Source organism: Arachis ipaensis, chromosome B9 (genome assembly GCF_059453495.1).
Source record: "Arachis ipaensis isolate K30076 ecotype BB chromosome B9, ASM5945349v1, whole genome shotgun sequence".
Taxonomy (NCBI): domain Eukaryota; kingdom Viridiplantae; phylum Streptophyta; class Magnoliopsida; order Fabales; family Fabaceae; genus Arachis; species Arachis ipaensis.
In genome coordinates, this window is record NC_142444.1 from 160347584 (window position 1) to 160595000 (window position 247417).

Here is a 247417-nt window from a genome sequence, read left to right on the forward strand (position 1 = left end):
GCGCGACTCCCAGGCCATTCTCCAGAGAGTTAGGCCTGAGTTGGGCCAACTCTAAGCCCCTGGCCCAACTCCATGCACGCGTGCGCGCACGGTCCGCGCACGCGTCCTTTCCTTTTTCTGCTCATCCCCGCTTAAGCGCGTTGTACGCGCACGCGTAGGGTCCACATTCTCTCAATGGGCACGGACGCGCAAGGTGCGCGCGCGCGCTAATTCAAAAATCGGGATAACCCTAGCTCGCGAAGCACACTGCGCAGTCGCGCAACCCACCCCCCAACCTCCATCTTCTTCTCCTCGCCCCATCTGTGATCGCAGCAGCAGCACCGCCTCCGCCGCCACGCCATCTTCACCGCCGGCGACTCGCCCTCCCTCATCATCACCTTCTCTTCCCCCTCTCACCACCACCCATTCTCTCTCTCTCTCACTCCTCTCTTCCTCCTCCCGGCCGAAATCCCACCGCGCCACCGCCTCCGCCTCCGCGCCACCATCACCGCCTTCCTCTCTCTCTTTTCCCTTCTCTCTTACTCCTCTGGCCGCCTCACCTTCTCACCATCGCCGTCCCTCCGCCCTTCCGCCTCTCGAACCACCGCGCCACCGCTCACGGCGGTGCCAATCTGTCTCTGCTGCCCTATCGTCGTTTCCCCCCTTTTCCGTTTTCCGTTTTTCCCGGCTCCCAGGTTCCTGCTCCAATTCTGTTAATTCTTTTCTATTTTTTCCTTTTTATTTGTTCATTCATGTTCGTTTCTAGAATTGCATGTTAGTTAGTTAGAATTGGAATGTTGTATGTTAGGATTAGTTAGAAATACTTGCGGTTAGGTAGCTAGGACTGGATAGAGGATTCTAGGCCTGATAAGTGCTCTGTATGTGCTTACTTGCTGTTTGTCTGTTTGTATGTTGTATGCTGGTTTTGGACTGCTTTTTATGCACTTCTTGTTGCCTGAATGCTGTATCACTGCTGCTGTGCTTAATTGATGCTGCTTTCTTACTGTTTGTGCTATTCTGCTATCCGGGAACGTCCAATTTTAAGCCGGAATGCTGCCCGATTTTCAAGGAAATTAGTTTCATTTTGATTTTTATTTCAGTTTTGGGCAAATTTCCGTCCCTTTTGACTTCCCGGATTTGCACAATCATCGTGAACATGAACCGCAATTTCTCGTTCAATTGAGCCTATATATCATCATATCACTAATCCACTTTTCTAACCCACTAATTTCTTTCACCATTTTACTTACACTCACTTTTAACCCTCTTTAACAATTCTTTCATGAATATGATGATATTGGTGCCTTTTGCATATGAGGTGTTACCTTTAATGAGGATTACGGTTTTGGTTCAGTCACTTATGCTTACTTGTTCACTTTTACATATTCAGTGCAACATCATGATTGCTCTTTGATAATGGTATCCTGAACATGTCTTCTTTGTTACATGCTAAATGTTTTATATATTCTATCACATTTTTTTCAGGATGTCGGATAAAGGCAAAGCCATAGCCACCGCCTCTAAAAAGAGAAAACACTCTACCCCCTCCATTCCTTCCATCTACAAGAACTATGCTAGGAATCCATTGCAGGACGAGGATAAAGAGAATCAGCAGTTGCCTTCTACCAATCCTGGCAAATTCCCCAATCTCTACTGTGAGCTTCGGTTCTCTAGGTATCGAACCACGAAGCTAAATATTGAGAAGAAGTTGCTCCTACCTAATGATGTGAGACGGCGCATTAATGGTCGGATCCTTGAGTTGGGTATTGACTTTGTTGACCGGGATTTGGGTGACATTAATATCTCTTGGGTGAAGGAATTCTACTACAACTTCTTCTGTCCGACCTTGGATTCATTTCAGCTGAGGGGTAGAGAGATTATGCTCACCGAGGCCGCCATTGGGGAGGCATTACATTGCCGATACATTCCGCATGACCAGTGTGCCCATCATCAGGCTGAGATAGCCATCCATACCATGACTTTTGATTATGAGGCGCTTCGGCGCGTGATTGGGATACCGGAGGCTTCTTGGGTTATGGATGCGGGCAACACCAAGCCAAAGGGGATGTTATTCACTCATTTGACTCGGGAGGCCAGGACTTGGCAGATGATCTTCGCCCACTACGTCCTGCCTACCACCCACTTTTCTGAGGTCCCCATGGAGATGCTTCTGCTGATCGGGTGTGTTATGGAAGGGAAGGATGTCTCCTTCCCTAGACTTATCCGACAGTGCATGTGGCGAGCGCATATTCGTGGCCTACTTCCGTTTCCTACATTGGTCACGAGTATGGCAGCCCTGGCTGATGTCCCGTGGTCAGATGATGATGTGCGACCACCACCAGCTGACGCAGATGACAGGGAGATTACTATCCCCTGGGGTGTTTGGGTGCACGAGAAGCCACCTGCTAGCCGCCGCTCTCGGGCTCGGGCTGTCATAGGGACACCTTCACCACCAGCCCCTGCAGCTGGCCCATCATCTTCTACAGCCGCAGCTCCTCCACCTTCTACAGACCCTCCAGCAGCACCTGAGCCTACCTATCTCCTGGTCCAGCGTCTCTTCCGGTTCTTAGAGCGAGAGCGACACCATGTCAGACGCCGTTTGGATCGGATGGACCAGGCCCTTATCTCTCTGGGCGCCGAGCTACCTCCGCTTCCCGATTCTCCGGCCTCCGATGAGCAGGATCATCAGGAGGAGGACGCGGAGGCACCAGCTCAGCAGGATGCCCCTGACACTACAGAGCCAGCACACATGGAGGCACCACCTCAGACACAGGAGACTCAGCCGGTCCCACAGCCACAGTCAGAGCCAGAGCCTATCGTTGTACCTCCCACTGATCCTCCGGTTTAGCCTCGCGGACGATGCTTAATTTTAAGTGTGGGGAGAGCACCGGTAGCATTATTTGGGAACCGGTGAACTTTTTTTCGGCCTAGTTATCTCATTTTGCACATTTTTGTATATATTTTGATGCATTTCTAGTTTGCTTTCGATACTTTTATTGCTTATTTTGGATTTTAGATATTTTGATGCTTTTGGATATTTTTAGATATTTTGGATGATAGATTCCATATTTTAGTTTGATTTTTCTTTATACATTTTTGCATAAGAAATTGGTTTTGAGTGAAAAAGAAAAGGGTAAACTAAGGAAAATTTTTGAATTTTTCAATCACAACAATGCTTAGTCAAACATTGAGGTTTTTCAAGAAGTTTAAATATAGGGCATTAACCCAATTGATTGGAAGAAAATTTTTGAAACTTGCTTGAATGTCATACCTTGTGAAGCATGTATTGAATTGAGAACACAAGCTTGTGAGACTTGAGCCTATTGATGTGGTTACATTTCTATCACCACTTATTTTCCATTCTTGTGTGAAATTGTTCTCTTTCCATGATTGTGATCCTTAATTTGCTTGATTCTATATATCCGTTTATTTCTTGTGTTTGTGCATTTATATGATTGAGGCCATTATTTCATTTGCCACTTACCCAAATAGCCAACCTTTTACTCTCCATTGTTAGCCAATTTTGAGCCTATGCTTAACCAACTCATTTTTATTTTAGCTCTATTACAATCCCAAGGCGGAAAACCAATGAAAAGTCCTTGTTTGGATCCTTGATTGGCTTAGGCTAGTGAGTGTGAGTGTCATCCAAGAGTGGGAAAACTTTGGGACATTGGTTGGGATAAAAGGGTGTTTGTGTTTTGTATTTTTATATTGGGGAATTGGTACATACTCATGTATTGATTAAATGTATAGACCTTATGCATTGATGTTCTTGTGTATAGTTTGAAAGAAAAAGAAAAAAAAATGAAAAGAAAAAGAAATAAAAGTGAAAAGGAAAAAGAAAAGAAAAGAAAAGAAAAAAAAATGTATATAGAAAAAGAAAGAAAAAAAAAGAAGAGCAATAGAGGGGACAAAATGCCCCAAAGTGAAGCTCAATAAGAATCAATGCATAAGTGTTATGAAATGAAAAGAAAATGCATGAGTATGTGAAAAAGTGAGGAATGGGTAGTTAGATTAGTACTTAACTGTATAGGTCATTATATAGGTTGGGTGGGAAAGTCTATGCTAATCAAAGATTCAAATCTTAGCCCACTTGACCATAAATGATCCCACCTTGACCCTAACCCCATTACAACCTAAATGAAAGACCTCATGATGAATATATGCATGCATTGAATAAATGTTGATTGTTAGAAGAAAATCAAATTTTGGAAAACATGATTAGAAGAGAATTGAGTGAATTAACCCTTAAACACTTGAGTGAATAGAGCGGATACACATCCGGTGAGGGTTCAAAAGTTCAATCACATGTGTTCACCCACATTGTCTATATTCTTGCAAGTTTGAACTCCTTTTAACAATTCAATACAATTGTGGTTTGGACTTGGTCCTTATTACTTAGCTCTTGTACTTACACATGCTCTCTTGGGAATTGATTTGTTTGAACTAAGCATTTCCAATTGCTTTAGATAGTTGCATTTAGATAGGACTCATATAGTTTAGTTGCATTCAATAATTGCCATACCCCTTAGTTCCTTCTTATTTTAGCATGAGGACATGCTAAGGCTTAAGTGTGGGGAGGTTGACAAACTCCAATTTGACGGTTTGTTTTGCATTGAATTTAGAACATTTTGATAACCTTTTGTCACATTTAGCCTAAGAATTAGCATGGTTTTGTTATCTCTTCCATAATTGTGTTTAAGTGTAAAAACATGCTTTTTAAGCCTTATTTTGGTGAATTCTAGTTTCTGTTTGATTCCATACGATGCCTTGATGTGTTTGCTAGTAACCTCAGGTTGAAATAGGCTAGGCATGGATCAAAGGAAGCAAGGAAGGAAGCATACAAGTGGAGAGAAGCATAAAAAGTCAAAGAAGCAAAGTCAGCCATGCACGCGCACGCGCACAAGGCGCTCGCGCGCACATTACAGAATCGACCAGGGACGCGCACGCGTACCATGCGCGCACGCGCCGATGCTGGCACATGACCTCATTAATGCAACACGTGCCTGGCGATTTGAGAGGGTTTCTGAACCCATTTTTGGCGCCAAATTGCTAAAGGAAAGGAATAAAAGGATGAAGGATTAAGGGGAAGGCATCATTATCACTTAGGACTTTTGATACTTTAGATGTTAGTTACCATTAGTTAAGTTGGAACTTTGTAGTTAGTTTTTAGAGAGAGAAGCTCTCTCTTCTCTCTAGGATTAGGATTAGGTTTAGGTTAATCTCTCTTCTTAGATCTAGGTTTAACTCATGCTTTGATTCACTTTTCATTTACCAATTCTTAATCTTCTCCTCTTCCTCTTTCTAGTTGTGTGCTTTAATAATTGTAATTCTTCATTTTGTTTTGGATATATTGTTGTTCCTTGGTTTTCTTTCAATAATGCAATGAGGTAATTCATGATAATTGTGATTTCCTTGATTGTTGTTGTTAATTCTTTACATTCAATTGTAGTTAGAATTCATTCTTGTTGTGATTGACTATACTTTTCTTTTGTGCCTTCCAAGTGTTTGATGAAATGCTTGGTTGGATTTTAGTGTAGATTTTGTTCCTCTTGGCCTAGGTAGAGTAATTAGTGACACTTGAGTTATCTAATTCCTTTGTTGATTGATAATTGGAGAGATTGCTAATTGGTTTGGAGTACACTAAGGCTAGTCTTTCCTTGGGAGTTGGCTAGGACTTGTGGCTCAAGTCAATTCATCCACTTGACTTTCCTTTCTTTAGTAAGGGTTAACTAAGTGGTAGCAATGAACAATTCTCATCACAATCGAAAAGGATAACTAGGATAGGACTTCTAGTTCTCATATCTTGCCAAGAGCTTTTATAGTAGTTAGTTTATTTCCATTGCCATTTACTTTTCATGCCTCTCATCCAAAACCCCAAAATAACTCATAACCAATAACAAGACACTTTATTGCAAGTCCTTTGAGAGACGACCCGATGTTTAAATACTTCGGTTTATAGATTTTAGGGGTTTGTACTTGTGACAAACAAATTTTTGCATGAAAGGATTATTGTTGGTTTAGAAACTATACTTGCAACGAGAATTCATTTGTGAAATTCTAAACCGTCAAAAATCCGTTCGTCAGCAATCATATGGAATGCACCTACATTTCTAATGATTAGTTAGGCTATTTTAGAAAATTGTTGTGTTGGATTAGTAAATCTTTAGGTAAATTTGAGATATTACAATGATTTCATGATGCATTGTTTGTGTCACTATTTGAAACTATGAATGAAATTGATGTTAATATTTTCAAATTTAAATCAAAATCTCAATATAACAATATGTAAGCATGAGAATTATAAATCTAGTAATGACCCACTGGTCAATTTCAATTAAAGATAACTTAAAATTTCAATTCAACACATAGCTTAAACAAATCTAAATTCAAACCATAATTTACACTGGTCCATGCCACTTAAACAAAAAACACAATTCAACACGACCAAAGATAATTGAAGACACTTAAACATCTAAAATCAAATAACAGTAATCGAAACGTTGGACAAAATATTATTTTCTATTGAGTAACCAAATGATAACCAAAATAACATAACAAACAAAATCTAGAGATGTCCCCAAGCTCTAAAAGGTAATTTTGCCATTAGATTGATCTTCTGTGGGAAAAATATGTGGTGCACCATTCTGGATCACAAAAAAATAAGCTTTTTTTCAGTTAGTTAACTTAATGATTGTTTCTTCTTGTAGGATCCTGTTGCTGCTACACTTTTGTTTTTGGTCAATGGATGGCTTGAAGGTGTTTAGGATTGGGCTGAGCTACTATAGCACCTAATTTCTTGGACTGAATTGATGCATTATTGGGCTGAATTGCTAGAGTGTTGGGCTCTACTGCTGCATTAAGCCTGTTTTTTGTTGTCATTGGTTAAGTGAGTTGTGAGAATACTTTATTTCTCTTGTTCTCTTTCTTAGCTGTTAGAGTAGGTGAGAATGATGCCTTTCTCTCTCTTTTAGAAGCTTTGGTAGTTTGTTGTTGTGTTGAGGTTTGGGCCTATCAAGGTCATCAAATTTACAGAATCAAAATTAAATACATAAGCAAACTAAATTGGGTTGGTCTAGTGGTTAGCTCACTAGTCCGCTTAAGTAAGTGTTGGGGATTCAAATCCCGCCTTGTGCATGCAGCAACCCATTGGCCAGCGACAAACTCTTAAATGGAGCTCAGTACCGCGACGGATTAGTCCTTGACCTGCCGGATTGGGGGATACCGTGAGACGGATTAGTCCTTGACCTGTCGGATTGGGGGATACCGTGAGAAATAAAAAAAAATTAAATACATAAACAAAAGGTAATATATATATTGATCGCTGAACCTTTTTTAGTAATAAATCAGTGAACTAAATGTTGAATTGGTTCTTACTTGTCATGCTGGACACATGACTAAGCAATGTCATTTCGTTTTGGCACTTAAACAAAACAAAAACGAAAAGAAGAAGAATTTATATGATATGTAAATCGTTATATCTCTCTTTATTTTTCAAATTGACTTTATTTTTACCTTATTTAAGAGCTAAAACGAAAAGATGTTATTTAGCTATATGTCTAACGTGACAAGTCAGACTAGCTTAGTATTCTGCTGATTGACTCAACGTTAAAAAGAATTCAGAGACTAATATGGTGCTTAAAACTAAATCTTGAAAACCAGTATAATAAATTTTAAATATGAAAAACTAAAATAGTGAATATCGTGAATCTCAAGTACTACTGTGAGAATTTAATCGTATTGATTAGGTTTGATTAATTAGCAGATTAACAGAATCAAGGTAACATTAGATGCATAACGTTAATTTATATATTTTAATACATCATCCCAAAAAAAGAAAAATATTAATTAATTTATATATCTTATATCCGAGTCAATTCTAACTGCAATTAACAATATTCCTTTTAAAAATAAGTCTTAAAACAAGAAATATTCATTAACAACAATAAATGAATTTTATTTTCATACTACTCAAGACTTTATGAATAGATGAAACAAATATATTATGTATATATTAAAAATTAATTATTCATGTAAAATATATTAAAATATAAAATATATATTAAAAATAAATTAAATAATATATATTTATATATAAATACATAATAATTAATTTAGTAATTAATTTTAAAATATAAATAGAATTGTTTTTGGAGTAAAATGATGCCCACTTGTAGTAACTTGTAAGTACCACCTTAAGGCAGATTGAGGTTTTCCTTCCTCCTATATCCCTAATTCAATGTGTGTAACACCAAAAAAAATCTGTAGATACACGTGATAAAAATGTTATTGAAAAAACGTTATAGGAATTATAAATAAATAGTTACTTTTAAATATTAAATTTTGTATATTTTTCCAAATATATTGAAACATAGTAAGTAATATTTAGTGTCACAGCTTGTTGTCACTCATGTTTATCTGATTGACGGATAATAATATATTTTTTGAAAGAAAACATTCATAAACAACTAGTTTTGACAACACATCTATCTTATTTTTGCATAGTATCGTGCATAATTATTCAGACTAATTGTTTATCTTGTTTTGATGAGAATAGAATGACTAGGTTTATGCATGTTTGATAGACAATTAATTAAGTCTATAAAAAATTAAATTTTGGTACATGAAATATTAATCCTTGTATGTGTCTCAAAATCAGTTATATTTTCTTCATAGCAAATACTAAAAATATTTGATATAATTAACAATGTAATTATTTCACGCACAAAAACTATGTTTGCTATTGACCATAATTACTAATATTTTGTACCGTAAGCTTTTCAGACGAATATATCTGCTAACTGAAAAATTTAATTCTATATTTCTATACATAGTTTAAACTTGAAAGCTCATACTAAATAGTTAACGAATCTAAAAATTAATTCATTTAATTGTGATTTCATTCCATAATCACCCTCCAAGAATCTTTTCATCCCATTTCTGTTACATACATACTTATTATACACTCTCTCTTTCTGTATATATACATGTCTCTTTCTGATGGTGGTTGCAGCGCCATCCATAACATACACCATGAAGCACTCTCCAAATCCTTGCTACGTACGTCACTAACACTTCCTTTTCACCCTCTCAGTGTTTCTCTTTTAGGATATTGATTGATGATTGTATGCTTGTTCAGGTGATTGGTGTGATATCCGTGGTTGTGATACTGGGATCAGTAACAGAATGCAGAAGATTGAACGGCATTGAATATCCTGCAATCAACTGCAGAAAGCACAGTGCGGTATTGACTGATTTTGGTGGCGTTGGTGATGGAAAAACTTCCAACACAAAGGCATTTCAATATGCAATAAGCAACCTGAGCCACTATGCATCTGATGGTGGTGCACAGCTTCTTGTGCCACCCGGCAAGTGGCTCACTGGAAGCTTTAACCTCACAAGCCATTTCACTCTCTTTCTCCAAAAGGGTGCTCTCATTCTTGCATCTCAGGTATATATAATACATATACATGACCATTTAATTTTTTATGTTCATAATATATGAATGATGCATATTGACAGGATGAATCAGAATGGCCTCCACTTCCTGTTTCATGACCATTTAATTTTTATGTTCATAATATATGAATGATGCATATTGACAGGATGAATCAGAATGGCCTCCACTTTCTGTTCTACCATCTTATGGAAGGGGAAGAGATGCTCCTGATGGAAGATTTAGCAGCCTCATCTTTGGAACTAACCTCACTGATGTTGTGATCACCGGTAACTATAAAAAATAATTATATATATTTTAGTTGATCATTTTGAAGTCTACAAATTTGTAACTGTCTATGTATTTATAAGGTGCTAATGGCACAATTGACGGGCAAGGGTCATATTGGTGGGCCAAGTTCAAACAGAACCAATTCAAACTGACTAGACCGTACTTGATAGAGATCATGTACTCTGATCAAATCCAGATTTCAAATCTCACTCTGCTCAATTCTCCATCCTGGTTTGTTCATCCGATATACAGCAGGTTTGATAATTATCCTTGATATACGTAGTGTGTATGTTTTGACTATCTATTTCTGAGCACAAGTTTCATATGATATATGTTTCCAGTAATATAATAATTCAACGGCTTACGATTGTTGCACCAATTGACTCTCCCAACACAGATGGAATAAACCCAGGTAATGTTAATGTTTGAAGTTGCAGCTGGTATTTATATTGAGGAATAGTAGGAGTGAAGTGCATTGTTTGTTGACAGATTCATGCAGAAACACTAGGATTGAAGACTGCTACATTGTATCGGGAGATGACTGCATTGCAGTGAAGAGTGGGTGGGATGAATACGGAATCAAATTCGGGAAGCCAACGGAACACCTGATCATCAGGAGACTGACATGCATATCCCCCGACAGCGCCATGATTGCATTAGGCAGTGAAATGTCCGGTGGCATCCGAGATGTGAGGGCTGAAGACATCACGGCCATCAACACGCAATCGGCGGTTAGAATCAAGACAGCAATTGGCAGAGGAGGGTATGTTAAGGACATATTTGTCAAGGGAGCTCAATTGCACACCATGAAGTATGTCTTCTGGATCACCGGTTCATATGGGTCGCATCCTGATAATGGTTTTGATCCAAACGCGCTTCCTCAAATCACTGGGATAAACTACAGAGACTTCACTGCTGACAATGTCACATATTCAGCAAGACTAGAAGGCATCTCCAAGGACCCCTTTAGTGGAATATGCATTTCAAATGTCGATATTCGACTCAGTCAAGAGAAGAAGAAGCTTCAATGGAATTGCACGGATGTCTCTGGAGTTACAAAAAATGTCACTCCTCAGCCTTGTGATTTGCTTCCTCTCAAGACACAAGCCCATGACTGTCCTTATCCAACTGACAAACTCCCCATTGATAGACTTCAACTCCATACTTGTTCACTTTAAATTTTCTCCTTTTTAATTTTAATAAATAAATAAGTAATGCAAATCTTACAACTCCTTTTTTCTTCTTCTTCCCACTCAATGGCATGGTTTAAGCTTAATTATTCTGTTTGAGATACATGTTACTTGTGTTAGTTATTTTATAAAATCACTAATTTATATACTTCTAATCATAACCAATTTTTCATTCTCAAACTATTAACTTGAGATACAAGTCATAGAACCTAATAATCAGAATTGAGAATCTAAAAGCTTAAAATTAAAAATAAGAAATAAAAGAGCTCCGAACAAAAACCGTTACAACTTACAAGGAGGAAAGTCCAGCGATTTGCTGACATGGCAACAACAGAACCCCTAAACGGCAGCGTTTGGCAGCTCCCGCCTTTTTTCCATTGGGTCGAGAGAAAGATAGAAGAGTCGAGAACCTCTGTACTGTTGGTTCCTCTGCTCATTTAAATTCCCTTCTTCTCCCTTCATTCTTCATCAGAACAAAGAAAGAAAAAGAAAAAGTACCTGTGCTACTTTTGCGAGATTCAACCTTATCGTTCTTCTTCGTGGTATGGCAATGGCGGATGTTCAGATGGGTGAAGTTGAGACCTTTGCATTTCAGGCTGAGATCAACCAGCTTCTCAGCCTCATCATCAACACCTTCTACTCCAACAAGGAGATCTTTCTTCGCGAACTCATCAGCAATGCCTCTGACGTACGTATTTTCCTCCTTTTTCACATGCTCTCTTTCTATTGAATTTTGGATTCTGACTTGTGCATTGTTATATTCAGGCATTGGATAAGATTCGATTCGAGAGCCTCACGGACAAGACCAAGCTGGACGCCAAGCCTGAGCTTTTCATCAGGCTCGTCCCTGACAAGACCAACAAGACCCTCTCCATTATCGACAGCGGCATTGGAATGACCAAAGCAGGTAATAATGCAACTGTGTAAATATATCCTCTTTTTTTTTTCAAACTTGCTATTTTATGCTCATATGATTCTTGTTTCTGTGCGTGGTTTTTTTAGATTTGGTGAACAATTTGGGCACCATTGCGAGGTCCGGGACGAAGGAATTCATGGAGGCGCTGCAGGCAGGTGCCGATGTCAGCATGATTGGCCAATTCGGTGTTGGTTTCTACTCTGCTTACTTGGTTGCAGAGAAGGTGATTGTCACCACCAAGCACAACGACGATGAGCAATACATTTGGGAATCTCAGGCCGGTGGATCATTCACTGTTACCAGGGATGTCAATGGTGAACCACTTGGAAGGGGTACTAAGATTACCCAGGTAACCAAAAATAGAGTACATTTGTCAATTGATTCATAACATGGTTGAATTGTAGAACTATATGAATGATGAATGATTGATTTTGTGACCAGTTAGAATATTTGGAGGAGAGGAGGATTAAGGATCTTGTCAAGAAACACTCGGAGTTCATTAGCTACCCTATCTACCTTTGGACTGAGAAGACAACTGAGAAGGAGATCAGCGACGATGAAGATGACGAGCCTAAGAAGGTGGAGGAAGGAGACGTTGAGGAAGTTGATGAAGAGAAGGAGAAGGACTCCAAGAAGAAGAAGAAGATCAAGGAAGTCTCCCACGAGTGGCAACTCATTAACAAGCAGAAACCTATTTGGCTCCGAAAGCCCGAGGAGATTACCAAGGAGGAGTATGCTTCCTTCTACAAGAGCCTCACCAACGACTGGGAAGACCATTTAGCTGTGAAGCATTTCTCAGTGGAGGGTCAGCTTGAGTTTAAGGCCATTCTATTTGTTCCAAGAAGGGCACCTTTTGATCTGTTTGACACTAGGAAGAAGATGAACAATATGAAGCTCTATGTGAGGAGGGTGTTCATCATGGACAATTGTGAGGAGCTCATCCCTGAGTACCTTGGATTTGTCAAGGGTGTTGTTGACTCTGATGACTTGCCCCTCAACATCTCTCGTGAGATGCTGCAGCAGAACAAGATCTTGAAGGTGATCAGGAAGAATCTAGTGAAGAAGTGCATTGAGATGTTCAATGAAATCGCAGAGAACAAGGAAGACTACAACAGGTTCTATGATGCTTTCTCCAAGAACTTGAAGTTGGGTATCCATGAGGATAGCCATAACAGAGCCAAGCTGGCTGATTTGCTTAGGTACCACTCTACTAAGAGTGGAGATGAGATGACAAGCTTGAAGGATTATGTTACGAGGATGAAGGAAGGTCAGAAGGACATTTACTACATCACTGGAGAGTGCAAGAAGGCTGTTGAGAACTCCCCGTTCTTGGAGAGGCTAAAGAAGAAGGGGTATGAGGTTCTGTTCATGGTGGATGCCATTGACGAGTATGCTGTTGGACAATTGAAGGAGTACGACGGGAAGAAGATGGTGTCTGCTGCAAAGGAAGGATTGAAGCTTGATGAGGACAGCGAGGAAGAGAAGAAGAAAAAAGAGGAGAAGAAGAAGTCCTTTGAGGAGCTCTAAAAGGTGATGAAGGAGATCTTGGGGGACAAATTAGAGAAGGTGGTTGTCTCGGATAGGATTGTGGAGTCGCCATGCTGTCTGGTGACAGGTGAATATGGTTGGAGTGCAAACATGGAGAGGATCATGAAGGCTCAGGCACTGAGGGATAACAACATGAGTGGGTACATGTCCAGCAAGAAGACCATGGAGATCAATCCAGACAATGGAATCATGGAAGAGCTGAGGAAGAGGGCTGAAGCTGACAAGAACGACAAGTCAGTGAAGGACCTCGTGTTGCTTCTGTTTGAGACAGCACTCTTGACTTCTGGCTTCAGCCTTGATGATCCCAACACTTTTGCTGCCAGAATCCACAGGATGCTCAAGCTGGGTCTCAGTATTGATGAGGAGGACACTGGTGTGGACGAAGAAATGCCGGCATTGGACGAGGACGGTGCTGAGGAGAGCAAGATGGAGGAAGTGGACTAAGCGCAATATTTTCTGAACTCTACATTTCATATTTTTGCTTTTTGTAGTTATTAACTATCCATTCCTCGCTGGATGAAGGATATCTTTTTACGACGAAAATAAAATAATAAAATATTATGAATAAGTGTGCACATAATTTAATTGGGAGCTACTTAGCTGTTAAGAATGCCTTTTTTTTTTAATATTTTTTTATAATTAAAATTTAACACAAATGATCGATTAAATTATTTATTAAAATTAGATCCAACAAATTATTTTAACCGAAAAATTAATAAATTAATTTTAAATTAATTTAAATTAATATTTTTTATATAAAAAATTACTACAATATTTTTATTATAAAAAATAATATATATATATATATATATTAATTTTAAAAATTTTAAATTTTAATCTGTGATGCTAGAAAAAATAATTAAAATTTAAAAATTTTAAAATTAATAATTATAATAAAAATATTTTAATAATTTTTTATAATAAAAATATTGTTTGATAATAAAATTTTTTAATTAAATTAATTTATTTGATCTAATTTTAATAAAAATAACACAATTTAATTAATTATATGTGTTAAAAAAAAAAAACTCCCAATTTAATTACCGATTGAATTAATTTTTCTTTTAATTATTAAGTAAAATCCATGCTTCTTTCTGATGCACTTAGCGCTCGCAGCTGATACTACATATGCTAGCGAGAGTAGTAGTAGCTGTATAGCGGGTCTTCACTCCTCACTTTCACTCATTCTTTGTTTTACGTATTTCCTCTCTCTACTGCCTTTCTTCCTACCCAAGTTTCTTCCTCTCTCTTTCTTGTTATTCCAATTTCCAAAACCACATTTTCACGCTAAATCTCCGCATCACTTAGTAGAACGAAGATATACCCTTCACGAGTGAGATTAACTGCTTTCTTGATTTCTTTAGCTGCATTGTTGTGTAGTGAGTATCCACGTCTTTTCGCTTCGGCAACCTCCGCTAGCTAGGTTCTTTCTTTCTCTAATCTCTAGAAGGAAAAAGAAAACAGATTTCAATTTTTTGAGTCAATGACTCGTTGACGTTGGCCGAATATTTTCCCCAAAAATGAGCGAAGAAAGTGGGACTGCGGTATTCTCGGCGTCTTCTCCCTTTGAAAGGTACACTTTTGCTCTCTATTCTTTATTGCTTTCGACAGTTGAGGAACTAGATCCACATTATGTGTTGTCTCAACGTGAATGGTGCTCTTTTGATTTGGCATGCAGGCGCTCGAAAATTTCATATTCAAGAGAGTTTCTTCTCTCCTTGGCCAAAGCAGATGGTACGGTAAAATTGCCAAGGGAGGTTAAGCTCTCATCTCCATGGTAAAAAAAAATAGATAAAGAAGGGAAAAAACTTTTCTGCTTTTATGTTTTGAAAGATTACTCTGACGCCTTCCGTTGATTGCTTGATTTGTGTGTGTTTATTGAACAGTTTTTTAGACGATGCATCGGGTCTTCTATCGCCGCCTTTCTGTGTTCCTGGTATTTTGATGCTTATATCATATTATTATGGATGATTGTTGCAATACTGTGGTTTTACTTTCACAAGATCGGCTTCGTAAATTTATGTTTTGATACAAATTCTGGATGTCATGAACGTCTGACCCTAAGTTACTCTGAACATTCTGGATAAAGCTAATCATCTACTGCATCGGAATAATGAACCCTATCGGCCTCCTTGCACCTACAAGGTATGGTTTCAGCTATAGTATTTTTTTTTTCCTGCTCAGAAAATTAACTTGTCTACGACGAATTTATTTAATGCGTGGAAACTTCTTTGTTTCTTTGTTTTTTCAGGCATTCCCTCCTTCAAGTAGCGATGGTAAGGACTTGCTTAATAGTGATACACCCGGATCTGCTGAGAGCACAAATCAAGATAAAGCAAAAGCAGAAGGCGAAAGATGGAGAAAAGGTACAATCCTCTCATTTGGTGCTTCATTGCAGTCGTCATAGGTTGTCAACTTGCTGACTCTGATAAGCTTTACACATATTGATAAGATACACACGACAAAACTTGTTATGGAACTGTGTATTATACAATATATATGCAATACCTGAAGATGAATTAAAATGCAGTTACAGTCAGACTGCCAAAGGAGGAAATTTGGTATTCAAGCAAAAACACTGATTCTGAAGAATATTCAGGCACATCTCTGGTGTCTCCAGCAACCAGACACTTGAATGTTTCACAAAGAGCAGGTCTGATTCAACCATCCAACGTGCCAAAGGCTACCAAAGGTTGTTGTCTCCAGCACCACCAGGTGAGTTTGTTCCACAAGTCCATGAACCATATACATACAACTCTGAACGTTCTATCCATGTTGGATGATAGTATGCACTTTATGGACTTTGAAACACATTCAAAATTTCAGATGGTGAATCCACCAGGAACTCCTCTTGTCATGGAACCGCTACAGGGAAGCAAACCATCAAACTTCTTCAGCCAGGAGAACTGTGGGAATAACCAAAAGAATCATGGTGAAGTGGAATATGAAACCCTTATCCAGGAGATGAAACTAAGTAATATACCAGTTTGTGTCCATGTTTCTCCACCAGCAATCGAAATATGTGATCTCTCAGAGTCGGACACTTCTACTACTTCTCCTGTAGAAGGTGACAAACAGTCAAGTTCTTACAGCAGCAGCATAGATGGAAGATCAAATTCTAGCTTTGAACTTTGTTTGCCTGATGAGGAGAGTTTGATTTGCTTTGATGGACCATTCTTGATGTCTGATGTGGAAAAATTGACAATGGTTGATGATTCAATGTCTAGTAGCGCCCCAAGCTCACCTCGCGATATGATTGAGAAGCTAGTAGAATCTTTACTCAATGATGAAAGCTGTCCTGCACCACATCTGAACGATCCTATAGTGCATCATGGAGCTGGATTGGAAGGCTATGGTTATCTTCCGCATGCACAGCATTCTTACACGGAGTTCTGTTCCAATCAACTGAATCTGCAAAGGGATGAACAAACGCATGGTAGTTTCCAGAAAAACTCCATCTATTCAGCAATGTTGTCTTCTGCAGCATCTCACTCTCTCCCATTCAGCACAGCTTGTCAACCCTTTGCTCTTTCTCACGATGAGCTGAGAAGAGTTCATGATCAGCTGAAAAGGGCTGATAATCGAATTGATCAATCAAAGCTCCAGCAGAAGATAAATACAGGAAACGTCAACTCAGCACCTAAAGTGTATCACATGTTGCAATGACACCACTTCACAACCTGAACTCAATGCAGAGCTGTACCTTGGGGAGTTTTTTGTAGGAAGTTATGATGATTTCATTTGCTGATTTTTTTTTTCCATTCATTGTTAGATTCTCATAGTGATAGCAACATCAATCATGAATTTGCACGCAAGGCAGTGGCACCCATACTTCGAATTTCGTGAAGGACAAGTAGCCAGATATGTTGTCCAAACTGGAACGAAAAGGACAATTGTCCGCTTGAATGTTTCATATTTTTCAGTCAAATACTAATAATTGCGAAATGTATATACAGTAGCTAGCATCAGAAGTAGTTTACGCAATAAATGGGTACACGTATATTCAGCTGCTTGAAATACCGTATTACATCAAAGGAATGTTTAGTAGTGATCACAGATAATGGTACAGCAGCTAAAGAGTAAAGTGGTAACTTTAGCAGAACTATGCAGTTGCCTTTCATCAAACTTGGCATTCTGTTTGATTTGATCACCAGTCAGGATAAGATATAGTTCGATTGAAGTTTTTGAAAAGTCGACACTTAAAATTTTGGTTTTATTCCTTGATTTGGCTATCTTTTCCTTCAAACATATTAAGCTCAAGGGAAATGTACATGGTTGATGAACCAATTGAGATTAGGTTATAAATAAATAGTAAGTATATTTGATTCTATTTTGAAAACATTGGTTTCAAGTAAACCAGGCCCGATGGCCTTCCATTATTTATAAGCCAGATCAAAAATTTTATACTGCCAATGTCTACACTTTTGTGCTGCCTAAAAACTGCCTTGCTAGTTGCTAGAATTAAACCAAAAAGTCTGAAACACATATTCGGTCCTGTACATACATACACAGAACTAGGAAAGCTATACATAGGGGCTTTATTGTATTCTTTTCTAACAAGTTGATTGATATATACATGATCTAAATGAATGCGGGGAATTGAAACCCTTGCTTAGTCTGGAACCTCTCAGCTTGCTGCCCTTCCGTGGCATCTTCATCTCATCACGCAAAATCCTAATCAATGACAACATCTAATTTGTGAAAAATGAAGTCATTTTCTGCCTCTGCCGCATCTAAGTAGCTGTCTTCAACTGCCCACCAGTCATAGGTCTATCTGCATTGATGTAGCTGTCTGTTTCGAGTTCCACCTCATACGAGGCAAGCAACCTTCTCTGCATGAACATATATGAATCTCATTATTCCTTCTATCCTTGAGCATGCAATTTGATGTCAACCATAGTAGTCGTTCAAGTTTCTACAGAGATGAGAATTTCAATATGTATGTGATGCTTTTGTAGGAATGTGGCACGACATAGACAGTTTCAAATAAATGAGGAACATCAGCATACCACTTCAAGCTATGTATCCACAGGAAATAGATTCATTATAAAGATCAAGCACTTAGATGCTGAAATATAACAGTGGGGTGAGCCTCAAGTAGGAAATATTCTGCTCATCATTACATACTTAGTTATAGCAATATAAATATCAATGACACAAATACTTACATGATCCTCAAAATCTGGGCTCCTTAAATTGATAGACAGATTTCTCATCAGTAGTAGCACCTAAACAGAGTATGATTTAGTAAGTACTTCTCTAACATATATTTATAACTTCACATTTCTAATATCCGTCCAAAGTCAATATTTCAAAGCCTTTGTAGAAATAAGGTTTCAATATCTTAACTCCATTTAAGGAGTAGGAATTATTTGTTTGAAGCAAATGGAAATGGACTGTCAAAAGAAATGATTCATCGGACAGTAAGAACACAGGCAAACATACCGTTTCAACATCTATAGGATCCATCCTTTTTAGTTTCTGTAGATGCCCAGTTATGCTTGGGTCAAATACACTGCCAATGAAGCGGTACACTTGAGTGAAATCCGGAAGAACTGAATGAAAGGGGAAAACGTTAGATTGACAATTGAAACAACAATAAATAATTAAATATTAAACAAATTGTCACATAGCCTGATTATGTGTGTATTTTTATCATTGATCATGGAAGGCCAAGTTTGGCACTCATGATAGTATCTAATCAATGGGGAAAAATCTATACATGCCCAGGTCATGCGACACTGTCACATTAGAGGATACATCTCCCCATAATTACTTCTTATGCCAAATATTCTTTAGTTATAAAGCACAATGTGTACAGACTATGCTTATAACAGCAATCTACAACCTTGTCATGCATACAGTATAATGTGATGTAACAATCAAATATGAAAAAATAGAAAATTAAATCTTTAAAGGCTTGCCTCTCAAAGGATGGCTATTGTTCCCTTGAACATTAGATTCACCAGGTGCTTGTGCTCTGGGAGTGCTTTCGCTGCTACTACAACAGTTATTTACTTTTTGCCCTAAATACATGATATTGCAAACACAAGAAATTAGTCAATAACTTTAACAAATCATATAAACAACTTCCATTAACTATTTGTCATGTATTTTTCCAAGTATGGAAAGTCGCAGCCTTTAATACCATGCAATGCATTGGCTTTTTGCTGCAGGGTGTTGTTTGACCAGGAAGACACCGCAGCGCTAACAATAGGTGTTTTAAGCATTGCTGAAGAATCAGGCTGCAGGACATGTCCACATTCAAGCAAAGCAGATGAAGACTGAAATGATCCAGATACTTGCGCGAGTACTGGTGCTGCGATATATCACTTGTAATTATTAGATAAAACTGAATTGTGTTTCCAAAAAGTGTATGGCAAAGATTACAACCATTTTTAGAAGCTTTCTGAGGATATGGATGAGCGGCTTTTCGTTTTGGTCTGGGTGGAGGAAGATGTTCACTTGTCCCGCTCTTCTGAACTTTTAGAAAGTATTTCTGTGCATGGCTACGTATCTGCAAACTCATCAGTAAAAAATAATTTTCAGAACTTAAATGGGAATAGAGGCATCTGTTATCTGTAAGTCAATTTAATAAGATACACACCAACAACTCTTATAAAATTTCAGATACTTTCAGATCTGTCAACCCGTCAACTCTAAAAGATATTCTTTTAACCTATTTCTTACCCATAAATTCCATATACAATCATATCCATCAATTCATTGAATCTGCAACTTTCTATAGTTCAAATTCCAATACATTTTAATCCTTCTATAGCAGGCACATGGAACTCACATAATACGTCAATTAATCTACAGTTGATGCTCTTCAAACTTTCAGCAAAGGATCAGCAGGTTGATATGCTTAATGGTTTCGCAACTTTTGTCTCTCACTCTCACCGCAGAAGAAAATTTTAATGAACAGAGGTTTCACAAAAACGCCTACCAGCACAGGCGCATCAAAAGTCAGTGAGAATGACATGGGAATCCAAGGAGATCATGACCTAGTAACACAGAATGACCAAAAGGAGAGGGAGTGCAGAAAAGGAAAAAGAAAAAGTTACATAATTTCATTCTGGACATCCTCTAATTCCTCAAGCAAGTGGCAAAAGCTATAATCTAACGACCAATTTAGGGAAACAGCATATTTCCCTTCCAGTCTAAAATTGCATCTGAAATTACCTGGATAACTGTCTTCGATCCAACAAATGCTTCAATCTTTTTCCAGTCACGGTCAAACCTGATTACAGGATGAAAAGAACAAGCATCATCAGATGATGTAAAATGGTAGCAGCAGGACGAGAAAAAAATTAAAAAAAATATATAAAAAACCAACAGAGATAGGAACTACAAATTAACTTGCATTTGAATGATAAATTTAATTTAGTGAGTTTAATAGTCTCTGTATTAAGTTTTTAACATAAATATGATTCTTGAGTACTAATTAAAATTTAAATTTAATGCTTCATTTTGCTACTAATTTCGTACTCAATTAGTTCTTTTTTATGTATATGGCTTCTCCCACATGAATTTACTCTAGTTGACAAGTGAGTTAAACCTATATTTAAATGCGACTTTAGTACATAAAGCTATTGCCTTTTGTTCTCAATTCCCATTCTCTCACTGGACAAGTGACAATACAACTCTGCTCTATCCCAGCTACATCATTTGCCAAGTTGATATCTAATCTTCAATTCGTTCGTTCATACAAGATTATCAGACTAAAAAATAATTTCAGCATCTGATGCAAAATTTTGATGCTATAAAGTAACTAGCGAGCAAAGGTTTTCTTCCTTCCCAATAGGAGAGAAAAAAGAAATCCACAAAAGTGAAAGAACTCATTACACTAAAAAACGGATAACAAAGTAAAAGCAGCCACAGAATCCAGCAACACACAACCATTCACAGTGAGAAGCGCTAGCTTGGCTATCATTTTTTTATCTTACATTGTTAATTCATCACTACTCCAGGTAGAATTTGAAATTTACCCCTCCCAACATCTTCAAACTCACCAAATTCACCATAGATCCCAAGATTTTAAAATTCAAAGCTTCACAATCACATGTAATTGTACCAATTCCTCAGAAGCAATTCTCCACAAATGCATGTCACATTTGAACTTCATAATTCACACATTACATCACATTTTCAGAATAAATAAATTGGAAAGGATAAAAAGATTGAGACTTTACAGTTGAAGAGCTTCGAGGAACTTGTCGTGCTCGGGTTCGGTCCAGCTCTCTCTAGATTTAGTTATAGTGTATGGCTTCCGCGTCTTCTTGGCGGGGTCCTCCGCCGAGTTGGCGGTGGACGCCCCCGTGGTTGCGGCCAACGGAACGAGGCTGGGGAGCGCACTGGGATCGAGGTAGAATCCCTCTGAGGGGTTCGGGTTCTTCGATACCATTTCTGTGAGTTTTAAGCAGAGAGAGAGAGAGAGAGATGCGGCTGTTATAGCTGCGAGTAACAGAAATTTATAGGGAATTGATTCGAGGTTGTTTCTTCATACAGTTCGCTTTCAGTTAGGTGCATGACCAAGACCAATGCCTGTTCACCACGTCATCATTTAAAATCTTATAGAGACACAGATTGAGCAGTTTACACTTTACAATGCACTTAATTAGTTAATTAAGCCAAACACTAATTAATCAGTATTCTTTTCTCAGTTTTGTGCATATTTTTATTGTTTATGACTTGTTAATAAAGAACCATAGAGTTGTAGCAGTTCATTTATAAAGTATTTTGTTAACATTTTTGTATGATTAATTAATTATAGTCCACTACTTTGGTTTGGAATGGGGATTGGGGAAAGAGGAAAATTCGAAAATATATATCAAAAGTGAAAAGCACAAGACATTTCAGGAGGTAGTTGTTTGCAATACATGGTCATGGTGTGTCCCAATTCCTCTCAGCCCATGTGCTCATTTATTATTGTTATGCCTCTCAAACTACTTTGTGCTTTGCTTTGGTTGTCTACAGAACTAGAGCTTGGCTTATAGAGATGGTGAAAACTTGGATTTAATAGAACAAGTAAGAAGAGAAAAGTGGCATTGGATTTCCATGGTTAAAGAACTAAGAAGTCGGTTATACACTTATACGTGTCAGTGAAAGGGTGTGTTGGGTCCAAAGAAGATGGGCCCACAAACCACGCAGTCCAGAAGATATCCAACAAGATATTTTGTGGTAGGCCCATGATTGTACGGTATGGACCAAAGCCCCTTTGCTTGGATTTCCCTTTCCATCTGTGTCATAACTCATAACGCATAACCATCAGTCATTTGTTGTAGAAATAGATCCTTTCAATTTCTTTAACAATTTAGAGGATAAAGTATAATTTTTAATTTTTTAATTTTTTAATTTTTTTTAGTTTTATTTATAAAATTAATAATTTATCACATTTTATTTTTTTAATGATTAAAAAAAATTAAGAAGATCTATTTGCATTTATTGCTACTGCACTTTGATATCTTTATTGGATTTCATTGGTGGTGTAAAAAAAGGCAATTGCATTTCAATTATTGATATTGTGTGTAAGTAATAAACGGTAATTGCTACAGTGTTTAAAGTTTAATGTTTATTACCTTAATTTGTTAAAAAAATTAAAATTAATATTTAATTTAAAACTGTTATAAAATAACTAAATAAGGAAGATAAAATAAAGAAATATAAATGAAAGACTCTAGTATTAATATTCACTAATATTAATATCATCCTACCATAATAACTATAATTTATATATTAATACTATATTTGTAATATGAAGAGAAAGAAAAGCTTCGTAGAGAGAGAAGAAATGCTTTTATTGATGTGTAAATGGCTTCTGATTAAGCCTTCTATTTATACTTGTGAAAGTCTAACTTTCTTCAACATTATTAATTATAATCTATCTTGAGAATGTTAGCTTCTCATAGGAATGGGCATCCACGTAGTTATCCTTATCACAACACTCCCCCTTGGATGACCATTTAGGATTATTGCCTCGTTAAAACCTTACTAAAGAAAAACCCAGTGGGAAAAAAACCTTAGTAAAGGAAAAAGAGTACAATATCCTTTAGTGATGGGGACTGCCTCATTAAAAACCTTGTCAAGAAAAACCCAATGGAAAAAAAACCTGATCAAGGGAAAAAGAGTACAGTCTCCCCCTCTTGCCGACATCATTTAATGTCTCGAAATCGGCGCATTCCAATCTCATGTACCAATCTTTCAAAGGAGGATTTTGGGAGTGACTTTGTAAATAAATCTGCCAGATTGTCACTTGAACGGATCTGTTAGACATGAATTGTCCCTTGATTTTGAAGGTCATGAGTGAAGAAGAATTTGGGAGAAATATGCTTTGTTCTATCACCTTTGATGTATCCACCCTTAAGTTGAGCAATGCATGCTGCATTATCTTCAAACAGGACAGTTGGAGCTATCTTATGATCAATCAGTCCACATGATGATAGAATATATTGAATCAGACTCCTCAGCCAAAAACACTCGCGACTAGCTTCATGAATCGCTAGTATTTCAGCATGATTAGAGGATGTTGCAGCAATCGTCTGTTTTGTGGACCTCCAAGATATAGCTGTACCACCATATGTGAACATGTATCCTGTTTGAGATCTCCCTTTATGTGGATCAGACAAGTATCCGGCATCTGCATAGCCAACTAGTTGTGACTTGGATTCATAGGGATAAAACAATCCCATATCAACCGTTCCATGAAGATATCGAAAAATTTGTTTGATTCCACTCCAATGTCTTCTGGTTGGAGAGGAACTATACCTTGCTAGTAAATTCACCGCGAATGATATATCAGGTCGTGTATTATTAGCAAGATACATTAGCGCTCCAATGGCACTAAGATATGGTACTTCAGGACCAAGGATATCTTCATTTTCTTCCTTAGGACGGAATTGATCCTTCTCCACATCCAAAGATCTTACGATCATTGGTGTACTTAATGGATGTGACTTATCCATATAGAATCTTTTCAAGATCCTTTCTGTGTATGTTGTTTGATGAATAAAGATCCCACCTTTTATATGCTCGATCTGCAGGCCGAGACATAACTTAGTCTTTCCAAGATCTTTCATCTCAAACTCTTATTTTAGAGTTTTTATAATTGTTGGAATCTCTTCAGGAGTCCCAATAATATTTAAATCATCAACGTACACAGCAATTATAATGAATCCAGATGCAGATTTCTTTATGAAAACACACGGGCAGATATCATCATTCTTGAATCCGTTTTTGGCTAGATACTCAGTAAGACGATTATACCACATTCGTCCAGATTGCTTTAGACCATATAAAGATCTTTGCAATTTGACTGAGTATAACCCTTGCGAATATTCATTGGATGGTTTGGATATCTTTAGTCCTTCAGGCACTTTCATATAGATATTCTGATCTAATGAGCCGTACAAATAGGCTGTTACCACATCCATTAAATGCATATGCAGTTTATGATATGCAGATAAACTGACCAAATAACGCAATGTTATCGCATCCACTATAGGGGAATACGTTTCTTCATAATCTATGCCGGGCCTTTGTGAAAAACCTTGTGCCACAAGTCGGGCTTTATAGCGCACAACTTCATTTTTCTCATTTCGTTTTCTCACAAATACCCACTTATATCCAACAGGTTTTACATCTTCAGGTGTACGGACTACAGGTCCAAAGACTTCACGTTTTGCAAGTGAGTCTAATTCAGCCTTCATGGCTGCTTCCCATTTTGGCCAATCATTCCTTTGTCGACATTCTTCAACTGATCTTGGCTCAAGATCCTTACTCTCATGCATGATATTTAATGCCACATTATATGCAAATATTTCATTGACAATTGTCTTATTTCGGTCCCATTTCTCTCCTGTAAAGACATAATTTATCGAGATCTCGTCATTTTCACAATTTTCAGGTACCTGAACGTCTTCTGGCGTTATATCAGAATTTTGGACAACTGCAGGTGTCTTTACTATGTCTTTTTCAACAGGAATCGTATTTACCTCTTTTCTCTTTCGAGGATTTTTATCTTTGGAACCGACAGGCCTGCCACGCTTCTGGCGTGTATTTGCTTCAGTGGCAGTTTGTCCAACTGGGACATCAATTCGAATTGGGACATTTTCTGCCCTGCCACGCTTCTGGCGTGAATTTGCTTCAGTAGCTACTTGTTCTACTGGGACATCAATTCGAATTGGGGCATTTTCCGCTGGTATATAAGATTTGGTTATCCTCTTTGTATCGGAAAACGCATCAGGCAATTCATTTGCTATTCTTTGCAAATGTATAATCTTTTGAACTTCTAGTTCACATTGCGCTGATCGAGGATCTAAATGCATCAACGATGATGCATTCCAATTAAGTTTCTTTTCAGGAAGCTTATTCTCTCCCCCTAATGTTGGAAATTTTGATTCATCAAAATGACAATCCGCAAATCGGGCTTTAAATTCATCTCCCGTTTGTATCTCAAGATACCTCACTATAGAGGGAGAATCATATCCAACATATATCCCCAATTTTCTTTGGGGTCCCATTTTGGTACGATTAGGTGGTGCAATGAGAACATATATTGCACACCCAAATATTCTTAAATGGGAGACATTTGGCTGCTGGCCAAAAGCTAATTGCATAGGAGAGAACTGATGGTAACTCGTTGGGCTCAAATGAATAAGTGCTGCGGCATGTAAAATAGCATGCCCCCAAACCGAGGTTGGGAGATTTGTTCTCATAAGCAAGGGTCTAGCAATTAATTGGAGGCGTCTAATAAGCGATTCTGCTAACCCATTTTGCGTGTGAACATAAGCTACTGGATGTTCAACACTTATTCCATTAGCCATACAATAAGCATCAAAAGTTTGGGAAGTAAATTCACCAGCATTATCAAGACGAATTGCTTTAATTGGATTTTCTAGAAATTGTGCTTTTAATCGAATAATTTGAGCCAGTAATCTCGCAAACGCCAGGTTGCGAGAAGATAATAAGCACACATGTGACCATCTCGAAGATGCGTCTATCAGGACCATAAAATATCTAAAAGATCCACATGGTGGATGAATAGGTCCACATATATCACCTTGAATCCTTTCTAGGAATTCAGGGACTCAAATCCAATCTTTACTGGTGATGGCCTTAAAATTAACTTCCCTTGAGAACATGCAGCACAACAAAATTCACTAGATTTAAGAATCTTCTGGTTCTTTAGTGAATGTCCATGGGAGTTTTCAATAATTCTTCTCATCATGGTTGTTCCCGGATGACCCAATCGGTCGTGCCAAGTTATGAACTCATTTGAGTTAGTAAACTTCTAGTTTACAATGGCATGTGATTCAATTGCACTAATCTTGGTATAATACAACCCAGATGAAAGTGAGGGTAATTTTTCTAATATAATCTTTTTATTTGAATCATGAGTTGTGATATATAAATACTCATGATCTCCCTCATTCATAGTCTCAATATGATATCCATTTCGGCGAATATCTTTAAAACTCAACAAGTTTCTTCGAGACTTGGTAGATAACAGTGCATTATTTATTATAAATTTTGTTCCTCCAGGAAACAAAATTATAGCTCTTCCGGAGCCTTCTATCACATTGCCTGAGCCAATAATAGTGTTAACATATTCCTCTTTTGGCACAAGATGGGTAAAATATATATCACTTTTGAGAATAGTGTGCGAACTTGCATTATCCGCAAGGCAAATATCTTCAGAATATGTCCTTGCCATTTTTCTTCAAAGAACAAATGATAATAATGATAAAATAAGTAGAAGTACATGCACAGTAAAATTATTCACATGAATACTTAACAAACACATATATTAAACTATTCCATCATTAATCAAATGGCCAATATTTCCTTCAAGATCCTCAAAGAAATTAGATACATCATAATGAGTGGTGGAATTTTCATCATTTGAAACAAAATTTGTTTCCTTTTCTTTGTCAGCCTTTTTCAAGGATGCTTGAAAAAGATCAACTAGGTGCCTTGGGGTACGACAGGTACGTGACCAATGGCCCTTTCCACCACAACGGAAGCATTTATCCTTAATTGATTTACTTTGCCCATTGTTTCTTTCTTTATCCCACTTCCGGTGAGATATTTTCTTATGAACATAATTTCTTTTTCTTCCATAATTTTTTTTTGTTACCAAAATCTTGCCATTTACCTCTTCTGGGGTTATAATTTGCCGCATTTACTTCAGAAAATGGGGCGGCGCCAGATGGGCGCGCTTCATAATTTCTTAAGAGCAACTCATTGTTGCGTTCAGCAACAAGAAAGCAAGAGCTCAAAAATTTTTAAATTCTTTTTCTCGATACTGCTGCTGCAGGAGCACATTCGAGGCATGGAAGGTCAAGAAAAAATTTTTTTCTAATATATCGGGCATGAGGAAGTATCACCGTCTTTTCATGATTATACCTTTTTTCAGGGTCTTTCCACAGATCTGCAGGATCTTTTAATGTGGGATATTCATTTTTCAATCATACTTCAAGATGATGACGAAGGAAAATCATGGATTTGGCTTTATCCTTCTGGGATGTATTATTTTCAGCCTTAATGGTATCTTCAAGATCCATTGAATCAAGATGGATTTCAGCATCTAATATTCATGATAAATAATTGTTTCCAGATATATTAAGAGCATTAAATTCAAGATGAAAGAGCTTCGACATAATGAAAATTTGTTACCTGGAGTCTTCCTAAAATTTCTTAGAGCTTCGTGCTGATAACGTGTTATAAAATAACTAAATAAGGAAGATAAAATAAAGAAATATAAATGAAAGACTCTAGTATTAATATTCACTAATATTAATATCATCCTACCATAATAACTATAATTTATATATTAATACTATATTTGTAATATGAAGAGAAAGAAAAACTTCGTAGAGAGAGAAGAAATGCTTTTATTGATGTGTAAATGGCTTCTGATTAAGCCTTCTATTTATACTTGTGAAAGTCTAACTTTCTTCAACATTATTAATTATAATCTATCTTGAGAATGTTAGCTTCTCATAAGAATGGGCATCCACGTAGTTATCCTTATCACAACAAAAACAATATAAAAATAAATAATTTTTAAATACTTAATATTTATTTAAAAAGATAAATTTGACAAATTCAAAATCAAAATAAAAGGTGCCAGAGAATTGAGCATAATATATTTTAATAAAAATAACACTTTTAATTTATATCACTTATGAAGAAATTAATACGTAATAATTTATTCAATTGATAAAATCAAACATTTTTATTTAAATGGCTCTTAGCGTGTGTCAATTTGCGCATGTATGTATGTAGTTTTTATCCCAACTCAACTTGTACTAATCCCTTGTTTCCTGTTTTCTGCTTCCGAAATGAATATACATGTTCTATCATTTCAAACCAGTGGCCCATTCCATTCCAATCCAGTAAAAAATTCCTTTAGTAAAGATGACCACACTATACTACATACATCCTTCAACTAATTAGCTTCTAGACTTTCGAGTTCTTACTTCTTATTCCCACGAGACCTGAATCCTGAATTGAACGTGTTATATATCACAAATGCCTTATTTAAGCAACCAATCGTTGAATCAGTATTAATGGACATTGACGCCGTACATGTACATGTTGGAGAAGCTGTTGGGCCAACAAAAGAAGCCACCATAATGAGATGCTCTTAGCAGAATTCGTAGATTGTGGCAGAGGCATTGTACCAAACTACCAATGGCCAATATGTTTGTCTTATAATAATCGAGATTAGTCTCAATGTAGTTCCTGAAGTTGCACTCGAGCCTCAAAGTAGTCCCTAAACTTAAAAGTTCCTCAGAGTCATCTCCGAACTTGCACTCCGGGACTCAAAGTGGTCCTTCCGGCCATTTCAGCACACGTGGCGCAACCGGAAAGCTTAGCTGGCAGCGTGGTTGACACCTGGGACTCACAGAAACGACGTCGTTTCACGCTCACTACGTCCCTCCCTCAACGTTTCCATAACGTTTTGTCTCCCTCCTCTCTACACACAAAACAAACACAACACAGAGTGTGGTTTCTTCTTCTCCCTCCGTCAATCTCCAATGGCGCATGTGCTCCTCCATTAACCAGACCGATTTCAGTGGAAGACGTTGGCTCTGGAGCATCGTTGCTTTCCTCTCCTTCATACACAAAGTTGGGCAGCCTTGTTTCTCTGAAAGAGGTAAGCCAAAAATGAAAAAAAAAATGTGGTTCCTCTGTTTTTTGATGTTGTTATTCATCTAATATTCACAAAGTTCAGGCTTTTTTTTCGATTGTAATTGGTGGGTATGAACGCCTCTGTTCTTTTCTCTGTGTTAGGGTTTGATCATTATTGGCTTTCGTAGTGGTTTGGCCAAGCAAAATTGTAGAGTAGGAGTGTTTCTTGTGTTTTGATGATATAAAAACGTGTTCTATATGTGTTAGGGTTTACTGTTCTTAGTGGAGGAGTTTCCAAACTGTTAATGTGTTTGAGGAGAATGACTCTGATCAATGTATTTGTTTAACAGAGTTTGCATGATCACAGTAGAAGTAAAGATTTTTAGGGAGTTGAATTTTTTTGTAACTCTGATAATGGATTCTGAACTTGACTGATTAGTGAGAGTGATGATGAAAATTGTAGAAGAGAAAATTCATGAATGGTTTTAAACGATGATAAGCCATTATCTGAAGTTTAGCTGAAATGTGCTTCTGTTCTTTATGTGCTTCATTTAACTATTTTTCTCTTGGAATACACAATTATGATACTGGTTAGCTTTTTTTTTGCCAAAAAGTTTCCAATGACTACACTTTTTCGAATAGAAAAAAAAGGTCCTAATGTATATTATTACTATTCTTGAATGTCTTGAAGGCGTGAGGAAGCATTGCCTATATTCAAGAGGAGACTCTTAGGTGCCTTGCTGGAGTTTTCTGCTCAAGAATTGCAGGTTCAGGTACATTAGTTTTTGTCAATGATCTTCTTTTCAAATATTTTATTTATGGCATGTAGGCACAATTGTATCCTTTTGTCTTCTGATTCTATTTTCCTCATCAATCATTTTGGTTTCGAATGTCCATGCTTATCCAAAAATAAATAGCTTCACTCATAGTTAAGCACACCTAGTTAGTGTTTGAAAATGGTTCTTGTGATACAAATATAGTCAGCACTTATATAATATCAGCTCCATTATCAAATATCTCTAGAGTTCTATTAAAAATGTAAAAAATACTCTGCTAAATTGATAATAAGCTATGAGTCAGCCTCATATGATTCGCATGACTTAAAGCTAGCACCTCCATTAGGAAAGAACCTGATGAAAGCATGAGAGTCAATTTTAACTATGTAAAACTAAGTAAACATTTATCAATAACACTAGAATCTGTGGCGATTGGCACTTTCAATACTTATAATTTTCACCTTACAATTTTCAGTCGGATTTTTTAAACCAAAAAATTTATTCCATAATAATTAGAAATTATGTCAATAATAGTAGTCGATTGTCTTTAATGACCAAGGTTAACTTTTTGAAGTTTGATGTAGCAGGGTTTGAATTGCCTTGTTAATTTATATCAATTCTACACTTGTACCTATTTGGTTTAGAATTTTGCAACCTCCATATCAGGTTGGGCATTGCATCATTCCTAAGTCATCCTTCTTATTGTGGTTTTTTAGCTAAAAATGGTGAGTTTAAGTATATAGTTACAACATAAAAATCACTAAAAATATGCAAAAGTAATCATAAAATTAGTGTATGAATTTTTCTTTTCAATTTCCATTTCTGGAAGCATGCCACTTTATACACCAATATATGCAAAAGTAATCATAAAATTAGTGTATGCTGCTTTATAATAGTATACATTATTCTGTTCTATGAGTAGTGTTAGGAGTGGTTGGTTTATCTTGTGTGTGTGTGCTCTTTTGTGTGTCATAGTTGTTGTGGTTTAAAGTGTAATTATTGTGATTTGATAAAATCATGTGATTCATAGTTGGTGTGTGCTCTTTTTTGGTTTTTGGTTGAGTTTGTACAGACTATCTAAAAAAAAATTAATTTTGTAAATATTGACTGCTAAGTCTTTGGAATATTTTTCTGAAATTCCACGGGTTTGTTCAGATAGATTCTACAAGTAATTTCTTATCAAAATAATTATTCTACTTTGGCAACTGCCTAGGTTTTGGCAACCATTTTCTTAATAAAGTAATGCTACAATTGTGCATCCATTCTAATGGTTATGGCATCTAAAATATTATTTTGCTGCCCCCGTTATTTTTGGTTTTGGGTTTATATATTTTTTCAGTGTAGTTAGCCAAGCGTGAGCCTAAATGACAAGGCTAACTGAACTGAGATTTGGAAAAATTTTTTCTTTTTATATATATTTTTAATACATCTTGTTTAAGGCATATCTATTAGTATTTTAAATTTAAACATTAAAATATAAATTGTAAATTTTATGTCTTTTAGAAATAAAAAACATGAAAAGCACAACATAATAATAGGTGTTGGAACAAAGACAAAAAATGTATTATTCATTATCCATTCATTATCCATTCTTTAGGTGTGATCAATTAATTTTTTTTTTTAAATATTGGCAGATGGGTGATCCGTTAATTACGATTATATTTCACCATGGAGGGTCGTTTATCACAGAGGCCGATGGGAGTATGTCTTACAACGGTGGAGAGACTTGTGAGTTGCCGGATATTGATACAGACACGCTGGATGTATTCTTCGTCCGAGACTATCACAAGAAAATTGGGTATGACAAGGTTAGCCAAAGTTGGTGGCTGGTGCCTAATCGGCCTATGCAAACTGGTTTAAGAGCAATAGCAGATGATAATGAACTGATGGAGATGTGTTACCTGGCTCAGCAGAACAAGAGGGTTATTCATGTGTACTACGAACATGGAGTATCTGAGCCTGTGTATATTGAGGAAGCAGAACCAGTGGTTTCTGGCAAGGAGGTGATGCTGATACCAACAATTATCCCCACCCCAAAATTCACCACCAATGCCACAGCTGAACCAATTCCCAGCACAACACCATGCAATCCAACTTCTGAACCAAAGAATACTACTGAATCCACAAAACCAAAGGAGCCACATACCTCATTGGCTGCTGGTAACCGAAACAAAGCAGGAAAAGTTTTCCCCCAACCCACTGCAAGTCTTGGACCTAAGCCCAATCCACCACCAAAGAGAATGGCCCAACCCAGTAAAAGCAAGCCCAAAATTCCACCAACAAAAATGCCCCAACCCACAGCAATTCCGAAACCTTGGTCCAAAGAAAAAGAAACCAAGAAGACTAAAACAAAGAGAGGCTGTAAGAATGTAAAAATAGCAGCAGCAGCATGTGGAAGGAGGCCACTGACAAGAGCTGCTGCTACTGGAAATATTGCAAGAACAACTGGTAAAGGAAAACAGCCCAAGACAGCCTTTGTTGCTTTGTCTAGTTCAGAGGGATCCTCAGACAGCCATGACAGTGACGATAGTGCAGAGGATGAAGCATATAGGCCTGGTGGTGATGGAGTGTCCAGTGAGGAAGACTTGCCTCCGGATAGGTCAGCAGGAAAGAGTAATGTGAAATTGAGAAGTAAGCCAGGGAAGAAACTTATAAAAGGAAAGAAGTCTGTTATGGTTGAAGATGATGGTCCTGTTTGTGCAGACTCAGATTCTGAGGATGATGAAATCATTTTTGGACCGATTCCTAAGTTTGGATCATCATTTACTCCTTATCATGATGTGCAGGATGATCCTTATAATGACTCTGATGGTGGAGACTCATGGCACTCAGAAGAAATGAAGACTCCTCCAAACTCTGAGGATGAGTTGGAGGAATTTGATTCAGATGATGTATTCCCTGCATTTAGAGAAGGAGGGAGGTTTGGAGAGCTTAGGCTAGAGGTTGGAATGACTTTCACTACAAAAATGGAGTTCAAAGAGGCTGTGCGTGAATATTGCATACAAGAGGGTAGAAGGATTTGGTTTAAGAAGAACGATAACGTGAGGATGAGAGCTGTGTGTAAGGATGCGAGTTGTGGTTGGCTTGTGTATGCCTCTAACAATACTGAGAACAACTGCTGGCAGATCAAGACATTCATGGATGACCACACCTGTGCAAGAGAGACCAAAAATAGACTAGCTAATAGGAAGTGGCTAGCCTGCAAATTGGTGAAGAAACTAAGAAAATATCCGAACCTGAGACACTTCGAGGCTGCACAATATTTTAAGACTAAATGTGATCTGGAACTAAACAAGTCTTCACTGACCAGGGCCTTAGGAGATGCTAGATCTGTTGTGTATGGTGATGCAGCTGCCCAATATGGCATGGTGAGAGATTATGGGCTGACACTACTGAAGAGCAATCCAGGATCCACTGTCACAGTTGGGGTTATACCTCAGCCCAACCCTGATGATGATCCAATTTTCGAGAAGATGTATGTCTGTTTGGAGGGATGTAAAAAAGGATTTCTGGCTGGTTGCAGACCCCTCATAGGCTTGGATGGGGCTTTTCTGAAGACCCGGCATGGTGGTCAGATATTGTCTGCAATTGGCCAAGACACAAACAATCATATATATGTTATTGCCTATGCAATTGTCCCTGTTGAGAACACTGAAAACTGGAGATGGTTCTTGGAATTACTCCATCAAGACCTGGGGGATTATAAGAAGAACAACCTCTGTTTTATCTCAGATATGCAAAAGGTATGCAATATTTATTGGTTGTCATTTAAAATGATGTTTACACACTGGGCTGCTGATTATATATGTTGAATTAATCTATTGTGACTTAAAATGATGTTTATACACTGGTTGTGACTTAATACTTCTTAGTTATAACAAGTCACTTATTGTTACTTATTAGTTACCTATTAGGTGTGTTTCAACATGATGATAATAACACATGGCTGCTGTCTATAGTTGCTAAATTAATCTATTGTGACTTATTTATACAGTGGTTGTGACTTAAGAATTCTAAGTTATTTAGTGTCAACCTATCTATTGTAGTTATCTATCTGATGTTAATACACTGGGCTGCTGTTTATATATGCAGAATTAATCCTAGACTGATTATATGCTGCATAATGTTCTGTCAATCTGTTGTTACTCATTTATCCTGTTCTGCATAATGTTCTGTAACAGTGCTGTGTAGGGACTAGTTTGATGTCACTTACATAAGTGTAGGGACTACTTTGATGTCACTTGAACAAGTCTAGGGACTATTTTGATGTCACTTATATAACTGTAGGGACAGATTTGCTGCCCGATAACAACTATCTGACCCCTTCTTTGGTATCTGAAACAGGGCCTTATAAATGCAGTTAAGGAGGTTTTTCCAGATGTGCATCACAGATTCTGTGTTTGGCATCTGTGGAAGAACTTCAACAAGCAATGGAAGGATCTCCAGCTTAGAGGGCTACTCTGGGATTGTGCAAGGTGTACTAGCCAAGATGGCTTCCTTGATATCATCAAAAAGATTGAAAGGGTTAATAAGGAAGCCTAGGAGTATTTGAACAAGTGGCCTAGAGACTCTTGGAGCCGGGCATTCTTCAGTAATGCACCTAAAATAGATAACATCTGCAACAATGCCTGTGAAGTCTTCAACTCCAAGATCAAAGATGCTAGAGCTAAGCCTATTATCACACTCTTGGAAGAAGTCAGAATGTATGCAATGAGATCGATAGCTAGGAACAAGGTGAAGCTGAATTCGAACACTGGAGTTCTACCTCCTATACAACGCAGCAGGTTAGAAAAGATACGGAAGGAATCAAAAAATTGGGTCCCGATGTGGTCTGGTGATGCAGATTATGAGAAGTTCGAAGTACATGGCTGGCCGACCAACATGGTTGTGGACTTGGGAAAGAGGCTCTGCACATGTGGTTTCTGGCAATTGAGTGGTACTGTTTTTTAAATTCATTGTCTTAGTCTTATTATCATTATCAACCTTTGTTGTAGGCTTACTATTGTTGTCTTCGTTGTTGTGTGAATGTTGTTTAGGGATGCCATGTGTGCATGCGTGTGCTGCACTGGCAAGGGCTGGTAAGAGACCGGAGGACTACTGTCACCAGTGGTTGACCATGGAAGCATATAACAACACATATGCCTTCCATATCAATCCAATTCCAGGTCAAGCACTATGGGAAAAGTCACCATATAACAGACCACAAGCACCAAAATTTAGAAACAAGCCCGGACCACTCAAGAAAAAAAGAAGAAAAGATGCTGATGGGGAGCCAAGTGGGAGTAAGAAGTTAAAGACGAAGATGAAAAGAATATATAAAAAAGGTCGATGTCGTTGTTGTGGCGAAGCAGAACACACGAGAAGGAACTGTCCAAAGAGGGCTGCTGCCGAAGAGGCTGCTGCAGCTGCAGAAGCTGCAGCTGCAGAAGCTGCTGCTGCAGAGGCTGCCGCTGCACAACCCACTGCTGCTAATGGTGGTGAAGGTCAGGCCAACTCTGCTGCCCCTGTCCCAGAAGCCCCAACCGAAATCAATCTTGACCAAAGTCAACCACCCTCGGAAGCAACTGATGACTCTCAACAGGTTCACGAGCTTATATGATTTTAAATTTATCATACTCACATCCTTATATAGTTTACTAACTATATTACATTTCTTGGCTGATAGGTTCTACCCTCACCTGTTAGGCCGCCAAAGCTCCCTTTAAAAAGAAAGTTAGCCAAGGGTTGTGAAAAACCAGCTTCAGGAAGTAACAATCCACCAGTAACCACCCCACCTGCTGCTACCCCACCAGGAAGTAGTCATACATCAAGGAATCTCCCACCTAACCCTATGCAAGGTGCAACACAGGGAACTGCTACAAGGCTTGCAAATTTCATGAAGTTTGTGCCCAATCCTGGATTCAAGGCACCCAGACACAAAAAATGAAGATTAAGATGATTATGTTTAGGGAAAGCAAGCTGTTTTTTTGTATCTATTTTGCTGAAGTTGTTTACAATGCCTAAAACATTGTCCCAGTGTTGGGGATTTTAGGAAAAGCAGGCTGTTTTTTTGTATCTATTTTGCTGATGTTGTTTACAATGTCTAAAAGATTGTCCCAGTGTTGGGGATTTTAGGGAAAGCAGGCTGTTTTTTTGTATCTATTTTGCTGGTGTTTTGGCTCTATAATGCCTTTTTTGAATCAAACATTACCAATATGAATATGAATTATGAATTATGATTTTATTCAATTGAGTTTTCTCAGCCTTTTCTTTATATATTATCCTCTGTTACAAATCTAAGACTAGTTCAAGTGCTGTCCATTTCTATTTCATTGAAAAGAAGTCCAGGAATAGAAGTATGCATATAATCAAACACCTTAATTTTCATTTCTTTCAAACGAAAGGATAGGAACAACTACATGAACAAGGAATGCATATAACATGCATGTCATTTGTTTTTTGCTAGATACAGTTGACCCTGCTGTCTATCCAGCTTTAATACAAGAACACCAATTACAATCAGCAGCATGAACACAAACATCAAAATTCCCCCCATTTTTAGAACCCTAAATTCAGCTTCTAATTTACCAAATTTCCAAGCCATCTTCAACTTCCATTCTTCATCATCAACTGAATATCTTGTTCTATCATCACATGGCATGGCATCTTCCAAAACTTTATCAACCCACAAAAATAATCCACACCATTTCTTCCCAATGGTCTGCACATAAAAAAAAATTCAATCAGAAAAATTTATATCCTCCAATACAGCATTCAACAACAACAACACTTACATTGTAGTTTGGGCAACCCAGGAATGGTCTCCCTGGATTAGAATCCGTCCCTGACCACCGGAGCACCGGTCTCGACCCGCAGGCACACCATTCTGGCAAACGAGCTTCTCTATTTCTGTTCATTCTCCTCATGATGCTTCCAAATGATCGTGGGTTGTTCGAGCTCCCAGCTGCATTGCTCGTGGTAGCCATAACCGGCGGGTTTCAGAGAGGGAGAAGAGAAGAACACAGCACCAACGAGAAGAGAGCAGAGTGAACAATGTGGCCTTCAAATTTGGGGATTAGGGTTTTAACTTCACTTGAGGGACCAAATTGAGTCGGAAGAGTTTACTCTGCCACATCAGCTAGCCGTTGTGAGTCCCACATGTCACCAACGCTGCCAGCTAAGCTTTCCGGTTGCGCCACGTGTGCTGAAATGGCCGGAAGGACCACTTTAAGTCCCGGAGTGCAAGTTCAGGGATGACTCTGAGGAACTTTTAAGTTCAGGGACTACTTTGAGGCTCGAGTGCAACTTCAGGGACTACATTGAGGCTTATCTCTATAATAATCACATCTCAATTCCCAACTTAAATTGGGTTGTAAGCCTTGTAATAAAACCTTTTGTCTGTGTATGAAAAAAAAAGAAGCATAATTCATAGATTAATTAGTAACATTGGCTTTCAAATTTTACTTTAGCATTCACCATTTGCACGTACGTGTTTTTTCTTTATAAAACAAATTTACTTTTTAAAATGATCATTTATGCTGTTAATATAAAAAGTAGTTATTTTTATTGATATAACATTACGTAATTAGATACATGTGTAAAACTATTTTATACTAATAGTGCATTAAAGTTAAATTCTTATTATTTGTTAAATGGACATTAAAGTTGAAATAATAACTTGGGCCGTGGAATAAAATATACAATAATAATATTGTGGGAAGAGATGAAATTATATTAGTTAGCGTGAATTATCATGTTGCATCTAACTAATAACACGTGCTCAAGTGACCATGACGATGATGCTATTGATAAACTATGATTTATTTCTTGACATAGTTGACTTCCACTCTCCATCTTTGATCCTTTGTCACTAGTCACTAGTTGTTCTATTATTATTTTGTTTAAATAAACCTCATTAGAAGTGAGCCTCACTAATCACTACACAAGTTCTATATATAGCTAGCCACTTCATTCTCACTTCACCCGTCAAGCTCCTCATAGTCCTTTCCCTTAATTAGCTTATTAGCAAAACTTGGCCAACATCCTATAAATAATGAATGTATGTGTGAGACCTTTTTATTTTGTATCATTACCCTTTAATATTATTATTATTATTTTTGTTTTGTATATGGAGATTGTTATTTATTGGTTAGTATCCTAATAAATGTTTGATTTTGGTGCGTGAGACAGGAAGTAATACTAAGGGTGGAAGCACTACATGAGAGGAAATGTAAGAAAAAAGCCATGAAGATAGTGTCGAATATTGCAGGGATTGAGTCAGTGTCAGTGGACATGAATGAAAACAAGTTGACTTTGACTGGGGAAATGGATGCTGTGGAAGTTGTTGGGAAGCTGAGGAAGCTGTGTCACACCGAAATACTGTCTGTTGGACCAGCCACAGCCACAGCCACAGCCAAACAAGAGCCAAAGAAGAACAATAAAGAGCATACTACAAATCTGGAAGCTTCTATTCTACCCATTCAAGCTTATCATTATTATTACACAAGTATGGAGGAGAATCCCAATGCCTGCGTTATCTTCTGATAACTTATTTCGATTATCCGTTTTCAATTTGCTGCTGTTATTTCTTTTTTTGATGTTTAATGTTTTCTTGCTCTCTCAAAATGTTGGTTATGGAAATAAACTGATGGCCTCGTTAATGAGAGCAACTTTTAATTTTCTCTTCATCATTTGTAGTTACTTATGATTGCAAGTAGTGATTTTAATTTTTAAGTAATGGAAAACGACACAGATTTCCAAGTGGAATCCAAATTCTAAACTTTTTTTTTATGTTAACTTAAATCTAGAACCAATCAACTTTTAAAATAATTTTACATGAAAAATATTACGAATCTTAATTTGTTCTCTTAATTATTTTTTTAATTTTTAAATAAAAATGTTGAATATTTTAACCTTTTTTATATTTTAAAAAAAAATTAGGATTTTGATTTTCAACCGTCATTCATTTTACATTACTGTGTTAGCTAATTAAATATTCTCAATAAAGAAAGGAAAAGTATAGGGTACCAACATATTATCTGTCAACTTATTGTCAACAATAATTAATTATTATATTTTAAATACATATATAAAGAGACACATCCGGAAAATATATCTATAAAGACACTTCTATTAAACACAGCCATACAAAAATATTTTTATTAGACACATCTACAAAGACACATCCATAAAACACAATTATACATAAGAGTTGGCAGAAGTTGGCAGATATGCTATTGGTAACGTAGCGGGACCGATAAAGAAAATGCTTAAAAGAACATCAGCTACATCAAATGACCGTACGTAGGTGTTTAAATTAGGTGCAAGTTGTATGATTATAGATGGTTTATACCAGCAATTTAATGTATTTAATTTAATTTCATAACCAAATATACAAAACAGAACAAAGAACCCGCACATGCTAGAAGGATTGCTCAGAGTATATTACTATATTGTTTTGCTATATAAGCAACCAATCTAAAGATTGATCCACTTGAATTATATTTATTATTTTCTTAGGATTAAAAAGGAAAAATATAAATATTAGGGGGTAATATTTTTTATTAATATTACTCAAAGGATAAAGAGTTTGAGATTGTTTTAGATACCCATTAATAATCAATATGTTTATCTGGTAATCAGATTCCGAAGGACACTTGCATGCATTTGCTGACTTCCTTCATAAACTATTAGCACCAAACATGACCACTGTACTCTTATACATAAAAATAAATATATTTTTTTGTCTAGGTTAAATGAATTACTATTCAGATTTACCATGCATAGACTCAATTAATTTGGCATCCAAGGAGAAGAGCAGAGAGATACTATATGGAGCTTATATTTGAGGCACAAATCAGAATTCCCTTTCATTTTTCATGGCTTGGCTATGTTTTAAACTTTTAATCTTTTTCTTATTATGGGGCTACGTGTGGGCACTTATTGACACATATATCTTATCTCTCTATATGCATGGTCGTGGGGCTTTATTGCAGCAGATATTTAATTTGTTGCCCTTTTTTAAAGATATTTCATTTCTACTTAAATTATTAGTAAGGAGTAAGTGGAAACCAACCAAAGATGACTTATTTAGTTAGTCTCGCCTTGTCGATATTGTTGAACAATAAACTTTTAAATGAAATTTTAATATGCGAAACTAGTCTTTGGTATGCTGGATAGTTGAAAAAGTTAGCTAAAAAAAATATCCAACTATTATTAGGAGTAAATAGATAGGATAGGATTAGAGACTTTTATATAAACTTAACTCTATTTTATATAATATTATTATATAATTTGATAATAATTTAAAATTGAATTAATTTTTATGTAAAAAAATATTAAATTATCAATTAATAATTTTTTTAGTGGTTACAGGTCTTTTGCATTTAGTAAGAAATTTTTGGTTCAACATTCATTTTGAAACATATTTTTGTATAAATATATAATATATACATATATAGAGTGTGAGTTTGTCGGATAGGGTTGATGCTCAACCCAGACAAAAACCTTATTTACTGCGAATCGAATTAACAATCCTACTCGACCGAATTGGATACCGGCGGATACGGTGCATATTACCGCCCCCTAACTATAATAGCTTAGTGTAAAAAATCAATTTAAATTACATAAATTCTGTTTTCTAGGTCAAAGATGGGCCTATATAAAAAATCCTGAATGAGGGTTTGAGAGTGCTTGTTTTAGAGTTTAGACCGACGAGAACAATAATTGTTTTTCTTTTTTCACGCGAAAAAAAAAAGGAATTGAGAATGAGGGTTTTTTATTTTCAATATTAATAACTTTGATTGATTAATTGATTGTCCTTGCATAATAAATAGGACTGATCAAGCTGAATATTTAAGGTGGAGATTATAATAAGCTAATAACAACAACAATTAAGGCGAAAAGAATACAAGAATGATCTTATGAAAACCAATGTCTACCAAGTGTTTGAGACAAGTCATCAAAGGTAAATATCAGCCTTAAGTTGTTCAATGAAGACTAGACTCGGATCCTTTCCTGGATGATCTTCGTGGAGTCAGCAAGTTAATCCTGATGCTGAATCAGAGAAAGTTCATTAGGAGAATTGGAAATAAGCGTGATCATGCCAATAAGTATAAGTTAATGTAGGTGTACTCACTTCTTTTGAACATGAACATATTCATCAGTTTCATCCAGTATGTCCCCCTTGTGAAGAAGGTAAAACAAGGAAAGTAATCAGCATCATCATCGTAGAGAAGAGCTGAACCTAAGAGTGCGTTTTATCTAGTCACAACATTTTCCTATTTGTTTGAAGTCATTTCATGATTCATAATCCATTATTAACTTCTAACTTTACTAGCTAGCTATGAAAGGGTAAACAAGAGAATACCTGCAACAGTTCCTCCATAACATCCTCCATTGTGATGATTCCTATCACTTCCTCGTCCAAAACAGTTGGAAGAACTTGTATTTCTTCTTGTGACATCGTATAACCACTCTCTTCCTCCCACTTTTTGGAATGTTGATGTTGTTCATTGCCTGCCTCCATCATCATCTTCTGAAATGCTGGACTTGGACTATTAAATTCTATATCGCTGGACTCACAGATACAAACTCTCTGACTCTTTTCCAGATCAAAGGAAGAATCGGATTCTGCAGTAACCAACCACATTGAAAAACATGAACCACTTCTTCTTCCCATGCTTGAATCTTTTTGTAATGCCTTAGGATTTTATTTTATTACCTTTAGTATTTTGTGTTGCATTTGATATTTTATTAGTGAGTGTGTTGAGAAATGTAGGCGCACCGGCAGCATGGGCTACAGCATTGTTGTTCTCTGAGTCATTCTCACATTTCAAAACAATGGCCATATGGCTGTGACCCTTTTGGAATTGGTTCAGTATCTCATACAGTGGCCAATTTTCATAAACCCTGCTACATGAGTATCTTCTTAGTATCATGCACCTAACCTCCTTCGAGATTTAAATTATGACACTCGATAAAATCTGATATTTGGGGAGGTCCATTACAAGCATAGCAAATTTAGAAATGTTACGTGTATTATTACCTAACTTGAGAGGATCTAAGTGTTTGATGAAAAGATATCATGATTCTCATACCTGGGAATTTTTCTGATAATCAGATTCTTGATTGGGGTTTCATCTTCTGGACGACAGAACATTAAATTCTTAACCTGTTTAGTTAAAACAACATGAATAAGCAATGATTAATATCAGGAATTCAAGATATAGAAACTAAATCCCCATAACAGTTTCTTCTGTTGCTTACCAATATAAGGCCAATGATGTTACTTGGGTATCCAGAGTATAGAGGTACACGACTATGCCCTTTGTTCATGATCAATGTCATTGTATTCCTGATGAGTTGACAAATTAAAGATGTGTAACTGTGTTTAGTTATTGACAGATCGACAAAATGCATGAATGTCACTAATCTGAGTTTTTCACACATTACATGTCCAGTTTGGAATTTATATCAAGAGAAAAAGTTTCAGATATTGGTGTCATTGCATCTTTGGCAGTCTTATCAGTCAAATCCATGGCACCTGTGATTATAGAGGCTTCATGACAGGACAACTCTCCACCTTTTCCTGCCTGTCATATGAATTTTTATTTCCCTACTTTGCACTTATGCTTTAAATTTAAGAAAAATGTTTGAGGGACTCATATACCAACCAAGCAATGGTATATGATACAAAATACAAAGGATTATAGGAAACAAACCATGTCTGCATGCAAGTCCACAAATGTTTTTAACTCAGATCTTCTCAACAGGACTGAATGCTCCTTCCCTAGAGCCCAATCCAGGATCTGCTCCAATAGGAAGATATTCAGAGGATTAATATTAAAAAATATTCTCCAAATAGAGCCAAATTTACCTTACTAGCTGGATAGGATATAGGGAAGAAGATCAGAAGAAGCAGTTGAACAAAGGGTGCCATTTGTGCTCCTAAGGTTAGTCCGTATCGAGAATATACAGCTTGAGGCACAATCTAGCATCGTTAATTCGAGGATAGGTTAATAAAAATAAAATTATTAATATCATGTTTGTGAGAGAAAGAAATTCACCTCTGCAAATAATGTGACCAGGGGAGTTGATATAATAATAGTAAGCCAAGGCGGCATGATTGGATCCATGAAGATTGGCAGTGCCTTAAAAAAACATGACAATAACATTCATGTATCATAATTATTGGGATTTTGTTGACAGGCCTATTTATTAGAACTTTTATGTAGCATATAGCATACCTCCATGGCCAGTGATTTACCTAAAAGGAGGGTACACAATACAAAATGTCCATTCTTTACAACTGGTAGAATCCTTTCTGCAGATAAATAAAGCAATAACATTAGTTAGCAGTGAGTTGGAATGTTTGCATCACTTTGACTACTTATATAAAAACCTGCATTCTTTTTGTCTTTAGGACGGCCAGCCTTAATGAGAACCTCAAGATCAACTTGGCTGAATGATAACAATCCTAGTGCTAGGCCCGATGTGACACCTGCAAGGATCACAAGCACCACACATGAAATAACATACATCCAGAATGCAATTTCATTATATTTGATATTATCATGATCTTTCAATGTGATCATGGTTGGAAGATGGCCAGGCCAGGGAGACAATAGATGCAATTACTTTTCAACTGAATCATCATCGTTCTTATTGTCTAGTTTAAGGCATAAAGACAATGAGGAAGAAGATAGCATCATCCGGCCTTATTGTCCAGCATTAAGTATGGTATCTATTATGTCATTTTTGTTTCTTGGCCTGCCTCCGAGTAATAAGAACAAAGGCGGAGATAGCATAGTGAAGAAAAGAGAGCAACAAGTAAGTGACAAGCAGATGAGACAATAATCTTGTAGTTTGCCTAACAAATATAAACATGATTCAATTAACTAACCATCTTGCAGTTACGCAGGCAAGAGAATATGAACAAATTTATTCAAGTTAGTAAGTAATCTCGGAACTCAATGGATTAATGCTATCTACTATACGGAAGGACAAATTTCGAAAAAGGAAAAGGTCAACCAAATGGACCAAGTGCTACCACTTTTACTATGTTATACACCTAGGACTTGAAGTACTACTATAGCTTCTATAAAAGCTCACCGACCACAAAACATCATTTTCCCACCAACAAAACAAGGTACTAACAATCAATAATCCACAATCCACGCCAAACATGCTATACTTATTATCTTTTATAGCATTTCTATCATCGCGAGCCCTGCGCCATATCGAATGTCATTGGACTACCAACATGGAATTGGCCTGCTCAAGAGGTCCTCCATCATGGAACAATTCTATGGCAGTGGTAGTAGTAATGGATGCAGCAGCAGGTTTTGGAAGGTGAAGCTTGTGATAACACCAGAACAGTTGGTGGAGATGTTACTTTTAATTCGTTTATCCATTAATTTAAAAAGCACTCAGAACTTTATCAAAACTTTTGACAAATTTAAAGATGAAGAATAACATTAAATCACTTTCAGAATATTTATGACATAACAGGGATGAAAAAAGAAAAGAAAAGAAAAGAAACATCCTTGTGATGTTTGGGGAGGGGGTAAGGTACTTTGCTCTATCTGTTTTTGGAGTTTGCTTTTTTATAATTTTTTATGGTCTGTTAGAATTTGCTTCTTGACCCTTTACGAGTCATTATCTCTCCATGGGTCTCAATTTTCTGGCTTTGTGGAAATTCAAATCCATATAAATGCAATATATAAATTCATGCGTTGCCATGTTGAGTTGATTTGATTCGCTTTTACCCAGAAGTACAGTAATACTGAAGAAACCATAGGAAAATAACAGCAAAAATTTATTAATGGTTTTGATGGTCTAAATCGTAGTATCATTATCACATAACAGAGATGTTTTGGGCCAGTCAATACGGCAAATGTAATAATCACAAAAGCATGGCCGGTCAAACGAATGGCTATTTCTACCAACTCTTCTCCAAAGAAATAGTCTGCACTCTGCAGTGTTACAAAGAAACCATCTTACACTACTCCATTTGGTTTACTTAGTCAATGCAGAAGCCTCTGAGGTCTTGGCATCTCTAGGACACTGAGATACATATGGTTTGAGCTGCATAAAAGAAAGAATGACGCTAATCAGCACTGACAGTTATGGACTATAATTCATCAGCGAAGGATTATGACTTTGATCATTCATAAAAGGAATAATCAATGAAGTGATGAAGCCATTTTTTTTGCACCCCTTTAGATCACCATAGCAGACATTTTAAGCTCGACAATGTCTATGGAAGTAAAAAAATTACTACTATGATAAAAGAGATCACAACACAATTAGTGCTTGTTTGGGCGCCATTATCTTGATAAAAAAAGATATTTTTTAATAAAAAAATATCTTTTTTTTTTAACGTGTTTGGCAAATTTCTAGTAGTAAAAGTAAAAGTAGTAGAAAAAAAAAAAACATCTTTTTTGAGAAGTTGTAATTTACATATTTTTTTAAAAGATCTTTTTTTCTTAAAAAAAGATGTTTTTCATGTAACAAATAAACAAAAAAATACTTTTATATCGTTATACCCAAACATAATTGATAGATAAAAAAATCTTTTTACATAAGATATCCAAACATAAAATTACTTTTACTTTTCCATAAGATCTTTTAAAAAAAGATAACTCGAAAAAATATATTTTTTTAGAAGCTCACCCAAACAAGCTCTTAATGGTATAACCACATCACGAGAATACTTATTGCCATTGTGGATCCTAATGTTGCCTATAATATTACTATTAGGCTCAACCAGCCATTGTTTGACCAACTATTCCATGTCGCATTTGCATCCCTTCAAGTGACAGAATATCTAAAAACTATTAACTATTAAAGCCACTCACACAAAGCTACTATGTATCGGGATGCACCTAAGCTAAGGGCGAAGGGAGCTGAAGAAACATAAATAATGATATACTAGAAAAGCTTAAAAGATAGAAGAATTAAAGAGCTTAACAAAGAAACAATGTCAAATTATCAAATAGTAGTTGTTTGACTGTTTGAGAGTTGTGTTTAGAGGGGGAAGGGAGAAACGTAAGAGATTTCGAGAGCATTTATCCTTGTTTCCAAGATTTATTAGAGGGATAATGCTACAGGCACTGTAAAGCTTTTACTAACCCCTTTATAAACCATACTTATATTTAAGTAGCATTTGATTCTTGTCATAAAGTCAGAGGTGATAAAAAAATGTTGGGGACAAATACATGTCTTGACAAAAGCTTAATGTTGTCCCTTTGTCGAGACAAATTTTAAGATAACTTGTATGCTTTAAAATAGAGACACGAGACATGTCTTGACTTGTGGGCAGTTATTTCTGTACTATCCAAACGAATAGAAGCCAAATACGTATCTCTAGCATTCCTTCCTTTGCAGCCACCTCAGTCTCCATCCTTTTTGTCCTAAGATAAGAAACAAATGCTACTTTGGACTTCCCCAAGAATGAGGGTTTTAAACTCCCTAATCAATTAAATGAAATTCTCTGACCCCCTCCTTCTTTTACACTCCCTTCCCCGGATATCTTTATTATCTTTTCCCTCGTAGCCATCAGGAGAACCATCTCTTGGCACAAAATTTCCATGGGAACTCATCTCAGCATTATAAATTTGTAATCATGTTGAAAACAAACGGATTAACGAAACACTAGCGAACAATACAAGCTGGGTGTAAAATTCAAACCTTAAAATCTGTCAAATCAGGGACTACATAGTTTGGCAATTTTTCTTGCACTACCACATACCCACCTGCAACAAAGTGCAAATTTACATTCAACTTGACAGGCAAAAAGGAAAAAATGAATCAAAGAAAAAAAATAGTAGAAAGTAGCTAATATATTTATGAAAAAAAAAAACTAAAAAAATTGATGGATACTAGTAAGCATATGACTGATTTCTACAACTAAAAGTTCAGTAGTGAATCTAGAGTCATGACAAAACCAAACTTTCTAACAGCAGTGTAGGTACCAGGAAAGGTTGTGATAAAGTTAGAGAACGAGAGAGAAAGAAAGCTAAGAGTGACAAGAAAGGTAAAAACGATAAAATGAATCAATGCACAGTCACTGTATTACCAGGGTATGCTAATATACATGTATGAGTTACACTTAGATAAGTCTAACTGTTCATCTAGTATAAATGTATAATTAACTAGACAGCTGCTAACTACTTCTAATTCTAACTGACTGAGCTGGCAGCTGAGTAAACTACAATCCCTCAAACTATCACGTGAAGAATTGAGCATTATTCCATGGCAAGCAGCCATCAGCAAATCAAAGTCATAGAAACATGAAATTATGATAAAAATTGAAAAAAGGTTCCCAAGTTATACATCGATATTAAAGAAAGGAAAAAATTTCACATAAAATAAATATTTAATTCATTCATTTCACTAGAATTAAGAAGCTTCCAACTTGTATAAACAAACAATAACAGCAAAGAGAAGGTATAGCGATTCTTATGAGACTGAAGAGAGTGAAAAGAATTAAGAAACAAAACAACATGAATCTGGGTCATCTAATTCATAATTTTTTTAAAAGAACAAACAATGACAACTGAAATGAAGGAAGAATAAATCAAAATGGCTTCGGAGAGCAGGAACCCATATTCCCAATTCTGACATCCATGGACGTGGACAAAAGATAACATTTATAAAGGCCAAGACGAAATTAAGAAAATTTTAAAGTCAACTATACCTTTACGGGTATGGAAACCAGTAGGCTTGCAGTTCTTGCCCTTGTAGTAACCTCGTGGAGCACGTTTTGATGATAGGATGTCCAATGAAGAAGTCCTCTTCCTTCGAAAAGCTCTTCCTATGCCTAGGATCAGCCCTAGAGGCATCTTTTCTTCTCCTCTTCAATAATGAAGATAAGACATGAAAGAGATGTTTGCATACATAAGGAATAGCAGAACAAAAGAGAGAAAAATACATACCTGAGGTGTTGAACAACTCACACTCTTGTTTTGTCCCTGTTGGGGAGCTGCACAATTCACATTGAGAGTTTATTTTCCCCCAGTTAAGAATTTGTATTTTTCTAAAATAACATATAGAATAAAATCATGAATAAACACACAAAAACACAAACATGCTCTCAGGTAAGAATTCAAAACCATCAACCAAGGTCATTATCACAGTAATAACATCATTTTCACAGCAACAGCAGCAACCATACCAAATCAATAAGCTCATAACATAACATCAACAAGAATTAACATACCAAATCAAGAATTTCATATCTCATAAGCCACAACATAGCAGCAGTAATAACAAATGAAATAACAGAACTATATAAGCAACAGAAGCGAAGTTACAGAAGCTTTAGAAGGAACGGACGATGGAAGCAAAAGTTCGCAGTGAAGAGACCAAAATTAACAGAAGCAGCAAAAGAAAAAAGTACAGAAGCAAGGGAACAAAAGCAACTAAAAAGCAGAAAAATGGAAAAAAGAAAAAGAAACAAACAAACAGAAGCAAAAAAGAGAAAATACGAACCAGTGAAGGGACGGCGTAGGGTAGGAAAACACACGACGGCCGGCAGGAGGAAGGGAAGAACAGCAGCAGCGGCAGCCTGAGAAGAGAAATGCTGGAATGAGGGGGAAGAAGTGAGACTGTGGAGGGTTCCTGCCGAATCAAGCCTTTTTTTTTTTTTAATACTACCATCCAAATTTTACAATTGTCTTCGTACCAAAATATTTTGTTTAGAAAAAGTATTGAGAGCCCATACTAATCGTGTATAATGGATTAAAAAAAAAAATATAAAGAGTTAATAGAGTATCTATACAATATGTATAATGAGGTATAGGGATGTTCGGATCCAAATATAGTTAGCTTCTTTCATATTTGAGCCTATGTTTTACAAGAGTGCCACCTAGTCTTTTAAAATTATGTTTCACCAAAATAGTTATTTCTTCTGGTTATTCACCTTTTTCTTCTATTTTAATGGTCATTTTAGTAGATATGCATATGGTTATTTTAATTTTTATATAGATAATTATTTTGATTGGATTGGATTTAGTTATATATAATTAAAATATGTTAGATGTTCAATCCATTAGGTATGCAGATGATTATTTTTATCCTTAAGTGGATGATGTGGCGTGTGGCAAGCTCAGTAGAGACAATGAAATTAGATGATTATTGACGAAGGTAGGGTGGCTACTGATTGAAAAAGAAGAGAATATTGAAGTAAAATGCTTTAGTAAATTAGGATTTGATATGGTTATTTTTTAAAATAACTATCTGAATTTTTTAAAAATTTAAAATTTAAAATTGGATAATTTGAAATTTGATATGAAATAATTGAACTAGAGTTTTTGAATTTATTATTTATTTTTATTGAGCTAAATAACCAACCTATTGTACACATTGTCGAGATTTTTCATTAGCTCCCTAACGAGATTTTTTTTTATCATTAGATAATGAATTATGTGTTATAAAAGTATTATTTTTTTTTAAATGTGGCTAAATAAATAAAATAAAGTGAAACTCAATTGAGTTCACGTAAAATTGATAATTGAAAACTATTAGATGATTTGACTAAATTTTTATCTCACGATAAACTATTAGATTATCCGATCATTAGTTCATCCCATTAATTCAATTTCACGATCGATTAAATTATTAATTTATTAATTCAACTAATAAATTATTAGTTAGTAAAATTAATTTTATATAAATAAAAAATATAAATAATTAATTAATAAATATTAAACTTAAATTAATAAAAAATATATGATAATGATTAATTATAAATTTTTTAAAATACCGAATAAAAAATTTTAGTTAACATTAAATTTATATTAAAACAATTAAATATTAAATATATATTAAAATAAGAGAAAATTTAAAAAATTAGTTATTTTATTAAAATTTAATTAACACTTAACTAGTTAAAAAAAAGTGAATAATCTTATACTATTAAAATATTAATAATAATTAATTAATAATTATAAATCACATGTATTGATACTTAACACTCCTCTTAAAATAATATCAATCAAATATTAAATATATATTAAAAAAGAAAGTTCATACCAATTAGAGGTGAAATTTGTTAGAAGAATCCCGCTACATTTCTTCTTCTTTTCATGCTATCTTTCTTCGTAGTTTCCTTAATTTACATATAATTGGTAGCTTCCTAAAATATGAATCAACCCTTCTTGTGGTCTCTATATATATATTGTCGTAATTATTGAATGTATCTCATTCTCAGGTCAATCACTTTGATTCTCCTTCTAGACTCTTCTTCTTCTTCTCCTAGTTCTTCAAGAGCTCTCTCTCTCTCTCTCTCTCTCTCTTTCTCTTGGTTCCTTCCTTGGCCTTCTATTCCATGGCTTCTGATCTTCAAGCGAGGGCCAAAGAGGCATTCGTCGATGAAGACTATGATCTCGCGATGGACCTTCTCACTAAGGCCATCGCTTTTGAATCTAACAACGCTCAATACTATGCCGATCGTGCCCAAGCCAACATCAAACTCAACAACCTCGCTGGTCACCATTATATTCCCTCTTTTTTCCATTGTGTTTTCGGGGTTTATGATTGCTTTAATGATTCCTTTCTTTTTTTTTTTCTTTTTTTTTTGTCTACAGAGGCTGTTGCTGATGCAAACATGGCAATTGAGTTGAATCCTTCTCTCCCAAAAGCATATTTGCGGAAAGGGTGAGAACAGTTCTGCCATTTTTTATTATTTCCACCTATGATTATCACCACGAGTATTGTATAGAATGTCATCAATGCTATTAACTACATTCTTATCTTGCATTGTATTATTATAATCCTTGTTGCTGTTGCTGTTGTTAAGTCCACTCTCATCAAACATTTTTGTTGCAGTACTGCATGCATGAAGCTTAAGGAATATCAGACAGCTAAGGCAGCTCTAGAGATGGGTGCTTCATTGGCTCCAGGGGATTCAAAATTCATTGATATGCTCAAACAATGTCATGAGCTCATTGCTGGTAATAATTTGTTCTTTCTTTATGTAATGTGTTGTTACTTTTTCCAGTCCAACTTTTAGATTTCATTTAAGCTGTGATATAGTACGATATGTCATGACTATCGAGAGATAAACGTGGATGCATTTAATTTTATGCTATGAAAGTGACACGTGTTTGGTGGTCTAAAATGTTGAACAGAAGAATCTGATGTCACACCTATAATACCAGAAAAGCACACGACAACTCGGGGTGTTTCTGCCAAAGAACTTGAGCAAGTGAATGACGTTTCACAGCAGATGACAATAGCAGTTGCTAAACCTAAATACAGGTTGGTGGAACTTGTTTGTTTCATGTGCCAATTGCCATGGTGCATGCAGATGTTTTTCTAATGTACTTCCTGTAATGATTTAGCCTTATCTTATAATATGGCTTCAAGCCCTTAATACTATATTTGCATTATAATGGTGAATTTTGAAAATATAATATCAATGCAGGCATGAATTCTACCAAAAACCTGATGAGGTGGTGGTTACCATTTTTGCAAAGGGCATTCCACGGGACAGCGTGACTGTTGATTTTGGTGAACAAATAGTAAGTGCTGCATTACTTATTGCAGGATTTTGTCAAAGCATATGTGTTATTTTTGTTACAGTTGCATACATCTTGACAAACAAGTAAACAAATCACATTCTAAACTTGTTTATTTATTTTGCTCTAGCTAAGTGTTAGAATCGATGTACCTGGTGAGGATGCATATGCTCTTCAACCTCGCTTGTTTGGAAAGGTGTGAAACAGAGCTTCCTTGTCAGTTGGTGTAACTAAGAAATTTGCATTGAAACTCTTTTATGTGATTTTTCTATCATGTGTAAGTCAAGTGAAATCTTTGGTTTACCTTAATCAGATCGTACCTTCCAGATGCCGATATGAAGTTTTGTCTACCAAGATGGAAATCCGGCTTGCAAAAGCAGAACCTATCCACTGGGCAGCTCTTGAATTCCGTGGAGGTGCAACAGTTCCACAGAGGGCTATTGTTTCATCAGGTAACCTCAATTCTGGTTAAGTTTTCATCTCTCCATGTTTTGTTGGATGCCTTAGATACTCTAATTAAGTGTTATGCATGTTGCTTTGAGTACAGAATCTACCCTGGATTCTGTTATTTGAAATGAGTTGTGCATGTTGTCACTTGAATTATGGTCCTTTATTAGTACCTGCATCGTTTCCTTTCTGATGTGGATTGTACTCTACCACCAATTTTGTAGTTATCAACGTTCAAAGGCCTACTTACCCTTCCTCTAAACCAAAAAGAGTAGATTGGGATAAGCTGGAAGCTCAAGTTAAGAAAGAGGTTAGTTTAGTCTACCACTCGCCCAAATTTTTAATGACTCTTTGGATTGTATATTTGTATTGCACTTTTTGGTCCTAAGGGTCTCAATTTCAGGAAAAAGATGAAAAGCTTGATGGTGACGCAGCGCTGAACAAATTCTTCCGCCAGATATATCAAGATGCAGATGAGGACACCAGAAGAGCAATGAGCAAATCATTTGTATGTATTTTATCGTGCAATGCCTTGTCTTTTTTTGCTTTTCATATTCTTTTCCAAATATAACAATGAAAGTATGTTGCAGGTGGAGTCTAATGGAACCGTACTGTCCACAAACTGGAAAGAAGTGGGATCCAAGAAGGTTCAGGGAAGTGCTCCTGATGGCATGGAGTTGAAGAAATGGGAATATTAGTTTTGGATCAATATTAATACTTGTACATCATTTCATTTATTATTGGATGCTCATTAATATTATTTTTGGCAGATAACATCTGATTAAGAAAAAGAATTTTTTGTTACATCATATTTGAATACTTCAATTTAATTGTATATCTTAGATTCTTTGATAAGAATCGATAATATGGACCAATTTGTAGACTTTTTATTACGTTACGGGAATACATCGATAATATTTTTATTTAACTTTTTAAATTATAAATTTATCTCTTAATCTCTATAGTTATCTTAAAATAAATATAATATTGAGATATAATTTAATCCAATATATTTTATATTAAATATAATATAAAAATTTAATTTAGTTTTTATTTTTTAGTCTCAATTTCATTTTTAAATGCAGTTATATTAAAATGTATTTTTCAATAAAAAAAAAAAGATTTTTTTATAATAAAAATAAAAATATCGTGTACAATATATACTTTCTTAAAACGAGATATATTTTAACTTCTATTCGTATCTTATTTACCTGTGAATTAAATCATATTCATAAATTACTTATTAGATGCCAATAAATATTATGCGTCTTTATATTATATCATAAACACTTATTTTTATATATGATGGTGTGAAAATTGAAAATCGAAATTAAATATTTTAGATACATATCGAATAATATTTGTTAAGTTCGTCAAAGATACAAATAATGATGCTGATATGAAATTATATATTTGGCTTTTATAATTTTTTAAGAGTAATATTAAAGATATAATATTTATACATTTTTATATATATCGTATTTATATTTATATGTTTATTCCTTTTAAAATTATTTATTTATTTTAATAATAATAAATAAATATAAAATAAAAAAATAAAGTATTTTAGACATATTTATTGTATCTCAAAACATTTTTATTATCGAAAACAGCTGCTTAATTATCCTTATTCACTATAATGTGCCTCTTATTTTGTCTAAAATAAAACTAGATATATCGACATAAAAATTATTCGAAAGACAATAAAAGAATTAGTTTAAAATAGTCTAAAATTATCTTATTAACAGACTATTAGTTTAACCGAGACGTTGTTTATGCAGAGAGCGTAACTTGTTCGGTGCATGTGGATCGGAAGCTGATATAAGTATCGCTCTACGACCTCCTTATTAAAAAAGATAAAAATATTTTTTACTTAATTAAATGTAGCTAAATTCAAATAATACATCTCCAATTACGCGTAACGATGGATTTGTCACTGGTGGCAACTGGAGGGCTTGAGTAGTGGCGTCATATCGCAGAATGTAGATGGTGACGTGTTCCCTCCTCTACAAATCTAGAATCTCTAGCTATCATATATTCATTTACCGATGGATTTGTCTAACTCTATTCCTCTGCTGCGCTGTATGTTATCCCCAGAAAGTTAAGGATTCATGACAAAAAAGAAAAAGGAAGAACAACAAAGAAAAGGATTGTTCCGTGAAATATCACAACTGTCTTTTAGCAGACCAACCTGTGTATTAATCAGGATAGATAGCTTAATTATAACGTGTGTATGCATGTTGCATGTTATTAAAAGCTAAATATTTCTTTGCGACGATCTGCATTTTGTTTTTTGTAACTTCACATGTAAAAGCGCAGGTAATAGTAATAATAATAATTAATGATACGTTTTTACTTATTTTAGAACAAAATTTAGGTATATTATTCTTTCACAGTTTTAACATTTTAGATATATATTGCATATTTGCACCATTGATGAGTATTAGTATTAATTATCAGAAAGCATGTGTATCCTTATAAAATTTGGTTGCACTAATTAAATAAATAAACATGCATAAATAAAATTAAAGGTGAAACTCTTAATTAAGTTAATATAAGATTTAAGAAATGCGACACATGCACGTAGTGAAAGTAAATAATTTTGACGTGGACGGTATATATAGTGATGAGTTAAAGTTTAGAATGTAGATATATTTGTATGTTTAAAATAAAAAAGTAGTAATAGTATAGTTTTGAACGGAATTGAAGTTGTTGTGATGAGAAGTTGTGGGTTGTATTGCAATCTATATATAGCAAAATGGAAAGAGAGAAGCGAGCGATATGTACGGAAATAAACAAGCCTAAGACTGAGCTTCGTTTCCGACAAACTCAGCTCGATCTTCTCCTTATCCTTCTTCTTCCTCCTCCTTCCAAATTGCTCCACAATTCGATCATCGCCGCATGCATACTCTTCTTTTTTGATCCATTTTCGGGTAAGCCTCCTTCTTATCGCTCTATTGCTATCATGCATATCGTCGTTCTACAGATTCGCTTTTCTTTTGCTTCGTTTTCGTTCATGTTATGTGTTTTCTTCTTGGGCCGAATGGGCCCGGTTGCTGGGCTTGAAATGTTGGCATCAAGTACTTGATTTGCTTCTCACTATTCAGCTATGGCATGTGAAAGAGCCTCCATTGTTGTTATTAATCCATAGGTTGAACTTGAACGGTGAAATCAATTCATGGTTCGATCCAAACAAGTTTGTGTCACTGCTTAGATAACGTACAATTTCTTAATAACCACATGGCCTTTTTAGTTTCAAATAATATGTTATTTTATTTTCCCCCTCTTTTTTTGTTATCTACAGTGAACCCCATGTAGTTCACAATTCAGTGAAGAGGTGTGTCGTCATTTGGTGGTTTTGCCGTTTTGGTATGTTCAGGATTCTGATCCACCCATGAGGCCATGATTGGGCTTCACAACTTTACTTGTTGCGTTCTTAGCTACTCATATTAAACTAGGCCGGGAATTAATGCATGCAGATTCGTAAAATTATATGGTGTAATTCGGATTCAAGCCGTGATGTATCTGAATTGAGCGGCTAGGATACTCATAAGTAACTGATACAACAACCTTTTATCATGAAAAATTGCAGGCAGAGATGGTTGCCTTCGGGAAAAGGTTGAAAGAAAGACAACTTGAAGAATGGCAAGGGTATGTTTATTTTCTGCCTACCTGCCTGCTGTGTTGGGATTTACAAACATCCCAATCAAATATCTGAATTCAGAACTTTGAAGAACTTGCACCCTGGATTCAGTAACATTTTACATGCATGCTAATGATTTTAACTTTTGTTTTAGATATTACATAAATTACAAACAAATGAAGAAACGAGTAAAACAGTATGCTCAACAAATAGAACTCGGAACACTAGATAGACGACATGTACTAAAGGATTTCTCAAGGATGCTGGATAATCAGGTCTGTTCACATTGTCCATTCTATGATTACTAGTCTCTTATTATATGAACCTTGGACCTTTTTCTATCTCATTAGTTTTAACTGCCCAATTTAGATTCCGCTTACATGAGTACATGCCAAACATGAAATTTTTATTTGTTTATCGAATGTGTCTCATTCATAAATTGATTCTCTCTTGTTTTGTTATTACAACGCAGATTGAGAAGATTGTCCTTTTCCTTCTGGAACAGCAAGGAGTTTTGGCAAGCAGGATCGCAAAGCTTGGAGAGGAGCAGGATGCTGTTCAGCCGGAGCCTGAGTTACAAAAAATAGCCAAACTACGCGAAGATTATAGAGCAGTGGGGCAAGATTTATTGAAGCTTTTCTCTTTTGTAGAGATCAATGCTATTGGTCTGCGCAAGATATTGAAGAAGTTTGATAAACGTTTTGGCTATCGATTCACCGATTACTATGTCAAAACTCGTGCTAACCATCCTTACTCTCAGCTGCAGCAAGTTTTCAAGCATGTGGTAATGCCTTTAGTTCTAACACAAATATTTATTTGGGCCTTTAATTTGCAGAATCAGCTACATCCATATGTAGTTGATGTTTATTGTTTCCAGGGATGAATATTGGCTAACAGATGTGGAATTTGCAGGGATTTGGAGCTGTTGTGGGAGCCTTATCTCGCAATCTCCATGATCTTCAAGACCGCCACGGCAGCTACTTATCAATTTATGATCAGCCTACTCTTCCCCTTCAGGTCGTTTCAGTTGCACTGTTTTTTTACTTGCAATATTCTTAAGCAAACATTTGTGCTGACTAGAACCTTGCATTATATGCAGGATCCTGTCATTGATTCAATAAGAGCAGCCGTTGACAGGTTAACCAACTCAACTAACTTTCTTAACTTTCTGGGTCAACATGCACTCATTATGCAAGAGGAGCTGCCTGCACATACTGATGAGCCTATCGATGATCAAAAATATCATTTTATGTCTCTTATTCTGAACCTGGCTAATACATTTTTGTATATGGTGAACACATATATCATCGTCCCAACGGCAGATGATTACTCTGAGAGTCTTGGGGCTGCACCAACAGTTTGCGGTATTGTGATTGGAGCAATGGCTGTTGCGCAGGTGTTTTCTTCCGTGTATTTCAGTGCGTGGTCAAATAAGTCCTACTTCAGACCACTTATATTCAGTAGCATCACCCTTTTTCTCGGAAATGCCCTGTATGCATTGGCATATGACCTTAATTCAATATGGATCCTCTTACTTGGTCGTCTTTGCTGTGGGTAAGTGTGCTTTTATTCATTTGATGATTGATGAGCATAAATAACATTTAAATGAAAATTGCAGGTTAGGTTCTGCCAGAGCCGTTAACAGACGTTACATCAGTGACTGCGTGCCCTTAAAAATTCGTTTGCAAGCATCAGCAGGTTTTGTTAGTGCGAGTGCTCTTGGAATGGCTTGTGGTCCTGCATTGGCTGGGTTACTGCAAATAAATTTTAAGATCTACAAGATCACATTCAACCAAGATACCTTGCCCGGGTGGGTCATGGCTGCTGGCTGGCTCATGTATCTAATATGGTTGTCGTTCAGTTTTAAGGAACCTTCTCATGATATTGAAGAGAATCATAAACCACGTAAATCCAATGCTGGTACTGAATTCATGTCTCTGCTGATTATTTTTACATTTTCTATCGAGTACTTAAAAAATTGCTAATTAGGCTGCTACCCAACAATGCTGAATGCTATATTGCTTTGCATTACACAGCACAACTACTAAACCAGTCAAATAAAGTATGCAAGGGAGGGAGTTAGCCTTAAAATGTAACAATCTCTAATTTCTTAATTAGGGAATTGGTGAATCTGCTGCCAAAACGTAATCCTTTAAGAATCACAGACTTGTCTAAATTATAGGGTTGCCCCTGTATATGGCTTTAAGTCACTTGGATCTTTATAAAATTCATGTATGCCTTAAATTATGTTTAAGAAGTTTGTTCATTCTGTTAACCATCGCATAAATAATGGAAAATGACACATTTGTCCTTCACAAGCAGAAAGCAGTGCACTTGAAAAAGGCCAAAAACAACCATTGCTGGTTAGTTCAGAAAACAAAGCAGATGAAGAAGCTCCGGAGGATTGTGATGGTAGTGAAGAAGCTCCACAGGAATCGCGTAAACCAGCAAATTCAATTGGATCAGCATATAGACTCCTTACTCCTTCTGTAAAGGTTTGTGATCAACTATACATGTTACAAACTTACATGAGGCTGTGCTATTTAAATGCTTAGAAATCCTTGATCCAAACTTACTCAATTTACAATTTGGTAGCCAGTCATCTTTACCCAAATTTTAATTACACAAATCTAAGATACTTAGGCAAGCCCCGAAGAATCTTTTCTTTCCTTTTTCCCTCAGCTCCAGTAACCATTAGATCGCCCGGTTCAAAGCAACCATAACGAGGTGAGAAAAGATGTTCAATTGAGATCACGAGATTGGTAGGCAAGGGATGCCAAATGCTGATGAATATGACACTGGCAAACAGAGACACGTGGCTTCAAATTGTCACTAATTTGGCGCCACACCCAGAGACGGAGGGGCAGAGAGAAAGAAGAAAAGAAAAGGTTGACAAGGAAAAAATGGTTAAATGGGCTTAGTTGTGTCTCAAATTTGAGTAATATAATTAAAAACGAGCGACTACCAAATTATAAATAGACGAAGTTTAAACTAGGAGCTTCCAATCAATTAAATACACACCCTCATCTAATGAGACTCTCTTTAGAAATCTCATTGAATATTTTACCTATACAATATGACCCCTAACTACAGAAACTTAGTGGGCAATAGGAAGTCTTTAACAATTATCTATACAATCTTATCAACGAGGTTGCCTCACACAACCTCATAGGATATTTTTGCCAAGTTACTAAGTTGCTACTATTTGCTTTTGACCTTGTAGTCGTTACTAATTATCAGAACTTGTGAATTATATGGCTTGACCCTTATCCTTCTTTGATGTTTGCAATACATATTTCATCTGAGAAATTTTAAGTCATGTCTTCAGGTTCAGCTATTGATATATTTCATGCTCAAATATGCAATGGAGATTTTGCTATCAGAATCTAGTGTCATCACAACATACTATTTCAGCTGGTCAACGAGCACAGTCGCCATTTTTCTTGCATGCCTCGGCCTGACAGTTCTTCCTGTAAACATTGTTGTTGGAAACTATATAAGCAATATGTTTGAGGACAGGTATCGTGTGAAAAAAACACTTACGAAGATAATTTATGACGTGGTTTTGGAATTTTCAGAAAGATGCATGATAATACATTTCCCATTTTTCATTCTTAAAACAAAGCAATAGAAGGACTAACACCATTCTATTGACCTGTTTGTAGGCAAATCCTGTTGGCATCAGAAATTATGGTTTTCATAGGCATAATCTGCAGCTTCAACTTGTTTTTTCCATATTCTGAGCCACAATACATCTGTTCAGGTCTGCTGATGTTTGTTTCTGCTGAAGTACTTGAAGGTAAGATTTTATCTGTCATTTATTAGCTTACAAATAATGATCAGAAGCGAAATTTAATCATGCAGTTGTTACTCAGAATAATGTGACAGAATGCAACGGTAGCTAATAATGATCTGCATATGTGGTGATCATATTAGGGGTTAACTTGTCACTCCTTTCAAGAGTGATGTCATCGAGGCTTTCACGAGGAACCTACAATGGAGGGCTCCTTTCAACGGAGGCCGGCACAATCGCAAGAGTGATAGCTGATGCAACCATCACACTGGCTGGCTACGTGGGTGTCAGCAGGCTCCTAAATATAACCCTTCTTCCTTCCCTCTTCATTTGCATAGCTTCCATCTTAGCAACATTCTACACTTATAATTCCTTATATTGATTTTGCTGCCTGGATCGATGCCTTCCAAGGAGAGGATTTGATTTTTAAAACAATTCACCTCCTTGTCATTCTTGAATGTTTTCATGCAGTTCTTTCTAATTTCTTTTGATCTAGCTATCAAGGTCCTTTAATTTGGGCTACACAAATCTTAGATGTTATTCATGTAGGTTGGCCAATTGTAAATTTTTAGCTGAATGTTCCTCAAACTAACACAAATGGATTTTCGTCTTTCAGTTTTTCTTGGGTTTTTTTAGCGGAGAAAACCTTGTCGCCAAGGAGTACCAAAATATTTTCATGGTTTCTTTGTGCCGCTGATGCACTTACCAAATAACTTCATTAGCCAATAGTAAAAGAAAACGATTATTTCTTCTGAGACAGTTACTAGCTACTAGCTAGTAGCTAGCTATATATGTGCACTATGCACATCAAGGTGGTGGTTGGTTCCTTTTTTTATTTTAATTTTAATTGGTTTGGATTTATTATTAAGTATATATATTGTATTGTGTATACAAACGTCATGTTAGTTGGGCTTCAGTTTTACTTGTCGAACTACTGTCATCTATGACCATTGTAAAAATTCGTTGAATTAATTAAGCTTGTAAATATCATCAACCATGAGAATGGTATAGAGCATGTTTGATTCCTTTTAACTTTTTGACAATAAAACAAAAGAATTCGGCTTAGCAAAGCTACTGATGAATCAAACGATTAACTTATATATATGGTATTATGCTGTCATAATCCTTTATTATCAATATCAGGATTATAACACGATTCCGATCGGTAAATGGCCAAGAGGAATATATTGTTCGTTATTAATTAGGTGTGTGTATACTACTATACTGTATATATACATAGTACATTTGAAGAAATAATACCCTTTGGAGTTCATTAGCAGTTGAAAACTACAGGAAGCAGTATGCTGTAACATTTGTGAAGAAAAACAAAAGCAAAAGTCCATCCATAAGTACTTCTTCTCATATTTCGTGGATTCTGCGATGTAAGGTTCAAATTAGAGTAAAACGCCTTAATGTCAAATATATTTATTTATTTATAGATACAGTTACTTCATATTAATACACTTCTTATTGTATAAGCCAAGATTCTAATAATAATGAAGATTAGTCCTTAAACTATGTTCACGGGACACAGCAATTTAGTAACCCGTGAACCCAAAATAGTATACCACTATGGTGCAGACTGCAGAGCAGACAAAAGAATAACTGCAATCAATTTAGCCAAGCGACAAAATCTTCATAATGAGAAGGACGCTTTTGGATTCTTCTTCCTTGCTTTGCAACCAAAGGTGAGAGTAAGAGACACCCGTGACACACAACAAAGTTAAACAAATTGAACAAATTAAATAATAGGCCAAGAGAAGAGATATTAATCTAGCTAGCTTTAAGATTTCATGATGTTATATAAAATAATAAAATATATTCTCTTCCACCCATCAAAGGTGGCCCAGGTCACACAAGAACGAAATACAGAATTATTGATCCCCTCATGTCTCTCATTTTAATGCCAATCAATTTCTAGTTTTTCTTTCCCTCTTTCTTTCATGTTAAAAACCACAAGACAAGAAGAAATTTTTATACCTAATGATTTAGATCCAATGATCTATACTTAAATATGTTTTCTTATGCTTATAGAGGTTGCATTTAGCATGTCATATATAGGTACCATTGATGTATGTACATGAAAACGAAAACAAAATTAAAAGAAAAAATCTTGTCCACTCTCGAGAAAATGAAATATATTATTCACAATACAAGTTGGCGTTGGCATCACAAATCATTTAGATTATCCGTTTCCAAGGGAAGGAAACAAGAAATGTGCATGTAGAAGTAACTAAGTAGCTAGAGTAGAATCAAGAGTAGTCAACTTCATCATCATATATCTACAAAATAAACTTTCTTTGTGGCTGTATTTCAAATCAAAAACAAAAACAAAAGCACATTCGGACGATATAACATTTTCAATTCAGCCATTGATAATACTGTCATTAGCCTCACAATTTCTTCGCATGAATATAGAACCGTGTTCAAGTTTTGGACCTTGAAACCCTTCTAATCAAAACCAACAAGCAAAGCACACGGTACAACACAAAGAACCCAATCAAGAAGTAAACATTGGTCCATTTTTGACTTTCTTGGAGCCCCCTCTTCTGCAACACATCACCCCCAGTTACCATACAAACTTGATTCTCTTGGTACCATATCAAACACCTTGTGGCCAAACAAGAGTACTCGTTGATGAGTAATGCATCAAGTGCATACTTGTACATGGACAAAAAATGCATGAAAAGCCAGTACTTTGGTAAACTCTCCTTTGAGATGAAGTACCCAGAGAACAGAAAAAATGCTGCAAGAAGCACTGTTAATAGTGATGTGCCAGCAATGTAGTTAGGTGCCAGGGAACTCAAGAAGAGCACAAAGGAGTTTGCCATGAGAACAATTACCCAAATGACCAAAACAAAATAAGCAAAAGAAATCCAAGAAGCACATAAACCAACTAAGAAGTAGACTGGGATGGAGTATATGATTGCAACTACAAGCAAGTATGGCAAGAAAACAAGTGTGTTTGCAATGAGATATGATGAGAGCCTATAAACCCCGCTTGATGTTTCTCTAAGCAAGATTGGCCTCTCATTGATGAAGATTGGAAGGGTTTCTGTTGTGGAAGATAGTAGGAATGTTAAGGTGAATGCAAATAAACCAAACCTTTTCTCAATTCCTTCCTTATCAAACCCTATGTTGATGTAAATTGTTCCCAAAACAAGCCCTACAAGAAGTGCCTCTAAGGTGTTTGTTAAAAGGAGTTGCCTTGTTCTGTATATTATCTTCCAAAACCTGCCATATAGAGTGCATATTTCATGGATTCTGGAGCTCTTGTACCTTATTATCTCTTTGGATCTATGTCCATTGTTATCAGATATGGAACTTGCAGCTGATGAACTTTCAGGTGATTCAGGAATGCTTGGTGGAGTAATAGGCTTAAGCTCGTTCAATTGACTTAATATTTCCATTGCATATTCCAATGCATTGAGTTGATGGGGCACGGTAAAGCCATTCGAGTGTAAGAATGCTTGAAGTGATGCAAGGCTTCCGTGGTGGACCACAGTACCCTTGGATAGCAACAAGATCCTATCAATGCAAGAGAGGATCTTGAAGCTTGGTTGGTGAATGGAGAGAACAATTGTCCTGTGACGTGAAACGCAAATGGATTTGAGAATCTGCATGACCTTGAATGCAGAGGTGCTGTCAAGGCCTGAAGTTGGTTCATCAAGGAGCAACACTGCAGGATCATGGAGAAGACTAAGGCCTATGGAGATTCTTCTATGTTCTCCACCTGATAGACCATGAGAGAGCCTTGTGTTGGCCAAATGAGTTAACCTCAGTTCACTGAGAAGAGAAGAAACTATGGCTGCAATGTCAGAGGTTTTAGGCTTGAGGAGGTGTGCTGAAAATGCAAAAGTCTCGGACACTGTGAGCAAAGGGAGGCATGCATCATGTTGTGGAACATATGCTGAGAGTTTTCTGAATGTGGAAGGAATAAGAGGGGAATTGTTGAGTTCAAGAGTTCCATGTGATGGAAGTGTTCTAGCAGAGAGAATGTCTAAGAGGGTGGATTTTCCTGCACCACTTGGGCCAACAATGGCAAGGATTTCAGAAGGGTATGCAGTTAAGGAGACCTCTTTGAGGATGTAGGTTGGTGGGGTTGTTGTGCAGTGTTTGAAGAGTAAGAGTGGTACAGCAAAGGTGGTGGTGGTGGTGGTGGTGGATTTAGTGTAGGAGATTGAAGTGGCAGTGAGCTTGTAGGTCTTAGCTGTTGGTGATGGCTTTGTTGGTGGCTGGTCTTCCATGGAGTCTAGGGGGTTGGTGTTGGAGACTGGAGAGAAGAATCTGAATTGTTAATTGTGTTGGATGTAACAATGATCAGCTTCATGTAACGTTTTGATAACAGAAATAAAAAAGGGAACTAAAATGGCGTTTTGCCATATTTGGTGGCTTGGGATTAATTGTATTTTATTCTTCTTGAATAATAACAATAATAAACATTAGTATTATTGAACAAAGAACTTATTAGCTAGAATCCGTGAACCATACATTGTTGCATTATTAAAAATCAAGTTGGAGTAGCAGTAAAAATAATGTTTATTGTGACTTTTCAGTGGTGACTTGTGAGTTTGAGAGTCAGATCATGACATGACATGTAGTATACTAAAAAGTCTTAACAATAATATGGTGTGTATGTATATCATATATTCTTTTTGGTGTAAAGACTAAACAAAAGAAAAGAGGAAATAAAGTAAACAATAACAAAAGGCAAGAACTTATATGAAGTCCCTAAGGTATATCATTTATGAGCAATCGAAGCAGCCAAGGAGATGGTTGAAGGCATTCTACTGTCTTAATGTTATTATGGGTTCCAAATTTTGCCAATTAGTCTGTTATAGCATTTGCACTCTGCTGAATAAGCACCAAACGCAGCTTTCAACTTCTATGATTTTTGAACTCGAAAATTTTTTTGTAGAAAACCCTTCTCTCTTTTTTTTTTTTGGGTGTAATAAACGGGGTCTAAGCTCAGCAAAAAATTACGCACTAATTATACGAGACAGAGATGTCTTTTATTCATCATCTACTAATAACTGGACTGTTTCTCTAAGAGGAGTGTCTCAAAAATAGAGCCTTAATTCTATATTTACACTTTTTTGTGCTAGGTAATCATCACATTGGTTGCCTTCTTTAAAAATATTCACAAAATGGATATTCCAATTCTTGTCTTTCCATGTGTTGATGTCTCTAATTAACCAAGAAAACTAATCCTTTAATGTAGTTGTCGTTTTAATAATTACTTTTCAAATTGGAAAAGATTGACTTGCCGCATGAATATAAAATGTTTCTGTTTAAGAGAAACTTACTTCTCAAAATTCAAACCCATAATTTATCTTTATTTTGAAAAAGATGGCGGATTAATTTTTTAGTATGGCTAAGTTAGCAAGGTGAGAATCTCGAAACGCAAGGCGACTAAACCTCTTGGAAGTGGTTAGAGTTTTTCAAGAGGTTAGATGAAGCCCTTGGGTAATGGCTGCACTACTGACGCACCAATCTATCAATCTCGTTACAAGTGGTAATGGAAAAATAGCTCACTTGCATCGTGTAAATAGAAATGCAGGCAACCACAAACTTTGCAAGACAAATTCACCCGACTCTATTAAAAATTTTTTCCTTCTATAAAGCTAGACACTGTCAAATTTTGTCCTAACACCTCATTGAAATCAACCTTTGATGCTCTAGAGTTTTCGAACACCACTCTCAAATATTTTTCAAAAAAATTGAAAAATTTTATAGAAGAAATGCTTGTGACCATATTCTTTCTCTGCCTTGAGACATTATGAGAACATATCGCTTTAGGTTTCTCAAATTCAACTTCACTCCAAAGGCTTTACAAAACAAATTTAAGGTTTGAATAGCTCGTTGAACCTGTGTCCTGGTTGGTTGCTTTACAGAAGAGTACCAAGTCATCAGCTAACATTAGGTGTGATATTGTTGGACCCCTCTAGAGACAGCAACTGGTTCATATAGCCTCTGCTTTACTTGCTGAGAAATATAGCATCTCTATCACTCCATACACATCGTAAAAAGTCAAGGGGATAGTAGGTCACTTTGACAAAGCCCTTTTTTTGGGTCCAAAGTTATTCAGCTTATTACCATTGACACACCTCATAATTAGACTAGTGACGACAGATAAAAATCCAAACATAGATAGAATTTGTTCTAAAAAATTTCAAATAATTCTATCATATACTTTTTCTTATCAACTTTAAAAACAAGAGTTTCATGAAGTGAAGAGCTTCTTGTGCAAGAATGGTGTTATGTGGAGTTCTCCTTCCCATAACAAAGCTACCTTGCAGTGATCCTATAATCTCAAACGAATAAAATTGCAACCTGTTCACCACCATTTTCGTAATAACCTTGTAGATAACATTACAAATAATAATTGGTAAAAAAATCTTTCATCTTTATAGGATTATCAATCTTTAGAATCAGAACAATCAAAGTATCAAAAGAAGAAATATCCAGAAAGGTATTAGAAAAAGCTTGGAACACAAATTGTCAGACACTATTACCTACAATAACCAAACATAAGTTGTTGCATAATGAATATTATGAATTTTTTTTTTGAAACGACTATCTTATGATTACAAGATAATTTAATTGAATTGAATCTTCTAAAATTAAACAATAAGTTGTAGCTTGTAACCTAATAAAATAAGGATGAATTTGATGTGAATTTAAATTATATTTAAAAGTTTATTGTTAGTCAATAAATTACTATATATAAAAGATAGAATTCTAATTTTAATTTTACTTAAAAAGTATAAAGAATTAAAGATGATACTCTAGTAGAGTAGTTTTACAAAGCATATCTCTCGACATATTTTTCACAAATCTTCTGGTGTTTTTATTTGGAGCCCTTATTTGTCGTTACACTTCTCTCTTCTATTTTGGGTCAGGTGCTTGGGATTCCATACCCAAAGACTGTTGGATCCATTAGTTGTTGGGCCTGACTACTAACTTTGCTGATTTCTCTTTTTGTTAATAAAATAATATTTCATATTAAACAAAAACAATGAATACTTTTACCAAAAAAAAAATCCCTCTAAAATTCCCTCTGTATTTTCGTGGGATAAAATCTGTCGAAAATATCCGTTTGTAATAAAAAAAGAAAAAGTCTAGGACCAGCAACTTTATTAAATTCTGGCTAGCATGTAACAAGCAAAAGAAAAGTGAACCATTGGATAAAATCTCACACCAATCTCACACCATTAAAATCATCATTGATGGCTACTTGATGGCTACAAATTACAAAAGTTACTGGCCCCTAATACTCCTTATAAAAAAATTTAAATTATAATTAAGAATTAACTAACATGTATTTTTAAGACACATGATAAATTTATTATTAATAAAAAAATTTTAATATTTTCATTTAATAAAAAATAATACTACACATTGAAGTCTTTTTATGAACAAATCTAAACAAATTATACAATATATAAGACTTAGAGTAATTTTATCTATAATTTATTTTTATTGATATTAAATTAATTTGATTAGACTTAATTAACAAAAAACTTAAATTTATAATATTATTCTTTAATAAAAATAAAATAAACACATTAAATTTTAAATATTTTATATTTTTTATGAATTTTTTTTAATTTATAAACTAAACATGTACTTTTAGAATACAAGATAAGCAAACCCTTTAAAGACCCAAATTTTTTTTAATTTATAAACTAAACATGTACTATTTGAAGACCCAAAATAACTAAGCCGTATGAATAATTTCTCACGCTAGTGCTGGTTATTAAGAGCAAGAACATACTAAATCCACGATATGTTTCCCTTGTCTCGAAACAAAGCAAGCAAGATAGATGCAAATCGTGACATGTGGAATAGTTTCTCTTATCTATGTTTATATTATATTATATTATATTTATGTAGCTTAAGAAAATCCCTCTAATAATGAAGCCATAATAAGGTATGCAAGCAAATGCAATGAACACAAAACTATAAGCATTATATTCAATTCCCAATCATATTGTCCCCTGACGAGAATGTGATTATCCAAACAAGTAGAAAGCAAATACGGAAAAACGGTTTCACATGAGTCTCCCCGTGTATCCATAATAGTGCGTTGATATAAATGACAGGTTATTTATGTATTTTTCTTGTTTTCTTAATCAATATAATGATTTTAGATTTGAATTCACAGAACAGGGAAATAAAAAGTTATTGCTGCTGAAGATATCCTATCTTATTCATAATTTTTTGTTTGATCGAATTGGATTAATCTAATAATAATAATAATAATAATTGAATACTAGCAAATAATTTTATCAGGATCTTTAATGCTCCACCTTGTGTGTTGAATTTTTTACTTTAAAAAAAAAAGTTTTATCAGGATAAAAAAATATAATAAAAATTTCCTTTTTCTATATATCTATTCTTCCACATCAAGGTAACTAATTCTAGTTACGTACTAATACATAGATGAAACGTGGTTAAATTAATTTTGGATCCTACACTCGTCATTTCTTAAATTTTATATCTCATCTAATAATAAAAATTAAATAATTAAATCAATTCAATTATAATAAGAATAAGTGAGGATCGGAAACACAGAAAATCTAAAGGTCTTGGAAGACAAAAATTGTGTTGGATCGATGTTTATGATACAGTGTATGTTCAATGGGTGCATTGCATTGCATAGCACGTAGATTTTCTGATCCTCAATCTTTAAGAGAACCTACACCTTATGTTAGTTGTATCCTCTAATAATAGCTTATGATAGATAACTAACACTAGGTTAAATATCATAATATAAGTTGGTGCAAAGAACCTAGCTTTGGTATTTGCATTGTCTCTTGTGCGCGCGCTGACTTGTCGTAAGTGATAAGCATTCCTTTTCTTCTGGAGAATTCAACTTTTGTTAATTATAAGTAAGTAGATAATGGAGTTCATTTTAAAGGAATATGAAGAGTACTGACTGGACTGGAGTAGTTAGGTACGTTGTTTGCAAATGCTGGGGAGTAGTTAGCTAGTCTTGGTTCTGCTATTTCGTCATACATGGAAAACAAAATCACCTAACCAACCACACCACGCAATATTCAGAAGCATTGATGAATCCAATTCCTTTGCAGTTGTTGCATGATGCAAGCCCAAATGCAATGCTGCTTCTATATATTATTTTATTACCACCTCAGTCTCTGGTGCTAACTAGTAAATCTACTTTAATTTTCCATTACAAAAGCAAGGGCTACTATTTCTAGCTACTGCATGCCCCTCTCCTATCTGTTCTCATCTGATCAAATTAAAGTTTTTCAGAAGCCACTCTCTGCCAATATATGAGGTCACTTGGATTATATATGTATCTGATGCACCAACCATCTCACACCCATGCCATGCCTACCCTCTATAATTTCTCTACAATCCCATCATTAATTTAACAGTAACTTCTACAACCTGCTATCAGTCCATTATTTGAATACAAATGCCATACGCATTCATTATTGGGAGTTGCGACTCACTCAGGGACCCAAAAACTGACATAATAAGTATTTATACACAAACAGCAGTGTTGTTCTCCTCCATGATTTTATATTTAATATAACTCAAATCAATGGAATTTAGGTTGCTTTGAATATTTTGAATTTGATAGCTATGTAATCCAAAGATCTCCATGACGGAGTAGCAACATCAAGCATGGCACAAAGTGAGAATCTGACATGAGAGATAAAATTAGATTCTTTTTATCATGGCCCATCAATGTGTACATTGACCAACAGAAAGAAAGACCCTAATATCACACTAAACCTTAATCTCATTCTTTCTTTACAAAACCACCATCTTTGGTTTCTAAGTAGCTGCTACTTTTTCTTTTTCTTTCTTACCATTAATTACAATCTTGTAGGGTTCTCTTTTCCTGGCAGATCTCAATTTTCAAAATTTAAAGAGCGTGTTTGTCTTCAAAGGAGTTCCTCATCCAAGGCACCGACCTTTCTTCAACACAATCAGCGTTTGAAGAATCTGAAAAACAAAGCCAGTAAAAAACCATAATTAGCTTAAGTAAACCAATCATTAATTAATTAAGGAAATTAAAGTCCAATTAAGTACCTCGGGAGTTAAAGGACCTCTTGCAATGAAGGATGGCGCCTTGGATCCCATCATGCTGCAGCAGTAGAGTATCATCACTCCTGCTGGCCAGAGAACCGACTCCGACCAACGCCGCCGGCGATGACCTGCTCTTCCCCAGATGCCTAGAAACACCTCTCATCCCCGCCGGAAAACTACTGTGTCTTGCATTTCCTGAAGAAACAGAGGCCACCGTAGGCGACGCCGTGGTGTCACCATAGTTCCTGGAAACTCTGACATAGAAAGGCCTTATGAGCTTCAAGTATTTCTGCAATGATTCCTTTGAAAATCTGTGTGTTTTGGGTTGCTCGGTTCCAAGTTTGGCTCCAGAGCTTCTTGTGCTGTTGACTCTGCTGAGTGTTGGAGTAGAAGAACAGCTATGGAAGTCTTGTACATGGAGCTTGAGCGCGAAAACCTTACTAGTACTGTGGAGCCTTCCGCTAGAGTGTGGTGGATTGTCCTCTGTTTTTTGCATTGTGTTGGTGCGTTTCCTGAAGGTGAAGATTCTGAAGCTGGGAGCGGATTTAAGGAGAGCAATGGGGGATTGGGGCTTTGAAATAGGCTCGATTGGGAGCACCTTTCGCTTGGAGATGGAGGGAACATCATCAGTGTCGTGTTTGGTCTGTTTTGGTGTTTGCATGTCATGGAGGGTGAGCTCCAAGTCGAAGAAGGAGTCTTCTTCGTCGTCGTCGGATTCAATGTCGGTTTCAACCACAAGATGAGGTTGTGCTGTTGTTGTGGTCATTGGACTGGGGTTGTTCCTCCAGAACTTGAGGAAGTTCAGAGAGTCCATGGAAGAACAGAGAGAGAGAGAGAGAGAGTACTCAACTGTTTCGAGCTTAGGGTGGGTTTTATAGGGAGGGATGTTGGGTGATGGTTGAATCAGAGAGACTAGAGAGCATTGAATGTGCTGCCTGCTTGGGGAATCAGAGAGACCAGTCTCCCTTTTGCTTTTTAGACACTCATCACACGCTGCTTCTTTTTCTTTTTATTATTTTTAACTCTTCCCTTAATGCCTCACTCGCTTTTTTTTCCTTATATTTTTATACTATTTAGTCATTAAATCATGTTTATTCAAGTGCTTTATTAGTAATATAAGAAAAATAACTATAAATTTCAGGTAACTACATTTAACTGTCCTTTCAATAGTAGTTGGTAACACATGTAAAAAGAGTGAGAAAGGAGAAAAATAAAAAAGTAGTGCGAGTCTTGCACTACATTTGTAGAAGATGATGCAAGGATGCTGACGGGAAACTTCCAAAAAGGGTAGAGAGGTGGTAGTAAGTAGTATTGTAGTAACAAAAGGAAAAGATAAAAGAAAAAAAAGAAAAAAAAAAAAAAAAGAGAAAAGACGGGTTAATGAAAAGAGAAGAATCATAAAAAAGAGCGCAAAGGTCTCCCTGCTGCTTTTTAACCTTTCCTTTTCTTCTTTCTTTACAGAGAGACCTATTGGCTATTTAGAAATTAAAAAAGAAGCTGAAATATGAGTCAGAAAATTAGACCAATTTTATAAAAAAATGTGACTTTTATTTCTACGTTTACAAAATCTTAAAAACAAACATGGAAAATAAAAACACAAATGGAACGGTCCTTAAACTTCTTTCTTTACAAGGAAAAAAGGCAAAGGGTAAAAAAGGTTCAAAGCTGGGGTCACGCATGTCCTGTTGCTTTTAGGACCCCAATCTTAATAGTCTTACACCCCACCCTCCTAACTCCTAAGTTTTGAAGAGGTCCAAGTCTTTGTTTTGTGGTTTGAATGAGCACGATGGTCCAAAGTCTTTTTGCTACAAAAGGTTTGACTTGTTATCTTGGTTTGGATAGTCTTGCACTCTTCCTTATCACTTTTATTTTATGCATTACAAAACTGCTTCCATAAAGTGTGACTCTGTGTGAGTATAAAATTTGAGGGAAAATGTGAGTCCATGAATAAGAATTTTCAGTCTATTCTTGTTGGAATCCAATCCAAGGTATTCTTTTTCACTGTTGAATCAAATGTTTACAATAAGATAAGAAGTTATAGCTATTAGTGAAAATGTAATTTCTATTACTCGCATCATGATTTAATGTAGACCTTACTAAAATAGGGTATTAATTAATGCATGACCAGAAAATCTAAGTAATTAGCCAGTATCATTCGAATTCTGGCATAATTAAACAATGTGAATACTTTGACTAAATTGGTTTAGTTTCGCGTCCAAATCAATGATTCTGCTCATTGAAGTCAGTCAATTCAACAATATTGTGCGTAAGAAAGTAAAACTCCCTTGCTGATTTTACTGAATGCAACACAATTTGATGTCCCTGATTAAGTTAACCACACCTCCTATTTCTAGCACATTTCTTAAACAATTTGCACATCCCAGCTAATGAAAGCAACATTCCGAGGCCTACTATAAACCCTTTTATGCCATGCAATATTACCATAGCTTGCATAACTTCTTACGATTGTAGTCTACTATACTAATAGTCCAGTATTCGAGTAGTTTTCAGGAATTACATAGGTTTAGACCCGTATCTAGTTGTGGAAGGTGTTATTAGCTGTGAATAACAGTTCAATAGAATAATCAGAATCAGCAGATACAAATAAAAAAAGAAAACAAAAAAGAAAAAAATGAAGACCTCTAAAAATTCTCTCATAATTATTATTAGAGAAATATAGGAAATAATTTGTAGTTTGCTAACATTAGTCAATTCTAAAATTTAAGTTTATAATTCAGAATTTAAAGTTAAGAGTTTATTATTTAAAATTTAGATTTAAAATAAATACAATTATTTTAAAAAAATTAACTGATATTGACTAAAAAAATTTAATTACTTAATTTTATTATTATTATAAAAAGTAATGAGATGTTTTCTTTATTTAATCTAAGAAAGTAAAAGGAGAAAAAAGGAATAATCATATGCAAAGAATCAAGAAGTAATATTTTGATCAAAGTTCTGAAAATCGAATCAATGATTGAACTACTATTTTAAAAACTGATTCACTAGTTCAATTTTTTAATCGGTTCAATCATAATTTAACTGGAATAATTGAATTATAAAAAAATATATAAAATAATAAATAAATACACAAAAATTATAAATACTAATAATTAAATTATATTCTTATTATTATATTAATTAGAATGTTAAATTATATTACTATTATGTTATAACTATAATCATTTGATTAATATATTTTGGCATTTTATAGTTTTTAAATTCAAACTAAATTTATTAAGAATTAAAAAATTTTAGTCTCTTCAAAGTTTTTTTTTCTTTTAACCACAATGTATCTTTTAACATATTTTTATTTTAGGTTTTATGTATTATAATTTATCTATATTAGTATTTTAAATACATGTCTATCTTATGATTAAAAAAAAATAAATTACATAAATCTTAAAAAAAATTTCATAATAAGAAAAAAATTTATTGGACCCAAATGACTAACCTCTCTCAAGAGATATTAAATTAAATAAAATAAATCTTAGAAAAACAATCTTAATAAAAAGAGAACTACCCTATTTTGCTTCCATAGTAGATATCCCAGCTTCCATCCACGGCTAATTTTTTTTATATTGGAAGAGTGTGTGAGTTGTGCTTGGATATTATGTATACAGGTGTTAGACACAGGTGTAGGACAGAAAAAAATCGGACCGTCCGAATTTTTTGTTAAAAAATTCGTTGATCATAAATTGGACCATCCGATTAGTTTGTTTTTTTTTTTTTATTTGAAATGAAATCGGACCCTCCATTTACACTTTTTGTTTTTTTTTTTAATTTTTAAAAACTGAAAGCAGACCTTCCGTTAACAATTTTTGTCTTTTTTTAATTTTTCCTTTAAAAGAAAACGGACCCACCGTTTTTTTTATTTTATCAAAAATCAAAACGGACCGTCCGCGTTTTATTAAAAAAATATTTTTTTGTAGATCTTCTTTAATCGGACAATCCGAATTCCTTGATCTAAATCTCTCGGTTCGATTTCAGCCTCCTGACACCACATCCTATTCTCCATAATGCTGTATCATCCTATACCTTCCTCCATATTAAAAATAAAAAGCGTCCATCCACGCTTCTCTCTTTTGTATTCTGTATTTATTTGTTATTTTCTAAAAAAAAAAAAAAACTACCCTATTTTGCTGCTGCAGTACTACCGTGTTGTGCAGTTCTTTGAATCTCAAGTTCCTTACTTGTTTGTTATCATAGTCAGTTTTCATGCCTTTGAAAATGGATCCTAATATCAATTCCAATTTCCTTAATAAATTTAGATTTAGCCAAGTTCCCATTATTCCCAATGTAGAGTAACAGTGCACTGATCTTGTAAATGGGTTGGAAACCATGAACTATGGATCAACGAATGACCCTTTTGATTTCTTCTTCCATCTGATCAAAACAATGCTCAAAATCCTACTTTTTTCATTGTCACTATCAGAACCCTTGCTCCTCTTGCTTTTCATTTTTTTATTTTTGCTATTTTTTTAAATGAGAAAATCGAATGGGTTCGAGTTCGATCCGATCGACCAATTCCCTACCATTTTCTCGATTCACAAACGTTTTTAATTTGACGATTTTGCATTGCGGATCGAATTGTATTGTTAGACGATTCTCGGTCTGATCGGTCTAATCCGATGCGATCGAATTTCCAAACATTAATGTTGAAATATCAAATGGAAAAAGTTATTTAAAAGAAAAGAACTAAATTTTTTTTCTGGATGTGAACCTGAAGTGAATAACCTAGTGACCTACAGATAAATAGAGTAAAAGCTGCAGCAGTATGTAACTTGGGAAAATGCTGATATTATGCATTGTAGTGGAATATTGCTATTGTGTGGTCGTTATCCATCTTGTATTCCTTGTTAAAGCATTTTTCTTTCCGATCAATCGATGACAATGGAAAATCACCAACAGAGTATTACCAGTTTCTTCACACACACGGCATTCTCATCAAACAAGCTACGACATACATCTTAACCAAGCCCTCTTTCTTTTATTTCTTTTCTTTTCATAATGTTTGAAAAGCAGAGTACTCTTTAGCTCGTAAAGTTTTTATTTTTTAAAAATAATTTATTTTTTTTTAAATAAAAAAGTTCAACACAATAAGGTAAAGTAAAAGAAAAGAAATAAAAATTCATAATGTTAAAAATAACAATCTCTAGTATTGCCATCAATAACCATAGGATTTGTAAAGGATCTGTTAATAATATCCACCACACTTAAACTTTGATTTTTGAAGATTCTATCAATTTTTTTCTAGCCAAATTGTCTAGATGATCGCAAAAAAACTAACCAACCACCGCTTCTGTTCCATCTTTTTCGTTGATATATCCGTTCAACTTTCATAGTGTTGAGCGTACCTAAAATAATTCATATCCTTCCAAGAGCAAACAACCAAGCACACCACACCTGCCAAGTGAGCTCACAACCAATGAACAAGTCAAAAGCACTTTCAATAGATTTATGACATAAAACACACATGTTATCATTTTGGCCAATAACACCTAATCTACACAGTCTTTCCCTTGTATTCATCTTACCAACCAGTGCAAATCAAGTAAACAACTCAACTCTTGGTGGGACAAATCCTCTCCAAATAGTACTAGTGAAACTATAGCTTGTGATATCCGTGGGAAGTACCTCTGCCTGCAATACCTACATAAAGGAATTAGTAGAACAAATACCTTTTTTTTTATCAAATTTTCAGATCACTCTGTCCTCTCTCTCAGTTATCAGTTTCACTGATTGCAGAACCGCATGAAGCTGGTTTAATAGTTCTACCTCCCATTGAAATAACTCTCGTCACCACTGGAAATTCCAAATCCACTCTAACACATCCCAGAACCCACAATCCCCTATGACAGATCCTTGAAGATTTGAGACCGAAAAAAGTCTTGGAAAAGTCACTTTCAGAACACCACAAGGTAACCAGCTATCCTCCCAGAAGCGGATTATCCTGCCATCCCCTAGTTCCATAGCCAAGCCTCTGATCATCTTCTCTCTCACTTGTGGCTCTCTGATTTGTAATTGACAAATATCCTTCTAAGGACCCTCTCTTGTAGGTACAAGCTGATCACAAATCATCTCAGAAGGATTCATGTTATTATAGGAACATACAATTTTCTTCTAAAGTGGACAATCCTCTTTCGAAAATCTCCACCACCACTTGAACAGGAGCGCTGTATTCCGAATTACTGCGTCACCAACTCCCAAACCTCCTGCCTTTTTGGGGCCTGTATAACTTCTCATTTCACTAGAGGCATCCCGTCCCTCCTGTCCTCCTTACTCCACAAAAAGCGTTTCTGTGAGGATATTATTTTGTCTGCTACTGCTTTCAGCATTTTATATAAGTTGAGATAGTAAATAGGCAGGCTATTAAGAACAGATTTAATGAAAACCAACTTACCTGCTTTATTCAGAGACTTGCTTTCCATAGACTTAGCTTTTCTTCTACCTTATCAATCACTGGTTTCCATGTCTTGACCACCCTCGAATTCGCCCCTAGAGAAATGCCAAGATATCTGACAGGTAAATACGCCTTTTTACATTCCAACTAATAATATTTAAATGATCACAATTCATAAAAATAAATTAAATAATTAGAATGTTTAATCATCCTACCTCACATTGATGGGTCCCTATCCCCAAGCTTCTTCTCTTGAACTTGCGCCACAAAACCATCATTCTTCTGTTGAGGTTGGTTCTTGGGGTTTGTTGTTGCACCGGCTTTATCAAGCTCCTTTTGTGCTCGAGAATCCATTGACAATGTTTCAATAGGTGAGTTTTGAAGCGAAATAGGACGCTGCCTTTTGTGCCCTGCTTGGAAAAAGGGAGTGCTCTGATCCTTGAAAGCCACCTGTGCTATTCCCAAAGAGCCAAGGGTGGATGGATAATTTTTCTTTTTCTTTGACCCCACCTTTACATTTGATGAGGACTTCACCTTTGCATTTGATGAGGATCCATCATGCATGTTAGTAGGCTCAAGAGAAAATTTTTTACTCACCAAGTTAGAGTATATTGCTACGTTCTCCTTGCCTTTTCTACTAACTGTAACCCATTCACCCTCTTTTGCATGAGTATCTTTATTCATGTGTGATTCTTGCAAATTATCATGTATAAGATCCGCTGCTCCATGCTTCTCCATAATTGGAATTGATTTGGTGTTAATTCCAAATTCAAAAGTTGAAATTTGATTTTTTATTGGGATTTGACTACCTTCCGTCATTTTCTTGTTATCCACCGAAAATAGTGACTGCAAATTTTGTTCTTTCACCGTGCTTTCTTGTTACGTGCCCAAAGCAGCTATATTTTTCTCAATGCCATTGTTGTTCTCTTTCAGACATTCTCTTGTTACGTGCCGAAAGCAACTACATTTTTCACAAATTAAATTCAAGTGCTCATATTTTATGTCATACATACGACCATCAACTTGAATTCTCTTTATGACTGGAAGTCCCAAGTTGATTTGCACACATGCTCTTGCATACTTTTTCCTCTCCGCGGACCTGGTGGCTAAGTCGATGTAGATCGGTTTTCCAACCGCTGACGCAATCATTTTCATGGCTTTCTCTTGACAGTAGATGTTTAAACCTGTGATCCTTATCCAAACCATGGTAGACCCAAATGTGTTTTCACAAGGTCTGAATGAAGAACTCCAAAGTTTAACCGCAACATAACTACCAGTAATCATCCACGGTCCTCCAAGGAGAACCTTTTCTCGATCCTCCAAGAGATCAAATTTGATTAAGAAATAGACATCTGGTACCTCATATCCTCCTTTGATTCTCCAGGCCTGTACGTGATCGCCGTATAGTTAAAATTTTTTCCAAGAACTTTGATCACAATGGCATCTTTGTAGGGCTCTGCCAATATCGCTTTTGCTTCTTCCGTGAACGTCACAGTTGGTATCTCCGAGTCACCTTACTTACCTAACTACTGTAACCATCTTATCCCTATCAAGAGAATCAGTAACCTCCAAAACTCTCGAAACACCAACAACTTTATCTCTAAACGATACCCTTTGACTTTAAGTTTTGTTACTGTCCCATTTAGTCCCCTCCTTTTTTCACCTGATGCATGCCCTTCCCCGCTCTCCCCTTATTGCTTCTGCCGGCATGGCCGGCTACGTCGCTATTTGCCACCTTCAAAGACTCATCAGACTCTCCCCCGCTCTCACCGCTCTCCACCAAGTCAAAACTTATAGTATGAGCATTTTTTCGTTTTCTTTCTCCTCTCTCTCATTATCACCTTCTCTTTCTCCACCTCTACTTTTTTTTTTCTTTTCCTCTTTTATTATCATCGTTACCATCATCATCATCTTCTTCCTCCTTCTTGTCTTCCTTTTTTTTCTTTTTATTTTCATAGTTTCTTCTGTTTCACACTCCCATAATTCTTATTGTTTTATTTTTTAAAAAAATAAAAAAAAATTATGTAACTTTTTATTTTACCTTTTTATTTATTTTTTGACAATAAACATAAAATAAAAAAATACGTCACTTTATAAATAAAAATATAAAAATTCTACACAAATAAAATAGAAAAAAAATAAAAAGAACAAAATAAACTGTAATATCAAATTAAAAACTTTAAAAATTTTAGTGTTAAAATTAAAAAAAATATTTTAAAATTATAAAATTTTATGGTAACAAATTTTAAAGGTTATTTTTCATGTGAAAGAAAAAATGTGTGTATGGTGTGCATATCTATGAGCAATTTTTGTTGGTTTAATTTTAAACTAACTTAATTAAACTTAGTTAATAAAAATAATTAAATGTATAACTAGATTCATTTGATAAAATAGAGTACACATTAGATAAAGAAAAAGTCTAGGGACCAAAAATTTTGTTAAATTCTGGCCAGCATGTAGCCAGCAATAAAAAGCAAGGTTGCGAGAACCGGACCGGTCATCAAACCGGTCAAGTGACTGGTTCAATAGTTTAATGGTTCAACCGTGGTTGAACCGTGATTGAACCGGTTTAATATATAGAGTGAAATTATAAAAAATTGAATACATAATTTTAAAAAGTTAAATTCAATAATTTTGAAATTAATAAAATTCAAAATTTAACAATTTCACAAAATGTACAATACATAATTTATCATTAAAAGGTCATAAACAACTTCAAATGACAATATTCAAAACGCACATAAATGACAAGGTATGACAAGGTAATTGCAGTAAGGTAACCATTGCTACTTAAATCTCTCCTTTAATAAACAAAAACTTCCATAGAAAGTTATATCACTTACGACTTTTCATCCCCAAATTTCCACCATTCAGGCTCATACCATGCCTTGCCCCTGAAAAGCAACCAAAATGATGCTTATAAGCTTAATCCAAAACTGGCAAGATTCAACTTGTATTTGGTTACATATTTAACATTTGGTGAAGGAGAACCAACAACAAACAGAAGCATAACCATAGGCAGGCAAGGGGCACGGATAACTTATCATGAAATAAAATATATGAAATCATAATTCACAAAGTACTCTTCTGATATCACTTCTCCAGATTTCATGCATCCAATATATGCCCCATCCTGACCGCGGCGGCGGTTAAGAAGGTCAATTAATCCCTCTGTTAGGCCAGTCAACATATAAAAAAATGTGTCAATAATTTCATATTGGAAAAAAAACAGTTAACTGCTTATCAAAAAAAAAAACACACACACACACTATATATAAGGAGATCAAAATATAAACACTCTTTACCCAGATCAATGTCAATACTGTCATCAACTTTCACATAAAAGTCAGCATCCCAGTTCTGAACTGCAGTACTAAAGAAGATTTTTGCTTTCTTAGGCAACTCTTCTTGAGCTTCCTCATGACCTTCCTGATATAATGAAAACAAATTATCAATCTCTACATTTAGCTTGTTTAACAATATCCAAAGGCAAGTAAGCATGTCAAGATAAATCAATATCAACAATATCTTTCACATAAAATTGTGTCTATAAATAAATGTCCCTCAAGGGATTACCCATTGTGCATCTATACTAAGTCAAGTGCATATTATATAATTCATTTCTTCCTGTTTGATAAAACCACCCACCACAGTAAAAAATATCAAACTAATTTGAATTTTAGCAAATTGTAACCAGTTTTTGGTGCCTATTTGAAAAAATTTTCACTTACAAGAATCAAGAAATCCTTTGTATGCAGGCATGCAACAGCTCCAGGGGAAGAGGAAGACGACGGACGCTCGAGGAAGAAACAGCGTGCCTGCGACTGGTGAGTCTGAGAGCGAACAGGGGTCGGTGCGACGAATGGCGCAGCGGCAATAGAGGCACAAGGCGGTGGTGGAGGCTAGGCTTGGGGGCAGGCTTCCCGGATTAGTAGATTAGGAGGAGGCGAGTAACGGCGAGGACGCGGTGTCGGCGACGACCAACGAGTAGGCGAGCTCGGCGACGACCAAGGAGGAGGCGAGCTCGGCAACGACGGTGGTGGTTGCGGTGGTCAACATCGTCGCTGCTGTGGCTGCTCGTTTGGTGGTGGTGGGCTGGTGGGTATGCGACTGCGAAGAGGCTGATGGCTGTGTGTGACTGGGTGGTGAACTGTGCTTGGGTGGTTTCTGCCTTCTGGAGCTTGGGGCCGTGGGTGATCTCTGGAAGGTGGAAACTGATTAGGGGATTTAGGGCTTCCTTTCGTTTAGGCGTTTTTTTTTTTTTTTTAAAAAGAGCCAAAACGATGCCGTTTAATCTTTTAACTTCCCTTCCAAAAACCGCAAAAAAAACCGGACGGTTCTCCCGGTTCACCGGTTAACCGCCGGTTCGACCGGTTTTTCCCCCGGTTTTTTGCCAGACGATTTCTGGCCTTACCCGGACCGGCTAGGTGATCGGTTCCCGGTTTTTCCGGTTGAACCGGCCGGTCCGGTTCGGTTTTCAGAACCATGATAAAAAGTGAGTCATTGGATGAAATCTCATATCAATCTCACACCATTAAAACTATCATTAATAGCTATTTGATGATTACATATCACAAAAGTTGCTGGCCCTAGCATTTTTCTTAGATAAACGTGGACGATACAATTAACAGGTTAAATTAAAACAAGGAAAGACATCTGAGTGATAATGAACAAACATGCACTATATAAGATTTTCACCATTCATTCGGAAAGAAAAATGAAATTAAATTACATTGCATTGAAGGATCGGTTACGTTATTCATTCTTAACCATAACTAAAGTCGGAACCTGAGGCTCCAAAGTCGCTATCCTTTTCTAGCTTCCTTCTGTTTCGCTCTTTTCAGTTTCACTTTGATCACCTTTTGGTTTGTGCATCTCATAATTCTCCAATCATAATAATAATAGTAATAATAATCCATATCGATGGGGGAATCATCGTTGATGCACAAGATCCATGACTCTTCATCGGCATCGTCGTCGTCTAGCTCAGAGGACGAGAAGAGGCCGGCGTTGGCACGCCAAGCCGCCACTGTGAAGGCAAAGGCGAAGGAGAAGGCGATCCATTACAAGGCGGAGGTTAACCGCCTCTTCGGCCGCGAACAGCCCGTCCACAAGGTCTTGGGAGCTGGAAAGGGTAACTGATGACTAACTCAGATCCGATCCTAATATTTTGATGGATTAGTTGTTGAACAAATTTGTTGTACGTGGTGCAGCGGCTGATATATTCCTATGGAGGAACAAGAGAAGCTCAGGGATGGTACTTGGTGCCGGCACCATGTTGTGGTTTTTCTTCGAGAGAATGGAGTACCACCTCATCACTTTCATTTGCCATTTCCTCATTGTATCTCTCGCAGCTCTTTTCTTGTGGTCCAATGCTTCTGTCTTTATACACAAGTATGTATATATATATGCCAATTCTTTCTCTTTCTTTCTTATAATGAACTCTATTTTAATTTCTTCAAATAATTAAGTAGGGCCCCCGTGCAAGTTCCACAAGTCGCAATCCCCGAGGATTGCCTTATTCACATAGTCAAAGCTCTGAGATTTGAAATTAACAGAGCCTTCCTTCTTCTCCGAGAAATTGGAACTGGCCGAGATATCAAAAAATTCCTTACCGTACGTAATTTATTCATTTCTCATTCAGATTAATTAATGCATTCTTCTATTCAAGCTTTCTCTATGCATGTCATATCCCATCCAGGTTGTTGGTATATTGTGGCTCATCTCACTTGTTGGGAGCTGCTTCAACTTCCTCACCTTGTTTTACTTATGTACGTTAATTATCGAGACACTCTTTTCACGCATTATTTGCTCCTACATATATATCGTCATTAATATTCTGAATGAATGATACACAGGCTTTCTATTACTGTTCACATTGCCACTGGTGTATGAGAAAAATGAAGACCAGATTGATGCACTAGCAGAGAAGGCAATGATTGAGATCAAGAAGCAATATGCGGTGCTAGATGCTAAGGTCTTGAGCCAGATACCAGTGGCCGGGTTCAAAAAGGATTAATTCATTACAATAAAAACATATATATTTCTTCTAAGTTTCTCTCACTTCATACTGTCTTCAGATCCCAAATTTCTTTTCAGGATTTATTTTCGGAGGATTGTCTTGGATTCATTCTGTATTAGTTATCTTATATAAATTAAATGTGAAGGTTAATTATATGACATGGCAACGGTACAATTAACCACCTAGCTAGCTAATAGCTAATAGCCTTTGCCCATGTAGGTAATGTAAGAGCATGTCATTATATATCCAGGATAACGAAATTCCTATTGTTTTTGTTTGTCTAAAGGGAGAGGAATAAAAATAAAATTAAAAGAAAAATTAATACTAGTAGCTGGTGCTCTATAATATATTTTAACTTGCCATGTTGTATGTTCGAGATAGATCTCGTTATCATTTCCTCCGTTTTCTTAATAACTCACATGATACCAGCCACTCTAAAGTAGCTCTCTTCTTAAAAATTGATTTTATCTATTTCATTCTTATATATAACATGAAAATGACAATAGTGGGAAGGTTATTCTACTAGAAGTCTCTGATATGGGTTGTGAGATAGATCGGAGACTTGCGAGATGAGACGATTGTCGGATAGTCTTGGAACAGTAGGGTGGTAATTGCAAAGATATTTCAACGCCTAAGTCAGAATGGATTTGAGAGGTATAAGGTGTGTGGGATGAGTGAGTACATCTAGCTCCCCTTTATATAATTTGTGATAATTATCTTATCTTTGTTTAGCTAAGATAAGAGATGAATTTGAATTTAAATATTAGATTAGGAAAGTTATTCATTCGTCTTTGGCCCGTGAAAATGACCCAATTTTAGAAATATCGAGTTTGGTAACCATTTTGAGAAATGACCCGAAGATCGAATCCGAAACAATTATCTATATTATTTTCGCGAGTAAACTATAATTTCTACTCACTAAAGTTAAAGACGCTGACATATCTACCCATAGAAAAAGGAAATTACTATTTGTACTCATGAAATATGGGTTCGCACAACAAAATTATCCAAACACTAAAAAATTACCTAAAATCCCTAAATTACTCTTATTTTCACCACCACTTTTCTAATCTCAAATCTCACCACCACGCCCTTCACCCAGCCACCTTTTTAACTCTAACCCTCTTCACCCAGCCACCACTTCCTTTCTCTCCAAAACTCACACACGGAGACATTACACACACACCCCCACCTGAGAAAGAAGAAGAGAAGAGGAGGGGGAGGGAGACCGCACTGACAACGTGGGGACTCGTCACCGCTATCGCATCATCGTCGCTATTGTTGAGGGAGCCCGAAGAGGAGATGCAAGCCAGAACCAAGGAAGGGGGAGTTGTCGTCGCCGTTGTGCCTTGCTGCTGCCGGTTCCGTCGCCTCTATCGCCGCCATTGATTGAGTCCGTCGCTGTCATTGTCGCTGGTCTGGAAGGAAGAGAGCGCGCAAGAGATTGGAGAAGGAGCAGAGGGCGACGACGCCGGTGGGTGTCACTGCCACCATGGTTGTCGACGCTGTTCAGTGAGGGGGAAGAACCGTTTTTTCTCTTTGCTTTTACTATTGTTGTTGTTGTTGTTATTGCTTTATGTGAAGAAGATGATGATGGAGGTATAGTGATGGTGATGAAAGAAATGAGGTGGTGGTGCTTTTGAACTCAGAGTTTGACTCAGGTGAGGGCGAGACAGGGAAGGAGGGGGTGGATGATGCGGATGATGATAAGGGTAATTTAAAAATTTTATGTGATTTTTTAGTGTTTAAATAATTTTGTTATATGGAATTCATGTTCTGTGGATACAAATAGTAATTTTATTTTTTTTTATGGGTAAAAATAGTAGTTTACTCTTATTTTCGCTATTGAAGATCAGATGACAATGTAGGAAGTCAATAGAAGAGCTGAGAGGCTGTAGAAAGTCAATAGAAAAGCTGAGAGACGGAGAGTGTGAACTGTGGAGGATATCGTAGTGGAGAAGAACGGCATAAGAGAGTAAAATAAAGTCAATTGAGGTTATCTATATTATTTTCACAATTGAAAGTTATTTATAAGTTTATTTATAAAAGATAAAAGTGAGTATTTTTGTTTAAAAAGAATGCGAGTGATACAATTTTTTATATCAAGTTGTGAAAGTTACGTTATCGAATTTCCTATATACAAATATAGACCATGAAAAAAAGAGTTATTCTATGGTACAGATGTAAATTGGTACAAATTTACAGATTTTTTTCCTGAGTGAACATGAGATCGACACGTGGCTATGTTGATCCAGGGCTTGTCTCCCCTTTGATGGCTGGGGCTGGCTAAGTCGTTAGCCATTCTTTTTTGATTGGGTCTTTGTTGGTGGGCTGTTTGACTTGGACTTTGACAAACAAAAAAATTGGGTATCTAATCATGTAACTTTTCGTTTTTTTTTTTTTTGTGTGGGTTCCTTTATTAATGGGAGGAGGAACACTGAATAGCAAGTGTTGATGCATCCATGGAGGCCGAACCAGTAAGGATTATGGTATCCCTAAAAAGGAAGCCCTAGGTTTCGAGGGATAGGGAGAGAGCTGCTGAAGGCGTCGCCATTGGTGGTGGATCTAGCCTCGAAGCTGGGAATGATCGACGCTCGAGGTTTGTTTCGTTTTCCGTGCCAACAACGTGATCCACGCACCGTTTTTCCTCTTTTTGTTGTTGGGCCAAGCACAAATACATCTTACCCAACCCGAAACCCGTCGAACCGAGACGGATCCCCAACACCTCGTCCTGCTACCAACAGGACTCCGCACAAAGCCCCTCGTTTCCATAGGTGCCGCTACTGAACCATCGCATCTCTTACCAACGATTTATCATCGGATCTGGACTCAGGACTTGATGTACTTGCTATGGCCCGAACAGGTCTTTCCACGACGACCACATGCACAACAACAACCTCGTTTCCATAGGTGCCGCTACTGAACCATCGCATTTCTTACCAACGATTTATCATCGGATCTGGACTCAGGACTTGATGTACTTGCTGTGGCCCGAACAGGTCTTTCCACGACGACCACATGCACAACAACAACCTCCGGAGAAGCCGACGCAGTCTCTGCAATTTGTGCCCCCTACTCCACGCGATAGAGACGACGAATTTCAGAACGCGGTGAGCCCCAACCGCTTCGACTCATCAAAGGCATACAACAAAACGTCGTCGTCCGGGTTTGTGTTGGTCTTTCTCCACTAGCTTTACCCGACCCAAACGAGCGGCGGCTTCGTTGATGGTCATCAGATCTCGATTCCGTTGTTGGTGTTCATGGTAGTGCTGTGGGCTGTAGATCTCCTCGTTTGTCAACAGTCACTCGGATGCTGTTGTTGTCGCTTTCGTCTTTATCTTCTTCCTCTAGATTGCTGTGATGTGGACCTATACGAAACATTGTGTATAAGCCCAATTCTCTTTAGGGAGTCCACCACTGATGACCAACAAAAAAAATACAAAACACCGGCCCGGCCCAACTCCCTTGCAGTTGCTTTTGATTGGCTTATTCCAGAAGCCGGCTCCTCCTTCGAAAACTAAGGCAGACAAGCTTTTAAACCTCTGCCAAGCTTGTTCCCTCCGGCCAACAACTTGCACACTTGTCAACATATTATCTCATCTGTATGTATTAATCTGTACCATATAATTGGCCTGAAAAAAATTGTGCAAGAGTAGGCTCAAAGAATAATTTTGCAATATATAGGGTGCCCGTGTAAATATGTAAATAGCATGTTAATGTTGAAATACTTTGCCAAATACGAACGTTCTCCTCCCGCTTGCAACCATGTCCCAGTGTCGAGATCGCACACCCCATTTCACAAACGTATAATAATGCTATATGACCAATAAATTAGAACATCAATATAATATTGATCCCTATTTGATTTGTTTGTGTGTATTAGTCGCAAACTATTTGTACGCATGAATTCATGAGTAGTTACTAAATAAAAATTTGATATTAGACCTAGGTTTTTGTTTTTTGGAAAAAAAAATTATTCATACACCGAATATTCTTGATACCTATATAAAAGTACAGTTATTATTTATTAATTGTGTACTAAAATTATTTTTTAATTAACAAAACAAAAAGAATACATGTTTAATTATTAAAAAATATACTAATATCAAAACAATATTTATTATAAAAGATATTATAAAAGATATAAATATAAAGATATTATTTTTTGAACATTCATTTATTCATCTTCATAAAAAAATATAATACACTCGACATAAATTCATCAAATTTAAAATATAAAAAGATCACCGTTTTTCAAATATATTTAAAAAAATTACATAAAAATTTTCTAAATTTTTTTTGAAAATACTCTTTGTATTTGGAATATTTTAGATCTTTTAATAGATAAAAAAAATTACATTTTTAGTTGTCTTTTCATAGTTGATAATTAAAATTTTTTAAATAATTATTTAATTAAAAAGTCAAAATAGCTAACTATTCTCAACTTTTAACTTCTCATAATTCGTTAACTATTAGCTGACAAAATTCATTATCTGGAGCCATCACTTGCCAAGTTGCCATAATTCGACTCTTCACCTCGTGTGGCAAGGGCATCTGCAACCCCATTGGCACTTCTTTGGATCAAATTGATTGAACCTCATAGACCAAGGCTGACCGTGTTTCATGCCAAAAATCTTCCCGCTAATATCTCTCTTTCAATGATCTAAAGGCACCCTCCAATGGCCAAGTCTATGACCTTGTATTTTCTTACATCTTTGGTAATGCCCATAACCTAGAAACTGGTCCTCCTTCTGAATCACTATCACTGTCTGAGGAAGATGTCAAGGATAGAGAATCATCAAGAACATATTCCACAACCTGCAATTAATAGGTCTACATTCGTTAATAAATAAGGTTATATATATCAACTTTGCAAAATACCAGCCAACTTTAAAAAGAATTGGTACTTTCAGAAACATCTTTAGCTTTTTAAAGTTAAAACTTAGAAGCACAAAAAGTTTGGTCTTACTATAATGCCAATGAGATTATGGCTAAACAATGCAGCACAAACCTGGAATGGTGTTACAGGCTTGATTTCCTGAACTTCGGAGATCATTCCGCTATGTACATTGGGGCATTTTGAGTTATTTAGCCAAACTACTGTTCTGCAGTTTACACAGTATCCGCGATTGGTTGTTAATTTCTTTGCCAATGCTCCTGCATCGGAGTAGACTGATTAACATAAGAAGAAAATATGAGGATTTGTGTTTATCTTAATGAGAGAAGAGAAAGAGTAGCTTCTTCATAGTGTGATAAAACATGACTGCGGAAAAGTAATGAAATGAAACTCATTACTCCTGACAATATCCGAAGGTAAAGGATAAAAACATGAAGAATGCTAGAGGGCCATCAAAATTTATAATTTTTGTTCATCACTTGGCAATCAATGTTTAAAAGTATGGGATAAAGTATGTTGTTGGATTACTAAATTAAAGGAATTGACTTGATGGCTAAAAACAATAAATTCTTATGATCCCCTAGCATTTCTCTAAAAACATTTGACAATTCGAGTAAAATTACATTGCATAGTGGGAAATAAATAAACACTTGGTTAATTGGTTTACCCGTGTATGCTCTATTGACTGCCTCTTTCCAGTCAGTAATGCTTTTGGTATCTGTGAGATCCTGCAGATGCCTCTTATTACGATCTTCAACCCTATTTATAAGCTGCTGTTTAGCAGCATTGCCATATAGCACAACATACTGCAACTCCCACAGATGATTATCATTTGCAGCTAAGTTCCATGACCTGAAAAATGCAATATCATGTATCCATGAGTTAACAGTGAAGCAATATTGATGATAAATTTAATTTCCAGACTAAGCAAACAAAAAGATATCAATATCATTGGTAGTTATTGTTTCAGGAATGACATGCTCAATCACCAGGATGAATGATACATGACGAGTTGATGCAATATATGTCATGAAGGTAGGAGAAAAAAAGTATTACCAGCAGACTAACCCCACCGAGACCAAAGATTGCATATCGAGAAAACTGAAAATGTGCACCAGAACATCATGCGGCAGTTGGAACGAATCTGAATTACAGGATGGGGAAAGCTTCATAAAGACATGATTTGTTTTCATTCGTCAATGGAATAAACAAAGCTGTTTTGCAATGTAATCTGACCTTTTTCTTCCTGATGCTGAGGTTTGCTGCGCCTCTTATGAGCAACCATGGCGAGCTTAAATTCTTTTACAGCCATATTCCTTTTTTGCTTTGGCAGTGCAGCTTCTACACTCTGAAGAAGGAAATGGACTGCAGAAACGGCACTCTGAGTCTGTATTCTAGAATTAGAAGAGCAATAAAAAAAATTGTGATAATAATAATAATAATAATAATAATAATAATAATAATAATAATAAGAAAAGAGATGTGAGAATGCCTTCTCTACTAATACAACTTTAATTCCCAACAGTATTGCTCGGTAACATTCAATAATAGTTCTCAATATCTTGGCAATTACATAAAAAATGTTATTCTTGAAAGCATAACAATAATCACCTAGGAAATTATAACAAGAAACAACCTTTTTTCATTACAAAAGCACATACGAATTTCTCCATATTTTAACAAAAAATAAAAATATAAATTTCAAGAATTATCAGCTTGAACTTGTCTATCAAGTTGATACAAGAATACTATTGAAAATCATATATCCTGAATTCCATTCAATCTCAAAGTACCAAAGTTTCAACTTGAATGAAAAGCAGAAGAAAATGAACAGAATTGATGGTGTTGACATACTGAGGAAGGAGGCGAAAGGCGGCGAGAGTGTCATGGAAGATGATGGATTGCAAATTCTTTGGGAATTGAATGTAAGCCTCCCTTAGAATGAACCCAATTTCTCTGCACGCAATCGGGTATCTGTAGATTTTTGGGAGAGACTCCCTCAGCCCCAATTTCTCGTACCTCTCTATTTGGCTTCTCATGTTCATGTTCTCTTCTCAATCGCAAGAATCAGACACAATCTTCTATGGTTCTGCTGAATTCGGGGACAACCTTCTTAGGGTTCCCGTTTTGCAATCGAAATCTACCGCCTTTTCTACGTTTCCACGAACGGCTATGATTTTACTAAATCAAAATTGGAAGATTTTTTTATTTTTTTTTAAAAAAGGGGTAAATAACTAAATATAAATATTTTTCTTTCCTTTTTCAGCGTGGCTTAAGGAGAAGGGTGGGAATTAACTTACAGAGCATTGCATTATTGTCTTCCTTAATGGCACCCAAGCTAAAATGGAATACTTGTGGAACCTAAGTGCTGAAAGTTTGAGCACTATTCATTTTTAAAGCTTGGAGAACTATTCATTTTTAAAAGATGGATCTTAACAGCTATATTGTTATTTATTGACTTTCATGGTTGAGCGTGTTTATTTAATATTTATCCAAGAAAACTAACGGGTTGTGTTAGGTAATCAATTACTTTCTTAAACAACATGAATAATAGACCTTAAAATTGGCCCAATTCAAATAAAACACTATACACTCCAAATTATTCACCTAAATCTTAATATTAGAATAACCATCCGCACACCTAATAAATTGAACATCCGATATATCTATTGTTCACATTGTTTAATATTTTCATTGTGTATCTATATTTTTCCATTACTAATTTATTATATGAAGATATAATAATTCAGACATTTCTATTTAACATGATAGGATTTGGTTGAAATGCATTTATTGATGTACAAAATACTGCTATATTACGTTGTTCTTCATTGTTAATACATACATAATGCACATGGTGCTCCTACACTTAAAAACGGCACCACATTTGACACAGAATATAGATCCCTAGACAGTACATGTGGTGAATGATCACTGGTTTGCAGAGAACCCACACACAAACCGAGAACCCTCTACAAAATTTGATGCATATATATTCTCCAATAGCTCCTTGATTTGATGCTACAGTTGAGCATCTTTAAGTTGAATTTCTCATGCTGAAGAGTTATTTGTATTCCCCTGTTCCAAGTTATGCACTCACTGGCTTTAGCACTATCTATAGGAAATAAGTGAGTTGCTCTTTCTTCCTTGAACCTCCTTCTCCATACAAATCATTCCACTGCTTCAGCTCGCTCATTATTGATCCTTCTGCAGCAAAACTTGCAGCCACCTACATTTGCAGTTGCACTTACATCTATCAGACAATTTCTAACCTATGTGATGCCAAGAAAGTGAGTGAAAAATGATCAGTATGCCATACCTGATTCTTTGCCTTTCTAATGTCTTCCATGGTCAAAGGCCTCAGGGTAACTGATTGACCTTTTTTATCCTCTGTAGCATTGGACATATCTTCTGAGATTTGGCCTTGTGCCGCTTTCTTCTTCCGTTCCTGAAATAAGGTGCAATGGGGTTATTACTTATCAGTTAAGCACAGCACACAGAAAATACTTATTCAGAAGTGAGTTGGTAGCTACCACTTCCTTCATGGTCTCCTGCTTGAGTAGCTCCCTAACAGGCCGATAAGCCGCTGTCATGCACAAATTCTGTTCCCAGAAATGATTAAGGTCAATAGATTGTCCTAAAATCAAACAAATTAGAGTCACCAACTAACAAGAAGACAAACCTTAAGATCACTCCCGCTATATCCTTCCGTCATATCTGCAACCTCTTTGAAGTCTATATTTTCATGTTTTTCCTTACTTAGAAGAGTTTTCAAGATGCCTTCCCGGTTTTCAGCAGATGGAAGACCAACCATAATCCTGCGCTCAAACCGTCTTATAATAGCCTCATCGAGATCAAATGGCCTGTTGGTTGCAGCAAGAACCAGAATCTGCTCACTAGGCTTTGTCAATAGTCCGTCCCAATGAGTCATGAATTCATTTTTAATCTTCCTCATTGCCTCGTGCTCTCCGGCTCTGTTACGCTGCCCAAGCATGCTATCAACCTCGTCAACAAAAATAATAGTTGGAGCAACCTTTGCTGCAAGCGTGAACAAAGCTCGAACATTCTTTTCATCTTCCCCAAACCACTTTGAAGTTATGGTGGACATTGAAACATTAATGAAACTTGCACCTGCTTCATTTGCAATCGCCTTTGCCAGCATTGTTTTTCCTGTACCAGGAGGCCCGAAAAGCAATATACCTCTACAAGGCTTTAGAAGGCCACCTTTGAAGAGGTCTGGTCTTCTAAGGGGAAGCATCACCGCCTCTTGAAGTGATTCTTTAATCTCATCCAATGCACCAATGTCTCCAAATGTAACCCCTATCTCATTTGCAGGTATCACCTCTGGTCTTATTCGCTTCTCGAACTCATTGTCCGGAGGAGGTTCCTGTAAGCATGCAATTCATTGAGAAAAAACAACTAGTTTCCAAGTAGCTAGCTATTAAGATATTGATCATACAGCTGCTTTTGCAGGAGTGCTATTCTCTCCATCCTTCTTTGTTACTGGGTTAGATTTCTCTCCCTCGCTTTTTTCAGGTGCTTGGGCATCGCTCCTTGTATCATTCTTTGCACCAATACCATCTTCTCCCGCATCATCCTACCAAATCAATGAATACAAGTATGTAACCAATAATCCTGGATTATTCTTTGAACCACTATCTATGAATATAGATGTGAACGAACCTTGGTCTCATTAGTTTTTGTATTATCCTTTCCACTGACTTTGCCTTCCTGGAACAGATTCAGCGCCTGACACAGACTGCGCGCATCCAATATCAGTGATGAGAAGGAAGAGTTTTCTTTCCTTTCAAAGAACCATTGATCAGTAATAGCATACTTACCTCTTAGCCGATACAACTAGCTTTCCGTTCCGGTATTGTGGATCCTTAGTGTTCATCAAATGATAGGAAACTGCAGATGCCACGACTTCCTCAATGTAGTTACTGAGTAGCATAGTGTCAGAGTGGCAGATTGAATGCAAGTCATCACAATCGATGCCACTTGTTGATAGAACTTCAGCAATGTGGTTTCTGTTATCTTGAAACTGAAATACTTTCATGTCCTCTTCCAGTTGGGCTTTCCAGTTGCCAGATTGAGTCTCATCTTCAGGGGGTTTGATCTCAATGTTGTAAGGAAATAATATACCTAGCCGTTCATCAACTTCTTTACAGTAATCTGAATCCACCACTTGGGAACCAAGTATCAACACTGACCCTGTCAGTTTCTTCATTAGTCTTTGCAACATACTATACATTGTCGGCAATCGAAGGAATAGCTTATCAACATCCCTGATATATAGAACAATGGCACTAGTTTCTGAGACAGAAACCAAGACCTGCAAAAATTACATTAACATAAGTATTTAACACAATATAACCTCAGCTTTATAAGTAAGTTTTCAGTGATGCAATGACCTTGTAAAGTGACTTCACAAATAGCTTTTCATCAAAAGAAACATGGTTTGTTCGCTGCAAAGAACCTGTAAACCAAAAAAAAATGAGCAGTAAGAATCAGAACAACATTGTAACTTGATGAGTTAGCAACGAAACAGAGCACCATTTAATTAGCTGAATTACAAGTTTAAGGCTAAGGCATTGTTTTAGCTGCAGTATTATGAATATTGATGTATGGCATTACAAGTAAAAATAAAAGATGAATGTTTGAGAAGGAGGAGTAGGCCTAAAAATATAGGGAATAAGGGCTAAAAGAACATTTTTTCTTTCAAGTATAACCTGAATCATTTGGACCAAACAGGGAGGTACTTATATCAGATGAAGAAGAGGAAGTCCTTCGGAGCTTTGAAGCATTGTTAAAATTTTCATTTCCACCGCTACTTTGTCTATTTTCTTGTCCGCTACTACGATGTCGACGATGACTACCTGCATAGCAAATATCAATCAAGATATAGTGAAGTAGGAGTTACAAATATAAAGCTTGCAGCATCTAAGTAAAGTTCAAGAACGAAATAAGAGATATGGAATAGATCATTTATAAAAAAGAGAGAAACAATTTTAGAAACCTTGAGAACTTCTTCCTTCAGTACCTCTACTTTCGCTTGCTGACGGGAGGAGTGAAAAGTTACTAAATAAACCAGACATTCGCTCCATAGTTACCTCGGATAGGGACCTTTTCAAACACTATGAACACAAGCAAATGTGTTAGCAAAGTCTCACCGTACAGATGCACAGAAACAATTCTTAATGCAGAATACAATATACACAATACATAAATAAATAATGTAGTGCATGCAAAACTTACTGATTCTCTTCTAGAGCATCCATATTTGCTCTGCATCTGTATAACGGAAAAACAAAAGGTAGATGATATGCATTTCATAATTCAAAGCGAAAAAAAGTGAGAATCTCTAAAAATAATCACCTTCAAAGAGAATTCAGTAATATCTAGCAGCAGCAACTTGGATTCAAAAAAGTGTGCTAAAGCTTTGACAAGCATTTGCTGGTAAATTTCTTCAAAAGTTTAAATGCAACTTGTGTTAGCCATGTCAAATCAACCTAAGAACCAGAAAGCTTTTGAATGATTGACAACATAGAAGTTGAACATAACATACCTGCAGGTCCGGAGAGCAAAATAGCTCTGCTTACTGGTGAAAGGTTCCTCATGTGTTTGGAGAAGTGTTGTTGTTTTAAATGAACATATCCAGCACTTGTCAACAAAACTCGAGTTTTCTCACTGTCATTGTAGGCATCATTAACATTTGGCCCAATCAGGAAAATAATGTTAACCTCAATATATGACTTTGAATATCAGCTAGCACAACTCAAAAATTGGGTAAGCTATATTTGTTCAAATAATATCATGAAAGTGACAACAAATTTCTTTCAGTTCTCATCTGTTGTTTCAACGCAATAGATATGCGAAAAAGCAACCAAAAGAACAACACATTGAAAAGCCAAATCGAGCCTGTGCCAACAGAACATTCATGATAGTTTGTGAGGTAGGGCTGGTAAACTTGATGGTGAAAACCTTGAGATAAATCTCAAAGATATGAGAAGAACCCATCATGCAAAAAGCTAAATTTATAAATACCCAAGTATTCAAAGAAAATTACCATGAAATACGTATATAAAATTGACGTGCCATTCTTCAGGGACAAAATGTGAAGAAGCCAAATTTGAAAGAGAAAGATGCAGAGAGTGAATGAATAAATTACCTCAAGTAATAAGGGAACTCGTCAAAAGTGACCTTGCTGTTCTTTCCATCAATGATCTGCTTCTTGAGCTCCTGAACAATCTGTTCCCCAGGAAGCTCGTCTACGTCATGGCTCCCTCCTCCAACCCATTTCTGCCCTGAGCTCAATCCCAACCCAACACCCAACCCAACCCCAACACTCAATGCAGACAACAGCACGTGCTTCTGTTCCATCACAACAACAAACAAATAAACACAACCAAAGAAGGAGAAAAAGTTTGATTCTTTAGGACCCTTCCAATCGTTTCTCACCAGAGGGTATCAGAATTATTGATCAAGTTCATATATTGATGAAGGCATATTTGGATATTGGAGGAAATGTTGGGGACAAGAAAAGTATGTATGTATGTATGTATGCATGCATGTAAGGGGAAGAAGATAATAGATAGATATGTCCGAGGAGAACGTTGGTGTGAGGGATTTGTGGCTCGTGCTATATATAGCTTCCAATGTTATCACCGTTAAATTATACGTTGCCGGGAACCAAATACCACAATGTCTTTAAAAGTAACTAAATAATAATAATAATAAAGGAAAAAAAAAGGGAAGGATCAATTCTTGCTACTTTCCTAAATTCCTGTTTACTGATTTTTAGCTCTCACAATAAAGTGCTGATCACTGCGCACAGGCGTGTTGGTACCACCAAAATTGGATGAGTTTCTATAGTTATTAGGTACATTGTTAGGTATAGTATCTTTTCTCCTGCTGCTAATACCATCTTTTATTTTATTGAGAACATTGATTAGCATTTACAGAATTATTAAATACATAATAAAAATATTATAGTATATTTTTGTATAAATATATATGTTATTTAATTTATTTTAAATATATATTTTGTATCTTAATATATATTTTATATGAATGTTTGAGATAATACTCAATTTGATCCTGAACTTGCGACGGGCCTCAATTTAATCATAAAGTTTTAATTGTATTGTTTAGTTTTTAAATTTTGGTAACGTGACTCATTTTAGTTTTTAGAATGATTTTCGATGTACAGACATAATGGAATAAAAAATAATATTATAAATAGTATTTATGAAAAATTTTTTTTCTAAAAACAAGTGATAAGATTTATTTTTTAATATTTAATTGTCAAAACTAAAACAGTTTTAGTTTAAAAGTTCTAATATAATATTTGATTGTCTGTCATATTTTTATTAATATTTATGTGTTAAAAATTAATTTGAATCACGCTTATAAAATTTAAGAATTAAATAAATGTAATTAAAATTTAAAAATTAAATTAAATTTTTACATATAAATTTAGATACTAAATTAAATATTAATTGGATTAATTTAGTGGCTAATTTTTTTTATACAACTAGCACGAATGAATAATGATACGTAATTAATGTGATACCGCATATAACATTAACTTGTAGCGGGATTGATGATTTATTTTCATTATTTTAAGAATTTTTTTTCTTTTCTTTCCTTTAGCAAAAAGCCAAAAAAATCAAGAATTGTACTAGGATCAATTATTTTCAATATTTATATAAACTTTTTAATAGAGTAGTTATCACATTATAATGGAGTTACATTAGGTGGCACAGTAAACGGGTGTATGCTTGGCAGCTTTATCCACCCATAATGTCTATTTTTGTCATAGCTTGGGCGTAACATACTAACATATGATATAAATTTAATGTATTATTATTTACAAATATTTTTACCAAAATGTTATTTTTATTAAAAATTTATTTGTTTTATATATGGTGGGTAACTCTTTTATTGTGTTAACTAGGAGGTGCCATAGCTAATGAACCCTAACTAATATGACATTTGTTTTCTCTTTCCACGTAAAAATATTTAAGTTCGAACAATCGAACCTCACATGATGTAATGACAAAAAAATAATAATAAAAATTAAAAGCTGTAATTTATTTATGATTTTACATATCATCATTCTAACTTTTATATCTACCATACCAAAATTTCCACCCTCATGATATTATCCTAAGCATTTAGGATTATGGTATACATTTACGGATTTTGTAATATTTTCTCAAGTTTGGTATTATTTTATTATGATTTTTACCTTTTGTTTGGCACAAAATCATTTTGGCTTTTTTTCCCCTTTAAAAATATGCCATAGAGTGAAATTTAGTATGGTTGACAAGTGTTTTTTTTTTTTTTCGATAACTAACCCACACAAAATCATTTTGTCCCAATATAGTTACTGTAAACTACTAAACTATGATAATGAACACATAAGGATATATAACTGGATAGATAAGCCACTGATCAAGTAAAGCTATATTTTATATATGAAAAGAATTTTAAAAAAATACTAAAGTTAATGCATTAATTAATTATTTTAATACTAAAATGTGATATGCAGAACACGAAACTCAGAAACTGCATAGGAATTTAACTATAGCTGCGTCAAGTATTCCTCAGTCTATTCCCATTTGCTTGCTGATTATATTTCCACGCGGGATGCGATTGTATTATTAATTATTCATATACTTATATTTTCTCACATGTCGTTTTCTTTAAGAGTTACTAGTGAGTTTCCCAGTAATTTACCTGCAAATTACTTGAGTTTTCTAGTTTGTACAATCATCGATGACAGCTACGAAAATACGAAGGCATTAAGGCACACGTCAAAGGGCAAACCTCAGGTCAACGAGATTGGTTTTTCTGAAGTCAAGCTCAAATAATTAAACACTTAACGTACACTTTCGTGTATTTTTTTTTTATTTTATTTCTCTCTTTGGAATCTAAAATATGAACTTAATATTTAAATTAATCTATAAAAAATATAATTTTAAATTAATTAATTTGATTTTTTTTATTAATTAGATATTAATATATCACGTTAAATACTATATAAGTATGATAATATGATATGTTAATAACTTAATACTAGAGACAGAATTTAGTGTAGTTTAAAAAAAGTAATGATCTCTTTTAAAATAATAATTCTACATGTAAAATTCTTTATTTTTATGGTTTATTTAGTCTCTTTTAATTTAATTTTATTTTTTAGCTTTTTATTTAATTATGTTTTTTATGTTGGCTTCCTCCAAACAAAGTTTTAGTTCTATTTCTGGTTAATACTACATGTTACAAAATAATTAACTAACGTATCATATCACTAGCACATAGCATATTACATATTATTTGATATATCATAAATTTATGTAAAACCAAGTAAGTTATTAAAAATATATTTGTGAGTCATTTTGTTCATAAAATTTAAAAAAGTAAATCAAGTTATTTCTTAGACAACTTTTTCATAATTTTTTTTTATTTTTTTAAATATTTTTTTATTCTATTAACGTTAATCTTATTTATTACACCATAGCAAGTAAGATTTTCTTAACAAAGAATAATAGAAAAATAATATATTATTAATTATATATACTTTTTATGTCTCCAATAACTATGAATATAAACTATAATTATTAATCAACTTGGATTGGTCGAGTGGTTAATTCACTCGTCGCCTAAGCAAGTGTTGGGGGGTTTAAATCCCGCCTTTTGCATGCAGCAATTCATACCGCGTGGACAACACAAAAAAAATATAATTATTCATCAAAGTAATTAATAATTAAAGTATTAAAAAATTATTTTCTCATCCAAATTTTTAGATTTTTAGATTTTAACATTTTAAAATTTTTGTTTTTTAAATGGAAATCTTTTTATTTAAAATTTTTATCAAATAACTATGAATTATTTTCTAAAAAAATTTTGTTGGATTCTGACACTGAATAAATATAGCAGTTATTTTAAATTTTTAGTCATTCACTCATTCAAACCTTTTTCTTTGAATTATAAAATTTATCTTAGTTTAAATTTAGATCATCTCTATTGATAAGGTAAATCAAATTGATGTTAGTTGTAATCTATTAAATCTAATAATTAATTATTGAATAATTTTAATTTATGTCAATGATTGTTGGAGACATAAATATATAAAATTAATATTTTTTTTTATTATTTTATGTGAAACAAATTTTGTTTGTTAAGGTATAATAAATGAGATCAAAATTTTTAAGATTAGAAATATTAAAAGTTTAATATTATATTGAAGGAAAAAATAAGAGAGATTTGTATACAGATTACTTGATTCACTTTTAAAAATGGTAGATATCACTGCAAAAAAAACGTTAAGTACCATCAGAATTACTGTTGAGAAAACGAATAAAATCCGAAGATAAATTATTTACCGACGGAAGAAATCCAACGGTGTAAACCTTGCCGATAGCTAGTTACCGTCGGATTTTTTCGTCCGACAGATTACTTGCTCAAAAATCATTTGATTACCGGTGAATTTTTCCGACGATAACGTTAGCGCTACAATATCCTTTTTTCCGCATTATTAGGTAAATCCAACGGTAATGTCAATTTGTTTTTTAAATATTATGACACAATTTTTTTCTTTTTAACTTTAGTTTTTTATTTAAATTTATTTTTTACATAATTAGTGATCAAATTATAAATAATAGAAATCAATTATATAATATTAAATATCTAAAAGAATAGATGTAATTAGTTAATTACACAATACACTATGCATCACTATGTCTCACATTCTGGAGAGATCAACATGTAAGAATGGTAGGAGGACAAATGATATTAGTAAGAGTACTGCTAGGGAGCCAATGACCTAAGTGTACAATGTGTATAATTGGCTAAATCTTTGGTCCATGAATAAAATGAACATCACTCATACTATCCAGAATAACCATTCGGATACCAGAGATAATAAACATCTCATGTCATAAAACTACTCATCCCAAAAGCTTAAGCTTTTTGATTTTGGGGTTCACAAAGAATCGAACTCGACCTTTTGGATCTAGAACTCTAATACTATATCATGAAACCACTCATCCTAAAAGCGTAACCTGACAGGACAACGTAACATTAATGGTCATATCTCTAATACTTCCTAAATCTCCATTGTACACATTGTACGCTTAGACCATTGAATCCCTATACTTTCTCTATTAGTAATTTTGTATCGTTTGAAATAAAAGAAATCCTAGTTGTTTTTTAACTTTTCGTCTTTATTCAACTTTTTTTTAAGGATTTATTATTTAATTAATTTAAATATCTACTTTTACGTATTATTTATTCAAAACATCAAAAAAGTTATTTTTTATTCTTTCTCCTCTAAAAATTGAATAAAGAACAATACTTAAAGAATACCTAGTTACACTGAAACAAACCAACTTTTTATCAAGGAAAAATCAGTTAAGGTGATAAATATCGCAATTCCTTAAACAAATGATTTAAGTACAATGTCTACCAAAAAAAAAAAAAACAAATGATTCAAGTTCAAGTTTTGAAAATAAAAAACTTGTTAAAAATTTCGATGAAAGACTTATGCCCCTTTATATAGTGTATACCCATGTAGTGTGTATTAGTGTGTTGTATGGATATGTAGTACATAGATATAATACTTAGGATTGGAAATTGTTCAATCCAAACAAAAAAAAAAATCGATGCTAGTGGCTTAATTAGAACGCCGAAAAAGAAAAGAACAGAAATAAATCAAATTATGTTTTCTCATTTCACAGTTGACCTTTATTGCTCATAATTCACACGATACACAAACACAACAATCACTACCGCAACCTCATCTCATTAATCCTCCATGCGCATTATTGAGAAGTATAATTTTATATACTAAATAAATCTTGGAGATTTGGGTGACAGTGAGTAGGGAGGCGCCAGAAACATGATACTATTAAGAACTATATTACTTCATTAGATCCAGAAATACAAAAGCATTCCACAAACTATGCAACAACATTGATGGAAAGAGGTTCTTAGATCTTACAAAGACAGCACCCATCACTATGCCTAGAAATACAAGTGGCAGCATCCTCTGAATGTTAAAATGTGCCAAGGCAAATGCTACTGAGCTAACTAATATGGCAGACCATAGTGGCATGTACTTGGTTAAAGACGGGAGAAGGAAACCTCGGAAGACGATCTCCTCCCATATTGGGGCGCAAACTGAGACAACCATTGCATAGAGGGCCATTGCCACTGGGTCTCGTGCCACAATTGATTGCTCTACGCTTGAGACAGTCACAGGACTAGATTGAAGCACAGGTAACAAATTTAGGTTCACCTGTGACAGGTGATTGATAACAGGGAACATGAGGCAGCCTAAACTGACATCAAAAAGCCAATTGCCTTTGAATTCAAATTTAAACCAGTCGGATGTGAGTGGTTTAAACTTTGCAAGGCAACGATGAAGTATCACTATGCCAACCACACCTTCAGCAATATCAGTTAATAGGCTGTACAATGCTTGTCCCCTGTATGTGAGAGACTCCTTTCTAAACCCCGCCATGGAAGCCAAAAATGGAACTATCCAAGATCCTACAAACCAAAATGAAGCGATCCAAAGAAGCATAACCTGCAGAATCCATCTAAGAGACTAAGAGTTCTTAACTAAAAGGAATTATAACATACACCTTTACAATCACAATCACACACATTTATATTATTATATATACACTCATTCTCAAGCACCAGCCAGAAACTCCTCATTCCTCCCAAAAGAGGGAGAAATACATCTTTCTGGTCTTGTCGAATCAGGGCCTATGATGGAATGATCATTGCATGCATTTTCCACATGGTCATTCCAATCAAAAGAAGCAGGAGAACAGAACCTCAATTTACCATACCAAACATATTCTGAGAAAATACATTATTGATAATGGTATCTAAAAGATAAAAGATAAGAAATGCTTTTACCTGAACAATGGTCTTTGCCGTCCAAGGAACTGCCCAAGGTTCCCCATCAACGATGGAACTAATGATCTGAATGCAACAACATCACTTTCACTTTTTCATCAAGGAAAAGAAAAAACTTCACCATTGATGCTTGCATTGTTTAACATAACATAAATGGGATTTAGGGTTTAGGGTTGAAGTTAAGTTGTTTTTAATTGATCATGCTATACTTTTTAGGGCAAACCATAATAAAAGCTGCTTAATTTTGCCAAAAGTGATGCATCAAGGTATAAATTCCATAGAACTTTAACACCAAATTGGGTTATTAATTTGGCTCTCATTCAATAATCTAAAACACATTCAAATTAAGCGCAGGTTCTTACTAACAATTTTTTTTCCTACGGAAAGGCTCTAAAACCATGTTGGAGAGAGAAGGGTATATAATCAGTGGCTGAATAATATAAATCTGATTAATGTAGTCCCATGATTAGCAATCAGTATAATTAGATTATTTGGTTAGACTATCCAATCAATCTAGACCTATTTTATATAATAACTCCGCCCATGTTACATAGTTGGTTCCAAGCCCAGATAAAGGAAGAGGATTGTGTTTGACCCTCGACAGCCAGCATAAAAACTTATTTGAATCTTCATGACATAGACTAGAGACATTATTGCGCTAAAGTTAGGTTGCTGACTCGAAGCAACGCGCTGTATAGCTCGAATATAGTGTCAAATGAGCAAGAGCCGCTGCATCAAAACCCAGGTGTAGTGCAAACTAAGCAAGGGATTTCACGTTTGGTTTTTGTGAACAGATGAGGATAAATAAGTTAGTTAACCAAGGAAGAGTGAAAGTAAAGACATAGGTAACAGAACACTACAGTTTGGGGTATGGAACATAGGCACACTTACAGGAAAATCTATAGAGGTGGTGGACACCATCACAAGGAGAAAGATTAACATAATGTGCCTACAAAAAATGAAATGAGCAAGGATGAAGACAAGAGAGTTAACTTTAGGGTTTAAGCTTTGGTATGCAGGAAAGGTGACAAATAGAAATGGAGTAGGCATTATTGTATTTAAGCAGCGGAAAAAGGATGTGGTAGAGGTCAAAAGGGTAAGGGATCGGATTATCGCTATAAAACTTGCGGTAGAAGGGGATATTTTTCATGTGATTTAGCGCATATGCACCAAAAGTAGGTTTAGAAGAACAACACAAGAAGAAGTTCTAGGAGGAGTTAGAAAGTTTAATTCAAGACATACCTTTGGGAGACAAGAATTTTTTAGGAAGAAATTTAAACAGTCATGTTGGAAACGATGTAAATGGATATGAGAGAATACTGGGGGCCATGGTTTTGAGGCTGCCAATACGAAGAGCAAAATTATCTTGGACTTTTCCTCAACTTTTGATCTCCTCATCGCAAATACTTATTTTAAGAAGAGAACGAACACCTTATAACCTATAAGAGTGGTGTAATAAGCTCTCAAATCGATTTCCTTTTGCTAAGGAGAGTCGACCAGAAATTTTGCACCAATTGTAAAATTATTCCGGAAAAGAAGTTGACAACACAATATAGGGTGTTCGTCATAGATTTTCGCATTGAACGAAAGGTGAAAAGCAAAGAAGCTACAAAGATGGGTAGAAGAAAAAGCTGCAAGGAGTCATGGTGGTGGAACACAAATATTCAAGAGAAGAAAAAGGTAAAGAGGAAATGTTTTAAAAAATGGTCTTTAAGCTGCAATGTTAAAAATTGAGAAAAAAAATTATAAGATTGCTAAGAAGGAGACTAAAGTGGTAGTAAGTAAAGTAAGAACAAGAACAATAGCATATGAGGATTTTTATCATTATTTGGGTACGAAGGAAAGGAAAAAAGATATATATAAAATCGCAGAGTCAAGAAAGAAGAACAAGAGATTTGGATCAAGTTAAATGCATCAAAAGCAAAAACAGTAAGGATTTGGTCCAAGATGAGAGTATTAATAAAAGATGGAGGAGCTACTTGTATGAGTTATTTAATAAATAACAAGAGACTTTTCCATGATTTGGTTGGTTATATACAAGGAAAGGAAAACAAAACTTTAACTATTATAGAATGATTCGAGATTTCGAAGTAAGAGGATGTCGGATGAGTGGAGTTAAAACCCTTTGGTCTCTATTTACAAAAATAAGAGGGATATACAAAATTATGAAAACTACATAGGGATCAAACTCATGAGTCATACATGAAATTGTGGGAGAGGATAATAGAACGGAGGTTGATACATGAGATACAGGTCTCGGAGAACTAATTTGGCTTTATGCCGAATAAATCCACCATTAGATCTATATACTTGTTAAGGAGAATGATGGAGAGATACCAGAGTAACGAAAAAGATCTACACATGTTGTTTATTGATTTGGAAAAGCATATGACAAAGTACCAAGAGAGGTTCTATAGAAGGTTTTAGAGAAGAAGTGTGTAAGGATTGCATATATTCGTATAAGTAAGGATATGCGAGACGAAATATATGGGATGTAAGTTTGGTAGGCGAAGGAGAAACAATAATACAGAAGCGAAAATTGAAGAAACTATCTTACCACAAGTAAAGTGTTTTTAAGTATCTTGGATGCATAATTAAGGATAATGGAGAGATTGAGAAATATGGAAAAGATAGGATACACGCAAGCTGGTCAAAGTGGCAGAGTGCGTCTTGTTTTACATGCGACAAAAAAGTACTTTTAAAACTTAAAGGGAAATTTTATCGCACTGCCATTAGACTGACTATGTTGTATGGAACAGAGTATTGAACAGTAAAAGGTGAGCATGGACATAAGTTTAGTGTGACAAAAATGAGGATGTTGCGCATGATCAGCCACACATGTATGGATAAAATAAGAAACGAAGATATAAGAGAGAAAGTTGGAATAACGTCTATTGTAGAGCATCTGATCAAGTGGATGGATGAGATGAAAGGTAAACACGGAGCAAATAGTAGAGAAAGACCAAAAATAAAATCATACATGAGGTGGTCAATGAAAATTTGTGTAAACAGTCTCACTGTTAACATAATACATGATAGGCCGCAATAAAATTGTTTGATGTATGTAGTCGACCCCACCTAATGGGATAAGACTTTATTATTATTATTGTTGTTGTATCGCTCTAATAAGAATATATAAATAACATAATGTTTTTTCTTTTTTCTTATATATATATATATATACACCCCATTTGGAATGTGATAATCAAGAATGGGAAGTGATCACAAAGACAACTCTAAATTTTCAGGTCCATGGAATTAAATCAGAATTTATGTCAAGTTTGTCAAAAAAATTGAGGAGTAGGTCCGTTATTCAGTGATCACAAGCATTGGAAATGCATGAGAAACCAACTTTAAACAAGGTTAGCATGTCAGAGAGTTTATGAAGGGACAGACTCCACAATAAATTTAGCAGTATTTCACCAACATGAAGGAAACCAAACGGAAGTCATAAAATTCATTTTAGGCCTATACAGTAGTACCCTAATGGGTTGTGCTGATGTGCAAATTAAAAACAATATGAACAAGATCCATATAAATGGCCATATGACATAATCTATTAAATTAGTGCTTATTAAGATTTGATTTGGTGAAATTTTTATTTTTTTAAAAATAGTTTATAAAAACAAACTTTTAAAAGATAGTTTTTTTTTTTTTAAATTATAACATTTATATTTGATAAATTAAATTAAAAATGACTTTTAATAAACACAAGCAACAAATATGTTTGGTAAAATAACTTTTAAAATTTAAAAATATTAATATAAGAATTAAATTTGAATATTAATTAAATTTGAAGTTATATTAGACTTTTTAATTTGAGAAAAAATTCTAAACGGTCCCTGACAATTACTTCGAAAGACAATGAGACCCTCAATAAAAAAATATTCTTTTCGGCCCTTGGTATTTATTTCTATGAGACTGATTAGCCTCTTTGTTAATATTTTTCCTTTGTATTAATGAAATAAGTTTACATGGCATGTTAAACTGTTGATTTATCCGTTAAGAGCCAACTAGGATTAACAAATTCTTTTTTGTTGGGAGTCTCGTCTTTAGAGGTAATTGTCAAGGCCTTAGTTTTTTTTATTATCTTTTTCAAATATATTGGCTAAATTTTTTTTTGTGTAAAACTAAAAAATAATAGTGATTTTTAAATTATTTTTATTTAGAAGATATATTAGTAATTAACGTGTCACGTAAGTATGTTTTGAAAAAAGATCATTGACAGATGGACTAATCAGTCTCACGAAATTAAATATCAAAGAATGAAAAAAGTATTTTTTTTATTGGAGGCCTCATAGTCCTTGGAAAAAAAATTTTTATTGGAAGTCTCGTAGTCCTTTAAACAATTATCAGGACCGAAATAGATATTTACCTTTTTAATTTTGCCAAGTACAAGTTATCTTTCAAAAGCTTTACTTTAAATGCTTTTAAAAACACCCATATTTTTTTAAAATTGCATGATTTTTTTTTATAGACTATGTTACGTGTGCACTAAAATCAACCACCAAAGTCAGCCACCCAGTATAAAATATATGTTAAAATACAAATACACATTGAAAATAAATTAAACCACACATGTATTTATACACAAATATATTAGTGGCTGATTTTAATAATTGAGTTTAGTGTACAAATAGCATTTTTGTTTTTTTTATTTATCAAACCCAAAACGAGTAGCTGTGTGCTTTCTACCAAACCAAGCCTAAGCACAGGACTTCAAATTTTTAAGCCAAAATAGGTTATAAGATATAAGAGATAGGCAGATGAGTAAATTCCTTAAACATACTGAAAATGATCTTCATGAAACATGACTAAACAAATGAAATCAATACCTTATGGAGAGTTGCAATCCAATCTTTATTTAACTCCTTGGACTTGTCACCTTTAGGCTTCACCAAATCTCCTGCCAATTTATCTGTGAACTCGGAGCCATTATTTTCCAATGGAGCGTTTTCATGCCTAAGACACAGCAGTCTCCACTTCTACAATGGAGAAATGAATTATTCGGATCAGAACAAAATTTACCAGCAAAGAACCTTAAAAAGAAAAACTAACTAACCATTTCAGCACTTCACATAATTCAGTCATCAAATTAAATATCTGAATATTTTTTCATTTTGAAAAAACAAACGCACAATTCAATTGAGCTACGAGACAAAATTTTAAAGAACGAAGGGTAAAAAGAAATGGACATAGAGTTATCTACACAGAGAGAGAGAGAGAGATAGAGAGAGAGAGAGAGGGGTTACCTTTTTAGGAGGGGGGGATAAATTGAATGAAAGGGGAGATGGGGTTGTTGGACAAAGAAGCGTAGCCCGAGAATTGTGGAGGCGGAGGGAAAGAGAGAAGGGAAGGGAAAATAAGGCGGAGGCGGAGGGCATAACTCCAATTAAAACTGATGAATTAATGTTATCACAGAACAATGGGCACCGCCATGATCGACATTGGAATTGGAGCTTTCAGCTTTCACGAATGAAAGGGAATGAAGGACCCGCACCCAACCCAACCCAACCCAACCCAACCCAACCAGCCCAAAGTGGGTGGCTGCTAGACACTGTTTCTGTGTTTAACCGTTTATGACTTACGGCTTATTGCTCTGCTGTTGATGTCACTGTCTAGTGTCTAAGACTATGTAATTAAAGCTTTTTATTTGGATTTAAATACTTAATAATCGATTATAGATAATTATTAACCAAATCTCATATGGTTTACGGCGGGAATTTCGCCATGTAATGCCCTAATGATACTGTTAAAAGCCTATTTCTCTCAAATATTAAAAGAAAAATAACATCCAATTTTTCTTACTCTCTCAAATAAAACTAGTCATCTTTTACATAATTACAAAATAAAACTATTAATAAGTACTAAGTAGAGCTAGCTGAGCTCAAAGAAGACACCATTCTTTCCTTTTCACTGTCGGTACCAGCTAGAAACACTATGTCAACCCTCCATTTTCGTAAGTGTGAACTGGTATTTGATCCTAAATTTTAGACCAATTCAATTGGACCTTTCAAATTTTAATATCCAAAATAATTTTTAAAATTAATTCAATATGGTCTATTAACTCTTAGCTCACTTAATTTTAGATTTAACATTATTTAAAATATAAAATAAAATATATTATTAAATTATTAAATTAAAAAATTAACTAAGAAAATTAAACTGATAATTAAATAACAATAAAAAATAATAAATTATAATTAATATTTTTATATCAAAGCTACACTCTTATAAATAATTTTTGTTATTATAAATATTTTTTTTTGTTTTACTTAAAATTACGTATATTATTGCTTCTAATTCTAAATATATATACATTTTCTTTGTCAATCTTAAATAACATTTTTAATAGGACACCAAAAAAATAACATTTTTAATTGCTAAAATTTTGACATAATTTTATTTGTTAATAGATAAAATGTATGTTTTAAATTTTGAAAATTTTTAGTGAAAATTATGGTCTAAAGAAGAGAGAGTTAAATCTATGATCTCTTTTAAATTTATTCACTTTGACTTCAAACAAGAGTTAGAAATTAGAATTGAATTGTTGTTGAGTCTATCAACTTAATAATACAGGAAATATTTTTGTTTTATCTTTTTATGATTAATTAGGAACAAAATAAATTCGTTATTTTTGTATACTCTGAGTTACTATAATTTCTGTGAGATAGATTAAGTAGGACACAATTTCATTTTGTCTTATATCAAATATAAAATAGAAACAGAACAGAGAAGAAAAAAATGATACAATCATGTATTCTGATTTAACCATCATGTACAAAGTGACCTACGTCTAGTCTTGTGGTGGAATTTTTCCTATATTTTACAAAAATTACAATCACCAATTCTCTAGAATTCTACTCAATTTTCTATATGGGACAAACCAAACTTCTACCCAAGCTTAATATAGTTAGGTTCACTCCCTAAACTTTCAATAGCTAAGTGCTCACTCAACTTAGGGCTTGTTTGGGTAAGCTTCTAAGAAAATATCTTTTTTTGAATTATCTTTTTTTTTTAAAAGATCTTATAGAAAAGTAGAAGTAATTTTATATTTGGATATCTCATTCCAAAATATCTTTTTATTTATCAATTATATTTGGATATAACAATATAAAAGTATTTTTTTATTTATTTATTAATACATGAAAAATATCCTTTTTTTTTAATGAAAAAAAATCTTTTTAAAAAAAGATGTACAACTTCTCAAAAAAGATGTTTTTTAAAATTTTTTAGTGCTTTTACTTTTACTACTAGAAATTTGTTAAACACACTAAAAAATAAAAAATATCTTTTTTTCATTGAAAAAATATATTTTTTTTATCAAGATAATGGCGCCCAAACAAGCACTTAATAAGGAAATCTCCTCAAAATCATAAATACAAAACATAAATACTTACAAAAGAGTTTGACATAATTTTATGGATTTTCTCCAATATTCCTCTCTTTGTCTTTTCTCTCAATGACTTTTTCTAATACCTCAAATGAAAATTGAAGAACTGAAAATTCAATATAAAGCGAAGAAGGAGAAGAATGTTAAGTTTGAAAGATATGAAGACCCAAACAGTGTGCTCACTCACCTTGCTTCAATTTCTGATCGTTTATCCTTTTTAAAGAAGAGTAAAATTTTCAAAACTTGAGTTTGGTTGAACACTTTTGACTTATTCTTCTTCTCCAAAATTTAGAGTTGAAGCGCATAGAAGAGATTGGACAACAGTAATGATTACAATTGGCTTAAATTTTTACCTAATTGCTTCAACAATCTAAACCATTGATCCATTTTTTGACTCTAAATTTTAATTATAACATTTAATTTACAGTAGAGATACACAATCTTCTTTTTCTTTATGTTATCCTACTCAGGAGGAAGACAGCTTTAAAAAGTTAGAATGGAAGTATAAAGATGGAAACTTGCTTCTCTAATTTGCCTATGAATCAAATCAGATTTGATTTTGCTTCTTGGCTTCAAGTCTTAACTTCTTTCTCTCTCTCTTTTTCGTTGTCCAAATTTGTGATTATTTTTTTTTTTGAATGCTTGAATCCTGTTCTGAACGCTCCTTTTTGCTCGTGAAAATTCTTTTTCTTCCTTAACTTAGGGATTAATCATATGGGTTGCAATAAAAATAGAAAAGTGACTATTTAGTTAGAGTGTTGGACTCATTGGATATGGACTTGAGAAATAAATGAGTTGGATGTTACAATTGGGCCTATTTTAAATATTTTTTAATACAAAATACACATATCACAAAGATTTTTAGGATTTTAATTCAAGATTATAATGTTAGTTATTATTAAATTATTTTTTTTTTAAAACTCAACAATCTCCTATTTGATGACAAATTTTACGCAATAAAATGAATTGGCATTAAAAAAGTAAGAAAAATTTTTTGATACTTCCCTTTGATGTTTCAACTTCAAGTTGATTTTTTCCCTTTTTTTTTCCGTTTAATTGGCTCTCTTTAAATGTGAGCTTTTCTTAACCTGTGATTATTAATAAACAATCATTTATGTACAAAAACTATAATCAATAGTTATTATTAACTTCAATCAAAACACTTTCTCAAAATATTTGTCACGACCCAAAATGAGACATGACCGGCGCTCAGGAGAATAATCTCATAACAAGTTTAACATACGCAAACATAAATTGAATAAGAAATTTACAAATATTTTACAAGTTTTAAAATAAATAGTTATACATTTTTAACAAAAATTAAAATAATTAATAATAGTTAGATCCTGCCTGTGACATATGGAGCATATACACCTAGGAACTCGATAAAGAATAGATACTCATTGGAGATTGTTACTCTTGAATAGAAAGTCTCACATAGTCAAGTATTTGTTCCTGAAAAATATTTTTAGAAAAATGGGGTGAGTTTTGCAACTCAGTGACTAGACAATACATATATAATCGGCATGAGACCATATAAACATTACTATCAAAATAATTTTAATTAGAAAATAATAATTGATAATAATAATAAGTGAATCAATAAGGGAGTTCTCATATAGAAATTAAATCAAAAGTCCACACTTGGGCGGCTCCACCTCTATGGGTAGCCCTTTCCTCTAGTATGTCCTAACAGAATAACAGATCTAACGTGTGGCCTATACATTAGGCTAGCAACATCCCTGCTAGCTGGAGTCTGAGTCAGATGCATCTAAGTTAACATCATAACCGCCGTTAACTACGGTTTTTTAATACGAGCCTCCCAGACTAATTCAAAACATATAGTTTCAAATACAATAAATCTTTCAGATATATAAAGTATTGAATCAAACCAAATCAAATAATATTTTCTCGTTAGAAATCTTTTTCAATCATACTTTTTAAATCATAAAAACAAATTTTACAATTTCAAAGTAAGTGAATGTTAACAAATACTTTAATGCTTCAAAAGTATATATTCGAGTAAAATCAAATATTCTAAAATAATATAAAGCTTTATCAAATATATATATAGTCTCGTGTAAAATTTAAGGTATGAGCATCATAAAAATAATTATTCAACTATAATAAATCAATTATTTTAATGAAATTAAAGTTCTTCAATAATAGTTATAAATATAATTAAAAACTTATAATAGCATAAACCACAAGATTAACAGTTATAAATGTAAAGCTTACTCACAACGTGGTCCAAAGGACCGAAGAGACCAAACCCGAATTGTCGAATTAAAGGGTGAGGATAATTGAAGTAGAATGGAATGGAAGAGCGCAGAAGCGGCAGCTCCGACAGGCAAACAAAACAACGAATCGAGACATAATGGAGCGGGAGCAGCAAACTAGTGGCACGCAGCAACAACGGCTAAAGACAGAGCAACGACAACATCATCAATGGCAATGGTAAAACAGTGGCAAAGCCAAAACAGAACAAACAACCACTAACCAGGCTAGAATGGTGGTGAAACAAAACTGATAAAGGTGCAAGGCGTTTTCAAAAGGGCAAGGGCAGTGGCGAAAGGCTCCAGTGAAGGAATAATAAAGGACAGAGCTGGGTCAAGCTGGCAGAGGCTCCAGCGGTGGTTTTTCCGGCGACAATAGCGCCACACAGCTCGACAGCGGCCTCCTTCCACAATAACAACAACGGTGGCAACACCCACTACCAACACCCCCCTTGCCAGCGACAAACTCCGTCGCGTTTTCCTTCCCCTTTCTCAAAGTCTATCTCTTTGGGTTCTTTGGCGGCGGCGACAACTTGGTGGTGGCAGAAGCAACACCTCCTCCCTCTTCTCCATCGTGGTCTCCTTCTCTATCTTAAGTTGTCGCTCTCTTTCTCTCGCACGCGCATCACTCTCCTTCCTCGAGCCTCTCTGTGAGTTCTGTCTGTGACGGCGACGGCGAACCTCCCTCTGCCAGCGCTGTCTTTCCCTCCCCTCGTCTCCTTCTCTCCTTTGAACCCCTCATTCCTCTTTCTCTCTTTTGTTTTCTTTGTGCGTAGGTGTTTTGTGTGAGAATGTGAGTGGGTTTAATTTTGGAATTAAGGTTAGAGTTTGATAAAATGGATAAGGGTAGAATAAGTATTTTGATAACATTTGAGGGGGTAGGATAGCAATAGAAGAAATTAAATATAAAATATTTTAGAAAAATCTTGAGACATTACAATATTGTACTAGTATTTTAAAAATTATCAAGCTTCAAAGTCTATAATGCAGCATCAAACAAATAGCCTACAGCCAAATTGATTCAATTCATTTTCATATTAACTCCCCTTTTATTATCAAGAAGGTAAAATATATTCTGCACATAATTTTGTTAAGCAGAAACAGTCATCAGTTCAAAATTTTAAATTCCATCAATCAGATTACAGTCATCTAGATAAAGAAAAAAATATCAAAAGATCACAATATAAATATAGAAATAGTTTTTAAGCAGACGCAACAAAGACACTGGACTAGCCATGAGATCTTTCATCTTCGATTTTCAAGATCTCTTCATCTTTTTTATCAGATTGGACCGGTTTATCTTCTAAGAAATCAATGTACTTAAGAAGCACTTCAACTCGGTTATAAGACTTTCTCAAAGAATTTTTATTTTGAATTGCCAATTTTCTTATTTGTTTGCTCTAGTTGATGAGATGTTTGGTCAGATTCATAAATTCTTGTAGAACATCTTTCACTACGCCATTGACCAAATACTTATTGGAGGAGGATATACTGGCAGTGATAAGAAGAAATTAGAACAAAGAGTAAAGGGATAAGAAAAAATGGAGGAAAGACGCAGCGAAAATATAAAAGGATAAATAAGAAATTTTTCGACTAGACCTCTAAGAAACCTGTTCTTAACAACCTAGGTCACCGGAAGAGTTTTCCTACTAGACCTCTAAAAAACTTGTTCTTGGCAACCTAGGTCACCGGAAGGGTTTTCCCTATTAGACCTCCAAAGAACCTATACTTGACAACCTAGATTAGGGGGATGAACATTGAAAGAGACCACCACGCAGATCACCTTAGTGTTGGATCCTTCAATCTTCTTCATGCAACAAGCGAAAAAAATTACTCACTTCACTTAATCACACTAAAAAAACGTGCATAAAGCATTAAAAAAATTTTATTCATTAAAAAGTTATGTAAATTGTCTCACCAAAAGTGTTTAAATAGGCCCATAACAAACTAACTAAAAGATAAGATAATATAACTTAATTTAAATCTACTAAAGATAAGATAACTAATTTAAATAATATTTGATCTTATTGGATTATATCAGATTTGATTTAAATTTAAAATTCTAAAGATATATGATAACTAATTTAAATCAGATTTGATCTTATCAGATTAGATTTGATTTGATTTAAATTTAAAATTACTATTAAGAAAATAAGAAGCAAATCAAATCTTCCAAGTTCCAACAACCTCTAACAGCAAACCAAATAAAAATAAATGCCTAAAAAATTCGAAAATTAATAATAAATTATGCCTTCAATTGATTTTGAAAAGCATTATTGGACTTCTTGTTGTCCTGCCTTAACCCAATAAGTTTTATGAGTTGTCGCCATTTCAGCACCACTACTGTTTTTGAGACGGACTCTTGGTCTTCTTGATGTCTAAGACCGGCATGGTACAATTCTTTTAGTATTCAAATCTTTGAATGTGACGAGATTACCATTCTACCTCTTAGCTCTAAAATGACAAAAATGCCCTCCTAATCACGTATCATCCTCTCGCTCTTTAAAAAGATTCGTCCTCGAATCTTGAATGAGAAGCTCTTTTTCTCTCCAATGAATCCAAACTCAATCTCCAGGTTCAAATATTATGGTTTGATGGCTCTTCTCTATCCACTAAATTGTGGCTATGTTCCCTCATGTGTGCAAGTTCAATCTTTTTAACCATACTTTCACCATTTTGTTCAAAGTATGCAATTTGTCTTTCTTCCTTTTCATCCATATTAATGCCTCTATAATTGACCAGTGAATCTACAAAACCTAGGAGAGTTGATATAAAAATACTAAAAATTTCATGGTTAGATATATGAGAAACTAAGGACTCCATAAAATTCAATGATACTAATGTACTCTTGTCTAAGCTAGAACTTTCTAGATCTCTCTCACAAGTGTGTTTATTACTCTCAGTTTCTTTTTCGCTCATTGACTCCTCTCGCTCACTATTCTCCTCTTTTCTCTCAAAACTCTCGCTTTCAATCAAACATGGATTCTTTTCACTCAAACACTCACCCTCTTTCTCAGTTTCTTTTTCACTCATAGACTCCTCTCGCTCGCTAGTCTCGTTTTTTCTCTCAAAACTCTCGCTTTCAATCAAATATGGATTCTTTTCACTCAAATACTCACTCTCTTTCTCAGTTTCTTTTCTTTCATATTTTTCAAATTGCTCACATTCCAATGATCTAGTTGAGAAATTCTGTACTTTTGAATCTTCCAAGGACACATCACCCTCTATAATATACTCAACAAATTCTTCCATCTCTGGCTTTGAAGAAGAATGAAAGATAGGCATAGAAGAAATTTTTTTCTTATGTCGATCTATAATACCCTTCTTGAAGTCAGAAACTTTGACTTTTGTCTGATCCTCAAATTTTGCTCCTTTGGACCGCCAAGTTGCTATAAATTGTTGCATATACTCCATGTAAATGGCTACTTTGACCAAATCCTCCATGGTCTCGTAACGGTAGCGTTATATTTTATCTGCAAGTTCTTCGCGTAATCCAATCAAAAATCGTTCCATAAGAACCTCAGGACTCAGTTTAATATTGGCTTTGTCCATCAAATAAAGAAACTCATTGTGGTACTCCATCACTAATTGTGAACCTTGTTGTAACGTACAAAATTTTCTAAAAAATTCGTTGTGGTATGATGGTGGCACAACCCGATTCCTTATGTAGTATGATGATGGCACAAACTGGTTTCTCATAATTTTTTTCATCTTCTCCAAGGTGCAAATTAGACTTTTTTCATACAGTCTTCTAGATCTTCCTAATTCAATCTACCATATATGGGCAGCATCGAAAAAATTGGCTTGTACCAGTCGAACTTTTTTTTCCTGTGAAAGGATGCAATTTGCAAAAATCGACTCTACCTTCCTTTCCCATCCGACATAAGCTTCAAGATTATTCATCTCTTTAAATGCAGAGATTTGCAACCGAGAACCCTTTTTCGCATATGAGATTCCTTCATCATCACTATTGTAATACTCAATCATTTTTTTTACAACTCTTTTTTTTTGTTTTTTTTAATCTAAAGTGAATTTGCAGAAATTAAAGAGAAAAAAACAAAGAGACTAAACAAGATCCATGGAACGTGTAGATAAATAAGAATTTACCTACGACTTGTAACTGATACCAGATGATAAGAAGAAATTAAAACGAGAAATTAAAACGAAAGATAAAGAGATAAGAAAAAATGGAGGAATGACGCAGCAAAAACATAAAAAGATAGATAAGGAGTTTTCCTACTATACCTCTAAGAAACCTGTTCTTAGCAACCTAGGTCACCGGAAGAATTTTTCTACTAGACCTTTAAGAAACTTGTTGTTAACAACCTAGGTCACCGGAAGAGTTTTCCCTACTAGACCTTCAAAGAACCTGTACTTGACAAATTAGATCAGAGGGATGAACTAACTAAAAGATAAGATAAGATAACTTAATTTAAATCTCCTAAAGATAAGATAACTAATTTAAATCATATTTGATCTTAAATTTAAAATTCTAAAGATATATGATAACTAATTTAAATCAGATTAGATCAGATTTAATTTGAATTTAAAATTCCTAAAATTACTACTAAGCAAATCAGAAGCAAATCAAATCTTCCAACAACCTCTAACATCAAAACAAATTAAAATAAATGCCTAAAAAAATCGAAAATTAATAATAAATTATACCTCCCATTGATTTTGAAAAGTATTATTGGACTTCTTGTTGTCCTGCCTTAACCCAATAGGCTTTATGAGTTGTCGCTATTTCAGCATCACTGTTTTTGAGACCGACTCTTGGTCTTCTTGATGTCAAAGACCGGTATGGTACAATTCTTCTAGTATTCAAATCTTTGAATGTGACGAGATTACCATTCTATCCCTTTTAACTCTAAAATGACGAAAATGCTCTCCTGACCACATATGAAGCAGCCGAGGGTGGATGAAGACTTTCATCTCCTTCTTCTTTCATGACAATGTTCTTTCCCGTTTTAGTCCCTTTTTTTCTTAGATTGTTTTATTACATCACCGCCTTTCAGATAAGAAGTTTTATTTTCTTGTTATCATTTATGTGACGCATCATCAAGTATGCAAAAGAGAATTCAGCTTTATTGAGAATGACAAAGAAGCGCAATAAAAAGATGGGACAGCAACAACGATTAGAGTTGGCTTGAATCCTTACCTAGTTGTTTCTTTTTCTTCTTATTTCTTCTGACTTTAACAATCTGAATCATTGATCCATTCTTTGACCCCAAATTTTAATCATGACCTTTGATTTATTGTAGAGATACGCCATCTCTATTTTCTTCATATTACCCAAATGATGCATTTAGGAGGAAGGCCGTTTCAACAAATTAGAATTAAAGCACAAAAATGAAAACTTGGCTTCTCTAATTTGTCTCTGAATCAAATCATATTTGATTTTGTTTTTTGGCTTTAAATGTTGACTTTTTTCCTCTCTTTCCTTTTCAGTTCAAGATTTATAATTTTTTTTCTTTTTCGAATGCTTGAATCCTATTTTGAACATAAGTGTTTGGTTGGAGTGTTAATCTCATTGGATATGGGTTTAAGAAGTGAATGAATTGGATGTTGCAATTTGGCCTATTTTAAATATTTTATTTTTATGCACAAAGTACACATATCACAAATATTTTGGGATTTTCAATCTAACATTATAATATTAGTCATTATCAAATTATTATGGTTGTTTTTCACAAACTCAACATTTAGGGTCTGGTGTATGTTAAGTTGGAATTTGGGTTTTCTAAATATGTGGATAGAAATAAACTCTTTTACTTTAATGATTATCATTTCATTCATTTGTTAATGTAGCAATGAAAAACGCAACCATACCAAGTGACTAGATTCCTGGATTTTGCTTATAGACATAAAGAAAGTAGCAAAAAAGGCACCGCTATCTGATTTAGTTAAGATAAAACATTGTCATTATGCAAAATCCAGTTCTAATGTAGGAGATAATATATATGCATTTAGCAAATACTTCGGAATATAATCTGACCGAATCCTTGTAATATGTTTCTGACTATAAGACAAAGATGCGTCGAAGCACGGCCTTTCAAAAGTCAAAGAGTACAACATTACGGCTTAAAATTTGATTTCGCGGATACAATCAACATGAAGAAACATGATACTTCTTAATCATTCCTCATTCCTCACGTACGATTTGGTTCATGTCTCACAACTTATGATTATTTCAATGCAGGTCACTATTCACTTTTTTCCGCATTTTCTCATGACAGTTATGGTATTTGGTATACACTATTTTCTAAGACTTTATAAGGAGTGCCATTTTTAAAATGAACAACTTCAATTGGAAAGGCTACAGTGTTACACTACACAAGTGATTCTTAGCGACTAGTGAGCAACTCATTTATCAAAGTTTCAAGCAACTTTGATGGCTTCATATTTGATCATTGTAATTGCACTCCTATCATTCTTTCTGCCAACTATTATAGCAATAAGCTCAAATAATGCAGGTGGAATTGCCATCTACTGGGGTCAACGTGGAGATGAGGGAACCTTGGAAGAAACTTGTGCTTCTGGGAACTATGCATTTGTGAACATAGCTTTCCTATCTGCATTTGGGAACGGCACAAATCCAGTTTTGAATCTTGCTGGCCATTGTGACGCCCACACCGGTCAATGCACTGTTTTGAGTTCTGATATCAAGTCATGTCAAGCCAAGAACATCAAGGTCATGCTTTCCATTGGAGGAGCTACCTTCCAAAACTACACACTCACTTCAAGCGTGGATGCAGGCCAGGTAGCAGCATACTTGTGGAACAACTTCTTGGGTGGACAATCTTCTTTGCGGCCGCTAGGGGATGCTGTCCTGGATGGAATTGATTTCGTTATTGAGGGTGGGCAATACCATTACTGGGACGATCTTGCCAAAAACCTCTCCAGTTACAACAACCAAAGCAAGAAAGTGTACCTAACTGCTGCACCACAATGTCCTTTCCCTGATACTTGTCTTGGAACTGCTCTCAGCACTGGCCTATTTGACTATGTTTGGGTTCAATTCTATAACAACCATCAATGTGAGTACAATAAAGGAAATATAACTGGTCTTCAAGATTATTGGGGAATTTGGACTTCAAATATCCATGCAGATATGATTTTCTTAGGGCTACCTGCTGCAATTAATGCTTCTATTACCGGCTTTATCCCTCCGGCAAATCTAACTTCAGAAGTTCTTCCAATAGTCAAGAATTCAACTAAATATGGAGGAGTTATGCTGTGGTCCAGATATTGGGATAAACTCACAAACTACAGCTCTTTCATCAAAAGTTATGTTTGATGCGTGAGCTCTGTGTGAACATGTTCAATTTCACAGATATGATTAATACTTTTTACCTGCATAGATCAAGCAGTATAGTTCTTTGTGTGATTTGATCTTTTCCAATAATAGTTGTCCCCCTATCTACGGTGAACTGATGACTTACTGAATTATGTTTTCATGTATATCTATCTAATTAAAACTTGTATGTTTATTATATATTTGTATTGGTGAGAGCACAATCGTTTCTTTTCTTCTTTGAAGTTGAAACATTATCTTGGTGACATTGTGGAATTGCTACATGTGGCTCGAGATGTCAGATGGCTTGTAATGGTTGATGAGCTGGAAGGGTTATACTCTCTTTTCATGGCTTTATATACATGTTCTAAGCCTTCCTCAATTAAGTCTAGTACTGTCTGAGGCATTGGAGGCATGTTAATGTTGGTTGATCCTTCTAGCATCCTCACCACTTCCCCCATTGTTGGTCTCAAGAAAACCACATCTTGGATGCACCAAAATGCAACTTTCAGAGTTCTCATTAGCTCTTCTTCGTCAACCACCCCATTTAGTCTTCTATCTGCCACTTCGATTGTAGATCCATTAGTCATCTCCTACAGTAACCAAACATGACATGAACATTATTTATCTAGTTAACACTTGTTGGTTTTATTTAAACAGCATCATCCTTAATTAGAATTCAATGGGCTTATCATCCCAGCGTATGGTCTTATAATGAGTGTAGCCTTTTATGTTCATTCTGATTCGGAAAAACAAGTAAATAAAGTTGCACGGTTCATTCAACAACAATTAATTAAGGATAGAAGAACACTGAACACTAATATATGAAACACACCTTGTAAGCCCAACCAGGATAGAAGAAATCCTCTGCATCAAAGGACATATCAAGATTTCTCCTGCCACCAATTATCTCTAAGAGAAGCATCCCATAGCTGTAAACATCGGCTTTTACGGTTATAGGGCGATTACTAACCCATTCTGGTGCCAAATAACCTCTTGTCCCTCTTACCATTGTCACCACATGAGAGTGCTCCCTTCCCATCAATTTGGCTAATCCAAAATCAGACACTTTAGGACAAAAGTTTTCATCCAACAATATGTTTTCAGGTTTGATGTCACAATGTATTATCCGGTTCCTGCACTGCTCATGAAAGTAAGCTATCCCTTGTGCAGTAGCTACAGCTATATAAAACCGTGTTGGCCAATCTAGTACTCTATCTCTTGCTTCATATGAAGGGAAGATCCACTTATCCAAGGAACCATTCTTCATGAACTCATAAACTAGCAGCCTGCCAAATAAGCAATTGTTTTAACAACAAAAACTTCTGCTTTGATAGCCAACTCAGATTTTTTAGATGTTTAGAAGAAAATTTAATAACTTGATTGTCAAGTAACAATGCATACCGATGCAATCCCTCGGAGCAGTAGCCGCATAGGCGAACTAAATTCATATGATGCATTGAGCCAATGGTGTTCACTTCAGTAATAAATTCTCTCTCTCCATGTGGCAGAACTCTGTCAAGTTTCTTAACTGCAATTAGTGTCCCATCTCCCAAGCTTCCTTTGTACACACTCCCAAATCCACCTGCAAAATATGTACAGTTAGCAAGTATTTAAACTCAATCAAAACACTCAATATAGGATACACTAACTACCTGTTCCTAGCAGCTGCGAAAAGTTGCTAGTCCTGATTTGCATATCGCGATAACTGAAATTCATGGGAGCACCTGATAAGATCATGGAACTTTCCATTTCTCTTCTCAACATTCTTTTTCTGTGAACACTGTAATACAGCAATAAGCATAGCAGCACAATGAGAACCATCATGATCAGAACAGTTGGAATAATCACAGCCTTCTCTTTCACACTCCCCATCCCATCCGAAGAGCTATTAGACCCTCCAGCTTTGCCATATGGTGTCACTGAGCTGTTTGCTCTGACCTTCACAAACAAGGTTGAGCTAGTATCCTCAAAACCACCAAAATCCAAGCTCCTTAACACCCAGCAGTATGGTCTCTCCTCATCTAGCCCATAAACAGATGCAACGCAGTTGCAGTCTGATAAGCAAGCATCCCCACATTTTGATACTGAAGCAACATCACTGTAGTTAGCTATCACTGAAAATTCAGAATAGTAATAATTTGTTAGCTGCACTGTTGAAATCCTAAACTGCGATGTCTGGCTTTCGCGCCTTGAATTGCATTTTCCAACAAGAGATGAATTCTCATAGCACTGGCCTTCCTTGCCAACTTTAGAAGTTCCTGGCAAGCAAGTGCAAGAGGCATTTGTCTTGGTTCTGTCCAAATGACAAACTCCATTGCCACAAATTCCAGCAATATCACATGGATTTGAAACTGCAGCCCATTCTGGCACCCATTGTCTCGACCCATTTACATCATCGTCCCATCGATACAAACGCAAGTTGCCATTCTTTTCCAGGGTTAATCTTCGAAGAACGGTCAATTGTGTAGATTGGTGAACTGCAGCAGACAAACCTGCATCGTCGTTGTCATTCTTATAAACATAAACTGCTCCATCAGAGGCATCTCCGTAAACAATTCTAAAGCTTCCGGCTTGGCCTAAAACTGCTATAACTTTTCCGGTCACATTCGAGATATCAGGACCCTGCCAATAGGAATAGTTGGTGTATGATTCCTCCGAAGCCTTGGAAGTTTCAGGTAGATTGTAAGTCAAGGCAAGGCTTAAAGAAGTAGGCTGTTGAAGCATTTTGAGAGCATAGTAGCCTTCATGAGAGGAAGACTTTGATGAGGTTAACTCTGAAGAAACTGTTAAGGGCTGGTTTGGGAGGAGTGTGTCAGATGGTTGCAAAAAACTCTGCCACACAAGGTTTTTTCTACTGTCATGGAGAATGAAGTTACCGGATTCTTCCATGGTTGCTGCTTCTACACCAGCACCTGAGGTGTTTGAAGCCCAAACGGTGGTGTCTCCGTCCATGAGGACAAGGTTGCCGGTTGTGTCCAGCTCCAGCATTGCATCTTTGGATACAGGAGAGTCTCTATTTGGATTCAAAAGGAAAATGAAAAATGTTGCAACTTGGCATATATAGAGATGATGATAACTTGCAAAAGCTGTTGTAAAGACTAAAAGACTAGATGGAGATATGATTTATGACTTTCTCTTTTGTTTAAGTGAAAAATCAGAACTAGCCATCTAATCTCCAATATCTAATTTCATAAACTAATCATATTAATAGTCAATTAACACTCTTAGATATGTGTTGGGATGTCACTTCACGTGTCGCATTAGCAAATTTTAACACAATCAACAAACAAAGTAAGGAAATGACTAACATGACTAATTTAAAATATTTAAAAGACAAATTTAATTAAAAAAATCTTTTAGAATTAATTTGGAGAATGAATGATCTTTCTAATTTGACCATCTACTCATAAAGATAAGTATGAGATTAGTTTAAATATATATGTTTTTTATGTTGTATATGACAAAAGGTATTTTAGAAAGAAAATTTATGCATCGACATTTTTCAATCCTCATAAAATATGTAATAGATAACAGATAAAAAATAATAGATTATTGGTGTGAGATTTGACTCATTATACTTACAAGAACAATTTAATTGCATATCATTTTTGTTGAATGATATCATACTAAGACTAATGAGAATGAGACTGGTAGGAGAAATACCTGTTAGGTGACCAAACCAGTGTTGGATCTCCTGGAAGCTCATTAAACCAAATGCCCAGCTGAAATAATCGATTATCATTCTCTGATTTTGTGAACCCAAAAGCAAATGTATTATTATCAGAAACCCATGTTTGTCCCTTACTAGCCAATAACCTCGAGCCCAAACCAATCTGATTAGAAGAAACGCAGCTACTGATGAAACACCCCAAGACCATAACAAGAACTCTAGCCCCATAGCAATGAAATGAAAAAGCAGCACTTTTCATATTTAACATGCAACTCTTTAGTTTGTATATATAGTAATATGTTAGTGAAAAAAGAACCAAGATTTCATGATAGTTTGCCATGGTGTTATATATTGAAGAAAATACAGTGTTCTATTTGGAGAAGAAAAGCACAATTAATAAATACTGTTAGCGGTGGTTGAGCTACGAAGTACAAAGTTTGAAAAAGGTTAGTTTCATGTGTTGTGGTCGGCCAAGAGGATATGATTAGTTATATGGCTTCCCCTTTTCCATTGCTTTGGTGTCTTCAAGTTCAAATCATCAAATGTGAATTCAAGTCTGTGAGACTGTGACTCAACAAAAAGAACAACGGCCTTACATGGCTGACACGTATATGATGGTTCCTAATAACTCAATTTGATTTTTAAATTTCAATTGACACAAAATAATACTAAAGTTTAACTCAGCGATTAACGTGGTTCCTCAATTTCCAATTTATTCTACTTGCGTTCTCAAATTTTAAGTAGTAGTAAGTAGCAACTCAATTTGTTTTTTCAATGTTTCATTAACGTCTATCAAATAAAATCCAAAACCACAGCGTTCAATAGTAATTCAAATAACAAATTGAAAATTTTTCCCAACAAACGCTCCTAAAGAGCGCCGCATTCTGCCAGTCCCCAACCCACGCTCTCTCTGCTAATGGAGAACATGCAGTCCGCGGAGGAGCTGGTTCGGGAGTTCCTCGTCTTCCGAGGCTTCACCAACACTCTCCAATCCTACGACTCTGAGCTCCGAACCGATCTTGGAAAGGGCTTCCACGTCGATAAGATCCTCGACCTCATCTTCTCCCTCTACGTTCCCAAATTCCAAGCCGATAGGCTCGTTGCCCTCCTCTCCTTCTTTAAGCACTACCTCTCCTCTTCTTCCGAAACCGCACTCCTTTCTACGCTCTCCAAAATCCAAACTTCTCTTCTCCGCTTCTACGTGGTTCACGCCTTGCAAGCCAATCGCAGGGACAGAGTCATCGACTTCTTCGCTGTCCATGGCAGTGACCTCTTGCAACGCTCACAGGATTGGACTCGCTGGTTCGGTGCGTTTTGCTGTCGACGTTGTTTTTCTCTAATCTGTTGTGAGTGTAATTGTGATTTTGAATTGCGATGATGCAGCGATTCCTTATGTTAAGAATCCGAACCTGGATCCTGAATTTCGGGTTTGTTTCTCCAAGGAGTGGTATGAGGCCTTGCATCTTTCTGTCAGAAACTTCTTTAGCGAGATATTCAATGGAACTCATATCCTTCACAATTACTCCTCTAAGTATTATAAATAACTCTGATTTTTATGTTTTCGATGTAATTTTTAATGTAGTTAATAGTTATCCTTAATAAAAATCACGGCTACCTGCACTGCTGAAGATCAGTTCAGAGATGAATGCCACCAACGTACTCAAAAAAGATATCCTGAATCTGAATATTAAATTGGCAGAGCTTCAGGCTTTGCTTGATGAGAAAGAGGCGAAATTATCACACTATAGGAGGTAAGCATGTTCAATTCTCTCGAGACTCTAATGAGATATAAATATTTGGTTTTTCTAATTAGTTGTGATTGAAGTATGGAAGGAAGCATTAGTTCATTGAGCAATTTGCGGGAGGAAAGTTCTCAGATGTCAAGAGGTTTTCCAGAGGTTTCCCCAACTGCTGTTCCACGAGCAGTTCAAACAGAAATTAACCAAGATTCAGTTGTGAATGGAGCTGCAAATATTCAGTCTGAGTATGTCATTTCCAAGTCAGGTGATAATTCAACTGTGGCATTGAATGACCGTGTTGGAAATGGTGGATCAGGCGATACCATGCAAACAGTTCATGAAAGTCCAAGTATAGGTATATGCTCTTCAAGACTGCTTCCATATTGTTAAGTGATGTTGATTATTCACTTGATCTAAGCTCTTTAATTTAGTTGATTACTACTTTCTACTGATACACTTTTGTTGAATTAACATGATACTGAGACTAAAATAGCAATTATCAGGCTAAGAAACTAGCCAAACAGAAAAGAGAAGAAATAAAAAAGCACTTGGTCTTTAGGCTGAGATAGCAATTATTAAATGATTGAGTAACCATTGATTGTTTATTTCAAATTAAAAATAAAAAAAATTAACAGTTACTTCTGTGGCAGAAATTAGTGGAGAAGTTTGTGGTGAAGAAGATTTTCCTGATGTCAAAGTAGAGCACCAGGTAAATTTGCGAATAATTCTCTATTTATGTCTTCTTCCCACCCCCCCCCCCTCCCCCCTCTCTCCTCCTCCTCCTCCTCCTCCTCCTCCTCTTTTATCCATTTCGCATATGCAATTTCAATTCCATTATCTTAGTAAATATTTAATTGCTGTGGTGTTTTTAGGAGACGTTCTTGGGGCACACTAGTCCAATCAGCCGATGTTGCTTCTCTGCTTCCGGGAACAATATCGCTAGTGCTTCTCTAGATGGAACTGTTAGGTAAGCTTGACTGGTGATGAAGACAAACATATCAAGATTATTACTTGGAAAAATGGAGCAGTCTTAATGTAATTTTCAGTTTTGGTTGTATCCATTTGCCATAGTCTATTTTGAACAGTAGCATCACCAATATCAAATACAGCAAAAAGAAACAATGCCATGATATGAGCCACCCGCAATAGATTTTTGTTTCCAAATAGCACTTTATTATGTTTTCCTTCACCAATATTTTTTCTTAACCATATCTGCTACTCAATATTTATGATAACTCTCTCAAGCAACTTGGCCTTTGTTTGTTTCACATGTTTTAATAAAGAATATGGACATATGATTCATCAACTCCGGTGTCTAGAAATGCAACCATATATTGTGGCACGGAAATTTTGTCTCTTGACTGGGAATGTAAATCTGACCGCTTGGTATGTGAATTGACTTCTCATTGTGATGGAAATTATTCAATTGTATTGATCATATGAGATTTCAAATCAAAATAATTAAGTTGTTTCTCTTGAAAAAAGCTGTTAATAGGTACATCAGATGGGTGTATTAAGGCATGGAATGTAGATGCAAAGAGAGTTGTTTGTGATCTCAATACAACTCAAGCATTTCCAAGGTATTTACTGAAAATAAAATTTTATGGTCTCTGTGCATTGCTTTTATGCTCTCTCTGACACATATGTGGTTTTGCAGTGTCTTGGACATAAAGTGCAGTCCTGTGGAACCTATTTTTGTATCTGCAGCAGGATCTGGAGGGTATTTATCAAATTTTATATCATTTTTTTGTTGACATGTTGATTTTTTTGTTTGGTCATATGATTTTCTGTTTTAACAGTATTTTACTCCAATTTAGTTTCGATATGTACATTTACTTTCTGATTTTTGGACATAAGGATGAAAGTATAGTTATATACCATTTGGTGAGCTATCCTGCCTTTCATCATATTTTCAATGCCCATCTTTTATGTAGTTTATTTTTTCTTATTATTACAATGTTGCATACTTTTTAGCATGGGAGTATGAGTATCATATTGTCTGTGTAGTGCTGGTTCCAATTATTTTGACAACCTGGGTTTTGCTTCTCTCACTGTGTGGAACATGAAGACGTGGAAACCCATGGTATGTGCTTCTTTGTGTAGAATATTTGTGTAAATTTTTTGGCAATGATTAATTTTGGATCTCATAAAGACAGTCCTTCCTCTTGGAGAAGATCCACCAGCTATTACTTCTCTATGCTTTAATCACAATGGAAAGATTTTAGCTGCTTCTGCTGTTGATGGAATGATCCACATGTTTGGTATCCTTTATTTAGTCATCTGGCTACTTTGCAGCGTTGATGTATTTTTGTGCTTTGTATATGAAATCAAATATTTTTGTATTCATTGCATCTAGAAAGTTATTATATTTATCCTTGATAGAGTTGCCAATACAGTAAAGTTCATTTGTCTGGTAAAAAAATGCTGCCAATATTTGTCCTTTTTTAAAAGGTGAGAGTTATACTTTATGTATTAACTGGGGTCCCATGGGTGCCACTTCATCCTTAATTAGCCAAAGACATGTCTGCTGGCCTACAAATTACTGGCTGGCCTGCACATGATTCTTCTATCAGTTCTATTCTTTTTGGACCGGATGAGACTAGCATTTTTAGCCTGGGCTCTGACAGGAAGGCAAGTACTATAATGTAACATTTTGCCATGTATGCAGCTTCTGACATGGATTTTACACTTCGTACTAATTGGTGCTTTGTTTTCAGATTTTTGAGTGGAGTTTGCAAAATCAAGGTCAAATTCTATGGTCAAGAGACTGCAGTAGGTATGTTTCTTTTTTGACACCTGATGCTTGGCTGCAGGTGTGAAATCCCACTGTGAAGTGCACTTGGTTGCTCTTTATAGCTTATGAAATCAAATATACAGTTTATCAGAGTTATCGTTAGTATTTATTATTTGAGGCAATTTCAAGTGTTGTTCTTGAAGGAATTTGTAAGAACTATTACCCATTACCTAAAGCTGACTTTATGGAGTAAATTTTCTAAATAGTATCAATGTAAAAACATTTGGCCTAGGTTAATAGTATGAAATTATCTATAGCTCAATCCAAATTTTGAGGGGTGTGTTGTGGCACTGCTGTAGTTTTGTTACTTCCTTTTTCTATTTTGGACATTTTAGTTCATTTATGCCATGCCATGTGAGGGATTTTCTTGTATCTCCATTGCTTCTGTCTTCGCATATGGATATGTTCAAAGAATTGATTTGCAGCATTTTATGTTTTTATTTAACAGGTTCTCTTACCCTCTGAAAGGTTCACAATATTGCAGACATGAGATGGCATTAGATGCAAGTGGGAGAAGACTCTTGGTAACGTCTAGTTCAGTTAGAGCCCCCATATACCAGGTTTATGTTTCCTGAATTCTTCTCATACTCTGATTAGAGATTCAGTTTCAAGGGACTACTATTTACTTGTGGCCTCATATTTCTGATTATCTTAGTTATCTAACATGTTAATGTCTCATCCTCTCATGTCAGGTTCAAGGTCATTTAAATGGTTGGAGAACACTTCCTCATGGTGCTCCTATTACTGCTGTGGATTGGCATCCTACCTCGCCCATTTTCCTGACTGGATCAGCTGATAACTCTGTCCGAGTGACATCTTTATCATAGCGTCACATGTTGTAAGTCGATTTTTTTCATCTTTCTCTGGACAACATTTAAGTTGGAATTATTGGATTCTTATGTTGTAATCTGTCTGTTATTTTATATTTTTTATTTAACGAATTAAAGATGATTTGTTGGCATTTGTATGCAATTTACTTTTGTGTATATTTATACTTTTGTTTTTTTTCTCCATCCTTTTTACTTTTTACCATGTGTATGTATTATATTTTAAATTTTAAGTATTAGAATCTTCAGTTTAATTTCATATCTTTTTATTTTATTTTATTTTATTTATTTAGTAAATTGAGCTTTATATTAGTGTGTTTACTATTTAGGGTTTTTATCTTTAACCTAATGCAAGAGGTATAAATACCTCCTAAACTATTATAGCCATCTTACAAAGATGTTAGAGGAATGAAAGCTCTTTTTAGTTTTGTGATAAAATCATGATGTGGACAAAAGAGGTTGGGTGAACCCTTCTCGCTTCTCTGACAAAGAAATTGAAAGCGGTTTGGTGACGTTATTGATGATGCTGGTTATAATTGCTTGAGCGATGGTGGTTGATTGTTGATTACATGGACTGATTCGGCTAGGGAAAGTGAAAAAGAAGAGAGCTAAAGAAAACTGAAAGAAGAGCAATTTGCAATACGTAATATGTATTGTTTGTTGTGTGTTGTGTATATTTAAGGTACTAGTATTTATATTGCAAGCTAAGTAAGGAAATTGCTAGTATTTATGGAGTTTGAATGAACTTGGTTTTATAGAATTGATTTTGGGTAAAAGTGAATTTGTGTCAACATGATTTTGTTTGGTAATTGTTCTGGCCCAGTTCAATAAGTATCGAAGGTCCACCAAGTAGACCCACGACCCGGCCGTACGATGAGACGCCCATCACGTGACACGATCTCCTGTGGGAGGATCTAGACAGTTAGTAGAAACTTCTAAGGGGTTGGGCTTAAGTGAGAGGGTCCACTTGATGAATGGGGATAAAAGATCCTCAGGTACGTCACCATAACCCCAATCTTACCGTCTTATTATACGGACGTTTACTTTGGCATCGGAGTGTCCTTGTAGGTGGCCCACCGACGACTACTGGCAACATACCTCACCTCAATTCTCGCGCTCGGGTTTCGATCCTCACCTCCACCAATCCAACGAACTATCGAACAATGGCGCCGTTTATGGGGACCTGACCCGAGTTGATGATGGAGGCTTTCCGCCAGTTGGACGAGCCAGAAGAAGGGATGGGGGGGGGACCTCACATCTGTTCAAAAGGGCCATGATAAAGGGGGAGAAGGGAAGCCGAACACCTAAGGTGGTGAACATGTGTTTATACACCTAAATCTAGTCCGGGACACGAGGAGCATCAAGATTAAGTTGGCAAACGCGTTTCCGGGGGCCTGGCACTAGGAGCTCGTAATTCGCCTCCTTGGTGCCACCGTGGCACCGCCACACAATGCTCCTGAATTGCAGAGCTATTGTAATTCCTCCACGGTTACCCTGGAGGATGTGCTTGTGACGTCGGTAGTGCACCACACGCAGCGATTTATAGGAGGTCGTTGCGCCATACCTATAGTGAGGGTACCATTTAAGTTAAATCGTGAGGTCGGAAGCAGCTTCTAAGCCAAAACTAAGTTATTCTACGATAAGCAATTGTTATTCTATACTACACCGTTCTAGCCTAAACCATGAAAAAGACACCTATGGCACCTCCTAAAAGCTATCTAGCAAGCACCAATTCGATCTAAAAAGCAACAACAAAAAGGAAACCAAGATGGCAATGGCGGAGAGTAAGCAAAATGGCACAGCTAAATGGTCACCTACCAACAATTGCGACGCAAAAAGGTACTGGAAGTTGGAAATCGCAGGACTCTCGTGACCGTAGCAAGAAATCAACAAGCAAGGAGGGAAATGGCAATTGCAGAAGGGAGGGAAAATGGGTGAGTATGGTAAGCAGTTATGAAAAAAAAAAAAAAGAGAAAAGGAAAATGATAATAGGAAACGAGAGTGGAAAACGTAACTGAAGAAGAAGCGCGAAAGGCTAGGGGTAGAATAAACCTTTCCACGTGCTTTCAAATCACATTTAAACACATTTAATGTCCCGGGCATGATAATCGAAGTGGCGTCCTCGAATAGGGGGTTAGGGGCAACCCCCACACGCGAGGAAAGCACTAGAGGCCTGAACTCTTGCTGAAAAGCCATGTTGGGCAAAAACCACCTCTCATGGGAACACGGGTAGTCGAATACGTTAGTCACGAGTCTCGCGACTTGATGCATTGGAGGCACTGTTCTGGCCTAACCCAATAAGTATTGGAGGTCCACCAAGCGGACCCATGATCCGGCTCAGCACGTGACACAACCTCCTGTGGGAGGATCTAGACAGCTCGCAGAAGTTTCTAAGGGGCTGGGCCCAAATGAGAGAGCCCACCCGATGAATGGGGATGAAGGAGAGGGACCTATTCCTCTCCTCAAATACATCACCATAACCCTAATCTAGCTGCCTTATCGTATGGACGTTTATTTTGGTATAAGAGTGTCCTTGCAGGTGGCCCCACCTGCTAACCCACCGACGACTACTGGCAACACACCTCACCTCAATTCTCGTGTTCGAGTTCTGATCCTCACTTCCACCGATCCAACAAACTACCGAATAGTAACTCTATACAAAATTGATTTCGATAGAATGAATATTGTTTGTATAATGTTAGTTAAAATTACTTTTAGATAGATAATTACTAAAAAAGACATGACATTAAATTATGTATTATCTTTTTAAACATGTTTAAATTTTTTGATATTTTTTCTAATATATTTTTATATTGTATTTTCTCTAATACTCTTTTTAGTATTCTATAATTTTTTACTATTATTATTTATAATTAATTTTTTGTTTAATTTGCTCTACTTAATAAAAACAACAATTCATATTATAAAAAATAACAACAATGGACATAATATACAAGGACAACAATTATAAAATTATACGCCAAACTCAATATTTCTTCATCCTTGTGCTATGGAATCTTAACAAAAAGGATATGGAAGTTTTCTGAAATTTATGGCGTCATTTGATTGGATTCATGTAGAAGTGATTAAATGACTAGATTTTATAAAAATTACAATAATATTACAAAGCCAAACAAAAAAAATCATAATTTTTTTTATAATCCTCTCATTACTCTTTTAATTAATATTATTTTGTATTACAATTTTTCATTACTTATAATTTTTTAAAAAGAGAATAAAGGATTGAATTAATAAAAAAGAAATAAAATTTTCTCAACTAATAGTCTAAGGAGCTAACCCAACGCATAAGTTAAAATTTTTAGATTGAAATGTTAAAAAAAATTGAATGTATTTACTATGGTTCAAACGCTAGACCAAAAACACCCATAAATTAATTTGTAGTCGTGATTAAATGAGAAAATTTTGTTAAAAAACACGTAATCTTTTTTTAATTTGCAGATTTTTTGTTGAATATAAAAGAAAAAATATCACACTTTTAGTTGTAAAACACATAAATTTTGATTGCATAACACAAATTATTTGAGTTGGGAAAGATGTTTTAATTGAATGACATAAAGAATAACATATGAGTTTTAGTTGAGAAACACATAAATTCAGTAACTTTAAAATAAATAACACATAGATTGCTTTGAATTGTGTGTATTTTTTAGTTGAATAATAAAAAAGCATCTTCAATATTAGTTTTAGTTTAATTTTATTTTGGATTTTACACAATGTTATATAAGTATTTGTTGGATCATATATTATAAAAATTGATTTGATATTTCAATTTAACATTACAATGTTTATCTTTATTACTAGTTTTAATTTTAATTTTATTTTGAGTCTTACAAGATGACATATAAACATTTGCGGGATCATATGTTATAAATAGTAATTTGAAATTAATTTTTTTTTTCTAATGTTTAGTCTTAATTTAGTTAAAATTTTATATTATTTTTAATTACTCTATCAACATAATAATATGAGAAGCAAAATTTTATTGGTTCTCTATCAAAGTGATACCGTTTTTTTAAGGTGAGACTAGTTTCATTTTTCGATCAATTTCAATGTAAGTTTTAATTTTAAATCAATTCATTTCTTGAAATATCAAAAGTAATATTCTAAAAGCACTCCATTGGAATTGTTCTAATTTTCAATTTCAAATCAGCCCAGTCTCTAGTTACTATAAAAATAAAAAGTGATATTCAAAAAATATTATATTAAAATTGTTTTAAAAATAAAAAATTTGCATGGTTCTTCTTTAAGCTTTGTTATTGATAAAAAATAGTTGTGTCTTTCTATATTTTTCTTAAAAAATAAGAATTTCATTAAAAAGTACAAATTTTAATTAAGAAATATAAAAAACTTATTTTAAAATGTGCAAATTTTTAAATAGAGTAAGAAGAAGAAGAAAACAGTAGAAGAAGGAGCCATAGGAATTAATTTTGTGTTTAATTTTTTAATTCTAAAGTGCTTATTTTAAAAGAAATGTGATAAAAAAAATTTATTATGAGAAAAATTATTTTTTTAATTTTTTTATAAATACTTAAATAGCTTTTTAGAAAGCTATAATTTGATCTTGAAAATTGTACCAAATATTAATATTATTAATTTTTTCATAAATCAAAACTAAAAAAAAAAAAAAAACTTTTGAAGTTTTCCAAACGAAAAAAAAGGAGAGGCGTTGGTGTGGGGCAAGCTACAATTTAGAATTTTATTGAGTAGTATATAATAATAATATTTATTTGCCCCCATTAAATTATTAAATTTGATCCCACAATAATTTTTTATTCAGCTTTCAACACTTGATAGCCAATTTGAAAACTTCATATTAGATGTCCATTATAATGACGAATTTTCAAATTTACATAAGATTAGTGTTCTTTCTTAGAAATCGACTCGAAAGAATATTATCTATTCATTTGTGTTTCTTCTTTTAAAATTAGCTTTAGTTTTTTCATAATAACTACACTAATTGAATGAACTTCTTCAACTATGAATATCATCAAGAGCTAATTTGTATGAAAGTTGAGTTTTAAATGATTGTTTAACGATATATAAAAAAAAGACATTTTAATTATATTGTCAAGATTTTAAAATATGAAATATAAAAAATTAAATTTTAAATTATATGTTATTATTTAAATTATTATTTTAATATTTTAATTTGTAATTAGATATTTTAAAACTTAATAATATTTTATAATAACAAAATATAATTATAAAATAAGTTAAATGATATATGTATTTATACATAAATTTATAATAGATAATTTAATAACTAATTTTTTATGTAAACGTAATATTTTTATTATAAAAATTATTATAATATTATATATATTTCGCCCCACTATCAAAATTTTCTAGATCCGTCACATATGTGTACTATAACATGTCTAAAATTAGCATGTGAGCAATGGGTAAATAATGGTAAAAACATTAAAGAAATATGATAACATTATATATTTTTCTAAACATTAATTTAGCAATATACACTTAGATATCCATTTTTCATCCTTAACTATATATGTAAATAAAATCGCTTTTGATAGAATTATAAAAGAGTAAAGTTTATTTCTTGTCTTTAATATTTTCAAAAAATTTTACAAATATTCGTAACGTTTTTTTTCTAATAATTTTCTTTCTATAAAGTTCAATTCTACTATCAATTTTAAGGTTTGACAATGAACAATTAATCAACCTTTTTTCTTGAAAATAGTATGCCTTAACCATTAAAATAAAGTTCAATTTTGATGACGTATAGAATTTTACGTAATCATTCAGTCAGATTTGACTGAATTATGTGTTTACATAAATTTTTAATTGGTAAATTTAAAAATTAATTATTTTTTATGATTTGATAATACATGATTAATTTTTGTATAGAATTATTTTATATTGATATGGTATAAAAATTAAATTTTTAAAAATATTTTAAAAGATGCTCGAAAGTATTAATTAAAAAAATTTACTCTCAAATTATATTATAAAAAAAAACTTAAAAATTATTAAAATTAATTATTTTTTATTATTAATCTAATTTTTTTAATTTAATAATTTAATAATATATTTTTAATTCACACTTTTAAATATTGATTACTAACTACTAACTAAAAATAATAAATTCTAGTGGTTGTCTAGTATTTTTCTATTATAAATATATCGTTTTCTTTACCAAATTATGAATATATTTATTATTTATTATTGACAAATCAATAAAGGTTAAACGGTGTCGTTTCTAATGCGCGCCCTCAAAAGCGCGGGAAAACTTTCCGCCTCTTCAATTAAGCTCAGGCACACTCAGATCCCCAAATAACCCACTCTGCAACCTCCAACCTAAAAATTCTGCAGAATCTTATTCTGATTCCAACAATACCCTAGTCCTGAGCAACATCAGCAAACACCATGGACATGGAAGGATTATCGCTAATCTGCGCCTCCCTAGGCACCGTCGAGGAGGATGACCAAGGCAACCGCATAGGCTACGTCAAGGGAGAATACTGCCTCGGTATTAATTTCACCCATTTCCCATTTTTGTTCTCTAAATTCAATTCGGTGAAGGTTTCTCGGTTCCTAATGGGTCAATTATCGGTACCGACTTTCCAGATAACCTGAAAGACTTGCTGAGGTTTCTGCGGCGCGACGACCCACAAACCCGTGAGGCGTTCAAGCAGGTGTGCAAATGGAACAAGGTTTCCAAGGATTTGATTCCGATCATTGAGTACTACCAGGAGGATCGAAATTTGCTTTTGAATGCAGGTTTAGCTTTGTTTTTACTTATTTGAATTTGAATGAATGATGCTGATTGTTGTGGGTTTGATTGATTTTTGGTTGTTGATGGCCTTTTCTATATATATTTATTTATTTATTTCAGTGAAGGTTTTGGTGTTCCTTACAATGCCAATAGAACCAGGTTCCACGGATATTCAGCAGCAGCTTGAGTATCTGTGGGGATTGAAGTCTGCACTGACGAGTAGTGATGTAGTTGCTGTGGTAGTGTCATTACTAGAAAGACCACTCGAGAATTTGGAACAGTAAGCTTTATATTGTAACTATTGTTGAAAATCATTAGAAGGGAAGGAATTGGGAACCTCTAGTTTGTGTTGGCATATCTCTTATTTATTTGTTCTGTTTTACAGTGATGCATTCACTGAGGATGATTGGAAATTGGTACAGCTACTGCTTACATTATTTAGAAATATCCTGGCTGTACAGGAAATCCCATTGCAACAGAGTTCAGCGGGATTTGCTACTGAGTTCTTATCAGTGAGAGATAAGTTTCTGGAACTGTTGTTCCGTGAAAATGTAATGGATATACTATTGGTTATATCTCAATATGTCGGTGGCTCCAGCATTTATCTCCAGCAGGATAACTTGCTTCTACTGGAAATTTTCCATTACATATTCTTCGGTCAGGATCCAGTGTTGATTGTTAAGACACATTTACATGGAGCAAAGGTTTTCCCTCTCAACTTAGCGCATCAAGTTACTAATTTACATTATTCTTTCTAGAATGTATTTCAACAATACAATGAACTAGTTTCTTTGGATACGTAATAATTTCATCTTGGTATCTGCTACCTCTCTAGCGGTTTTGTTTCTTATCTTTAAGTGTTATGTTTGGTCTTGTTTCTCAGGTGGAGGAAAACTCCCAAGCTTCTCTTAGCAGTCTCCAGTCCATTATGGAGGAGGAAAAGAAGAAAAAAAATATCTGTAGTCTCAACAATTTTAGTAGGCATTCTCAATTTAGTGGGACATTTTCAAGGCTTACCATGGTATTACATTTTGGCTCTTCTGTTTAGCTTTCATTATAGTAAACTTCAATGATACCAGTTTGCTCTTTTCGGTAGGATGGTTCTAAGGCAGTACTTAAAGGAAATCCTAATTCTTCTCTTAATGTAACGCTTAAATCAAAAAACATCACGCGAGCACATGCCAAAAAAATTGCATGGGACCATCCAAGGTTTCCTCCAACAAAGGATAAGATATTGGAGTTGCTTCAAGCATTTATTAATCAGTTCCTTTCTGGGGGATACAATGGTATAACTTTTACGATTTTCTTATTTTTATGTTTAGTTACAAGTATATTATTCTGTAGTTTTTCAATTGCAAACCAGAAAGTAAGAAAGTAATCGCATTGTAAGTTTAACCCGTGCCAGTTTTGATGCGGTCTATTCGTGAGGATATTGAAAAGGAGCATCCTGCAATTCAAAAAAGTGACGTTGTTGTTTTCTTTCAAGTGGCTGAATTTGTCACTTCATTTCAGTTTCACAAGTATTCAGCTTCTAAGGTGAGAATAGTTAGTTGAGATCTCATATCTCTTGGCACATTTTCTCCCTTCCTCTATTAATGCTAGAGATGTTAAATCCATATTTCATGATATTCATGGTTCTAACCAGGAATGACTTCTGATTCATCTGAACTTTGGAACTTGATGTAGATTCTCCACACATAAGTTCCTGACATTTTTACTCAAGTATGCAACTGTATTGATTTCATTTAGCTGAATATAGAAATAACTCTTTATTCACCTGATGAATGATAAATTTATAACAGAAGAATTTTGGCTGAATGATTGGAAACCAATAAAATACCATTACAATTATAAAGTAAACTGCAACATCATTTGTGCTTATGTGGTGTGAGCCTATGAAGATCACTTCTGCCTTGATTTATAATAGTACTACCTTTCCTTTGTGAAAGGATATGATCACAAACTTTGGGTTTAAATAATAGGCCCTTATTACTTTGATATCTATTTTGGGTTGGTTCTTTGAATTATTTTAATATGTTTTTCATACATGTTGTCTCTTCTTTAATAGAGTAAGGAGGGAGGGGATACATTTGAGACATTGGGCGACAAAGGTGTTTATTCCTCAGATTTCAACGGTCAAATATGTGGTCCAATTGCAGCATCCTTGAATGAGTCAATGTTTCAATTAGTGATCTCAAAGTGGCGCCAAGCCTATGAAGGTTTGAAGGAAACAAATGACTACAAGTTCCTATCTGCAGCTGGTTCACTTTTGAAAAACATGGTAATGTTCGCTGCAAAATTCTAATATTTTAAGCTATTTACTTTTGATTTCAAAGATGTATGTACCCTTACACAGTGATGTGGAAATTGAGAACTTTTGGCATTTCCTTCTTTTACATCTGTACTCTTATTTTAAATTATGATGCCTAGGTTATGATAAATATACCTCAGATTCTTCACTTTTGCAAACACTGTTGCGTGGAAATTACCATCTCATTTCAACTCCGTTTTCTTCACATTCCTCATTTCAGTCAAAATCTTGTCCTTTTCTCAAGTCCATAATCATTGTCTTACTCTTATACTAAGGATACATATTTAGGAAAACCCTGTCAATTGGGGAATAGTAGCAAGAACTTCACCTTTGCTCATAATCTCACTATAGGCTGCCTAATTATCATTTCTTGATTTTGCAGATTCGCATGCTTGATTTAGTACTTAAATTATTTCCAGAAGACTCCAAGGAGCCACAAACAGCTCGCATCCTTCTTTACAAGTTATTTTATGATCAGACTGAGGAAGGGATGACTCAGTTCCTCTTGAATTTGATAAAAACTTTTGACAACCACAAACAACCCAAAAGGTTTAACCTCTTAATCTAAAAAGGGAAAACTCACGTCTAACATACAAATGGGATTGCAATTTTTCATGTGTTAAATTCATACTTTGGCAGCATTCAGGTGTAGAATAATTATCTATCCGAAGTACTTTTCTTGATCCTTTACAATGTGTACTAGTTAATATTCTATATATCTATTTGTAGAAGTTGTGGGGTAATGCTCTATGCTGCTAGGCTGTAGTATGATTGCAATCAGAAGGGTGTTTATTTATAATCCAAACATTTTCTCCTTTTTTAGTCAACTCAACTAATTGATACTGTTCAATTTCAATCTGTTATGTGTACAACCAAAGGTATCCAACTATGGTCATGACTAATGATAATAGTGATTTTAATGCATATTTTGTATCTATGTTTGTGTATCATTTTTTGTTGTTGCAGTTCTTACTATCGTTGTTTCTTGTCAGTGATCTTGCAGATCTGGTGGAAATCATTCACAAGGTTGTAAAGCTAATGGATAATCTCCAATCTCGGGGAGCATTGAGGGTAAGCTGAGATTATTTATATATTTGTTTCGAACTGTTGAGTGTTGATTAAAATCTGACTTAAGTGTGTTTTCAAGCTAGCAACCAAAAATTTAGATCATTACAAACATTTAAAAATTGAAATGTGTACATAATTAATCAGGCCAAAATTTAACAATCATATAGATTACTCTAAAAGTGGGTACTTTAATTTACTGAATGAAAAGTGATATCCATAAAGTCAAATACCGTACAAGTCAAATTCTCCACTATCATTTGTGTTTTCATCTTGCTTATTATCTGATAATTTTGCAACTCTTAATCCTTTTCTTTATTTTGTACGTTACTAATTCAAGGTGTCTAAAAAATCAAAGAAAATAAGAAAGAAGAAACTTCCTGAAGTAATAGAATCCGCAGACAAACAAATTGAAGAGCATTCTAGCATTCAAAATGAGGATGGCATCTGTATTGGTAATGAATCAGCTGAAAGTCAGCCACTGCAAAAGGACAACCCATCAAATGCAAATCCCCCTGGTGAAGAAGGCATTGTTGTCCCTGATGATAGTGAACATGAAAATGTTGTTGAGGAGTTTGGGAACTTGGATAGTCTGGAGCCAACAGAAAACAAGAATCCCAAGCATGCTAATGAGGACGAGTTGGATGAAAACGTTGATTCTTCTGACGAAGAGCAATTAAATACAATTTGTGAAGTCGATTTCAAGGTCTCAACACTGGTCTCTACTTTTGCAAATCACAATATTATTCAGAAATTATGCTGGCTGCTGAAGTTTTATAAGAGCAATTCTCTTGCGACAAATCATTACATAATAAGCATGTTGCGAAGAATTAGCGATGACCTTGAACTCCATGCAACGTTCTACCAGGTTTAAGTCCAAAAGGCATTCCAGCTTCAATGATATTTAGTTGTTTATGAATGTGGATAACGTTTGTTAATATACTATTGCAGTTGTCGCTGCTCACAACTTTTTATGACATCCTGGTTGAACAAAAATCATGCCCCTGCAATGAATATGCAGATATAGTTGCTTTCCTGAATAGTTTGGTGAGAAAAATGCTAAAGAAAATGAAAAAGCAACCACTACTGTTTGTTGAAATCCTTTTTTGGAAGACCCGACGGGAATGCCACTACATCAATGCTGAATACTTACTGGATGAGCTTGGTCATTTGAGGAAAGAAAGTAGGAACTGGGGTAGTACTCAAGGAGATGGAGAAGTTGGTTCATCCGCTGCAAAAGTATGGACTCGTAGAAGTATAGCTGATGCACTTGGTGACGATGAAGCTGATGTTCTGATCACTCATGAGTTCGGATATCAAAAGTAGGATAAAATTCCCAAGCTCTGCTTTTGACAAGCTTTAGTTAGATTGAGATAACCAATTTTAGAATGTACCAATTATTATTGACTTAGATTTCACTGAAGATAAGTTTCTTTAATTTTCAATTTGTTTTATTTATTTCATAATCTGCTCCTTTTCTTCTTTTTTCTCCAGCAACGAAGAAATGCTTGACGATGTTATTGAAGGCTTTGTTTCTACCTTTGGCAGTAAGGATGGCAAGGATGATAATAGGTGCATTTACAACTCATCATCATAGTTGATCTGTGATTATGAGATTTCCTTGTTTCTAATACTTTGTTTATTGGGCCAAAACAGTGAGGGGAAAATGTTGGAAGATGAATCTCAAATAGCTCCAAGGAGAAAGAAAAAACTTATTCTTGATGGTGAATTGGAAGAACAAATCAAAGAGCTCTTTCAGAAGTAGGTTTAAACCTATCAAATTCTATTGTCTAAACTTTGAAGCATGCTTCAAATTACGCCTTGTCTATAGGCAATTTAGCCTTTTTCATATGGCACCACTGCCTCAAACATACTTCAAGGAGTTAGCATGATAAATTGTTTTCATAGCTTTCAAAAATTTGTTTCTCTTGCCTATAGTGTTGGTCTTCATTGCCATTGCTGACTTTAACTTGCTACTGATATTTTAGATTTAAAGATGATCCACAATGCAGTTGTCGTATTGCCGAAGCGCTAGATCAACATGGAAAAATCTCAGCGGCTCAAATTTTCAATAAGTTGAAAAAATTAGGACTAAAAGTTAGGCCTAAGAAAAAGATGCGCAATTCTGATGAACCCTCTTCAACTAGGCCTAATGTGTGAGTGTATTTTTTAACTCCTGCTTTGGATTTTTCCCTTGAAATTCAATTTAGCTGGATATGTAAAAATATTTTTCTCATCCATTCCTAGTTCAAGAAATATTTTTATTTTCAACTTTTTTCTTTTGAATTTTTTTTCAACTATATTTTACAGCCAGAAAAGAAAAAGAGTCCATGCTTTTAGTGAAGATCAAGAAGCTCAAATCAGAGTTTTATATGAACAGTGAGTGCACTTGGTTGCTTGTTGGAAGATTACATTTGAACTATACTATCTCTGTTTTTTATTTTGCTCATGGGATTTGGACTTTCTTATTGTTGCAGATTTAAAGATCACAGAAGATGTAGTTTCATGATAGCCAATTCACTGGATTTGGCTGGTAAATTCACACCTGCTCAAGTCTCTCGAAAACTTAAGCAGCTTGGCTTGTCTTTTCCTCAGAAGAAGAGCTCTGGAGGAGAAATGCTTGAAAATGGTGCAGATCTTGTGGATGGTTCAAAAGATAGAATGGAGGAATCTGATGATGAGAAATTGATATCATTGATCCCAAGGTAATGTGCTGATCTTCTTTCTGTACATCGTTGGTATAATAATGCTATATAGTTGCAATATTGTATTCACCAACTGTCATGCGGAACATCCAAGCATTCTGTATATACAGTTTTAGCACAAAATTTTCTCAAGGTTTGTGCGTAGTATTAAATATATGCTTAAGCTCAACTACAGCACTTTGTCAAATACAACTTTGTTGTGCTGCCCTGCTGAATGAGTCTCTTCTATCTTCAATTTCTAACTATTTATTTAATTCTAGGAAAAAAATGAAGAATGTCAAAGTATCAATTGAGCAACTACATGAACAGACTAGCAAGGATAGTTTGTCAAAAGATGATTCTGATGATGAAATGCTCAGCTCTGTTCGAAAGTAAATGTTTTTTTTTGCTTAACTTTTATTTGGATGGGGAGTTTACTGATCATTGATAAATGATAGAAGCTTACATGTTAGTATCAGATATCTAGTTTTAGCTGTTCATTCTTCTGGGACATGCCTCTATGTGCTCTGACTTGAAAATAGGATTGGCTTGTCTTGCATGTCTAAAGCTTATTCTGTTCTGAATTAATGACTTTTTGTTTAGGAAAAAAATGAAGATTGGCCAGGAATCAAATGTTGAGTTTCAAGAAAATACCAGTGAAGATACATTGTCAAGAGACGATCCTGATAATGAAATGCTCAGCAATTTTCTCAAGTATCTCTCTCTCTCTCTCCCCCCCCCCCCCCCAAAACAAAAAAAACATGGGAATAGGGAATTAAAGTAATCATGTGCTGCTGCCTATGTTCACTCTTTTCTTCATTGGGCCATAATAATATTGCTCAGAATGTACCTTTTCTTGTCAATGTTTATATGGATGATTGATGCATCTGATACATTTAGCTTTCTGGAGTTGCACCATGGTTGATTGGTGCACCTGCCATGTTTGAATCATCTTTAATTGATAGTTTACATATATTCCTTACTCTTATTTATCAATCTCAAACTGTAGCTTTGATGTAAATAGTAACTCTTAAAAAGTGGCAAAGCCTTTATGAACTTGTGTTCAATGGACACGATCGTTTTTTGGGTTGACATCCAAGGTAGGATTTCCTTCTAAGATCGAAAATGCATATTCAATGACTCTAATCACTTGTGATTTGATTTGGGTTTCATGAGTGAACAGAACCATGTATTTCAACTTGCATTTCGGATTTGTTTTTCCTTGTAATTTCTTCTTTTACATTTGTTAAATTTCTGATGTAGGAAAAATAGAAGATCCCTGCTTGCATCAAAGCACGATGACCTTGAATCTATCCAAATTGAGGAGACAATGGACAGCGATTCTTCTCATGGCGGCTGTAAAGATCTTTCGGAAAGGTATGTCATCTAACTATTTATTTAATTCTAGGAAAAAAATGAAGAATGTCAAAGTATCAATTGAGCAACTACATGAACAGACTAGCAAGGATAGTTTGTCAAAAGATGATTCTGATGATGAAATGCTCAGCTCTGTTCGAAAGTAAATGTTTTTTTTTGCTTAACTTTTATTTGGATGGGGAGTTTACTGATCATTGATAAATGATAGAAGCATACATGTTAGTATCAGATATCTAGTTTTAGCTGTTCATTCTTCTGGGACATGCCTCTATGTGCTCTGACTTGAAAATAGGATTGGTTTGTCTTGCATGTCTAAAGCTTATTCTGTTCTGAATTAATGACTTTTTGTTTAGGAAAAAAATGAAGATTGGCCAGGAATCAAATGTTGAGTTTCAAGAAAATACCAGTGAAGATACATTGTCAAGAGACGATCTTGATAATGAAATGCTCAGCAATTTTCTCAAGTATCTCTCTCTCTCTCTCTCTCTCTCTCTCTCTCTCTCTCTCTCTCTCTCTCCAAAAAAACATGGGAATAGGGAATTAAAGTAATCATGTGCTGCTGCCTATGTTCACTCTTTTCTTCATTGGGCCATAATAATATTGCTCAGAATTTACCTTTTCTTGTCAATGTTTATATGGATGATTGATGCATCTGATACATTTAGCTTTCTGGAGTTGCACCATGGTTGATTGGTGCACCTGCCATGTTTGAATCATCTTCTTTAATTGATAGTTTACATATATTCCTTACTCTTATTTATCAATCTCAAACTGTAGCTTTGATGTAAATAGTAACTCTTAAAAAGTGGCAAAGCCTTTCTGAACTTGTGTTCAATGGACACGATCGGTTTTTGGGTTGACATCCAAGGTAGGATTTCCTTCTAAGATCGAAAAATGCATATTCAATGACTCTAATCACTTGTGATTTGATTTGGGTTTCATGAGTGAACAGAACCATGTATTTCAACTTGCATTTCGGATTTGTTTTTCCTTGTAATTTCTTCTTTTACATTTGTTAAATTTCTGATGTAGGAAAAATAGAAGATCCCTGCTTGCATCAAAGCACGATGACCTTGAATCTATCCAAATTGAGGAGAGAACAATGGACAGCGATTCTTCTCATGGCGGCTGTAAAGATCTTTCGGAAAGGTATGTCATCTAAGTGCAATATTATTTGTTAATTTAGAAATTGCATACTGTTATCAGTTTTGATTATTTAGGCTGACCATGAGTTTGTTAGTAAAGGTTCATAGATATTTTGTCTACTTAGCATTTCTTGTTCGCTTTTACTGAAACAAAACTTATTTCCTATTCATCAGTTTGCCTGGCTGCTACAGTAGTATTAGTATTACTGGTTGTGTTTAATTGTAATGGGATAAGGTAGGTTGAGTTCGAATTGAAGATGAATAAGGTTGATGTGATATATTCATTCATTATATTCACAGATGACATAATTCTATATCGAGTTTAGCTAAGATGTACTAAGGGTACAAGTTAAGGTTATCAATTAGGAAAATTTATATTAAAAAAATAAAAAATTTAAATTTTCAATGCATTTATTATTTATTTATTAAAGTAAAAGTTTAAAAATTTATGCTAATAGTAGTCTTACTTGTGCCTTTAGAACACAAATTAGATAAATCCTAATCATTCTACATTATCTATAGCAAATGTAAAATTAACATTATGCATAGGCAGTTTGTGAGAAATTTTATAGGTTAAACTGATTTAGTGGTTGAATTGAATGGAATTGGCAGTGGAGAGCGGGTAGATTTAATGAACTCGGACAAAGTAGAATATCATCAAGTGGATCCTGAATTGGTGGATTCGGAGGATGAAGTTGTTGTTGGTGCACCTCCTGATAATACTGTATCCAGAAGGAAGCTGAGAATGGTGATTGATCATGAGGACGACGACTAAGGACAATCACTGCTTCTTGCAGGTTAATTAATGTATATAATATTATTATTAATGAAAGGCCATTTTATTGCTCATATGTATTTAGACATGCGTGATTAGCTCGAGCAGCGGAAAGCATCTTGAAGTTCTTAGGAAAGTAGTTTGTTTTATTTATGGTAAAGTACATTAGTACAGTAGAATATACGGTAGATCAGGCAATCTTTCTTAACTGAAATATGTATTGGGAAACTGAGACTTGCTGCATGCCATTATGTGCTTTGTTTTAGTTTACATTCAACCCAATCAATTTGACAATTTGTATTGTTGGCTCCCACGTTCACCCAGAAGCAATTTTAATTTTAAACATTAAAGCTTAGTTTTGTAAAATTTTTTAAAGAGGAGAAAAAAAACCATCTCATTTTATATTTGGTAAACTAAAAGTTTATGTGCTTATACTTGTAGTTTTTAAAAACTAGGAATATTTTTCAAAGTTGATTTGTGTTTATTAAAATTAAAAAGTCTAATATAACCTTATATAATAATAGAGATTAAGTATGATTTTAGTCTCTATGGTTTAGGCTGAATTTTCTTTTATTTCAACCTTTTTTTCATACAAAATCATTCCTAAGGTTCAACGTAATTTTAAAATTGTCCTTTCAAATAAATTAATTTTTAAAATCTACGGTTTATATTTTTTAAAAATATATTTACTTAAAAAAATTCACATAATAAATAAATAATTTTTTTTATATTATTACATCTAAACATAATTGTTAAATATTTTTATTTAAGATATTCAAATATAAAATTATTTTTATTTTTGAAAATACATTTTAGAAAAAGATTACCTAAAAAATTTTTTTTTGTAGAAATTTACCTAAACAAATTAAAAAATATACAGATTAAATAGATTAAAAAATAAATTTAAAATATTATAACAAAAATATAAATTAAATAAAAATTTTTTGTATATTGTTTGAAAATCTAAACTAGTATACTATAATAGGTTGCAGAAATTAGAATACTCTACTTTCTTTTAAATAATATTGTTAAATGCGATTGTTTATTATATAACATTTTTTGATCGCATATTTTTTTAAGTACATAATGATAAATCACACTTTTTTTTGGTGACTCATGATAAATCACACTTTAATAACACATTAAAGGAAAAAAGAGGAAAAAAAATTTTCCGAAAAAGAAAGTGATAATAAACGAAGTTGTTCAATTACCAAACCCAAAACGGCGTCGCAGTTTTGCAGGCAATGCATCCAACAACTTTGGGACAACATGGTAGCGCAATTCATTTGTTCGATACAAACGAAGTGTCTGCGTTGCGTGTGTCTCTCCCTCCTATACTTGTCTCAGAACCTCCGCCGAATACAACGGCGATTTCTACAAGCCTTCACATTTTCAGCACCCTTCCTTCTTATTCATTTCTCTATTCTTCACACAACCACCCCCCCCCCCTCCTCTTTATCCTTCTTCTCTTTTCCCCAACACACACACACAAAAGAAAAGCAAAAAAGTACTCTCTCTCTCTCTCTCTCTCTCTCTGCAGCACAATGTCTCAGGTAGTAGCCACTCGATCCATTAACATCACCCTCTCACGCCCCAGTTCCGGATCTGCACCTCACAGGCCGCAAACTTTCTTAAAGCCTCCAACTTTTGCTTCCAAAGTGTTCCAGCCACAAGGGAACATTGACGAGTCCTTCAAAGCTTCCTTCACAACCTGCCACGTCATCGACGCTAGGAAACCTACACCTACGGAAGTTGTGCCCGTCTCACCCGAGGATGACCAAAAGGTTCGTACTTTCTGCCGCTTTATGCAAATCCTTGTTTGTGTTGCTTGCTTGGTAAGAAAACTAAGAATGGGCAAGTGAGGGAATTGATGTTTTTGGAAGGATCCAGAGATGCTAGAAATGGAAGATAGTGTTGTTGGTTTTGGGGATTGCTAAAATTTGTAGTTGTAACCCTTTCTTTTTACGGTATTTGGTGACCATTAGATTGAGGAAGAGTTGCAGCACTTGCGTGGCTTACAACAGCTTGGTGACACTGCTGTCGGAATGTGGTCAAAGCCTACGTTTAGGAGAAAGACTAAGATTGTTTGCACCATTGGGCCTTCTACGGATACAAGGGAAATGATTTGGAAGCTGGCCGAGGCTGGGATGAATGTTGCGCGTTTGAATATGTCTCATGGTGACCATGCTTCTCATCAGAAAGTTATCGATTTGGTAAAGGACTATAATGCACAATCCAAGGATAATGTAATTGCAATAATGCTCGACACCAAGGTAAGGTATCTTCACTGTTAAGTGGTTCTAACAAGGCTAATTTTCTGATGCTTTGTTTATTCTCTTGTCATTTCCTGTATTGTTCTTTTGATGTTGTGTTAGCTGCTTATTCTGTTTTTTTTTTTTTTTTGGCAGGGTCCTGAGGTTAGGAGTGGGGACCTGCCACAACCAATTACATTAGAACCTGGGCAAGAGTTCACTTTCACTATCCGGAGGGGTGTCGGAACCACAGATTGTGTTAGCGTTAACTATGATGATTTTGTTAATGATGTAGCAGTTGGGGACATGCTTCTTGTTGATGGTATGGAATCAACTTGCAGTAAAATGTTAAAGTTAGCCAAAACTTTGTGTTACTCAACCATGAGAGCTATTGATTTCTTTTCTCGAGGGGATTTCTTTTACTACTTTATGTATTTATCTTGGTACTGCATTCGGGTAGTCTCCTGGTCTTACAAATATGTCACAACTCGTCTGTGGTTTTTTTTTTTTTAATGGTCGAGTGCATGGATAAATTTTTTGCTTTAATCAGTGGGTGCTGTTTTAAGGAAGAAACAACTGCTTTTAATGAGTGAATGCAATCCAGCATGTTTAAGGAGAGTCACAAGCTTCTGAGGTCCATAGATCATTAATTATAATTTGCTGTCATGTGTTTCAGTCAGCCTGCAAATAAACAAAATTTTGGAAGATGTCCTCCGAAAAAATATGGTATACTACAGGCAATAGTTGGCAAAATGCATTTAAAGATTTGGCATTCTTATTGTTGAGTGATAACTTCATTTGTGTAATGTATTTGGATCTCAAAAAGAGACAGTGAGTTTAAAATGATAAAGGCTATGGCAATACTAAGCCTTTGTTGTATGCTATAATTGCTAGTGCTGCCTTTGATGAACTTGTATTCTAACTCTTCATATATCATGTAGGTGGTATGATGTCATTGATGGTAAAGTCTAAGACCGAGGATTCTGTAAAATGTGAAGTAGTTGATGGAGGAGAGCTTAAATCGAGGAGACATTTGAATGTTAGAGGAAAAAGCGCAACATTGCCTTCAATCACTGGTTAGATTTTTACTATTCCTATTCTCTATAATTTGCACTTAGTATGATAGTGTCTATTCCTTTCTTCATGCCATTGTGCATGCAATGCATGCTTATGCTTCTACTTATGCTTATGCGTGTCTTCATGTGCCTGTGTGCTGATGTTGGCTGTATATTGTGTTTCTGGTCATTTTCCATGGATGTAAAAATGTAAAATTCATATTGACTTGCTGCAGAGAAGGACTGGGATGACATTAAATTTGGAGTGGACAACCAAGTTGACTTTTATGCCGTTTCCTTTGTTAAGGATGCACAAGTAGTTCATGAACTGAAGAACTATCTGAAAAGTAAATATCTAAAATACTTCTCAAATACAGAAATGATTAATCCTGTTAGTTACTTATTTTCTCTTTATAATTAGAAGTATGATTAATTCCACATTCAATGCTGTAGGCTGTGGTGCCGATATACATGTCATTGTAAAAATTGAAAGTGCAGACTCCGTTCCGAACTTGCATTCAATAATTACAGCATCTGATGGGGTGCTAATCTAATCCCTGCACTATTTCATGTTTGATGCCTAATTCTGGACTAATGAATTTATTTAATATTGTGAAATCAGTCATCCTGAATTTTTAATGTATATGCTTAGTATGGAATTAAATTTTTGGACTAATTCCGCATTAATTGTTGATTTTGACCTATCTGCTTTCACAATCCTGTTTAGGCTATGGTTGCAAGAGGAGATCTTGGGGCTGAGCTACCTATTGAGGAAGTTCCACTTTTGCAGGTAAAATCCTACTTAAAAGAACTGATATTCAATCTTTAACATAATATTGGGCAGTATCATCCTCCATACCAGACATGAAGATGTTCATGGTAACACTCAATATGCCTGCTAATGTAGGAGGAGATAATCAGAATATGCCGTAGCATGGGAAAGGCTGTGATTGTTGCAACAAATATGCTTGAAAGCATGATTGTTCACCCAACCCCAACCAGAGCAGAGGTATCTGATATTGCAATTGCTGTTCGAGAAGGTTCTGATGGAATAATGCTTTCTGGTGAAACTGCTCATGGAAAGTAAGTAAATAACTTTCCCTGCTCGAATTATTATCTGATGAAATAATAAATTTAAATCAAGAACATGCATTGAACGTTGTGACAATAGTGATTAAATTTATTGTAATGCAGGTTCCCACTAAAAGCTGTGAAAGTAATGCACACAGTAGCATTACGGACAGAAGCCACTATACCAGGTAGTCAGATGCCACCTAATATTGGTCAAGTATTCAAGGTTTGAACTTTAGACTTGATTCATTTTGTTGCTACTCTCTCTCTCTCTTACAATCAATGCTGAAATGTGCGGTTTATTTATATTGGCTTTATGCAGAACCACATGAGCGAGATGTTTGCATACCATGCAACCATGATGTCCAACACCCTTGGAACCTCAACTGTTGTCTTCACTAGATCAGGCTTCATGGCTATTCTTCTAAGCCACTATCGACCAACTGGCACCATATTTGCTTTTACAGACCAGTGAGTTATTTTTCTCCCGTTTATCTTATTGATGAGAAATATGATAGTTGTCTAAGGAAGAAAAAAGGAATAGATGCAGGCTGATCGTGAAAATAAAATTATTCAGTAGCCAGTGATGAATGCCTCTTCCGAAATGCACTGGGTCACATTGTACATATATTTTACCTTAACATTTGGGTTGAAGTTCTTGTTTTTTTCTGTTTCTTTCTCTTTTTTCTTCTGATTCATTTAATTGAAGCAACTTGCAAGCACTCAATTGAAAGTTATTTTGTATTTTTCTGCCTTAATCATAAACTAGGCAACTTTATTATGTACCTTATTTTGCTGCTCAGGAAGCGGATACAGCAGCGGCTGGCTTTGTATCAAGGAGTTTGTCCTATATACATGGAATTCTCTGATGATGCTGAAGAGACATTCAAAAGAGCCTTGGATTTGTTGCAGGTAACTAATACTTGAATGATATCTTCAGCAATTCAGATGTTATCTTATGTGTACTGTACTTCTGTTCACATTTTAAAAAATGGCTGGTTGTTAGGGTCCAAACTTGTTTCAACCAATGTAGTCACTTAAATACGAACATACTGCTATTAGTCTATAAGCAAATGCTTTATGTTGCACTCACCAATGGAAGCGTCAACTTTTGCCATTAAAAATTAACTATTTGACTGGCCCTTTAGAAAGTAACTTTTCCCCTACTGTTTTAAGTTTATTATCATACATGTATTTGTTTGTATATGCAGAGGCAAGGAATGGTGAAGGAAGGAGAAGAAGTAGCACTTGTACAAAGTGGAAGACAGCCCATATGGAGGTTCCAATCCACTCACAACATCCAGGTCAGAACAGTGTAAAAAAAAAATACAGAAAGGTGGAGATAGACTAGCAAGAAAATAACCTTTAAGCTTTCGAGGAGACACTGCTTCAGGATTTGTAGGAAACATTTACGGCTTAGAAAAGTATATTTCATTATTCCCTCTTTGGAAGGGATGATGTCAATCTGCTTTGATTTGTTTGGTTGTTACTTGGTTTGCTCTGTTAGGTCTTTTTGTTTTGTCGTTTACTTTCTCATTGTTAATGTTAGCACGTTATGTCTGAACTTTTTAATTGTTTTAAAATTTATCGTGGAAGGATCATGCTGTTATTGAAATTTTGATAAGAAAATGGAATGAGAAACGCTTCCAAGCTTGAAGCAATTACTTGATCGTTGAGCTATTAATAGCCCTTATAATATATCGTTAAGCTGGTCGAAAGGAATGTAAAGGTTCCTTCAACAGCGCTATTTTCAGCTATTTTTTGAGCCATAGAAAATTGTTAAATTGCCAACAATTCAAACAGACGCTTGTTCAGACTAATATTTTAATTTTTAAATACTTCTTAGTTGGATTGCTAACTGGAGGTATAATCATGATCTTGTTATGAAATCGGAATGCTATTTGGAAAACAAATTTTACCCCATGCCTTGTTATTTAACTGGATTTTGGTTTTGTTCTCTATGAATTAAAATGCTGCGGAAGTTCTCAAAAGTTGCCGACTTATTACACTAAGAAAGATATTTATACGAAGTTATCAATATTGTTGGAGGTAGACAATTCGTGATTCATGAAGGTTTTGAAAATCGATTCGAATTGACCGGTCGAACTGGTTGAATCGAAAAAAAGAACGGTTCGAACAGATGTTGAAATCAAAGATTGAAAAGCCGATGTTAGATTGTCAAACCGGTTGAAAATCGGTCAGTCGAATCGAATCGAGATCTGACCGATTTTTTTAATTTTGCAAAAACCCCACCATCGTTTTGGATGCTGGGATGCCCTAGCCAAAAGCCAATTACCCAACCCAGCAACCTTAACTCCACACAACAGCTAAACGCGAACCCATCCCTCCCATCACCCTCGAGCTCCTCCTTCCTCTCACCGTCATCGATCTCAATCCCTCACCTCTGTCCAGCTCCCGCCGCCGTCGCCGAAATGAGCTTCGAAGTCACCGTCGTTATTGTGCAGCTCTGTTCCACCATTGTGCAGCTACTGTTTCAGCTTTGAAAGCACCGTCGCGCAGCTTTGTTCCATCTTTGCCGGGCTCGCCTCCTGCCTCCGTCACGCAGCTCTGTTCCATCGTCGCCGGCACTATCTCTGTTCCACCTGTCATCCCTTTGGTTGTGCCCTTGTCCCCCTCTTGCTTAAGATCTACTCTGCTCTGTTCTAGGGCCTCTAGCTTCTAGGTATTTTTTTAATAATAATTGTTGAATAATTGTTGTTAGTTAATCTGTAAACTTGTTATGAGTTGAATAATTGTTGAATAAGTGTTAATTAATCTGTGAATCTTGCTGTTTTTACTGTAAATTACTCCATTGTTAATGATTCCGATAATTCATCTGCAGAAGGTGATGGGGTCTTCAGGCTTGAATCCTTTGAAACTAAGTGTTGCACGTGGGGTATGCCTGTTTTGTGTCTTCTTCGCTGCTGTGCTCCGTTGACCATTGTGCTGTGTTTTTCTGTTTAATTAAAATTTTTCTTTGAGAACTTAGCTTTGCCATGCTTGATAAATTGTGCCAATTATGCATTTCTTGAAATTGGTATGCCTCTGTAGATTCTAAATAGTGTGTTTCATGATTCTGATTTTGATAATTTGAGTAGTTTATGAAGCATAGTTCACTGTTATTGCAAATGATTTGGGACTGCTTTGAAGAATGTATGAAGTATATTACTTGCTGTGTTTGGAGTTGTGTATTAATTAAATTGGTTAATTTGTTATTTGAGCCATGTTACAGCTTGTTGTTAAATAAAGTTTAAAGTTTCAATATCCATTTATTAGTTGGTAATGTTAATATTATTAATAATATTAATAATACTACTAATCATAAAGTGGAGAGGGATTGTAGAATTTGTCATAGGTTTGGAGAGTGATATTCTGAGTCTGGTGTTTCAATTGAATTGGGTTGTGCTTGTAAAGATGATTTTGTTGCTGCTCACAAAGTATATGCTGAGACATGGTTTAAGATTAAGGGGAATTTGAGTATAAATTCCATCTTTACTTTATTCTGTTTAACTGCAAAATTTGGTTTTTGATATTTTTTAATGTTGAATTTGATTGATTCTATGGATATTTTAGACACCCTTTTGTTTATGATTCATGGAATTGAGAATTGGATTGTTTGATACTGCTCTATATGTATACTTGTTCTATGTCTCGGTACTGAGTTTGACAAATATTCTCAATTATTTACAGCTATGGTTCCTTCTTGAACGGGATTTTATTTTTTCCAAAAGAAATCATAGAGAATTTTATTTTTCCTTCGATGACCAGTTCAGTTTTCAGAACCTTGCTGATGCATAGTCTAGGCTCTGCGAATGTGAAGATTGAAGTGGACTCAGCAGTGGATGTCAAGCTATGCTTACAAGACTCGAATGAATTCCATACCCTTGCGGCGAGCGTAGCTGCTGCGCTCACTCATCATTGATGTTGCGTTCATCAACAACAGCTTCTTTGCGCTTCTTTCGGCACCAATCTCAATTTGGTACTCTTTCTCATCCCAAACCCTTCCTTTTTCCCATTACTCTCTCTTATACCACTAATATTGATGCCATCAAAGGCAGGCCCCTTCTCCTATATTCTATTAGGAATCTCCAAAACCTTGATTCTGCTTTGCATCTCTTTCACAAGATGGTTTCCGTAAACCCTTTGCCATCTGTGAAGGACTTTAATTTATTGTTTAGCTCTATTGTTAAGATGAAGCATTACACAGCTGCCATTTCGTTAATCAAACACTTTTTCTCCTTAGGACTCAAATCTAATATCTGTACACTCAATATTATTGTCAATTGTCTGTGCCGTTTGAATCACACTCCCTTTGCCTTCTCTGTGGTGGAGATGATGTTCAAAATCGGTTTGGAGCCCAATGTGGTCACATTTTTACCACCATTGTTAATGGTCTTTCCAGGATTTTCTAGGAATTTCTAAAGATTTCTAGGTTTTTCTAGGGTTTTTTTTTGCGTTTTCTACGCTTTTTTAGAGTTTAAAAAGTTTTTTAGGATTTTCGAGGGTTGTTCTAGGGTTTTCTAGGGTTTTTCTGAGTTTTCTAGGAATTTCTAAGGTTTTCTTGGATTTTCTTACGATTTTATAGGATTTTCGAGTGGTTTTTATGGTTTTCTAAGATTTTCTTAGGTTTTTCAAAGATTTTCTAGGATTTTCTAGGGTTTTCTAATGATTTCTTGGGATTTCTAGGGTTTTTCTTAGGTTTTCTAGGGTTTTCCTAGGGTTTTCTAGGGGTTTTCCAAAGTTTTCTAGGATTTTCTAAGGTTTTCAAGGTTTTTCTAGGGTTTTCTTTGCGTTTTCTACAGTTTTTTAGAGTTTTAAAGGTTTTTTAAGATTTTCAAGGGTTTTTTTAGATTTTTCTAGGGTTGTTCTAAAGTTTTCTAGGTTTTTTAGAGGTTTTTCTATATTTTTCTAGAGTTTTTAGCTTTTTCTTAGGGTTTTCTAGGGTTTTTTATGGTTTTCTAGGGATTTCTAGGGTTTTCTAGGTTTTTCTTAGGATTTTTTAGGGTTTTCGAGGGGTTTTTATAGTTTTCTAGGATTTTTCTAGGGTTTTCTTAGGGTTTTCTAGGGTTTTTCTACGACTTTCTAGGGTTTTCTAGAGTTTGTAAGGTTTTTTAGGATTTTCGACGGTTTTCTTAGGGTTTTCTAGCGTTTTCTAAGGTTGTTCTAGGGTTTTCTAGGATTTTCTAAGGGTTTTCCAATGTTTTCTAGGGTTTTCTAAGGTTTTCAAGGTTTTTCTAGGGTTTTCTTTGCGTTTTCTACGATTTTTTAGAGTTTTAAAGGTTTTTTTAGGATTTTCGAGGGTTTTCTTATAGTTTTCTAGGGTTGTTCTAAAATTTTCTAGGGTTTTTAGAGGTTTTTCTATATTTTCTAGGGTTTTTAGCTTTTTCTTAGGGTTTTCTAGGATTTTAGGATTTTCTAGGATTTTCTAGGTTTTTCTTAGGTTTTTTTAGGGTTTTCGAGGAGTTTTTATAGTTTTCTAGGGTTTGTTAGGGTTTTCTAGGATTTTCTAGGGATTTTTAGGGTTTTCTATGGTTTTCTTAGGATTTTCTATGGTTTTTTAGGGTTTTCGAGGGTTGTTTGCGATGTTCGAGTGTTTTTCTATGATTTTCTTGGGTTTTCTTAGGTTTTTCTAAAGTTTTCTAAGATTTTCTATGATTTTCTAGTGATTTCTTGGGATTTCAAGGGTTTTTCTAGGGTTTTCTAGGATTTTTAAGGTTTTCTAGGATTTTTGAGGGGTTTTTTAGGGTTTTCTAGGATTTTCTTAGGGTTTTCGAGGGGTTTTTATGGTTTTCTAGGGGTTTTAGGGTTTTCTAGGGTTTGTTAGGATTTTATATGGTTTTCTTATAATTTTCTATGGTTTTCTAGGGCTTTCGAGGATTTTTTAGGGTTTTCTAGGGTATTTGAGAATTTTTCTAGGATTTTCTAGGTTTTTCTAGGATTTTCTAGGGTCTTATAGGGGTTTCTAGGGATTTCCTGTGATTTCTAGGGTTTTCAAGAGGTTTTCTAGTGTTTTCTAGGATTTTCGAGGGTTTGTCTAGGGTTTTCTAGGATTTTATAGTTTTTTTAGGATTTTCTAGGGTTTTCTTAGGATTTTCTAGGGTTTTCCTAGGGTTTTCTAGGATTTCTCTACGATTTCTAGGGTTTTCTAGGGTTTTTAAGGTTTTTTAGGATTTTCGACGGTTTTTTAGGGTTTTCTAAGGTTGTTGTAGAGTTTTTCTGGGGTTTCTAGAGTTTTTCTAGGGTTTTCTACGGTTTTCTAGGGTTTTCTTAGGGTTTTCTGGGGGTTTTCCTAGGGGTTTCTAGGATTTTTTTAGGATTTTCGAGGGTTTTTTAGGATTTTCTAGGTTTTCAAGGGTTTTCCTAGGATTTTCTAGGTTTTTCTAGGACTTTCTAGAGTTTTCTTAGGTTTTTCTAGGATTTTCTAGGGTTTTCTAGTGATTTCTTGGGATTTCTAGAATTTTTTAGGGTTTTCTAGGATTTTGTAGCGTTTTCTAGGGATTTGTAGGGGTTTTCTAGTGTTTTCTAAGGGCTTTCCAGGGTTTTCTAAGATTTTCTAGGATTCTCTAAGGTTTTCTAGGATTTTTCTTGGTTTTGTTAGGAATTTCTAGGGTTTTTCTAAAGTTTTTCTGGGTTTTCTAGTATTTTCGAGGGTTTTTCTAGTGTTTTTTAGGATTTTATGGGTTTTTCTAGGATTTTCTAGGAATTTCTAGGATTTTCTATAGTTTTCTTACGATTTCCTATGGTTTTCTAGGGTTTTCAAGGGTTTTTTAGTATTTTCTAGGGTTTTCTAGTGATTTTTTAGAATTTCTGGGGTTTTTTAGGTTTTTCTGGGGATTTCTAGGGTTTTCGAGGGGTTTTTATGGTTTTCTAGGGTTTCTTTAGAGTTTTCTAGGGTTTGTTAGGGTTTTTCTAGGGTTTTCTAGGATTTTCTAGGGATTTCTAAGGTTCTCTTAGGATTTTTTATGGTTTTCTAGGGTTTTCGAGGGTTTTTTAGGATTTCCTAGGGTTTTTGAGGGTTTTTCTAGGATTTTCTAGGTTTTTCTTAGGTTTTTCTAGGGTCTAGGATTTTCTAAGATTTTTTAATGTTTTCTTGGGATTTCTAGGGCTTTTCTTGGGTTTTCAAGAGTTTTCCTAGGATTTTCTAGGATTTTTTAGTGATTTCTAAGGGTTTTAAGGTGTTTTCTAGGGTTTTCTAGGGGTTTTCCAGGGTTTTCTAGGAATTTCTAAGGATTTCTAGGTTTTTCTAGTATTTTCTTTGCGTTTTCTACGCTTTTTTAGAGTTTAGAAGGTTTTTTAGAATTTTTGAGGGTTTTCTTAGGGTTTTCTAGGGTTGTTCTAGGTTTTTCTAGGATTTTTCTGGGTTTCCTAGGGATTTCTAAGGTTTTCTAGGATTTTTTACGATTTTCTAGGGTTATCGAGTGGTTTTTATGGTTTTATAGGTTTTTTAGAGATTTTTAGGGGTTTCTAGGATTTTCTAGAATTTTCTAATGATTTCTTGGGATTTCTAGGGTTTTTCTTTGGTTTTCTAGGATTTTCCTAGGATTTTCTAGGATTTTCTAGGGTTTTCTTTGTATTTTCTACACTTTTTTAGAGTTTAAAAGGTTGTTTAGAATTTTCGAGGGTTTTCTTAGGGGTTTCTAGGGTTTTTTAGAGTTGTTCTAGGGTTGTTCTAGGATTTTTCTGGGTTTTCTAGGAATTTCTAAGGTTTTCCAGGATTTTCTTATGGTTTTCTGGGATTTTCGAGTCGTTTTTTTGGTTTTCTAAGGTTTTTCTAGAGTTTTCTAGGGTTTCTAGGGTTTTCTAGGATTTTCTATGGTTTTCTTAGAATTCTCTATGATTTTCTAGGGTTTTCGAGGGTTTTTTAGGGCTTTTGATGGTTTCTCTAGGATTTTCTAGGTTTTTCTTTGGTTTTTCTAGGATTTTCTAGGGTTTCTAGTGATTTTTGGGATTTCTAGGGTTTTCTAGGGTTTTCTAGTGTTTTTCTAGGGTTTTTTAGGATTCTCTAGGGTTTTCGAGGGCTTTTCTAGGATTTTCTAGAAATTTATTGGTTTTTCTAGAATTTTCTAGGGTTTTCTTAGGGTTTTCTAGGGTTTTCTTTGGGTTTTCCTAGGGTTTTCTAGGGTTTTTCTAGGATTTTCTAAGATTTTCTTGGGTTTCCTAGGATTTTCTAGGGATTTCTAGGATTTTCTATGGTTTTCTAAGGTTTTCGAGGGTTTTTTAGGGTTTTCTAGGATTTTTGAGGGTTTTTCTAGGATTTTCTAAGTTTTTCTATGGTTTTTTAGGGTTTTCTTGAATTTTCGAGGGTTTTTCTAGGGTTTTCTAGGATCTTATAGGATTTTCTAGGGATTTCTAGGGTTTTCTATGGTTTTGTTAGGATTTTCTATGTTTTCTAGTGTTTTCGAGAGTTTTTAGGGTTTTTGAGGGTTTTTCTAAGATTTTCTAGCGTTTTCTTAGGTTTTTCTCTGGTTTTCTAGGATTTCTAGGGTTTTCTAGTGATTTCTTGAGATTTCTAGGGTTTTCCTGGATTTTCTAGGGTTTTTATAGGGTTTTCTAGGATTTTCTTGGATTTTCTAGGGATTTCTAGGGGTTTTCTAGGGGTTTTCAAGGATTTTCTAAGGTTTTCTAGATTTTTCTAGGATTTTCTTCGCATTTTCTACGCTTTTTTAGAGTTTAAAAGGTTGTTTAGGATTTTCGAGTGTTTTCTTAGGGTTTTCTAGGGTTGTTCTAGGGTTTTCTAGGATTTTTCTGGGTTTTCTAGGGATTTCTAAGGTTTTCCACGATTTTCTTATGGTTTTCTAGGATTTTCGAGTGGTTTTTTTGGTTTTCTAGGGTTTTTCTAGGGTTTTTTGGGGTTTCCAGGGTTTTCTAGGGATTTCTAGGGTTTTCTATGATTTTCTTATAATTTTCTATGATTTTCTAAGGTTTTCGAGGGTTTTCTAGGGTTTTTTAGGATTTTCTAGGATTTTCGAGGGTTTTTCTAGGGTTTTCTAGGATTTTTTATATTTTTCTAGGATTTTCTTGGGTTTTCTTAGGGTTTTCTAGGATTTTCTTGGATTTTCCTAGGGTTTTCGAGGGATTTTCTTGGATTTTCTAGGGTTTTCTTGGGTTTCCTAGGGTTTTCTAGGATTTTCTATGGTTTTCTTAGAATTTTCTATGGTTTTCTAAGGTTTTCGAAAGTTTTTTAGAGTTTTCTAGGATTTTCGAGGGTTTTTCTAGGATTTTCTAGGTTTTTCTAAGGTTTTTTACGATTTTCTTGAATTTTTGAGGATTTTTCTAGGGTTTTCTAGGATTTTATAGGATTTTCTATGATTTTCGAGGGTTTTCTGGGGATTTCTATGGTTTTCAATGGTTTTGTTAGGATTTTCTATAGTTTTCTAGGATTTTTTAGGGTTTTTAGGATTTTCGAGATTTTTTTAGTATTTTCTAGGTTTTTCTAGGATTTTCTAGCGTTTTCTTAGGTTTTTCTAGGATTTTCTAGGGTTTCTAGGGTTTTCTAGTGATTTCTTATGATTTCTAGGGTTTTTCTTGGGTTTTCTAATGTTTTTCTAGGGTTTTCCAGGATTTCCTAGGGATTTCTAGGGGTTTTCTAGGATTTTTCTAGGATTTTCTAGGGGTTTCAAGGATTTTCTTGGATTTGCTAAGGTTTTCTAGGTTTTTCTAGGGTTTTCTTTGCGTTTTCTACTGTTTTTTAGAGTTTTTAAGGTTTTTTAGGATTTTCGAGGGTTTTCTTAGGGTTTTCTAATGTTGTTCTAGGGTTTTCTAGGATTTTTCTAGGATTTTCTATATTTTTCTAAGGTTTTTTAGCTTTTTCTTAGGATTTTCTAGGGATTTCTATGGATTTCTAGGGTTTTCTTAGAATTTTCTTATGGTTTTCTAGGGGTTTCGAAAAATAGAATTGAAAATAAAAACATGAAACATTTTCTCGTACCAAACACTACCTAAATTTTATAATGCGATTTTGTTGTTCGAAACTTCGAATTGTCTATTGTTTTTCGGGACTCTTTTTCTTTTGTAATAGATTTCTATTATATGTTTTGCGTTCTTTAGAGGTGGCAAAACGGGTCGAGCCCGTCGGGCCGATCCGCTAAACCTGTTAAAAAAGGTGGGTCGGGCTAGGATTTGGAGCCCCCAAATTAAAGAAACCCGCCAAACCCACACCGCCAAATTGGCAGGTTTTGGCGGAGCGGGGCGGGCCGGTCCGTCGGGCCGAAGATTTTTATTTTTTTTATTAAATAAAAGAGTGATTACTGTTATAAAATTAATAGTTATAGAATTTTAAACACTTTTTTTTCATTTTTTGTTTTTACTCTTCTTTTAGCTATTAACTTTATTTATTTTATTTTACAATTTCGTATATATGCTCAAATTATGTGACTTATCTTTTAAAATAAAGATGATTCTATTGACAAATATTATTTTGAACAATTTTGTTGAAGTTAAAAATTAAAAAAAAATAGTAAAAAATTATATTATAATTTGACTATTTTTTATTTGTATTTGGTTTTTTAATTTTATTTTTGGTTAATTTTAATGAATTTTATTTAAAAAAAAAAAGAAGCGGGCTAGCCCACCAATCCGCCAATCCGCCATAAAGCGGGGCGGGCTAGCATTTTGAACCCATTTTAGTTGGCGGGGCGGGACGGTCCACTCCGTTTATGGGGCGGGCCTAAGTGGGGCGGGGCGGGTTGGGGCGGGCCGGCCCACTTTGTCACCCCTAGTTATTGGGGTGTATCGTATTGATATGGAGTTAAATTTTTTTTAAACAATAATATATAAATTGAAGGGTAGGTATTGTGAGGGAGAGAAAACTTAGCCTCTGATTTGTGCTCAAACTTGATTGATGAAGAAAACATACTCTAGGTATTTTGTGTGCATATTTTTTTTGTCAAGTGTGTAGCAAATTGCAGGATAATTTTTATAGTTAAAAATAAAAAAAAATTAAAAATCCAAATCGATGGGTTAAAATTGAAAATTAAAAAAAAAACAGAGTTTTTAATTTGTGTCATATTAAATCAGACCTTTCGATTTATTAACAGCCATCTTCTACACCCTTAAATAATACACAAAACCCAAATAATGATGGATAATACATCAATTTTTTCAATATCAAAATTAAAAAGTATTTTTTCGGAGCGTATTTATTGTAGTTTTTTATTTTTTATTTGATTAATTTGAGTACAAAATATGTTTGATTTGTGTTTTATTTTTATTTTTAATGTTTTTAATTTTTAAAGTTTTACAAAAATAAATATAAAACCAAAAGTAATATTTTATTGTTTTTAACATTTTTTGTTAATAAAATCCTAAAAAAAAAATCTGAAAATGAAACAAAAGAAGCTGAAAGCAAGAACTGAGAGAAGTAAAAAGGGTTCCATTACCGTTGGCATTTCATTTCTCTCCGCAAAAACGGCATGACGCATTCTTTAACATCGTCGTTTCATTCCTTCTTCTTCTTCCCTCCTTCTTCATCATCCGTACAACTCAACACACCAAAGCTTCAACTTCTGTTACCAATGTCATCAAATTCTCAACCGCTTCCCCTCAAATTATCTCTCACACAAATAGAACAAGAACCACCACCAACAACAACAATCGCCACAAGATTCGAGCTTCGTCCTCAACCGATGATCCTTCACCATCTTCATCAAGTGCGACGAATTTCATTTTTTTTCAGTTCCGCTGCTCTAACTGTTACTTTGGCGGTGGCTAATCGTGTGCTGTATAAGCTTGCTCTTGTTCCCATGAAAGATTACCCCTTTTTCCTTGCTCAGTTCACCACATTTGGGTAAACGCTATCATTTCTCGCTTTCAATTTAGTGTCGCTCCTCTGTTGCTTTTTTTGCATTTTCATTTGCTACTTTTCACTGCCAAAATTCTGTTTTCGTTATTAATTTTACTTTTGGGGTTTATGTTGTGTCTCTTTAGAGTTATATATATAATGTTGCTTGATCATTCAAAAGCCAAGTAATAAAATATAAGGGCAAAAAAAGGTTATAAGGATTTGAGAACTGGAGTGGGACCGTGCTAAAAATTTGATGATAAAGTGGGTGTCCAGTGTCCACACATATTATAATGGTTTGGTCATTTTGGGTTAAACAATGTTTGTGTCTAATAGATGATTGGTATAGAAATAATATTTTTCCCTCATCCAATCATTATTCACATGAAACAGAAGTGTTATTAGTTGAGAGTGGAGTAACAGTGTTTTCTTATAATGTATAAAAAAGGACATAGCATTACATTTATGTCAAAAATTCATGCATATAAAACAAGTCTCAATTGATTGGTAGTATATCAGAATTAATTTCTTCAGAATAACTCTGGTTTGTTGTATCTGTGTCATGTATGCAGGTATGTGGTTGTGTATTTTAGCATATTGTATATCAGAGATAGGGCAGGTATTGTAAGTGATGAGATGCTAGCCATTCCAAAACTTCGCTTTCTGGCCATTGGGTTTCTTGAAGCTTTGGGTGTGGCCACTGGAATGTTTGCTGCAGGTACTTATCTTTGATGGTTGGTAGGATCAATTCACTACACTACACTACCCTCCTCCTTTCTTTTTATTATTTTTATTGCTACCACCTTTTTAATTTTGATTTATGCCCATTCACCTATTATAAAGTTCCTTATATATCGTCACTACACAACAAACTAGCTACTATGGAGATTGGAGAGTGAGTAAGAAAAAGTATCCAAAATAAAAAAGGATGACAAAGGATAAGACATTACTTATGCATCTATGATCTATCCCAACACAACATAATTCATAACTTTTTTTTTATAAATAAAAGGAGAACTCAAATATATATTAAGGAAATTATTAATTAAATTTAATTTTTATATATCGATAGTATAAAATATTTTACATAATTATTTAATTATATTTTTTAAAATAATCATTTATAAGATCAATATAAAAAATATTTATTTTTATTAACGTGATATTATATAATTAAATGTACGTATAAAATTATTTTATAATAATTCTGATTCTTCTTTTTATTTATTTTTTTTCAGGTTTAATTTTACAGTTTAGGATTTAGGGTTTGGGGTTTGGGGTTTGGGGTTAGGGGTTTAGGGGTTTGGGGCTTTAGGTGTTTGGGGGTTTGGGGGTTTGGGTTTTGGGGTCTAGGGTCCGGGTCTAGGATTTAGGGTCTAGGGTCTAGGGCTTGGGGCTTGGGGCTTGGCGCTTGGGGCTTGGGGCTTGGGGCTTGGGGCTTGGGGGCTTCGGGGGCTTCGGGGGCTTCGGGGTTAGGGGGTTAGGGGGTTCGGGGTTCGGGGGTCGGGGGTCGGGGGTTCGGGGGTTCGGGGGTGTAGGGTCTAGGGTGTAGGGTCTAGGGTCTAGGGTCTAGGGGTTTTAGGGGTTTAGGGGTTTAGGGGTTTAGGGGTTTTAGGGGGTTTAGGGTGTGAGGGGCTCAGGGGCTCAGGGGTTCAGGGGTTCAGGGCTTCAGGGCTTCAGGGCTTCAGGGCTTCAAGGATTCAGGGGTCGGGTTCGGGGTCGGGGTTCCGGGTTTAGGGTTTAGGATTTAGGGTTTAGGGTTTAGGGTTGAGGGTTGAGAGTTGAGGGTTGAGGGTTGAGGATCTAGGGTCTAGGGTCAGGGGTCAGGGGTTTTGGGGGTTTTGGGGTTTTTGGGGTTTAGGGGTTTAGGGGTTTAGGGTCTAGGGGTTCGGGGGTTCGGGGTTCGGGGGTTCTTGGGGTTGGGGGTTTGGGGTTTGGGGGTTTGGGGGGTTTGGGGGGTTTTAGGGGATTTTAGGGTTTAGGGTTTAGGATTTTGGGTTTTGGGGTTTTCTAGTGTTTTGGAGGATTTTTCTAGGATTTTCTAGCGTTTTCTTAGGTTTTTCTAGGTTTTTCTATGGTTTTCTAAGGATTTACTATGGATTTTTAGGGATTTCAAGGGATTTCTATAGTTTTTTTAAGATTTTCTATGGTTTTCTAGGGTTTTCTATGGTTTTCTTTAGATTTTCTAGGAATTTTTAGGGATTTCTAGGGATTTCTACGATTTTCTAAAGATTTTTAAATATTTTCTAGGGTTTTCGATGGTTTTTTATGGTTTTCTAGGGTTTTTGAGGGTTTTTCTAGGATTTTCTTGGTTTTTCTAGGGTTTTTGAGTGTTTTCTAAGATTTTCTGAATTTTTCTAGGGTTTTTTAGGGTTTTCTAAGATTTTCAAGGGTTTTTCTGGGGTTTCTTAGGATTTTACAGGATTTTCTAGGGATTTCTAGGATTTTCTATTATTTTCTTAGGATTTTCTACTGTTTTCTAGGATTTTCGAGGATTTTTTGGGGTTTTCTAGTGTTTTGGAGGATTTTTCTAGGATTTTCTAGCGTTTTCTTAGGTTTTTCTAGGTTTTTCTAGGGTTTTCTATGGTTTTCTTAAGATTTTCTATGGATTTTTTGGGATTTCTAGGATTTTCTATAGTTTTCTTAAGATTTCCTATGGTTTTCTAGGGTTTTTTATAGTTTTCTTAGGATTTTCTAGGAATTTTTAGGGATTTCTAGGGTTTTTTATGATTTTTTAAAGATTTCCTATAGTTTTCTAGGATTCTCAATGGTTTTCTTAGGATTTTCTATGAATTTTTAGGGATTTCTAGGATTTTCTATTGTTTTTCTAAGATTTCCTATGGTTTTCTAGGGTTTTCTATGGTTTTCTTAGGATTTTCTAGGGATTTTTAGGGATTTTTGGAATTTTCTATGGTTTTCTAAATATTTTCTTTGGTTTTCTAGGGTTTTCGAGGGTTTTTCTAGGATTTTCTAGGTTTTTCTAGGATTTTTAGGGTTTTCTAAGATTTTCAAGGGTTTTTCTAGGGTTTTCTAGGATTTTATCAGGTTTTCTGGGGTTTTCTAGGGATTTCTAGGGTTTTCTAGGGTTTTCTTAGAATTTTCTATGGCTTTCTAGGATTTTCGAGGATTTTTTACGGTTTTCTAGGGTTCTCGAGGATTTTTCTAGGATTTTCTAGAGATTTCTTAGGTTTTTCTAGGATTTTCTAGGGTTTTCTATGGTTTTCTTAGGATTTTCTTTGGATTTTTAGGGATTTTTAGGGTTTTTTATGTTTTTCTTAAGATTTCCTATGATTTTCTAGGGTTTTTTATGGTTTTCTTAGGATTTTCTAGAGATTTTTCGGGATTTCTAGGGTTTTTTATGGTTTTTTTAAGATTTTCTATGGTTTTCTAGGGTTTTCTATGGTTTTCTTATGATTTACTATGGATTTTTAGGAATTTCTAGGGTTTTCTATAATTTTTTTAAGATTTCCTATGATTTTCTAGGATTTTCTATGGTTTTCTTAGGATTCTCTAGGGATTTTTTGGGATTCTAGGGTTTTCTATGGTTTTCTAAATATTTTCTAGGGTTTTCGAGAGTTTTTTATGGTTTTCTAGGGTTTTCGAGGGTTTTTCTAGGATTTTCTAGGATTTTTTTAGAGTTTTCTAGGATTTTCTAAGTTTTTCTAGGGTTTTTTAGGATTTTCTAAGATTTTCAAGGGTTTTTCTAAGGTTTCCAAGAATTTTAAAGGGTTTTCTAGGGTTTTTCTAGGGTTTTATAGAGTTTTCTATGGATTTTTAGGGATTTCTAGGGTTTTTTACGATTTTCTTAAGATTTTCTATGATTTTCTAGGGTTTTCTTAGGATTTTCTAGGGATTTCTAGAGTTTTCTATCTTTTTTTAAGATTACCTATGATTTTCTAGGGTTTTGTATGGTTCTCTTAGGATTTACTATGGATATTTAGTGATTTCTAGGGATTTCTATAGTTTTCTTAAGATTTTCTATGGTTTTCTAGGGTTTGCTAGATTTTTCTAGGATTTTTTAGGGTTTTCTAAGATTTTCAAGGGTTTTTCTGGGGTTTCTTAGGATTTTATAGGATTTTGTAGGGTTTTCTAGGGATTTCTAGGATTTTCTATGGTTTTCTTAGGATTTTCTATGATTTTCTAGGATTTTCGAGGATTTTTTGGGGTTTTCTAGGGTTTTCGAGAATTTTTCTAGGATTTTCTAGCGTTTTCTTAGGTTTTTCTAGGGTTTTCTATGGTTTTCTTAGGATTTTCTATGGATTTTTTGGGATTTCTAGGGTTTTCTATAGTTTTCTTAAGATTTCCTATGGTTTTCTAGGGTTTTCTTAGGATTTTCTAGGGATTTTTAGGGATTTCTAGGGTTTTCTATAATTTTTTTAAGATTTCCTATGGTTTTCTAGGATTTCCTATAGTTTTCTTAGGATTTTCTATGGATTTTTAGTTATTTCTAGGGTTTTCTATAGTTTTCTTAAGATTTTCTATGATTTTCTAGGGTTTTTTATAGTTTTCTTAGGATTTTCTAGGGATTTTTAGGGATTTCTGGGGTTTTCTATGGTTTTCTAAAGATTTTCTTTGGTTTTCTAGGGTTTTCGAGGATTTTCTAGGATTTTCTAGGTTTTTCTTGGGTTTTTTAGGGTTTTCTAAGATTTTCAAGGGTTTTTCTAGGGTTTTCTAGGAATTTATAGGGTTTTCTAGGGATTTCTAGGATTTTCTAGGGTTTTCTTAGAATTTCCTATGGTTTTCTAAGATTTTCGAGGATTTTTTACTGTTTTCTAGGGTTTTCGAGGATTTTTCTAGAGTTTTCTTAGGTTTTTCTAGTATTTTCTAGGGTTTTCTATGGTTTTCTTAGGATTTTCTTTTGATTTTTAGGAATTTCTAGGGTTTTCTATGGTTTTCTTAAGATTTTCTATGATTTTCTAGGGTTTTTTATGGTTTTCTTAGGATTTTCTAGAGATTTTTAGGGATTTCTATAGTTTTCTATGGTTTTTTAAGATTTACTATGGATTTCTAGGGTTTTCTAGGGTTTTCTTAAGATTTCCTATGATTTTATAGGGTTTTCTATGGTTTTCTTAGGATTCTCTAGAGATTTTTAGGGATTTCTAGGGTTTTCTATGGTTTTTTAAGATTACCTATGATTTTCTAGGATTTTCTATGGTTTTCTTAGTATTTACTATGGATTTTTATTGATTTCCAGGGAATTCTATAGTTTTCTCAAGATTTCCTATGGTTTTCTAGGGTTTTCTATGGTTTTCTTTAGATTTTCTAGGAATTTTTAGGGATTTCTAGGGTTTTCTACGGTTTTGCTAAAGATTTTCTAAATATTTTCTAGGGTTTTTGAGGATTTTTTATGGTTTTCTAGGGTTTTGAGGGTTTTCTAGGATTTTCTTGGTTTTTCTAGAGTTTTTGTCTGTTTTCTAGGATTTTCTAGATTTTCCTAGGGTTTTTTAGGGTTTTCTAAGATTTTCAAGGTTTTTCTTGGGTTTCCTAGGATTTTATAGGGTTTTCTAGGGATTTCTAGGATTTTCTATGGTTTTCTTAGGATTTTCTACGGTTTTCTAGGATTTTCGAGGATTTTTTGGGGTTTTCTAGGGTTTTCGAGGATTTTTCTAGGATTTTCTAGCATTTTCTTAGGTTTTTCTAGGTTTTTCCAGGGTTTTCTATGATTTTCTTAGGATTTTCTATGGATTTTTTGGGATTTCTAGGGTTTTCTATAGTTTTCTTAAGATTTCTTATGGTTTTCTAGGGTTTTCTATGGTTTTCTTAGGATTTTCTAGGGATTTTTAGGAATTTATAGGGTTTTCTATAGTTTTTTTAAGATTTTCTATGATTTTCTACGGTTTTCATAGAATTTTCTAGGAATTTTTAGGGATTTCTGGGATTTTCTATGGTTTTCTAAATATTTTCTAAGGTTTTCGAGGGTTTTTTCTAGGATTTTCTAGGTTTTTCTAGGGCTTTTTAGGGTTTTCTAAGATTCTCAAGGGTTTTCTAGGGATTTCTCGGGTTTTCTATGGTTTTCTTAGAATTTTTCTATGGTTTTCTAGGATTTTCGAGGATTTTTTTCAGTTTTCTAGGATTTTCAGGATTTTTCTTGGATTTTCTAGGATTTTCTTAGGTTTTTCTAAGATTTTCTAGGGTTTTCTAAGGTTTTTTTCGAAATTTCTTTGGATTTTTAGGGATTTCTAGGGTTTTCTATGGTTTTCTTAAGATTTTCAAAGATTTTCTAAGGTTTTCTATTGTTTTCTTAGGATTTTCTAGGGATTTTTAGGGATTTCTAGGGTTTTCTATGATTTTTTAAGATTTACTATGGATTTTTAGGGGTTTCTAGGGTGTTCTATAGTTTTCTTAAGATTTCCTATGGTTATATAGCGTTTTCTATGATTTTCTTATGATTTTCTAGGGATTTTTAGGGATTTCCGGGTTTTTCTATGGTTTTCTAAAGATTTTCTTTGGTTTTCTAGGGTTTTCGAGGGTTTTTCTAGAATTTTCTAGGTTTTTTAGGGTTTTCTAAGATTTTCAAGAGTTTTTTTAGGGTTTTCTAGGATTTTATAGGGTTTTCTAGGGTTTTCTAGGGATTTCTTGGATTTTCTATGGTTTTCTTGGAATTTTTTATGATTTTTTAGGATTTTCGAGGATTTTTTACGGTTTTCTTGGATTTTCGAGGATTTTTCTAGGGTTTTCTTAGGTTTTTCTAGGATTTTCTGGGGTTTTCTATGGTTTTCTTAGGATTTTCTTTGGATTTTTAGGGATTTCTAGGGTTTTCTATGGTTTTCTTAAGATTTCCTATGATTTTCTAGTATTTTCTATGGTTTTCTATGAATTTTCTAGGGATTTTTAGGAATTTCTAGGATTTTCTATAGTTTTTTTAGGATTTTCTATGAATTTTTAGGGATTTCTAGGATTTTCTATAGTTTTCTTAAGATTTTATATGGTTTTCTAGGGTTTTCTATGGTTTTCTTAGGATTTTCTAGGAATTTTTAGGAATTTCTAGGGTTTTCTAAAGATTTTCTTTGGTTTTCTAGGGTTTTCCTTGGATTTTCTAGGTTTTTCTAGAGTTTTTTAGGATTTTCAAAGATTTTCTAGGGTTTCCTAGGATTTTATAGGGTTTTCTAGGGATTTCTAGGATTTTCTATGGTTTTCTTAGAATTTTTCTATGGTTTTCTAGGATTTTCGAGGATTTTTTCCGGTTTTCTAGGATTTTCGAGGATTTTTTCTAGGATTTTCTAGGGTTTTCTTAGGTTTTTCTAGGATTTTCTAGGGTTTTCTATGGATTTCTTAGGTTTTTCTTTGGATTTTTTGGGATTTCTAGTGTTTTCTATGGTTTTCTTAAGATTTCCTATGATTTTCTAGGGTTTTCTATGGTTTTCTTGGGATTTTCTATGGATTTTTAGGGATTTCTAGGATTTTCTATAGTTTTCTTAAGATTTCCCATGGTTTTCTAGGGTTTTCTATAGTTTTCTTAAGATTTTCTAGGGATTTTTAGGGATTTCTGGGGTTTTCTAAAGGTTTTTTTTGGTTTTCTAGGGTTTTCGAGGGTTTTTCTAGAATTTTCTAAGTTTTTCTAGGGTTTTCTAATATTTCAAGGGTTTTTCTAGGGTTTCCTAGGATTTTATAGGGTTTTCTAGGGTTTTCTAGGGATTTCTAGGGTTTTCTATGGTTTACTTAGAATTTTCTATGATTTTCTAGGATTTTCGAAGATTTTTTACGGTTTTCTAGGGTTTTCGAGTATTTTTCTAGGATTTTTTAGGGTTTTCTTATGTTTTTCTAGGATTTTCTAGGGTTTTCTATGGTTTTCTTAGGATTTTCTTTGGATTTGTAGGGATTTCTAGGGTTTTCTATGGTTTTCTTAAGATTTCCTATGATTTTCTAGGGTTTTCTATGGTTTTCTTAGGATTTTCTAGGGATTTTTAGGGATTTCTAGGGTTTTTTAAGGTTTTTTTAAGATTTTCTATGATTTTTTAGGATTTTCTATGGTTTTTTTTAGGATTTACTATAGATTTTTAGGGATTTCTAGGGTGTTCTATAGTTTTCATAAGATTTCCTATGATTTTCTAGGGTTTTCTATGGTTTTCTTAGAATTTTCTAGAAATTTTTAGGGATTTCTCGGGTTTTCTATGGTTTTCTTGGATTGTATAGTGTTTTCTAGGGTTTTCTAGGGATTTCTAGGGTTTTCTATGATTTTCTTATAATTTTTCTATAGTTTTCTAGGATTTTCGAGGATTTTTTACGGTTTTCTAGGGTTTTCGAGGATTTTTCTTGGATTTTCTAGGGTTTTCTTAGGTTTTTCTATAATTTTCTAGGGTTTTCTATGGTTTTCTTAGAATTTTCTTTGGATTTTTAGGGATTTCTATGGTTTTCTATGGTTTTCTTAAGATTTCCTATGATTTTCTAGGGTTTTCTATGGTTTTCTTAGGATTTTCTAGGAGTTTTTCGGAATTTCTAAGGTTTTCTATAGTTTTTTAAGATTTACTATGGATTTTTTAATGTTTCAACGATTTTCTTATGATTTTCTAAGGATTTTTAGGGATTTCTGGGTTTTTCTATGGTTTTCTAAAGATTTTCTTTGGTTTTCTAGGATTTTCGACGGTTTTTCTAGGATTTTCTAGGTTTTTCTACGGTTTTTTAGGATTTTCTAAGATTTTCAAGGGTTTTTCTAGGGTTTTCTAGGATTTTATAGGGTTTAATAGGATTTTCTAGGCATTTCTTGGGTTTTCTATGGTTTTCTTAGAATTTTTTATGATTTTTTAGGATTTTCGAGGTATTTTTACGATTTTCTAGGTTTTTCGAGGATTTTTCTAGGATTTTCTAGGGTTTTCTTAGGTTTTTCTAGGATTTTCTAGGGTTTTCTATGGTTTTCTTAGGATTTTCTTTGGATTTTTAGGGATTTCTAGGGTTTTCTATGATTTTCTTAAGATTTCCTATGATTTTCTAGGGTTTTCTATGGTTTTCTTAGGATTTTTTAGGGATTTTTATTGATTTCTAGTTTTTCTATGGTTTTTTTAAGATTTCTTATGATTTTCTAGGGTTTTCTATGATTTTTTTAGGATTTTCTATGAATTTTTAGGGATTTCTAGGGTTTTCTATGGTTTTCTTAAGATTTTATATGGTTTTCTAGGGTTTTCTATGGTTTTCTTAGGATTTTCTAGGAATTTTTAGGGATTTCTAGGGTTTTCTAAAGAAATTCTTTGGTTTTCTAGGGTTTTCCTTGGATTTTCTAGGTTTTTCTTGGGTTTTCTAGGATTTTCTAAGATTTTCAAGGGTTTTTCTAGGGTTTCCTAGGATTTTATAGGGTTTTCTAGGGATTTCTAAGGTTTTCTATAGTTTTCTTAGAATTTTTCTATGGTTTTCTAGGATTTTCGAGGATTTTTTATGGTTTTCTAGGGTTTTCGAGGATTTTTCTAGGATTTTCTAGGGTTTTCTTAGGTTGTTCTAGGATTTTATAGGGTTTGCTATGGTTTTCTTAGGATTTTCTTTGGATTTTTTGGGATTTCTAAGGTTTTCTATGGTTTTCTTAAGATTTTCTATGATTTTCTAGGATTTTCTATGGTTTTCTTAGGATTTTCTAGGGATTTCTGGGGTTTTCTATGGTTTTCTAAAGATTTTCTTTGGTTTTCTAGGGTTTTTGAGGGTTTTTCTTGGATTTTCTAGGTTTTTCAAGGGTTTCTTAGGGTTTTCTAAGATTTTCAAGGGTTTTTCTAGGGTTTCCTAGAATTTTATAGGGTTTTCTAGGGTTTTCTAGGGATTTCTAGGGTTTTCTATGGTTTTCTTAGAATTTTTCTATGGTTTTCTAAGATTTTCGAGGATTTTTTACGGTTTTCTAGGGTTTCGAGAATTTTTCTAGGATTTTCTAGGGTTTTCTTAGGTTTTTTTAAGATTTTCTTTGATTTTCTAGCTTTTTCTAAGGTTTTTTTAGGATTTTCTATGGATTTTTAGGGATTTCTACTGTTTTCTATAGTTTTCTTAAGATTTTTTATTGTTTTCTTGGGTTTTCTATGGTTTTCTTAGGATTTTCTAGGGATTTTTAGGGATTTCTGGGGTTTTCTATGGTTTTCTAAAGATTTTCTTTGATTTTCTAGGATTTTCGAGGGTTTTTCTAGCATTTTCTAGGTTTTTCTAGGGTTTTTTAGGGTTTTCTAAGATTTTCAAGATTTTTTCTAGGGTTTCCTAGAATTTTATATGGTTTTCTAGGGATTTCTAGAATTTTCTATGGTTTTCTTAGAATTTTTCTATGGTTTTCTAGGATTTTCGATGATTTTTTACGGTTTTCTAGGGCTTTTGAGGATTTTTCTAGTATTTTCTAGGGTTTTCTTAGGTTTTTTAGGATTTTTCAGGATTTTCTATGGTTTTCTTAGGATTTTCTTTGGATTTTTAGGGATTTCTAGGGTTTTCTATGGTTTTCTTAAGATTTTCTATGATTTTATAGGGTTTTCTATGGTTTTCTTAGGATTTTGTAGGGATTTTTAGGGATTTCTAGGGTTTTCTATGGTTTTTTTAAGATTTTCTATGATTTCTATGGTTTTTTTAGGATTTACTATGCATTTTTAGGGATTTCTAGGGTGTCCTATAGTTTTTTTAAGATTTCCTATGGTTTTCTAGGATTTTCTATGGTTTTCTTAGGATTTTCTAGGGATTTTTAGGGATTTCTGGGATTTTCTATGGTTTTCTAAAGATTTTCTTTGATTTTCTAGGGTGTTCGATGGTTTTTCTAGGATTTTCTAGGTTTTTCTAGGGTTTTTAAAGGTTTTCTAAGATTTTCAAGGGTTCTTCTAGGATTTCCTAAGATTTTATAGGGTTTTCTAGGATTTTCTTAGAATTTTCTATGGTTTTCTAGAATTTTTGAGGATTTTTTACGGTTTTCTAGGGCTTTTGAGGATTTTTATTGGATTTTCTAGGGTTTTCTTAGGTTTTTCTAGGGTTTTCTATGGTTTTCTTTGGATTTTTAGGGATTTCTAAGGTTTTCTATGGTTTTCTTATGATTTCCTATGATTTTCTAAGGTTTTTTATGGTTTTCTTAGGATTTTCTAGAGATTTTTAGGGATTTCTAGAATTTTCTATGGTTTTTTTAAGATTTCCTATGGTTTTCTAGGGTTTTCTATGGTTTTCTTATGATTTACTATAGATTTTTAGGGATTTCTAGGGTTTTCTATAGTTTTCTTAAGATTTTCTATGATTTTCTAGGGTTTTCTATGGTTTTCTAAATATTTTCTTGGGTTTTCGAGAGTTTTTTTAGGGTTTTCTAGGGTTTTTGAGGGTTTTCTAGGATTTTCTAGGGTTTTTTAGAATTCTCTATGATTTTCTAGGTTTTTCTAGGGTTTTTTAGGGTTTTCTAAGATTTTCAAGGGTTTTTCTAAGGTTTCCAAGACTTTTATAGGGTTTTCTAGGATTTTTCTAGGGTTTTATCTGGTTTTCTATGGATTTTTAGGGATTTCTAGGGTTTTTTACGGTTTTCTTAAGATTTTCTATGGTTTTCTAGGGTTCTCTATGATTTTCTTAGGATTTTCTAGGGATTCTTAGGGATTTCTAGGGTTTTCCATCATTCTTTTAAAATTACCTATGGTTTTCTAGGGTTTTCTATGATTTTCTTAGGATTTACTATGGATTTTTAGTGATTTCTAAGGATTTCTATAGTTTTCTTAAGATTTCCTATGGTTTTCTAGGGTTTGCTGGATTTTTCTAGGATTTTTTAGGGTTTTCTTAGATTTTCAAGGGTTTTTCTGGGGTTTCTTAGGATTTTATAGGATTTTCTAGGGTTTTCTAGGGATTTCTAGGATTTTCTATGGTTTTCTTAGGATTTTCTATGGTTTTCTAGGATTTTTGAGGATTTTTTGGGGTTTTCTAGGGTTTTCGAGAATTTTTCTAGGATTTTCTAGCGTTTTCTTAGGTTTTTCTAGGTTTTTCTAGGGTTTTCTATGGTTTTCTTAGGATTTTCTATGGATTTTTTGGGATTTCTAGGGTTTTCTATAGTTTTCTTAAGATTTCCTATGATTTTCTAGGATTTTCTTAGGATTTTCTAGGGATTTTTAGGGATTTCTAGGGTTTTCTGTAATTTTTTTAAGATTTCCTATGGTTTTCTAGGATTTCCTATAGTTTTCTTAGGATTTTCTATGGATTTTTAGTTATTTCTAGGGTTTTCTATAGTTTTCTTAAGATTTCCTATGGTTTTCTAGGGTTTTCTATGATTTTCTTAGGATTTTCTAGGGATTTTTAGGGATTTCTGGGGTTTTCTATGTTTTTCTAAATATTTTCAATGGTTTTCTAGGGTTTTCGAGGGTTTTTCTAGGATTTTCTAGGTTTTTCTTGGGTTTTTTAGGGTTTTCTAAGATTTTCAAGGGTTTTTCTAGGGTTTTCTAGGAATTTATAGGGTTTTCTAGGGATTTCTAGGATTTTCTAGGGTTTTCTTAGAATTTCCTATGGTTTTCTAAGATTTTCGAGGATTTTTTACTGTTTTCTAGGGTTTTCGAGGATTTTTCTAGAGTTTCCTTAGGTTTTTCTAGTATTTTCTAGGGTTTTTTATGGTTTTCTTAGGATTTTCTTTGGATTTTTAGGAATTTCTAGGGTTTTCTATGGTTTTCTTAAGATTTTCTATGATTTTCTAGGATTTTCTATGGTTTTCTTAGGATTTTCTAGAGATTTTTAGGGATTTCTATAGTTTTCTATGGTTTTTTAAGATTTACTATGGATTTCTACGGTTTTCTAGGATTTTCTTAAGATTTCCTATGATTTTATAGGGTTTTCTATGGTTTTCTTAGGATTTTCTAGGGATTTTTAGGGATTTCTAGGGTTTTCTATGGTTTTTTAAGATTACCTATGGTTTTCTAGGGTTTTCTATGATTTTCTTAGTATTTACTATGGATTTTTAGTGATTTCTAGGGATTTCTATAGTTTTCTTAAGATTTCCTATGGTTTTCTAGGGTTTTCTATGGTTTTCTTTAGATTTTCTAGGATTTTTTAGGGATTTCTAGGGTTTTCTTCGGTTTTGCTAAAGATTTTCTAAATATTTTCTAGGGTTTTTGAGGGTTTTTTATGGTTTTCTAGGGTTTTGAGGGTTTTCTAGGATTTTCTTGGTTTTTCTAGGGTTTTTGATTGTTTTCTAGGATTTTCTAGATTTTCCTAAGGTTTTTTAGGGTTTTCTAAGATTTTCAAGGTTTTTCTAGGGTTTCCTAGGATTTTATAGGGTTTTCTAGGGATTTCTAGGATTTTCTACGGTTTTCTTAGGATTTTCTACGGTTTTCTAGGATTTTCGCGGATTTTTTGTGGTTTTCTAGGGTTTTCGAGGATTTTTCTAGGATTTTCTAGGGTTTTCTTGGGTTTTCTAGGGTTTTATAGAGATTTCTGAGGGTTTTCTAGGTTTATCTAGGGTTTTCTATGGATTTATATGGTTTTCTTTGATTTTTTTAGGGTTTTCTAGTGTTTTTGAGTGTTTTTTAGGATTTACTATGGTTTTCGAGGATTTTTCTAGTATTTTTTAGGGTTTTCTAGGAAGTTCTAGTGTTTTCGAGAGTTTTTCTAGGGTTTTCTAGGATTGTCTTGGATTTTCTAAGGTTTTCTAGGGTTTTTCTAGGGTTTTTGAGGGTTTTTAGGTTTTTTTAGTATTTTCTACGGTTTTCTAGGGTTTTTCTAGGGTTTTTTAGAACTTTTTAAGGGTTTCTATGGTTTTCGAGGATTTTTCTAGGATTTTCTAGGGGTTTCTAGGGATTTCTGAGGGTAATCTAGGGTTTTCTAGATTTTTCTAGGAGTTTTCTAGGATTTTCTATGATTTTCTACGATTTTCTAGGATTTTCTAGGGTTTTTCTAGGATTTTCTAGGATTTTGCTAGGTTTTTTCTAGGATTTTCTGGGATTTTTGAGGGTTTTCTATGAATTTATAGGGTTTTCTATGGTTTTCTTAGGGTTTTTATGGTTTTTGAGGATTTTCTAAGATTTTGTAGGGTTTTCTAAAGATTTTCTAGGGATTTTTTGAGATTTTCTAGAGTTTTCTAGGGTTTTCTTGGATTTTCAAGGGTTTTCTAGGAATTTTCTAGGATTTTCTAGGGATTTTCTAGGGTTTTTGAGGGATTTCTGAGGATTTTTTGGAGTTTTCTAGGGTTTTCAAGGATTTTTCTAGGATTTTCTAGCATTTTCTTAGGTTTTTCTAGGATTTTCTATTATTTTCTTAGAATTTTCTATAGATTTTTTGGGTTTTCTAGGGTTTTCTATAGTTTTCTTAAGATTTCTTATGGTTTTCTAGGATTTTCTATGATTTTCTTAGGATTTTCTAGGGATTTTTAGGGACTTCTAGGGTTTTCTATAGTTTTTTTAAGGTTTCTTATGGTTTTCTAGGATTTTCTCTTAGGAGGTTCTATGGATTTTTAGGGATTTCTAGGGTTTTCTATAGTTTTCTTAAGATTTCTTATAGTTTTCTAGTGTTTTCTATGGTTTTCTTAAGATTTTCTAGGGATTTTTAGGGATTTCTCGGGTTTTCTAAAGATTTTCTTTGGTTTTTTAGGGTTTTCGAGGGTTTTTCTAGAATTTTCTAGGTTTTTCTAAGGGTTTTTAGGGTTTTCTAAGATTTTCAAGGGTTTTTCAAGGGTTTCCTAAGATTTTGTAGGGTTATCTAGGGATTTCTAGGGTTTTATATGATTTTCTTAGAATTTTCTATGGTTTTCTAGGATTATCGAAGATTTTTTACGGTTTTCTAGGGTTTTCGAGGATTTTTCTAGGATTTTCTAGGGTTTTCTTATGTTTTTCTAAGATTTTCTAGGGTTTTCTATGGTTTTCTTAGGATTTTCTTTGGATTTGTAGGGATTTGTAGGGTTTTCTATGGTTTTTTTAAGATTTCCTATGATTTTCTAGAGTTTTCTATGATTTTCTTAGGATTTTCTAGGGTTTTTTAGGAATTTCTAGTGTTTTCTATGGTTTTTTTAAGATTTTCTATGTTTTTTTAGGGTTTTCTATGGTTTTTTTAAGATTTTCTATGGATTTTTAGGGATTTCTAGGGTGTTCTATAGTTTTCATAAGATTTCCTATGATTTTCTAGGGTTTTCTATGGTTTTCTTAGGATTTTCTAGGAATTTTTAGGGATTTCTGGAGTTTTCTATGGTTTTCTAAAGATTTTCTTTGGTTTTCTAGGGTTTTCGAGGGTTTTTCTAGGGTTTTTAGGATTTTCTAAGATTTTCAAGGGTTTTTCTAGGGTTTCTTAGGATTTTATAGGGTTTTCTAGGGTTTTCTAGGGATTTCTAGGGTTTTCTATGTTTTTCTAGGGTTTTCTAGGATTTTCTAGGGATTTTTAGAGTTTTCTATGGTTTTCTAGGATTTTCGAGGATTTTTTACGGTTTTCTAGGGTTTTTGAGGATTTTTCTAGGATTTTCTACGGTTTTCTTAGGTTTTTCTAGGATTTTCTAGGGTTTTCTATGGTTTTCTTTGGATTTTTAGGAATTTCTAGGTTTTTTCTATGGTTTTCATAAGATTTCCTATGATTTTCTAGGGTTTTCTATGGTTTTCTTAGGATTTTCTAGGGAATTTTAGGGATTTCTAGGGTTTTCTATGGATTTCTAAAGATTTTCTTTGGTTTTCTAGGATTTTCGAGGGTTTTTCTAGAATTTTCTAGGGTTTTTTTGGGTTTTCTAAGATTTTCAAGGGTTTTTCTAGGATTTTCTAAGATTTTATAGGGTTTTCTAGGATTTTCTAGGGATTTCTAGGGTTTTCTAAAGATTTTCTTAGGTTTTCTAGGGTTTTCGAGGGTTTTTATACGATTTTCTAGGTTTTTCTAGATTTTTTTAGGATTTTCTAAGATTTTCAAGGGTTTTTCTAGGGTTTCCTAGTATTTTATAGGGTTTTCTAGGGTTTTCTAGGATTTTCGAGGATTTTTTACGGTTTTCTAGGGTTTTCGAGGATTTTTCTAGGATTTTCTAGGGTTTTTTTAGGTTTTTCTAGGATTTTCTAGGGTTTTCTATGGTTTTCTTAGGATTTTCTTTGGATTTTTTGGGATTTCTAGCGGTTTTCTATGGTTTTCTTAAGGTTTCGTATGGTTTTCCAGGGTTTTCTATTATTTTCTTAAGATTTTCTCGGGATTTTTAGGAATTTCTGGGGTTTTCTTAAGATTTTCTTTGGTTTTCTAGGGTTTTCGAGGATTTTTTCTAGGATTTTTTAGGTTTTTCTAGGGTTTTTTAGGGTTTTCTAAGATTTTCAAGGGTTTTTCTAGGGTTTCCTAGGATTTTATATGGTTTTCTAGTGATTTCTAGGATTTTCTATGGTTTTCTTAGAATTTTTCTATGATTTTCTAGGATTTTCGAGGATTTTTTACGATTTTCTAGGGTTTTCGAGGATTTTTCTAGGATTTTCTAGGGTTTTCTTAGGTTTTTCTAGGATTTTCTAGGGTTTTCTATGGTTATCTTTGGATTTTTATGGATTTCTATGGTTTTCTTAAGATTTCCTATGATTTTATAGGGTTTTCTATGGTTTACTTAGGATTTTCTAGGAATTTTTAGGGATTTCTAGGGTTTTCTATGGTTTTTTTAAGATTTTCTATGATTTCTATTGTTTTTTTAGGATTTACTATGCATTTTTAGGGATTTCTAGGGTGTTCTATAGTTTTTTTTAAGATTTTCTATGATTTTCTAGGATCTTCTAGGGTTTTCTATGGTTTTTTTAGGATTTTCTAGGGATTTTTAGGGATTTCTGGGATTTTCTATGGTTTTCTAAAGATTTTCTTTGATTTTCTAGGGTTTTCGAGGGTTTTTCTAGGATTTTCTAGGTTTTTCTAGGGTTTTTTAAGGTTTTCTAAGATTTTCAAGGGTTCTTCTAGGGTTTCCTAAGATTTTATAGGGTTTTCTAGGATTTTCTAGGGATTTCTTGGGTTTTCTAGGGTTTTGTTAGAATTTTCTATGGTTTTCTAGGATTTTCGAGGGATTTCTAGGGTTTTCTATAGTTTTTTTAAGATTTCCTATGGTTTTCTAGGATTTCCTACGGTTTTCTTAGGATTTTCTATGAATTTTTAGGGATTTCTAGGGTTTTCTATAGTTTTCTTAAGATTTTCTATGGTTTTCTATGGTTTTCTTAAGATTTTCTAGTGATTTTTAGGGATTTCTGGGGTTTTCTTACGATTTTCTTTGGTTTTCTATGGTTTTCGAGGGTTTTTCTAGGATTTTCTATGTTTTTCTAGGGTTTTTTAGGGTTTTCTAAGATTTTCAAGGGTTTTTCTAGGGTTTCCTAGGATTTTATTGGGTTTTCTATGGATTTCTAGGGTTTTCTATAGTTTTCTTAGAATTTTCTATGATTTTCTAGGATTATCGAAGATTTTTTTACGGTTTTCTAGGGTTTTCGAGGATTTTTCTAGGATTTTCTAGGGTTTTCTTATGTTTTTCTAAAATTTTCTAGGGTTTTCTATGGTTTTCTTAAGATTTCCTATGATTTTCTAGGGTTTTCTATGATTTTCTTAGGATTTTCTATGGTTTTTTAGGGATTTCTAGGGTTTTCTATGATTTTTTTAAGATTTTCTATGATTTTTAGGGTTTTCTATGGTTGTTTTAGGATTTACTATGGATTTTTAGAGATTTCTAGGGTGTTTTATAGTTTTCATAAGATTTCCTATGATTTTCTAGGGTTTTCTATGGTTTTCTTAGGATTTTCTAGGAATTTTTAGGGATTTCTGGGGTTTTCTATTGTTTTCTAAAGATTTTCTTTGGTTTTCTAGGGTTTTCGAGGGTTTTTCTAGGATTTTCTATGTTTTTCTAGGGCTTTTTAGGGTTTTATAAGATTTTCAAGGGTTTTTCTAGGGTTTCCTAGGATTTTATATGGTTTTCTAGTGATTTCTAGGATTTTCTATGGTTTTCTTAGAATTTTTCTATGGTTTTCTAGGATTTTCGAGGATTTTTTACGGTTTTCTAGGGTTTTAGAGGATTTTTCTAGGATTTTCTAGGATTTTCTTAGATTTTTCTAGGATTTTCTAGGGTTTTCTATGTTTTCTTTGGATTTTTAGGGATTTCTATGGTTTTCTATGGTTTTCTTAAGATTTCGTATGATTTTATAGGGTTTTCTATGGTTTACTTAGGATTTTCTAGGAATTTTTAGGGATTTCTAGGATTTTCTATGGTTTTTTTAAGATTTTCTATGATTTCTATTGTTTTTTTAGGATTTACTATGCATTTTTAGGGATTTCTAGGGTGTTCTATAGTTTTTTTAAAATTTTCTATGGATTTCTAGGATTTTCTATGGTTTTCTTAGGATTTTCTAGGGATTTTTAGGGATTTCTGGGATTTTCTATGGTTTTCTAAAGATTTTCTTTGATTATCTAGGGTTTTCGAGGGTTTTTCTAGGATTTTCTAGGTTTTTCTAGGGTTTTTAAGGTTTTCTAAGATTTTCAAGGGTTCTTGTAGGGTTTCCTAAGATTTTATAGGATTTTATAGGATTTTCTAGGGATTTCTAGGGTTTTCTAGGGTTTTTTTAAGATTTCCTATGGTTTTCTAGGATTTCCTACGGTTTTCTTAGGATTTTCTATGAATTTTTAGGGATTTCTAGGGTTTTCTATAGTTTTCTTAAATTTCCTATGGTTTTCTATGGTTTTCTTAAGATTTTCTAGCGATTTTTAGGGATTTCTGGGGTTTTCTTACGATTTTCTTTGGTTTTCTATGGTTTTCGAGGGTTTTTCTAGGGTTTTTTAGGGTTTTCTAAGATTTTCAAGGGTTTTTCTAGGGTTTCCTAGGATTTTATTGGGTTTTCTAGGGATTTCTAGGGTTTTCTATAGTTTTCTTAGAATTTTCTATGATTTCCTAGGATTATCGAGGATTTTTCTAGGATTTTCTAGGGTTTTCTTCTGTTTTTCTAGGATTTTCTCAGGTTTTCTATGGTTTTCTTAAGATTTTCTTTGGATTTGTAGGGATTTCTAGGGTTTTCTATGGTTTTCTTAAGATTTCCTATGATTTTCTAGGGTTTTCTATGATTTTCTTAGGATTTTCTATGGTTTTTTAGGGATTTCTAGGATTTTCTATGGTTTTTTTAAGATTTTCTATGCTTTTTAGGGTTTTCTATGGTTTTTTAAGGATTTACTATGGATTTTTAGAGATTTCTAAGATTTTCTATAGTTTTCATATGATTTTCTAGGATTTTCTAGGGTTTTCTATGGTTTTCTTAGGATTTTCTAGGAATTTTTAGGGATTTCTGGGGTTTTCTATTGTTTTCTAAAGATTTTCTTTGGTTTTCTAGGGTTTTCGAGAGTTTTTCTAGGATTTTCTAGGTTTTTCTAGGGCTTTTTAGGGTTTTATAAGATTTTCAAGTGTTTTTCTAGGGTTTTCTAAGATTTTATAGGATTTTCTAGGGTTTTCTAGGGATTTCTAGGGTTTTCTATGGTTTTTTTAGAATTATTTATGATTTTCTAGGATTTTCGAGGATTTTTTACGGTTTTCTAGGGTATTCGAGGATTTTTCTAGGATTTTCTTAGGTTTCTCTAGGATTTTCTAGGGTTTTCTATGGTTTTCTTAGGATTTTCTTTGGATTTCTAGGGTTTTCTATGCTTTTTTTAGGATTTTCTAGGGATTTTTAGGGATTTCTAGGGTTTTATATAGTTTTTTTAAGATTTTCTATGATTTTCTAGGGTTTTCTATGATTTTTTTAGGATTTTCTATGGATTTTTAGGGATTTCTAGGGTTTTCTATAGTTTTACTAAGATTTTATATGTTTTTCTAGGATTTTCTATGGTTTTCTCAAGATTTTCTAGGGATTTTTAGGGATTTCTAGGGTTTTCTAAAGATTTTCTTTAGTTTTCTAGGGTTTTCGAGGGTTTTTCTAGGATTTTCTAGGTTTTTCTATGATTTTTTAGGACTTTTCTAAGGTTTTCAAGTGTTTTTTAGGGATTTCTGAGGGTTTTCTAGATTTTTCTATGAGTTTTCTCGGGTTTTCTAAGATTTTCTATGGTTTTCTACGATTTTCTAGAATTTTCTAGGATTTTTCTAGGGTTTTCTTGGGTTTTCTATGGTTTTCTTAGGGTTTTCTGGGGTTTTCGAGGGTTTTTTTGGATTTTCTACGGTTTTCAAGGGTTTTTCTAGAACTTTCTAGGATTTTCTAGGGTTTTCTATGGTTTTTCTAGGATATTCTAGGGTTTTCTTGGGTTTTCTAGGGTTTTATAGAGATTTCTGAGGGTTTTCTAGGTTTTTCTAGGGTTTTCTATGGATTTATAGGGTTTTCTTTGATTTTGTTAGGGTTTTCTAGTGTTTTTGAGTGTTTTTTAGGGTTTTCTATGGTTTTCGAAGGTTTTTCTAGTATTTTTTAGGGTTTTCTCAGAAGTTCTAGGGTTTTCGAGGGTTTTTCTAGGGTTTTCTAGGATTGTCTTGGATTTTCTAAGGTTTTCTAGGGTTTTTTTAGGGTTTTTGAGGGTTTTTAGGGTTTTTTTAGTATTTTCTACAGTTTTCTAGGGTTTTTCTAGGGTTTTTGAGTATTTTTTAAGGGTTTCTATGGTTTTCGAGGATTTTTTACGGTTTTCTAGGGTTCTCGAGGATTTTTCTAGGATTTTCTAGAGATTTCTTAGGTTTTTCTAGGATTTTCTAGGGTTTTCTATGGTTTTCTTAGGATTTTCTTTGGATTTTTAGGGATTTTTAGGGTTTTTTACGGTTTTCTTAAGATTTCCTATGATTTTCTAGCGTTTTCTTAGGTTTTTTTAGGTTTTTCTAGGGTTTTCTATGGTTTTCTTAGGATTTTCTATGAATTTTTTGGAATTTCTAGGGTTTTCTATAGTTTTCTTAAGATTTCCTATGATTTTCTAGGGTTTTCTTAGGATTTTCTAGGGATTTTTAGGGATTTCGAGGGTTTTCTATAATTTTTTTAAGATTTCCTATGGTTTTCTAGGATTTCCTATAGTTTTCTTAGGATTTTCTAGGGATTCTTAGGGATTTCTAGGGTTTTCCATCATTCTTTGAAAATTACCTATGGTTTTCTAGGGTTTTCTATGATTTTCTTAGGATTTACTATGGATTTTTAGTGATTTCTAAGGATTTCTATAGTTTTCTTAAGATTTCCTATGGTTTTCTAGGGTTTGCTGGATTTTTCTAGGATTTTTTAGGGTTTTCTAAGATTTTCAAGGGTTTTTCTGGGGTTTCTTAGGATTTTATAGGATTTTCTAGGGTTTTTTAGGGATTTCTAGGATTTTCTATGGTTTTCTTAGGATTTTCTATGGTTTTCAAGGATTTTTGAGGTTTTTTGGGGTTTTCTAGGGTTTTCTAGAATTTTTCTAGGATTTTCTAGCGTTTTCTTAGGTTTTTCTAGGTTTAGCTAGGGTTTTCTATGGTTTTCTTAGGATTTTCTATGGATTTTTTGGGATTTCTAGGGTTTTCTATAGTTTTCTTAAGATTTCCTATGATTTTCTAGGGTTTTCTTAGGATTTTCTAGGGATTTTTAGGGATTTCTAGGGTTTTCTATAATTTTTTTAAGATTTCCTATGGTTTTCTAGGATTTCCTATAGTTTTCTTAGGATTTTCTATGGATTTTTATTTATTTCTAGGGTTTTCTATAGTTTTCTTAAGATTTTCTATGATTTTCTAGGGTTTTTTATAGTTTTCTTAGGATTTTCTAGGGATTTTTAGGGATTTCTGGGGTTTTCTATGGTTTTCTAAAGATTTTCTTTGGTTTTCTAGGGTTTTCGAGGGTTTTCTAGGATTTTCTAGGTTTTTCTTGGGTTTTTTAGGGTTTTCTAAGATTTTCAAGGGTTTTTCTAGGGTTTTCTAGGAATTTATAGGGTTTTCTAGGAATTTCTAGGATTTTCTAGGGTTTTGTTAGAATTTCCTATGGTTTTCTAAGATTTTCGAGGATTTTTTACTGTTTTCTAGGGTTTTCGAGGATTTTTCTAGAGTTTTCTTAGGTTTTTCTAGTATTTTCTAGGGTTTTCTATGGTTTTCTTAGGATTTTCTTTGGATTTTTAGGAATTTCTAGGGTTTTCTATGGTTTTCTTAAGATTTTCTATGATTTTCTAGGATTTTCTATGGTTTTCTTAGGATTTTCTAGAGATTTTTAGGGATTTCTATAGTTTTCTATGGTTTTTTAAGATTTAATATGGATTTCTAGGGTTTTCTTAAGATTTCCTATGATTTTATAGGGTTTTCTATGGTTTTCTTAGGATTTTCTAGGGATTTTTAGGGATTTCTAGGGTTTTCTATGGTTTTTTAAGATTACCTATGGTTTTCTAGGGTTTTCTATGGTTTTCTTAGTATTTACTATGGATTTTTAGTGATTTCTAGGGATTTCTATAGTTTTCTTAAGATTTCCTATGGTTTTCTAGGGTTTTCTATGGTTTTCTATAGATTTTCTAGGATTTTTTAGGGATTTCTAGGGTTTTCTTCGGTTTTGCTAAAGATTTTCTAAATATTTTCTAGGGTTTTTGAGGGTTTTTTATGGTTTTTAGGGTTTTGAGGATTTTCTAGGATTTTCTTGGTTTTTCTAGGGTTTTTGATTGTTTTCTAAGATTTTCTAGATTTTCCTAAGGTTTTTTAGGGTTTTCTAAGATTTTCAAGGTTTTTCTAGGGTTTCCTATGATTTTATACGGTTTTCTAGGGATTTCTAGGATTTTCTATGGTTTTCTTAGGATTTTCTACGGTTTTTTAGGATTTTCGCGGATTTTTTGGGGTTTTCTAGGGTTTTCGAGGATTTTTCTAGGATTTTCTAGCATTTTCTTAGGTTTTTCTAGGTTTTTCCAGGGTTTTCTATGATTTTCTTAGGATTTTCTATGAATTTTTTGGGATTTCTAGGGTTTTCTATAGATTTCTTAAGATTTTATATGGTTTTCTAGGGTTTTCTATGGTTTTTTTAAGATTTTATAGGGATTTTTAGGGATTTCTGGGGTTTTCTTAAGATTTTCTTTGGTTTTCTAGGGTTTTCGAGGGTTTTTCTAGGATTTTCTAGGTTATTCTAGGGTTTTTTAGGATTTTCTAAGATTTTCAAGGGTTTTTGTAGGGTTTCCTAGGATTTTATAGGGTTTTCTAGGGATTTCTAGGATTTTATAGGGTTTTCTTAGAATTTTTCTATGATTTTCTAAGATTTTCGAGGATTTTTTACGGTTTTCTAGGATTTTCGAGGATTTTTCTAGGATTTTCTAAGATTTTCTTAGGTTTTTCTAAGATTTTCTAGGGTTTTCTATGGTTTTCTTAGGATTTTCTATAGATTTTTTGGGTTTTCTAGGTTTTCTATAGTTTTCTTAAGATTTGTTATGGTTTTCTAGGGTTTTCTATGATTTTCTTAGGATTTTCTAGGGATTTTTAGGGACTTCTAGGGTTTTCTATAGTTTTTTTAAGGTTTCTTATGGTTTTCTAGGATTTTCTCTTAGGAGTTTCTATGGATTTTTAGGGATTTCTAGGGTTTTCTATAGTTTTCTTAAGATTTCTTATAATTTTCTAGTGTTTTCTATGGTTTTCTTAAGATTTTCTAGGGATTTTTAGGGATTTCTCGGGTTTTCTAAAGATTTTCTTTGGTTTTCAAGGGTTTTCGAGGGTTTTTCTAGAATTTTCTAGGTTTTTCTAAGGGTTTTTAGGGTTTTCTAAGATTTTCAAGGGTTTTTCAAGGGTTTCCTAGGATTTTGTAGGGTTATCTAGGGATTTCTAGGTTTTATATGATTTTCTTAGAATTTTCTATGGTTTTCTAGGATTATCGAAGATTTTTTACGGTTTTCTAGGGTTTTCGAGGATTTTTCTAGGATTTTCTAGGGTTTTCTTATGTTTTTCTAAGATTTTCTAGGGTTTTCTATGATTTTCTTAGGATTTTCTTTGGATTTGTAGGGATTTTTAGGGTTTTTTGTGGTTTTTTTAAGATTTTCTATGATTTTCTAGAGTTTTCTATGATTTTCTTAGGATTTTCTAGGGTTTTTTAGGAATTTCTAGTGTTTTCTATGGTTTTTTTAAGATTTTCTATGTTTTTTTAGTGTTTTCTATGGTTTTTTTAAGATTTTCTATGGATTTTTAGGGATTTTTAGGGTGTTCTATAGTTTTCATAAGATTTCCTATGATTTTCTAGGGTTTTCTATGGTTTTCTTAGGATTTTCTAGGAATTTTTATGGATTTCTGGAGTTTTCTATGGTTTTCTAAAGATTTTCTTTGGTTTTCTAGGGTTTTCGAGGGTTTTTCTAGGGTTTTTAGGATTTTCTAAGATTTTCAAGGGTTTTTCTAGGGTTTCTTAGGATTTTATAGGGTTTTCTAGGGATTTCTAGGGTTTTCTACATTTTTCTAGGGTTTTCTAGGATTTTCTAGGGATTTTTAGAGTTTTCTATGGTTTTCTAGGATTTTCGAGGATTTTTTACGGTTTTCTAGGGTTTTTGAGGGTTTTTCTAGGATTTTCTAGGGTTTTCTTAGGTTTTTCTAGGATTTTCTATGGTTTTCTTAGGATTTTCTTTGGATTTTTAGGAATTTCTAGGGTTTTCTATGGTTTTCATAAGATTTCCTATGATTTTCTAGGGTTTTCTATGGTTTTCTTAGGATTTTCTAGGGAATTTTAGGGATTTCTAGGGTTTTCTATGGATTTCTAAAGATTTTCTTTGGTTTTCTAGGATTTTCGAGGGTTTTTCTAGAATTTTCTAGGGTTTTCTAAGATTTTCAATGGTTTTTCTAGGATTTTCTAAGATTTTATAGGGTTTTTTAGAATTTTCTAGGAATTTCTAGGGTTTTCTATGGTTTTCTTAGGATTTTCTAAGGATTTTTAGGGATTTCTAGGGTTTTCTAAAGACTTTCTTAGGTTTTCTAGGGTTTTCGAGGGTTTTTATACGATTTTCTAGGTTTTTCTAGATTTTTTTAGGATTTTCTAAGATTTTCAAGGGTTTTTCTAGGGTTTCCTAGGATTTTATAGGGTTTTCTAGGGTTTTCTAGGATTTTCGAGGATTTTTTACGGTTTTCTAGGGTTTTCGAGGATTTTTCTAGGATTTTCTAGGGTTTTTTTAGGTTTTTCTAGGATTTTCTTGGGTTTTCTATGGTTTTCTTAGGATATTCTTTGGATTTTTTGGGATTTCTAGGTGTTTTCTATGGTTTTCTTAAGATTTCGTATGGTTTTCCAGGGTTTTCTATTGTTTTCTTACGATTTTCTAGGGATTTTTAGGGATTTCTGGGGTTTTCTATGGTTTACTAAAGATTTTCTTTGGTTTTCTACGGTTTTCGAGGGTTTTTCTAGGATTTTCTAGGTTTTTCTAAGGTTTTTTAGGGTTTTCTAAGATTTTCAAGGGTTTTTTTAGGGTTTCCTAGGATTTTATAGGATTTTCTAGGGTTTTCTAGGGATTTCTAGGATTTTCTATGGTTTTCTTAGAATTTTTCTATGGTTTTCTAAGATTTTTCAGGAATTTTTATGGTTTTCTAGGGTTTTTGAGGATTTTTCTAGGATTTTCTAGGATTTTCTTTGGTTTTTTTAAGATTTTCTATGATTTTCTAGGGTTTTCTATAGTTTTTTTAGGATTTTCTATGGATTTTTAGGGATTTCTAGGATTTTCTATAGTTTCTTAAAATTTTCTATGGTTTTTTAGGATTTTCTAGGGTTTTCTTAGGATTTTCTAGGGATTTTTAGGGTTTTCTAAAGATTTTGTTTGGTTTTCTAGGGTTTTCGCGGATTTTTCTAGGATTTTCTAGGTTTTCTAGGGTTTTTTAGGGTTTTCTAAGATTTTCAATGGTTTTTCTAAGGTTTCATAGGATTTTATGAAGTTTTCTAGGGTTTTCTAGGGATTTCTAGAGTTTTCTATGGTTTTCTTAGAATTTTTCTATGGTTTTCTAGGATTTTCGAGAATTTTTTACGATTTTCGAGGATTTTTCTAAGATTTTCTAGGGTTTTCTTAGGTTTTTCTAGGATTTTCTAGGGTTTTCTATGGTTTTCTTAGGATTTTCTTTGGATTTTTAGGGATTTCTAGGGTTTTCTATGGTTTTCTTAAAATTTTCTATGGTTTTTTAGGATTTTCTAGGGTTTTCTTAGGATTTTCTAGGGATTCTTAGGGATTTCTAATGTTTTCTATCGTTTTTTTAAGATTACCTATGGTTTTCTATGGTTTTCTTAGTATTTACTATGGATTTAGTGATTTCTAGGAATTTCTATAGTTTTCTTAAGATTTCCTATGGTTTTCTAGGGTTTTCTATGATTTTCTTTAGATTTTCTAGGAATTTTTAGGGATTTCTAGGGTTTTCTATGGTTTTGCTAAAGATTTTCTAAATATTTTCTAGGGTTTTCGAGGGTTTTTTATGGTTTTCTAGGATTTTGAGGGTTTTTCTAGGATTTTCTTGGTTTTTCTAGGGTTTTTGATTGTTTTCTAGGATTTTCTAGATTTCTCTAGGGTTTTTAGGGTTTTCTAAGATTTTTATGGTTTTTCTAGGGTTTCCTAGGATTTTATAGGGTTTTCTAGGGATTTCTAGGATTTTCTATGGTTTTCTTAGAATTTTCTACGATTTTCTAGGGTTTTCTTGGATTTTTTGGGGTTTTCTATGGTTTTCGAAGATTTTTGTAGGATTTTCTAGCATTTTCTTAATTTTTTCTAGGTTTTTCCAGTGTTTTCTATGATTTTCTTAGGATTTTCTATGGATTTTTGGGATTTCTAGGATTTTCTATAGTTTTCTTAAGATTTCTTGGGTTATCTTGGTTTTCTTAGGATTTTCTAGGGATTTTTAGGGATTTCTAGGGTTTTCTATAGTTTTTTTAAGATTTCCTATGGTTTTCTAGGATTTCCTATGATTTTCTTAGGATTTCCTATGGATTTTTAGAGATTTCTAGGGTTTTCTATAGTTTTCTTAAGATTTTATATGGTTTTCTAGGGTTTTCTATGGTTTTCTTAAGATTTTCTCGGGATTTTTAGGGATTTCTGGGGTTTTCTTTTGATTTTCTTTGGTTTTCTAGGGTTTTCGAGGATTTTTTGTAGGATTTTTTAGGTTTTTCTAGGGTTTTTTAGGGTTTTCTAAGATTTTCAAGGGTTTTTCTAGGGTTTCCTAGGATTTTATATGGTTTTCTAGTGATTTCTAGGATTTTCTATGGTTTTCTTAGAATTTTTCTATGGTTTTCTAGGATTTTCGAGGATTTTTTACGATTTTCTAGGGTTTTTGAGGATTTTTCTAGGATTTTCTAGGGTTTTCTTAAGTTTTTCTAGGATTTTCTAGGGTTTTCTATGGTTTTCTTTGGATTTATAGGGATTTCTATGGTTTTCTATAGTTTTCTTAAGATTTCCTATGATTTTATAGGATTTTCTATGGTTTACTTAAGATTTTCTAGGAATTTTTAGGGATTTCTAGGGTTTTCTATGGTTTTTTAAGATTTTCTATGATTTCTATTGTTTTTTTAGGATTTACTATGCATTTTTAGGGATTTCTAGGGTGTTCTATAGTTTTTTTTTAAGATTTCCTATGGTTTTCTAGGGTTTTCTATGGTTTTTTTAGGATTTTCTAGGGATTTTTAGGGATTTCTGGGGTTTTCTATGGTTTTCTAAAGATTTTCTTTGATTTTCTAGGGTTTTCGAGTGTTTTTCTAGGATTTTCTAGGTTTTTCTAGGGTTTTTTAAGGTTTTCTAAGATTTTCAAGGGTTCTTCTAGTGTTTCCTAATATTTTATAGGGTTTTCTAGGATTTTCTAGGGATTTCTTGAGTTTTCTAGGGTTTTCTTAGAATTTTCTATGGTTTTCTAGGACTTTCGAGGGATTTCTAGGGTTTTCTATATTTTTTTTAAGATTTTCTATGGTTTTCTAGGATTTCCTACGGTTTTTCTTAGGATTTTCTATGAATTTTTAGGGATCTCTAGGGTTTTCTATAGTTTTCTTAAGATTTCCTATGGTTTTCTATGGTTTTCTTAAGATTTTCTAGTGATTTTTAGGGATTTCTGGGGTTTTCTTACGATTTTCTTTGATTTTCTTTGGTTTTCGAGGGTTTTTCTAGGATTTTCTATGTTTTTCTAGGGTTTTTTAGGGTTTTCTAAGATTTTCAAGGGTTTTTCTAGGGTTTCCTAGGAATTTATTGGGTTTTCTAGGGATTTCTAGGGTTTTCTATAGTTTTCTTAGAATTTTCTATGATTTTCTAGGATTATCGAAGATTTTTTACGGTTTTCTAGGGTTTTCGAGGATTTTTCTAGGATTTTCTAGGGTTTTCTTATATTTTTCTAAAATTTTCTAGGGTTTTCTATGGTTTTCTTAAGATTTCCTATGATTTTCTAGGGTTTTCTTTGATTTTCTTAGGATTTTCTAGGGTTTTTTAGGGATTTCTAGGGTTTTCTATGGTTTTTTTAAGATTTTCTATGATTTTTAGGATTTTCTATGGTTGTTTTAGGATTTACTATGGATTTTTAGAGATTTCTAGGGTGTTTTATAGTTTTCATAAGATTTCCTATGATTTTCTAGGGTTTTCTATGGTTTTCTTAGGATTTTCTAGGAATTTTTAGGGATTTCTGGAGTTTTCTATTGTTTTCTAAAGATTTTCTTTGGTTTTCTATGGGTTTTTCTAGGATTTTCTATGTTTTTCTAGGGCTTTTTAGGGTTTTATAAGATTTTCAAGGGTTTTTCTAGGGTTTCCTATGATTTTATATGGTTTTCTAGTGATTTCTAGGATTTTCTATTGTTTTCTTAGAATTTTTCTATGGTTTTCTAGGATTCTCGAGGATTTTTTACGGTTTTCTAGGGTTTTCGAGGATTTTTCTAGGATTTTCTAGGATTTTCTTAGGTTTTTCTAGGATTTTCTAGGGTTTTTAAGGTTTTCTAAGATTTTCAAGGGTTCTTCTAGGGTTTCCTAAGATTTTATAGGATTTTCTAGGATTTTCTAGGGATTTCTAGGGTTTTCTAGGGTTTTCTTAGAATTTTCTATGGTTTTCTAGGATTTTCGAGGGATTTCTAGGGATTTCTAGGGTTTTCTATAGTTTTTTTAAGATTTCCTATGGTTTTCTAGGATTTCCTATGGTTTTCTTAGGATTTTCTATGAATTTTTAGGAATTTCTAGGGTTTTCTATAGGTTTCTTAAATTTCCTATGGTTTTCTATGGTTTTCTTAAGATTTTCTAGTGATTTTTAGGGATTTCTGGGGTTTTGTTACGACTTTATTTGGTTTTCTATGGTTTTCGAGGGTTTTTCTAGGATTTTTTATGGTTTTCTAAGATTTTCAAGGGTTTTTCTAGGGTTTCCTAGGATTTTATTGGGTTTTCTAGGGTTTTCTATAGTTTTCTTAGAATTTTCTATGATTTTCTAGGATTATCGAAGAATTTTTACGGTTTTCTAGGGATTTCGAGGATTTTTCTAGGATTTTCTAGGGTTTTCTTATGTTTTTCTAGGATTTTCTAGGGTTTTCTATGGTTTTCTTAAGATTTTCTTTGGATTTGTAGGGATTTCTTGGGTTTTCTATGGTTTTCTTAAGATTTCCTATGATTTTCTAGGGTTTTCTATGATTTTCTTAGGATTTTATATGGTTTTTTAGGGATTTCTAGGGTTTTCTATGTTTTTTTTAAGATTTTCTATGCTTTTTAGGGTTTTCTATGGTTTTTTTAGGATTTACTATGGATTTTTAGAGATTTCTAAGATTTTCTATAGTTTTCATATGATTTTCTAGGGTTTTCTATGGTTTTGTTAGGATTTTCTAGGAATTTTTAGGGATTTCTGGGGTTTTCTATTGCTTTCTAAAGAATTTCTTTGGTTTTCTAGGGTTTTCGAGGGTTTTTCTAGGATTTTCTAGGGTTTTCTAGGGCTTTTTAGAGTTTTATAAGATTTTCAAGAGTTTTTCTAGGGTTTTCTAAGATTTTATAAGATTTTCAACGGTTTTCTAGGGATTTCTAGGGTTTTCTATGGTTTTTTCAGAATTATTTATGATTTTCTAGGATTTTCAAGGATTTGTTACGGTTTTCTAGGGTTTTCGAGGATTTTTCTAGGATTTTCTTAGGTTTTTCTAGGATTTTCTAGGGTTTTCTATGGTTTTCTTAGGATTTTCTTTGGATTTCTAGGATTTTCTATGCTTTTTTTAGGATTTTCTAGGGATTTTTAGGGATTTCTTGGGTTTTATATGGTTTTTTTAAGATTTTCTATGATTTTTTTAGGATTTTGTATGGATTTTTAGGGATTTCTAGGGTTTTCTATAGTTTTCCTAAGATTTTATATGTTTTTTTAGGATTTTCTATGGTTTTCTCAAGATTTTCTAGGGATTTTTAGGGATTTTTAGGGTTTTCTAAAGAATTTCTTTAGTTTTTTAGGGTTTTCGAGGGTTTTTCTAGGATTTTCTAGGTTTTTCTATGATTTTTTAGGACTTTTCTAAGGTTTTCAAGTGTTTTTTAGGGATTTCTAAGGGTTTTCTAGGGTTTTCTAGATTTTTCTAGGAGTTTTCTAGGGTTTTCTAAGATTTTCTATGGTTTTCTACGATTTTCTAGGATTTTCTAGGATTTTTCTAGGCTTTTCTTGGATTTTCTATGGTTTTCTTAGGGTTTTCTAGGGTTTTCGAGGATTTTTTTGGGTTTTCTACGGTTTTCAAGGTTTTTTCTAGAACTTTCTAGGATTTTCTAGGGTTTTCTATGGTTTTTCTAGGATATTCTAGGGTTTTCTTGGGTTTTCTAGGATTTCATAGAGATTTCTGAGGGTTTTCGAGGTTTTTCTAGGGTTTTCTATGGATTTATAGGGTTTTCTTTGATTTTGTTAGGGTTTTCTAGTGTTTTTGAGTGTTTTTTAGGGTTTTCTATGGTTTTCGAAGGTTTTTCTAGTAATTTTTAGGGTTTTCTCAGAAGTTCTAGGGTTTTCGAGGGTTTTTCTAGGGGTTTCTAGGATTGTCTTGGATTTTCTAAGGTTTTCTAGGGTTTTTAGGGTTTCTGATGGTTTTTAGGGTTTTTTTAGTATTTTCTACAGTTTTCTAGGGTTTTTGAGAATTTTTTAATATTTTCTATGGTTTTCCAGGATTTTTCTAGGATTTTCTTTCGGTTTCTATGGATTTCTGAGGGAATTCTAGGGTTTTCTAGATTTTTCTAGGAGTTTTCTAGGGTTTTCTATGATTTTCTATGATTTTCTAGGATTTTCTAGGGTTTTTCTAGGATTTTATAGTATTTTGCTACTTTTTTTCTAGGAATTTCTAGGATTTTCGAGGGTTTTCTATGAATTTATAGGGTTTTGTATGGTTTTTTTAGGGTTTTTATGGTTTTCAAGGGTTTTTCTATGATTTTCTAGGGTTTTCTAAGGATTTTCTAGGGATTTTTTGAGATTTTCTAGGGTTTTCTAGGGTTTTCTAGGATTTTCAATGGTTTTCTAGGAATTTTTTAGGATTTTCTAGGGTTTTCTAGGGATTTTCTAGGGTTTTCGAGGGATTTATGAGGTTTTTCTAGGTTTTTCTAGGAGATTTCTAAGGTTTTGTAGGGTTTTTTATGGTTTTCTAAGATTTTCCAAGATTTTCTAGGGTTTTTCTAGGTTTTTCTAGGGTTTTATATGAATTTAAAGGATTTTCTAGGGTTTTTTAAGGTTTTCTATGGTTTTTTAGGGTTTTCTAGAGTTTTCAAGAGTTTTTTAGGGTTTTCTATGATTTTCGAGGGTTTTTATAGGATTTTGTACGGTTTTCTAGGGTTTTTGTAGGGTTTTCTTGGGTTTTCTAAGATTTTCAAGTATTTTCTAGGATTTTCTTGGGTTTTTTAATGTTTTCTAGAGATTTCTGAGGGTTTTCTTGGATTTTCTTGAAGTTTTGTAGGGTTTTCTATGGTTTTCTACGATTTTCTAGAATTTTCTAAGGTTTTTCTAGGGTTTTCTGGGATTTTCTACGGATTTATAGGGTTTTGTTTGGGTTTTATAGGATTTTCGAGAGTTTTTTAGGGTTTTCTATGGTTTTCGAGGGTTTTTCTTGGATTTTCTAGGGTTTTCTATGGTTTTATAGGATTTTCTAGGAGTTTTCTAGGTTTTTCTAGGGTTTTCTAGGGGGGTTTTCTAGATTTTGTAGGAGTTTTCTAGGGTTTCGTAGGATTTTCTAAGGTTTGCTACGATTTTCTACGATTTTTCTAGGATGTTTTTAGGGATTTCGATGGTTTTTAAGGTTTTTCTACGATTTTGAAGGGTTTTTCTAGGATTTTATAGGGTTTTCTGGGGTATTTCTAGGATTTTCTAGGTTTTTCTTGGGTTTTCTAGCATTTTCCTGGGTTTTATAGGATTTTATAGAGATTTCTGAGGGTTTTCTAGATTTTTCTAGTGTTTTCTAAGGATTTATAGGGTTTTGTATGATTTTCTTAGAGTTTTCTAGTGTTTTAGAGTGTTTTTCAGGGTTTTCTATGGTTTTCGAGAGTTTTTCTAGGATTTTTTAGGGTTTTTAGGAATTTCTAGGGTTTTTGAGGGTTTTTCTAGGGTTTTCTAGTGTTTTTCTAGGGTGTTCGAGGGTTTTTCTAGGGTTTTCGAGGGTTTTTAGAGATTTTTGAGTAAATTCTAGGGTTTTCTAGGGTTTTTCTAGGGTTTTTGAGGGTTTTTTAGGGTTGTCTATGCTCTTCGAGGATTTTTCTAGGATTTTCTTGGGTTTTCTAGGGATTTCTGAGGGTATTCTAGGGTTTTCTAGGTTTTTCTATGAGTTTTCTAGGGTTATCTAGGATTTTCTTTGGTTTTCTACGATTGTCTAGGATTTTCTAAGGTTTTTCTATGGTGTTCTAATGTTTTTCTAGGATTTGTTAGGGTTTTATGGTATTTTTCTTGGATTTTCTAGGCATTTTCTAGGATTTTCTAAGGTTTTATAGGGATTTTCTAAGGTTTTCTAGGGTTTTGTGAGGGTTTTCCAGGTTTTTCTAGGAGTTTTCTAAGGTTTTGTAGGGTTTTTTATGGTTTTCTACGATTTTCTAGGATTTTCTAGGGTTTTCTATGGATTTATAGGATTGTTTAGGGTTTCTAGAGTTTTTTAGGGTTTTCTACGGTCTTTTAGGGTTTGTGAGAGTTTTTGTGAGTTTTTTAGGGTATTCTATAATTTTCGAGGGTTTTTCTAGGATTTTCTACGGTTTTCTTTGGTTTTTCTAGGATTTTCTTGGGTTTTCTAGGATTTTCAAGGATTTTCTAGGATGTTCGGGGGTTTTTCTAGGATTTTCTAGGGTTTTCCTGGGTTTTCTAGGATTTTCTTGGGTTTTCTAGGGTTTTATAGAGATATCTGAGGGTTTTCTATGTTTTTCTAGTGTTTTCTAAGGATTTATAGGGTTTTGTATGATTTTCTTAGGATTTTCTAGTGTTTCAGAGTGTTTTTTAGGGTTTTGTATGGTTTTCGATGTTTTTTCTAGGATTTTTTAGGGTTTTTCTAGGAATTTGGGGGATTTTCGACGGTTTTTAGGGATTTTTTAGTGATTTCTAGGGTTTTTTTATGGTTTTCGAGTGTTTTTTAGGGTTGTCTATGGTTTTCGATGATTTTTTTATGATTTTCTAGGATTTTCTTGGGTTTTCTAAGGATTTTTGAGGGTATTCTATGGTTTTCTAGGTTTTTCTAGGAGTTTTCTAGGGTTATCTAGGGTTTTCTTTGGTTTTCAACGATTTTCTAGGATTTTCTAAGGTTTTTCTAGGATTATGTTGGATTTTCTAGGGTTTTCTATGGATTTATAGGGTTTTCTATGGTTTTCTTTGGGTTTTCTATGATTTTCGAGGGTTTTCTAGGATTTTCTAGGGTTTTGTAGGGTTTTTCTTGGGTTTTGTAGGGATTTTCTAGGATTTTCTAGGGTTTTCGAGGGTTTTAAGGGGTTTCTACGATCTTTTAGGGTTTGGTAGAGTTTTCGAGAGTTTTTTAGGGTTTTCTATGTTTTTGGAGTGTTTTTCTAAGATTTTCTATGGTTTTGTAGGGTTTTTCTAGGATTTTCTTGGATTTTCTAGGATTTTCAAGGATTTTGTAGGATTTTCTTGGGTTTTTTAGGGATTTCTTGGGATTTCTTAGGGTTTTCTAGGTTTTTCTGGAGGAAGAGATTAGGGGTGAGCACGGGTAGCGGGTATCCGATTATCCGTCCGAACCCGAACCAAACCAATTAAGTTGGTTCTAGAACCAACGGGTAATCGGGTCCAACCCGAACCGAATCGATGGCTATTTCTAGTGATTGGTTTGGGTATCGGTTCTGGGGTGGCGAACCCGAATGAACCCGTGAACCCGATCATATATTAATTAAATAAAAATTATATATTTCTATTACACTTTTGTATTTAGCTTCTAATACGTTTGGTATTTAATATGTTTGTATTTTAGTGTGTTTAATGTTTAATATATTTGGATTTTAATATGTTTAGTTTGTTAATGTATTTGGTGTTTAACATATTTGGATTATTTCTGTTAATGTTACATCTTTATTGTAGTTGGTAAATTTTTAAGATAAAAATTTGGCTTTTATAATGAATCTCAAAGTCATCGGATACCCAATTACCCGATCTTAACCAATCCGTTCTTAATCGGTTTGGTTTGATTCGGGTACATAGACAAGAAAATAAAAGTTCAAACCAAACTAAACTGAGCTGTGCTCGCGCCTAGAAGAGATACAAGTATACTAAAATAGTAAAACTTTTAGAAGAGATTTGATTGAACTTTATTACTAATTAAGTTTCGTAATTTAATTAACATTTCTACAAGTATGTAATATGCATATATGTATACTAAAAGTCAATTACATTTTAATACATGTTGAAATAGATATAAAAATAAATAAAAAATATGTAAGACATATATACACAAATACAATTAATTAGTTTTTAGCCTAGATAAAATATTTTTTAATGCTATTAAAAATTCCTCCCACCCCAGTCAATAAATCGTCGGTCTCAAAGATCGTACCTGAAATAAAAGATTCTGTGCCACAACATATGCCAGAGCAGAAAAATACTTCCCTATTTTTAAAAATATTCATTATATTTTTAATGGACATTTAAAAGAAAAAAATCATAAAAAATTTTGATCATTACTTTTTTAACGATGCATCTTTAGATATAATCTTATAAACCACTATTTTCATTTCTATACATTGTTATTGCAATAAATAATTTGTTTCGTAACTGTAGCAATAATGTAATAAAATAAGTATTCTGATAGAAAAAAATATAGATTAAATTGTAATGCTAATCATTATGTATAGATAACGAGCATATGTCTTAAAGCTTGAAATATTATGGATTTTGATTTGAATATTATGTGTTATTGGTTTAAATAGAATTAAACAAATTTTGTTGTATCTAATTTTTTTTTTTAGTTTTGATACAGGGTCTACATATTTCCAGCATTATGTTTTGAAAAAAATCTCTAAACCGAAAAAAATGTAATATTTAGAAGCCCAAAATAGTCTTTTAATAGACGAACCAAATTATTGTCCAACTTTACAAATTTCAAACAAATATAGTAGTCTGATGAATGTCTAAAGAAATAAACCAAATAACAATAGAAGTGAACCAAAATTTATAAACTAAATTTTTATGTATTTTATCTATTTGCAATAGCTACTAACATTATTTTTTTATAGAACTATGTAACTATACATTAGTGTATGAACAAAATTATTTGATTTAATTGTTCAGTGATTTATTTATTTTTACTATAAATACAGATATTTCATTAGAATTTAGATAATAGTATATTACTAATATACATAATAAATGAGCTTGGAAAATAAAATTCACCACATTTCCAAGGCTAAAGAAACATGTCAAGCTAAGTTTACTAAAAAAGAAAATATTTAGTTTAAATTTTATATCCGCTATGTTAGTAATTATATTTTACATCTAAAAAGTAGAAATTTATTATAGAGAAAAATAATCGTGTATCATTTTTGAAATATATTTACTCTGCTATAAATAATTGTTGCTACTCAATTATATATTTGTATTTATAATTTTTTAAAAATAATATAAATTTAAAATTTATCCACTTAAATATTAAGAGAATAATTAAATGATAGATTAAAAGTTGTAATCATAGCTCAAATTAAATTCGTAACTTGTATTATAATTGTCACTAATTACACATAATTTTTTGAAAAGAATAAAACAACTCCTGTTCGTGATTATTCTCTGATCTGTAGTAGTTTAAATGTAACGTGGGCTAAACGAAATGGCCCAACCTTAAGACCAAAGGGCTAAGAAATCGGCCCATACGGTGCACCCGCACCAGAACCCGCCGGAATCTCTCTGTCTCTCTTTTCCCTCACCCTAGTGTTGGTGATTCGAAGATCTGCAAAACACACAATTTCTCTCTGCATTCTCTGTCTCTCTCGTCCTTTGTTTCTTTCTTTCATTCCTTTCCTTCATTTTTTTTCTTTTTCATTTGGAATTGGTTGTGTTTCTGTGCCGATGACGGGACCGATGGAGCCAAGCACGTCGTCGTCAATGAGGACGGTGTTTCTTAAGCCTCGGCGTGAGCCCATCGAGCACGGCCTCTTAGCGATCCCGACGCTCATCTTCCCCGACCCAGCGCAGAGAATAATTTCGGTGAAGCAGAAGCCTGTTGAGCTCTCCTCCGGCGGCGATCTCGGAGTCTCTACAGAGCCCGAGCAACCCACGGCCGTCGACTTGCAGGATCTGTTGCTGTTCTTGTACATTCAATCCTACAAGAGGGTCCTGTCGCGCACGCAGAAGGACTCCGTCGCCGTTGGTGACGTCTGGCCTTCCACATCCGCATTCGATGGCTACTTGTCCGCTCTCTGGCCGCTTCAGTTTCAATTATCCCTTCCCGGACGCAATCTATTTTTGGTCCATTGTGATTAGTTTTGTTTTAATCGTGGTCTTAAATTCTTTAGTTATTTGGATTTATTTGTTGAGCTTGGTTTGTAATTTCATGGATTACAGCGTTTGTTTCGGTGGCTGTAGTAATTTTAATGGTTTTTTTGTGGCTCCTGTTCTAGTATTCTCTCTTTCTCTCGCTTAACCTGGTAGCAAGTTTCAATTCCAGTAATTGTGTTGATGCTGAAGAGAAGTTTTGATTTTTTGTTTTTTGTTGCGTTTGTGGTTTTGGGATTTGATTTTGGTGTTTGGGTATGGGGTTTGTGGTTTGGGGTATGGGCTTGGGCTGGCTATGGGCTTTGGGCTGGGGCATTGGGCTGACTTTGGCTTTGGGCCTTGGGCCTTGACTTGGGATTTGGGCTTTGGGCTTTGGCCTTTGGGCTTGGGGGCTTGGGTCTTGGCCCTTAGGTTTAGGGTTTAGGGTTTAGGGGTTGGGGTTTAGGGTTTGGGGTTTGGGGTTTGGGGTTCGGGGGTTCGGGGTTCGGGGGATCGGGGGTTCGGGGGTTCGGGGGTTCGGGGTTTGGGGTTAGGGCTTAGGGCTTAGGGCTTAGGGCTTAGGGCTTAGGGCTTAGGGCTTAGGGCTTAGGGTCTAGGGTCTAGGGTCTAGGGTCTAGGGTCTAGGGTCTAGGGTTCAGGGTTTTAGGGTTTATGGGTCTAGGGTTTAGGGGTCTAGGGGTTTAGGGTTTAGGGGTTTAGGGTTTAGGGTTTAGGGTCTAGGGTCTAGGGTCTTGGGTCTTGGGTCTTGGGTCTTGGGTCTAGGGTCTAGGGTCTAGGGTCTAGGGTCTAGGGTCTAGGGTCTAGGGTTCAGGGTTCAGGGTTCAGGGTTTAGGGGTTCAGGGGTTTAGGGGTTCAGGGGTTCAGGGGTTCAGGGGTTCAGGGTCCAGGGTCCAGGGTCCAGGGTCCAGGGTCCAGGGTTCAGGGTCCAGGGTCCAGGGTCCAGGGTCCAGGGTCCAGGGTCCAGGGTCTAGGGTCCAGGGTCCAGGGTCTAGGGTTTGGGGTTTGGGGTCTAGGGTCTAGGGGTTTGGGGGTTTGGGGGTTGGGGGTTTGGGGTTTGGGATTTGGGGTTTGGGGGTTTGGGGTTTGGGGGTTTGGGGGTTTGGGGGTTTGGGGTTTGGGGTTTGGGGTTTTGGGGTTTTGGGGTTTGGGGTTGGGGGTTTGGGGTTGGGGGTCTGGGGTCTGGGGTCTGGGGTCTGGGGTCTGGGGTCTGGGGTCTGGGGTCTGGGGTTTAGGGTTTAGGGTTTAGGGCTTAGGGCTTAGGGCTTAGGGCTTAGGGCTTAGGGTTTAGGGCTTAGGGCTTAGGGCTTAGGGCTTAGGGCTTAGGGCTTAGGGCTTAGGGTTTAGGGTTTAGGGTTTAGGGTTTAGGGTTCAGGGTTCAGGGTTCAGGGTTCAGGGTTTAGGGTTCAGTGTTCAGGGTTCAGGGTTCAGGGTTCAGGGTTCAGGGTTTAGGGTTTAGGGTTTAGGGTTTAGGGTTTAGGGTTTAGGGTGTAGGGTTTAGGGTGTAGGGTGTAGGGTGTAGGGTGTAGGGTGTAGGGTGTAGGGTTTAGGGTGTAGGGTTTAGGGTGTAGGGTTTAGGGTGTAGGGTTTAGGGTTTAGGGTGTAGGGTGTAGGGTTTAGGGTTTAGGGTTTAGGGTTTAGGGTTTAGGGTTTAGGGTTTATGGTTTAGGGTTTAGGGTTTAGGGTTTAGGGTTTAGGGTTTATGGTTTAGGTACGGTTTTCGAGGGTTTTTCTAGGATTTTCTAAGGTTTTCTAGGGTTTTTCTAGGGTTTTTTAGCGTTTTCAAGGGTTTTCTAGGGTTTTCTACGCTTTTCTAGGATTTTCTAGGGCTTTTCTAGGGTTTTCTAGGGTTTTCTACGCTTTTCTAGGATTTTCTAGGGTTTTTTAGGATTTTCAAGGGTTTTTGAGGGTTTTTGTAAGGGTTTCTAGGGTTTTATAGGGTATTCTACGCTTTTGTAGGATTTTTTAGGGTTTTTCTAGGGTTTTCAAGGGTTTTCTAGGGTTTTCGAGGGTCTTTTAGGGTTTTTCTAGTATTTTCTAGGATTTTTGAGAGTTTTTTTATGGATTTCTAGATTTTTTCTAGGGTTTTCTAGGTTTTTCTAAGGTTTTCTAGGGTTTTTCTAGGGTTTTCTAGTGTTTTTTAGGGTTTTCTAGGGTTTTCTAGGGCTTTTTACGCTTTTCTAGGATTTTCTAGGGTTTTTCTAGGGTTTTTGAGGGTTTTTGTAGGATTTTCTAGGGTTTTCTACGCTTTTCTAGGGTTTTCAAAAGGGTTTTCTAGGGTTTTCGAGGGTTTTTTAGGGTTTTTCTAGTATTTTCTAGGATTTTCGAGAGTTTTTTACGGTTTTCTACGGTTTTCGAGGGTTTTTCTAGGATTTTCTAAGGTTTTCTAGGGTTTTTCTAGGTTTTTATAGGGTTTTTTAGGGGTTTTTCTAGGGTTTTTCTAGGGTTTTTCAAGGGTTTTCAAGGGTTTTCTACGCTTTTCTAGGATTTTCTAGAGTTTTTCTAGAGTTTTCTACGCTTTTCTAGGATTTTCTAGGGTTTTTCTAGGGTTTTCAAGGGTTTTCTAGGGTTATCGAGGTTTTTTAGGGTTTTTTTAGTATTTTCTAGGATTTTTGCGAGTTTTTTATGGTTTTCTACGGTTTTCGAGAGTTTTTCTAGGATTTGCTAAGGTTTTCTAGGGTTTTTCTAGGGTTTTCTATGATTTTTTAGGATTTTCTAGTGTTTTCTAGGGTTTTCTATGCTTTTCTAGGATTTTCTAGGGTTTTTCTAGAGTTTTCTAAGATTTTCTAGGATTTTCTACGCTTTTCTAGGATTTTCTAGGGTTTTCTAGGGTTTTTCAGGCTTTTCTAAGGTTTTCTACGCTTTTCTATGATTTTCTAGAGTTTTTCTAGGATTCTCTACGATTTTCTAGGTTTTTTAGGGTTTTTCTAGGGTTTTCTAGGATTTTCTAGGGTTTTTGATGGATTTTTTAGGGTTTTTCTAGGGTTTTCAAGTGTTTTTTAGGGTTTTCTATGGTTTTCGAGGGTTTTCTAGGATTTACTAGGGTTTTCTAGTTTTTTTAAGATTCTCTAGGATTTTCGAGGGTTTTTTCTAGGGTTTTCTAGGTTTTTTCTAGTATTTTCTAAGATTTTCGAGAGTTTTTTATGGTTTTCTATGGTTTTCGAGGATTTTTCTAGGATTTTCTAAGGGTTTAGGGTTTAGGGTTTAGGGTTTATGGTTTTTCTAGGGTTTTCTAGGGTTTTCTAGGGTTTTTTAGTATTTTTCTAGGGTTTTCTAGGGTTTTCTACGCTTTTCTTGGATTTTCTATGATTTTTCTAGGGTTTTTTAGGGTTTTTTTATGGTTTTTCTTTGGTTTTCTAGGGTTTTTTAGGGTTTTCTAGGGTTTTCTAGGGTTTTCTACGCTTTTCTAGGATTTTCTAGGGTTTTTCTAGGGTTTTCTAGGGTTTTCTTGGGTTTTCTACGCTTTTCTAGGATTTTCTAGGGTTTTTCTAGGGTTTTCTAGGGTTTTTCAGGGTTTTCTAGGGTTTTCTACACTTTTCCAGGATTTTCTAGGGTTTTTCTAGGGTTTTTCTACGGTTTTCTAGGATTTTTAGGGTTTTTTCTAAGATTTTCTAGGATTTTCTAGGGTTTTTTAGGGTTTTTCTAGGGTTTTCTAGGATTTTCTAGTGTTTTTCTAGGGTTTTCGAGGATTTTTTAGGGTTTTTCTAGGGTTTTCAAGGGTTTTTAGGGTTTTCTATAGTTTTCGATGGTTTTCTAGGATTTGCTAGGGTTTCTACGGTTTTCTAGGATTTTCTAGGGTTTTCGAGGGATTTTTCTAGGGTTTTCTAGGTTTTTCTAAGGTTTTCTAGTGTTTTCTAGGGTTTTTCTAGGATTTTCTAGGGTTTTTCATGATTTTCTAGGTTTTTCTACACTTTTCTAGGATTTTCTAGGGTTTTCTACGGTTTTCTAGGTTTTTTAGGGTTTTTCTAGGGTTTTCTAGGATTCTCTAAGGTTTTGAAGGTTTTTCTAGTGTTTTCTAGGATTTTCTAGGGTTTTTCTAGGGTTTTCGAGGGTTTTTTAGGGTTTTCTAGGTATTTCAAGGGTTTTTTAGGGTTTTCAATGGTTTTCGAGGGTTTTCTATGATTCTCTAGGGTTTTCTAGGATTTTCTAGGATTTTCTAGGGTTTTCGAGGGGTTTTTCTTGGGTTTTCTAGGATTTTCTAGGTTTTTCTAGGTTTTTTCTAGGGTTTTCTAGGTTTTTTAGAATTTTCTAAGATTTTCGAGAGTTTTTTATGGTTTTCTATGATTTTCAAGGGTTTTTCTAGGATTTTCTAAGGTTTTCTAGGATTTTTTTAGGGTTTTCTAGGGTTTTCTAGGGTTTTCCACGCTTTTCTAGGATTTTCTAGGGTTTTTCTAGGGTTTTCAAGGGTTTTCGAGGGTTTTTTAGGGTTTTTCTAGTATTTTCTAGGATTTTCGAGAGTTTTTTATGGTTTTCTATGGTTTTCGAGGTTTTTTCTAGGATTTTCTAAGGTTTTCTAGGGTTTTTCTAGGGTTTTCTAGGGTTTTTTAGGGTTTTCTAGGGTTTTCTGGGGTTTTCTACGCTTTTCTTGGATTTTCTAGGGTTTTTTAGAGTTTTTAGGGTTTTTCTAGAATTTTCTAGGGTTTTTGAGGGTTTTTGTAGGGTTTTCTAGGGTTTTCTAGGGTTTTCTACGCTTTTCTAGGATTTTCTAGGGTTTTTCTAGGGTTTTCGAGGGTTTTTAGGGTTTTTCTAGAATTTTCTAGGGTTTTTGATGGTTTTTGTACGGTTTTCTAGGGTTTTCTAGGATTTTCTACGCTTTTCTAGAATTTTCTAGGGTTTTTCTAGGGTTTTGTAGGGTTTTCGAGGGTTTTTTAGGATTTTTCTTGTATTTTCTAGGTTTTTCTAGGGTTTTTTAGCATTTTCAAGGGTTTTCTAGGGTTTCTACGCTTTTCTAGGATTTTCTAGGGCTTTTCTAGGGTTTTCTACGCTTTTCTAGGATTTTCTAGGGTTTTTTAGGATTTTCAAGGGTTTTTGAGGGTTTTTGTAAGGGTTTCAAGGGTTTTATAGGGTATTCTACGCTTTTGTAGGATTTTTTAGGGTTTTTCTAGGGTTTTCAAGGGTTTTCTAGGGTTTTCGAGGGTCTTTTAGGGTTTTTCTAGTATTTTCTAGGATTTTTGAGAGTTTTTTTATGGATTTCTAGGTTTTTTCTAGGGTTTTCTAGGTTTTTCTAGGGTTTTCTAAGGTTTTCTAGGGTTTTCTGAGGTTCTCTATGCTTTTCTAGGATTTTCTAGGGTTTTTCTAGGGTTTTTGAGGGTTTTTGTAGGATTTTCTAGGGTTTTCTACGCTTTTCTAGGATTTTCTAGGGTTTTTCTAGGGTTTTGAAAAGGGTTTTCTAGGGTTTTCGAGGTTTTTTTAGGGTTTTTCTAGTATTTTCTAGGATTTTCGAGAGTTTTTTACGGTTTTCTACGGTTTTCGAGGGTTTTTCTAGGATTTTCTAAGGTTTTCTAGGGTTTTTCTAGGTTTTTCTAGGGTTTTTTAGGGGTTTTTCTAGGGTTTTTCTAGGGTTTTTCAAGGGTTTTCTACGCTTTTCTAGGATTTTCTAGAGTTTTTCTAGGGTTTTCTAGGGTTTTCTACGCTTTTCTAGGATTTTCTAGGGTTTTTCTAGGGTTTTCTAGGGTTTTCTAGGGTTTTCAAGGGTTTTCTAGGGTTATCGAGGTTTTTTAGGGTTTTTTTAGTATTTTCTAAGATTTTTGCGAGTTTTTTATGGTTTTCTACGGTTTTCGAGGTTTTTTCTAGGATTTTCTAAGGTTTTCTAGGGTTTTTCTAGGGTTTTTTAGGGTTTTCTAGGGTTTTCTAGGATTTTCTAGAGTTTTTCTAGGGTTTTCAAGGGTTTTCTAGGGTTTTCGAGGGATTTTTATGCTTTTTCTAGTATTTTCTAGGATTTTCGAGAGTTTTTTATGGTTTTCTAAGGTTTTCGAGGTTTTTTCTAGGATTTTCTAAGGTTTTCTAGGATTTTTTAGGGTTTTCTCGGGTTTTTTAGGGTTTTCTGGGGTTTTCTACGCTTTTCTAGGATTTTCTAGGGTTTTCTACGATTTTCTAGGGTTTTCTACGCTTTTCTAGGATTTTCTAGGGTTTTTTAGGATTTTCAAGGGTTTTTGAGGGTTTTTGTAAGGGTTTCTAGGGTTTTATAGGGTATTCTACGCTTTTGTAGGATTTTTTAGGGTTTTTCTAGGGTTTTCAAGGGTTTTCTAGGGTTTTCGAGGGTCTTTTAGGGTTTTTCTAGTATTTTCTAGGATTTTTTAGAGTTTTTTTATGGATTTCTAGATTTTTTCTAGGGTTTTCTAGGTTTTTCTAGGGTTTTCTAAGGTTTTCTAGGGTTTTTCTAGGGTTTTCTAGTGTTTTTTAAGGTTTTCTAGGGTTTTCTGGGGCTTTCTACGCTTTTCTAGGATTTTCTAGGATTTTTCTAGGGTTTTTTAGGGTTTTTGTAGGATTTTCTAGGGTTTTCTACGCTTTTCTAGGGTTTTTCTAGGGTTTTCAAAAGGGTTTTCTAGGGTTTTCGAGAGTTTTTTAGGGTTTTTCTAGTATTTTCTAGGATTTTCGAGAGTTTTTTATGGTTTTCTACGGTTTTCGAGGGTTTTTCTAGGATTTTCTAAGTTTTTTTAGGGTTTTTCTAGGGTTTTTTAGGATTTTCTATGGTTTTTGAGGGTTTTTGTTGGGGTTTCTAGGGTTTTCTAGGGTTTTCTACGCTTTTCTAGGATTTTCTACGGTTTTTCTAGGGTTTTCAAGGGTTTTCTAGGGTTTTCGAGGGTTTTTTAGGCTTTTTCTAGTATTTTCCAAGATTTTCGAGAGCTTTTTATAGTTTTCTAGGTTTTTTCTAGGGTTTTCTAGGTTTTTCTAGGGTTTTCTAAGGTTTTCTAGGGATTTTCTAGGGTTTTTTATAGTTTTCTAGGGTTTTCTGGGGTTTTCCACGCTTTTCTAAGGTTTTTCTAGGGTTTTTGAGGGTTTTTGTAGGGTTTTCTAGGGTTTTCTACGCTTTTCTAGGATTTTCTAGGGTTTTTCTAGGGTTTTCAAGGGTTTTCTAGGGTTTTCGAGGGTTTTTTTAGGGTTTTTCTAGTATTTTCTAGGATTTTCGAGAGTTTTTTATGGTTTTCTACAGTTTTCGAGGATTTTCTAAGGTTTTCTAGGGTTTTTCTAGGTTTTTCTAGGGTTTTTTAGCGTTTTCAAGGGTTTTCTAGGGTTTTCTACGCTTTTCTAGGATTTTCTAGGGTTTTTCTAGGGTTTTCTAGGGTTTTCTACGCTTTTCTAGGATTTTCTAGGGTTTTTTAGGATTTTCAAGGGTTTTTGAGGGTTTTTGTAAGGGTTTTATAGGGTATTCTACGCTTTTGTAGGAAATTTTAGGGTTTTTCTAGGATTTTCAAGGGTTTTCTAGGGTTTTCGAGGGTCTTTTAGGGTTTTTCTAGTATTTTCTAGGATTTTTGAGAGTTTTTTTATGGATTTCTAGTTTTTTTCTAGGGTTTTCTAGGTTTTTCTAGGGTTTTCTAAGGTTTTCTAGGGTTTTTCTAGGGTTTTCTAGTGTTTTTTAGGGTTTTCTAGGGTTTCCTGGGGGTTTTCTACGCTTTTCTAGGATTTTCTAGGGTTTTTCTAGGGTTTTTGAGGGTTTTTGTAGGATTTTCTAGGGTTTTCTACGCTTTTCTAGAATTTTCTAGGGTTTTTCTAGGGTTTTTAAAAGGATTTTCTACTGTTTTCGAGGGTTTTTTTAAGGTTTTTCTAGTATTTTCGAGAGTTTTTTACTGTTTTCTACGGTTTTCGAGGGTTTTTCTAGGATTTTCTAAGGTTTTCTAGGGTTTTTCTAGGGTTTTTTAGGGGTTTTTCTAGGGTTTTCAAGGGGTTTCTACGCTTTTCTAGGATTTTCTAGAGTTTTTCTAGGGTTTTCTAGGGTTTTCTACGCTTTTCTAGGATTGTCTAGGGTTTTCAAGAGTTTTCTAGGGTTTTCGAGGGTTTTTTAGGGTTTTTCTCGTATTTTCTAGGATTTTCGAGAGTTTTTTATGGTTTTCTATGGTTTTCGAGGTTTTTTCTAGGATTTTCTAAGATTTTCTAGGATTTTTCTAGGGGTTTCTAGGGTTTTCTAGGGTTTTCTGGGGTTTTCTAGGATTTTATAGGGTTTTTCTAGGGTTTTTAGGGTTTTTCTAGGGTTTTTTAGGATTTTCTATGGTTTTTGAGGGTTTTTGTTGGGGTTTCTAGGGTTTTCTAGGGTTTTCTACGCTTTTCTAGGATTTTCTACGGTTTTTCTAGGATTTTCAAGGGTTTTCTAGGGTTTTCGAGGGTTTTTAGGCTTTTTCTAGTATTTTCTAAGATTTTCGAGAGCTTTTTATAGTTTTCTAGGTTTTTTCTAGGGTTTTCTAGGTTTTTCTAGGGTTTTCTAAGGTTTTCTAGGGATTTTCTAGGGTTTTCTAGGGATTTTCTAGGATTTTCTACGCTTTTCTAGGGTTTTTCTAGGGTTTTTGTAGGGTTTTCTAGGGTTTTCTACGCTTTTCTAGGATTTTCTAGGGTTTTTCTAGGGTTTTCTAGTGTTTTCGAGGGTTTTTTTTAGGGGTTTTCTAGTATTTTCTAGGATTTTCGAGAGTTTTTTATGGTTTTCTACGGTTTTCGAGGATTTTCTAAGGTTTTCTAGGGTTTTTCTAGGTTTTTTTAGGGTTTTTTAGCGTTTTCAAGGGTTTCCTAGGGTTTTCTACGCTTTTTTAGGATTTTCTAGGGCTTTTCTAGGGTTTTCTAGGGTTTTCTACGCTTTTCTAGGATTTTCTAGGGTTTTTTAGGATTTTCAAGGGTTTTTGAGGGTTTTTGTAAGGGTTTCTAGGGTTTTATAGAGTATTCTACGCTTTTGTAGGATTTTTTAGGGTTTTTCTAGGATTTTCAAGGGATTTCTAGGGTTTTCGAGGGTTTTTTAGGATTTTTCTTGTATTTTCTAGGATTTTCGAGAGTTTTTTATGGTTTTCTACGGTTTTCGAGGGTTTTTCTAGGATTTTCTAAGGTTTTCTAGGGTTTTTCTAGGGTTTTCTAGGCTTTTTAGGGTTTTCTAGGGTTTTCTAGGATTTTCTACGCTTTTCTAGGATTTTCTAGGTTTTTTCTAGGGTTTTCTAAGATTTTCGAGAGTTTTTTATGGTTTTCTATGGTTTTCGAGGGTTTTTCTAGGATTTTCTAATTTTTCTAGGGTTTTTCTAGGGTTTTTTAGGGTTTTCTAGGGTTTTCTAGGATTTTCTACGCTTTTCTAGGATTTTCTAGAGTTTTTCTAGGGTTTTCAATGGTTTTCTAGGGTTTTCGAGGGATTTTTATGCTTTTTCTAGTATTTTCTAGGATTTTCGAGAGTTTTTTCTGGTTTTCTATGGTTTTCGAGGTTTTTTCTAGGATTTTCTAAGGTTTTCTAGGATTTTTCTAGGGTTTTCTAGGGTTTTTTAAGGTTTTCTAGGGTTTTCTGGGGTTCTCTACGCTTTTCTAGGATTTTCTAGGGTTTTCTAGGTTTTTTAGGGTTTTTCTAGGATTTTCTAGGATTTTCTAGGGTTTTTGAGGGTTTTTCTAGCGTTTTCTAGGATTTTCTAGGGTTTTTCTAGGGTTTTCGAGGGGTTTTTAGGATTTTTCTAGAATTTTCAAGGGTTTTTTAGGGTTTTCTATGATTTTCGAGGGTTTTCTAGGATCTTCTAGGGTTTTCTAGGGTTTTCTAGGATTTTCTAGGGTTTTCGAGGGGTTTATCTAGGGTTTTCTAGGGTTTTCTAGGTTTTTCTAGGTTTTTTCTAGGGTTTTCTAGGTTTTTTCTAGTATTTTCTTAGATTTTCGAGAGTTTTTTATGGTTTTCTATGGTTTTTGAGGGTTTTTCTAGGATTTTCTAAGGTTTTCTAGGGTTTTTCTAGGGTTTTCTAGGGTTTTTTAGGGTTTTCTAGGGTTTTCTACGCTTTTCTAGGATTTTCTATGGTTTTTCTAGGGTTTTCAAGAGTTTTCTAGGGTTTTCGAGGGTTTTTTAGGGTTTTTCTAGTATTTTCTAGGATTTTCAAGAGTTTTTTATGGTTTTCTATGGTTTTCGAGGTTTTTTCTAGGATTTTCTAAGGTTTTCTAGGATTTTTCTAGGGGTTTCTAGCGTTTTTTAGGGTTTTCTAGGGTTTTCTGAGGTTTTCTAGGATTTTCTAGGGTTTTTCTAGGGTTTTTAGGGTTTTTCTATGGTTTTTTAGGATTTTCTATGGTTTTTGAGGGTTTTTGTTGGGGTTTCTAGGGTTTTCTAGGGTTTTCTACGCTTTTCTAGGATTTTCTACGGTTTTTCTAGGATTTTCAAGGGTTTTCTAGGGTTTTCGAGGGTTTTTTAGGCTTTTTCTAGTATTTTCTAAGATTTTCGAGAGCTTTTTATAGTTTTCTAGGTTTTTTCTATAATTTTCTAGGTTTTTCTAGGGTTTTCTAGGGATTTTCTAGGGTTTTCTAGGGTTTTTTATAGTTTTCTAAGGTTTTCTGGGGTTTTCTACGCTTTTCTAGGGTTTTTCTAGGGTTTTTGTAGGGTTTTGTCGGATTTTCTACGCTTTTCTAGGATTTTCTAGGATTTTTCTAGGGTTTTCAAGGGTTTTTTAGGGTTTTCGAGGGTTTTTTTTAGGGTTTTTCTAGTATTTTCTAGGATTTTCGAGAGTTTTTTATGGTTTTCTACGGTTTTCGAGGGTTTTTCTAGGATTTTCTAAGGTTTTCTAGGGTTTTTCTAGGTTTTTCTAGGGTTTTTTAGCGTTTTCAAGGGTTTTCTAGGGTTTTCTACGCTTTTCTAGTGTTTTTCTAGGTTTTCAAGGGTTTTCTAGGGTTTTCGAGGGTTTTTTATGGTTTTTCTAGTATTTTCTAGGATTTTCGAGAGTTTTTTATGGTTTTCTATGGTTTTCGAGGTTTTTTCTAGGATTTTCTAAGGTTTTCTAAGGTTTTTTTAGGGTTTTCTAGGATTTTTAGGGTTTTCTAGGGTTTTATGGAGTTTTTTACGCTTTTCTAGGATTTTCTAGGGTTTTTCGAGGGTTTTCTGGGATTTTTAGTGTTTTTCTAGGGTTTTCTAGGGTTTTTCTTGGGTTTTCAAGGGTTTTCTAGGGTTTTCAAGGGTTTTTAGGATTTTTCTAGTATTTTCTAGGATTTTCGAGAGTTTTTTATGGTTTTCTATGGTTTTCGAGGGTTTTCTTAGGATTTTCTAAGGTTTTCTAGGGTTTTTTAGGCTTTTTCTAGTATTTTCTAAGATTTTTGAGAGCTTTTTATAGTTTTCTAGGTTTTTTCTATAATTTTCTAGGTTTTTCTAGGGTTTTCTAAGGTTTTCTAGGGATTTTCTAGGGTTTTCTAGGGTTTTTTATAGTTTTCTTGGATTTTCTAGGGTTTTCTACGCTTTTCTAGAATTTTCTAGGGTTTTTCTAGGGTTTTCAAGGGTTTTCTAGGGTTTTCGAGGGTTTTTTTAGGGTTTTTCTAGTATTTTCTAGGATTTTCGAGAGTTTTTTATGGTTTTCTACGGTTTTCGAGGGTTTTTCTAGGATTTTCTAAGGTTTTCTAGGGTTTTTCTAGGTTTTTCTAGGGTTTTTTAGCGTTTTCAAGGGTTTTCTAGGGTTTTCTATGCTTTTCTAGGGCTTTTCTAGGGTTTTCTAGGGTTTTCTACGCTTTTCTAGGATTTTCTAGGGTTTTTTAGGATTTTCAAGGGTTTTTGAGGGTTTTTGTAAGGGATTCTAGGGTTTTATAGGGTATTCTACGCTTTTGTAGGATTTTTTAGGGTTTTTCTAGGGTTTTCAAGGGTTTCTAGGGTTTTCGAGGGTCTTTTAGGGTTTTTCTAGTATTTTCTAGGATTTTTGAGAGTTTTTTTATGGATTTCTAGGTTTTTTCTAGGGTTTTCTAGGTTTTTCTAGGGTTTTCTAAGGTTTTCTAGGGTTTTTCTAGGGTTTTCTAGTGTTTTTTAGGGTTTTCTGGGGTTTTCTATGCTTTTCTAGGATTTTCTAGGGTTTTTCTAGGGTGTTTGAGGGTTTTTGTAGGATTTTCTAGGGTTTTCTACGCTTTTCTAGGATTTTCTAGGGTTTTTCTAGGGTTTTCAAAAGGGTTTTCTAGGGTTTTCGAGGGTTTTTTAGGGTTTTTCTAGTATTTTCTAGGATTTTCGAGAGTTTTTTATGGTTTTCTACGGTTTTCGAGGGTTTTTCTAGGATTTTCTAAGGTTTTCTAGGGTTTTTCTAGGTTTTTCTAGGGTTTTTTAGGGGTTTTTCTAGGGTTTTTCTAGGGTTTTTCAAGGGTTTTCAAGGGTTTTCTACGCTTTTCTAGGATTTTCTAGAGTTTTTCTAGGGTTTTCTATGCTTTTCTAGGTTTTTCTAGGGTTTTCAAGGGTTTTCTAGGGTTATCGAGGTTTTTTAGGGTTTTTTAGTATTTTCTAGGATTTTTGCGAGTTTTTTATGGTTTTCTACGGTTTTCGAGGGTTTTTCTAGGATTTCCTAAGGTTTTCTAGGGTTTTTCTAGGGTTTTCTAGGATTTTTTAGGGTTTTCTAGTGTTTTCTAGGATTTTCTACGCTTTTCTAGGATTTTCTAGGGTTTTTTTAGGGTTTTCTAGGATTTTCTAGGGTTTTCTACGCTTTTCTAGGATTTTCTAGGGTTTTCTAGGGTTTTTCAGGCTTTCCTAGGGTTTTCTACGCTTTTCTATGATTCTCTAGAGTTTTTCTAGGATTCTCTACGATTTTCTAGGTTTTTTAGGGTTTTTCTAGGGTTTTCTAGGATTTTCTAGGGTTTTTAAGGGATTTTCTAGGGTTTTCTAGGATTTTCTAGGGGTTTTCTAGGGTTTTCGAGGGTTTTTTAGGGTTTTTCTAGGGTTTTCAAGTGGTTTTTAGGGTTTTCTATGGTTTTCGAGGGTTTTCTAGGATTTACTAGGGTTTTCTAGTGTTTTTTAGGATTCTCTAGGGTTTTCGAGGGGTTTTTCTAGGGTTTTCTAGGTTTTTTCTAGTATTTTCTAAGATTTTCGAGAGTTTTTTATGGTTTTCTATGGTTTTCGAGGGTTTTTCTAGGATTTTCTAAGGGTTTAGGGTTTAGGGTTTATGATTTAGGGTTTAGGGTTTAGGGTTTAGGGTTTTTCTAGAGTTTTCTAGGGTTTTTTAGTATTTTTCTAGAGTTTTCTACGCTTTTCTAGGATTTTCTAGGGTTTTCCTAGGGTTTTTTAGGGTTTTTTTAGGGTTTTTCTTTGGTTTTCTAGGGTTTTTTAGGGTTTTCTACGCTTTTCTAGGATTTTCTAGGGTTTTCTAGGGTTTTTCTAGGGTTTTCTAGGGTTTTCTACGCTTTTCTAGGATTTTCTAGGGTTTTTCTAGGGTTTTCTAGGGTTTTTCACGGTTTTCTAGGATTTTCTACACTTTTCTAGGAGTTTCTAGGGTTTTTCTAGGGTTTTCTACGGTTTTCTAGGTTTTTTAGGGTTTTTCTAGTATTTACTAAGATTTTCTAGAATTTTTGAGGGTTTTTCTAGTGTTTTCTAGGATTTTCTAGGGTTTTTCTAGGGTTTTCGAGGGTTTTTTAGGGTTTTTCTAGGGTTTTCAAGAGTTTTTTAGGGTTTTCTATGGTTTTCGAGGATTTTCTAGAGTTTTTGAGGGGTTTTTCTAGGGTTTTCTAGGTTTTTCTAGGTTTTTTCTATGGTTTTCTAGGTTTTTCTAGTATTTTCTAAGATTTTCGAGAGTTTTTTATGATTTTCTATGGTTTTCGAGGGTTTTTCTAGTATTTTCTAAGGTTTTCTAGGGTTTTTCTAGGGTTTTTTAGGGTTTTCTAGGATTTTCTAGGATTTTCTACGTTCTTCTAGGATTTTCTAGGGTTTTTCTAGGGTTTTCTAGGATTTTCTAGGGTTTTCTAGGATTTTCTAGGGTTTTCGAGGGGTTTTTCTAGGATTTTTTAGGGTTTTCTAGGTTTTCCTAGGTTTTTTCTAAGGTTTTCTAGGTTTTTTCTAGTATTTTCTAAGATTTTCGAGCGTTTTTTATGGTTTTCGAGGGTGTTTCTAGGATTTTCTGAGGTTTTCTAGGGTTTTTCTAGGGTTTTCTAGCGTTTTTTAGGGTTTTCTAGGGTTTTCTACGCTTTTCTAGGATTTTCTAGTGTTTTTCTAGGTTTTCAAGGGTTTTCTAGGGTTTTCGAGGGTTTTTTATGGTTTTTCTAGTATTTTCTAGGATTTTCGAGAGTTTTTTATGGTTTTCTATGGTTTTCGAGGTTTTTTCTAGGATTTTCTAAGGTTTTCTAAGGTTTTTTTAGGGTTTTCTAGGATTTTTAGGGTTTTCTGGAGTTTTTTACGCTTTTCTAGGATTTTCTAGCGTTTTTCGAGGGTTTTCTGGGATTTTTAGTGTTTTTCTAGGGTTTTCTAGGATTTTTCTTGGGTTTTCAAGGGTTTTCTAGGGTTTTCAAGGGTTTTTAGGGTTTTTCTAGTATTTTCTAGGATTTTCGAGAGTTTTTTATGGTTTTCGAGGGTTTTCTTAGGATTTTCTAAGGTTTTCTAGGGTTTTTCTAGGGTTTTCTATGGTTTTCTAGGGTTTTTTAGGGTTTTCTAGGGTTTTCTATGGTTTTCTATGGTTTTCTAGGATTTTCTAGGGTTTTCTAGGATTTTTCTAGGGTTTTCTACACTTTTCTAGGATTTTCTAGGATTTTTCTAGGGTTTTCTAGGGTTTTTCATGATTTTCTAGGGTTTTCTACACTTTTCTAGGATTTTCTAGGGTTTTTCTAGGGTTTTCTACGGTTTTCTAGGTTTTTTAGAATTTTTCTAGGGTTTTCTAGGATTTTCTAGGGTTTTTGAGGGTTTTTCTAGTGTTTTCTAGGATTTTCTAGGGTTTTTCTAGGGTTTTCGAGGGTTTTTTAGGGTTTTCTAGGGTTTTTAAGGGTTTTTTAGGGTTTTCTATGGTTTTCGAGGGTTTTCTAGGATTCTCTAGGGTTTTCTAGGGTTTTCTAGGATTCTCTAGGGTTTTCAAGGGTTTTCTAGGTTTTTCTAGGTTTTTTCTAGGGTTTTCTAGGTTTTTTCTAGTATTTTCTAAGATTTTCGAGAGTTTTTTACGGTTTTCTATAATTTTCGAGGGTTTTTCTAGGATTTTCTAAGGTTTTCTAGGGTGTTTCTAGGGTTTTCTAGGGTTTTTTAGGATTTTCTAGTGTTTTCTAGGGTTTTCTACGCTTTTCTAGGATTTTCTGGGGTTTTTCTAGGGTTTTCGAAGGTTTTTTAGGGTTTTTCTAGTATTTTCTAGGATTTTCGAGAGTTTTTTATGGTTTTCGAGGTTTTATCTAGGATTTTCTATGGTTTTCTAGGGTTTTTCTAGGGTTTTCTAGGGTTTTTTAGGGTTTTCTAGGGTTTTCTGGGGTTTTCTACGCTTTTCTAGGATTTTCTAGGGTTTTCTTGGGTTTTTAGGGTTTTTCTAGGATTTTTTAGGATTCTCTAGGGTTTTTGAGGGTTTTTGTAGGGTTTTCTAGGATTTTCTACGCTTTTCTAGGATTTTCTAGGGTTTTTCTATGGTTTTCAAAGGTTTTCTGCGGTTTTCGAGGGTTTTTAGGGTTTTTCTAGTATTTTCTAGGATTTTCGAGAGTTTTTTATGGTTTTCTACGGTTTTCGAGAATTTTTCTAGGATTTTCTAAGGTTTTCTATGATTTTTCTAGGGTTTTCTTGGGTTTTCTATGCTTTTCTAGGATTTTCTAGGGTTTTCTAGGGTTTTCTACGCTTTTCTAGGATTTTCTAGGATTTTTCTAGGGTTTTCTAGGTTTTTCTAGGTTTTTTTCTAGGGTTTTCTAGGTTTTTTCTAGTATTTTCTAAGATTTTCGATAGTTTTTTATGGTTTTCTATGGTTTTCGAGGGTTTTTCTAGGATTTTCTAAGGTTTTCTAGGGTTTTTTACGGTTTTCTAGGGTTTTTGAGAGTTTTTTATGGTTTTCTATGGTTTTCGAGGTTCTTTCTAGGATTTTCTAAGGTTTTCTAGGGTTTTCTAGGATTTTTTAGGGTTTTCTGGGGTTTTCTCCGCTTTTCTAGGATTTTCTATGGTTTTTCTAGGGTTTTCTAGGGTTTTTAGGGTTTGTCTAGGATTTTCTAAGATTTTCTACGGTTTTTGATGGTTTTTCTAGGGTTTTCTATGATTTTCTAGGATTTTCTACACTTTTCTAGAATTTTCTAGGGTTTTTCTAGGGTTTTCAAGGGTTTTCTAGGGTTTTCGAGGGTTTTTTAGGATTTTTCTTGTATTTTCTAGGATTTTCGAGATTTTTTATGGTTTTCTACGGGTTTCGAGGGTTTTTCTAGGATTTTCTAAGGTTTTCTAGGGTTTTTCTAGGGTTTTCTAGTGTTTTTTAGGGTTTTCTAGGGTTTTCTAGGGTTTTCTAGGGTTTTCTAGGATTTTCTAGGTTTTTCTAGGTTTTTTCTAGGGTTTTCTAGGTTTTTTCTAGTATTTTCTAAGATTTTCGAGAGTTTTTTATGGTTTTCTATGGTTTTCAAGGGTTTTTCAAGGATTTTCTAAGGTTTTCTAGGGTTTTTCTAGGGTTTTCTAGGGTTTTTTAGGGTTTTCTAGGGTTTTCTAGGATTTTCTATGCTTTTCTAGGATTTTCTAGGGTTTTTCTAGGGTTTTCAACGGTTTTCTAGGGTTTTCGAGGGTTTTTTATGGTTTTTCTAGTATTTTCTAGGATTTTTGAGAGTTTTTTATGGTTTTCTATGGTTTTCGAAGTTTTTTCTAGGATTTTCTAAGGTTTTCTAGGGGTTTTCTAGGGTTTTCTAGCCTTTTTTAGGGTTTTCTAGGGATTTCTGGGGTTTTCTACGCTTTTCTAGGATTTTCTAGGGTTTTTCGAGGGTTTTCTAGGGTTTTAGTATTTTTCTAGGGTTTTCTAGGATTTTCTATGGTTTTTGAGGGTTTTTGTAGGGTTTTCTATGCTTTTCTAGTATTTTCTAGGGTTTTCTAGGGTTCTCAAGGGTTTTCTAGGGTTTTCGAGGGTTTTTTAGTATTGTCTAGGATTTTCGAGAGTTTTTTATGGTTTTCTACGGTTTTCGAGGGTTTTTATAGGATTTTCTAAGGTTTTCTAGGGTTTTTCTAGGGTTTTCTAGGATTTTTTAGGGTTTTCTAGAGTTTTTTAGGGTTTTCTATGCTTTTCTAGGATTTCTAGGGTTTTTCTAGGGTTTTCTTTTGATTTCTACGCTTTTCTAGAATTTTCTAGGGTTTTTCTAGGGTTTTCTAGTGTTTTTCATGGTTTTCTAGGGTTTTCTACGCTTTTCTAGGATTTACTAGGGTTTTTCTAGTGTTTTCTATGGTTTTCTAGGTTTTCTAGGGTTTTCTAAAATTTTCTAGGGTTTTTATAGGGTTTTCGAGGGTTTTTTAGGGTTTTTCTAGGGTTTTCAAGGATTTTTTAGGGTTTTCTATGGTTTTCGAGGGTTTTCTAGGGTTTTCTAGGGTTTTCTAGGATTTTCTAGGGTTTTCGAGGGGTTTTTCTAGGGTTTTCTAGGTTTTTTCTAGTATTTTCTAAGATTTTCGATAGTTTTTTTTGTTTTCTATGGTTTTCGAGGGTTTTTCTAGGATTTTCTAGGGTTTTCTAGGGTTTTCTACGCTTTTCTAGGATTTTCTAGGGTTTTTCTAGGGTTTTCAAGGGTTTTCGAGGGGTTTTTAGGGTTTTTCTAAGGTTTTCAAGGGTTTTTTATGGTTTTCGAGGGTTTTCTAGGATTTCCTAGGGTTTTCTAGGGTTTTCTAGGATTTTCTAGGATTTTCGAGGAGTTTTTCTAGGGTTTTCTAGGGTTTTCTAGTTTTTTCTAGGTTTTTTCTAGGGTTTTCTAGGTTTTTTCTAGTATTTTCTAAGATTTTCGAGAGTTTTTTATGGTTTTCTATGGTTTTCGAGGGTTTTTCTAGGATTTTCTAAGGTTTTCTAGGGTTTTCTAGGGTTTTCTCGGATTTTCTACGCTTTTCTAGGATTTTCTAGGGTTTTCAAGGGTTTTCTAGGGTTTTCGAGGGTTTTTTAGGGTTTTTCTAGTATTTTCTAAGATTTTCGAGAGTTTTTTATGGTTTTCTATGGTTTTCGAGGTTTTTTCTAGGTTTTTCTAAGTTTTTTAGGGTTTTTCTAGGGTTTTCTAGGGTTTTTAGGGTTTTCTAGGGGTTTCTGGGGTTTTCTACGCTTTTCTAGGATTTTCTAGGGTTTTTTTAGGATTTTCTAGGGTTTCTTGGGTTTTTCTAGGGTTTCTAGAATTTTCTAGGGTTTTTGAGGGATTTTGTAGGGTTTTCTACGCTTTTCTAAGATTTTCTAGGGTTTATCTTGGGTTTTCAAGGGTTTTCTAGGGTTTTCGAGGGTTTTTAGAGTTTTTCTAGTATTTTCTAGCATTTTCTAGTATTTTCTAGTATTTTCTAAGATTTTCGAGAGTTTTTTATAGTTTTCTACGGTTTTCAAGGGTTTTCTTATAATTTTCTAAGGTTTTCTAGGGTTTTTCTAGGGTTTTCTAGGGTTTTCTAGGGGTTTCTAAGATTTTCTACGCTTTTTTAGGATTTTCTAGGGTTTTTCTAGGGTTTTCTACGCTTTTCTAGGATTTTCTAAGGTTTTTCTAGGGTTTTCTACGGTTTTCTAGGTTTTTTAGGGTTTTCCTAAGGTTTTCTAGGATTTTCTAGGTTTTTTTAGGATTTTTCTAGTGTTTTCTAGGATTTTCTAGGGTTTTTCTAGGGTTTTCGACGGTTTTTTATGGTTTTTCTATGGTTTTCAAGGGTTTTTTAGGGTTTTCGAGGGTTTTCAAGAATTCTCTAGGGTCTTCTAGGGTTTTCGAGGGGTTTTTCTAGGGTTTTCTAGGGTTTTCTAGGTTTTTCTAAATTTTTTCTAGGGTTTTCTAGGTTTTTTCTAGTATTTTCTAAGATTTTCGAGGGTTTTTTTATGGTTTTCTATGGTTTTCGAGGGTTTTTCTAAGGTTTTCTAGGGTTTTCTAGGGTTTTTTAGGGTTTTCTAAGGTTTTCTAGGATTCTCTACGCTTTTCTAGGATTTTCTAGGGTTTTTCTAGGGTTTTCAAGAGTTTTCTAGGGTTTTCAAGGGTTTTTTAGGGTTTTTCTAGTATTTTCTAGGATTTTCGAGAGTTTTTTATGATTTTCTATGGTTTTCGAGGTTTTTACTAGGATTTTCTAAGGTTCTCTTGGGTTTTTCTAGGGTTTTCTACGGTTCTCTGGGGTTTTCTACGCTTTTCTAGGATTTTCTAGGCCTTTTCTAGGGTTTTCTAGGGTTTTTCTAGGGTTTTCTAGGATTTTCTTGAGTTTTTGAGAGTTTTTGTAGGATTTTCTTGGGTTTTCTACGCTTTTCTAGAATTTTCTAGGGTTTTTCTTGGGTTTTCTAGGGTTTTCGAGGGTTTTTAGGGTTTTTCTAGTATTTTCTAGGATTTTCGAGAGTTTTTTATGGTTTTCTACGGTTTTCGAGGGTTTTCCTAGGATTTTCTAAGGTTTTCTAGGATTTTTCTAGGGTTTTCTAGGGTTTTCTAGGATTTTTTAGGGTTTTCTACGCTTTTCTAGGATTTTCTAGGGTTTTTCTAGGGTTTTCTAGGGTTTTCTACACTTTTCTAGGATTTTCTAGGGTTTTCTAGGATTTTCTAGGGTTTTCTACGCTTTTCTAGGATTTTCTAGGGTTTTTCACGGGTTTTCTACGGTTTTCTAGATTTTTTAGGGTTTTTCTAGGGTTTTCTTGGGTTTTTGAGGGTTTTTCTAGTGTTTTCTCGGATTTTCTAGGGTTTTTTTAGGGTTTTCGAGAGTTTTTTAGGGTTTTCTAGGGTTTTCAAGGGTTTTTTAGGGTTTTCTATGGTTTTCGAGGGTTTTCTAGGATTCTCTAGGGTTTTCTAGGGTTTTCTAGGATTTTCTAGGGTTTTCGAGGAGTTTTTCTAGGGTTTTCTACGCTTTTCCAAGATTTTCTATGGTTTTTCTAGGGTTTTCTGGAGTTTTCTAGGGTTTTCTACGCTTTTCTAGGATTTTCTAGGGTTTTTCTAGGGTTTTCTAGGGTTTTCTATGGTTTTCGAGGGTTTTTTAGGGTTTTTGAGGGGTTTTTCTAGGGTTTTCTAGGTTTTTCTATGTTTTTTCTAGGGTTTTCTAGGTTTTTTCTAGTATTTTCTAAGATTTTCGAGAGTTTTTTATGGTTTTCTATGGTTTTCGAGGGTTTTCTAGGATTTTCTAAGGTTTTCTAGAATTTTTCTAGGGTTTTCTAGGGTTTTTTAGGGTTTTCTAGGGTTTTTGAGAGTTTTTTATGGTTTTCTATGGTTTTTGAGTTTCTTTCTAGGATTTTCTAAGGTTTTCTAGGGTTTTTCTAGGGTTTTCTAGGGTTTTCTAGGATTTTCTACGCTTTTCTAGAATTTTCTAGGGTTTTTCTAGGGTTTTCAAGGGTTTTCTAGGGTTTTCGAGGATTTTTTAGGATTTTTCTTGTATTTTCTAGGATTTTCGAGAGTTTTTTATGGTTTTCTACGGTTTTCGAGGGTTTTTCTAGGATTTTCTAAGGTTTTCTAGGGTTTTTCTAGGGTTTTCTAGGGTTTTTTAGGGTTTTCTAGGATTTTCTACGCTTTTCTAGGATTTCCTAGGTTTTTTCTAGGGTTTTCTAGGTTTTTTCTAGTATTTTCTAAGATTTTCGAGAGTTTTTTATTGTTTTCTATGGTTTTCGAGGGTATTTCTAGGATTTTCTAATGTTTTCTAGGGTTTTTCTAGGATTTTTTAGGGTTTTCTAGGGTTTTCAAGGATTTTCTACGCTTTTCTAGGATTTTCTTGAGTTTTTCTAGGGTTTTCTAGGGTTTTCGAGGGATTTTTATGCTTTTTCTAGTATTTTCTAGGATTTTCGAGAGTTTTTTATGGTTTTCTATGGTTTTCGAGGTTTTTTCTAAGATTTTCTAAGGTTTTCTAGGATTTTTCTAGGGTTTTCTAGGGTTTTTTAGGGTTTTCTAAGGTTTTCTGGGGTTTTCTACGCTTTTCTAGGATTTTCTAGGGTTTTCTACGGTTTTCTAGGTTTTTTAGGGTTTTTCTAGGATTTTCTAGGATTTTCTAGGGTTTTTGAGGGTTTTTCTAGCGTTTTCTAGGATTTTCTAGGGTTTTTCTAGGGTTTTTGAGGGGTTTTTAGGGTTTTTCTAGATTTTTCAAGGGTTTTTTAGGATTTTCTATGATTTTCGAGGGTTTTCTAGGATCTTCTAGGGTTTTCTAGGATTTTCTAGGGTTTTCGAGGGGTTTTTCTAGGGTTTTCTAGGTTTTTCTAGGATTTTTCTAGGGTTTTATAGGTTTTTTATAATATTTTCTTAGATTTTCGAGAGTTTTTTATGGTTTTCTATGGTTTTCGAGGGTTTTTCTAGGATTTTCTAAGGTTTTCTAGGGTTTTTCTAGGGTTTTCTAGGGTTTTTTAGGGTTTTCTAGGGTTTTCTACGCTTTTCTAGGATTTTCTATGGTTTTTTTAGGGTTTTCAAGAGTTTTCTAGGGTTTTCGAGGGTTTTTTAGGGTTTTTCTAGTATTTTCTAGTATTTTCGAGAGTTTTTTATGGTTTTCTATGGTTTTCGAAGTTTTTTCTAGGATTTTCTAAGGTTTTCTAGGATTTTTCTAGGGGTTTCTAGGGTTTTTTAGGGTTTTCTGGGGTTTTCTAGGATTTTCTAGGGTTTTTCTAGGGTTTTTAGGGTTTTTCTAGGGTTTTTTAGGATTTTCTACGGTTTTTCTAGGGTTTTCAAGGGTTTTCTAGGGTTTTCGAGGGTTTTTTAGGCTTTTTCTAGTATTTTCTAAGATTTTCGAGAGCTTTTTATAGTTTTCTAGGGATTTTCTAGGGTTTTCTAGGGTTTTTTTATAGTTTTCTAGGGTTTTCTGGGGTTTTCTACGCTTTTCTAGGGTTTTCTAGGGTTTTTGAGGGTTTTTGTAGGGTTTTCTAGGGTTTTCTACGCTTTTCTAGGATTTTCTAGGGTTTTTCTAGGGTTTTCAAGGGTTTTCTAGGGTTTTCGAGGGTTTTTTTAGGGTTTTTCTAGTATTTTCTAGGATTTTCGAGAGTTTTTTATGGTTTTCGAGGGTTTTTCTAGGATTTTCTAAGGTTTTCTAGGGTTTTTCTAGGTTTTTCTAGGGTTTTTTAGCGTTTTCAAGGGTTTTCTAGGGTTTTCTACGCTTTTCTAGGATTTTCTAGGGCTTTTCTAGGATTTTCTAGGGTTTTCTACGCTTTTCTAGGATTTTCTAGGGTTTTTCATTGTTTTCTAGGGTTTTCTACGGTTTTCTAGATTTTTTAGGGTTTTTCTAGGGTTTTCTTGGGTTTTTGAGGGTTTTTCTAGTGTTTTCTCGGATTTTCTAGGGTTTTTTTAGGGTTTTCGAGTGTTTTTTAGGGTTTTCTAGGGTTTTCAAGGGTTTTTTAGGATTCTCTAGGGTTTTTTAGGGTTTTCTAGGATTTTCTAGGGTTTTCGAGGAGTTTTTCTAGGGTTTTCTACGCTTTTCCAAGATTTTCTATGGTTTTTCTAGGGTTTTCTGGAGTCTTCTAGGGTTTTCTACGCTTTTCTAGGATTTTCTAGGGTTTTTCTAGGGTTTTCTAGGGTTTTCTATGGTTTTCGAGGGTTTTTTAGGGTTTTTGAGGGGTTTTTCTAGGGTTTTCTAGGTTTTTCTATGTTTTTTCTAGGGTTTTCTAGGTTTTTTCTAGTATTTTCTAAGATTTTCGAGAGTTTTTTATGGTTTTCTATGGTTTTCGAGGGTTTTCTAGGATTTTCTAAGGTTTTCTAGGATTTTTCTAGGGTTTTCTAGGGTTTTTTAGGGTTTTCTAGGGTTTTCGAGAGTTTTTTATGGTTTTCTATGGTTTTTGAGTTTCTTTCTAGGATTTTCTAAGGTTTTCTAGGGTTTTTCTAGGGTTTTCTAGAGTTTTCTGGGGTTTTCTACGCTTTTCTAGGATTTTCTAGGGTTTTTCTAGGGTTTTCAAGGGTTTTCGAGGGGTTTTTAGGGTTTGTCTAGGATTTTCTAAGATTTTCTACGGTTTTTGATGGTTTTTGTAGGGTTTTCTAGGGTTTTCTAGGATTTTCTACGCTTTTCTAGAATTTCCTAGGGTTTTTCTAGGGTTTTCAAGGGTTTTCTAGGATTTTCGAGGGTTTTTTAGGATTTTTCTTGTATTTTCTAGGATTTTCGAGAGTTTTTTATGGTTTTCTACGGTTTTCGAGGGTTTTTCTAGGATTTTCTAAGGTTTTCTAGGGTTTTTCTAGGGTTTTCTAGGGTTTTTTACGGTTTTCTAGGATTTTCTACGCTTTTCTAGGATTTCCTAGGTTTTTTCTAGGGTTTTCTAGGTTTTTTCTAGTATTTTCTAAGATTTTCGAGAGTTTTTTATGGTTTTCTATGGTTTTCGAGGGTATTTCTAGGATTTTCTAATGTTTTCTAGGATTTTTCTAGGATTTTTTAGGGTTTTCTAGGGTTTTCTAGGATTTACTATGCTTTTCTAGGATTTTCTAGAGTTTTTCTAGGGTTTTCTAGGGTTTTCGAGGGATTTTTATGCTTTTTCTAGTATTTTCTAGGATTTTCGAGAGTTTTTTATGGTTTTCTATGGTTTTCGAGGTTTTTTCTAAGATTTTCTAAGGTTTTCTAGGATTTTTCTAGGGTTTTCTAGGGTTTTTTAGGGTTTTCTAGGGTTTTCTGGGGTTTTCTACGCTTTTCTAGGATTTTCTAGGGTTTTCTACGGTTTTCTAGGTTTTTTAGGGTTTTTCTAGGATTTTCTAGGATTTTCTAGGGTTTTTGAGGGTTTTTCTAGCGTTTTCTAGGATTTTCTAGGGTTTTTCTAGGGTTTTTGAGGGGTTTTTAGGGTTTTTCTAGAATTTTCAAGGGTTTTTTAGGATTTTCTATGATTTTCGAGGGTTTTCTAGGATCTTCTAGGGTTTTCTAGGATTTTCTAGGGTTTTCGAGGGGTTTTTCTAGGGTTTTCTTGGGTTTTCTAGGTTTTTCTAGGTTTTTTCTAGGGTTTTCTAGGTTTTTTCTAATATTTTCTTAGATTTTCGAGAGTTTTTTATGGTTTTCTATGGTTTTCGAGGGTTTTTCTAGGATTTTCTAAGGTTTTCTAGGGTTTTTCTAGGGTTTTCTAGGGTTTTTTAGGGTTTTCTAGGGTTTTCTACGCTTTTCTAGGATTTTCTATGGTTTTTCTAGGGTTTTCAAGAGTTTTCTAGGGTTTTCGAGGGTTTTTTAGGGTTTTTCTAGTATTTTCTAGGATTTTCGAGAGTTTTTTATGGTTTTCTATGGTTTTCGAGGGTTTTTCTAGGATTTTCTAAGGTTTTCTAGGATTTTTCTAGGGGTTTCTAGGGTTTTTTAGGGTTTTCTAGGGTTTTCTGGGGTTTTCTAGGATTTTCTAGGGTTTTTCTAGGGTTTTTAGGGTTTTTCTAGGGTTTTTTAGGATTTTCTACGGTTTTTCTAGGGTTTTCAAGGGTTTTCTAGAGTTTTCGAGGGTTTTGTAGGCTTTTTCTAGTATTTTCTAAGATTTTCGAGAGCTTTTTATAGTTTTTTAGGTTTTTTCTAGGGTTTTCTAGGTTTTTCTAGGGTTTTCTAAGGTTTTCTAGGGATTTTCTAGGGTTTTCTAGGGTTTTTTTTATAGTTTTCTAGGGTTTTCTGGGGTTTTCTACGCTTTTCTAGGTTTTTTCTAGGGTTTTTCTAGGGTTTTCTGGGGTTTTCTACGCTTTTCTAGGTTTTTCTAGGGTTTTCTAGGGTTTTCTACGCTTTTCTAGGATTTTCTAGGGTTTTTCTAGGGTTTTCAAGGGTTTTCTAGGGTTTTCGAGGGTTTTTTTAGGGTTTTTCTAGTATTTTCTAGGATTTTCGAGAGTTTTTTATGGTTTTCTACGGTTTTCGAGGGTTTTTCTAGGATTTTCTAAGGTTTTCTAGGGTTTTCTAGGTTTTTCTAGGGTTTTTTAGCGTTTTCATGGGTTTTCTAGGGTTTTCTACGCTTTTCTAGGATTTTCTAGGGCTTTTCTAGGATTTTCTAGGGTTTTCTACGCTTTTCTAGGATTTTCTAGGGTTTTTTAGGATTTTCAAGGGTTTTTGAGGGTTTTTGTAAGGGTTTCTAGGGTTTTATAGGGTATTCTACGCTTTTGTAGGATTTTTTAGGGTTTTTCTAGGGTTTTCAAGGGTTTTCTAGGGTTTTCGAGGATCTTTTAGGGTTTTTCTAGTATTTTCTAGGATTTTTGAGAGTTTTTTTATGGATTTCTAGGTTTTTTCTGGGTTTTCTAGGTTTTTCTAGGGTTTTCTAAGATTTTCTAGGGTTTTTCTAGGGTTTTCTAGTGTTTTTTAGGGTTTTCTAGGGTTTTCTGGGGTTTTCTACGCTTTTCTAGGATTTTCTAGGGTTTTTCTAGGGTGTTTGAGGGTGTTTGTAGGATTTTCTAGGGTTTTCTACGCTTTTCTAGGATTTTCTAGGGTTTTTCTAGGGTTTTCAAAAGGGTTTTCTAGGGTTTTCGAGGGTTTTTTAGGGTTTTTTCTAGTATTTTCTAGGATTTTCGAGAGTTTTTTAAGGTTTTCGAGGGTTTTTCTAGGATTTTCTAAGGTTTTCCAGGGCTTTTCTAGGTTTTTCTAGGGTTTTTAGGGGTTTTTCTAGGGTTTTTCTAGGGTTTTTCAAGGGTTTTCAAGGGTTTTCTACACTTTTCTAGGATTTTCTAGAGTTTTTCTAGGGTTTTCTAGGGTTTTCTACGCTTTTCTAGGATTTTCTAGGGTTTTTCTAGGGTTTTCAAGGGTTTTCTAGGGTTATCAAGGTTTTTTAGGGTTTTTTTATTATTTTCTAGGATTTTTGCGAGTTTTTTATGGTTTTCTACGGTTTTCGAGGGTTTTTCTAGGGTTTTTCTAGGGTTTTCTAGGGTTTTCTTGGGTTTTTCAGGCTTTCCTAGGGTTTTCTACGCTTTTCTATGATTTTCTAGAGTTTTTCTAGGATTCTCTACGATTTTCTAGGTTTTTTAGGGTTTTTCTAGGGTTTTCTAGGATTTTCTAGGGTTTTTGAGGGATTTTCTAGGGTTTTCTAGGATTTTCTAGGGGTTTTCTAGGGTTTTCGAGGGTTTTTTAGGGTTTTTCTAGGGTTTTCAAGTGGTTTTTAGGGTTTTCTAGGGTTTTCGAGGGTTTTCTAGGATTTACTAGGGTTTTCTAGTGTTTTTTAGGATTCTCTAGGGTTTTCGAGGGGTTTTTCTAGGGTTTTCTAGGTTTTTTCTAGTATTTTCTAAGATTTTCGAGAGTTTTTTATGGTTTTCTATGGTTTTCGAGGGTTTTTCTAAGATTTTCTAAGGGTTTAGGGTTTAAGGTTTATGATTTAGGGTTTAGGGTTTAGGGTTTAGGGTTTTTCTAGGGTTTTCTAGGGTTTTTTAGTATTTTTCTAGGGTTTTCTAGGGTTTTCTACGCTTTTCTAGGATTTTCTAGGGTTTTCCTAGGGTTTTTTAGGGTTTTTAGGGTTTTTCTTTGGTTTTCTAGGGTTTTCTAGGGTTTTCTACGCTTTTCTAGGATTTTCTAGGGTTTTCTAGGGTTTTTCTAGGGTTTTCTAGGGTTTTCTACGCTTTTCTAGGATTTTCTAGGGTTTTTCTAGGGTTTTCTAGGGTTTTTCACGGTTTTCTAGGGTTTTCTACGCTTTTCTAGGAGTTTCTAGGGTTTTTCTAGGGTTTTCTACGGTTTTCTAAGTTTTTTAGGGTTTTTCTAGTGTTTTCTAAGATTTTCTAGAATTTTTGAGGGTTTTTCTAGTGTTTTCTAGGATTTTCTAGGGTTTTTCTAGGGTTTTCGAGGGTTTTTTAGGGTTTTTCTAGGGTTTTCAAGAGTTTTTTAGGGTTTTCTATGGTTTTCGAGGATTTTCTAGAGTTTTTGAGGGGTTTTTCTAGGGTTTTCTATTTTTTTCTAGGTTTTTTTTAGGGTTTTCTAGGTTTTTTCTAGTATTTTCTAAGATTTTCGAGAGTTTTTTATGATTTTCTATGGTTTTCGAGGGTTTTTCTAGTATTTTCTAAGGTTTTCTAGGGTTTTTCTAGAGTTTTTTAGGGTTTTCTAGGATTTTCTAAGATTTTCTACGTTTTTCTAGGATTTTCTAGGGTTTTTCTAGGGTTTTCTAGGGTTTTCTAGGGTTTTCTAGGATTTTCTAGGGTTTTCGAGGGGTTTTTCTAGGATTTTTTAGGGTTTTCTAGGTTTTCCTAGGTTTTTTAGAGGGTTTTCTAGGTTTTTTCTAGTATTTTCTAAGATTTTCGAGCGTTTTTTATGGTTTTCGAGGGTTTTTCTAGGATTTTCTAAGGTTTTCTAGGGTTTTTCAAGGGTTTTCTAGCGTTTTTTAGGGTTTTCTAGGGTTTTCTATGCTTTTCTCGGATTTTCTAGTGTTTTTCTAGGTTTTCAAGGGTTTTCTAGGGTTTTCGAGGGTTTTTTATGGTTTTTCTAGTATTTTCTAGGATTTTCGAGAGTTTTTTATGGTTTTCTATGGTTTTCGAGGTTTTTTCTAGGATTTTCTAAGGTTTTCTAAGGTTTTTTTAGGGTTTTCTAGGATTTTTAGGGTTTTCTAGGGTTTTCTGGAGTTTTTTACGCTTTTCTAGGATTTTCTAGGGTTTTTCGAGGGTTTTCTGGGATTTTTAGTATTTTTCTAGGGTTTTCTAGGGTTTTTCTTGGGTTTTCAAGGGTTTTCTAGGGTTTTCAAGGGTTTTTAGGGTTTTTCTAGTATTTTCTAGGATTTTCGAGAGTTTTTTATGGTTTTCTATGGTTTTCGAGGGTTTTCTTAGGATTTTCTAAGGTTTTCTAGGGTTTCTAGGGTTTTCTAGGGTTTTTTAGGGTTTTCTAGGGTTTTCTAGGGTTTTCTATGGTTTTCTAGGATTTTCTAGGGTTTTCTAGGATTTTTCTAGGGTTTTCTAGGGTTTTCTACACTTTTCTAGGATTTTCTAGGGTTTTTCTAGGGTTTTCTAGGGTTTTTCATGATTTTCTAGGGTTTTCTACACTTTTCTAGGATTTTCTAGGGTTTTTCTAGGGTTTTCTACGGTTTTCTAGGTTTTTTAGAATTTTTCTAGGATTTTCTAGGATTTTCTAGGGTTTTTGAGGGTTTTTCTAGTGTTTTCTAGGATTTTCTAGGGTTTTCGAGGGTTTTTTAGGATTTTCTAGGGTTTTCAAGGGTTTTTTAGGGTTTTCTATGGTTTTCGAGGGTTTTCTAGGATTCTCTAGGGTTTTCTAGGGTTTTCTAGGGTTTTCTAGGTTTTTCTAGGTTTTTTCTAGGGTTTTCTTGGTTTTTTCTAGTATTTTCTAAGATTTTCGAGAGTTTTTTATGGTTTTCTATAATTTTCGAGGGTTTTTCTAGGATTTTCTAAGGTTTTCTAGGGTGTTGCTAGGGTTTTCTAGGGTTTTTTAGGGTTTTCTAGTGTTTTCTAGGGTTTTCTACGCTTTTCTAGGATTTTCTTGGGTTTTTCTAGGGTTTTCAAGGGTTTTCTAGGGTTTTCGAAGGTTTTTTATTGTTTTTCTAGTATTTTCTAGGATTTTCTAGAGTTTTTTATGGTTTTCGAGGTTTTATCTATGATTTTCTATGGTTTTCTAGGGTTTTTCTAGGGTTTTCTAGGGTTTTTTAGGGTTTTCTAGGATTTTCTGGGGTTTTCTACGCTTTTCTAGGATTTTCTAGGGTTTTCTTGGGTTTTTAGGGTTTCTCTAGGAGTTTTTAGGATTCTCTAGGGTTTTTGAGGGTTTTTGTAGGGTTTTCTAGGATTTTCTACGCTTTTCTAGGATTTTCTAGGGTTTTTCTATGGTTTTCAAAGGTTTTCTACGGTTTTCGAGGGTTTTCAGGGTTTTTCTGGTATTTTCTAGGATTTTCGAGAGTTTTTTATGGTTTTCTACGGTTTTCGAGGATTTTTCTAGGATTTTCTAAGGTTTTCTAGGATTTTTCTAGGGTTTTCTAGGGTTTTTTAGGGTTTTCTAGGGTTTTCTATGCTTTTCTAGGATTTTCTAGGGTTTTCTAGGGTTTTCTACGCTTTTCTAGGATTTTCTAGGGTTTTCTAGGGTTTTTCACGGTTTTCTAGGGTTTTCTACGCTTTTCTAGGATTTTCTTGGGTTTTTCTAGGGTTTTCTATGGTTTTCTAGGTTTTTTAGGGTTTTTCTAGTGTTTTCTAAGATTTTCTAGGATTTTTGAGGGTTTTTCTAGTGTTTTCTAGGGTTTTCTAGGGTTTTTCTAGAGTTTTCGAGGGTTTTTAGGGTTTTTCTAGGGTTTTCAAGGGTTTTTTAGGGTTTTCTATGGTTTTCGAGGGTTTTCTAGGGTTTTTGAAAGGTTTTTCTAGGGTTTTCTAGGGTTTTCTAGGTTTTTTTCTAGGGTTTTCTAGGTTTTTTCTAGTATTTTCTAAGATTTTCGAGAGTTTTTTATGGTTTTCTATGATTTTCGAGGGTTTTTCTAGGATTTTCTAAGGTTTTCTAGGGTTTTTCTAGGGTTTTCTAGGGTTTTTTACGGTTTTCTAGGGTTTTCGAGAGTTTTTTATGGTTTTCTATGGTTTTCGAGGTTTTTTCTAGGATTTTCTAGGGTTTTCTAGGATTTTTTAGGGTTTTCTGGAGTTTTCTGGGGTTTTCTCCGCTTTTCTAGGATTTTCTAGGGTTTTTCTAGGGTTTTCTAGAATTTTCTAGGGTTTTTCTAGGGTTTTCAAGGGTTTTCTAGGGTTTTCGAGGGTTTTTTAGGATTTTTCTTGTATTTTCTAGGATTTTCGAGAGTTTTTTATGGTTTTCTACGGTTTTCGAGGGTTTTTCTAGGATTTTCTAAGGTTTTCTAGGGTTTTTCTAGGGTTTTCTAGGGTTTTTTAGGGTTTTCTAGGATTTTCTAGGATTTTCTACGCTTTTCTAGGATTTCCTAGGTTTTTTCTAGGGTTTTCTAGGTTTTTTCTAGTATTTTCTAAGATTTTCGAGAGTTTTTTATGGTTTTCTATGGTTTTCGAGGGTATTTCTAGGATTTTCTAATGTTTTCTAGGGTTTTTCTAGGATTTTTTAGGGTTTTCTAGGGTTTTCTAGGATTTTCTACGCTTTTCTAGGATTTTCTAGAGTTTTTCTAGGGTTTTCTAGGGTTTTCGAGGGATTTTTATGCTTTTTCTAGTATTTTCTAGGATTTTCGAGAGTTTTTTATGGTTTTCTATGGTTTTCGAGGTTTTTTCTAAGATTTTCTAAGGTTTTCTAGGATTTTTCTAGGGTTTTCTAGGGTTTTTTAGGGTTTTCTAGGGTTTTCTGGGGTTTTCTACGCTTTTCTAGGATTTCCTAGGGTTTTCTACGGTTTTCTAGGTTTTTTAGGGTTTTTCTAGGATTTTCTAGGATTTTCTAGGTTTTTGAGGGTTTTTCTAGCGTTTTCTAGGATTTTCTAGGGTTTTCGAGGGGTTTTTAGGGTTTTTCTAGAATTTTCAAGGGTTTTTTAGGATTTTCTATGATTTTCGAGGGTTTTTTAGGATCTTCTAGGGTTTCCTAGGGTTTTCTAGGATTTTCTAGGGTTTTCGAGGGGTTTTTCTAGGATTTTCTAGGTTTTTCTAGGTTTTTTCTAGGGTTTTCTAGGTTTTTCTAGGTTTTTCTAGGGATTTTCTACGCTTTTCTAGGATTTTCTAGGGCTTTTCTAGGATTTTCTAGGGTTTTCTACGCTTTTCTAGGATTTTCTAGGGTTTTTTAGGATTATCAAGGGTTTTTGTGGGTTTTTGTAAGGGTTTCTTGGGTTTTATAGGGTATTCTACGCTTTTGTAGGATTTTTTAGGGTTTTTCTAGGGTTTTCAAGGGTTTTCTAGTGTTTTCGAGGGTCTTTTAGGGTTTTTCTAGTATTTTCTAGGATTTTTGAGAGTTTTTTTATGGATTTCTAGGTTTTTTCTGGGTTTTCTAGGTTTTTCTAGGGTTTTCTAAGGTTTTCTAGGGTTTTTCTAGGGTTTTCTAGTGTTTTTTAAGGGTTTTCTACGCTTTTCTAGGATTTTCTAGGGTTTTTCTAGGGTTTTCTAGGATTTTCTATGGTTTTCAAAAGGGTTTTCTAGGGTTTTCGAGGGTTTTTTAGGGTTTTTCTAGTATTTTCTCGGATTTTCGAGAGTTTTTTACGGTTTTCGAGGGTTTTTCTAGGATTTTCTAAGGTTTTCTAGGGTTTTTCTAGGTTTTTCTAGGGTTTTTTAGGGGTTTTTCTAGTGTTTTTCTAGGGTTTTTTAGGGGTTTTTCTAGGGTTTTTCTAGGGTTTTTCAAGGGTTTTCAAGGGTTTTCTACGCTTTTCTAGGATTTTCTAGAGTTTTTCTAGGGTTTTCTAGGGTTTTCTACGCTTTTCTAGGATTTTCTAGGGTTTTTCTAGGGTTTTCAAGGGTTTTCTAGGGTTATCAAGGTTTTTTAGGGTTTTTTTAGTTCTTTCTAGGATTTTTGCGAATTTTTTATGGTTTTCTACGGTTTTCGAGGGTTTTTCTAGGGTTTTTTAGGGTTTTCTAGGATTTTCTACGCTTTTCTAGGATTTTCTAGAGTTTTTCTAGGGTTTTCAAGGGTTTTCTAGGGTTTTCGAGGGATTTTTATGCTTTTTCTAGTATTCTCTAGGATTTTCGAGAGTTTTTTATGGTTTTCTATGGTTTTCGAGGTTTTTTCCAGGATTTTCTAAGGTTTTCTAGGATTTTTCTAGGGTTTTCTAGGGTTTTTTAGGGTTTTCTAGGGTTTTCTGGGGTTTTCTACGCTTTTCTAGGATTTTCTAGGGTTTTCTTTGATTTTCTAGGTTTTTTAGGGTTTTTCTAGGATTTTCTAGGATTTTCTAGGGTTTTTGAGGGTTTTTCTAGCGTTTTCTAGGATTTTCTAGGGTTTTTCTAGGGTTTTCGAGGGGTTTTTAGGGTTTTTCTAGAATTTTCAAGGGTTTTTTAGGGTTTTCTATGATTTTCGAGGGTTTTCTAGGATCTTCTAGGGTTTTCTAGGGTTTTCTAGGATTTTCTATGGTTTTTCTAGGGTTTTCTAGGGTTTTCTTGGTTTTTCTAGGTTTTTTCTAGGGTTTTCTAGGTTTTTTCTAGTATTTTCTTAGATTTTCGAGAGTTTTTTATGGTTTTCTATGGTTTTCGAGGGTTTTTCTAGGATTTTCTAAGGTTTTCTAGGGTTTTTCTAGGGTTTTCTAGAGTTTTTTAGGGTTTTCTAGGGTTTTCTACGCTTTTCTAGGATTTTCTATGGTTTTTCTAGGGTTTTCAAGAGTTTTCTAGGGTTTTCGAGGGTTTTTTAGGGTTTTTCTAGTATTTTCTAGGATTTTCGAGAGTTTTTTATGGTTTTCTATGGTTTTCGAGGTTTTTTATAGGATTTTCTAAGGTTTTCTAGTATTTTTCTAGGGGTTTCTAGGGTTTTTTAGGGTTTTCTAGGGTTTTCTGGGGTTTTCTAGGATTCTCTAGGGTTTTTCTAGGGTTTTTTAGGATTTTCTATGGTTTTTGAGGGTTTTTGTTGGGGTTTCTAGGGTTTTCTAGGGTTTTCTACGCTTTTCTAGGATTTTCTACGGTTTTTCTAGGGTTTTCAAGGGTTTTCTAGGGTTTTCGAGGGTTTTCTAGGATTTCCTAAGGTTTTCTAGGGTTTTTCTAGGTTTTTCTAGGATTTTTTAGCATTTTCAAGGGTTTTCTAGGGTTTCTACGCTTTTCTAGGATTTTCTAGGGCTTTTCTAGGGTTTTCTACGCTTTTCTAGGATTTTCTAGGGTTTTTTAGGATTTTCAAGGGTTTTTGAGGGTTTTTGTAAGGGTTTCTAGGGTTTTATAGGGTATTCTACGCTTTTGTAGGATTTTTTAGGGTTTTTCTAGGGTTTTCAAGGGTTTTCTAGGGTTTTCGAGGGTCTTTTAGGGTTTTTCTAGTATTTTCTAGGATTTTTGAGAGTTTTTTTATGGATTTCTAGGTTTTTTCTAGGGTTTTCTAGGTTTTTCTAGGATTTTCTAAGATTTTCTACGGTTTTTGATGGTTTTTGTAGGGTTTTCTAGGGTTTTCTAGGATTTTCTATGCTTTTCTAGAATTTTCTAGGGTTTTTCTAGGGTTTTCAAGGGTTTTCTAGGGTTTTCGAGGGTTTTTTAGGATTTTTCTTGTATTTTCTAGGATTTTCGAGAGTTTTTTATGGTTTTCTACGGTTTTCGAGGGTTTTTCTAGGATTTTCTAAGGTTTTCTAGGGTTTTTCTAGGGTTTTCTAAGGTTTTTTAGGGTTTTCTAGGATTTTCTAGGATTTTCTACGCTTTTCTAGGATTTCCTAGGTTTTTCTAGGGTTTTCTAGGTTTTTTCTAGTATTTTCTAAGATTTTCGAGAGTTTTTTATGGTTTTCTATGGTTTTCGAGGGTATTTCTAGGATTTTCTAATGTTTTCTAGGGTTTTTCTAGGATTTTTTAGGGTTTTCTAGGGTTTTCTAGGATTTTCAACGCTTTTCTAGGATTTTCCAGAGTTTTTCTAGGGTTTCTAGGGTTTTCGAGGGATTTTTATGCTTTTTCTAGTATTTTCTAGGATTTTCGAGAGTTTTTTATGGTTTTCTATGGTTTTCGAGGTTTTTTCTAAGATTTTCTAAGGTTTTCTAGGATTTTTCTAGGGTTTTCTAGGGTTTTTTAGGGTTTTCTAGGGTTTTCTGGGGTTTTCTACGCTTTTCTAGGATTTTCTAGGGTTTTCTACGGTTTTCTAGGTTTTTTAGGGTTTTTCTAGGATTTTCTAGGATTTTCTAGGGTTTTTGAGGATTTTTCTAGCGTTTTCTAGGATTTTCTAGGGTTTTTCTAGGGTTTTCGAGGGGTTTTTAGGGTTTTTCTAGAATTTTCAAGGGTTTTTTAGGATTTTCTATGATTTTCGAGGGTTTTCTAGGATCTTCTAGGGTTTTCTAGGATTTTCTAGGGTTTTCGAGGGGTTTTTCTAGGGTTTTCTAGGGTTTTCTAGGTTTTTCTAGGTTTTTTCTAGGGTTTTCTAGGTTTTTTCTAATATTTTCTTAGATTTTCGAGAGTTTTTTATGGTTTTCTATGGTTTTCGAGGGTTTTTCTAGGATTTTCTAAGGTTTTCTAGGGTTTTTCTAGGGTTTTCTAGGGTTTTTTAGGGTTTTCTAGGGTTTTCTACGCTTTTCTAGGATTTTCTAGGGTTTTTCTAGGGTTTTCGAGGTTTTTTTAGGGTTTTTCTAGTATTTTCTAGGATTTTCGAGAGTTTTTTACGGTTTTCTACGGTTTTCGAGGGTTTTTCTAGGATTTTCTAAGGTTTTCTAGGGTTTTTCTAGGTTTTTCTAGGGTTTTTTAGGGGTTTTTCTAGGGTTTTTCTAGGGTTTTTCAAGGGTTTTCAAGGGTTTTCTACGCTTTTCTAGGATTTTCTAGAGTTTTTCTAGGGTTTTCTACGCTTTTCTAGGATTTTCTAGGGTTTTTTTAGGGTTTTCTAGGGTTTTCTAGGGTTTTCAAGGGTTTTCTAGGGTTATCGAGGTTTTTTTGGGTTTTTTTAGTATTTTCTAGGATTTTTGCGAGTTTTTTATGGTTTTCTACGATTTTCGAGGTTTTTTCTAGGATTTTCTAAGGTTTTCTAGGGTTTTTCTAGGGTTTTTTAGGGTTTTCTAGGGTTTTCTAGGATTTTCTACGCTTTTCTAGGATTTTCTAGAGTTTTTCTAGGGTTTTCAAGGGTTTTCTAGGGTTTTCGAGGGATTTTTATGCTTTTTCTAGTATTTTCTAAAATTTTCGAGAGTTTTTTATGGTTTTCTAAGGTTTTCGAGGTTTTTTCTAGGATTTTCTAAGGTTTTCTAGGATTTTTCTAGGGTTTTCTCGGGTTTTTTAGGGTTTTCTATGGTTTTCTGGGGTTTTCTAGGGTTTTCTAGGGTTTTCTACAGTTTTCTAGGTTTTTTAGGGTTTTTCTAGGATTTTCTAGGATTTTCTAGTGTTTTTGAGGGTTTTTCTAGCGTTATCTAGGATTTTCTAGGGTTTTTCTAGGGTTTTCGAGGGGTTTTTCTAGAATTTTCAAGGGTTTTTTAGGATTTTCTATGATTTTCGAGGGTTTTCTAGGATCTTCTAGGGTTTCCTAGGGTTTTCTAGGATTTTCTAGGGTTTTCGAGGGGTTTTTCTAGGGTTTTCTAGGTTTTTCTAGGTTTTTTCTAGGGTTTTCTCGGTTTTTTCTAATATTTTCTTAGATTTTCGAGAGTTTTTTATGGTTTTCTATGGTTTTCGAGGGTTTTTCTAGGATTTTCTAAGGTTTTCTAGGGTTTTTCTAGGGTTTTCTAGGGTTTTTTAGGGTTTTCTAGGGTTTTCTACGCTTTTCTAGGATTTTCTATGGTTTTTCTAGGGTTTTCAAGAGTTTTCTAGGGTTTTCGAGGGTTTTTTAGGGTTTTTCTAGTATTTTCTAGGATTTTCGAGAGTTTTTTATGGTTTTCTATGGTTTTCGAGGTTTTTTCTAGGATTTTCTAAGGTTTTCTAGGATTTTTCTAGGGGTTTCTAGGGTTTTTTAGGGTTTTCTAGGGTTTTCTGGGATTTTCTAGGATTTTCTACAGTTTTTCTAGGGTTTTTAGGGTTTTTCTAGGGTTTTTGAGGGTTTTTGATGGGGTTTCTAGGGTTTTCTACGCTTTTCTAGGATTTTCTACGGTTTTTCAAGGGTTTTCAAGGGTTTTCTAGGGTTTTCGAGGGTTTTTTAGGCTTTTTCTAGTATTTTCTAAGATTTTCGAAAGCTTTTTATAGTTTTCTAGGTTTTTTCTAGGATTTTCTAGGTTTTTCTAGGGTTTTCTAAGGTTTTCTAGGGATTTTCTAGGGTTTTCTAGGGTTTTTTATAGTTTTCTAGGGTTTTCTGGGGTTTGCTACGCTTTTCTAGGGTTTTTCTAGGGTTTTTGAGGGTTTTTGTAGGGTTTTCTAGGGTTTTCTACGCTTTTCTAGGATTTTCTAGGGTTTTTCTAGGGTTTTCAAGGGTTTTCTAGGGTTTTCGAGGGTTTTTTAGGGTTTTTCTAGTATTTTCTAGGATTATCGAGAGTTTTTTATGGTTTTCAACGGTTTTCGAAGGTTTTTCTAGGATTTTCTAAGGTTTTCTAGGGTTTTTCTAGGGTTTTTGAGGGTTTTTGTAAGGGTTTCCAGGGTTTTATAGGGTATTCTACGCTTTTGTAGGATTTTTTAGGGTTTTTCTAGGGTTTTCTAGGGTTTTCTACGCTTTTCTAGGGTTTTCAAGGGTTTTCTAGGGTTTTCGAAGGTTTTTAGGGTTTTTCTAGTATTTTCTAGGATTTTCGAGAGTTTTTTATGGTTTTCTACGGTTTCCGAGGATTTTTCTAGGATTTTCTAAAGTTTTCTAGGTTTTTCTAGGGTTTTCTAGGGTTTTTTAGGGTTTTCTAGGGTTTTTCTAGTGTTTTGTAGGGTTTTTCACAGTTTTCTAGGATTTTCTACGCTTTTCTAGGATTTTCTACTGTTTTTCAAGGGTTTTCTACGATTTTCTAGGTTTTTTTAGGGGCTTTCTAGGGTTTTCTAGGATTTTCAAGGATTTTTGAGGGTTTTTCTAGTGTTTTCTAGGATTTTCTTGGGTTTTTCAAGGGTTTTCGAGGGTTTTTTAGGGTTTTTCTAGGGTTTTCAAGGGTTTTTTAGAGTTTTCTATGGTTTTCGAGGGTTTTCTAGGATTTTCTAGGGTTTTCGAGGGGTTTTTCTAGGGTTTTCTAGGTTTTTTCTAGTATTTTCTAAGATTTTCGAGAGGTTTTTTATGGTTTTCTATTATTTTCGAGGGTTTTTCTAGGATTTTCTAAGGTTTTCTAGGGTTTTTCTAGGGTTTTCTAGGGCTTTTTAGGGCTTTCTAGGGTTTTCGAGAGTTTTTTATGGTTTTCTATGGTTTTCGAGGTTCTTTCTAGGATTTTCTAAGGTTTTCTAGGGTTTTTCTAGGGTTTTCTAGGGTTTTTTAGGGTTTTCTAGGGTTTTCTGGGGTTTTCTACGCTTTTCTAGGATTTTCTAGGGTTTTCTAGGGTTTTCTAGGATTTTTAGGGTTTGTCTAGGGTTTTCTAGGATTTTCTACGGTTTTTGAGGGTTTTTGTAGGGTTTTCTAGGGTTTTATACGCTTTTCTAGAATTTTCTAGGGTTTTTCTAGGGTTTTCAAGGGTTTTCGAGGGTTTTTTAGGATTTTTCTTGTATTTTCTTGGATTTTCGAGAGTTTTTTATGGTTTTCTACGGTTTTCGAGGGTTTTTCTAGGATTTTCTAAGGTTTTCTTGGGTTTTTCTTGGGTTTTCTAGGGTTTTCTACTCTTTTCTAGGATTTTCTATGGTTTTTCTAGGGTTTTCTAGGGTTTTCTATGCTTTTCTAGGATTTTCTAGGGTTTTTCTAGGATTTTCTAGGGTTTTCTAGGGTTTTCAGGGTTTTCTAGGGTTTTCTACGCTTTTCTAGGATTTTCTAGGGTTTTTCTAGGGTTTTCTAGGTTTTTGAGGGTTTTTCTAGAGTTTTCTAGGATTTTCTAGGGTTTTCGAGGGTTTTTTAGGATTTTTCTAGGGTTTTCAAGGGGTTTTAGGGTTTTCTAAGGTTTTCGAGGGTTTTCTAGGATTTTCTAGGATTTTCTAGGATTTTTGAGGGGTTTTTCTAGGTTTTTTCTAGGTTTTTCTAGGTTTTTTCTAGTATTTTCTAAGATTTTCGAGAGTTTTTTATGGTTTTCTATTGTTTTCGAGGGTTTTTCTAGGATTTTCTAAGGTTTTCTAGGGTTTTTCTAGGGTTTTCTAGGGTTTTTTAGGGTTTTCTACGCTTTTCTAGGATTTTCTAGGGTTTTTCTAGGGTTTTCTAGGGTTTTCTAGGGTTTTCTAGGATTTTCTAGAGTTTTCGAGGGGTTTTTCTAGGGTTTTTTAGGGTTTTCTAGGTTTTTCTAGGTTTTTTCTAGGGTTTTCTAGGTTTTTTCTAGTATTTTCTAAGATTTTCAAGAGTTTTTTATGATTTTCTATGGTTTTCGAGGGTTTTTCTAGGATTTTCTAAGGTTTTTTAGGGTTTTTCTAGGGTTTTCTAGGGTTTTTAAGGGTTTTCTAGGGTTTCTAGGGTTTTCTATGCTTTTCTAGGGTTTTTCTAGGGTTTTCAAGGGTTTTCTAGGGTTTTCGATGGTTTTTTATGGTTTTTCTAGTATTTTCTAGGATTTTTGAGAGTTTTTTATGGTTTTCTATGGTTTTCGAGGTTTTTTCTAGGATTTTCTATGGTTTTCTAGGATTTTTCTAGGGTTTTCTAGGGTTTTTTAGGGTTTTCTAGGGTTTTCTGGGGTTTTCTACGCTTTGCTAGGATTTTCTAGGGTTTTTCGAGGGTTTTCTAGGATTTTTAGTGTTTTTCTAGGGTTTTCTAGGGTTTTTCTTGGGTTTTCAAGGGTTTTCTAGGGTTTTCAAGGGTTTTTAGGGTTTTTCTAGTATTTTCTAGGATTTTCGAGAGTTTTTTATGATTTTCTACGGTTTTCGAGGGTCTTCTTAGGATTTTCTAAGGTTTTCTAGGGTTTTTCTAAGGTTTTCTAGGGTTTTCTAGGGTTTTTAGGGTTTTCTAGGGTTTTCTATGGTTTTCTAGGATTTTCTAGGGTTTTCTATGATTTCTGTAGGGTTTTCTAGGGTTTTCTACACTTTTCTAGGATTTTCTAGGGTTTTTCTAGGGTTTTCTACGGTTTTCTAGGTTTTTTAGGATTTTTCTAGGGTTTTCTAGGATTTTCTAGGATTTTTGAGGGTTTTTCTAGTGTTTTCTAGGATTCTCTAGGGTTTTTCTAGGGTTTTCGAGGGTTTTTTAGGGTTTTCTAGGGTTTTCAAGGAATTTTTAGGGTTTTCTATGGTTTTCGAGGGTTTTCTAGGATTCTCTAGGATTTTCTAGGGTTTTCTAGGATTTTCTAGGGTTTTCGAGTGGTTTTTCTAGGGTTTTCTAGGTTTTTTCTAGTATTTTCTAAGATTTTTGAGAGTTTTTTATGGTTTTCTATGGTTTTCGAGGGTTTTTCTAAGATTTTCTAAGGTTTTCTAGGGCTTTCTAGGGTTTTTTAGGGTTTTCTAGGGTTTTCTAGGATTTTCTACGCTTTTCTAGGATTTTTTAGGGTTTTTCTAGGATTTTCAAGGGTTTTCTAGGATTTTCGAGGGTTTTTTAGAGTTTTTCTAGTATTTTCTAGGATTTTCGAGAGTTTTTTATGGTTTTCTATTATTTTCGAGGTTTTTTCTAGGATTTTTTAAGGTTTTCTAGGGTTTTTCTAGGGTTTTCTAGGGTTTTTTAGGGTTTTCTGGGGTTTTCTATGCTTTTCTAGGATTTTCTAGGGTTTTCTAGGGTTTTTAGGATTTTTCTAGGGTTTTTTAGGATCTTCTAGGGTTTTTGAGGGTTTTTGCAGGATTTTCTAGGGTTTTCTACGCTTTTCTAGAATTTTCTAGGGTTTTTCTACGGTTTTCAAGGGTTTTTGAGGGTTTTTAGGGTTTTTCTAGTATTTTCTAGAATTTTCGAGAGTTTTTTATGGTTTTCTACGGTTTTCGAGGATTTTTCTAGGATTTTCTAAGGTTTTCTATGTTTTTTCTAGGGTTTTCTAGGGTTTTTTAGGGTTTTCTAGGGTTTTCTATGCTTTTCTGGGATTTTCTAGGGTTTTTCTAGGGTTTTCTAGGGTTTTCTACGCTTTTCTAGGATTTTCTAGGGTTTTTCTAGGGTTTTCTAGGGTTTTTCACGGTTATCTAGGGTTTTCTAGGGTTTTCTAGGGTTTTTAGGGTTTTCTAGGGTTTTCTAGGGTTTTCTAGGTTTTTTAGGATTTTTCTAAGATTTTCTAGGATTTTTGAGGGTTTTTCTAGTGTTATCTAGGGTTTTTCTAGGTTTTTCTAGGATTTTCTATGGTTTTCGAGGGTTTTCTAGGGTTTTTGAGGGGTTTTTCTAGGGTTTTCTAGGGTTTTCTAGGTTTTTCTAGGTTTTTTCAAGGTTTTTTCTAATATTTTCTTAGATTTTCGAGAGTTTTTTATGGTTTTTCTAGGGTTTTCTAGGGTTTTCTACGCTTTTCTAGGATTTTCTAGATTTTTTCTACGGTTTTCAAGGGTTTTCGAGGGTTTTTAGGGTTTTTCTAGTATTTTCTAGAATTTTCGAGAGTTTTTTATGGTTTTCTACGGTTTTCGAGGATTTTTCTAGGATTTTCTAAGGTTTTCTATGTTTTTTCTAGGGTTTTCTAGGGTTTTTTAAGGTTTTCTAGGGTTTTCTGGGGTTTTCTACGCTTTTCTTGGATTTTCTAGGGTTTTCTAGAGTTTTTAGGGTTTTTCTAGAATTTTCTAGGGTTTTTGAGGGTTTTTGTAGGGTTTTCTAGGGTTTTCTACCCTTTTCTAGGATTTTCTAGGGTTTTTCTAGGGTTTTTAGGGTTTTTCTAGTATTTTCTAGGATTTTCGAGAGTTTTTTATGATTTTCTACAGTTTTCGAGGATTTTTCTAGGATTTTCTAAGGTTTTCTAGGTTTTTCTAGGGTTTTCTAGGATTTTTAGGGTTTTCTAGAGTTTTCTATGCTTTTCTAGGATTTTCTAGGGTTTTTCTAGGGTTTTGTGTGGTTTTTCACGGTTTTCTAGGGTTTTCTATGCTTTTCTAGGATTTTCTAGGGTTTTTCTAGGATTTTCTAGGGTTTTCTACGCTTTTCTAGGATTTTCTAGGGTTTTTCTAGGGTTTTCTAGGGTTTTCTAGGGTTTTTCACGGTTATCTAGGGTTTTCTACGCTTTTCTAGGATTTTCTAGGGTTTTCTAGGGTTTTCTAGGTTTTTTAGGATTTTTCTAGTGTTTTCTAAGATTTTCTAGGATTTTTGAGGGTTTTTCTAGTGTTATCTAGGATTTTTCTAGGTTTTTCTAGGATTTTCTATGGTTTTCGAGGGTTTTCTAGGGTTTTTGAGGGGTTTTTCTAGGGTTTTCTAGGGTTTTCTAGGTTTTTCTAGGTTTTTTTCTAGGGTTTTCTAGGTTTTTTCTAGTATTTTCTAAGATTTTTGAGAGTTTTTTATGGTTTTCTATGGTTTTCGAGGGTTTTTGTAGGATTTTCTAAGATTTTCTAGGGTTTTCTAGGGTTTTTCTAGGGTTTTCTAGGGTTTTTTAGGGTTTTCTAGGGTTTTCGAGAGTTTTTTATGGTTTTCTATGGTTTTCGAGGTTCTTTCTAGGATTTTCTAAGGTTTTCTAGGGTTTTTCTAGGGTTTTCTAGGGTTTTTTAGGGTTTTCTAGAGTTTTCTGGGGTTTTCTACACTTTTCTAGGATTTTCTAGGGTTTTTCTAGGGTTTTCTAGGATTTTCTACGATTTTTGATGGTTTTTGTAGGGTTTTCTAGGGTTTTCTAAGATTTTCTACGCTTTTCTAGAATTTTCTAGGGTTTTTCTAGGGTTTTCAAGGGTTTTCTAGGGTTTTCAAGGGTTTTTTAGAATTTTTCTTGTATTTTCTAGGATTTTCGAGAGTTTTTTATGATTTTCTACGGTTTTCGAGGGTTTTTCTAGGATTTTTCTAGGGTTTTCTACGCTTTTCTAGGATTTTCTAGGTTTTTCTAGGTTTTTCTAGGGTTTTCTAGGTTTTCTATAGTATTTTCTAAGATTTTCGAGAGTTTTTTATGGTTTTCTATGGTTTTCGAGAGTTTTTCTAGGATTTTCTAAGGTTTTCTAGGGTTTTTCTAGGGTTTTCTAGGGTTTTTTAGGGTTTTCTAGGGTTTTCTACGCTTTTCTAGGGATTTTCTTGGGTTTTCAAGGGTTTTCTAGGGTTTTCGAGGGTTTTTTATGGTTTTTCTAGTATTTTCTAGGATTTTCGAGAGTTTTTTATGGTTTTCTATGGTTTTCGAGATTTTTTCTAGGATTTTCTAAGGTTTTCTAGGTTTTTTCTAGGGTTTTCTAGGGTTTTTTAGGGTTTTCTAGGGTTTTCTACGCTTTTCTAGGATTTTTTAGGGTTTTTCGAGGGTTTTCTAGGGTTTTTAGTATTTTTCTAGGGTTTTCTAGGATTTTCTATGGTTTTTGAGGGTTTTTGTAAGGTTTTCTACGCTTTTCTAGGATTTTCTAGGGTTTTTCTAGGGTTTTCAAGGGTTTTCTAGGGTTTTCGAGAGTTTTTTTGGGTTTTTCTAGTATTTTCTAGGATTTTCGAGAGTTTTTTATGGTTTTCTACGGTTTTCGAGGGTTTTTCTAGGATTTTCTAAGGTTTTCTAGGGTTTTTCTAGGGTTTTCTAGGATTTTTTTATGGTTTTTTAGGGTTTTCTACGCTTTTCTAGGATTTTCTGGGGTTTTTCTAGGGTTTTCTTGTGATTTCTACGCTTTTCTAGGATTTTCTAGGGTTTTTCTAGGGTTTTCTAGGGTTTTCTAGGGTTTTTCAGGGTTTTCTAGAGTTTTCTACGCTTTTCTAGGATTTACTAGGGTTTTTCTAGGGTTTTCTAGGTTTTTTAGGGTTTTTTCTAGGATTTTCTAGGGTTTTTGAGGGTTTTTCTAGGGTTTTCTAGGATTTTCAGGGGTTTTTCTAGGGTTTTTTATGGTTTTTCTAGGGTTTTCAAGGGTTTTTTAGGGTTTTCTATGGTTTTCGAGGGTTTTCTAAAATTTTCTAGGATTTTCTAGGATTTTCTAAGGTTTTCGAGGGGTTTTTCTAGGGTTTTTTAGGGTTTTCTAGGTTTTTCTAGGTTTTTTCTAGGGTTTTCTAGGTTTTTTCTAGTATTTTCTAAGATTTTCGAGAGTTTTTTATGGTTATCTATGGTTTTCGAGGGTTTTTAGGGTTTTTCTAGTATTTTCTAGGATTTTCGAGAGTTTTTCTAGTATTTTCTACGGTTTTCGAGGATTTTTCTAGGATTTTCTAAGGTTTTCTAGGGTTTTTCTGGGGTTTTCTAGGGTTTTTTAGGGTTTTCTAGGGTTTTCTACGGTTTTCTATGCTTTTCTAGGATTTTCAAGGATTTTTCTAGGGTTTTTCTAGGGTTTTCTACGCTTTTCTAGGATTTTCTAGGGTTTTTCTAGGGTTTTCTAGGGTTTTTCACGGTTTTCTAGGGTTTTTTACGCTTTTCTAGGAGTTTCTAGTATTTTTCTACGGTTTTCTAGGTTTTTTAGGGTTTTTCTAGTGTTTTCTAAGATTTTCTAGAATTTTTGAGGGTTTTTCTAGTGTTTTCTAGGATTTTCTAGGGTTTTTCTAGGGTTTTCGAGGGTTTTTTAGGGTTTTTCTAGGATTTTCAAGAGTTTTTTAGGGTTTTCTATGGTTTTCGAAGGTTTTCTAGAGTTTTTCAGGGGTTTTTCTAGGGTTTTCTAGGTTTTTCTAGGTTTTTTCTAGGGTTTTCTAGGTTTTTTCTAGTATTTTCTAAGATTTTTGAGAGTTTTTTATGGTTTTCTATGGTTTTCGAGGGTTTTTCTAGGATTTTTCTAAGATTTTCTAGAGTTTTTCTAGGGTTTTCTAGGGTTTTTTAGGGTTTTCTAGGGTTTTCGAGAGTTTTTTTATGGTTTTTTATGGTTTTCGAGGTTCTTTCTAGAATTTTTTAAGGTTTTCTAGGGTTTTTCTAGGGTTTTCTAGGATTTTTTAGGGTTTTCTAGAGTTTTCTGGGGTTTTCTACGCTTTTCTAGGATTTTCTAGGGTTTTCTAGGGTTTTTAGGGTTTGTCTAGGGTTTTCTAGGATTTTCTACGGTTTTTTATGGTTTTTGTATGGTTTTCTAGGGTTTTCTAAGATTTTCTACGCTTTTTTAGAATTTTCTAAGATTTTCTATACTTTTCTAGGATTTTCTAGGGTTTTCTAGGGTTTTCTTGGGTTTTCTACGCTTTTCTAGGATTTTCTAGGATTTTTCTAGGGTTTTCTAGGGTTTTTCAGGGTTTTCTAGGGTTTTCTATGCTTTTCCATGATTTTCTAGGGTTTTTCTAGGGTTTTCTACGGTTTTCTAGGTTTTTTAGGGTTTTTTCTAGGGTTTTCTAGGATTTTCTAGGGTTTTTGAGGGTTTTTCTAGGGTTTTCAAGGGTTTTCTATAGTTTTTGAGGGTTTTCTAGGATTTTCTAGGGTTTTCTAGGATTATCTAGAGTTTTCGAGGGGTTTTTCTAGGGTTTTCTAGGTTTTTTCTAGTATTATCTAAGATTTTCGAGAGTTTTTTATGGTTTTCTATGATTTTTGAGGGTTTTTCTAGGATTTTCTAAGGTTTTCTAGGGTTTTTCTAGGGTATTCTAGGGTTTTTTAGGGTTTTCTAAGCTTTTCTAGGATTTTCTAAGGTTTTTCTAGGGTTTTCAACGGTTTTCTAGGGTTTTTCTAGGGTTTTCTATGGTTTTTCATGATTTTCTAGGGTTTTCTACACTTTTCTAGGATTTTCTTGGGTTTTCTACGGTTTTCTAGGTTTTTTTGGTTTTTCTAGGGTTTTCTAGGATTTTCTAGGGTTTTTGAGGGTTTTTCTAGTGTTTTCTAGGATTTTCTAGGGTTTTTCTAGGGTTTTCGAGGGTTTTTTAGGGTTTTCTAGGGTTTTCAAGGGTTTTTTAGGGTTTTCAATGGTATTCGAGGGTTTTCTATGATTCTCTAGGGTTTTCTAGAGTTTTCTAGGATTTTCTAGGGTTTTCTAGGGTTTTCTAGGTTTTTCTAGGTTTTTTCTAGGGTTTTCTAGGTTTTTTTAGAATTTTCTAAGATTTTCGAGAGTTTTTTATGGTTTTCTATGGTTTTCAAGGGTTTTTCTAGGATTTTCTAAGGTTTTCTGGGGTTTTTCTAGGGTTTTCTACGCTTTTCTAGGATTTTCTAGGGTTTTTCTAGGGTTTTCAAGGGTTTTCGAGGGTTTTTTAGGGTTTTTCTAGTATTTTTCTAGGATTTTCGAGAGTTTTTTATGGTTTTCTATGGTTTTCGAGGTTTTTTCTAGGATTTTCTAAGGTTTTCTAGGGTTTTTCTAGGATTTTCTAGGGTTTTTTAGGGTTTTCTATGGTTTTCTGGGATTTTCTACGCTTTTCTAGTATTTTCTAGGGTTTTCTAGAGTTTTTTGGGTTTTTCTTGGGTTTTCAAGGATTTTCTAGGGTTTTTGAGGGTTTTCTAGGGTTTTCTACGCTTGTCTAGGATTTTCTAGGGTTTTTCTAGGGTTTTCAAGGGTTTTCTAGGGTTTTCGAAGGTTTTTAGGGTTTTTCTAGTATTTTCTAGGATTTTCGAGAGTTTTTTATAGTTTTCTACGGTTTTCGAGGATTTTTCTAGGATTTTCTAAGGTTTTCTAGGTTTTTCTAGGATTTTCTAGGGTTTTTTAGGGTTTTCTAGGGTTTTCTAGGATTTTCTACGCTTTTCTAGGATTTTCTAGGGTTTTTTTAGTGTTTTGTAGGGTTTTTCACAGTTTTCTAGGGTTTTCTACGCTTTTCTAGGATTTTCTACGGTTTTTCTAGAATTTTCTAGGTTTTTTTAGGGTTTTTCTAAGGTTTTCTAAGATTTTCAAGGATTTTTGAGGGTTTTTCTAGTGTTTTCTAGGATTTTCTAGGGTTTTCGAGGGTTTTTTAGGGTTTTTCTAGGGTTTTCAAGGGTTTTTTAGGGTTTTCTATGGTTTTCGAGGGTTTTCTAGGATTTTCTAGGGTTTTTGAGGGGTTTTTCTAGTGTTTTCTAGGTTTTTCTAGGTTTTTTTCTAGGGTTTTCTAGGTTTTTTCTAGTATTTTCTAAGATTTTCGAGAGCTTTTTTATGATTTTCTATGATTTTCGAGGGTTTTTCTAGGATTTTCTAAGGTTTTCTAGGGTTTTTCTAGGTTTTCTAGGGTTTTTAGGGCTTTCTAGGGTTTTCGAGAGTTTTTTATGGTTTTCTATGGTTTTCTAGGTTTTTTCTAGTATTTTCTAAGGATTTTCTAGGGTTTTCTAGGGTTTTTTAGGGTTTTCTAGGGTTTTCTGGGGTTTTCTACGCTTTTCTAGGATTTTCGAGGGTTTTTCTAGGGTTTTCTAGGGTTTGTCTAGGATTTTCTACGGTTTTTGAGGGGTTTTGTAGGGTTTTCTAGGGTTTTCTACGCTTTTCTAGAATTTTCTAGGGTTTTTCTAGGGTTTTCAAGGGTTTTCTAGGGTTTTCGAGAGTTTTTTATGGTTTTCTACGGTTTTCGAGGGTTTTTCTAGGATTTTCTAAGGTTTTCTTGGGTTTTTCTTGGGTTTTCTAGGGTTTTCTAGGGTTTTCTACTCTTTTCTAGAATTTTCTAGGGTTTTTCTAGGGTTTTCTAGGGATTTCTAGGGTTTTCTATACTTTTCTAGGATTTTCTAGGGTTTTTCTAGGGTTTTCTAGGGTTTTCTAGGGTTTTTCAGGATTTTCTAGGGTTTTCTACGCTTTTCTAGGATTATCTAGGGTTTTTCTAGGGTTTTCTAGGTTTTTGAGGGTTTTTCTAGAGTTTTCTAGGATTTTCTAGGGTTTTCGAGGGTTTTTTAGGTTTTTTCTAGGGTTTTCAAGGGTTTTTTAGGGTTTTCTAAGGTTTTCGAGGGTTTTCTAGGATTTTCTAGGGTTTTCTAGGGTTTTCGAGGGGTTTTTCTAGGGTTTTTTAGGGTTTTTTAGGCTTTTCTAGGTTTTTTCTAGGGTTTTCTAGGTTTTTTCTAGTATTTTCTAAGATTTTCGAGAGTTTTTTATGGTTTTCTATGGTTTTCGAGGGTTTTTAGGGTTTTTCTAGTATTTTCTAGGATTTTGGAGAGTTTTTTATGGTTTTCTACAGTTTTCGAGGCTTTTTCTAGGATTTTCTAAGGTTTTCTAGGGTTTTTCTAGGGTTTTCTAGGGTTTTTCTAGGGTTTTCTAGGGTTTTTTAGGGTTTTCTAGGGTTTTCTATGGTTTTGTATACTTTTCTAGGATTTTCTAGGGTTTTTCTAGGGTTTTTCTAGGGTTTTCTAGGGTTTTTTACGCTTTTCTATGATTTTCTAGGGTTTTTCTAGGGTTTTCTAGGGTTTTTCACGGTTTTCTAGGGTTTTCTACGCTTTTCTAGGAGTTTCTAGGGTTTTTCTAGGGTTTTCTACGGTTTTCTAGATTTTTTAGGGTTTTTCTAGTGTTTTCTAAGATTTTCTAGAATTTTTGAGGGTTTTTCTAGTGTTTTCTAGGATTTTCTAAGGTTTTTCTAGGGTTTTTTAGGGTTTTTCAAGGGTTTTCAAGAGTTTTTTAGGGTTTTCTATGGTTTTCGAGGGTTTTCTAGGGTTTTTGAGGGATTTTTCTAGGGTTTTCTAGGTTTTCTAGGTTTTTTTCTAGAGTTTTCTAGGTTTTTTCTAGTATTTTCTAAGATTTTCGACAGTTTTTTATGGTTTTCTATGGTTTTCGAGGGTTTTTCTAGGATTTTCTAAGGTTTTCTAGGGTTTTTCTAGGGTTTTCTAGGGTTTTTTAGGGTTTTCTAGGGTTTTCGAGAGTTTTTTTTATGGTTTTCTATGGTTTTCGAGGTTCTTTCTAGGATTTTCTAAGGTTTTCTAGGGTTTTTCTAGGGTTTTCTAGGATTTTTTAGGGTTTTCTATATTTTTCTGGGGTTTTTTTACGCTTTTCTAGGATTTTCTAGGGTTTTTCTAGGATTTTCTAGGGTTTTTAGGGTTTGTATAGGGTTTTCTAGGATTTTCTACGGTTTTTGATGATTTTTGTAGGGTTTTCTAGGGTTTTCTAAGATTTTCTACGCTTTTCTAGAATTTTCTAAGATTTTCTATACTTTTCTAGGATTTTCTAGGGTTTTCTAGAGTTTTCTTGGGTTTTCTACGCTTTTCTAGGATTTTCTAGGGTTTTTCTAGGGTTTTCTAGGGGTTTTCAGGGTTTTCTAGGGTTTTCTACGCTTTTCCATGATTTTCTAGGGTTTTTCTAGGGTTTTCTACGATTTTCTAGGTTTTTTAGGGTTTTTTCTAGGGTTTTCTAGGATTTTCTAGGGTTTTTGAGGGTTTTTCTAGGGTTTTCTAGGATTTTCTAGTGTTTTTCTAGGGTTTTCGAGGGTTTTTCTAGGGTTTTCAAGGGTTTTAGGGTTTTCTATAGTGTTTGAGGGTTTTCTAGGATTTTCTAGGGTTTTCTAGGATTATCTAGGGTTTTCGAGGGGTTTTTCTAGGGTTTTCTAGGTTTTTTCTAGGGTTTTCTAGGTTTTTTCTAGTATTTTCTAAGATTTTCGAGAGTTTTTTATGGTTTTCTATGATTTTTGTGGATTTTTCTAGGATTTTCTAAGGTTTTCTAGGGTTTTTCTAGGCTATTCTAGGGTTTTTTAGGGTTTTCTAGGGTTTTCTAAGCTTTTCTAGGATTTTCTAGGGTTTTTCTAGGGTTTTCTAGGGTTCTTCTAGGGTTTTCTAGGGTGTTTCATGATTTTCTAGGGTTTTCTACACTTTTCTAGGATTTTCTAGGGTTTTTCTAGGGTTTTCTAGGTTTTTTTGTTTTTCTAGGATTTTCTAGGGTTTTTGAGGGTTTTTCTAGTATTTTCTAGGATTTTCTAGGGTTTTTCTAGGGTTTTTGAGGGTTTTTTAGGGTTTTCTATGGTTTTCAAGAGTTTTTTAGGGTTTTCAATGGTTTTCGAGGGTTTTCTATGATTCTCTAGGGTTTTCTAGGATTTTCTAGGGTTTTCGAGGGATTTTTCTAGGGTTTTCTAGGTTTTTCTAGGTTTTTTCTAGGGTTTTCTAGGTTTTTTTAGAATTTTCTAAGATTTTCGAGAGTTTTTTATGGTTTTCTATGGTTTTCGAGGGTTTTTCTAGGATTTTCTAAGGTTTTCTGGGGTTTTTCTAGGGTTTTCTACGCTTTTCTAGGATTTTCAAGGGTTTTTCTAGGGTTTTCAAGGATTTTCGAGGGTTTTTTAGGGTTTTTCTAGTATTTTCTAGGATTTTCGAGAGTTTTTTATGGTTTTCTATGGTTTTCGAGGTTTTTTCTAGGATTTTCTAAGGTTTTCTAGGTTTTTCTAGGGTTTTCTAGGGTTTTTTAGGGTTTTCTGGAATTTTCTACGCTTTTCTAGGATTTTCTAGGGTTTTCTAGAGTTTTTTGGGTTTTTCTAGGGTTTTCTAGGATTTTCTAGGGTTTTTGAGGGTTTTCTAGTGTTTTCTACGCTTGTCTAGGTTTTTCTAGGGTTTTCAAGGGTTTTCTAGGGTTTTCGAAGGTTTTTAGGGTTTTTCTAGTATTTCTAGGATTTTCGAGAGTTTTTTATGGTTTTCTACGGTTTTCGAGGATTTTTCTAGGATTTTCTAAGGTTTTCTAGGATTTTTCATGATTTTCTAGGGTTTTTTAGGGTTTTCTAGGGTTTTCTGGGGTTTTCTACGCTTTTCTAGGATTTTCTAGGGTTTTTCGAGGGTTTTCTAGGATTTTTAGTGTTTTTCTAGGTTTTTTAGGATCTTCTACGGTTTTTGATGGTTTTTCTAGGGTTTTCTAGGGTTTTCTAAGATTTTCTACGCTTTTCTAGAATTTTCTATGGTTTTTCTAGGGTTTTCAAGGGTTTTTCTAGGGTTTTCAAGGATTTTCTAGGGTTTTTTTAGTGTTTTGTAGGGTTTTTCACAATTTTCTAGGGTTTTCTACGCTTTTCTAGGATTTTCTACGGTTTTTCTAGGGTTTTCTACGATTTTCTAGGTTTTTTAGGGTTTTTCTAGGGTTTTCTAGGATTTTCAAGGATTTTTTAGGGTTTTTCTAGTGTTTTCTAGGATTTTCTAGGGTTTTCGAGGGTTTTTTAGGGTTTTTCTAGGGTTTTCAAGGGTTTTTTATGGTTTTCTATGGTTTTCGAGGATTTTCTAGGGTTTTCGAGGGGTTTTTCTAGGGTTTTCTAGGTTTTTCTAGATTTTTTCTAGGGTTTTCTAGGCTTTTTCTAGTATTTTCTAAGATTTTCGAGAGTTTTTTATGGTTTTCGAGGGTTTTTCTAGGATTTTCTAAGGTTTTCTAGGGTTTTTCTAGCGTTTTTTTAGGGTTTTCTAGGGTTTTCTACGCTTTTCTAGGATTTTCTAGTGTTTTTCTAGGTTTTCAAGGGTTTTCTAGGGTTTTCGAGGGTTTTTTATGGTTTTTCTAGTATTTTCTAGGATTTTCGAGAGTTTTTTATGGTTTTCTATGGTTTTCGAGGTTTTTTCTAGGATTTTCTAAGGTTTTCTAAGGTTTTTCTAGGGTTTTCTAGGATTTTTTAGGGTTTTCTAGGATTTTCTGGGATTTTCTACGCTTTTCTAGGATTTTCTAGGGTTTTTCGAGGGTTTTCTGGGATTTTTAGTGTTTTTCTAGGGTTTTCTAGGGTTTTTCTTGGGTTTTCAAGGGTTTTCTAGGGTTTTCAAGGGTTTTTAGGGTTTTTCTAGTATTTTCTAGGATTTTCAAGAGTTTTTTATGGTTTTCTATGGTTTTCGAGGGTTTTCTTAGGATTTTCTAAGGTTTTCTAGGGTTTTTCTAGGGTTTTCTAGGGTTTTTAGGGTTTTCTATGGTTTTCTAGGATTTTCTAGGGTTTTCTAGGATTTTTCTAGGGTTTTCTAGGGTTTTCTATACTTTTCTAGGATTTTCTAGGGTTTTTCTAGGGTTTTCTAGGGTTTTTCATGATTTTCTAGGGTTTTCTACACTTTTCTAGGATTTTCTAGGGTTTTCTACGGTTTTCTAGGTTTTTTAGGATTTTTCTAGGGTTTTCGAGGGTTTTTTAGAGTTTTCTAGGGTTTTCAAGGGTTTTTTAGGGTTTTCAATGGTTTTCAAGGGTTTTCTATGATTTTCTAGGGTTTCTAGGATTTTCTAGGGTTTTCGAGGGGTTTTTCTAGGGTTTTCTAGGGTTTTCTAGGTTTTTCTAGGTTTTTTCTAGGGTTTTCTAGGTTTTTTTAGAATTTTCTAAGATTTTCGAGAGTTTTTTATGGTTTTCTATGGTTTTCGAGGGTTTTTCTAGGATTTTCTAAGGTTTTCTGGGGTTTTTCTAGGGTTTTCTAGGGTTTTCTACGCTTTTCTAGGATTTTCTAGGATTTTTCTAGGGTTTTCAAGGGTTTTCGAGGGTTTTTTAGGGTTTTTCTAGTATTTTCTAGGATTTTCGAGAGTTTTTTATGGTTTTCTATGGTTTTCGAGGTTTTTTCTAGGATTTTCTAAGGTTTTCTAAGGTTTTTCTAGGGTTTTCTAGGGTTTTTAGGGTTTTCTAGGGTTTTCTGGGGTTTTCTACGCTTTTCTAGGATTTTCTAGGGTTTTCTAGAGTTTTTTGGGTTTTTCTAGGGTTTTCTAGGATTTTCTAGGGGTTTTGAGGGTTTTTTAGGGTTTTCTAGGATTTTCTAGGATTTTCTAGGGTTTTTCTAGGGTTTTCAAGGGTTTTCTAGGGTTTTCGAAGGTTTTTAGGGTTTTTCTAGTATTTTCTAGGATTTTCGAGAGTTTTTTATGGTTTTCTACGGTTTCCGAGGATTTCTCTAGAATTTTCTAAGGTTTTCTAGATTTTTTTAGGGTTTTCTAGGGTTTTTTAGGGTTTTCTAGGGTTTTCTACGCTTTTCTAGGATTTTCTAGGATTTTTCTAGTGTTTTGTAGGGTTTTTCACAGTTTTCTAGGGTTTTCTACGCTTTTCTAGGAATTTCTACGGTTTTTCTAGGGTTTTCTACGATTTTCTAGGTTTTTTTAGGGGCTTTCTAGGGTTTTCTAGGATTTTCAAGGATTTTTGAGGGTTTTTCTAGTGTTTTCTAGGATTTTCTTGGGTTTTTCAAGGGTTTTCGAGGGTTTTTTAGGGTTTTTCTAGGGTTTTCAAGGGTTTTTTAGGGTTTTCTATGGTTTTCGAGGGTTTTCGAGGGGTTTTTCTAGGGTTTTCTAGGTTTTTTTAGGTTTTTTCTAGTGTTTTCTAGGTTTTTCTAGTATTTTCTAAGATTTTCGAGAGTTTTTTTTATGGTTTTCTATGATTTTCGAGGGTTTTTCTAGGATTTTCTAAGGTTTTCTAGGGTTTTTCTAGGGTTTTCTAGGGTTTTTTAGGGCTTTCTAGGGTTTTCGAGAGTTTTTTATGGTTTTCTATGGTTTTCGAGGTTCTTTCTCGAATTTTCTAAGGTTTTTTAGGGTTTTTCTAGGGTTTTCTACGGTTTTTTAGGGTTTTCTAGGGTTTTCTTGGGTTTTCTACGCT

At 34.3% G+C, this 247417-nt stretch overlaps 22 protein-coding genes and 1 pseudogene across 34 annotated transcripts; 13 read left to right on the forward strand and 10 right to left on the reverse strand.

The window, feature by feature from the left end:
• Positions 1-9004: 9004 nt before the first annotated feature.
• Positions 9005-10884, forward strand: LOC110266484 (putative polygalacturonase). Its single transcript, XM_021111300.2, has 6 exons — positions 9005-9039; positions 9119-9430; positions 9585-9705; positions 9787-9961; positions 10048-10118; positions 10196-10884. Exons 1-6 carry the CDS (start codon positions 9013-9015, stop codon positions 10882-10884), a joined length of 1395 nt encoding a protein of 464 aa, XP_020966959.2. The 5' UTR covers positions 9005-9012.
• A 562-nt stretch (positions 10885-11446) lies between these two features.
• Positions 11447-13804, forward strand: LOC107619813 (heat shock protein 83-like; annotated as a pseudogene).
• Positions 13805-14632: 828 nt separating this feature from the next.
• Positions 14633-17236, forward strand: LOC110266485 (uncharacterized). Of its 2 annotated transcripts, XM_021111303.2 has the most exons (7): positions 14633-14933; positions 15039-15137; positions 15247-15296; positions 15426-15505; positions 15612-15726; positions 15891-16075; positions 16187-17236. In XM_021111303.2, exons 1-7 carry the CDS (start codon positions 14881-14883, stop codon positions 17024-17026), a joined length of 1422 nt encoding a protein of 473 aa, XP_020966962.1. In that variant the 5' UTR covers positions 14633-14880; the 3' UTR covers positions 17027-17236. The 2 variants fall into 2 exon arrangements, with proteins under 2 accessions (XP_020966962.1, XP_020966960.1); XM_021111301.2 differs by having other exon boundaries at positions 15891-17236.
• Positions 17237-17705: 469 nt separating this feature from the next.
• On the reverse strand, positions 17706-21835 carry LOC107619038 (protein REVEILLE 6). Of its 3 annotated transcripts, none has more exons than XM_016321246.3 (8): positions 21556-21835; positions 20546-20603; positions 19754-19877; positions 19509-19679; positions 19285-19386; positions 18806-18915; positions 18529-18588; positions 17706-18275 (listed from the first exon to the last, which is right to left on the reverse strand). In XM_016321246.3, exons 1-8 carry the CDS (start codon positions 21765-21767, stop codon positions 18123-18125), a joined length of 990 nt encoding a protein of 329 aa, XP_016176732.1. In that variant the 5' UTR covers positions 21768-21835; the 3' UTR covers positions 17706-18122. The 3 variants fall into 3 exon arrangements, with proteins under 3 accessions (XP_016176732.1, XP_016176734.1, XP_016176733.1); XM_016321248.3 differs by having other exon boundaries at positions 17706-18187; positions 21556-21834; XM_016321247.3 differs by having other exon boundaries at positions 17706-18192; positions 21556-21832.
• A 10072-nt stretch (positions 21836-31907) lies between these two features.
• On the forward strand, positions 31908-34815 carry LOC148546950 (uncharacterized). Its single transcript, XM_088499450.1, has 3 exons — positions 31908-32426; positions 32538-34016; positions 34618-34815. Exons 1-3 carry the CDS (start codon positions 31908-31910, stop codon positions 34813-34815), a joined length of 2196 nt encoding a protein of 731 aa, XP_088355576.1.
• Positions 34816-36700: 1885 nt separating this feature from the next.
• On the reverse strand, positions 36701-37238 carry LOC148546951 (uncharacterized). The gene is made up of 2 exons (XM_088498444.1): positions 37047-37238; positions 36701-36973 (listed from the first exon to the last, which is right to left on the reverse strand). Exons 1-2 carry the CDS (start codon positions 37236-37238, stop codon positions 36701-36703), a joined length of 465 nt encoding a protein of 154 aa, XP_088354570.1.
• Positions 37239-38193: 955 nt separating this feature from the next.
• On the forward strand, positions 38194-38928 carry LOC107616898 (heavy metal-associated isoprenylated plant protein 12). Its single transcript, XM_016318784.3, has 2 exons — positions 38194-38311; positions 38443-38928. Exons 1-2 carry the CDS (start codon positions 38306-38308, stop codon positions 38794-38796), a joined length of 360 nt encoding a protein of 119 aa, XP_016174270.1. The 5' UTR covers positions 38194-38305; the 3' UTR covers positions 38797-38928.
• Positions 38929-41098: 2170 nt separating this feature from the next.
• Positions 41099-44106, reverse strand: LOC107616090 (DUF21 domain-containing protein At2g14520-like). The gene is made up of 12 exons (XM_021111306.2): positions 43655-44106; positions 43500-43576; positions 43320-43403; positions 43130-43243; positions 42975-43061; positions 42706-42845; positions 42520-42607; positions 42351-42424; positions 41975-42162; positions 41621-41883; positions 41390-41436; positions 41099-41307 (listed from the first exon to the last, which is right to left on the reverse strand). The coding sequence occupies exons 1-12, from the start codon at positions 43845-43847 to the stop codon at positions 41241-41243; spliced, it is 1422 nt and encodes a 473-aa protein (XP_020966965.1). The 5' UTR covers positions 43848-44106; the 3' UTR covers positions 41099-41240.
• Positions 44107-45051: 945 nt separating this feature from the next.
• LOC107618994 (uncharacterized) lies at positions 45052-48922 on the reverse strand. Its single transcript, XM_016321197.3, has 5 exons — positions 48748-48922; positions 48192-48238; positions 47954-48111; positions 46945-47009; positions 45052-45339 (listed from the first exon to the last, which is right to left on the reverse strand). The coding sequence occupies exons 3-5, from the start codon at positions 48096-48098 to the stop codon at positions 45271-45273; spliced, it is 279 nt and encodes a 92-aa protein (XP_016176683.1). The 5' UTR covers positions 48099-48111; positions 48192-48238; positions 48748-48922; the 3' UTR covers positions 45052-45270.
• Positions 48923-50454: 1532 nt separating this feature from the next.
• LOC107619699 (protein SGT1 homolog A) lies at positions 50455-53151 on the forward strand. Of its 3 annotated transcripts, none has more exons than XM_016321994.3 (10): positions 50455-50744; positions 50844-50913; positions 51085-51209; positions 51387-51516; positions 51683-51779; positions 51907-51972; positions 52090-52228; positions 52448-52533; positions 52627-52731; positions 52814-53151. In XM_016321994.3, the coding sequence occupies exons 1-10, from the start codon at positions 50585-50587 to the stop codon at positions 52919-52921; spliced, it is 1086 nt and encodes a 361-aa protein (XP_016177480.1). In that variant the 5' UTR covers positions 50455-50584; the 3' UTR covers positions 52922-53151. The 3 variants fall into 3 exon arrangements, with proteins under 3 accessions (XP_016177480.1, XP_020966966.1, XP_020966967.1); XM_021111307.2 differs by having other exon boundaries at positions 50460-50744; positions 51390-51516; XM_021111308.2 differs by lacking the exon at positions 51907-51972 and having other exon boundaries at positions 50460-50744.
• Positions 53152-55006: 1855 nt separating this feature from the next.
• LOC107619543 (SPX domain-containing membrane protein At4g22990) lies at positions 55007-60591 on the forward strand. Its single transcript, XM_088499522.1, has 12 exons — positions 55007-55156; positions 55331-55442; positions 55816-55874; positions 56021-56141; positions 56339-56650; positions 56779-56883; positions 56966-57420; positions 57485-57786; positions 58189-58361; positions 59195-59385; positions 59532-59665; positions 59803-60591. The coding sequence occupies exons 3-12, from the start codon at positions 55822-55824 to the stop codon at positions 60039-60041; spliced, it is 2085 nt and encodes a 694-aa protein (XP_088355648.1). The 5' UTR covers positions 55007-55156; positions 55331-55442; positions 55816-55821; the 3' UTR covers positions 60042-60591.
• A 1194-nt stretch (positions 60592-61785) lies between these two features.
• ABCG8 (ABC-2 type transporter family protein) lies at positions 61786-64058 on the reverse strand. The gene has a single exon (XM_021111312.2). The coding sequence runs from the start codon at positions 63904-63906 to the stop codon at positions 62086-62088; it is 1821 nt and encodes a 606-aa protein (XP_020966971.1). The 5' UTR covers positions 63907-64058; the 3' UTR covers positions 61786-62085.
• Positions 64059-69340: 5282 nt separating this feature from the next.
• MAKR5 (membrane-associated kinase regulator) lies at positions 69341-70729 on the reverse strand. Its single transcript, XM_016321944.3, has 2 exons — positions 69728-70729; positions 69341-69640 (listed from the first exon to the last, which is right to left on the reverse strand). Exons 1-2 carry the CDS (start codon positions 70536-70538, stop codon positions 69561-69563), a joined length of 891 nt encoding a protein of 296 aa, XP_016177430.1. The 5' UTR covers positions 70539-70729; the 3' UTR covers positions 69341-69560.
• Positions 70730-80851: 10122 nt separating this feature from the next.
• LOC107616088 (reticulon-like protein B1) lies at positions 80852-82394 on the forward strand. Of its 2 annotated transcripts, none has more exons than XM_016318087.3 (5): positions 80852-81261; positions 81341-81521; positions 81602-81743; positions 81829-81898; positions 81986-82394. In XM_016318087.3, exons 1-5 carry the CDS (start codon positions 81051-81053, stop codon positions 82144-82146), a joined length of 765 nt encoding a protein of 254 aa, XP_016173573.1. In that variant the 5' UTR covers positions 80852-81050; the 3' UTR covers positions 82147-82394. The 2 variants fall into 2 exon arrangements, with proteins under 2 accessions (XP_016173573.1, XP_020966972.1); XM_021111313.2 differs by having other exon boundaries at positions 80863-81261; positions 81599-81743.
• A 3894-nt stretch (positions 82395-86288) lies between these two features.
• LOC107619339 (F-box family protein) lies at positions 86289-89409 on the reverse strand. Of its 2 annotated transcripts, none has more exons than XM_016321594.3 (6): positions 88901-89409; positions 88283-88440; positions 88103-88190; positions 87714-87898; positions 87161-87306; positions 86289-86967 (listed from the first exon to the last, which is right to left on the reverse strand). In XM_016321594.3, exons 1-6 carry the CDS (start codon positions 89089-89091, stop codon positions 86857-86859), a joined length of 879 nt encoding a protein of 292 aa, XP_016177080.1. In that variant the 5' UTR covers positions 89092-89409; the 3' UTR covers positions 86289-86856. The 2 variants fall into 2 exon arrangements, with proteins under 2 accessions (XP_016177080.1, XP_016177079.1); XM_016321593.3 differs by having other exon boundaries at positions 86529-86967; positions 87161-87321; positions 88901-89207.
• Positions 89410-89820: 411 nt separating this feature from the next.
• LOC107619707 (uncharacterized) lies at positions 89821-94887 on the reverse strand. Of its 2 annotated transcripts, none has more exons than XM_016322003.3 (14): positions 94218-94887; positions 93615-93736; positions 93425-93513; positions 93305-93340; positions 93090-93183; positions 92779-92925; positions 92461-92525; positions 91888-92381; positions 91730-91805; positions 91506-91643; positions 90729-91433; positions 90580-90648; positions 90366-90494; positions 89821-90275 (listed from the first exon to the last, which is right to left on the reverse strand). In XM_016322003.3, the coding sequence occupies exons 1-14, from the start codon at positions 94427-94429 to the stop codon at positions 90162-90164; spliced, it is 2490 nt and encodes an 829-aa protein (XP_016177489.1). In that variant the 5' UTR covers positions 94430-94887; the 3' UTR covers positions 89821-90161. The 2 variants fall into 2 exon arrangements, with proteins under 2 accessions (XP_016177489.1, XP_016177488.1); XM_016322002.2 differs by having other exon boundaries at positions 93066-93183; positions 94218-94838.
• Positions 94888-99951: 5064 nt separating this feature from the next.
• On the reverse strand, positions 99952-106620 carry LOC107618754 (uncharacterized). Its single transcript, XM_016320897.3, has 4 exons — positions 106234-106620; positions 105817-105966; positions 100982-101047; positions 99952-100640 (listed from the first exon to the last, which is right to left on the reverse strand). The coding sequence occupies exons 1-4, from the start codon at positions 106363-106365 to the stop codon at positions 99972-99974; spliced, it is 1017 nt and encodes a 338-aa protein (XP_016176383.1). The 5' UTR covers positions 106366-106620; the 3' UTR covers positions 99952-99971.
• Positions 106621-117044: 10424 nt separating this feature from the next.
• On the forward strand, positions 117045-117950 carry LOC107616960 (hevamine-A-like). Its single transcript, XM_016318818.3, has one exon. The coding sequence runs from the start codon at positions 117045-117047 to the stop codon at positions 117948-117950; it is 906 nt and encodes a 301-aa protein (XP_016174304.1).
• Positions 117951-118050: 100 nt separating this feature from the next.
• LOC107616087 (Protein kinase superfamily protein) lies at positions 118051-121960 on the reverse strand. The gene is made up of 5 exons (XM_016318086.3): positions 121614-121960; positions 119603-120963; positions 119352-119532; positions 118783-119236; positions 118051-118540 (listed from the first exon to the last, which is right to left on the reverse strand). Exons 1-5 carry the CDS (start codon positions 121958-121960, stop codon positions 118202-118204), a joined length of 2682 nt encoding a protein of 893 aa, XP_016173572.2. The 3' UTR covers positions 118051-118201.
• Positions 121961-122385: 425 nt separating this feature from the next.
• Positions 122386-127756, forward strand: LOC107617478 (uncharacterized). Of its 4 annotated transcripts, none has more exons than XM_021111315.2 (16): positions 122386-122927; positions 123004-123126; positions 123230-123371; positions 123446-123714; positions 124010-124068; positions 124232-124326; positions 124643-124745; positions 124845-124939; positions 125017-125079; positions 125367-125442; positions 125512-125620; positions 125878-125990; positions 126077-126135; positions 126602-126713; positions 126846-126991; positions 127365-127756. In XM_021111315.2, the coding sequence occupies exons 1-15, from the start codon at positions 122537-122539 to the stop codon at positions 126978-126980; spliced, it is 1944 nt and encodes a 647-aa protein (XP_020966974.1). In that variant the 5' UTR covers positions 122386-122536; the 3' UTR covers positions 126981-126991; positions 127365-127756. The 4 variants fall into 4 exon arrangements, with proteins under 4 accessions (XP_020966974.1, XP_088355709.1, XP_016174730.1 ...); XM_088499583.1 differs by having other exon boundaries at positions 127378-127756; XM_016319244.3 differs by lacking the exon at positions 127365-127756 and having other exon boundaries at positions 126846-127166.
• Positions 127757-133214: 5458 nt separating this feature from the next.
• On the forward strand, positions 133215-143337 carry ATIM (timeless family protein). The gene is made up of 23 exons (XM_088500581.1): positions 133215-133491; positions 133590-133742; positions 133858-134017; positions 134123-134441; positions 134621-134758; positions 134834-135023; positions 135143-135273; positions 135806-136018; positions 136431-136597; positions 137041-137119; positions 137454-137981; positions 138065-138435; positions 138608-138685; positions 138770-138874; positions 139102-139269; positions 139424-139492; positions 139591-139818; positions 140079-140189; positions 140401-140511; positions 141061-141174; positions 141528-141638; positions 142207-142323; positions 142932-143337. Exons 1-23 carry the CDS (start codon positions 133389-133391, stop codon positions 143092-143094), a joined length of 3927 nt encoding a protein of 1308 aa, XP_088356707.1. The 5' UTR covers positions 133215-133388; the 3' UTR covers positions 143095-143337.
• Positions 143338-144246: 909 nt separating this feature from the next.
• LOC107617475 (plastidial pyruvate kinase 2) lies at positions 144247-149133 on the forward strand. The gene is made up of 12 exons (XM_016319238.3): positions 144247-144878; positions 145080-145367; positions 145503-145668; positions 146288-146422; positions 146638-146748; positions 146855-146943; positions 147129-147191; positions 147309-147484; positions 147596-147698; positions 147795-147943; positions 148276-148384; positions 148684-149133. The coding sequence occupies exons 1-12, from the start codon at positions 144339-144341 to the stop codon at positions 148789-148791; spliced, it is 2037 nt and encodes a 678-aa protein (XP_016174724.2). The 5' UTR covers positions 144247-144338; the 3' UTR covers positions 148792-149133.
• Positions 149134-158816: 9683 nt separating this feature from the next.
• LOC107616085 (uncharacterized) lies at positions 158817-160524 on the forward strand. Of its 2 annotated transcripts, XM_088500578.1 has the most exons (3): positions 158817-159257; positions 159824-159969; positions 160490-160524. In XM_088500578.1, the coding sequence occupies exons 1-3, from the start codon at positions 158884-158886 to the stop codon at positions 160513-160515; spliced, it is 546 nt and encodes a 181-aa protein (XP_088356704.1). In that variant the 5' UTR covers positions 158817-158883; the 3' UTR covers positions 160516-160524. The 2 variants fall into 2 exon arrangements, with proteins under 2 accessions (XP_088356704.1, XP_016173571.1); XM_016318085.3 differs by lacking the exon at positions 160490-160524 and having other exon boundaries at positions 159824-160103.
• Positions 160525-247417: the final 86893 nt, after the last annotated feature.

Excerpts from the sequence above, each read along its gene's own strand:
- LOC107619699 (XM_016321994.3), top strand. The coding sequence starts at position 50,585 with ATGGCTTCTGATCTTCAAGCGAGGGCCAAAGAGGCATTCGTCGATGAA. Across the intron at positions 50,745-50,843 it reads CAAACTCAACAACCTCGCTG|AGGCTGTTGCTGATGCAAAC; the intron begins GTCACCATTATA and ends TTTTGTCTACAG. Across the intron at positions 52,534-52,626 it reads AAGCTCAAGTTAAGAAAGAG|GAAAAAGATGAAAAGCTTGA; the intron begins GTTAGTTTAGTC and ends TCTCAATTTCAG.
- LOC110266484 (XM_021111300.2), top strand. The coding sequence starts at position 9,013 with ATGAAGCACTCTCCAAATCCTTGCTAC. Across the intron at positions 9,706-9,786 it reads CACTGATGTTGTGATCACCG|GTGCTAATGGCACAATTGAC; the intron begins GTAACTATAAAA and ends TGTATTTATAAG. Across the intron at positions 9,962-10,047 it reads GTTCATCCGATATACAGCAG|TAATATAATAATTCAACGGC; the intron begins GTTTGATAATTA and ends ATATGTTTCCAG.
- LOC107617475 (XM_016319238.3), top strand. The coding sequence starts at position 144,339 with ATGCATCCAACAACTTTGGGACAACATGGTAGCGCAATTCATTTGTTC. Across the intron at positions 145,669-146,287 it reads GGACATGCTTCTTGTTGATG|GTGGTATGATGTCATTGATG; the intron begins GTATGGAATCAA and ends TATATCATGTAG. Across the intron at positions 146,944-147,128 it reads TAATTACAGCATCTGATGGG|GCTATGGTTGCAAGAGGAGA; the intron begins GTGCTAATCTAA and ends AATCCTGTTTAG.
- LOC107619543 (XM_088499522.1), top strand. The coding sequence starts at position 55,822 with ATGGTTGCCTTCGGGAAAAGGTTGAAAGAAAGACAACTTGAAGAATGG. Across the intron at positions 56,142-56,338 it reads CAAGGATGCTGGATAATCAG|ATTGAGAAGATTGTCCTTTT; the intron begins GTCTGTTCACAT and ends ATTACAACGCAG. Across the intron at positions 56,884-56,965 it reads AGCCTACTCTTCCCCTTCAG|GATCCTGTCATTGATTCAAT; the intron begins GTCGTTTCAGTT and ends CATTATATGCAG.
- ABCG8 (XM_021111312.2), bottom strand. The coding sequence starts at position 63,906 with ATGGAAGACCAGCCACCAACAAAGCCATCACCAACAGCTAAGACCTAC.
- LOC148546951 (XM_088498444.1), bottom strand. The coding sequence starts at position 37,238 with ATGGCTACCACGAGCAATGCAGCTGGGAGCTCGAACAACCCACGATCA. Across the intron at positions 36,974-37,046 it reads TGGGTTGCCCAAACTACAAT|ACCATTGGGAAGAAATGGTG; the intron begins GTAAGTGTTGTT and ends TTTTATGTGCAG.
- LOC107616090 (XM_021111306.2), bottom strand. The coding sequence starts at position 43,847 with ATGATCACATTGAAAGATCATGATAATATCAAATATAATGAAATTGCA. Across the intron at positions 43,062-43,129 it reads TATCCTATCCAGCTAGTAAG|ATCCTGGATTGGGCTCTAGG; the intron begins GTAAATTTGGCT and ends CTATTGGAGCAG. Across the intron at positions 41,884-41,974 it reads TGCAACACAAAATACTAAAG|AATCCGATTCTTCCTTTGAT; the intron begins GTAATAAAATAA and ends TGGTTACTGCAG.
- LOC107618994 (XM_016321197.3), bottom strand. The coding sequence starts at position 48,098 with ATGCCTCTAGGGCTGATCCTAGGCATAGGAAGAGCTTTTCGAAGGAAG. Across the intron at positions 47,010-47,953 it reads TGGTTTCCATACCCGTAAAG|GTGGGTATGTGGTAGTGCAA; the intron begins GTATAGTTGACT and ends ACTTTGTTGCAG. Across the intron at positions 45,340-46,944 it reads CTGATTTGACAGATTTTAAG|CTCAAACCATATGTATCTCA; the intron begins GTTTGAATTTTA and ends TCTTTTATGCAG.
- LOC107616960 (XM_016318818.3), top strand. The coding sequence starts at position 117,045 with ATGGCTTCATATTTGATCATTGTAATTGCACTCCTATCATTCTTTCTG.
- ATIM (XM_088500581.1), top strand. The coding sequence starts at position 133,389 with ATGGACATGGAAGGATTATCGCTAATCTGCGCCTCCCTAGGCACCGTC. Across the intron at positions 134,018-134,122 it reads CCACTCGAGAATTTGGAACA|TGATGCATTCACTGAGGATG; the intron begins GTAAGCTTTATA and ends TCTGTTTTACAG. Across the intron at positions 138,875-139,101 it reads ATCAAAGAGCTCTTTCAGAA|ATTTAAAGATGATCCACAAT; the intron begins GTAGGTTTAAAC and ends CTGATATTTTAG.
- LOC107618754 (XM_016320897.3), bottom strand. The coding sequence starts at position 106,365 with ATGCCCTCCGCCTCCGCCTTATTTTCCCTTCCCTTCTCTCTTTCCCTC. Across the intron at positions 105,967-106,233 it reads TATCCCCCCCTCCTAAAAAG|AAGTGGAGACTGCTGTGTCT; the intron begins GTAACCCCTCTC and ends TCTCCATTGTAG. Across the intron at positions 101,048-105,816 it reads GGATTGCAACTCTCCATAAG|ATCATTAGTTCCATCGTTGA; the intron begins GTATTGATTTCA and ends TGTTGCATTCAG.
- MAKR5 (XM_016321944.3), bottom strand. The coding sequence starts at position 70,538 with ATGGACTCTCTGAACTTCCTCAAGTTCTGGAGGAACAACCCCAGTCCA. Across the intron at positions 69,641-69,727 it reads GAGGTCCTTTAACTCCCGAG|ATTCTTCAAACGCTGATTGT; the intron begins GTACTTAATTGG and ends TTTGTTTTTCAG.
- LOC107619038 (XM_016321246.3), bottom strand. The coding sequence starts at position 21,767 with ATGGTATCGAAGAACCCGAACCCCTCAGAGGGATTCTACCTCGATCCC. Across the intron at positions 18,589-18,805 it reads ATCCTATAGATGTTGAAACG|GTGCTACTACTGATGAGAAA; the intron begins GTATGTTTGCCT and ends TACTCTGTTTAG. Across the intron at positions 18,276-18,528 it reads GCCCAGATTTTGAGGATCAT|AAACTTGAACGACTACTATG; the intron begins GTAAGTATTTGT and ends TCATCTCTGTAG.
- LOC110266485 (XM_021111301.2), top strand. The coding sequence starts at position 14,881 with ATGAGCGAAGAAAGTGGGACTGCGGTATTCTCGGCGTCTTCTCCCTTT. Across the intron at positions 14,934-15,038 it reads GCGTCTTCTCCCTTTGAAAG|GCGCTCGAAAATTTCATATT; the intron begins GTACACTTTTGC and ends TTTGGCATGCAG. Across the intron at positions 15,727-15,890 it reads AGGCGAAAGATGGAGAAAAG|TTACAGTCAGACTGCCAAAG; the intron begins GTACAATCCTCT and ends ATTAAAATGCAG.
- LOC107616085 (XM_088500578.1), top strand. The coding sequence starts at position 158,884 with ATGACGCATTCTTTAACATCGTCGTTTCATTCCTTCTTCTTCTTCCCT. Across the intron at positions 159,258-159,823 it reads GCTCAGTTCACCACATTTGG|GTATGTGGTTGTGTATTTTA; the intron begins GTAAACGCTATC and ends TCATGTATGCAG. Across the intron at positions 159,970-160,489 it reads CACTGGAATGTTTGCTGCAG|GTTTAATTTTACAGTTTAGG; the intron begins GTACTTATCTTT and ends ATTTTTTTTCAG.
- LOC148546950 (XM_088499450.1), top strand. The coding sequence starts at position 31,908 with ATGGGTGATCCGTTAATTACGATTATATTTCACCATGGAGGGTCGTTT. Across the intron at positions 32,427-32,537 it reads AGGAGCCACATACCTCATTG|CCCAAAATTCCACCAACAAA; the intron begins GCTGCTGGTAAC and ends AGTAAAAGCAAG. Across the intron at positions 34,017-34,617 it reads TTATCTCAGATATGCAAAAG|GGCCTTATAAATGCAGTTAA; the intron begins GTATGCAATATT and ends TATCTGAAACAG.
- LOC107616088 (XM_021111313.2), top strand. The coding sequence starts at position 81,051 with ATGGGGGAATCATCGTTGATGCACAAGATCCATGACTCTTCATCGGCA. Across the intron at positions 81,522-81,598 it reads GCTTCTGTCTTTATACACAA|TAGGGCCCCCGTGCAAGTTC; the intron begins GTATGTATATAT and ends CAAATAATTAAG. Across the intron at positions 81,899-81,985 it reads CCTCACCTTGTTTTACTTAT|GCTTTCTATTACTGTTCACA; the intron begins GTACGTTAATTA and ends AATGATACACAG.
- LOC107616087 (XM_016318086.3), bottom strand. The coding sequence starts at position 121,960 with ATGGCAAACTATCATGAAATCTTGGTTCTTTTTTCACTAACATATTAC. Across the intron at positions 120,964-121,613 it reads CTGGTTTGGTCACCTAACAG|AGACTCTCCTGTATCCAAAG; the intron begins GTATTTCTCCTA and ends GAATCCAAATAG. Across the intron at positions 119,237-119,351 it reads TGCTCCGAGGGATTGCATCG|GCTGCTAGTTTATGAGTTCA; the intron begins GTATGCATTGTT and ends CTTATTTGGCAG.
- LOC107619339 (XM_016321593.3), bottom strand. The coding sequence starts at position 89,091 with ATGAACATGAGAAGCCAAATAGAGAGGTACGAGAAATTGGGGCTGAGG. Across the intron at positions 88,191-88,282 it reads TCAGCATCAGGAAGAAAAAG|ATTCGTTCCAACTGCCGCAT; the intron begins GTCAGATTACAT and ends CCTGTAATTCAG. Across the intron at positions 87,322-87,713 it reads AGTCAATAGAGCATACACGG|TCTACTCCGATGCAGGAGCA; the intron begins GTAAACCAATTA and ends TATGTTAATCAG.
- LOC107617478 (XM_021111315.2), top strand. The coding sequence starts at position 122,537 with ATGGAGAACATGCAGTCCGCGGAGGAGCTGGTTCGGGAGTTCCTCGTC. Across the intron at positions 123,372-123,445 it reads AAATTATCACACTATAGGAG|TATGGAAGGAAGCATTAGTT; the intron begins GTAAGCATGTTC and ends TTGTGATTGAAG. Across the intron at positions 126,136-126,601 it reads TGGTCAAGAGACTGCAGTAG|GTTCTCTTACCCTCTGAAAG; the intron begins GTATGTTTCTTT and ends TTTATTTAACAG.
- LOC107619707 (XM_016322002.2), bottom strand. The coding sequence starts at position 94,429 with ATGGAACAGAAGCACGTGCTGTTGTCTGCATTGAGTGTTGGGGTTGGG. Across the intron at positions 93,737-94,217 it reads GAGTTCCCTTATTACTTGAG|TGAGAAAACTCGAGTTTTGT; the intron begins GTAATTTATTCA and ends CTACAATGACAG. Across the intron at positions 93,514-93,614 it reads TTTGCTCTCCGGACCTGCAG|AAATTTACCAGCAAATGCTT; the intron begins GTATGTTATGTT and ends AAACTTTTGAAG.